The sequence below is a fragment of the Callorhinchus milii genome, unplaced genomic scaffold (genome assembly GCF_018977255.1).
Source record: "Callorhinchus milii isolate IMCB2004 unplaced genomic scaffold, IMCB_Cmil_1.0 Scaffold3, whole genome shotgun sequence".
NCBI classification, from domain to species: domain Eukaryota; kingdom Metazoa; phylum Chordata; class Chondrichthyes; order Chimaeriformes; family Callorhinchidae; genus Callorhinchus; species Callorhinchus milii.
The window spans coordinates 42,610,032-42,833,279 of NW_024704744.1; the positions used below are offsets into that span (position 1 = coordinate 42,610,032).

A 223,248-nucleotide genomic window follows, 5' to 3' on the forward strand; every position below is an offset into this window, starting at 1 on the left:
TCACACTCACACACACACTCACTCACTCACACACACACTCTCACTCACCCACTCTCTCTCACTCACCCACACACACTCACTCACTCTCACACACACGCACACACTCACTCATTCACTCACACTCTCACTCACACACACACTCAACTCACGCACACACACTCACACTCTCACTCACTCACACACACACACACTCACACGCCCACACGCACACTCATTCACACGCCCACACACACACTCTCTCACACGCCCACACACACACTCTCTCACTCACACACACTCACTCACTCTCACACACACACTCACTCACACTCTCACTCACTCACACTCTCACTCACTCACACACACACACTCACACGCCCACTCACACTCTCACTCACTCACACACACACTCACTCACACGCACACACAAACTCACTCTCAGTCACACACACTCACGCCCACACTCACTCACACACACACTCTCTCTTACTCACCCACACACACTCACTCACACGCACACACTCACTCACTCACTCTCTCACTCACACACACTCACCACACACTCACTCACACACACACTCTCACTCACCCACACACACTCACTCACACACACTCTCTCACTCACACACATGCACTCACTCACACGCACACACACATACACTCACTCACACACACTCTCGCTCACTCACACGCACACACACACTCACTCACACACTCTCACTGACTCTCACTCACTCAAACATTCACTCACTCACACTCTGTGATACACACTCTAATGAACGCACCCACACTTATTCTCACACACACTCACTACTACACACATACACACTCACTCTCTGATACACACTCACTCTGTGATACACACTCACTCACACATACTCTGATACACACTCACACACTGATGCACACTCACTCACACACACTCACACTGATACATCCTCACTCTGATACACACTCACTCTGATATACACTCACTCACACATGCTCACTCTCTGATACTCACACACTCACTCTCTGATACACATTCACTCATACACATTGATACACACTCACACACGCTCACTCTCTAATGCACACTCACTCACACATTGATACATACTCACACATGTTCACTCTGATACACACTGATACACACTCAATCATACGCTCACTCTCTGATACACACTCACTTTCTGATACACTCACACACACACACTCACTTGATTTCATAGCAGCTGTTTTTGCATGCTCAGAGGCCAGTGAGTGTGAATCAATGAAAGTGTGAGTGTGAATGGTTTTGATGTTGGAGCTCAGTCAGTGCCAAAGGCTTCAGCAGTTGCTTAGAGTATTTCTGTAAAATTTGATGGAAAGTTACAAGACTTGCCTCTCACTCATACTCACTCATTCACTCTCACTCACTCTCACACTTACTCTCATTCACACACTGGCCTCTGAGCATGCAAAAACAGCTGCTATGAAATCAAGGTTGCTTTAATTTTAAAATCTATTCCCCGGAATACTTGGACCAGTGCTTTCAGATCTTACTTTCACATAGACTTTATTTTCCCAACTCACCTTTTAATTTTAAAAAAAGTGGAAAATATCCACTTTAACAGGATTATGGTGACTTTTTTGGTGGAAATATTTTTGGTAAAATATGACCTAGGAAGTGTGGATGTAATGTGTTGGTTCTCAGTCTTTCAGTCAGGATGGTATTTGATGGAGGTGAACAGTGAAGCGTTTCACCCACAAATATACAGTCAATTCACTTTACAGTCTATTCTGTGAAGCACTTTGAGATGTCTAGAAGATGTGATTAGGCATTATATCAAATGCAAGGAGTATTATTAATGTATATTATTAAAAGGATGGGAAGATGAATGGTGCCTAAGAATGTTCACTCTGTTTGTTATCTGCATTTATGCCCAAGGAAGTCCTTGAAAATCCCAGTTGAATTAGACTGGGGGTAGGTGGGCTGATAACCCCTGGTTTTCATGTTGGAGCTCAGTCAGTGCCAAAGACGTCAGCAGCTGCTTATAGTATTTCTGTATAATATGATGGAAAGTTACCAAGACTTGCCTTTAAAACGATTGCCTGGCTAAACCTAGTAGTATTGTAACTCAGAGATTCACCCTCTGCTTTAGAAGGTGATGAGGTTACCTGTCTCTCAATAATGCACTTTTTGAAGGAAGATGTTAACTGTGAATGTTCTTCATGTAGATCTAGTAAAAAAAAGTGTGCTGGTTACTTATTCAAAGATAAATTTAAGAATGAATTCTCTAAATGCGACCCAACTTTTTTTTAAGTTGTTGATGGTGCCCATTTCCTTTGAGATTGACACAATGCATGCGGGAAGTGATTTGCAGCTTTGTGTTATAAGTTTGCAATCAATAAATAAAAGGTTTATCCTACCTGAACTGTTAAAACTATGCTGCTTTATGTCAATAATGCTGGGAGGAGAGAGAAGTGCTTTTGTTCCTGATGTTGTACTGACATGGAGAAGGAAAGCCTAACTTGCTGTTTGTTCTGCATCGTGGTGGGGAACACTCAGTTCTCCTTCCTACTCTCCTCCAGTTTCAGAGGTGGGCTTTGGTCGCATCAAATGTTAATGGTTTTGTTCGATGCATGGTGAATAAAAACAATCTGCTCACAGTTCACTGAAATGGACAAATTGAGAGCTTTGAATGGAGCATCAAGGAACAAGCCCAGTCCACATAATACCCAGCACCCACCTTCTTCAGGATAGTTATTCAGTACTTCAGCCCCATTTATACAACAACTTGCATTCATATAGCAACGCTCATGCAGGGCAGTACCCCAGAACACGTGGATTTATATTGTCCACTTAGTGCAGAATTGTTGGCAAACATGTAGGTTTAACTCATCCTTAATGATGATGCTATTTCTATTTTGATTCCCTGTGACATACCTTTGAATGGAGATATGAGGTACTATAGTTGGATTACTCAGTGTATTAAAAGAAGTATCCAATTCAGTTATATACAATAGCTGCAATGTTTTAATATGGGATTCATTTCTTTCCAAGTATAAAAAGACCTCTTCAGAAATGTGTGAACAATGATGGCATCTATATTCTTTTGTTTTAGGAAATGATACAAACTATTGGTGCTGGAGAGAAGCAATGAAAGCCCTTTGATACAAATTTACAATTTGTGAACAGCAACACTTTCTTGTTATGTGTCACAAATTGTTGTGTTTCTCTTCCAAATTGATATTTGACAATGCTGAACAAACATGGCATTCAATTGGAGAGTAAGAAAGTAACTTGTTGCACTTTGTACCCAACCCATGAACTTGGGCTTGAGAAGTATGTTCGTTCTGTGGAGATGACAAAATATCTGGCTCCTCTTTGACAGATTGCTAACAGTGAAAATTTATCAGCAGACAGTGAATGAAAGTTTAGCCACAAAGACCTTGATCATATCCTATCAAAAATGGCATTTTTAATTTCAGAAAAATCATAACCACCAAAAATGTAACAATAATGCTTACATATTTAGTATCAAATATGTATCATTGGTTATTGCATTTTGAATGGAAGCATTCCTGATGCCCAATACGAAAGTAGTATCTATAATTGTGTTGATTATCTGAAACTACAAAGACACTGGAAGTCAGGCAAAATACGCTCCTTTAACGCATGCTGTTTGTTTTTCAGATTTTCAAAAATTCTTGTCACCTCCGGACCTGCCTGAGGATCGAGTCTTGTATTCCGGGGCTGCTATAATCCCAGGTGACATCCAGTTTTTAATTCTGATTTTTTAATATATTATCATAACCGAGCTCTCCGAGACATTACCCCATTTGAAAGATGCTATAGAAATGCAAGTTGTTATTGTAGAAGTTATTGATTTAGTTGTTGTAGTAGTTATAATTGGATTTACAGGCTGGTTCTGCAGATGATAAAAAGGCCAGACACTGAGTCTTGCCTAGGATCTTTGAGGTAGTAATTACCGTACCGCAAATATTTTAGTAGGTCAAACTTTACCGTATGTCCCAATTTTTCATGTTTTCGTGTGGGCTAATTTTTGCAGATGGCCCACATTGAAAGAAATGGACATCAGTCAATATGAAGTCAATGTTTAAAAAACACTTACCTGTGAGCGTAGGAAGTGCTGGACTGTATATGTGCATATGGCAGCCTCACGAGAACTGTTCTTGCAAGGCTAGCACATCCCTGCACACAGACTGGCTGCTTCAGATAAGGTTTTTTTNAATCACATAAACAATCCAAACCCTTCTCACGAAGCTGGTGCATGCTTTGTAAATGATTACGTGATGATTTATTTTCTCAAGGTCTCTGGCAGTTTTGTGATTTTTGCAGCAATTATTACAGTCGAATCCAGGAAGCAGAAACCACAAATGAGTGTAGACTCTTCCCAATATTGACCTTAAGAATCAACTTTACTAATAGGACCATTAGGTACAAGAGTAGGCTTTGAAGAAGCAGAGAAAATAGGCTTTAACAATTTTTTAAATATGTTAGGAATAGAAATTCTCTCTACAAACCAAGGTGGAGGGAATGTGGGATGCAGAGGGTGGGGGCTGGGTGGCTGAAGGGTGTTGGGTGTCATTCGCATACATGTGGAAATCGACACCGTGTCTGCGGAGGCATACCTACAGTATCTGTAAGCATTCTGTCCACTTTGCATGGGTAGTAATATTTGCATGCAAATAGTAAAAAAAATCTGATCTTGCTTATCTTCTTTGTCTTAATTGTTTTCTTGACAGGTGGCTTTGATCATCAAGGATCTCCACTTGTTATTGTCCCCAGAGCACAGCAGAGTAAACTGGTATCAGATCTGAAGAGTGCTGACATTGTTAAACTTTTCAAATATTTTCTTCACCATCTTAGGTCAGTTCCACATTATATTTTTGATTTTATTATAAACTCTTTTATTCTTCATGATGATTTTAAAATGTAACTTATTAGAAACCCGCGCCCAATCAGACTTTCTACAGAAAACTCCTGATAACTCAACCCTAACTTAACTTGTCACTGCCACTAAAGTCATCCTATTGTCAATATCCCGGCCACATATATATGTATGTATTTATACACACGTCTAACTCACCACTCCAGATAGTAATAATATCCTTGCATTTGATATTGTACCTTATCACGTCTTTGAGACGTCTCAAAGTGCTTCACAGAATATACTGTGAAGTGAATTGACTGTATATTTTGTGGGCGAAACATCACTGAGCCCTTTTCCCTTGGAGTGATGGGCTATTAGTTTACTGTACTGGGAAAGTCCTAAATTCTCTTTGACCGTGCCTTCAGCTCCCCTCTCGACTCTCTTCCCCCTCCTCGCTCCCTCCCTTCCCTCCCCCTGACCATTTCCCCCCTCCTCGCTCCCTCCCTTCCTCCCCTCACCCTGACCATTTCCCCCCTGCTCGGGTCATGACCCAACTGTGCAGCGCCTTGGGACGTCCTCCTGACGTGAAAGGCGCTTTATAAATGGAATCTTGTTGTTGTTGTTGTTGTAATGGGTGTTGTGTTCTACTAGGTTGTATTGTACTCCCCAAATTAGTTTTAACTATTTACTCCCAAACTTATGAGTCATTTTGCAATTATAAAGTGCTAGCAATACCTAAAATAATACAATATTATGACCCTCCAGCCATATATTGAAATAACATCTTTTGCTAACTTTTTATATTGTTTAAATAGTGAATCGCAAACCAGAAACTGTTTGATATCCATTGTAGCTGATCTGAGATGTGCCACATTGGATGTTGTCTCCAGCATTATAAACAGCTTGCTACAGGTTCAGGTAAATCATTTTAAAAGGTAGCCTCTTAAAATATCTTTTTTGAAGTACTATAAATTGAAGCAGAAGATAATTAATTCAATCATTGCTGCAAATGGTTCAAAAATTCATTGACTCCTTGTTTATAATTTTGCATTTGATATACTGCCTTAAGTATCTCAAAACACTTCAAAGGCTTTTACTATGTATTTGTAGGCAAATGTGGCAGACAATTTGCATGTAGCAATGTCCCACAAACAGCCATGACCAATTTTTATCTGGAGGCCAAGTCAGCGGGAGAAACTTCCTTCTCTTTTCTAATAGTGCCATGAAATCTTTAACGTCTCATCTTCAGGCTGGAACCTCTGACTTCACTCCATGGCTGTTTGTGAAACATTGTTGGTCGCAAATTAGCTGGTGTTACTCACAAAAAACATCGTTCTTCAGTGAATCCTGTGAAGCTCTTTGAGCCGTCTCAGTGACATGAGGGTCTATTTCAAGGGTTTAGTTGGTGTTTTAGATCAGAAATTCTCCATAGATTAAAAACTGTACCCTTTCCCATTGTGGTCCAGTTAATCAGAATTGTGGAGTCCCTTAGCATAGTTGTTATCGCACTCGCCTCACAAGCAAGAGGTTTCTGGGCGGGGCGAAACCTTAAGACAAGTGATGTTTGGATGAAGAAGTCCCTTCACATAGCTTACTCCTCACGCCTCTGTTTACCTAACAGTGAGTAGGAACTCGGTTGTTAGTCAATTGGTGGATTGCTTTCCGGGGGTAATTATTCCTCCACAAAAGTGTGGTTACTCAATCCATGACTGAAGCTGTCATGACCTGGACTCTAGACTCATTAAAAATGTAACTTGATATTGTGATGGGGAAATGTAAGGTGGGATGAGATAAGGCCTTCTTCATCCAAACCAATCCTGTGATCGTCTGAACCGATCCAAACTAATGCATTTCCCAAAATGTTGATTTACCTTTTTTTGACTCTTTTATTTTCCAATCATCACCTGTAACCATTTAGATTATATGACCATTAAATGTGTCATAGTCTTTATTTTTGGGTCACAATTTATTTTTGATTCTTTGCATTCTGCCTCTACCTAAGTAAGGAGTTGAAATTAAATAGAAGAAATTCAAAATGCAAAGCTCTTTGCATATCTCCCTTGTACCAGTACATTCTGAAGTACTTTGAGACATCTCAGCAGTGTCCTAAAGCGCAAATATGAAATGGAAGGATTGTTATCTGCATCATTCTACTTTTATATTTGCATACATATTTTACCTCATATTACCTATTCTGTTAGCAGTTTCTATTTACTCTATATGAGTGAATTTTTTTATTGTCAAGACTTATTATTTATATTATTAAGATTATTATATATTTTTTACAGTGCCAGTTTGGGGGAATAGTCGACACGTTTTATGCTTTACAACCACAGAAAAAGGGAATTAAGAAATGCTTGTTAAAATCCCTAGGTTTGGGTCGTAGCAAACCATTTTCGGAGCCACCATTCAAGGTAATGTAGTTTTAAATTTTATTTCTTTTAATTTTTTTCCTTTTAAATTGACACATGCATTTGTAAAAGATACTATTTGACTTGATCCAGCTTTTTAAAAGGGTTATTATTAAATATCAGCTAGAAAAAAAAACTGGCTGTACATTTCTGTTTAATATTTTAAATTGAATGTGTGTAATATTTTGAATCTTCTGAACTTTCTTAATTTTTTAACAAAAGCAAACATTTATAAAATTTCAGTTCTATTTACCTGAAGATTTTTTAGCCTAGTTTTTCCTCCTCTGATATGCAAAGTCAGTTGTCTTATGTGACCCAGAGCAATGGTACCTTATCTGCTCCAAAGCTCATGTGAGTGCTGTGAAAGGTGAGATTAAGAAATGCACTCTCCTGGCAGCCACAGTTCTGCCCTCCATATGGAGAATTGTCTGACTTCCACTCGGCTTCTTTCCACAGCAAAGCTGATGGGATCAGAAATTCTGAGGAGTGGACTCTAATCTTTATCTGGCGTCATATGTTGGTGTTCCAATATGCCAATTGCACAGTCATGCATGTTTTAAAATATTCCGTTAACTGTTTAGGTAACAAACTCAGGAATTTCTTTCAGTATAAAATGGAAATTTTTCCTTTCTGACTGTAGTTGGCTCCTAGTGCATCTGCCAGGAAAATATTTGATTCAATTAGATTTAGCTAATCCCACTATTTCTCTCATTATTAGTATGTTCTTCTGAATGAAGTCTTTGAATTGTTCAATTATATCGATCGGAGTCAGTTGACCTCTGACCTTGGAGGCTACTTGGTGTATCAGCACGCAGCTTGGGTCCACTTCAGGAAGGTAGGATTTGGAACTCTGTAATCCACTTGGCAGGTGCTATGTTCTCCTTTTACAACAGCAACAGGTCAATATCAGAAAAATAGAAATATAAAGGGCATGGGGCAGGAGAATAGGACACAGTGGATGATTACATCTACAATGGGCTGAAGGTACTTCTATGCCCTAAGTTTCTATCATTCTGATTTTGATTCATGTGGTGGTGTTGCTCCATTTGACAAAGGATGTTAATTGCTTTCCAGAACTGATAAGGATAGTGGAGTTGGAGAGCAGGTTTGTGATTCGGGATCTTATAGTTCAGTGAGGCCAAATGGTTAATTTTGGATTCTAGGAGAGTTGACTGAGGTGTTCTTGGAGACTAAATTGGCTGAGAGGGCAGAGTTTGGGTTTCAGTCAGGAAACGTAGGAAAAACTTGGAGAAATGCATATTAGTGTCAAATTGGTTTCTGGTAGCTGGTGGATTTGACTGTTGGTCAGCACTGGAATTTGGAAGTTACCTAGCTAGTCTAGTGTTTTCTACATGAATATTAACATTACTGATGACTGTGTGAACTCGTTGATACAATGGTTTATTTTTCATTTGCAGAGCAGTATATTGTGGGTGATCAGTAGACCAGTTTGTATTGTTTGGAAAAAGAAACCATCTGTAGCAACAACAACAAACATTTGTATAGAGCAAGTGTTGTGCTTGAGAACAAGTTGTGCGCTGGTCAACTGTGTAGCAAAATCTTTATCTCTCTTGGTGAATAACAAATGAACAGTTGCATGGATTTTCCAGTGGATTGCTGAGTCCTAGTTCCAGATATTTTTATCTAGATATACAAATAGCGTTTCAGATGATTGCAAGGAAATCACTCAGATAAGATGTTAGCGACTGAGCCAGGCTGACGCCTTAACGTACGAGCAAGTCAAATTACATGTTTTTGTGCACCACTTTGGCCAGGGATAAGTTGATGGAACCAAATAACATTTTTTAAAAGCAAATTTCTGCCAAGGATCCTATTGAAATAGTGGAACCACGTTCTGTGATATTGTGGAAGAGTAATCTGACTCACAGAGAGTGTCTTAAATAATGCATGTTGTTCAGAGCACCTGAATACTTATCAGCCACAGGATGCTGCTGAAAATATGAAATAATTGGACAGAATAAAAAAAATAAGTGGCACAGTTAAGTAAGGCTGATTTGCAAAGGCAGCCTTTCCTTCCTTTTATTATAGTGGCTATGGATGGTGAGTAACCTTTTGTTATTGTGAACTGGCACTCATGTTACCTAGGAGAAGCTCACGTAAGCATGACCTAATTAGCAGTTACAAGTAATTTTCTATTCACTAGGTTAGATTCTGTTGAGGTTCACTACTGCGTGACCAAATGGAGTTTGTGCTTTCAACATTACTTAATTGAAAGGTTTACAAAAATATAATAGATTTAGGAAAAGAGACAGAATATTTGCAAAGTACCTCTGTTTTGATCTTTGTATTTCATATTAAGTATCCACAGTTGGCAACATCGCTGCTGATTAGAAATGTGACTGATGTGACCTTGTACCTTTGTAAATGGAAACCCAAAGAAATCAGAATGATTTGTTGGTTTACGAGAATACAGACCCAAATGGGAACTTTTTGTTTCATTGTGGTCTTCAGATCTGATTGAAAATACAATTGGTTAAATAGGAATATGTAGCTGAGTTGACAATTAATTGCAGTGCTGATTGAATGTTGTGGTGACGAGAGAAGCTGCCTTTTAGGTGACGTTGATCCGAGGTCTCATCTGGTGGTTCGTGTGCATGTTAAAGAAAGATCCTATTTTGAAGTGACTTGCATGCAGCACTTTGAGATTTTATCGAATTCAAGCACCAAATATAATGAAAGATATAATTTTGAAGACTTATATTTAGTATTTTTTTAAACCTCAAATTTCTAATTGTAAATCAATTATCATAAAATTAAGCCTTGCTATTATAGCAATGAAGTTATGACTCACTTTAGTTTGTAGGTGTACACTGGGCAGAATAAATAACCCACTCCATAACGTGCCATTGACAGGACATTGATGGATTCATCTGCGAGTATTGCAGAGTGATGCAAAGATTTCCTGGATTGCTAGCCCTTCTCCAGGAGCTGTCTCTTCAGTCACTACCTGCAGGTGCAGAAGAGTTTCAGTGGCTTCCCCATGAGCTCCAGGAGCTCTACACACAAGGAAGGAGGTAAGCAAACTGTGTTGTTGTAGTTGGAGCCATAAAGCCCATTAGCAAAGTGTTGTGGATTCTTTGAGGACTTTAAATGGAAACATCACAAGAATGAACAGTTTCTTCTAATTTGTAGGATTTCTTCTAGCACAAAGAACTGTGGGCTGTCCTCGTCTATTTATGTAGGTGCTTCAGTATAACATGAGTTCACTTGCTTCTGTTGTAGTGGGGTCAACAGATATTTATTTACCTGAAATATTCAAAACGTGAGAATTTGCTCGATCAGTGCTGCAGAAAGCCTCAGGGGGAATCAGGTTTCTGCCAATGCCACTTTATACACACAGGAAGTGACAGCCGCAGCAATCTCATGCCCAAGAGGTTGGCTATTTTGATTTCTGACCCACTAAAAATGGTCAATTTCTGAGTTATCAGATCGCCGCTAACATACCTCCACGAGCTGAATAAATACAGCGTGCAGCAAGTGATGGCAGTGACTAGATGTCAGCTGTTTTGGCTTCACATATCAGCCATCTTTCTGCAGGCATGCACAGTGAACCTCTTGCAGCTTTAAAATCAAACCATGACTACTCTTATTTTATACCTTTCAAGTTCAATGGATGATTTACTTTTAAGGCAATGAAAAATGCGTTCACCGCCCTTAGACGTGAAGTTAAACTTACCAGAACATTTGAGAATAAAAGGTAACTTATCTCTAGTGCCAGAAATCTTACAGAGTGTTCTGCATATTCTGCAAATCCAAATGCTACAATCTTACCAGGAACAATGTGTTCATGTTAAGGAAATCTTTCAGAACTCCCTTCAAAAAGAGTACAATGTCAAAGCATTTGCATTAAGTAGCAAAAAGCCACATTCCTTCAATGGGAGCTCTTTGATACAGAAAATCCTGCAATTTGGTTAAAGCAGGAGGATGTTTCCAGAAGGTTTCTGAGAAGGTTCTTGTAATATCTTTTATATCGGCATTCAGAATCCATTGTTGTAAACCTGTTTTTAAAATTTGTTTTGTTTGCCTGTAAAATTTACTGTGAAAAATTCTTCTTCCCTTTGTTTTTATTATTATTATTCTACTGGGGGTAGGGTTTAATGGAAAAGTATCTGATATCTTCCTCTCTAACCGTGGGAAGCTGATACAAACTTCCTTGGCTGAGATCAGCTAACTTGGCACAGACTCCATATTTAAATCTGCAGCTGGACTGTAGGGCCTTGTGTTACATTGACCACAGCCACAGCTTTTACCCACTAGGCTTGTGTTTAAAGACGCAACGCATTGTTTCATAGTAGACTTGGTTAACTTCTCTGGTCTTATTTATATTGTAGAGATCTAGGGATTGATGAACTACTGAGAAGGTGTGAGACGATTGTGGAAAAACTCAAGAACCCCAAAGCTGATCCTCACTTCTTGGCTATGGCTGGAACGGCCGTCTTTGCTCAGACATTGGATGAAATGTACGAACGGAATGAAAGGTAAATGCCTTGCTTAGATGACTCCGTCTTTGAGGTGTTTGAGAGTGGGAAATGATTGCAAAGCAATTTATGTGATTTAGTTAATGACCCTTTTGTTAAAATAAAAAGCTTTGTCTATTTTGATGTTAGGCGCTGTCTCACTCCTCTTTGGGCCCTATATACCGGAAGCTTGTGTCACTGGTTAGCTGGCTTCTGGTTCTTAGCCAACTAAATCATGGCCAACTTCCAAGTTGTCAGGTTGCCCCGAATGTCATTTTCTGAGCATTTACATGCAGTAAACACGCTGACATCACTTTGCAAAGGAAATGACATCAGTGGCACTTCCAAGAAATTATGTCATTTACGACCTGCAAGTCAACCACTTTTTTGCCTCTTGACTATAATCAGTGAGATCTTGATCTCAGCCATCTGCCCACAATTGAGGTTTCCCTGTGTTTAGATACTGAATTATATTTCTTTACGGCGTGTACCTTTCTTGTCCCCAACTCTATCGATCTGTCTTCACATTCGATTCTAGGACCTTTGCTGTTCTAATTGATTGTTTGTCGGACACTCAGTCCTGGATGAAAATTAACTTTCTCCAGTTCACTGTCGACAAGACAGAGATGCCTCTTACTTTCTATTATCCGGAAAGGACACAGACCATCAGTGCATCAACTGGCTGTTTTAATCTCACTATGAAAATCTCTGTTCTGCATACAGCTATTTCTCATTTTTTTAGCATAATTCATAGTAGAGATCTTTAGTCCTAGAATCTTTTCTGTAATTACCCACCTACTGACAAGAATGATTTTCATTTCTAATAGTGCCCATATCTTACAGTCCCTTATTTAAATCCCTGAGCAGGATAAGAGCAGCTGTGGATAAAGTGGAGTTACTGTGGCAACAGGCTCTTTCCAGAGCTCAGCTTTTGTTGAAGGACTTTCAGTGTAAGCAGAAGGCTCAACAGGTATGTTTTCATTACGGAATTGTAGGATAGATCAAGTTAAGAATGGATGATGAACCAGTGGGGGGGAGAGGATATTTTTAAGCTAGCAAAGGAATATAAATTAAAGTGACTCAGCCTGAATAGGAAGTAGAAATACACTTAAGCTTTACAGTTTTTTTTAGAGGGTTGGTCAGCCCAGTGTCCTGGCACATGGGGAAACCCACCCCCATGCTTAAGAATATCCAAACCAAACTGAGAATTCCATGCATCTCACCTACACGTGGAAATCTCAGAGATAGATTGTTGGAATGGAATACACACCCTTTCCCTGGAAGGACACATCCTGCTTACCTAATTCCGGAGAGTATTAGGAGCAGGTTGGCAAAGGTCAAGGCTTAGGGACCCCAGAATGTGTGTTTGGGAACTGCTGGAGTCTAACCAGCTAAAACCACATAGCTTCCAGATTGAAATGCTTTGAGATGTCCTCTCAGCATAAAAACATGTTGTATCAAATGCAAGGAAATATTACACTTAATTGCTGTTTGTATTATATTTAAAGAATCATATTGGTTGGTAGTTCTTCAATCAAATAAAACTTGAGACCAACAAACTGGTTCCTGTGCCTTCATCTACTGATCAAATTTAGTTGCTACTTCCCTGCTGTTGAGATGTTTGGACTTTATAGGTGCTACATCATATTCAAGGGTTATTATTGTGATTCTAATAAAAACCTTTACAAATTGACAAATATTGCAGTCTACACAGGGAATGATGATCTGTAAGAGATTGCCATGGAAGGTAAAATGTAGTGATACTGATTTTAGTTTATGAAAGTTTTTGAAACTTGGTTTTATGATTTGTTTTTCCCATTTATTTTAGATTATTGATTTAATCATCGAAGAAGGTTTAGGGAACGTTCGTGCATACAAGGTAGAAATTGCGAACAACTTCAGCCAAGCAGAAATGTTAAAACTAAAGTATGAAGATGCCATTTATAAACCAGCCATGGTGAGATTGATTTTATGACTGATATGAGAACTGAAAGAGTAAAGAGTATTGAATTTGCAGCATCTTAGGAGAAAAAAATCATATTTAGTATGACCCTTTATTTCTGTTACAATACTCTTAATGAATTACGGTAGCAGCAGTAAAACTTGTCATGAACTAGGCTCTTATATTTTATACCAGACAATGTTTGAGTGTTGATAGAATGTTCAATCCTTTCCAAGCTAACTTTTTGGCCATTCACTTCATGGCTGTTTGTGGAACATTGCTATGTCCAAATTGGCTGTTGTGTTTGCCTCAGAATACAGAGTCACAACAGATTGCAGTAAAATTCAATGAAACGCTTTGAGGCGCCCTCCTGATGCGAAAGGTGCTATACCAATTGCAAGGATTATTATTTTCTTCAGGACCCCCTCTCTCTGTCTTTCTCTCTTTCCCTACCATTTACCGTCACCATTGTAGCCTGATAATTTGTCATTTACATTTTGTCCTCAAATTCAGTCAAGTCCATTCTGACTTTGCAATGAACCAGACATGAAATATTGTTTTGCAGTCTATCTTAAAGATACTTTGAAATGTTTTTTCAATAATGTCGCCAAATTAACCAGTATGCTGGTTCTTGTTTACACACATGCTGCTTTGTATATTTGTTGAATATCTCTGACTATTTTGTCTCTCCCCGTCAGTTCTTAGCTCTTTTACTCACCTTTGTTTTTTTTTAGGAGCTGGTTGTTGAATCTGAGAAGGTGTTGCATGCACTCGGTGTATTAACTGAGCAAGGACTTGGGAGAGATGAAGATTTATGGGAGAAACTGAACAGATTAAAAGAAACATTGAACATAGCTGTAGACATGCCCTACAAAACATTGAAAGCTGTGTGTGATTTCAACTACATGTTTGAAAAAGTAAGTGATCCCAGACCTTGGAATAGAATCTTGGTGGGTATTCAAATGATTGCTCCCAAGATGATATCAGCATGAAAGATATTATATAAATGCTTCTTGTTGAAATATCTTGGTTACCAGTCAAAGTTCTGATCAATTATACAGTAACTTCAGTCAGAGATGTCAGAGCCAAAGTATGTGTAACAATTTACATCTTGCTTGTACCATTATCTACCATTTCCACAACTGTAGTGACTTGCTGCTTTTACAGCAATGGGGTGAATCCTGCAACTTAGTGGTTAGAGCACTTGCCTTGGAAGCGAGAGACCTAGGTTCAATTCCCGGCAGGGTAAAACTTTAGGCAAGTTTCCTTACTCCACATGCCTGATAATAATCCCTCAAGAAAAAAAACAATAAATTGGTCACTTCGATCCACGACTGTTTGTGGGACACTGCTGTATGCAATTGGCTGCCGTGTTTCACCCACAAGTATACAGTATATTCTGTGAAGTGCTTTGAGATGTCAAGAAGACTTGATAAGTGCTATATCAAATGCGAGGATTATTATTAGAATCTGCAGCAGTTGATGGAAAAAACATTTTCTCCCTAACACCATGGATTTCTTTATTAAGGTGATTAGAGGGAAAGGCACTCCTCGGAAACACAAAATAAACTCCGAATGCTCCTTGCAATAGAAAGTGCCCTGTTCAGAATGGTGCAACACAAAGTTGCTGCACGTTACCAGTTCATAATTGTGTTTCCACACTCATCCTAAAAATGTTTTTTTTTGCTTATTTATTTGCCACTTGGCAAAACCATTTGGTCAACAATGACTTATTGCTGCAGAGTCACCTGATATACATGTTATGGATAATCCTTCATGTGGGTAATCCTTCTATTCAGGATGGAGCGCTTTTGTATATTACTGTCTTGGTCTTTAATTGAACGTTCACCTTCAAATCACTTTTAGAAATGATTCTACAAAATTATTTCTTGCAGGTCACTAACTGGTACCATTTGGTACTGGAACAAATACTTTTCGAGGAAGCTGCTCATGAGAATAGTGTACCCAGGCTCGGGCTTCCTCGGCAGGCATTGGCTAGCCTTAAACCTGGCTGGCAGCGTCGTGTTAATCACATTTTCAGGAAGGTGCCTCTTCCAGATGTTAAGGATTTTGTTCAGCTCAGGCATTTGGCTAATGATATTCCAGATGTACTTCAGAGGAGGCAGGGGAAGCTGCTATCTCGTCAGTGAGTATGGTGTTCTATTCCTTTGCGGCATATTGCTTCAAAAGGAAGGCCTTTTTTGTTTAATTCTATTAAAACTATCGGTGAGAGAATTTACTTCATTGTCTGTAAAACAGCCTTTTGTGAATGGGAGCTGGATTCTAATTCAGAGGAGCAACATCCTTCCTTGTTTTATTTCAATTTGTGGAGTCCTGTAGCATATTGGTTAGAGCACTCGCCTTGCAAATGAAAGGACCTGGGTTCGATTCCCGGCAGTGCAAAGCCTTGGGCAAGTTTTCTTACTCTACATGTCTCTGTTTAATTACCAGTAAGTAGAAACCTGGTTGTTAGTCGATTGGCGGATCGCTTTTCTGGGGCTAATCCCTTCAAAAAAATGTTTTAAATAATAATTTGGTCACTCAATTAGCAACTGTTTGTGTGACACTGCTATGTGCAATTGGCTGCCACGTTTTGCTCACAAAATAGTCAATTCACTTCATAGTATATTCTGTGAAGTGCCTTTGAGATGTCTCAATACGTGAAGAGGCACTATATCAAATGCTATTGTTATATATTATTAAATTACCTAGAAATTAACAAACATTCCAGCTTCACAACAACTAATTGTTGTTTGGGTACTGCAAAGGCAAACAAGGTTAGAAAAGGTGAAACCATATATGGGGAAGGGACAATTGTTTTAATGTAAGCAATTCTGCTTCTGTCAGAGTTCCGAGGGCTTGATCCTTCAGTTAATTACAATATTGCAACTATTCCCCAGATTTGTCTTCTCTCATCTGGGGAAATATTATGTGAAAAGCTCACAGGAAGTCCATGAAGGCATCCTATGCTGTGATTGGCAGATTCTTGTATGATTTTAAATAGTTGAGCAATGATCAGCATTATTACTGCTTTTAAATCATTGTCTTATCTCTGGAGGAAACTAATAATGTACAATGGTTAGTTTTCTCAGATCTGGCTCTGATTTTCATCTTCAATTGTCTATAAGTACTGGAGATCCAACTAAGTGATACAGGCAGGGAGGATGACTTGACATTATTCTAATAATAATAATCCTTGCATTTGATATAGTGCCTTATCACGTATTCGAGATGTCTTAAAGCACTCCACAGAATATAATGTAAAGTGAATTGACTATGTATTTTGTGGGCGGAAAGCGGGAGCCAATTGCACACAGCAGCGTTGAACAAACAATCATGGATTGAGTGACCAAATTAGTATTTATTTATTTGAAAGGGATTATTACCCACAGAAAAGTAATCCGCCAACCAGGTTCCAACTTACTGCAAGGTAGTGGAGTCCTGTAGCTCAGTGGTTAGAGCACTCACTTTGCAAGTGAGAGACCTGAGTTCAATTCCAGGCAGGGCAAAACCTTGGGCAAGTATCCTTACTCCACACGCCTACTAATAATCTCTCCAAAACCAAAAACAATAATAAATTGGTCATTTTCAATCTACGACTGTTTGTGGGACATTGCTGTGCGCAATTGGCTGCCGCGTTCGCCCACAAATATACAGTCAATTCACTTTACAGTGTGTTCTGTGAAGCTCTTTGGGACGTCCTCCCGACGTGAAAAGCGCTATGTCAAATGCAAGGATTATTATTATTACAAGGTAAGCAGAGTAAGGAAACTTGCCCAACATTTCTCCTGGTCTCGGAATCAAACCCTTGTCCTCTCGTTTGGGAAGCGAGTACTTTAACCACCACGCTACACAACTCCACAAGTTTATTTTGTGAAGAATGACTAAAGAAGGCGATCAATCTATGTATACTTGTGTGATGGTATCCATGATGAAACATTAGTTATGATTGCAGCTGTTTCCCTTTTGCAATATTTGTTTCTCTACAGATGTTTAATTATAAGGAAGTTGTTGACTTCTCAGGGCCATGTGCTGCTGGTTGATTTGGAGCAAGCAATTCAGTGGCAGAAAGCTTACTTGAAAAGACCACACAGTACAGGGTTTCATCATCCCAATTCACCCACTGGCACCAAGATTATTGGAAGTGGTGCTGAGGACCTGGAGATGGACATTGGCACACGCAGGTTTTGGAAATCATTAACTAAAAAAGCTTCATGTGAAGCAAAGAAGCAAAATAGTACTGCACCATATACCTCCTCTGTGGAAAGGCGTAAACATGAAACTCGCCAAATTGGACACAATAGGGATAATAACCATTTTGATCAGAAGTTGAACTCCACTGTGTTTCCCTCAACTATTGTTTATCTAAACCCAGAAGAAAGCAAAACATCTAAAAAGCCTCCATCTTTGTCTTCTTTCGACTCTGGAATTGATGGAGCTAGCAGCTGCAATTTTGAAAGTGGAAGTGTGAAAGATCATTGTGAAATGTCAAATCAAGAACATTGGCCAAAAGAACTGTTGAAACCACCACTTAAAATAGAAGTGGCTGAGCTAGATAGAGAGGATAATGTTGGTGAGATGGAATCAGAATGGTCTGAATTCAATAGACTTGGTTTTTCTGATTCTTTCTCCATATCGAGTGTCCAACAGTCCTCACCAAAATGGAATCCAAAGACATTGGATTTTGAGATGAAAGTTAGGCATTCATCTGGTTTGCATAAGAATCCATGGATTGGTCTGCGCGTTGAAGACTTTGAGAAATCCTATATGGTCACAATTACCCCAAAAAAGTTTGGACTGAAGACAAATGTCAAACTTGCAGAAGTTAGCCATAATGTGACGCACCAAAATCAACAAACACATTTGGGCCAGTTTATCAATGTATCTCCAACACTGAACAGCCTTGAGGCAATAAAGACCAGATCAGTAGCAATGCAAGCCACAGTAGGTCAAGAAAACACTTTGGTCTTAGGAGAATGTAGTGTTCCGACTGTTGAGAAACCATGTTCTGAAGAGTCTGGCAGTGAGAGTAACTTGAGCCCTATCAAATACTTAGGGATTCAGCCCATCTTTAAGGAATCCTTCACCGAAGAACCACACATCTCAAACATTCTCTCGGGTATTTATGATTTTCCAGAATCTAGAAGACTATTTGAAGGAGCTAGTAATGAAAGGTACTACCATACATTTATTTTCTCTGGCTCATCTTCCATACACACTTCTACTTTAGTCTATTTAACCATGTTTTAACTAACTATATATGCATACACTTTGATTCTGAATTGCCTACATAATCATATATGAATTTTGCACGACTTGCTCCATCTCATCTAATTGGGAATATATTTTGCAATTAAACCATTGTTGAAATAATTTTCTCTGAATATTATTGATAGATTTTGAGAAATACTGTAGAAAGACAGAACCCACCCTCTCCCATGCCATCCCTGAACAGATAGATGGTATAAACCTCTCTGGATGCATTCAGTTTGGTATATTTGACAACCAAAGTTATTCCAGTAGATGAACTTGAAACCATGGCATTAAATTTTCCTTGAGAATCTGTCTGTATGAAGGTGGACTTGCACTTATAACCTTAAATTTGATTAAAAAGGGGATTGTGAAAATATGAGAACCAGTTGCATCCAATTGTTGGTTTCTATTTTCCAAATGCAATGACCTTGAGTGCTTTTTCACATGAACAGAAAAGATGATAAACGAAAAGGGGACCCAATGCTGTATGATTGGGAGATGCGGGAGCAGGAAAACCTTCAAGGTGATGTTGAAAAGCTTCTGCTAAAGACAACCAAAATTCTAGAGGTCAGCGGTAAATTAATTCTTTTTTTACTTGTATTGTGTATGTGTATATGCTTGTGAACTTCTGTGAGTAATTGAGCACAGATTCTTTGGACCTCACACAAAATTCTTTTAAGTTCTTGTCAGCTGGTGATTTCCAATGTATAAGACTGATTTTTTTTTGATCCAGTGGTGCAGTGACGGGTATTGGAGCATGCTGTGAAATGTAATCTTTAACTTGTTTTTGTGTTGAAAAGCTTTAGTAAATGGCTTAGCTGATTTTGTTATTGCACTGTCACGTTGGATGTCCTCCCGACATGAAAGGCGCTATATAAATGTAATATTTTATTGTACTTGGGCAGCCGCCACTTATTTCACTTCAGTCCTAGCTTCCTGTCTTCCTGAGTTCATCACTGCAGTAAATGACTGAGCACAGGTTGGGTTATATGAAAGTAATAAATCACTCCTAGAATAAAGGAAACGGAGAATAGTTGATCAAAGGTTTCCAATATTGGAATTTGTATGAGGCTATAGAGCCGTAGTATAATAATAACAATAACAATCCTTTAATTTGGTTTAGAACCTTTCACATGGGGAGGATGCTTCCAAGCTCTTCACAGGATTCACTGTAAAGTGTGGTAACTTATATTTTTAGAAAAACTCCCTTCTCTTTTTGACTAGTACCATGGGATCTGTAACGTCCACCTGAACAGGCAGATGGGACCTTGGTTTAATGTCTCATCTGAAGGATGACAACTATGGCAATGCAGCTCTTGGATTTATATCAAACCCTTTACATGAGATAGTAAGTTTACTAAAGTTTAACAAAAAAAAGTTAAAAAAATATTTTGTCATCGTTTGTACCCAGGAGGAGGAATGTGTGCTCAAACAGGAAGAGGAGCTGGAGTTCCTCTTGCAGACTCAGGTGGAAGAGGAGCAAGATGACAGTGACCTCGAAGAGAACAGCATAGTGGTTGATGTGAGCAGTGACCCAGGCAGTATGAAGAGTGATTCAGATGTTAAGGTCAGCTCCTGAAAAACATTCCATGCAGCATTTTTATTAGGACTCAATTTTTAACATTGTTCCTGGTGTTCCACAAATCTAATTCTACAAGATTGTTGTAAACTTCAGTTAAATATTGAAGATATTTGCCAAAAACATATAACTTTACAATCATCACAGTACAAGTTTGAAGAAAGATTTAATATTACTTTTCAATGAACCAGATAATTGAAACTTCACTGATGTTCTCCTTGGGCTGGGATTGAAACTTCATCCAACAAAACCACCGTTTTTAATCATAGCTTCAATTTTAAGAATTTCATGTAAAAATGTATTTATTCAACTTTTATCTATATGACAAGTGTGGCCAGGATTGAAACTATGCCATTTGAGCTCAAAATAATTGAAGCAAAGGTTGTTTATAATTGAAGGGGAGAGATGTCAGTCCTGGGGAACAAAATAATTTCCTACTTTGACATCCATGGTCCATATCAAGCACTCTTAAATCAGGTAGACCTGGATGCAGATAAGAGTGGTACAAAGACAATGGGTTGAAGAGCCTCCTTTGCTGAAAAATATTGTATCTTCTTTATGTCCCTGTACACCTCCCAACAATGCACCTTTATCACCTTTGGAGGAAATTCCTTTACTGTATTGTACCAGCGTGACCTTACCCAGCCTTTCTTATTAAATACTATGGTGGACATATTTAATAAGACTGCCATCAGTATTAAATATGCCCACCATAAACTGAGTTGAAATTCTGCAGACTCAAATCACTTGAGGCCACAGAAGGAGAGTGTCTTATCATACTGTAAAATCATAGCGAAAGGCAAATGTAAAATAGAAATCCTTACAGGCTACAGAAGAAGAGTATCATTTTATCAATTGTATTAATATGCAAGGATTATAATATCGTAGTGAATGGCTAATTATGAATTAGTTGCATCGCCCACCTCCAGCTTTGTCATTTCAAAATGGACAATACCTCTCTACACTTTGCGTAATGTTTAATTTTATATATTTTATTTAAAAATATGCTTACTCTTTAATTGTCTAATGGAACCTTTGATTCCAGCTCACAATGTCCTTGAAGGAGTTGTCGGACGCTGGAGTGATTGGGTTGGAAGACTTTGTGTGGTCTGAAATTGAGGAGCAGGAATCTGATTGTTGTTGCACTCATTCGCGCTTGGCCTGTGATACAGAATGCATGCAACAAGAAAGAGGATTTTGCTCTCACTGTGGCTTTAACATTGCTGGCTCAAGTCCAGGAGCACACTGGAGCCTACATAACCCCAGCTTACACCAGGAGTTGAAGGAACTGTGTCAGATTGAGGACCGAATTTTCGAAGAGAGTTTAAAGTTAAGGGAGCAGTGCTGGTCTGAGGAAGAGAACAAAACATTTCCAAACCAAACTTCAGCTGAATCTAATGGAGAAAGATTGAACCCAAGTGAAGACCGAATAAAATTCTTGAGTGCGTTGGAGAGGGAAAGGAAGGAGGTTGAGAAGATGGAGCAAAGTCTTGCCAGAGAAGAACAAATGAAAAGCAGGAATTTAAGGAAATTGCTGCATAAGTCTTCAAAGAGACAACATGGTGGCCAAAAGAGTACAACAAAAGTAGCTGCTGCAAGTCGTATGATTTCTAATTTAACAGCTAATTTGAGGACTGAATTGACAAATCAATCTGAATCAGCGGAAACTAATTTAGTGATTAAGGACTTTAAACCTCCTGTGAACAGTGTTGACCCAGACTCCAATTGTGTCCAATGCAGCAAAGATACGGCAAATAAACAAGTGCCTCTATATATAGAGGTCGCACCTAGCTCGGGGAACAAGAGAGACACCCAGCTGCAACATTTCAAAATTCATTGTGGACGAGACCAGGTTCTTGTTGAAAATAAAGCCCTTCTTGCTAATGAAGAATATAGTTTAATTAATACAAAAGGTGACAAACTATTAATTTCCCAACAGTTGCCAACTGAAGGCTGTGTTGTACCAGACACCAGAGAATTGCAAATGTGTGACCAGATAGAAAAAGTTGACTTGGAAGAAACCCAGGGAAAGAATTGCGATGAGACCAATGGTCTGGTTAGCATTACTGAAGATTATCTGGGACTGAACAGCTTTGCAGGTAAAGGTGCACTGCTGAATCCAACAGAAATGCACGAACCACAAAACAATCCATTAGATTTTGAAGCTAATAGTCTGCTAGATAAAGAAGAGAATCGTATGAAGGAAGTTCATTCCGCTGAGAGCAAAACCTTTGGAGGCAATGAAAGATTCACAGCTGAACGCAATGACACAACACACCAAATTATAAAAACTAAACAAAAGCCAAAAGGTGAAGTGCAAACCAACTTGTCCCTGAAAGTAGAAAAGTTTCCAATATCCAGGTCTACTCAGCAATCTTTCAGTGAATGTTTTGTCGTAGATGGAGAGATTGGTACTGAAGACCAGCTAAGTGTTCCAGTACCTAAGCCAAGAGGAAGGATTCGGCAAAATGTGATACAATGTCAGAAAGAGACTAACCCAGCACAGCATTTGAGAAATTCCACTGATTTAAGGAAGACTGATGATGATGATGATCATGAATTGTCAGAAATTGATTTGGAAACTTGTCCAACTTCACAGGAGGTTATATATCAAGAGACTATCAGCAGTAAAACAGCAAATGAGTTAGATCTCAGTCTGTGGCCAGAGAACAGGTATTGTGCAACAGAACTGAAGCCAGACCATACCAGTAGAACTTCTAACATATCTGACTCAACAAACCTGCAGATAAATCAAGTAACTTGCAAAAAGGGTGATCGTGTCACTGAAGTAACTTGTTTCAACGACTCTGTTCCAGAGAATATGAACTCTGTTGTTAAAAATGGTGAAATGTGTTTAGGTGAAAATGACTCCAGGTTAGTTCTAAACCCCGCTCTGACTCAGGAAGGTGAACATGATGCAACTCAGACTCTCGTACCCAATGAAGTAAAATCAAGGACTGCAGCTGGCAACTGCAGCTTAACACTAGAGATGATCTGCAGATCTGGGACAATATTGCAGCCCAGTGAATCCAGGAATGTTGTGAATCAAAAGGAATCCTTAAATATTATAGATGGTTCCCTTTCAGATCACATAAATAACGATGAGGATTTTCACAATGCAGAAGCATGTTCTTCTGAATTTAAATCTGACTATTTAAATGTAAAAGAATCTGGTACACGGAATCCATCTTTGGACACTCACATTTTCCAAGCCTCCATTATGAAGGTAACTAAATTTTTTTAATATTTATAGAATAAATATTTATGAATCATTTATTTCCTGTGATATCCCTTTAGTGGATGACCTGATTAATTTCTCTGTAATAAAATCACTGATAATCTTGCATTTTGGGCTCGATCACCTATTTTTAGAATTAGAGCTTTTTAAACACGATATAATGTGTACTGTAAGTTAACACTTTGGTTACTGAAAGCTTTCCTCGCTCCCAAGTTGTGTGTATGTGTATATGTATATATAATTAATATATATATATATTTAAAACAATTCTACAGTTCCAAGGGTGAGAGCTATAACCTAAAAGTAGGTGAGTGAACAAAGTGATCTTAATTGAAGGTATCCTATACTCTAGGTTTTTTGGAAAGAGCAAGTTCCAAATATTTTTCGTAGATTTTCATAGATTCATAGAATGTTACGGCACAGAAGGAGGCCATTCGGCCCATCGAGTCTGTGACGGCTCTTTGACAGAGCAAGTCACTTTCACTAACCCCAATCACCAGCTTTCTCCCCATAACCACTAATTCTTTTATTAATCTCTTATGCGGTACTGTGTCAAAAGCCTTTTTGAAATCCATGTAAATAATGTCCATCGCATATTAACGAGGATTTGCCAAGGACATTGTGCAGGGTCCTTTCTATAAGGAAAGAAATATCCAGGGTAAATCAACCTCTGCAAATCTATTCAGGGCAACTTAAAAAAAACATTGTCAAAGCTAAATTACTGGTGGAACAGCCAGTCATGGTCAAGGTGGGTGTCTGAGGTATGCAGAAACCCACCTTTGTAGCTTAAAGAGTATCTAAACCAGCCAGAGTTCCACATGTGTATAGAAATGTGTATTTGCATCTAGGCATGGATATGTTCCTGTATCTGGAATGGAATGTGCACTCTCTCCCTGGATGGATGTGCCCTGCTTAACTATCTCCGGAGAGGATTAGGTGCAGATTGGCAAGATCCGATCTGAGGCTTAGGGATCCCTAGAATGTGTACAAGGTATTGCTGGAGTTTAACCAGCACAACCATTGAGAGTACTGGCTGGCAAGCTCCCCCCTGCTTGTCTTGCTAGTACCATAGCAAGTACTATGCTAGGCTGCCGGCTGTGGTTTGAAGAGTTAACAAGAGCTGAATGAGAAGAATCCCTGCTCCTAGACTCTCGTCTGTGCCTCCAGAGCATCAAGTCAGGCTGGTTAATCTGTCATCAGCAACAACAACAACAACAAGATTCCATTTATAAAGCGCCTTTCACGTCAGGAGGACGTCCCAAGGCGCTGCACAGTTGGGTCATGACCCGAGCAGGGGGGAAATGGTCAGGGTGAGGGGAGGGAAGGGAGGGAGCGAGGAGGGGGAAGAGAGTCGAGAGGGGAGCTGAAGGCACGGTCAAAGAGAAAGGTTTTGAGACCGGCCATGAAGGAGGAAAGGGAGGAGGCGGCGAAGGCACTGGGGGATAGAGTTCCAGAGCCTAGGGGCTGAGAGGCTGAAGGCCCGACCACCGATGGTAGGGCAATTGGGGCGGGGGACGTGGAGCAGACCGGAGCCTGAGGAACGGAGGGTACGGGCAGGTAGGTAGGGGGATAGTAGGTTGGAGAGGTAGGAGGGAGCAAGGCCGTGAATGGCCTTGTAGGTGAGGATGAGGATCTTGAAATCGATCCTCTGGGGGATGGGGAGCCAGTGGAGGCGAGCGAGGGTGGGAGTGATGTGGTCCCGAAGTCTGGTGCGGGACAGTACACGAGCTGCAGAGTTCTGAATGACCTGCAGCTTGTGGAGGGAGGTGCCGGGAAGGCCGGCGAGGAGAGAGTTCCCATAGTCCAGCCTTGAGGTGACAAAGGCGTGGACCAGGGTTTCAGCAGCGTGAGGGGTGAGGTAGTGCCGTAGTCTGGCGATGTTCCGGAGGTGATGGAAGGCGGTGCCAGTTGTGGTGCGGATGTGAGGGAGAAAGGACAGCTCAGGGTCGAACAAAACGCCGAGGTTCCTTGTAGTACTGCAGATCTGTCTGGCTCAGGAACTGGACTACCAAAACTCCCGCAGAGGGTTGACTCTATGGTGTTATTCAGTTACTGAGCTGGCACCAGGAGAGTCACTTTTGACACTACTCCATTTTCAAGTTCCACCATTTGGGCTGAGCAGCAAGCCCCAGGAATGCTGCATTCCTACTGATTTGGAACCTGTGCATTTCTGTACAGGGCCAAACACACCAGGATTATTACTCTGCCTGATCCAGCCTGGGGTCCAAAGAAGAATTAAGTTTTAAATAAGAGACTTGTGGAAAATGAAGATTGTGAGGGTTTTATTGAAACATACTGCTTTTTTTTAACATTTCAAAATGTTTTCAAATTGTTGGAACTCCATCCTTGATTATTGTACATTCGCTGAACTGTGGAATTCATTGAACAAATTACAGGCACTGGGAAAGTTGGTTTGAATTTTATATTCTCCAATATGCACTTCTTTTGGTCATTTTGTTTCGAAGGGTGAGTCTAAAGATTAGCAACATCATAGCTGAGAACATTAACTCGTGTCTGGGTTCAATAGTGACATTCAACACTTTCAGTTTTGGTATAACAGCTATTTTTTGGAGCAAATATACATCTGTTTATGGACATTAAACATCCCATGACACTATTCAAAAATAGAAGGGAGTTTCTTCTTCTGTGACCTGACTAACAATACTAGAGTTCAATTGATCTTTCACCTCATAGTTGTGAGATCTTGCTAATAACTGCTATGTTCAATTACGGTCACAAGATTGGTTTCCATGAAGAAAGCTGTTCAGCCTATTTGATTTCATCCTTCCAGTATATCCACTCTATTATCTTCTCTTCAAACCTGTTTTTTAAATATCCTGGCCTCAACCACACTTTCTGGATACGTGTTTCAGTGGTTAATTATCTTCTGGGAAAAGAAAAATTTCCCTGTGTCTGAGAAAAAGACAGTAATTGCCTGTAAATTACGTTTCAGTTGTTTCAAGGTGTTAAGGAAATTTATCCTGGTGTCCAAGCTAATAAACGCTCAATTAAAATTGGTCATTCACTCCATGGCTGTTTATGGGATGCTGCTGTGCACAAATTGCCTGCTAAGTTCGCCCCCAAAATATATACAATCACTCCATGTTACAGTATATCAGGACGTCTCAAAGTGCTTCACAGGATATACTGTTCAGGCATGTGACTTTATTTTGTGGGTGAACTCGCCAGCCAATTTGCACACAACGTCCTACAAACAGTCGTGGAGTGATTTTATGTGGTGGTGGTGGGGGGGGGGCGGGAGTTGTTCACCATGATGCCAAGAGGAACTCTCTTCTCTTTTCAAATAGTACCATGGGATATTCAACATTAACCTAGACAGGTAGACAGGAACTTGATTCAATGTCTCATCTGAAGGACAGCACCTCTGCCAATGCAATACACTTCCAGTACTGCACTGGAGTGTTAGCTTAGATTATATGAGTTCCAAGTCCGACATGAGTGAACACCTAATCTTCTGACTCAGAGTGCTACCAACTGAGCATGTCTATTATTTTTAGGAAGGAAATGTCTGTTCATGTCTGAACAGTATTATTGTTCGGATTTGTGCAGTAACGTGGCGGATTGTCCCATGCAATAGATGTCTTGCATACACATCTCCATTGCTTAAGAAAGCATGGAATGAGAAAAAAATTGTCCCATTCCTTATGTATCAAAACCTACCCTGTTCTGATTTTCACCCCATCCATTCAGTCAGCTGGGGAAAAGTTTTGAATAAATGCTCTCTGACTGCAAAAGGTAGTAATTCAAAATCTCCAGGGCTTGATCTATTCAAATATTTCAACTGTTAACGTTACCCGTGATCCACAGCAGCCATTGCATTCCTGCGTGGTATTTGGTTATCTTAACCTGCCATGCTATTCTCCAGTCATCTTTCGAGGCAGTTAATAACAGCTCAACTGCTTTGTTGGAAATTTAATGCAAAGTACGATTGAGTCTTCAATAACCCACTATAGAGATATCCATTTAAAGCTCAGAGTATGTTGTGTCTAAAGAGTTGATGATTGTCAAAGTGTTTTGTTTTTTATGTCCTGACAGGTCTCTAATTATAACACACCAATTGTCCTAGACATAGGTTCTGGTTTGTTGAAGGGTGGCTTTGCTGATCAAGAACTACCAACTACCATATTTCCAACAGTAATTGGACGACCCAAATATGAGGTAAATATGCTAACAATAACCTCACTGTGAAACAGCCGGACTAATTACCTAAGGCTCATTTAGCGTATTATTCTAAAACAATGAGTCTTTATAGAGTGCCAAGTTTTACAAAGCATTTAACGGTAGCCATTATGTAAATTGGTTGTTATTCTGAAGTAAACTATAGTACTGTGAATGTGTTCTTCCAGTTTGCTTTGTTCTCGAGTAGCTTCTGAGCATTTAGGCACCAAACAACGAGGTTAACATTTTGGGATTTTTTTTGTAGCTTTGCCAATTTTTTGTTATCCTGGTAACTGCATAGTGTGTGTGTGTTTATGTGTGTGTGTCTATAAATATATATATATGACACCTGTCAATTATTGATTGTAACTTTGTTATGTCAAAATACTCAGATTTGACGTACTGATTACCTTTCTGGAGACTATTTTGTCCAGCCAAAAAANGGGGAAATCCATTTCGGGCAAGTGAGTTACCCTTTGAAGTGAGGGAGGAGGAAACAGGAAAGAAAACTAATTAATTACCAATTATTGGGTTATCCTCAATCTCTGAACAAAATATAAATCTAAAGATCTCTATTGATCAACAACACAGTAATTAATTAATGGGTATCTCATTATTTAACTACAAATCTGGATATAAGAGAATTATTTCATTGCAACAAGCAATATTTTTCAATGGGTCATTGGAACTCCTCGTACATCTCTCACTAGGTTATTGCAATAAGGTGATGCCCATTGCTGTGGTGTTGAATACACTCAGATTTTGGGTCTGATGCTCCACGTGGACATTGCTAATCTTGAGGATGGCATTAGGGACCTACATGGGCAGAGTAAGGGAAAGTCTTGTATTTGTCTGCCCCTTCTAGTGGTCTCCTCAAGCAAATGAACCAAAACGTAGGAGTAAATGTTGGGTGTCCTATTCATTTTTACTTGCTCAGCAAATTGTAGTGGAGCAAACTATTATCCATTTGATTTTATTTATTTTGCCTCCAGGATGTTTCGAGAGGGAGGTTTGAGAGAGATTTTTATGTAGGCAACGATGCTCAGCACATGCGTGGAGTCCTCTCCTTGTACTACCCCATGAAACACGGAGTTGTGAACAACTGGGATGAAATGGAAAAGGTATATATGGCTCAAAAAGCACTTCATTTCAGGAATGTTTAATTATCTTTTTCTCTCCCCCAACCCTCCGTTACTTATGTACCTGCCTGCATCACCTCCAGGCTCAACTCTGCAAACTCCCTGCTTGTTGGCCTTCCCAACCCCTCCCTCCACAGGCTGCAGATATTCCAGAACTCTGCAGCTCGTGTCATCTCCCACACCAAACTCCATGACCCCATCTCCCCCACTCTCACCCGACTCCATTCAAGATCCTGGTCCTCACCTACAAAGACCTCAATGGTCTTGTCCCACCCTCTCTCTGTGACCTCCTAACCCCCAACCAACCCGCCCGCTTCCTCCGCTCAGCCGGCTCCGGCCTGCTCCACATCCCCTGACCCATCCGCCCCACCATTGGCGGGAGGGTCTTCAGCCACTCTACCCCCAACCTCTGGAACTCCATCCACTAATCACTCCACCTCGCCCGCTCCTTAGCCTCCTTCAGGTTCTGGCTCAAAACTCTCCTCTTCGACCATGCCATCGGCCATCGCCCTTCCCCTCCCCTCCCTTCTCACCCCTGACCCCAACTTGGGACTGAAATGCTGTACACTGTTCACCGCCTTGGGACATTCTCCCGACGTAAAAAGCGCTATACAAATGTAATGTTGTTGTTGTTCTGGTGCTTCTGACTTCCTGCCTGTTCCAAAATAACTTGCCTTTGTATAGTTCCCTTTGTGTAGAATAATGTCTCAGAGCACTTCATAGAAATGGGGTTGGACACCAAGCCTGTGCATTTAGAGCTGCTTGTTTTAAGAATCTGTCAGAATCTTCACCTCTTCTTTCCCCTTCTCTCTAAAATATAATTTTGGTGTAGCTCCTTATTGTGTTGAAACGTCTCAAAGCGCATCACAGAGTATAAATGCATCTGAGAGTGCCAGTATATTCAAGTAAAGCACATTTTTGGAATGAATTTGATGAAAGTAATAAAGGGTTTCCGATGAATATTTATTTCAGATCTGGCATCATGCCTTCTACCATCAGTTGCGCATTGAACCAGAGGAACACCCAGTGTTGCTGACTGAGGCAGCCATGAATCCACACCAGAACCGAGAGAGAATGGTTGAAATCCTGTTTGATTCCTTTAATGTGCCTTTTTCCTATGTGGCAATGCAAGCTGTCTTAGCACTTTATTCTTCTGGGAGAACCACAGGTATATGGAATTTCAAAACTGTTGTTGCTGTGTTGAATTAACCTGAATGCTTGAGCCTTCAATGCTGTCGCATAATGGTAGAATATAACATTACACTTCTGATTTCCTCATACTGTATTTCCACTCTCTACCAAGAGAAAGTAGTTTCTCCCAATATCCTGGCCCACAATCCCAAAAACAAAATTGGTGATTCACTTTGTGGCTATTTGTGGGACTTTGCTATGTTCAAATTGGCTAACTCCTTCATCTACCAAATACATAGTCACAGACGTCTAGAAGACATGATAAAGTGCTATATCAAATACAAGGATTATTGTTGTACCTTATAGATTACCTTGTGAAGTGCTTTGAGATATCCTACTAATGTGAATGGTGCTACATCATATGTAAGGATTATTATTTTAGAATGGAGAAATTTAAAATGGTAGTAAGAGTCTCTTTCCTCATCCTTCATTACCACTTCTCTGGCAATGAGCACCATTGGCAGAGCTTCGGTTACAGAACCCTTTCTACCTAACAGCAACATGCATAGGAAAAAATAAATCCCTTACAGCAAAAAGATTGACAATCTGCATGAATGTGTGTGATCAGGGAAATTATTTGACTTGAGAATTGATTGTGGTAGAAACACTAATCAAGGAGGACAAGGAGGCAGAGGGAGCCCACATATTCAGAATGTCATTAGTGACTTTGACCAGGGCTGTTTCCGTGCTGTGGGCAGCGCGGAAGCCGGATTGGAGGGGTTCAAAAAGGGAATGGTGAGAAAGAAAGGAGCGGAGCTGGGACGCGAAGACTCGTTCCAGGACCTTGGAGAGGAATGGGAGGTTAGAGATGGGGCAGTAGCTGGAGAGGCGGGATGGGTCCAGGGATAATACTAAAGCTGGTCGAGAAATATTGCACACTGCGAAACATTGCTTCTATTAAAACTATTTTTTTATATTTCCTCACTAATGCAGAAACAAAAACGTTAATATGAACTTATTTAGAATGATGCATCAAGTCTTCACCCATTATCCATAAATAAACTGATTAGCTTCATTCTATTGAGGCAGACTTTACCCATAAGTGTGTGTTTCACTCTCATGATCATTGTGATAAGTTATGCCTTCATTAGCATGAGCCTAATCTGGTAGTGGGAGAGCCTGAGGGGCCCATCATACAGCGGTTGCTAATGTGCATTTGTTTGCAATAGGATTTTTCGTTTAAAAAAATAGGAATGGAAAGATGGTTATTTAAGTCCTTCAAGATATCTTACTTTTTCAATTGGAAGGTGTAATCTTGGACTCTGGAGATGGAGTCACCCACACTGTGCCAGTATATGAAGGATACAGCCTCCCTCATGCTATACAACGCTTAAATCTGGCTGGTCGAGACCTCACTGAATATCTTAAAAAGGTGGGTACACTTTTGTTTATTTTTGAAATGTATAAGGAACAAATGAGCAATCCTTTGCACACATTCAATTAGTATCTTGCTCTCAAAGATAGTTTCACCAAGTACCATGGCAGATGGAAACAATCCTTACTCTAAACATGGAATTGAATAAACTATTTCCAGTTCCTTTGATCTATTCTTTGCAGATGAGCTTGCATTTGATACAGTGTCTCAATTTCTTGAAGCGCATTAGTTTTTTGTGAAGTGCAGTGACTGTGTATTTGTAGGTGAATGTAGTAGCCAATGTCATGACAAGCAAATGGAAAAAATGTTCTACAAACAGCCATGACAGCCATTATTGGCCACTCTTTTTTGTGTGGGGGTGGTGAGGGAAGGGGGTGGTGGGGGTGTTGTGAGGAGAATGAATTGTTGACCAGGAATATTTGAAAGGAGAAACTGCTTTCTCTCTTTGAATAGGGTCATGGATTATTTTAATAAGTAGATGGGACCTTGATCGAATGTCTCATCAGAAGGAGCTAATTTGGAGGCTTCCTCAGCTCATGATTTCAGTTACGATTAAGAGTCTTGCCTTAAACCTTTTTCAGAATCTGATTGAAATGCAGGATTTCCAGGATGTTCTTTTAGTTTATTAGACTAAGGAAAACTATTCTTTTTTTAATATTGTTTTATTATATTTTGTATGTGGTGAGAGTAATTTTAGAATTCTGTGCTTGGGTGAACGTATGTACATTCTGTTCAGCAACCCCATGTTTTGCTCAGTTCTGAAGCTAACTCTTGTGTTACAGTTATTGAAAGAGAGGGGCTACTCATTTAACACTTCAGCTGAGCAGGAAATTGTCCGTGAAATCAAGGAGAAGCACTGTTGTGTGGCTTTGGACTTTGAAGAGGAACTGAGCAATTCTGAAAGATTTGGAAACTGGAACTTACACTATACACTACCGGATGGTCAAATCATTGCTATAGGCAATGAGCGATTCAGGTAACTATTGTGGATAGTGAGCCTAGCACAATGCAAACAGGCTATATTTTAGACCCAAGTCTCCAGCTTGAGTGCCCAGCCAGCAGCGTAAAGCACTCTGAGATATACTTGGAGGAGTCCTGTGGAGTCCTGTAGCTCAGTGGTTAGAGCACTCGCTTTGCAAGTGAGAGACATGAGTTCAATTCCAGGCAGATCGAAACCTTGGACAAGTTTCCTTACTCCACACGCCTAATAATGATCCCTCCAAAAAAAAACAATAATAAATTGGTTATTTTCAATCCATGACTGTTTGTGGGACATTGCTGTGCGCAATTGGCTGCCGCGTTCGCCCACAAATATACAGTCAATTCACTTTACATTATATTCTGTGAAGCGCTTTGGGACGTCTAGAAGACGTGAAAAGCGCTATATCAAATGCAAGGATTATTATTATTATTACTTGTGATGGGAGGCCGCTAAATAAATGTAAATTGGATGTGTCCCTCAGAGGGAGAGAGTATGCATTTGATTCCAACAATCTATGTTCATTTGCAGGTGAGATGCATGGAAATCTCAACTTGGTTTGGATACTCTTTAGTGTGTGATGGGTTTCCCCATGTATCACACCTGGCTGACCCCCCAGAAATGTAAATTATAGTGTGTGTATGTGCGCAAAATCTATGACACTTTTGACACGGAAGATGCATTGTGTTGTGTGGATGTTTGTGCTGATGAAGCATGTTAGGAGCATCATTGGAGAGCGGAAATGATTTGCCCATGTGGTTTCCTTGAATACTGATCTGCTGCCCTGAAGCATGGCAAAATGAGAGATGCTGAGTGAAGCAGAGAAATAAACTCCTGGACAGATGATGCTTGCGGGCTTCCTTGAAGTCCATTTCAAAGTGGCATTGACATCTCCCCAGACATCCATCTGCTCCTTTGTTAGTGAATATTGCATTTAGAGTGGAGCTTAAAAGGGGTCTCATGAGTAGCAAAAAGAAAATCAATTTTATTAGTGCAAAGTCTGTTCCAGTTGCTTGGTCTGAAGATGAAGCCAGTCTGAACCTGCATTCATTCCCAAGACTGCTAATAAAGTAACATCAAGGCCATAGAGGGGATGCAGAGGAAATTTACTTGGATGATACCAGGGATGAATGGTTTGGCCTATAAGCACAGATTGAAGGAATTGGGATTTGTTTCCTGTTGGAATAAAGAAGGTTGAGAGGTGACCTGATAGAGAGGTCTTAAAATTGAGGGCTTTTGATATCAACAGATAGAAATTATTTCCAATGGTTGTTGATTCAGTGACTAAGAGGACATCAATATAAGAATTAGCATATGAGCAAATGAGGAGGTTATACAATACAAATTTGCTTTTATACTCACATCTAAACTATATAATCTTGCATTTGATATAGCTCCTTATTATGCCTTCTAGACTTTTCAAAGCACGTCACAGAATGTACTGTAAAAGTGAATTTGACTTTTGTAGGCGAAACGTGGCAGCCAATTGTGCACAGCAGTGTCCCACAAACAATCGTGGGTTAAGTGACCATATTATTATTATTTTGTCTCAATGAACAGAGAATTTGAAATTTGTTTTTAAGCACAGTGTTAGGATATGGAATGCCCTGTCAGGAACCGTGTATAAGATGTAATGCAAAATAATTAGCTTTCAAAAAGGAACTAGATCAACAACACATTGTCAATAATGAGATAAATATCAAAAAAGGAGTAAATTACAGGTGTATGTAGAAAAGGCACGTAAACAGGATTGAAAGGATTGCTCTTATCACAGACGTGATGGGCCAAATGGCTGTCTTCTATGGTGTAACTTTCTATGGTTCTAACTTTGTTGGGATGAACAACTGGTTTTGTAACGAATTAATAATCTGATTCTGTCCTGCAATTTTGCATACCTTGCAAATGTGGAGAGAGGACACAACACACTGATTTGTAGATCAAAGTCAAAATTGATTCGCTTTATTGAATTGATTTCAAAAAGGTTAAAAGGAATGCATTCATACAAGATTAAACAAATAATTCTCTCAACTTCACTTGTATATAAAATAAATGGGCTCTGCTTTCCATAAAACCAAAGCCCTATGATGAGCTGAGGTTCTATTCAAAGTTTCAACATCCCATTTTTCTGGGGTTCAAAGCTAAACCAATGTCTTTGAACCTCTGATATGGAGAATTTTCAACATCTGGTTGAACATGCCAGAGGGAGAGCAGAAAGGGATGCTGGAGCCACATCAAAATGGGTATTCAAAGCCTTTGAACAGTTTAGAAAAAAATGTGTGATTTTTAAAAGACTGCAATTAAATAATATGAGGTACTTTTTCTCAGCAAAAACACAAACTGGACTCTATCACAGATCACACATTGTAATTACACACACACAAACAGGAAGGTTGTAATTGTACCCGCTTCATACCAGGGAGTTACTGCTGTATCCTGAAGATTTCAGCAAAGTATAAGAAACCAATTTTATTACGCTTGAATTAGTGTAACCACAGTGGTTAGAGCATTCACCTCGGAAGCGGGTTTGATTCCCGGCATTGCAAAATGTTGGGCAAGTTTCCTCACTCCACACGCTTGTTTACCTAGCAGTAAGCAGGAACCCAGTTGTTAGTCACTTCATTCCACGACTTTTTGTGGGACACTGCTGTGCACAATTGACTGCCACGTTTCGTCTACAAAATATACATTCAATTCACTTTACAGTATATTTTGTGAAGCGCTTTGAGACGTCTGTCAAATGTGAAAATTACTATTATTATATAAAACTGTTAGCTGATGAAAATAAAGAAAATGACAGCTACAGCCACTAGGTGGAGTGCAGACATTGGAGGAAAGTTTTAACGGGGTTCAACAAAGGTTTCTGCAAAAACCACAACTGGTGTATATTTCCTGGTGCTGCACGGATCTGTGACTAACACTCATTCGGATGAGATGTTAAACTGAGGACCCGTCTGCCTGACCAGGTGGACGTTAAAGATCTCATTGCACTATTCGAAAAGAGAAGGGAGTTTCTCCTGGTGTCCTGGCTAATAAACTCCCCCTGTTTGTGGGGATATTGGTATCCACAACTGGCTGCTGCATTTTGCCGATAAAATACACAGTGAATCCACTTTACAGTATATCCTGTGAAGCGCTTTGAGACGTCTCAACGATGTGATAACAACAACAACAAAATTACATTTGTAATACCCTCAAAGCAATACCCTACAAACATCACTACATTGAAGGACCAATTTTATCCAGGAGATTGTTGGCCAGGACGTAGATTTTCATAGAAATATAATTTTTTTAAATAGTCAAATGATTATTTGTGGAAGTAATTTGAGGTAATTAATATAGAAATATGCCAACACAATGTAAAAGCAATTCAGATTAAATTATTCGTAACAAGATGATAAATTCAGGTGGACATAAAGATCCGATGGCATTACCCAAAATGAAAAGGGAATTTCTCCTGGTATCCTAGCCAACAATCTCCATGATAAAATTGGTCATTCACTTCATGACTGTTTGAGGGACATTGTCGTGCACAATTTGCCTGCTGTGTTTGCCTACAAAACTACAGTCACTACATATTACAGTAAATTCTGTGAAATGCTTTGAGACGTCCTCCTAATATGAAAAGCACTGTTTCAAATACGGGTTATGATTTCCAGGCCTCAATGACTAAACGTATCATCTATCAGTCATTTCATCAGTCAGGGATGTTCTAAAATCCAATGCCCAGAACAATATGCTAATTGTTAATTAAATAATAATTAAACAGTCAATTCACTTTACAGTATATTCTGTGAAGCGCTTTGAGACGCCTAGAAGACGTGAAAAGCGCTGTATCAAATGCAAGGATTATTATATTATTATTGAGTCCTGCTGCAGAATGTATCTTAAAGACTCAGTTACTGTCCTGTTGTGGAAATATTACACAAAGTAGGAAATGCAGTGCTGTCCTTTAATGTTTATTGCTTAGTGAGCATGTTGTAAAAGTACAATTTTAATTCTTTCAGGGCTTCAGAGATTTTGTTTAGACCAGAAATTATTGGAAAAGATCACTATGGAATTCATGAGAGTCTTCTTCGCTCTATTATTCGCTGCGATATAGACTTGAGGAAAACCTTTGTTGGAAACATTATTCTCTCAGGTAAATATCAGAATTTTAAAATCTCATTGAATGTAATGAATAATCCTACAATAATCTTTCCAATTTGTATGTAGCACCTTTAATGTCAGGAGGACATCTCAAATCTCTTCACTGGATATACCATAAAGTTAAGTGTGTTTTTGTGAGTGAATGTGGCAGCCAATTTGCACATTGCAATGTTCCACAAATAATCATGAAGTGAAGAAACTATTTTACTTGGCCACGACACAGGGAGACCTGACTTCGCTTTTCGAATAGTGCCATGGGATCTTTAATGTGTACCTGACCAGGCAGACTAGACCTTGGTCTAATGGCTCTGAGCCAAGAGCGCTCCCAAATGAGCCAGGTTGAAACATGAGACATTTTATCTGGGCTGCACTGGCAAATTTAGGTAGGTCGACAGTAATCAAAGGCATTATTCATGTTTGACCAGCCTGTTGGTATAGAATAGAGGTGTAGGATTGTCCTCAACCTTGTGAGCAACATTCTATCTTGTAGACGGTGATCAGGGCCTTTCTTTTTGTCTTGTTTTTTCCCCCTGCTCAACTTCTTTGCTATCTGCTTTTTCCGCTCACCTGCTTCGCTGCCCATTCTATCTTGTAGGGTAGTCTTAGCACATCAAGTGCAGTGAAATATATCAGTACTTATGTAAACTTCTTGATTATCAAACCTGATCATTAGTTACAATGAATGCATCTTTAGTATTTGGTTTATATTTGTTTGCAAAAGGAAACCAGGAAAGGGATTACATCATTCAACCTTTACTACTGTTTATTGGATCATGACCAATTGTTTGATCCCATTTCCCCACCTTCCCTCTATATTCCTTACTTCCCAGGTATCTGTTGACCTCCCTTTTAAAATCCTAATCCAATCTGCATCCAAGCCTTTAATCCTTTTCTTTGGCAGTTACATAATCAAGGAGACGTTTACATTTTCAAACATGCAAACATTTTTGAACTTGGCTGCTGTGTTCGTCCACAGAATGCACATGGTCACCCCACTTTACAAAATATACTGGGAAGCGCTTTGAGATGTCTTGACAAAGTGATAAGGCGCTATATTAAATGCAAGAATTAATATATATATTACACCATGGTTAACCAACCTGCATTTTTTACTCTAGTTAGACAGAATAGATTGTGATTTTCTTTACTCAGGGTCTTTCTGGCTTGTGTGGCTGAACACCTTGCCCAGTATTAGTAGGGAATATAAGCAAAATATTTAAGAGATAGTACTCAGTTATTCCTTCTCCTTCCTCCATTTAACACGTGTTTTCTTCTAAGAGGCTCGATTGGAAAGCATAAGGAAAAATTTCACCAGTTTGTGTTTAAAATGTGTTTATTTCTTTAAGGTGGAAATACGATGCTGACTGGTTTACCTGCTCGAATACAAAAAGAAATCCGTTCCACTGTACCTCTGAACCTGTCCACACATGTGCATGTGGCAAGCCCAGAAAATCGGGACTTCACCGTGTGGAGTGGAGGAGCTGTCCTGGCAAGCTCACATGCCTTTCAGAGCGCCTGGATCAGCCGAGAGGAATACAGCGAATATGGTTCTAACATTGTTCATAGGAAGTGTTTTTAAATTATTGATGAACTTGTGGGGCAATTTTTTTATTGATGTTCAATGCAATACTTGTTCAGTATTATTTTAAAGCAATACTCCAGGATTATATATAAGGCTTGAATTATTTAATTACTACACAGGAATTCTTTTGTACTTTGAGTTGCTGGAATTCTGATCACAGCCATTATTTTTTCACCAAATCCCTTCTTGCAGTGAGGCTGGAGTCCTGAGTCTTAATAGTTCAGTACCTGGTGTAAGGGTCTTCCATCCTTCCCCAGTTAAACTTCATGGCCAAATGTAATTGCATGAGAATTGGTTACAGGGTCTGGACAATGGGAAGAAAACATTAACTAGGGTATTCTGCTTCTAATGCAACTATGCATCCCATAGTTAAATATGAGAATTAACTAATTTGGGCTCATGTGGAACCATAATCTCAGCAAGACTCCGTAACCTAAGGGAGAGAGGGAGTTCATGCAACTTAATATTATCGTCCTCGAAAGTTGCACAACACTAATTATGGAGGGAATCCCCTCTGAAAATAGGATTGTTTTTAATAAATCCAAATTGCATTTTGATTCCTCTAAGAACAGATATAAAACAAAACTATCTGACTATGTCATTCATTGCAATGTTAGAGGATGAAGAACAGTACTGTATCTAAGTCCAGAGTAGGAAATGGTAAAACCTGCTGACAACTAGTAGAGGGCTTGCAAGTGTGTTTTGAGGAAATGCATACTATTCCCAGCTGTAAGTAAAGGTAAGGTTTGAAAATTTTAGAATAAGACCATTGTAGAGCCTTAACTTCACAAGTTTCACCTAGTAATGTTCGATGCTTTAAGACTTTGTAATGCACTTGTTTACTCTCTGGCATATTTCCAGCTGCCACTTTCTATAAGATTGATGTAAAAGACTAGCCCAGTCTGTTTTGAGGGAAAAGCTGCTGTAAGTACTGCAGTGACTGCCGTGTTGGCAGCTATTCTCTTGCTCCAATCTACATTCCTACATCTGAACACGTGTTCCTCAGGAGATGATCATGATCATGAATGACTTAAAATCAAACATTGGACAAACTTCCAAGGAATCTGTTTTGAATCAGGAATCTATGTGGTACATTGGCATTAAGATGTGTGATTATTCAGATTATGACAACCGCTAACACTTATTAACACTTACTTACACTTGAAGCACAAGTGCAGGTAAGATACGTATAAATTATTAATTTTAAAGTATTTGTGAAGCTCTATTTCAGCCCTCTATTTTACTCCATGGACATTGTAATGTTGGGTTACCAGCAGACAGGTGGAATCCAAGGCAACTCATTGATTCACAATGTATATTTCAGTGAGTTCAATCTGTTTAGAGACAGGAGGTCAATGTAATCGAAGCAGATGGTTCCAGAGAGAATAAGGTTCACTATAGTTTTTTTTAATAGTTTTACTGTTTGAACTTGTGGACATCAAAATTATCTTAGTACTAACTTATAAAGTTGCTGTCCCTTTTTATTTGTATTTAATTTATTGTTTCACAGATCACAATTTTCTGTGTTCTTGTAGTATTACACATTTTTATTATTTGAGGATGAATCTATTCTTGTTTACTGAATCAATGAGGAGCATGAACTTTACTTTAAATTTAAACTTTACATATAGAATATTGATTTTAAAGTATTTGCATTCATGAAGCTCTTCTGTACTGTACTCCATACACATTGCAGCAAATGCCTGGGTTATATTACCTTTGCTTTAAATTGTGAACTTTGAAATTACTTTGATAAAGCTGCATTACTGTGCAATTGACAAATTCTAAATAAATATTTTTAAAAACCATGATTTCTGTATTGAGTATGTTTTTACTGTTCATCGGATTTTATTTAAAAACATAAAAGTTCCCATTGGACCTCAAAGTGATTTCCTTCATCATTTGTATAAAGGGGAAAAGGGTTTGGAATAGTGTCAGTGCATGCAGAGAACTTGAAATGCCATCATGTCAGGTAAGTGAGGCCTACAATGCATTTAGCAGGATTTTTGATAAAACAAATTACATTTATATAGCGCCTGTCATGTCGGAAGGAGGTCCCAAGGCCCTGGACAGTTAAGTGGTTGCAGGGTGTAAAAGCTGAAAATGCACAAAGAGCTGGAACAACATAACAGGATGAGCATGAACAGGATTAATTTTCTTTCTTGAATGTTTTAGGTTTCTACCCCCATCCCACCAACCCCCATCACCACACTGGGATGTTCTTTGAGCATCAAGTACTTCCAGCAGTCTTGCATTATAGCTGGACATAATCCCGTTCTCAGGGGTGGTGGATTGAAATTCCCATATATTTTAAACCATGGTCTTTAACTGTTGCTCAACCTCTCTGCTACCTTTGACAGTGACAAATCTATCCCTGATCACTTCTCTCCCATTCACTCCCATGAGTTCTAATCCTACTTTATCCATTGTCTCTACTTTTGTTTCCTCTAAGAGCTTCTAATGTGGAATCCTGCAGCTTAGTGGTTGGAGCACTTGCCTCGCAAGCAAGAGACCTGGGTTCGATTCCAGGCATGGCAAATGTTGGGCAAGTTTCCTCACTCCACATGCCTCTGTTTACCTAGCAGTAAGTATGAACCCGGTTGTTAATTGATTGGCGGATCACCTTTCCGGGGGTAATACCTTCAAAAAATAAAAATAATAATAAATTGGTCACTTAAATCCACCACTGTTTGTGGTACACTGCTGTGCGCAATTGATTTATTATTATTCTCCCCTTGCCATCATACAGTACATCTGGTCTACACTTGGTCCCCTCCTCATCTCCGTGCTGCCCCTGGCCACATCATTCACAAACATAGGTGAGTTTCCACATGTCCAGACAAATGGAATATTGAAATTGGTTAGGAATGTTAAATTTCTACACAACCTTGGTTAGACCACATTTGGAGTATTATGTGCAATTCTGGTCCTCATACTACAGCAAGGATATTGTAGCATTGGAGACAGTATATTTGAGGGGGGTAGGGGGTGGGATGGGGAAGATATGGAACTCTCTGCTGGAAGCTGAGGTTGAAATAAAAAGCATCAACTATGTAACAAGAAGGTTAATGCAAATGTGGGGGAGTAGAAAATAGAAGAGTGGGAGAGGGCATTAGGGGAGCTGGAGGCTCATGTGAAGTAACAACAAAATTACAGTTATAAAGTGTCTTTCACGTCGGGAGGATGTTCCAAGGTGCTGAAGTTGACTAGTTGGGCCAAATGGTCTCTTTTGTGCTGTAACATTCTATGTATTCTGATAACACCAAAATCTATCTCTACATCTATCATTGATTCAAGTACACTGATGCTCTGCCTGACTGCAGCCAGCTGAATGAACCTCAACTTGCTACTCATGGACTGAATAGAAGCCATCTTGCTTGGTTCCTGCCAACACCTCCTCCTGGCTCCAACTTTCTCAACCTTCCTGGCTTCTCTCTCAAACTCACTGAGCAAATGCGGAACCTTAGTGTTCGATTCAGTACGACATACTTTCCTACCTTACATCCAATCACTGACCAAGACCACTTTATTGCATCTTTACCACATTTCCAATCTCCATCCCTATCCCACATCTGATGCTGCTGAAGCTTTTGTCAACTCTAGACTGTTTTTCAAATGCTCTCTTTACTGGCCTACCCAGCTCTCCCATTCACAAGCTGCAACTCATCCAAAATTCCATTACCTACATCCTTACCCACATGAAACTTTGTATGCTTGTGGCTCCCATTCTCATCAAGTCACACTTGCTCGGACTTCAAGATTCTCATCCTCACCTACAAATTCCTTCATGATCTCAAACTCTTCTGCAAGCTCCCTCTGCTTGGAAAATGTGGGCCTGTTGCATGCCCCCACCCACATCCTCTGTCCCATTATGAGCAGCTGAGCCTTCAGACATTATGACCTCTCCCTCTGTTTCGCACCCTCTCTTTCTTTGTGGTTCTTTTTGGGACACTAAAGTGTGAAACTGCCTACAAATACACTCAGTACACTTCGTAGTAAGTGATTTCATCAAATACATTAATGAGTGTTCTCTTGAGCTAAAATAGCTCATTCGTGATCATCCAAGTAGACGTGGTTTGTGGAATATGTGAATGTAAGTGGCTTCACCTCAGCTGTGTAAAACCCAATTTTCATAGGTGACACATTGGTCAAGGCTGTAAAGGTATGTAGGAAATCCTTATTGATGCGGTCCATACTGTGATAGCCCAGGTCAGGCAACAGGCTTGGCAGAGCCTAACAGACCACGTGAACTGGATCATTACCACTGACAGTCTGTGATGGTTTACAATGCGGAATGCTTAAAACAGGCTGGTCCAACCATTTGGATGCTGAGGGCTGGATGCTCTATTTGAGAAATGTCCATGAGCCACATAAGCAAAATGTTGTGCTTCCCCTCCAGAAACATAACATAGCATTTCTGGGTTATGGAGAGAGTGGGTGGGCCAGATGAAATGGAGAGAATGGGGGAGGTGGGGGTGGGAGCAACAACAACAAAATTACATTTGTATAGTGTCTTTCACGTCGGGAGGACGCTCCAAGGCGTTGGACAGATGAAATGGAGAGAGTGGAAGCGCTGGATGAATCAGCCTTTGGGCCGGATGTGCCAGTTGGACCACCTTAGTTTCAAACATATTGTCAAGGCAAATATTACACTATGCATAAGGTTTTTTTAATGTATAAATATGTAACCTTTTGTCAAATACTATTTTTTGGAGAGGCTGGTACATATTTCACAATGCTTTAACAATAGATACTGTGTGAGTGTGATGGAAATGATAACGCTATGCAGGCTGTTGCAAAATATTTCCTTCCAGACAATTGGTGTTTGTGCAACCTGGATAGCAGCTGGTGCACCTGAAACTGTAAACCATTGACATTGAAGTGGCAGATTACGTCAATAAATGGGAATATCAAGTATGCTCTCTGTGAAACACAGGAGGTGTGTATGTAGTTTTCCTTCAACACTGCCTTCAAATGTATGCTGGAATAATGATTGAGGGAATTGCATGGTGTTTAAGTCGGACTATGTAATTCATGAAATTAAAAGAATGTTACACATGCCTCACCTGTGCCACAAAAAATACACGCTTGATGAGACTTCCAGGAATAAAATGTTCCAACACCTGCCAAGGACGCCCACTATTCAACAAGGAGTTTATTGAAAGCATGGGAGAGAGGGACAAAAACAGCTCATGCAGGATGGGTCTCAGAGCACGACACACAGAATAGAAATGTGAGAAAAATATTAATAACCCTTGCATTTGAAATAGTATCTTTCATGTTGGGAGGATGTCTCAAAGTGCTTTACAGTATAGTTTAGTTGGTAGTACTCTTACTTCTTAGTTAAAAGGTTGTGTGTTCAAATCCCACGTCGGGACCTGGTACCCATATACTCTAGGCTTACACTCCAATGTAATGCTGTGTTGTGCCGCATTGTTGGAAGTGCCATCTTTCGGATGAGAAGTTAAACCAAGGGCCTGTCTTCATGTTCTGCTGGATGTTAAAGATCCCATGGTATTATTCACAAAAAAGAAGGGAGTTTCTCATGGTGGCCTGACCAATAATCTTCATCTCCAAAAAATAAAACGTTGGACATTCACTTTATGGCTTTTTGTGAAACTTTGCAAATTGGCTGCTGTGTTCATCTGCAAATACAATAAAAATTACATTTGTATAAACCCTTTCACGTCGGGAGGATGTTCCAAGGCGCATGAATTAATGTTCACTCCACTTTACAGTATACTTTGTGAATCACTTCCTGACGTGGAAGGCGGTATCAAATGCAAGAATTATTCTATTATTTTACTTTCCAATGCTTAAGGAACCAAATGATAGTATATCCTGATAGTATATCCAAAAAAAGATTTTGTAACATCAGACTCGGGGAAATGAGGACTAAAATGTAAACTCTAGCAGCAGTTTAAAACATTTCACATTGTATCAACTCATAAATCAGTGGATCGATTATGAAAGCTATTTTGGTCCACTGACAGCCACATCTTAAACATGTTGTTGGGTTTCTGCAAGTGTCAGAACCCAGCTGACCAAAAAAAAATTCCAGCAGAAGTCAATGGATAGCAAATGGCAGTGGGGCCACTGGCTGATTTTTCTCTGCTGAACAATAACAACAAATTATGTTTGTATAGCGTCTTTCATGTTGGGAGGACGTCTCCATGCGTTGGAATTTCAGGGATTTGGACCCGAGCAGGGGGTTGGGATCAGGAAGAGTGAAGGGCAACTGCTGAGATCTGTTAGCTCAGACTGGGATTCAAAGCTGTAACTAGGGTGACCATATTTTGTAAACCAAATCTGGGGACACATACAAAAAAAATACAAAAAAAATGAACTCACTATAGTTTCTGATGCTGGCAGGACTGGAGAAGCTTGTTGGATTTAATGGCTGTATTTACCAACCCAAGCTGCTCCCTCTGAAAATGTTCCTGCTCCTACCCCCCACACTCCGCTACTCCCACTCTGTCCTTCTCTCCCACTGACCTCCTCGTCTTCTCTCTCTCCTGTACCCCACCATTATCTCCATCTGCCCAAGCCTGGGCATCTTCCACCAGGCCCATTGTGGCTCCCGGTGTTGGTTGTCCTAGAGCAGCCACCCCAACTGTCCCATCGCTCACTCTCTCTGCATCAACCGTGTCCAAAAGGCAAACACCCCTTCCCCCTCCCTCATCCATATCCTCTCCAATTCTCCCCACTTTTCAAACTCCACAGTCATTTATCCCCAAACCCCAAATCATCTCTATACCACTCTCTCCTCCATCCCCCTGCACCAGCAAACCTATCTGCATTTCCCTCCAAAATGTCCATTCCCTCTCCATAAAGCCCTTACTATCCATGACCTCATCCTGGATGAGCACATCGATATTCTTGGGCTTACAGAAACCTGGCTCTCCCCCGGTGACCCTGTCTCCCTCGTTGAAACCTCCCCTCCTGGCTACACTTTTCACCACACCCCCCGCCCCAACCAACGTGGTCATGACCCAACTGTGCAGCGCCTTGGGACGTCTTCCTGACGTGAAAGGCGCTTTATAAATGGAATCTTGTTGTTGTTGTTGTTGTTCAGGTGTTTAGTGCAGAGGGACAGGGATGAGAGGAGAGATCCTCGTCCTCACCTTTAAGGCCATCTATGGCCTTGCCCCCTCCTACCTCTCTTACCTGCTGACTCCCTACCAACCCGCCTGCTACCTCCGTTCAGCAGGCTCCGGCCTGCTCCATGTCTCCCGCCCTACCCACTTTACCATTGGTGGCCGGGCTTTCAGCCTCTCTGCTCCCACACTCTGGAACTTCATCCCACAGTCCCTTTGCCTCTCTTCCTCCCTTGCCTCCTTAAAGGCTGATCTCAAGACCCTTCTCTTTGACCGTGCTGTTCCTCTCATCTCTCCGCCTTCCCTCACCCCTACGCTCCCATGCTTGGGCCCCGACACCTGGGCCCAAGTTCAGCGATTTGGGACGTCCTCCCGATGTGAAAGGTGTTCTATACATGTAATTTTGTTGTTGTTGTGATAGGGTGACCCTCATCTCCCAAGCTTCCCTTGGCCTATCCCCCTATTCTTCTGGCTGTTTCTCCTCCTTTGAGCACCTCACCCTCTACCATCCCCTTCTCAGTCCCACAAAATCCAACTAGTTTACTGCCCCGCCCCCAAACCTCTGGGCTCCTTCCTCACTGATATCTCTTCTCTCCTCTCATCCCTGTCCCTCTGCACTGAACACCTGCTCATAATGGGTGATTTCAACCTCCACCTAAACTCCCCTTGCACCACCTCCTCAGATTTCACTGCCCTCCTCTCCTCCCTAAACCTCACCCTCCACATCAACTCATTGATCCACAGCTGTGGCCACTCCCTCAACCTCGTCATCACACACGGCCTTGACATTTCTGACCTGTCTATCATGGACAAGGCCATCTCGGACCACTTCCTCATCTCCCTCTCCTCCCACATCCCCCTCCCCTCTTCCAAGCCCTCCACCATCTTTTTCTGCCACTGGAAAAAGCTTTCCCCTGAGTCTCTCACAAATGCCCTCTCTTCCTCGGACCTCCCCTCCCTCTGGCCCTCCACCACAGCGATCCTGATGCAGGCATCAAGCTGCTGAATGACATCTCTCCACAACCTTTAATTCCCTGGTTCCCCTGAAATCAAGGGCTGTTTCCAAACCCACCCACTCCCCCTGGTACAACAGTCATTTCCGTTCACTCAAAACACAAACCTGGACACTTGAGCACTCATGGCAGAAATCTGGCCTCACGATTCACTGCCAGCTGTGGCTCGAGCACCTCCTCACCTACCACCTCTCCCTTTCACACGCCACAACTGACCTTTACTCCATAGTCATCCTGGAGGCCAAAAACAACCCAAGGACAATTTTTCACCGTCCATCACCTCCTCCATGCACCTCCTCAAGCTCCCTTTATCTTCACATCAAATGCCTCACAATCCTTTGCCCCCATTTCTCCCTCCTCCCTCTCAACCACAATCATCCGCATGAAGTTCACCACCTGCTGCCCTGACCCCCTCCCCACCCAGCTGCTGTCACTCAATTCCCCCTCCTCTCCCCCCCTGCTGGCCGACATGGTCAACCAGCCTCTCTCCTCAGGCTCTATTTCACTCCCCCTGAAAACCACTGTTATCATATCCTTCTCAAAAAGCCCACCCTCGATCCCTCTAATCTCTCACACTACCATCCCATCTCCAACCTACCTCTCCTTGCCAAAGTCCTGGAGCACGTTGTTGCAGGTCAACTTCGGTCTCACCTCCCCCTCCACTCCTTCCTCGAGCCCTGCAGTCTGGTTTTCGCCCTGCCCTCAGCACAGAGACAGCACTATCCACTATTATTGTCAAGGTCACAAACAACGTTCTCTCTATCTGTGACCAGGGCTCCCTCTGCCTCCAATCCCCCCTGGATCTCGCTGCAATGTTCGACACTATCAACCATGCTCCCCTCATCCACTTTAGTGGGACTGCACTCACATGGTTCGAGTCCTACTTAACTAACCGCCTCCACTTCATCACGGCAAATGGTTTCTCCTCTCACTCCTGCCCAGTCACCTATGGGGTACCCCAGGGCTCCATCCTTGTCCCTCTCCTTTTCCTCATCAATATGCTCCCTCTTGGCGATGTCATCTGCAGACATGGGGTAAACTTCCACATGTTTCCACAAATCTACTTTGCCTCCTCCAGTACCAACTCCAGGTCTACCGATGTTCTATCAGTTTGTCTGGCAGACATCAGGACCTGGATGAGTGCAAATTTCCTGCAGCTGAATATGGACAAGACGGAAGACATACTCCTTGGCTCCTGTCAACATCTTCATCTTCATTCCTGTGGATCTGACCTCCTAAAACTCCCTGGGATCCCTCTCAGATTCACTGAACCAGTGCGCAATGTAGGTGTCCGGTTTGACCCCCAGCTGTCCTTCCTTCCCCACATCCCGTCCCTGACCAGGATCGCCTTTTTCCACCTCCGCCACGTTGCCCGCCTCTGACTGTACCTTATCCCCAATGTAGCCAAAACCCTCGTCTGTCATCTGCCGCCTGGATTCCTCAAACACACTCCTCGCTGGTCTCCCCAGCTCCACTATTCAAAAGATCCAGCTCATTCAGAACTCTGCCGCCTGCATACTGACCCAGACCAAACTCTGTACCCACATCTCACCAGTTCTGGCCAGGCTTCATTGGCTCCCCATCACCCAACTTCAAGGTCCTCACACGTGTTCAAATCCCTTCACTCTCTGGCACTTCCCTACCTCTCTGAACTCCTCACTCCCCAATCTCCGACCCAGCACCTCCGCTCAACTGGCACCGGCCTCCTGCTCGTCCCTTGCACGCTCCGCTCCACCAATGAAGGTCGCATATTCAACCACTATGCTCCAAAACTCTGGAACACTCTCACTCAGTCCCCCCATCTTGGCCCCTCTCTCCTGTTTTTCAAGTCCCACCTGAAAACCTTCCTTTTCAACCGTGCTTACATTCACCTCCTGCACGCCACCCCCCCCCCCCCCCCCCCACCCAGTTCAGAGACAGGTTCTGCCACTGTTAAGCGCTCTGAGACGTTACCCTGCATTGAGCGTGCTATATAAGTGCAAGTTGTTGTTGTATTTCTCTGGCGAGTGTATCTGTTGTAGAATGTTATTGTTCTTGCTCAGTTTGTTGGTGACAGGGCAAATACTGCACAATACCTCATCCGGGGACTGTCCCCGGAAATTAGGGATGTATAGTCAGCCTAAGTACCTGACCAATGCTGAACAGGGCCTAAGTTCTTCACATCATCCTCATGTGATTTCTCTTTTACGTACACTGTGAATTTCTCTTCTGTCCTTTGATGTATCAAGGATAAACTTCTAAGAACAACAAAGCCCACTCATAAGGTTGGTAATATAACTATACACTGAATCCTGGTCACAGCCAATAAGCTTGAAAAAAACACGAACTTCAGATAGAATAATGTGGATCAGAGTTCATTTATTTAAAAAAAAGTACCAAAATGTTCTAGATTGTGAAATGGGAGTGTAATACTTGCATCATTTCTAACAGATGTGTTATGCAACAGGATCTCTTTGCCTTGTAAGTTCTTTTATAGTTCAGATCCTTCCCATGTGGATTGTTCATGACCATGACTAACAACACGTTACTTAACCCATTGAGCCTGTTCCAGCAGTTTATTAGATCTTGTCAGATCTTTTAATCTCAATGCTGTAGGATTCTGTAATGAATGTGTTAGATAATATCTCAAATTATATTTGCGATGTTTATATATTTGAAACATATGATCAATTGGAGTCCTGTAGCTCAGTGGTTAGAGCACTCGCTTTGCAAGTGAGAGACCTGAGTTCAATTCCAGGCAGAGGGCGAAACCTTGGGCAAGTTTCCTTACTCCACACGCCTAATAATAATCCCTCCAAAAAAAAAAAAAAACCAAAAACAATAATTAAATTGGTCATTTTCAATCTACGACTGTTTGTGGGACATTGCTGTGCGCAATTGGCTGCCGCGTTCGCCCACAAATATACAGTCAATTCACTTTACAGTGTGTTCTGTGAAGCGCTTTGGGACGTCCTCCCGACGTGAAAAGCGCTATATCAAATGCAAGGATTATTATTATTATTATTATTATTAATCTCATATAAGGGGAGTCGGTTGTGACTAGCTTCAAAGAAGATCCTTTCTCAAGGAGGAGAAACAGTTTATAAACAACAAACTGTTTTCATTCATTATCGATCATTTTCTCATGGAAAAATGGTCTGCAGCTGGAGAGAGCTATGTTGCATTTGTTTTTACAAAGTAACCATCTTGCAAAAGATAATAGGTGAAAGGTCACTTAACGAACTGAATAAAGGTAGAACGATTCGGAAGAGAATCAGAGGAAAGAATTGAAGGAGAGGGATCAAATTGAACATGCCGTAATAGAATTGGATGTGCCCATAATATCTGGATACTTTCGAGTGATCAAATTGAACGTACAATAATACCTGGCTATTTTTGGGTGGTTCAACTGAGAAACGTACAACAATATTTGGATACCTTTGGATGCCTTTTAAACATGCAGATTGATTCCACCTCCACAGCTTCCTAGGGCAGAACAATCCATATCTTAACTCTCTGTGTGAATAAGTAATAATAATAATAATATGCCTTGCATTTGATATAGCGCTTTTCACGTCTGCTAGACTTCTCAAAGCGCTTCACAGAATATACTGTAAAGTGAACTGACTGTATATTTGTGGGTGAAACTCGGCAGCCAATTGCAGACATCAGTGTCCCACAAACAGTCCCACACTCCTGTGCGCAATTGGCTGCCGTGTTTCGCCCGCAAAACAGTCACTACACTTTTCAGCGGGCTCCAGGCTGCTCTATGTCCCCTGCCTTGCCCGCCCCACCATTGGCAGATGAGCCTCCAACCACTCTGCCCCACTCTCTGGAACCCCATCCCGCAGTCCCTCCTCATTGCCAGCTCCCTTGCCTCCTTCAAGACCCGTCTCAAGACCCTCCTCTTCAACCGTGCCTTCTCCTACCCTCCTTCTCCCCCTGCGCTCCACCCTCCACGATCCCGACCCCCAGCTTGGCTCCGAAAAACTGATTGTCCAGCGCCTTGGGACGTCCTCCCGATGTGAAAGGCGCTATACGAATGTCATTTTGTTGTTGTTGTATATCCTTTGAAGTGTTTTGAGACGTCTGAAAGACGTGATAAGGCTCTGAATCAAATGTAAGGATTATTATATCATTATTTAATAACCCTGCGAGCCAAAGCGCTGGTCCTAGCTGGACAAGCAGTGGGAAAGCTTGTCGGACAACGCTTTCAATAGCAAACAATGCAGTTTTAGCCGTAGCCCCAACACACAGTATGGTGTGCCCAAGCCTTGACTCTTGGCAATCTGCACCCAATACTCACAGCCCAGTGATCCCTCCCTCCCTCTCCCTCTCCCTCTCTCTGTGAAGAGAGACTCACTATCCAACCAATCAAGTTCCTCCATAGCCCTCCGTCTCCAGGGCGACCAAACGGTTACATTAGACAACAATCACAGAGAGAGAGAGAGAGAGAGAAAAAGGGGCAGAAAGAGAGAAAAAGAGCAGATATGGAGTGTGAGAGAGAAAGAGAGAAGCAGGAAAGAGAGAGATGTAGTGGGTGAAAGACAGAGACAGACAGAAAGAGAAGAGAGAGAGAGAGAGATCAAGTGAGTGAGGGACACAGAGAGGCAGAAAGAAAGAGAGGGATACACTGGGTGAAAGACCAACAAAAAGGGGCAGAAAGTGAGTGAGAAAGAGATACAGTGAGTGGGAGAGACTGATCCAGTGAGAGAGGGCTGGAGAGACTGTGCTCCTATGCAGCTCTGTGGTTAATGGGACAGGATCTGGCAGTTGTAAACCAGCTTAGGGTATTGCTAAACTGACACGTTTGGGCTCTCCTCAGAACAACAACCTGCGTTTACAGTGAACTCTGTCCTGTGGCTTTATTCAGAGGGATAGGATATAAAAGTGAGGCGATGTTGAATTTATACAAAACCATCGGTTAGACCACATTTGGAGTATTGCGTCCAATTTCGGTCTCCACACTGTAAGAAGGATGCAGAAGTGATGGGAAGAGTACAGCGTAGGTCCAGGAGGATGATACCAGGGATGGCAGGTTACTGCTATCAGGATAGACTGGGTCTTTTTTCACCAAAGACATTTAAGGGGACCTTGTAGAAGTGTTTAAAATTATAAGAGTGCTCGATAAGGTTAACATAAATGGGTTTCTTCTACTGGGTAGGGAGGTCTGTAACCAGGAGACTCAAGTATAAGATAGTATCTTGGGGATGTAAAGGAGAATTGAGAAGGAACTACGTCACTCAGAGGGTGATGAGATTGTGGAACTCGCTGCATGAAGTGGTGGTTGAATCAGATAGTATAGATGCATTCAAGAAGAAGTTAGACCTTCATATGAGGGAGAGGAGTAGAAGGGCTAGGAAGGAACCAGGAGTGGGTGAAGACTTGTGTGGAGTATAAATGCTGGCACAGACGGGCTGTTTCTGTTCTGTACAGTCTTTGTTATCTTTGTAATCTGTCTCTGGGTCAGACCAGAGTGTGTTATGCTTATATTTTTAAAATTGAATTGCTTATAATATCATCTTGGCATTGACTTACTTATTTCTGCTAACGGTTCTGTTTTTTTTCAAAGCTGCAGAATGTCTCGAACTCAGGCTGAGTGTGTCATCAAAAACATCATTCGGGAAATAGCGCAAGAGTGTGCAGACAGAGCACAGACAGTGTCCGAGACCCTTGTAGCTTTTATGGTGAGTCAGTGCAGGGAGGATCGCTTGCTCGCTGGCCAGCATTCTCCCTCAGCCTTTTTAGAATCAAATGTAGGATGCACAATGTAGGATTTTAACTTAACAATGAGCTTTTATTGTTTTAGAATTTCATTTTACTTTCCACTTTTTTTTAAACATTTAAAGTTATTTTTAGGCCACTGTCTGGCAAAGATTCAGTTTCTATTTAGTGCAGTTTTTTCTGATTGGAAACTTTATAGAATCCTAGAATTGTACAGCACAAAAAGAGGCCATTTGGCCCATCGAGTCTGTGCCGGCTCTTTGAAAAGAGCAATGTAATGTCAATCCCACTCCCCAGCCCTTTCCCCATAACTCTGCAAACCCGTTCTCCTCAAATACCCATCCACCGCGTTTTTAAAAGTTGTTATTCGAATCGGTCTCCACCACCCTTTCAGGCAATGCTTTCCAGATTCGAACAATTCACTGTGTGAAAACATTTCTTCTCACCTCCCCTCTGCTCCTTTTAGAAACTATTTTGAATCTGTGACCTTGAATCACCGACATACCCAACAGTGGAAACAGTTTTTCCCTTTCAAATCCCCTCATAATTTGAAAACCTCTATTAGGTCTCCTCGTAACCTTCTCTGCTCCAATGAGAATAATCCCGGCCTCTCCAGCCTTTCCTCATAATCAAGGTCCCTCATTCCTGGTACCATCCTCGTAAATCTCCTCTGCACTCTTTCCAATGCCTTAACATCCTTCCTATAGTGTGGTGCCCACAACTGGGCACAGTATTCTAACTGAGGCCTAACTAGTGTTTTATATAGGTTAATCATAACCTCCTGACTCTTGTACTCTATGCCCCTATTTATAAAGCCTGGTATCCCATATGCCCTTTTTGCAGCTTTATCTACCTGTCCTGCCACCTTCAAGGATTCATTTACCTGCACCCCCAGGTCTCTCTGTTACTTCACCCCCCCTTATAATTGTATTACCAGCCTATATTGCCTCCCCTTATTCTTTCTTCCAAAATGCAATACCTCGCATTTCTCCACATTGAAATTCATCTGCCATGTGTCTGCCCATTTTACCATTCTGTCTATGTCTTCCTGCAGTTGGCTGCTATCCTTCTCACTGTTTACTACCCTACCTAACTTTGTGTCATCCGCAAACTTGGAAATGGTACTTGCTATACCCAAGTCCAGATCATTTATGTATATTAAGAAGAGCAGTGGTCCCAATACCGATCCCTGGGGGACGCCACTGTACACTTCCCTCCAATCAGAAAAGCAGCCATTCACCTCTGCTCTCTGCTTTCTGTCTCCCAGCCAGTTCTGGATCCATGCTGCCACTCTCCCTTTTATATCGTGGGCTTCTATTTTTCTTACAAGTCTTTTATGTGGCACTTTGTCAAATGCCTTTTGAAAGTCCATATGAACTACCTCAATTGCACTACCTTCATCTCCGTTATCTCATCGAAAAATTCTATTAGATTTGTTATACAAGATTTGCCTTTAACAAATCCGTTCTGGCTGTCCCTAATTAACCCATATTCTTCTAAGTGAAGATTTATTCTGTTACCGGATTATAGTCTCAGGAGTTTCCCCATTACTGATGTTAGGCTGACTGGCCTGTAGTTCCCAGGTTTGTCCTTCTGTCCCTTTTTGTACAGGGGAGTCACATTGGCCACTCTCCAGTTCTCTGGCACCACTCCTGTGTCCAACGAAGATTGAAAAATTGTAGCCAAAGCCTCCGCTATTTGTACCCGTGCCTCCCATAGTAATCTTGGCTGCATCCCTTCTGGACCGGGCGACTTATCTACCTTGAGCCCAGTCAACCTTTTTAGTACTTCTATTTATACTTATCCCATCCATTTTCCCTACCCTCTCCTCCGATACTGCGGCATTTGGTGCATCCACTTCTTTTGTGACGACAGATGCAAAGTACTGATTCAGTACATCAGCCATGCCCTCTGCCTCCACAAGAAGATTTCCACCTTGGTCCTTAGTTGGCCCCACCCTACCTTTGACTAACCTTTTTTTCTTGATATGCTTGTAAAATATTTTAGTATTGCCTTTAATGTTACCCACTAACCTTTAGATCTTCCCAGCTGGATTACCTCTACAGGGATTGAATCACTAGAAACAAAACTTGCTTGGGTGTTTTGTTTTGCCTGAATGAAAGATAGATATTCATGTTCAGATGAAGTTTTAAACAAAAGATAGACTTGCAATGAAGTTTTCTTTTATCTTTCTGTTATTTAATAGTTTTGCAGTTCTGCTAAATTAAACCTTCGACTTAACTATGGGGTTTCGCCATTTGGATATAATGTATATCCAAATAGGTTGTGCATTAAACACTCATTCCAAGACTACCTTTTCGAACCCCTTCAGTCAGGTTTCCGTGCTGCCCATAGCACAGAAACTGCCCTGGTCAAGGTCACCAATGATATCCTGACCATGTGTGACCAGGGCTCCCTCTGCCTCCTCGTCCTCCTCGGCCTATCGGCAGCATTCGATACGGTCGACCACGCTATCCTACTCCACCGCTTGTCCTCCCACCTCAACCTTCAAGGCACTGTCCTTGAGTGGTTTAGGTCGTACCTTTCTCACCGTCTTCACTTTGTCTCGACGAATGGCTTCTCCTCCACCCCCCGTACTGTCTCATGTGGTGTCCCTCAGGGCTCTGTCCTCGGTCCCCTCCTCTTCACCCTCTATATGCTCCCCCTGGTGACATCATCCGCAGACATGGAGTTAACTTCCACATGTATGCGGATGACACCCAACTCTACCTTTCCTCCTCTACCCTCAACTCCACGACCACCGATGTCCTGACAGCCTTCCTGTCCGACATCGAGTCCTGGACAAGAGACAACTTTCTTCAGCTCAACGTGCGAAAAACCGAGGCCCTCCTGATTGGCTCACGTCAGCGCCTCCGCACCTCAGGCGCCGACACCATCAGCATCCAAGGCTGCACTCTCCACCTCTCAAAGCCGTCAGGAACCTCGGTGTTTTGTTCGACCCTGAGCTGTCCTTTCTCCCTCACATCCGCACCACAACTGGCACCGCCTTCCATCACCTTCGGAACATCGCCAGACTACGGCACTACCTCACCCCTCACGCTGCTGAAACTCTGGTCCACGCCTTTATCACCTCAAGGCTGGACTATGGGAACTCTCTCCTCGCCGGCCTTCCCGCCACCTCCCTCCACAAGCTGCAGGTCATTCAGAACTCTGCAGCTCGTGTACTGTCCCGCACCAGGCTTCGGGACCACATCACTCCCACCCTCGCTCGCCTCCACTGGCTCCCCATCCCCCAGAGGATCGAATTCAAGATCCTCATCCTCACCTACAAGGCCATTCACGGCCTTGCTCCCTCCTACCTCTCCGACCTACTATCCCCCTACCTACCTGCCCGTACCCTCCGTTCCTCTGGCTCCGGTCTGCTCCACGTCCCCCGCCCCAACCGCCCTACCATCGGTGGTCGGGCCTTCAGCCTCTCAGCCCCCAGGCTCTGGAACTCCATCCCCCAGTGCCTTCGCCGCCTCCTCCCTTTCCTCCTTCAAGGCCGGTCTCAAAACCTTTCTCTTTGACTGAGCCTTCAGCTCCCCTCTCGACTCTCTTCCCCCTCCTCGCTCCCTCCCTCCCTCCCCTCACCCTGACCATTTCCCCCCTCCTCGCTCCCTCCCTTCCCTCCCCTCACCCTGACCATTTCCCCCCTGCTCGGGTCATGACCCAACTGTGCAGCGCCTTGGGACGTCCTCCTGACGTGAAAGGCGCTTTATAAATGGAATCTTGTTGTTGTTGTTGTACCTCCCATTCCAAGATATAACAGCCCTTATCTTCTTTGAACTTTCACCAGAGAGAATTGTTGGCAGGCTACATTGATTGTGTTATCTTAAAAGCTGTAATGACATTATGCCACCAAACGTTTTACTCCAGAAAAGAGACAATAGCTTTCAGAATAATTTTTGGAAGCAGAATTTGTGTGTTTAGTTGTACATTCATTTGCAAACGGTTAACAGCCTTTGTTACATATATGTCGAAAGAAGATACTGTGTGCTTCCTTTCAGTGCTCCAACAAGCTAACCTGCTGAAGGACATTATATAAATGCAAATTATTGCAGGATAAGCAACATTGTTTACATTGTTTAACTGAATAAACTGCTGTATCTTTAAAGGCTAGTAGGTATGAGACACTCATTAGAAAATGAGGCATAGACAAATGTTATCCTGACATTATTTTTCATATAAAAGGTTAAAGCTGTTGTTCTGGATCCAAGGAATGAGTTTAACGTGGATAGAAACCTCACAAAGAATGACGTACAGAAACTCATTACGGTAAATACTGATTTCATTGAACTGCAATAGTGTGACATTTAAGGCAGCTATTTAGACAGTTCAGTTTGTTTTTCCCATTTGAATTGAATGGCAATCAAAATTGTACACTCCCTAAGGAGGGCAAAGTGCATAGGTCTATCAACTGATTTTAATAGCAAGTTTTCGCTGGGCAAGACACCATTGTCTTTGTATTAAGTACAATCATGTTTTACAATTCCATAACATAAGGTCCTATTTTCTCTACTCTCCAACCTACTTCTTCCTACTGTGGTTTGGTTTTCAGGTGCCGCACCCTATTCCTTTTTGTCAGTACCCATTATCCTTGACGTTTAGCAGGCTATTTGATTGAAGGCCAGGATTCAAACTTGCTACAAATCAAATGCAAGGATTATTATTTTTTGCCAATATCTTCGGAGGAGCTCAAGTGCTAAATATTAACAGGGATCTTTTCTGAAGGTGGTGACTCCTTCTGCAGTTCAGCACAATTGTACAGTATTAACAGGATACTGAGTACTGAGCTATAGTATGTACTGGATATTGATAAGACTGTTGTCTCTTTAAAGGCTAACAGGTTTGAGACACTCACATTGTATAAAGTGTCACATTGTGCAGTGCTCGGTGAACTGCAATGTCAGAGATGCCATCCTTTGGATGTGATGAATGCTTAAACCAAGGTCCCAATCCGCCTGTTCGGGAGGGCATTAAAAGATCCCATGGCACTACTTGAAAAGAAAAGGGAGTTTCTACCGGTGTCCTGGCCAACAATCCCCAGATAAAATTGGTTATTCACTTAATGGCTGTTTGTGGGACATTACCCACTGCAAATTGGCTGCTGCATTCGCCTACAAAATACATAATCACTACAAGTTTCGGTACATCCTGTAAAGTGCTTTGAGACATCCTCCAGATGTGAAAGGTGCTATATGAATTGTAAGGATTATTATAAATGACTCATGATCAAAGGAAACAAGGAAAATGAATGGATCTGGCAGTAATATTATGAATTAGATGCTCTGTAAGCACCCAGTTTTCCTATTCAGAACAGCAGCATAATGAAACTGGAGGGGTGGGGGAGAAACTTTCAAACTCTCATGTTGTCTTTAGCCAGCACTTGGAAATAAGTGTACAGAGGTCATCGTTTTGTTGGGAGCCTAAGGGCGTGGGCAGTGGAAGATGTTTGTGAAAGGAGTGGTGTGGTGATGGCAGTTGGGTGCGTTTGTAAGACTACAATATTGTACTGCAGATGTAATCAATTACATCATTCCATTGAATAGATATTTCAATCTCAGTTTTTAACCATACTTCAAAATGGTTTCTAGCTTTGTGTGGACAGATTACTGGACACAAAACGCCCTTCACTTGACACAATCAAGATGCAAGTTTACTTCGACATGAATTACACAAGCCGAGGTCAGTCTTTCTTAGAGGAAACCCCATCGAATTGCACTTAATTCAATCAGTTATCTGATTGGAATTGACTTGTATGGGCAAGTATGAAGATTGTTTCTTGTAGAAATGTTTGTCTAGTATCATAAAAGTAATTAATATCCTCCAAAGTTCTAATGGGTAACAGCACTAACAGACTTACAGCACCTTAGAGATTGGAAGCTTGCTGTCACTGGATGAATAACAATTTAAATTTGAGATGCCATATTAAATGCAAGGATCATTATTATAAATTGGATTTAAAAAAAAACCCAGAACAATACTTTAAGATGCACCAAGACATTGAAACAAGTGGACATAGATTTAGAGTTGTAATGGGCAATTTCAGGACAGATACCAAGAAGTTTTCCTTGAGAATCATAGAATCATGCAGCACAGAAAGGCCATTCAGCCCATTGCGTCTGCGCCAGCTCCTAAAAGATCAATCCAACTCAATCCCACTCAATGGCCCGCTTTCTGTCCATAGTTCTGCATCCTGTCCTCCCCAAATACCCATCTACTTCTTCTTTTAAAAGTTGTTATTGAATCGGCTTCCACTACCCTTTCAGGTAATGCATTCCAGATCCGAACAACTTGCTGGGTGAAACATTTTTTCCTAACCACCCCTCTGTTTATTTTAATAACTATCTTAAATTGGTATCCTCGGGTTACTGACCCACATGCCAGTGGAAACAGTTTTTCCCGGTTCAACCTCTCAATTCCTCTCATGATCTTGAAAACTTCTATTAAATTCTCTCTTAATCTTCTCTGCTCTAGTGAGAATAATCCTAGTTTTGCTAACCTCTCCTCATAACTAAGGTCCTTCAATTCTGGTACCATCTTAGTAAACCTCCTTTTCACCCTCTCCAATGCCCTAACATTTTTCCTAAAGTACAGTGCCCAGAACTGAACCCAGTACTCCAACTGAGGCCTAACCAGCATTTTATAAATATCCAACATAACTTTTGAATTGTATGCCCCTATTTATAAAACCGTATCCCGTATGCTTTTTTAACAGCTTTATCTACCTGTCCTACCACCTTCAGAGATTTAATTCTGTGGATCCCCAGGTCTCTCTGTTCATTTTAAGATTGTACCATCTAGCTTATAATGCCTCTTCTCATTCTTCCTACCAAAATGCAACACTTTGCATTTCTCCACATTAAATCTTATCTGCCAAGTTTCTGCCCATTTTACCAATCTGTCTAAGTCCCCTTGGAGTCTGGTGCTATCCTCCTCACCATAATTACTTTTCCTAGCTTAGTATTGTCTGCACATTTGGAAATTGTGCTCCCTATATCCAGGTCCAAATCATTAATATAGATCAGAAAGATCAGTGGTTCCAATACCGACCCCTGAGGGACACCACTACACACCTCCCTCCAGTCAGAAAAGCAACCATTTACTACCGCTCTCTGCTTTCTGTCTCCTAGCCAGTTCTGGATCCATGTTGCCATCAAAAAATTCTGTTAGGTTTGTCAGACGCGATCTGCCTTTAACAATCCATGTTGACTGTCCTTTATTAAACCATATTTTTCTGTGAGAATTTATATTGTCCCGGATTATAGAATCCAGAAGTTTCCCTAGTACTGATTGGCCTGTAGTTCTTAGGTTTATCCTTCTGCACCTTTTTATAATAATAATAATAATAATCCTTGCATTTGATATAGCGCTTTTCACGTCGGGAGGACGTCCCAAAGCGCTTCACAGAATATACTGTAAAGTGAGTTGACTGTATATTTTGTGGGCGAACGCGGCAGCCAATTGCGCACAGCAATGTCCCACAAACAGTCATAGATTGAAAATGACCAATTTAATTATTTTTTTTTTTTTTTTTTTTGGAGGGATTATTATTAGGCGTGTGGAGTAAGGAAACTTGCCCAAGGTTTCGCCCTGCCTGGAATTGAACTCAGGTCTCTTGCTTGCAAAGCGAGTGCTCTAACCTCGCTTTGCTTGCTTGCAAAGCGAGTGCTCTAACCACTGAGCTACAGGACTCCACAGGGGAGTAACATTTGCAACCTTCCAGTCTTCTGGCACCACTCCAGTGTCCAAAGAGGATTGAAAGATTGTGGCCAGAGCCTCCGCTATTTCCACCCTCGCTTCCCTCAGTAACCTGGATGCATCCTGTCCGGACCAGGTGACTTATCTATGTTGAGCACCGACAGCCTTTTTAGTGCCTCCTCTCTGTTAATTTTTATCATATCCAATTTCTGTTCACATGCCTGCGATATTGTGGCATTGGTTGCATCGATTTCTTTTGTGAAGACAGTTGCAAAGTACTTACTTACAAAGACGATAATTAATGATTGGAACAGGTTTCCAGGAAGAATGGTTGCGTCCAAGAGACTGGACTCATTTAAAAATAGATCGGATGGACCGATGCACCTTCTTCATCCAGACCAATCTTGTGAAATTGTTGTAAGATCCTGGTCCATGCTGAATTAACTACAGTTCAAATGCTACAATTGGCTTCTGCACTCTTTAATTTGCAAGGGAGAAATCAGCCTGCAGGGTGAGAGCTGGAGGATTGAGGCAAGGAGTTCCAGAGATTAGGATCATAGTGCCTGAAAGCACAGCCACCTATGGTGGTGCCTAGGGAACATGCAGCAGGTCCAAGCCATCTGAGCAAAGGGGGCAAGCAGAGAAGTAGCCATCACAGTGGACTGTTCAAGAGTGTATTCTATTTAGAGAAATCGCTGACAAGAAATCTGGCCCACTAGAGTCTCAATTAAATCCAGTTACCCTGGAATGAAGAAAAGTAACTTTGAAGAGTTGTTTTATTGAGCAGAAATGAAAAAAGGTCATCACTAGGTGCGTTGTGCAACATTCCATGATTCAGTAATTCCCTGATTTCAGTATAATTTGAGGGTGGGGATATTTGACAATACTGAAGTATTTGAACCATTTACATGCTGCACCTTGTACACAACTCATACCTGTGCTCTTCAGTTTCTTTACATGTTGAACCAGTTTCTTTTGGTTGGCTAACGCTAATCTGATTATATTCTTTTAAATCCTACATAGTAGCCTAAATTGTTCAGAGAACTATTTGATCGAAATACGGAATTTAACAGCCTTTTAATTTGTATGTTTTCCATTGTGTTTGAAACACAAAATTTTAAACTATCTTATTTTGGCACTAACTCTAATAAAACTTCCCTTGTACCCAATACAACACGTGTAGAGATCACTCACTGTGCTCCCTGGCAACTCCGTTGCTTTATAATATGAATCCTCACATTTGACATGATGTGTTTGACATTGGGATTTACTGTAAAGTGAGTAACTGTATTTTGCAGAGAAAATAATATTTTGGTTTAATCAGTGATGACATTGGTGGGTAAACCAGATATAATTCGTAACTGGTTAAATTCAAGTGAGATAGATTATCCGTGCTGCGTTGAAATTAACATGGTCGTTGAAGAATCCTGGGTTGATTGCTGCATCTCTACTTATGTTAATTGATGGAAGTAGATTGAAAAAAGTCTTTACATTTGTACCTTTTCAAAATTTGCTGTATGAGTGACTTAAGCTCAGTGTTGTTTCCTGACCCTGCAGTTGAATTTCTTTGTGAACATCGCCGTGTCTTGGAATCCAGGCTGAGCCCTGTGTGCAGAGAAATCACTGATAGTCGTGCAAGGACCCGAGATGAGTTGGAATCTCTCTACCGTAAAATTGTCAGCTTTGTATTGCTTCAATCGGGCCTCGGATCCCCCACCAACATAAATGTGGTGAGAGAGGCAACTGGTACGTTTTAGTCTTCATTCATGTTTAGCATGTGTTCATAGAATCATAGAATTATCCAGCACAGAAGGAGGCCATTCTGCCCATCGTGTTTGAAAAGAGCTATCCAAATCAATCTCACTCCCCTGCGCTCTCCCCATAGCTCAGCAAACTTATGTTGTGTGTTACGTGTGGCGTAATGGGTATAATAATATATTTTTAAAAATACACAAAAATATATTTATATTTTTTAAAAATTAATATATAAATTTTAAAAAAAGTTCCACAAACAGCCATGCAGTGAGTGACCAATTTTATTTGAGAAATTGTTGGCCAGTACACTGGGAGAAACTGCTTTGTCTTTTCAAAAGTTGCCCTGGGATCTTTAAAATCTACCAGATCAGGCAGACATTATTAATTAATACATCAATAAGCACTTCTATCATATCACAAGCATTGTATTTTCCATGCATCATCAGTTAGCCAATATATGTTCTTTACAATAACAAATAAAATTCTTAAATTATCATTTTAAAATTAAATTATATGATTTGCTTCTGCCCATTATTTACAACTGGTGGGGAGTAGCTCAATAAGGAGCAAAGCTCCACCTCTCCCTTCTCGCTCTCTCTCTCTCCCCCTTTTGTCACAGTTTTGTACACATTCAACTCCCCCAACCCTGCCCAACCCCCCCCACTCATAAATTCTCACTCCTTTTTATCCTCAGTCATTCTCCCCTGTCTCTCCCTCCACACACTCACTTTGTCACAAACTTCCATGCTCGCTCACTCACTTTTCTCTCTCTCTTCCCTCATGGTGTGGGGCCTGGTGTGGACATATATACGCATTTCTTCGACTTGCAAGAGAACAGAGATCAGGCTCAAGACCCTGACACACAGTGCCTCAGTCTCTTTCACATCATACAATGTATTACAATATATAATAGTTATCTTTATTACAAGATTCACTCAATACTGCTGGGCATGAATGACTGCTGTGTTTTGCCCACAAATATAGTCAATTCACTTTACAGTGTATTCTGTGAAGTGTTTTGAGACGTCTAGAAGACGTGAAAAGCGCTATATCAAATGCAAGGATTATTATTATTATTAACACAGGAATAAGCTTGCGCCTCGAAAGTATGGTTGAAAAGAAAGGTCTTGAAATCTTGGAAATAAGAAGGGGAAAGAGATTTTATGATGAAGTTTGAAGATAGTGGATAATTTAAGGCATTGGTTCTGTTCACGTTCATTGAGTTTCATATTTCTCACTGTGACATGTCACTTGAATGTTTCTTCCTTTGTCTCAGCTGCTCTGCAGAGCGTCTTTCCACAGATTGAGCTGAGCACCTTCCTTTCCCTCACGAAAAAGGACAAGGAGAGACAGCTGAATGAACTGAACATGATTGTCACTGGCATTCGGCTGTTCAACAAAAGCTGTAAGAAAGGTGGCGAGGGCATCGATGACTGTGAGTGCTTCATGATCAGTTTCTAATTTGTAAGAATTTGAGCTGCTGAGTGAAGAACTCACAAAAACGTCAGACCCAGGATTTTAATTAAGCATTGCTACTGTCTACATTGCAGAAAACTCACTTTGCTCACACGAACAACAATAAGATTACATTTGTATAGCGCCTTTCACGTCGGGAGGATGTCCCAAGGCGCTAGACAGTGTACAGCATTTCAGACTCAAGCTGGGGTCGGGTGAGAAGGGAGGGGAGGGGAAGGGGGATGGCCGATGGCATGGTCGAAGAGGAGGTTTTGAGGCAGGACATGAAGGAGACTAAGGAGGGAGCGAGGCGGAGTGATTGGGGGATGGAAGGCAGAGCGGGTCATGGCTCGGATGTGGGGAAAAGACAGTTGAGGGTCGAACCTGACACCCAGGTTCCTGACTGTCTTGGTGAATTGTAGTGAGCAACCATGGAGGTTGATGTTGCCAGAGCCTGAGGTGCTGAGGCGCTGGCGCGAGCCAATCAGGAGGGCCTCAGACTTGTTCACATTCAACTGTAGGAAAGTTGCCCTCATCCAGGACTTGATGTCCGACAGACAGTCCTCAAGACAGCAGTGGTCCTGGAGTTGAGGGTGGAGGCAGAAAGATAGAGTTGGGTGTCATCCGCATACATATGGAAGTTGACCCCATGTCTGCGGATGAGGGGGAGCATGTAGATATTAAAGAGGAGAGGACCAAGGACAGAGCCCTGGGGGACGCCAGACATGACAGTGCGGCGGCTGGAGGGGAAACCGTTAGAGGCAACAAAGTGGAGACAGTGAGAGAGATAGAATTCTATCCAGGCAAGGGCAGGTTAAGTAAAGAGGAGAGGTGGTGTATGAGGATGGAGTGGTCGACATTGTCGAAGGCGGCAGAGAGGTTGAGGAGGACAAGGAGGCAGAGGGAGCCCTGATCACAGATATTCAGAATGTTATTAGTGACTTTGACCAGAGCTGTTTACATGCTGTGGGCAGCACAGAAGCCGGATTGGAGGGGTTCAAAGAGGAAATGGCGAGAAAGAAAGGAGCGGAGCTGGAACAAGTTCCGTCATTTCATAGTTGGGCTTCTAGATCAAGTTCCAGGTGGAACCGAGGGAGAGAGGATGATTCACTGGTGAAGACATAATAGCAATAATGATCCTTTGCATTGCAAATAGCTTTGAGATCATAGAACCATAGAATTATACAGCAAGGAAGGAGGCTACGTGGCCCATCGTGTCTGAACTGGCTCTTTGAAAAGAGCTATCCAAATCAATCCCACTCCCCCGCTCTCTCCCCATAGCCCTGCAAACTTGTCCTTCCAAAATAATTATCTACTTCTCTCTTAAAAGTTGTTATCGAATTGGCTTCCACCACCCTTTCAGGCAATGCATTCCAGATCTGAACAACTCGCTGTGTGAAAACATTTCTCCTCAATTCCCCTCTGTTTCTTCCACAACTATTTTAAATTGGTGTCCTTGGGTTACCGACCCACCCGCCAGTGGAAATAGTTTCTCCTTGTTCACCTTATCGAATCCCCTCATAATTTTGAAAACTTCTATTAAGTCTCCTCTTAACCTTCTCTGCTCCAAGGAGAATAATCCGAGCTTCTCTAACCTCTCCTGATAACTACTCTCATTCCTGGTACCATTCTGGTAAATCTCCTTTGCACTCTCTCCAATGCCTTGACATCCTTCCTACAGTGTGATGCCCAGAACTGAACACAGTACTGTAGCTGAGGTCTAACCAGTTTTTATAAAGGTTCATTATAACTTCATGACTTTTGTATTCTATGCCCCTATTTATGAAGCCTAATACCCCATATGCTTTTTTAACAGCTTTATCTACCTGTCCTGCCACCTTCAAAGATTTACTTATATGAACCCTCAGGTCTCTCTGTTCCTTCACTGCCTTTAAGATTGTATCATCAGCTTATATTGCCTCTCCACATTCTTCCTCCCAAAATGCATCACTTTGTATTTCTCCACATTAAACTTCATCTGCCACGTGTCTGCCCGTGTTACCAGTCTGTCTATGTCCTGTTGCAGTCCGCTACTATCCTCCTCACTGTTTTCTACTCTTCCTAGCTTATCATCTGCAAACTTGGAAATTGTAATCCGTATACCCAAGTCCAAGTCGTTTATATAATTGATATGTCATTTATGTGTCATGACATCCCAAACCTTTTTGCACTTTGCAAAGGAGGGGAGGTAGAGGCCAGGGGCAAATCGGGGAACGATGGGGAACTGGTAGAGAAACTGAGAACAGCAACAAGGAAAATATACGTAGGGAATTTTTTAACTTAATAGATTGTTCGATAATTTGGTCTTCTAATTGAATGCCTGATAGATTTATTGGTAAAATATTTAGAGTGCTCACATTAGTAACCAAATTTAATTTAGAATGCCAGTCATTTTTTTTTCCAGTTTTAAAAGGTGCTTTTATATTACTGAGTGCATACAAGTAAACTTAATTTTAATCTTCATTGTATATGGTAGAATTTGATTTCAATAGCTGATGCTTTACATATTGTAGTTTTAAATGTGATTCTTTGCAGGCTCCTGTATTATTATCATAGTGAGACTTATCACCTCACCTTTGCATTCCCATGGGTCGGAATAATGTACATGAAGCAAATGCACTGTACATCCCAATGTGTTTTTCCAACATCAAAGCAACATTTAAGCCACTATTTTTCTGGCAAGCGCTTGCTTTTTTAACCCCATTATATTCTGTCATTGCATCATAATATCTCCCCTCCTTCAGCACATTAATCTACAAATTGAAAAAAATTTGTATTTTTGTTCTACTTTAAACTTCTCCTGTATGTTTAAGCAATTGCTCTTGACTAAATGAGATATTTCTGTGAATACAGTGCCTGCTATTCTGAATGAGGCTGTTCCAGCTACGAGCCAAAACATAGACCTTGAGCTGCAAGCTACTCAACAGCTAATTTACCACTACACAGCCATCATTGAAAGGCTTGAGAACAGCCGGGAACATTGCTATGAGCAAGATGGGCTGCACGATAAAATGAAGGAGGCTTTGTTCAACGTGAGACAGCATGAGATCTTTCTGCGTATCATTTCGGTAAGAAGATAAGTGGCACCTATTGCAGCTGGAGGAAACTTTAGCTAACTGTTGGTACAATAAGGAAGATCCTTTGGATCACAAGATGAGTTCGGGTGAACAGTGTGATTTAATCCTCTAGAACTCTAACCTTACCAATTTCCTATTAGAGCATCAAGCTGTTTCTTAACTGAGACTGGTGTTCTTACTCTTCATGAGGAGGACATGACTGCAGTGTAACACTGTCTGAGCTCCTCTTTATACTACATGATTGGAGGTAACCCCTGCCATAATCACAATGATTTGCCACTGTGTGTGAAGTGTAAACATGGCATAATCTAATGTAAGAGCATACAAGCATTCTTATCAGGCAGCCAATAAATAAGTATTCCTTTTGGTTCTTTTCAGTAATTTCTTGGTAATACCTTGCATGTAGTAACATTGCTATACATTTCTCAAGCTACTGCCACAATTTCATCTATTTTTACTGTGCTGTTCAAATAACCAATTGATTGCTCTTCAAAGCACTGGGTCACCATTTACAACAACAAATCATAATTATATAGTGACCTTCATGGAGGGTAATATCTCAGAGTTCTTCACAGGAATAGGTTTAGACCCTGAGTAAGGATAGGGAGGTGGCCGTAGACACATGCACATGATGTATCACGTGATAGTCACATTAAACATTTGACTAAGTTCTCATGCTCTTATTTTACAGCTGAAATGCTGCAATTTAAAACTAAATCTTAAACTACTGCCTTCAGAGTTTGCCTCAAGTGGTCTGGCCACAGTGATTCAAAAGGAATTGAATGATCCATATGCTCTACTTGTTTTTATACAAAAAAATCCTGAATTAAATGTGTAGGATGTGTTAAATATTCTGCAAAATACATAGAAAATAATTTTCAAAATATGGAACAACTTTCTAGAGCTTTGGTGCCTTTTTAAAAAGACTTCACATTTCCAACAGGATCTTAACTTCAGTCATCACAAAGGCTTACTCTCATAGAGGAGACAATGGTTGAATGTAATGGGTTGCCTTGTCAATTGGATTCACTATTATAAGTGCACATCCACAAAATGTGCTCAACTTACTGGCACAGGGAGCTCACCTCTCCCTCTGTCGTCTTTCTGTAGACAAACATGTTATGCAAACACAGATGTTACGCACTTACACAATATCTAATACTAAAAGATTAATCGTTTCATTTTCTCAAAGGTTTTGTATAATTGGCAGCACTTTCCGAAGTACAACTGCTGCTGTCAATATACTTGGTTGGACTTATAAACTGTATTGTATTGGCATCCAGTACAAAATGCCCCATCCTCATGAGTGAGGTATTTTATTAGATTCCTGTTGATATGAAATGATGTCCCCACATACAAAGACCCTACAAAAGAATATTTTGTAATTGTCCAGTGTCAATATAGGAGGGTTTATTATTATTATTATTATTATTTGAATAGCAGCTTGTCTAAGATCTAGATTTTATTAGTGAGTAAACAGTAACTTCCGTGTACATTCCTGGAAGAAAAAATGACCTTAAATGTAAAAAGCCGCTTCTGAAAATGTCACCTTTTATTAAGAGTATGGGCTCTGGGGTGTACACCAAACAGCCACGGAGCATACACACTTGTACTTTGCGATCTATGACCTCATACAGCTTGCGACTCTGAGACTGAGGTTGTCATTTTAAGCCCTATGTCAGGACTTGAACTCACAGAGTCTCATCTGGGGGTGTGATGCATTGTCACTGTTCGAAAAAAGAAGGGAGTTTTTCCTGGTGTCCTGGCCAACAATCCCCCAAATAAAATTAGTCATTTATTACATGTTTGTTTGTGGTTGCTTAGCGCAATTGGGCTGCTGCGTTCGCCTACAAGTACATAGTCACTTCATTTCACAGTAGCTCCTGTGAAGCACTTTGGAGCATCCGCCTGATGTGAAAGGCACTATACCAAATGCAAGGATTATTATTATATGCGTGTGGAGTGTTCATTGTTTCTTAGCCTATCAGTCTTTGGGGAACGTCAAGGGGAGCTTTGGGGAAGGTCAAGGGGAGAAAAGGAATTGTGAAATATACATCGCACACTGCACTGTTAGGTCCCAGGTTCATCTCTTGATGTAGCTGATCTTACCTGGCCGAACATTGGAGTCACTAAAGTTCATGGACTTAAACAGCACAGAAGGAGGCCATTCGGCCCATCGTTTCTGCTGGCTCTTTGAAAAGGACTGTCCAAATCAATCCCACTCCCCTGCTGTCTTGCTATAGCCCTCAAACTTGTCCTCCCAAAATAATTATCTGCTTCTCTCTTAAAAGTTGTTAATCGAATCGGCTTCCACCACCCTTTCAGGAAGTTGGAAGTGTCCAGGAGTTGAGAAGAAAATTATAAGCTAGAGTTTCTACTTCTTATTGTGATTCATTGATACGTGCTGGAGAATTTACATATTTGGACATTGTGGGAGGGTAGGATCCAACAACAAGTACTTGCATTTATGTAGCCCCCTTCCCATGGGCTAGCATTCCAGAATCTAGTTGTTTTGCCCAATCTCTTTCTCCTGGTTGATGAGTCGCCCAGTGCTCATGTCTAAACTCACACAAGAAGAATGATCACTTCCATGTGAAACCACATAAAATGGATTTAACAATTTAATCCAATTTTTTGATTTCCATCAGGACTTTCTAAAATGCAGTCATATAAATTCAGTCTTATCATTGCTTGCGACTTAATCTTAGTAAACTTTCTTAACAGTCACACACACCCTTGCTGCCTTTAATTCCATACTGTATTTTGTCTATTCTATGTCTGCAGCTCGTTGTGAAAATTCAATGGTTCCCAAATAATTTGTTCCACACACTTGTTCTTTTTTTCCTCCAGAACGATATCGTAATTTGTGCTCAACAAGTAGAGGTGCTGGAGTCTCAGCTAAGGCAACAAATGGAGGAACTGAATTCCATAATCAGGACAAAGGCAGCCGTACCCACTGCACAGGTCTATGTAAGTGTTGCCAACCTTGTGGGATTTATTCTGACAACTTCAAATTCTGTCAACTGTTTGCCTACAAAATACAGTGACTATGCTTTACAGTACATTCCAAAGTACTTTGAGACTTTCTCCTGGAGTGAAATGCACTATATCAAATGCAAGGATTGTTATTTATTTATAATGAGGAGTATTTTATTTTGAGTAAAAGATTTGAGTTATGTTTATTTACTTAAATAATAGGAACAGTGAATCCCTTAATCTCTCTCAATCTTTACTCTAGGTCACATAGGGATTGTATCATGTGCTGATCGTTAACACATGAGATTTTTTCCATTGTAAACCTGCAACACTAGTGTTAATGAGTAACCTGTGACAGATCGGATTAAAGGTACAAGTTACTGCAGTGAGTCAATCTATCACTTTCAGAACAATATGCTTCAGGAAGCAGATTACTTACTCTGTTTGCTTGTAATTTAAAATATATGACGCATCTTTTGTCACCAATTCTTTCAAATTATATTTTCTGCTGAAATATATAATCACAAAGATGACAAACTATAGTGATAAACTTGCAAGCTTTGAGTTGTTAACGGTTTCATATAACAGCTTCTACTCTACCCCCCGCACCGTCATGTGTGGCGTCCCTCAGGGTTCTGTCCTCAGTCCCCTCCTCTTCAATCTATACATGCTCCTGCTTGGCAATGTCATCCGCAGACATGGAGTAAATTTCCACATGTAAGCGCATGACACCAACTCTATCTCGCCACCTCCGCCCTTGTCTCCAGGACTGTTGATGTCCTGGCTAATTGTCTATCTGACATCAAGTCCTGGATGAGAGCCAACATCCCCCAGCTCAACGTTGGAAAGACAGATGCCCTCCTGCTTGGCTCCCGGCAGCACCTCCTCACCTCAGCCGCTGACACTATCACCATTCATGGCTGCACTCTTCATCTCACTGAGCCAATCTGACATTTCAGTGTCCTTTTCGACCCTCAGCTATCCTTCAAACCCTACAATCGTGCTGTGACCCGTTCCGCCTTTGTACCCCCCCGCAACATTGCCCACCTCCGCCACCGCCTCTCACCACAGGCTGCCGAGCCCCTGATCCAGGCTTTCATTAAGTCCTGGCTTGACTACACCAACTGCTGGCTCACTGGATTTCCCAACTCTTCCCTCCACAAGCTGCAGATTATTCAGAACTCTTCAGCTCGTGTCCTCTCTCGTACCAGGTTCTGGGAACCTATCACCCCATTCTTGCCGGCTTCATTGACTCCCCATTCCACAGAAAATCGAGTGCAAAACCCTTGCTCTTACCCTCAAGGTCTTCCACGGTCTTGCTCCCCCTACCTCTCCGACCTCGTAACTCCATATCAGCCTGTCCACTCCTCCGCTCAGCGGACACCGACCTGCTTCAGGTCCCCTGCACTTCCCGCCACACCATTGGCGGTCAGGCATTCAGCATCTCTGCCCCCTCCTGCAATCCCTCCATCTCACCCCCTGTCTTGTCTCTTTCAAGTCCCCTCTCAAGAACTTCCTCTTCGTCTGTGCCTTCAGCCACTCTCCCAACCCTGTCCTCCTCAACTTCTGACCCCAACTCCCAGCTCAGGTCCAAAACCTCTGATTGTCCAGCGCCTTGGGACGTCTTTCCGACGTGAAGGGCGCTACACAATTGTCATTTGGTGGTGGTGTTAAATGGCTCGTTTGGTAAAATGCAGTTCCTTACTCTGGTTCAAGCTTATTGTTTTCATGTAAATGCTGACCAAACAATGGTTTAAGGGATGTTGCTTATAAAATAGTTTTTTTTGAACTTACATAATTTTTTTTTAAGCTATGCTTTTCTGAGAAGTCAAGCTCTAATGTAAAATATTTTAAAGTTACTAAAATAGACTTTGAATCTAATGTGAGCTTCCTTTACCTTACACAGCCTCATTTTATTGCATTGTCCAACCTGTGGACATGCTTCCAGGATGAGATGGTGCTGCTCAGTGTCTTCAGTAACTTAGTGACCAATTTGGATCCGTTCCTGGCAACCCATGTACAGCTGTTTCCAACGGCTGTCATTCAGCCCTTGTTGGAAGGAGTGACTGTGAAATCAGATGAGGACAGGATAAAAGAATCAGAAGGTAGGTCATAGCATTTTGTCATAGGAGAAGGAAAGTAAGTGTCTGGATTTTGTCCTCCTTCCCTAGCAAATGATGTGGAGAGAAATGACTGTTAAGAAACAGTTGCAATACCTTGATCGTATTATCTTGTCCTCTGAATGAGACGTTAAACTGGTCTAGTCTGTCTGTTGAGGTGGACGTTAAAGATTCTGTGATTCTATTTTATTAGAACTCCACGATTTTGTGTATTCTGTGAAACACTTTGAGACATCTCGAAGACGTGATAAGGCTCTATATCAAATGCAAGGATTATTATTCTACTGAATAACACAAATGTTTCTTTTTCAGGAGTAACAGTAGATCCAGAAATCTTCCAGAATCGTGTGTGGATCTTCCCAGGGAGCGTGCCAAATTTTAAACAAATCTTATTGCAGTACCGAGGATTTTGTGCCTATGCATTGGGTGGAAGGCATGGTTTGATTTTGCCAGGTACACAACGTTAACATGTTAAACATGTTAACACTAACAACACTAACATCCCTCTTTGTGCAGGCCCTGCCAATTTAGTTTATGAAGATTTCTTCCCTGGGATGCACAAAAAGTATGTTTGAGAAGGAAAGTGTTTGAACTTCTCCCAGGCCTCTGTCAACGTGTTCTGAACCCACCTCAAGGAGATCCATGAGTGGGGAAGCGCTATCCTAGCTAGCCTTTTCTCCTAGCTTGCCTTTTCTCCTCTGTCTCAGTAGAAAAGAAATGTGGAATCCATTTGTTACTTCTTTCTTGGAGAGGAGACTCGAGAATGGGTTGCAATTGCAACCCCCGCTATTCCATAATAAGAACATAAGAACTTGCTAGGCGAAAGAAGACCAAGGACTATCTAGTTCATCTTCCACCATCCTGGCAGTCGCTCGACCTGTCGTGTCCCAAACAAGATACTGTATCCCGAGATATTATTTTCTAGTAGAAATCTATCTAATTTGTTCTTGAAACAAACAGTATTTTATGCTTCCACTGTCTCCCTAGGGAGCCTGTTCCATAAATTTACTCCTCACTGAAGTAGTGTCTCTGCAGATTTGTTCTGAATTTACCCACCTTTAATCGCAGGTCAACTTCTCTGGTTCTACTGTTCAGTATAAGATAAAACAGCTTATCATGGTTTACATTATCTATTCCCTTCAGAATGTTAAAGACCATAATCATATTGCCCCTCAATTTTTTCTTTTCCAGAGTGAAAATGACTTTTGATATGATGCCAATTTCCCTTCACGCTTCATGGGAAATGTCTGACCTCCACTTTGTCAACACAGATGCTCAGGATGACAGCATTGTGTTGAGATTAATAGTTTACCTATGTGGGGAGAAGGGTTGGTGTGGGAGACCTCACACCTCCTGTTACCTGGTGCTCGTTCTGACTGGTGTTATATGAAAGCCCAGCACTGCTCCAAATATAGTTTTAGTTTTCATTACACAGATTAAGCTTCAGTGATATTTTTTGTCCTACTGATCAAGTACTGTATCTTGATAACTTTTCTCAAATATAGTACAACAAACAGCTGTTTGTGTTCACCCACGAAACACAGAGTCACTGCACGTCACAGCTTATCCTGTGAAGCGCTTTGGGACATCCTCCCAATGTGAAAGATGTTATACCAAATCTAAGGATAATTATTATTATTAATAACTTGCATTTATAGAGCACGCTCCCCATGGCATAATGTCACAAAGCACTTCACAAAGATTGTGTCTGTCATTATCACACAAGAATATCTTTGAATAACCTTATATTGATATCTTTCAGCAAACCCAAATATTGGAATTCTTAATTATCAAGGTAAATACTATGGATTCTCCTCCAAGGAGGCTGCGAGTTCGTTTGCTCGAATACCTGACTACTACATTGCTATGGTCGCACAGGAAGCTAAAGCCTGTGCAGAGCTTATTCAGCTGCTGGAGCTCCACCATCAGTTTGCCTCAATTACGACTTATTCACAGGTGGTTATTCACATGATGGATGAATTAAAACAAAAAAATACAATGTTTGCAGCATCTGTCTGATGGGGATCACAGTTTTCATTCTCCAGGCAGGGGTCAGTCTAAATAGAAAATAATCTAATTGTTGCCAACATAAGCAGTACCAAACTAATGAACAAACTCTTCAAAATGAAGCATCTATTTTTATATATAAAGAGACAGTCAAACACAGTGAATAGATGTCACTTTGCTTTTTGCAAGAAAGTGGTTCTTTTTGCTGTTATTCATTTACTGTTTCAATGGAAAAGAGATAGTAAATGAATACCGTCAATGACTACAGTAAATGAAAACAGAATCTAGCGGCTTTGGATTTTTTTCAAGGAGAACTGTCTCAATGAAAATCCCAAAGGTTCATTTCTCCTTAAAAAATTCCAAAGTCACTAGATTAAAACCCTGGCTCACCAGACTAATGGGGGAACTGCAGTAGGTCAAGCTGGAATTTTGGCTAAGTGCAATTACAATATCACACTGGCATTTACCAGCTTTTTCAGTGCTGAAAAATGCCAGTAAATACCGGTACCAGCATTGTAATTATTTGAATCCCGCGAGCAGAAGGTAGCAAATAAGATAGGTTTTGTTCGCGGAATTCAAATTGAGTGAAAGTGGATATACCTGACTACTGAGCAAGGTGAGGTGGGATCACATATTAGGAGAATGTGTACATAAGGTTCAGCTCTCCTACACCAACCAGTGTGCTTGTAAAGGTATCAGGATTGCTCTCAGATTGCAACCAGTTAAACCCTATTGAAGTCGCCTTCTTCAGAGCTGTCAAACAATCAGTTGTGGATTGCGTAGAATGATCCTTGACTAATCCAGGAAAGGAATTTCTCTAGAAGCTTATAACTATTGATTATTTACCTAGCTGTTGGGAGAGTCTCAGAAACACCATTATCCAGCATCCGAAGGACACATGAAACACAACTGTATAAGAAATATAGTCTTGTCAGAATAAAGCCTTTCTAGTATCAAAACAGTGAAATCTCTCTAGCATTAAGACATAATAACCTTATAACCAAGGTGAAAGTGAGAAAATATTTTTTGGCAAAAATTCTAGGTGAGAGTAGAGCAGGAAAGCAAAAGCAAATAAACCAATTTACATATTTTGTAATTCACTGATATCCCTGTTGCTTCTGGGTCAACAGTTTTCTGGGGTGGAGCATTCCCCACCTCCACAACTCTGTGTGAAGAAATATCTCAGTTCTAACTGCCATAGTTCTTATTTTCAAGGCTGTGCCCTTAACCAGGGGTGAATATATTCCCAGTCTAACCAGCCCCTTAGCTGAGGATATGCTCCTTGGGGAGTGGGGAATGAGGTAAGCAGGTCTCCTTGGAGCTGCACTGGCAAGCATTCCCGCTGCACTGGTGACATGTTTGGCAATAGAATGCCAGAATTGAGCAGTCCTCTGTGGCGGTCTCGGTAATCCAGTTCCTGAGCCAGGTGGGTCCGGAGTATTCAGGGCACTACTGATGACAGCACAGTGAGCTTGGCTCATCGGCAGAACCTGGAAGAGCAGACCAGTCTTCCCACTCAGCTCTTGTTTACCCTGCAAGCCAAAGTCCTAATGCGTAGGGTAGTCCTAGCTGGACAAGCACGAAGAAAGCTTGCTAGATAGTCCTCTCAATGGCAAGCTAAGCAGTTTTAACTAGTTAAACTCCAGCAGTACCTCAGCACAAAATCTGGGGTCCCCAAGACTTGGCTCTTACCAACTGAACTGAATTAGGTAGGCAGGGTGTGTCCCTCTGGGGAGAGTGTGTTTTTTATTCCAGATACGGGAATATCCACATGTAGCTGGCATGCAGGGATCTCTATCTAGTTTGGATAGTCTTAAACTTTGTGATGGGGTGTTTGCATGTGTCAGACAACAGCCTAATCCCTTCCAAAAAAAAGACATTCATCCAGTGAATTGTACATCCAGGCTGACACTGCCCTGGACACCCACTAAGTCTAGTAGTTATTTCCAAAGACTGAGTACCCAAAACTGAATACAGTACTCCAAAGGCGGTCTGACCACCATTTTGTACACCTGGAGCAACATTCTTACTTTTATATTCCAGACCTCTTATCATGAAGGCTGGGTTCTCATTTGTCTTATTGAATACTTTCTGCATTGGGTATTGGAAATGTAATTTTGCTGCATATCTTGTCAGATTGACATCCTGGCTGTATTTATGTTCATGTTATCAATTTCAGACTAAATCTACAGATAAATGGCACATAAGGTCCATCACGAGGAATGACAGTAGCACACAGACTGATACCCACATCCTAGAATCAAATATTGTTAAATCGTATGAATGGAATGAATGGGAGATCAGACGAAAAGCTATTAAACTGGTAAGATTTTAAAATTCTACTCTACCTGCCAAAAGGTGATTCTAGAGATTAATTTATATATTTGTCTTGCAAAAAATGAACTTGTATGCATCTTTTTGTGTATCTGTAGTGTCAGCCTGGCTCAAAAGGTATTTCTCCTTTTGTCCTCGCCAATAATTAATTTCACTTCATAGCTGTTTGTGGGACATTGCTGTGCTCAAATCAACTGCTGCGTGTGCCCACAAATCACATAGTTATTTTACTTGACAATATATCCTGTAAAGCACTTTGGGATGTCCTTGTGATGTGAAAGGCTCTGTACTAAATACAAGGATTATTATTCAAACAATAAATAACTAGACCTTCGAAAAATATCACTTCAGGTGGGTGCTCCATGTGAAAGCAGATTAGCCCTGACCTGCTAAATTCACAGCACTGGATCCTGGAAGGTTCAGGCTGTAATACTTTGGAAATAAAATGAGGATTGCTCCAGGTTTCAGCTCAGCAAATCGTATTGACTCATACCTTTACCAAAAGAGCCCAGGATACAGATGTGGAATGTGTAGTAATCCCCCTAACTGATCGAGCAACTTTATAAGAATGAACACGAGCTTCAGTTCTTTAATGTGCGACCTGCCAAATTTGTTTGAAACACCCAGAATCCATCACAATACGTAAGAGAATTTAAACAAACTGAGAGTTGCACATTATATATTATATATATAATAGTTATATAAGTAAATAATGTATATAAGTAAATGATAGTTATTTCACCCAATGCGATCTCCTAAATATTCTCTTTCAGTACATAGGTGGAGAGATGTTCAGATAATAATAATAAATAATAATAATTCTTGCATTTGATATAGCGCTTTTCACGTCGGGAGGACGTCCCAAAGCGCTTCACAGAACACAGAGTAAAGTGAATTGACTGTATATTTGTGGGCGAACGCGGCAGCCAATTGCGCACAGCAATGTCCCACAAACAGTCAGAGATTGAAAATGACCAATTTATTATTGTTTTTGGTTTTGGAGGGATTATTATTAGGCGTGTGGAGTAAGGAAACTTGCCCAAGGTTTCGCCCTCTGCCTGGAATTGAACTCAGGTCTCTCACTTGCAAAGCGAGTGCTCTAACCACTGAGCTACAGGACTCCACAGGACTGCTCAGACTGAGTCTATCTCTCCCTGGAGAGACTCATTCTGCTTAATTAATTCCAGAAAGTATTAGGCACAGGTTGGCAAGAGCCAAGGCTTGGGGACCCCAGGGTATGTGTTGGGGTACTACTGGAGTCTAACCAGTTAAAATAGGACAATTTACCATTGAAAGCATTTCTGGTAAGCTTTCCTGCTGCTTGTCCAGCTAGGACCACCCTACCTGTCGTGGCTTTCGTTTCCAGGGTTAACAGGAGCTGAGTGGGAAGAAGTCCTGCTGATGAGCCAGCTGGCTGTGCTGTCAACAGTGCCCTGGAGAATCCGCCTGAATCAGGAACTGGACAATCAAGTCTAGAGAGTTGGCTTGATTCTGATATTCAATTGCCAAAATGCCACCTTGGAGCAGGTTCAGCTCTCCGAGACCCCGCTTACTTCGCCACCAAGGAGGATAGTTACTACTTGATCATTTGATTGCTGGGTTTGAGCCCTTACTCAGTGGATGTCAGGTACCGGAAACTCCATGTGAGCTTCCTGGTGGGCAGCACAACTCAGTATTACATGTGTGAGAGCATTGTTTAACAAATATGGTATAACATGTTGTCAAGCAAACTGTCTCTGGAATTGGATGGTGAGAGGCATCTATAAGTAATCAATGAATAACTTTTGTTTCTGAACTTTTTTTTGTAAGGCAAACTTGCGTAAAAAGATGAGTCATTCCAACCAGACCCAACTCAGCCACATGAGAAGAGACAACTTTACCCAGGTTTACGAACAAAGGAACAAGGGAGTACAAACAAAACGAGAAAATTCCAGCAATGTACCCAAACCAAAAGTCTTCTATGCAGGCCTGCGTGGAGGAAAATCAACAGATCCTACAGTGGTGACCAAAATCAACTTAACAAGAGCTGTGGATGAAACCTAAAACTGTTCTGCAAAAAGAAATCTTAATCATTTCTGTGTCAGTTTTAAATATTATTTTTTCATCATAAATGTTTTATAACAATGCTTTAACATTGTTTTTTCTAAATGTTCAATTCATAGTTATTCTGTTTGATGCCTATTTTTGAAGTACAGAAGTTCAGGCTGTATTATGTATTAAATGAAAATTAAGTCAAATTAGTCTTGGTATTTGGAATGTCAGCCAGCTAGGAACCACTCAGAATTTTAAACATTCACTAAAACCATTTAAGAGATTTGGGAATGTAATTTCAATATTGGATGAGAATTTGGATTATGCAAAAATGTCTCATTTATATTGCAGACCACAGAACGTCTTCAGAAGTAATTATGCGTATGGAAATGTTTTATTTTCTAATCTAAATTGTCCATTGACACCTACTGGTGTATGTTTTTCCATCATGGGTCAACTTCCCTTGGCCAAGTGGGAGTTTTTCAAGTAGAAGGCACCACAGTCAAAGCTGCTCCCATCCACTCCCATGTTCACATATGAGAATCCTCCAGCCAAGGTTTCTGGATTGTGATCAGAAGCAGAAACCCTGGCTGACCCAATGGCGTAGATCAATTGCGTAGACTGGGATTCAAATTTACAATCTCCTAGTATGTGAATCATACGACTCCCAGGACCTTGCTTCCTTGTTTCCCTTGGGAGCAAACTGCGATGTTGCTTTTAACTTGGAGTGACTTTTATTTCTGATAACTGCCTTCCTCATTGGCTGAAGCAACTTTATACAGACCACTAAGTGTTTACTTGGCTGTTGTGTAGAGGTAGGTAATGGCAGAAGCTGTTAACCTGTAAGATCGCATGGCTCAGTTGGTCGCACTTTCATCACTGAGTCAGAAGGTTGTGGGATCCAGCACATGCCGAGACTTGGAATTTATGTAATCTAAACTGTCGGAGGTGCCATCCTTCAGATGATGTTAAACCTAGGTCCTGTTTGACTGTTCAGATGGATATTAAAGGTCCCATTAGCACTATTTGAAAAGAGAAGAGAGTTTCTCTGGGTGTCCTGGTCAACAATCCCCCAAATAATATTGGTCATTCACTCCATGCCTGTTTATGGGAAATTGCTGTGTGCAATTGGGCTGCGACTTATGCCTACCAGTACACAACAACAACAACACGATTGCATTTGTATAGCGCCTTTCATATCAGGAGGACGTCCCAAGGCTCTGGACAGTGTACAGCATTTCAGACCCGAGCTGGGGTCGGGGGGGGGAGAATGGAGGGGAGGAGAAAGGGGGTGACCGATGGCGGGTCGAAGAGGAGGGTTTTGAGGCGGGACTTGAAGGAGGCTAAGGAAGGGGCGAGGCAGAGTGACTGGGGGATGGAATTCCAGAGGTTGGGTCAGAGTGGCTGAAGGCTCTCCCACCAATGGTGGGGTCGGGGGACGTGGAGCAGGCCAGAGACGGCTAAGCTGAGGGAGCGGGCAGGTTGATAGGGGGTTAGGAGGTTGCAGAGGTAGGGTGAGGTGAGGCCATGGAGGGCTTTGTATGTGAGGACCAGGATCTTGAACTCGATCCTCTAAAGGATAGGGAGTCAATGGAATCGAGCAAGAGTGGGGGAGATGGGGTCACGGAGTTTGGTGCAGGAGAGGACACGGGCTGCAGAGTTCTGGATTATCTGCAGCCTGTGGAGGGAGGAGTTGGGAAGGCTGACAAGCAGGGCGTTTGCATAGTCGAGCCTGGAGGCGATGAAGGCATGAACAAGAGTTTCAGCGGCCTGAGGGATGAGGTAGTGGCGGAGTCGGGTGATGTTACGGAGGTGAGGGAAGGCAGAGCGAGTCATGGCTTGAATGTGGGGGAGAAAAGACAATTGAGGGTCGAACAAGACACCCAGGTTCCTGACTGGCTGGTGAGTTGCAGTGAGCAACCATGGAGGTTGATGTTGCCGGTGCTGAGGCGCTGGCGCGAGCCAATCAGGAGGGCCTCAGTCTTGTTCACATTCAACTGTAGGAAAGTTGTCCTCATCCAGGACTTGATGTCCGACAGACAGTCTGTCAGGACAGCAGTGGTCCTGGAGTTGAGGGTTGAGGCAGAGAGGTAGAGTTGGGTGTCATCCGCAGACATATGGAAGTTGACCCCATGTGTGCGGATGATGTCACCGAGGGGGAGCGTGTGGATAATAAAGAGGAGAGGACCAAGGACAGAGTCACTACACTTCACGTGCAGTGTTTTGGGACGTCACCCCCCACCACCCCACTGTGAAAGGCTCTATTATCAAGTGCAGGCAATGCTATTCTATCTGAGAAGGGGGTGTCCACCAGTAAATGAAGCTCAGGACAGAGGAGCTCGAGCACTGCACATAAACAGTGAAGGATGCTGGGGGGGGGGGCAGTCCCCGGCGCAGGCGCAGTGGAGGCTGGAAGTGTGTGGGTGGTGGGGGGGGGGAGGTAGCCCAGGGCGCAAGCGCAGTGGAGGCCGCTGGTGGTGGTGGTGGGCGTGGCGCAGTCGCAGTCGGTGTGCGAATGTTCCAATCGCATTGTTGCGTCTCTCGGCGGCCGTCCACTCCGCGCTGACGCTGACACTGACGTCAGCTCCAGCCCTCGCTGGGCTGCTCCCTCCCCGCATCGCCCGCCACACGGTGCGGGGCGCCCGGCGGGGAAGATGGCCCAAGGTAAGCGGAGGGCGGACAGAGCTCCGGGAGGCGGTTGGTTCGTTCGGTCCCTTCACTGAAGCATTGCCGCTTAATGTCTTCTTATAAGAGAGAGAGTGAGGGAGAGAGTGTGTGTGTGTGTGGGGGGGAGCATCATCATCAATGACGCCAACTGCCCCCCCACACACCCACACACACACCCCCCCACCCCCCCACCCCCCCCACACCCACACACACCCCCACCCACACCCACACCCCCCACACCCACCCACACACACCCCCACCCCACAACCACACACCCCCCCACACCCACCCCCCCCCCCCCACATAACCCCACCCACACACACCCCCCACACACCCGCCACACCCACACCCCCCACACCCACACCCCCCACACACCCCCACCCACACACACCCCACCCCACAACCACACACCCCCCACACCCCCCCACATAACCCCACCCACACACACCCCCCACACACCCGCCACACCCACACCCCCCCACACCCACACACCCCCCACACACACCCCCACCCCACACACCCCCACCCCACAACCACACACCCCCACACCCCCCCACATAACCCCACCCACACACCCCCCACACACCCGCCACACCCACACCCCCCCACACCCACACACTCCACCCCCACACACCCCCACACACCCGCCACACCCACACCCCCCCACCCACACACCCCCACACACACCCCCACCCCCCACACCCCCACTACCCCCCACACACACCCCCCACACCCACACACCCCCACACCCCCCACACCCACACCCCCCACACCCACACACACCCCCACACCCCCCACACCCACACCCCCCACACCCACACACCCCCACCCCCACACCCCCACACCCACAAACACCCCCACACCCACACACACCCCACACCCCCCCCCCCACACCCCCCACACCCACACACCCACACACCCCCACCCCCCACACCCCCACATACCCCCCACTCACACACACCCACCCCCCCACACCCACACACCCCCCACACCCACCCCACACACCCCCACAACCACACCCCCACACCCCCCCCATATCGTATTGTTTGTGAGATGTTGTGAATGATTGTGTGGGGGCGTTTGAGATCCACAGATCTCGCTGGGGGGCGTGAGGAGCTTTTACTTTGAGGAGAGACGAGGGGGAGAGAAGGGGGGAAAGACACTGGGATTGTGTTCTCTTGAACAGGGAAAGTTGAGAGGGGGACCTGATCGAAAATTATTCAAAATTGTGAGGGGATTTGGTAAGGTAAAAGTGCATTAATTTCCACTGGTCGGTGAGTTCATAATTGCACAGTTTAAATTTATAATTGTTCCGATAATGCGGGGAAGAGGTGAGCGAAATGTTTTCACACTGATTATTTGTGCCTTTCAAAGTCGGTTGTTGAAACAGAATGCATAGCAGACCGTAAAAGGGGGACTGGGCATATATTCGAAAAAGAAAGATGTAGTAATAATAATCCTTACATTTGGTATAGTGCCTTTCGCCTCAGGAGGCGTCTCAAAGAACTATAACCAGTGGAGATTATTTGTGGGCAAATGCCTACATTTATTAGTTGAAATGTTTTTACACAGCAGGTTATTAAGATGTGGAGCGCCTAGCAAAACTGGCAATTGAAACCATTCATAATAGGTATTAGCTTTGTATAGCCCTCAGGTGAATAAATACTTCACTATGCTGTACAGCTAGGAATCGCTTGCAGCTTTTTAAACCTTAAAGACACTCACAAATGTCAACACATAAGCGTGTGACTTATCTGACAAATTCAATACGGTTAAAATGCAGGTTATTACACATAAAAAGTAACATAGGAGGTGCATACTACATAAACGACATAATGCTTTGCAAGAAGGAGGTTCACATCCAGGCTCGATTAGGCTAACTTCCTGCTTGTAGGTCTTCTCAACTCTTCCCTCCCCAAAATGCAGATTATTTGTGTCCTCTCCTGCACCAGGCTCCGTGAACCCATCACCCCCATCCTTGCCCGGCTACACTGGCTTCCATTCCACCGGGTTAAAAATCCTCATCCTTGCTTTCAAAGCCCTTCATGGCCTTGCTCCTCCCTGCCTCTGTGACCTGCCAACGACATACCAATCTGTCTGCTCCATCCACTGAGCAGGTTCCGGCCCGCTCCATGTCCCCAGCCCGGCCCTCCCCGCCCCACCATTGGCAGTCGGGCCTTCAGCATTTCTGTATCCATCCTTTGGAACTCCATCCCACAGTCCCTTTGCCTCGCCACCTCCCTTGCTTCCTTCCAAGGCCTGTCTCAAGACCTTCCTCTTCCACCATGCCTTCGGTCACCCTCCTACCCCCACGCTCCCTCGCCTCCACCTCTCCTGATTCCCAACTCGGGTGCACATCCTTGACTATCCAACGCTTTGGGATGTCCTCCCGAAGTGAAAGGCAGTAATAATAATTACTCTTGCATTTGATATAGCGCCTCATTATGTCTTTGAGACATCTCAAAGCACAGAATACAGAATCTCACAGAATATGCTGTAAAGTGAATTGAGTGTAAAGTGTGGGCTGATCATGGCAGCCAATTTTGCACAGCAGTGCCCCATAAACAATCGTGGATTGAATGACCAAATTATTTTGAAGGGATTATTACCCTGGAAAAGTGATCCCACCAGTCGACTAACAACTGGGCTCCTCCTTAATGCTAGATAAACAGAGGTGTGTGGAGTAACCCAACCTGCCTGCCTGGGGATAATCGTTTCCTGTTGTTCAAAGAAAGGCTTTGGTTTATCATTGATTGTGTCCAATAGTGAGGGAGTGTATGCAGTTGTCACTGAACTACACCTTTCTGCCTCCATCTCCGACTCTAGGGCTATCGCTATTCTGATAGTCTGCCTGTCAGACTTCAAGTATTAGTTGAGCCTAATTTTCTATCTCAGCATCAACAAAACTGAGACTATCAGCGCTTCTTCACCTCAGGTGCTAACCATCTTAACCTCCTTGGTTGTTCCTTGGTTGTTCACTCCAACCTTTATTATTGCATGTAGCTTGTGACCTGTTCCACCACCTCCACAGTATTGTCTCACATCCCCTCCCCAACCCACCCCAGCTGAAACTTTCAATCCTCACCTTTGTCACTTCCAGACTTGACTTTTACCATGTCCGGCTCCAGAGCATCCAGAACTCCACAGTCCACATCCTTTCCTGCATTATGCTTCTCGCCATCCTCATCATTCCTGGCTCCCACTGACTCCTTTTCCCCTAGCAGATCCTCATCCTTACCTTCGCCTCGCTCCCCTTTTCGCATCAAATGCCTCAAATTGCTTTACACAATGAACTTCCTGTAAGAGGAGGTGAAAGTAATGAGATGATTGACCAATTAATTTTTTTGTCAAGTGTGATCAGAGGAAAGTTGGACAGGACACTGGAGAACTATCTATTCTAAATTGTGCAGTGGGATCTTTGAGCTCCTCCCGACCAGGCAGACAGGACCATAAACATAATAATCCTTACATTTGGTAAATACCACCTTTCACATCAGGACAGTCCAAAGCACTTCACAGGATATGCTGTAAAGTGGATTGACTGTGTGTTTTGTGAGTGAACGCAGCAGCAAATTTGTGTACACAAACAGCCATGGAGTGAGTGAATCTCATTTCTGACCTGGATTATTAATTTACATTGTGAGATTAAATTTTGGTGGCAGACTTGAGTCACAGAGTTCTAACTCAGGTGAGAGTTAGTATTTTCTGAGTTTGTGCTCATATGTGCAAGAAAGAAAGTGCCCTCAGTTTTGCTATGTCTTTTAATGTAATGTTTTGTTCACGCTTATCTTTCTTTTATATTTCAGAGAATGTCACCTTGCTGTTTAAAATATACTGCTTGACAGTGATGACATGTGTAGCTGCCACCTACACAGTGTTACTGCGATACACAAGGACGACCTTAACAGAAATGTATTTTGCGACCACTGCTGTTTGTCTCACAGAAGTGATCAAGTTAATTCTGAGTCTGGGCATCTTTGCAAAGTATGTGTTAGCTCACATTAGCTGCCATTAGCTCACATTTGCACAATAGGTATCATATTGCATTTTGTATCAAGTTATATGTTAGGTTAATACTGACTCCTAAAAGCAGGAGAGGTAGTTTATGCATTATATTACTTGTTTAAATGTTGTATTTGTGGGGCTTTTTCCCCCCAAGCTTCACTTTCCATGGAAAATTGGATTAATGCATCCTAAACATAAGGCACCTGGTGTGCAGGCCCTGTGCTGATCTGGATTTGGTGGACGTAGAGCTTTTTGTTCAAAGTAGAATAAAATGTGCTCAAAACTGTAATTCAGGGCATTGTACATCATGTGCAGAATCTGCTTTTGAATTTCAAGGCCAAATAGAATACTTGGGAAAACTGATCCTGACTTTTGGCAATCTAATTGGAATGTGTGGGAGCTGCCTGCCGAGCTATCTTCTACGTTTACTTCGTGGCTGGTGCAAGCGACTGCTGCATTTGCTATAAATTACTACAGAGCTACAATAAAGCAAGTCTGGGGTACATGAGCATCTCCCAGTGTCTGCGTCCCTTAATTTGGTATTGACCAACCAGACAAACAGCTTTGAAAGGGCTGGTGAATATGTAAGGCAAATTATGTCATTATACCATGTCCAGTAATGAACATGAGTTGTGAAAGCTTTTTGTCCCTCAAAAGTATAAAAATGGCTTAATACAATGTCTTTTAGTTCCTTCATATGTTTTTTTCCATGCTGAAAATTATTTCTTCATCTTTGTTCATAGGGAGACGGGGGATTTGGGTATGACATTGCAACACTTACGAGACCATATCCTAAGAAGTCCCAAAGAAATGCTGAAGCTCAGTGTCCCATCTGTGGTGTATGCTATTCAGAACAACATGGCCTTTGTGGCACTTAGTAACTTGGATGCAGCTGTGTATCAGGTACTGAATATTAGGATACTCTGTTCATAAAGGTTCATTGCTTTGTTCAGAAGAGTTCATAGCTGCCTAATTGCCCACAAAATATGCAGACAATACCCTTTACAGGAATGTTGTGAGCCACTTTAAGACATTAGAGGTACAATATCAAATGCAAGGATTACTATTATTATGATAAAAGTATTCTTAATGGTGGCTATCCAGTATTGAGTTTGGAGAAGTTTGCCAGAGAGTACATAAGAGAGCCTGAGGTGACCTGGGTCTTGTTCATCTCTCTGGCGTAGGGGAACAGCCTGTCCTATGCTGGAGGCTCCTTGATGTCACCTCAGAGTTTAGACCTACTTTGTGTGGAACCTTGTGGCCCAGCTGGTTGGAGGCTCGCTGCACTGCCCTCGAAATGAATTTTTTTTTTACAAAAACAATTGTGTACAATGTGCTTTTGAAATATCTAAAGATGTGTTAATTTGAAATCTCATGTACTGTCCCCTTAGGAAGCCTGATGCATCAAACCTTTAGGAAAGTTACGGTTATCCAGTGAATGAGCTTGATGGCCTATTTTTGTTATGTGTTCTCTAATATTTTCAACGACTGCTCTGAGCATATTTAATAAGTGGTGGCTGTTTATTGAAATATAATTTCCAAAGTAAGTTTTCAGAAACTATATGCAAAAAAATTGTCCTGGTTGTTCAGAGAGGCAGAATTAAAATAATGTAGAAGCAGTGTGTAAAAAAAAAAAAGAACAAATAGAGTTGTATTTTCTGTGACATTTATAGGTCAGGCTTGTGACGACTCTCATCCAGGCTATTGGGAGAATATTGTGTCATGGTTTTCTATTGTAATAAAGTGACATACTGTCAGCTCTGCTAGTATTGTTTGTAGGCATTTGTGTTTGTCAATACACCTTCAGTAATTCAGAGTATTCTCTGTGAATTCAAGATTTTAAAACTGCTTAAAATTGCATACCAAAAGTTTAGGGCAGCAACCTCAAGATTGTTTGCTAACTGAGGAAAAAGTAGCAGCATGCATTTCCCCTCTCTGATGGGCAAGAAAGTTATTGGCAGTCGCTTGATTTCTCATTGAACTGTGTAGTGTAGTGAATACCACCCTGCCAGTTGTTTTTGATGCACTTTGAGGCGTGATGTCCATGGCACCAAATGTTTCTGGTTCTTTATTTAAAAGCAGCAGAGCAAGGAATCACAGAATGTTACAGCTCAGAAATGGGATATTCAGCTCTTTACATCCGCCCTGATGTTTTTATAATAATAATCATAATCTTTACATTTGATAGAGTTTCATGTCAGGAGGACATCGCAAAGTGCTTCATGGGATATACTGTAAAGTGTTGTGACTGTATTGTGTAGGCAAACAGAGCAGCCAATTTGGGCAACGTCCCACAAAAAGCCATGAAGCGAATGCCTTTATTTGTGGGAATTGTTGACCAGGACCCAGGAGAAATTCCCCTCAGTTTTCATATTTAATTCATATTCCATGGCATATTTAATTCCGATTGCTTAGTTTACGTTGTGGCACCAATCTAAGTGAAGTTTTACTCTTTCTGCTTTGCCCGAATAAGATTCTAAGAAATCAGGCCAGCCATTTTGGGATAATTGGATTGGAGAATCAAGAGTATGTTTAGAATTGATGTTACTCTGCAGATCTTGCATTTTCTAAATCTGATTTAGCTAATGTAAGTGACACTCTAGTTTCACTGTATCTACAATGTATTTTATAGAGCTGTAAAGAGGCAAAAAACAACAATGAGGCCGGGTTTCCTCTTCCTTCAGCTTTTCCCTGGGCCACCACTCAAAAGCTAGTTAATTCAAAACTCTGCTGGCTGTACCCTCACCACCCCAGTCCTTGCTCTCTGTACCCTCACCACCCAGTCTGTGCCAGGCTCCAGTGGCTCCCTGTTGCAGAACAGGTCAATATCAAGATCCTCACACTCACTTACAAATCATTTCATGCCCTCCGAAACACGAAGGGTTTGAAGGCTGCTATATAATTGCAAGTTATTATTTCTTTACACCTTCCTGAAAGTAAACCAACTAAACTATGTTCACCAACTATAGCAACAAATGGCATTTATACAGTGCTCTTCAGGGGTGGAAAGTAGCATCTCGGAGACTGGCTTTCCTCTTGGGGGAGGGGAGGAGGAGCAGGAAAATGGAACTGAATTGGTTCTGAGGTGATGCCTGGCTGCAGAATTTCAGAATCAAGTCGATGCTCTGTGGCAGTCTTGGCCACCTGGTTTATGAGCCAAATGGGCCCACATTACTCCAAAGCAGTAGAAATTACAGTGAGGCCAACCGGGCTCATTGGCAGAACTTCAGAGGGGCCACCAATCACAGGGGAAAGGGAATTGTCCCACTTGGCTCCTGTTAACCCAGCTAGCTCTGATATCTCCAATGCTAGTTGCACAAGCAGCAGAAAACTTGCCAAACAGTGTTTGCAGTGGTAAGCTGTGCAGCTTTAGTTAGTTAAACTGCCAATGATGTCTCACCGCACATTCTGGAATTCCCCGAAGCCTTGGTGGCTCTTGTCAATCTGTAGCTAATGCTTTCCAGAATTGGGTACATAGGGTGTGTTCCTCCAAGAAGAGTCTGCATTCTATTCCAGTCACATAGACAGTCACATGTGTAGGTGGCATATATACGTGGAACTCTGTTTTGCATACTTTTAATCATGGTAATGGATTTATGAATGTGCCAGACGCTCTTCAGCAAAAAAAAGGAAGTTGTCCAGATGCTGTTCCTTTAATGCACATGAAAAATGCAAAGTTGGTTTCCTATGTACCTGTGGTGTTGACTCAGATGTGCACTGTGAATTGAGCTTGGGTTTCACTCTGGATTTCCAAGACACATTAAAGCAGAAATCATTTTTTATAATATACAAAATACACAGTATATTCTGTGAAACGTTTGAAATGACTCAACGACGTGATAAGGCGCTATATCAAATGCAAAGATTATTATATAATCCAGACTAAAATATTTCTATCTTTTTTGTTAATAGGAAAGGCGTAAAACTTTTGTTTTAATTTTTGTTGTCTCTATCCTAAGGTGACCTACCAGTTGAAGATTCCCTGCACAGCATTATGCACAGTCTGGATGTTGAACCGATCACTCAGCAAGATCCAGTGGCTGTCTGTGTTCGTGCTCTGCACTGGAGTCACGTTAGTGCAGTGGAAGCCGGTGGAAACAACGAAAGTACAAGTGAGTTGTTGGAGCTGTGAGATCTGATCTACGTTTAATTCCTCTTAAAATCAGTCCCTGACCAGATTGTTTTGATTTGCCAAAAAATAGATTGTATTCTCAGAACAGGAATTTCTTGTTCAGACGTCACTTATGATGCAGTGTGAGGCATTCTGTAAACCGTCTAAACCTTTCTAATAGGCGTTAGCAGATCCAGCTCATTGTCTGAGCCAATAGGTTTTGTTGCATTTTTTTTCAGACCTGCGACACATTTTTTTCTCCTTCCTCAGTTTCTCCTCTGAAGGTGTGGCTCAGTTTCATGTTCCATCAGCTGCCCTCTGGTTCATCAACAACAATTTCAGGCTGGGTACCATCTCGGAGCACTTAACTTGAGTCCACTTCATTCCAGTAGCCATTATCTACGTGTAGACAGTTGTGTTGCCAGTGTATGTCTTCTGATCCTGAAGATGTCACTGTTTGCCAATTTGTCTCCTCTCTGTTAGTGCTGTATTGGATAATGGGGTTGATCTTTGAAGATGGGGATGAGTGCAAGGTGATGGGAAGAGGGATGGTGGGAAATAAAGCAAACAGTTAGATTGAAGAGATGTTGTTTGGTTGTAAAGTGGATACTTTTGTTTCTTCCCGGGAGCCAACACTAAGTAAGATTCCCAGATACAAGCCTCACTGTGTCCTGCCGTTTGGTCACCATGTTGCACATTATCATTTGATATACGGAGTTCAAATTAAATTATAGCGCGCGCATGAGGGAGAGACTTTGAAGTTTGCCCTGAGGTGGGGAAGCAGAGGCACACAGTTTGTCAAGGATTGGACTAACCACGCAGGGTCCCATAGCGGCTGCACAGCCGGGTGACCAGCAACATAGCCTTGAGGGGCGCTGCGCAAAAGGTACAATGACCTGTGACCTGAGCACCATCTACCCCTCCAATGGCTGTCCTGCAGGCCCCACAAGAAACAGTGGCTTTGGGGGCAGAGCTTTGCCTAGCAATAAAATGGATGTGGTTTCTTGTCTAAATTAAGGCTGAGAGCAGTAGTTAAGGATACTGACGTCTCTAGCGTTTGATGATTTATAACTTGTAAATAAAATACCTTACGTTTTCCAACTTTCAATATTGTCTGATCAAAATTATATTTTATTATACCGAATCCTGCTACAATTGAATCTTATTTAAATGTAATTTTGATCATAATCACAGTAGAGCATCTAGGAAGGGAAGACCAGGGAAAACAAACTGAGTATTGCTGTGAATTGTATTGTACATTCTTGCGTTGTCCTTGTATAATAAGAGTAACACGATATATCATCTGTTGTTTCAGGTTGAGCAGAATCCAGTTTGGGGATTTACTGCCATAGCCATTGCAGTTCTGTGCTCTGGATTTGCTGGTAAGTAAATAGAAGCTGAACGGTAACTACGACAAGGTGGATTCGACTATGATCTTAATTTTCAGTTAACATGGTCCATATAAGCTCACCCTTGCTTGATCTCTGCTGCGTTTTTCGAAGTAACTGGTTAGGGCAACGGTATGACTTAGTGGGCCTGCACTGTTGCCTTGGACCTAGTCTACAGAGTGGGAACTTCAAATCTTAGAGGGTAAATGTTACTCAAGGTATAATCCAAATATCTTGCCCCTTGAATTGGAATATTTGGGCACTGACTCATCTGATGGGATGTGCCTTACAGTAATGATCCACTGTTTAATTACTTCAGTACTTGAAGTGACTTGTTTGTTTTCACTATAGGCGTTTATTTTGAGAAAGTTCTGAAGAGTTCAGATACTTCCCTGTGGATGAGGAACATACAGATGTACATCTCTGGCATCGTGATAACTGCAGCCGGAATTCTTTTAAATGATGGCGCTGGTGTGATGGAGAAGGGCTTTTTCTTTGGCTATACCCATTGGGTTTATTTAGTTATATGTGAGTACTCTCATCTTCATTTCTGTTTATAGTAGGCAGATAAAAGTTCTCTGACTTTTTTNGGTTAGCCGGGTGTCTATCACACACAGATGCCCACCTTCATGCTTAAGAGTTTTCAGATCAAACTACTGAGAGTTCCACTTATACCTAGTTCTCACTTGTCTGGTCAATCTCTCCCTGAAGAGACTGATCCTGCTCTAACTCTCCCCCAAAACTCTCATGCACAGTAGGATGATAAAATGAGCAATCTCTGAAAGTGAAGGATGTGAAACGCTCTGTGCAGTAATAAGAAGTAGTGCCACATTGGTTGAATAGCTGGCCCGCTCGTGCACAATGTTCCTAGCCCCACACTTGAACAAGAGCATTTAGATCAGGTACAGGAGAGTAAATAACAGCAGTGGAAGTGTCCCTCATAGAAGGAGAGAGTGAAACGTCTCCAGGTTTAGAGGGTAGAAAATGAGTGAGGAACAAAACACAACCCTTGTGATATAAGGATTGTCTTATAGGAAATATAATAATAATAATAATAATCCTTGCATTTGATATAGCGCTTTCACGTCAGGAGGACGTCCCAAAGCGCTTCACAGAACACACTGTAAAGTGAATTTGACTGTATATTTGTGGGCGAACGCGGCAGCCAATTGCGCACAGCAATGTCCCACAAACAGTCGTAGATTGAATATGACCAATGTTTTTTTTGTTTTTGGTTTTGGAGGGATTATTATTAGGCGTGTGGAGTAAGGAAACTTGCCCAAGGTTTCGCCCTGCCTGGAATTGAACTCAGGTCTCTCACTTGCAAAGCGAGTGCTCTAACCACTGAGCTACAGGACTCCACAAATGTAGTTTATATCTCATCCAAAGCATGGGTACCTTTGGCAATGCAGCGCACACCCAGCGCTGCATTGGAATGTAGTTCCATTGAAATGAATGAAAAGATCCTCTGTGGAAAGAGTGAACCTGTAGTCTTAAGTAACAAATGAGCTGATTCCTATCTTGTTGTTGATCTCTGTACTGAAGCTGTTTTGGTGAAGAACTGTTGTTTCTGGTTTTGTCTCCACAGTTTTAGCGAGTGTTGGAGGTCTGTACACGTCTGTTGTTGTGAAATACACTGATAACATCATGAAAGGATTTTCAGCTGCAGCAGCAATCGTCATTTCCACTATAGCATCTATCTTTCTGTTTGGCCTGCAGATTAGTAAGTCATATTCTCGCATAGCAATTTCCCATGAGCAGCTAGGAAGTGAACAACCAATTTTATCTAGGGGATTGTTGGTCGGGATACTGTGAGAAACGCACTTCTCTTTTTGAATTGTGCCATGGGATCTTTAATGTCCACTTGAACAGGCACACAGGACCTCAGTTTTATATCTCATCCAAAGCATGGGTACCTTTGGCAATGCAGCACACACCCAGCTCTGCATTGGAATGGCAACTTAGACCATATGAGTCGAAAGTCCTTACGTGGAGCTGGAATCCACAACCTCTAACTCCGAGGTGAGAGTTTAACCAACTGAGCCAACTGACGTCGTATTAATCGTTAGGTGCAAAAATCATTACATAGCTTCACTATTGATACACTGTTGGTGTGACAAAAGCTTCATGATTGATGAACCCTATTGATGACAGCTAGAAAGGTGCTGTTTATTGCCTTTAATTGATCCACTTGGTGAATTTTCAGACTGTTTGTTGGAAATGTCCAAGTAAGGCATTTCTATGTAGGGAGAACAATTTAAGTGAGTAAACTATCCTGGGTTTCACATCTTGGAGGTTAACTCAAAATCAGAACATCAAGAACCTTATTCTAAAGTGGTAGAATTATTTATTGATTATAGGTTGCCTTTTTTACGTCAGTAATTTGTATTGAGTATTTTCTTTCCCATTTCAGCTTCAACCTTTATAGCCGGAACAATACTCGTCATTGTTTCAATATACTGCTATGGTTTACCAAAGAAAAATACAACCACACTTCTGCCAGTTGAAGTAGAGAAGTCCAAAGAGACACTGAACGTGTGATCTGCAGGCGCTGTGTTCGTAAAAGGTCAGAACATCCATTGTCCTGATCCTCACCTTTTCACTGTCCAGCTGTTAAGGAAAATGGTACTATTGAATAACTTGTCATGTTATTGTCGAAATGGCAAATTATTGTTGCACTGTTGGTTGGTATCTGAATGATTGAGTTATTCAGTGCAGTGTGACAATCTAAACACATGCACAGGTTATAACTGAACCATTCTCTCACTATAATACAATACCTGTTTGAAGATGCCGTAAGCTCTTAAGTAGATCACATTCAGTGATGAGTCTTAAATTTTTCAATTAGCCTTTGATGGTGTTTTGCAATGTTACCTGGTAAACACGTTTGTAAATATAATATCCTTTATAAAATATTTGCTTACCATTTGTTAATATTATTGGTACCTGTTTATCAGTACGGGATGGATTACTACTTTGACCTGCTCTATTTGTGTCAAAGGCAGAGCAACTCGAGACTGATTTGATCAAAATTTGTACAGAATCAACTTTTAAATTCAATGTTTACATTTACGTGTTTTATGTTTCACACAAAGCTTAAAAGTCTTATATTTTGTTATCCAACTTTTTTAGCGTAACTATAAGAATGGACACTAATGTGGAGTGGAGTCCTGTAGCTCAGTGGTTAGAGCACTCGCCTTGCAAGCGAGAGATCTTGGTTCGATTCCCAGCAGGGCAAAACCTTGGGCAAGTTTCCTTATTCCACACGCCTAATAATAATGCCTCAAGAAAAAAACAATAATAATTTGGTCACTCAATCCATGACTGTTTGTGGAGCACTGCTGTGCACAATTGGCTGCTGTGTTTTGCCCACAAATAAACAGTCAATTCACTTTACAGTATATTCTGTGAAGCGCTTTGATACATCTCGAAGATGTGAAAAGCGCAATATCAAAGGAAGATTCACAAAGAACAAGGTCAGCAATGCTGCTATATTAGTTGTATTGTGTCAAAGGAACCCTTATTACACCTGCGGTACCCCACTGCCTGGTTTAATTGAATTTCTGTTGATTTATGCACACAATCTCACTCAGTGGCCCTGTTGAGACCAGAAGCTCTCACAGCTGATAAAGCGTCTCCCTGTCAATTGCAGAGGATCATGCACCATGCCACACCGGGGAAGTGAATAGTATTCCAGCAGTTCTCTTGTAAAAGTTTTAAAAAATGATTTACATAAAATGTGTTTAATGAGCTTGTGTGTGGTGCACATGCAGGTGTGTTTGGAACGAGGGAGGGTGAGGGGAAAACAGATCTTAATTTAAAACTACCGCAGTCCAGTGAAGCATAATGCATATTGAAGCATTCATTGAAGCTAGATATATAATGTTACTGATTCAGCAGTAATAGTTGAGCTCTCCATGCCGTGGTGAGGTGATAGCAATAACTACACATTTGGTTACCTGTAGGTTTTATTGCCTTGTTCTATAATGGTTCAACCCCCAATAAAGGAACCATGTGATACAGATAAGGTTTATAACTTGATCTTCCAGCAGGTTCATGGTTTACCTGCACAGGAAAGAGATGGTAAAGCAACTTCTGACAGGTTGAATTACATGGTATGAGGATTATTCTCTTCACTCTTGCACCTGAATGTTAGAACAAGATAATTGATTAATTTATGTGCTTCCTCTCTTCCCAACCCCTGTAACTGTGGGTGAGCTTAGAATTACAATTTTACCATGGAATAATGATTTGTTCCCCCCACTTTCTCTTAATAAATGCGATCACATTTTTTGTCCAATATTGACTTTCCCCAGATTCATTCACCTGGTTACCATCCTTGTTCCATGACTCTCTGTAATTTACTTTGTGATTTACAGGTGCATGCATCTGTTTTAAGTGATGGTGTTTGCAATTTCTTTTCATTTAGTTGAATGTTTTTGTGCCTTCAGCAGTTACCTTGGAGTCCTGTAGCTCAGTGGTTAGAGCACTCACTTTGCAAGTGAGAGACCTGAGTTCAATTCCAGGCAGAGGGCGAAACCTTGGGCAAGTTTCCTTACTCCACACACCTAATAATAATCCCTCCAAAACCAAAAACAATAATAAATTGGTCATTTTCAATCTACGACTGTTTGTGGGACATTGCTGTGCGCAATTGGCTGCCGCGTTTGCCCACAAATATACAGTCAATTCACTTTAGTGTGTTCTGTGAAACGCTTTGGGACGTCCTCCCGATGTGAAAAGCGCTATATCAAATGCAAAGATTATTATTACCTCGTGCAGACACTTGTTTTGAAGCATCAATATTTAAGTTGGTAGTTTGGACTGTATATATGGAAATTATTCTGCTGATATTTGTATGTTATTGTATACAAATACTGATTTCTGGGCCTTCAAACAAACTAATAATATTGGATATTTTCTACTTCTAGAAAGTAGTTTGGGCTGGCAGTATGAATGTATGTATGGAATATAAATGCAAAAAGAGTTGTGAAGTTCACCATTGTATATTTTATGATGAGAATTCATTAAACAACATTATGGTGGAAGTTCAGTAATATCTACTGGGGCTGGGCAATTGGGTGATATTCTATAATGTAAGTTTGTTTTGTTTACATGATCAGTGGATGTATTAATAAAAATGGATGATTGAATTTGAAACTTGTGACTGGAGTTCATATATTTTCAAGAAAGTCTACTTAGTATAATTTTGCTGAGGAGGGAGAAACAATCTACTATTGCTCTTTGATAATTATGTTTATCTTCAGGTAAAATCCTTTGGATAGATTTTAGTGGTAACACTGTTCACCTGGCTGCTGTGCTGATAAACTGTGACACTTCACCCCTGTTTCATACTCAACATGCTTTACATGACATGGGTTAGATTAGAAATGAAGTGAATTGTGTAACATGAAGATAGGGAGTGGACCACACTGTGGCTATTCCTATTCAATGCTATTAACGAGTGCCAGATAAAATGAGACAGGAAGCATACTCCCAGATTTACAGGTATTTAGAAACAGGCTGACAGGAGGCTAATGCTTTCTCCATATCCACCAGAGTACTGAAACATGGTTACAAGGTAGGAACTGGAGGCCCATCTCTTCTTTAGATAATACAATCAAACCACTACTTAAGAGCAGTATCTCTCAAGTGGAACCTTTTACAACAAGTTAAAGGAAATATGACTGCTAGTTAGTCAAAATCTAGATTACATAGATTATATGGTTGCTGATCTTGGGAGCATGAAAAAGAATGACCACAAACAAAAATAAAACCTTAGAACCAACAATATTGAACTTGGATCAACTTTAACATACATGTTTTGTTTGCTTACTAACCTTTATATAAATCCAATAATCCAATAATACCATGAGCAACATTATTCTTAAAATAATAAAATAATTATAAATCACCAAAGTCAATATTTATAGCCTATATCAAATGCTATTAATAATAACCAATCCCATTCAAAAAATCATGTTTTCTCGCCTGGCGGATATAATACAATGATTTTTCCAGTGTAAAGGTTTACACAGCAACATAAGAGCCTTAAGGCAACTCCACAATACATTTGCATTGTTCAGACCTTAGGGAGTGGTTTCTAATATAAAGCATTAAGTACAAGCATTCGACACATCAGGGAACAATGGTGCACATTTATTAACAAGGTATAATTATACAAGTAATATAGTTTGCATACTTTTATAAAAGCAGTTTTTTTTCATTCATCACATATTGTAAAAGCAATGTTTCCGTTGCTGATAATAATATAATAATCCTTGCATTTGATATAGCGCTTTTCACGTCTTCTAGACGTCTCAAAGCGCTTCACAGAATATACTGAATTGATGTTACGCTGAGTAGTCTCATTACATGGGCTAGAACAGGAAAGCAGGTTAACTGATCACATCTTCTCGACTGGAGTTATACCAAGAAGTTTCATTCCATTGGCAAGGACAGAACAGGTTGCCTTGAACAGTAGAAATCGTGCCTAGAAAAATGATGGATAAAGGTCAAGCATCTATTCTAAATAGAAACAGTAGAGGAGCAATAACATGATCTGATAAAGCATTTCACACAATTAATTAATTTGAAGTGCAGTGACAATTGTTATGTAGGCAAATATAGCAGCTTATCTATGCCAGCAACATCCAACCATGACCATGATCTAAACCTATGTGTTTGGGGAGCGTGAGTGGAAGGCAATATTGGCCAGACACTGCGAGAACTACCTGTTCCTTCCACACAGTGCCCTGGAATCTTTAATGTTCATCTGAAGAACCAGAACAAGCAGTAGCGGTGAGTTTCAAGTCTCTTCTGAATTGCACCTCCAAGCTAGCTGCACTCCCTCAGAAATACCCTGGAGTGTCGGCCTTGATTATCAATTCACAGGTAACAACCCATTTTTAAACTAAGATTTTGCAGACAACCCTTTTGAAACTGTTGATGCTGACAACTGACCAGGAAAGTGTGGACAATTAATTTTAAGTTTCTTTACATTCATCCCATGCACAGTTTAGATCTGGACCTCCATAAGTTTGGAGGCTTGTGGGCCAACACCTTGGTTAACTGTTGCTTTATTTGGCTTAATTTATTTTCACTGTGAGATAGGATTCCTTCCTCAGCCAAACACGTTGGTTCTGGTACAAATAGCCCTGGTATATACAAAGTTAATTTTAAGAATAACAATCAAGGTTTAACCACAAACTAGGTGGTTAGACTCCAGCCATACTCCAACACAAACTCTGGGGTCCCAAAGCCTTGGCTCTTGCCAACCTATGCCTAATACTTTCCGGAATTAAGTAAGTAGCATGCATCCTTCGAGGGAGAGAGTGCGCAGTCCATTCCAGAGGAGCAACATAGCCCCTTCTCCCAGGTATTCCTTGGAGCCAAGACATTAATTCTGGTACATCTCTGGCTGGAATGACAAATAATCCCAGCATTGAACCTAAAACCCCTCCGTGTGCAAAACTGTTTTCTCAAAAACAATATCTTACAATAGTTGAACAACCCTGTCATCTACTAACCTGGGCTACTTCAGGTAAACTGCCCTTTACGTGCAAAGTCCTGTGTGCTATAGAAACAAGACGACTGCAAGAAAAAGGAAGTTGGTTTCAGCACATTTAGATTTGGACAAGATAACATTCTTCTTTAAAATTAAGTGATCTTTACTTAAAGTCTATTGATCATGAGGAGAATGCATTCAATTATAACATGGTTTTCTTTGTTTTCTTTACACTGGTCGGTCACATTTATAAAGGGGTTTTGTGATACAAATGGTTACATGATGGTCGCAGAGAAATCTTTTGATGAAACGCAAAAGTAAGTTTTGTGTTTTGCGTTTGGCTGACCAAAATAAATCTTTACTGAAATTTTTTTAAAAAACACAAAGAACTTTTAAGTATCCACAGCAGAAGTTTGTGACTCACAAATTTCATAAATAATACTATATATAAATAATTACCTCAACATTAGAAGGTAGTTGACAAGATGCTTAGGTTGAAGATCCTTAGAAGCCTTGTACAATACTTCATCAAATCTTTATTAAAAATGGAAACAGATTGATTACATGAACGCCTTTTAATAACAACAATAATCCTTGCATTCTTTGCTCTAGCGCCTTTTACGTCAGGAGGACGTCCCAAAGCATTTCACAGGGTTTATTGTAAGTGTCCGTTTTGACTGTTTAGTGGGTTGAGCACAGCAACCAATTAAGTTTTATTACATTTACTGAATTCAATGAGTTTAGTGTGATGTAGTTAGTGATCAATTCATAAAACTCGCAGAGCCTTTCTGAACAGTTACAATAAGTTTGGCATCTATTTAAAGTTTCATAGTGTCTTTAGGGTAATAATGCTAAAGTGAAAATCTTTGTGCCAAACTTGATTGTTGTGCAAAATCTAAAGCTGACAAAATAAGTTATTTACTTGCAACAAAAATGAAGTGTGGCTCTTTTTCCTCTCTCCTGTCCAAACCTGGTCAATGACTTATTCATGGGGATAGAGTGTTTTGTTTAAAAACTAACTCAGAGCTACAAATCTAGCCTTGCACCAGAAAAAAAACGTGTGTTGCATATTTACTATTTACTACTCTGAGAATTGAAAATCCAGTACAATTTTGGCAATTTTTCCCATTGTTGAGGTTTTAAAGTTAATAAAAAAAACTTACAGAAATACATATATCTACACTTCACTGATGAATCATTTAGGCAAAGTATTACCCAGTATCAAATTGAGTTTTACAGGCCTAGAAGGAACCAGGTTTGATTCCTAGGCTGTGCTGAGTAAGTCATTCTCATCCAGGAGGCAGTTTGGAGTACCAATGGTGATCCCAGCACTCCTCGGCCAAATTAAGCTTTAAGGCCCTCTCCTGATCACTGGCCATTCTCCTGCTTAAAAAAAACATGGTGAGCATCAGATGAGGACATAACCTTCATACCTGAGAAGATGCTGTAGTAAAGTAATTGCCTGAGGGTCTTGTAGAGAAGCTGGGTTGAATTGAGCTTGTGGTCCATTTTCATATGTTCTCTGTATACTGAAAATACATCATTGGGATTGATACAGAAGAATGAGAGCAGACCAATAGCGAAAACACTTCATTGCTTTAGAATCACTAATTAGTTCACACTACTTTGATGCTATGGTAAACCTGTAATAGTTCTTGCAAACAATGCAAAGCAAGTCCTAAACTGACTACATTTATTTTGGTCAGCTGTGTGTCTGACACATTCCTCACCTGCAGAGCCTTGCATGTGTGTATTGCAGGAAGACTCCAGTATCTCCCTGGCTTTGGAGTACGCGATCCCAATCAAAGTCATAATCGGACAAAAGGGGACCTTTGAAGTCCTAGGATTATAGAAATGCAAAATCACCTACATAACAACAACATTACATTTGTAAAGCGCCTTTCATGTCGGGAGGACGTCCCAAGGCGCTGGACAGAAAGAGTTACGGACCCGAGTGGGGGTTGGGATGGGGGAGGATGGAGTGCAGGGGGGGTAGCAGGGAGATCAAAAGCACGGTCGAAGAGGAGGGTCTTGAGACGAGTTTTGAAAGTGGCAAGGGAGGGGGCGAGGTGGAGGGACTACAGAATGGAGTTCCAGAAGGTGGCGGCAGAGTGGCGCAAAGCCCAATAGTGGGGCGAGCAAGGCGGGGGACGTGCAGTAGACCAGAGCCCGCTGAGTGGGAGGAGCGAACAGGATGGTAGTGGGTTAGGAGGTCGGATAGGTGGGGGGGAGCAAAGACTGTGGAGGGCTTTGAAGGTGAGGACCAGGATCTTGAACTATATCCTTTGTGTGATGGGAAGCCAGTGGAGTTGGGCGAGGATGGGGGTGATATGGTCGCGGAACCTGGTGCGGGAGAGGACACGGGCTGCAGAGTTCTGGATGATCTGCAGCCTGTGGAGGGAGGAGTTGGGGAGGCCGACAAGCAATGAGTTTGCATAGTCGAGCCTCGATGTAATGAAAGCGTGTATGAGGGTTTCGTCGGCCTGTGGCGCAAGACAGTGGCGGAGCCGGGCGACGTTGCGGAGGTGGGGGAACACGTTTATATAGCATAGGTGGGGAGTGTGGAGGGCAGGGGGGGAAGCAGGGAGATCGAAAGCACGGTCGAAGAGGAGGGTCTTGAGACAGGTCTTAAAGTGGCAAGGGAGGGGGCGAGGCGGAGGGACTGTGGGATGGAGTTCCAGAGGATGAGGCCAGAATGGCAGAAGGCCTGTCCGTCAATGTTGGGGCGGAGCTGGGGGTACACATGTTTATATAGCACAGAAATCTATATTTAGAACACACATGCGTTTGCATAACATATTATGTTTGTAGAAACATCTCAGCTTGAAAAGAAAGGGAGAGTTGTATTTGAAAGAAACTATAGCAGCATACAAGAACAACAAATGACATTTATATAGCACCTTTCACATCAGGAGGACATCCAAAGATGCTGGACACTGAAGGATTTGCACTCGAGCTGGGGGTTGGAATCAAGAGCGGTGGAAGATAAGGGGGTGTGGGGGTGTAGATGGGAGGATGTCCAAAGGCACAATCAAAGAGGAAGTTCTTGAGACAGGCCTTGAAGGAGGCAAGGCAGAGGGACTTCAGGATTGTGGGTGGAGACAGAAAGGCTGAAGGTCCAAACATCAATGGTGAAGCAAGCAGGGCAGGGGACATGCAGCAGGCCAGTGCCCACCGAGTGGAGGGAGTTGGCAGGCGGGCAACGTTTTTCAAGTCACAAAGGCAAGAAAGAGCAAGGTTTTCAAAGCTAGGATGTGGCTCTTGAACTCGATCCTCTGAGGGATGGAGAGCCAGTGGATCCGGGTGAGGGTGATGGGGTCACAGAGCTTAGTGCTTAGTGGACACAAGCTGCAGAGTTCTGAATAATCTGCAGCTTGTGGAGGGAAGAGTTGGGAAGTCCAGCAAGCAGGGGTTAGCATAGTCAAGCTTGGATGGAATGGAAGCGTGGATGAGGGTCTTGGAGGCCTGAGGGGAGAGGTAGTGGTTGAGGTGAGCAATGTTGCGGAGGTGAGGGAAGGCAGAACGGGTCATGGCACAGATGTGGGGTTTAAAAAAACAGTTGAGGGTCGAACAAGACACCAAAGTTCCATACTTGCTCGGTGAAGTGTGCATCCATGAATAGTGATGCTGATACCCCTGTGTCAATAAATACAACTTCCCTCTACAGTAATATAATCTGTTACTGTCCTAGAATGAGTTAAATTTGATGGAATTCACAGTGTCTTAAGTCCTGCTGGCTCCAGCACTCAACATTTTATACAATTTTTCCAGGCTGCTCCACGCCTGAAATGTGTGGCACCAAACTGGAGGTGTTCCTTCATTCCAAGACTATCACTTATAACTGACCTCTGGACTTCCAGAGAATGCTTGTGCCAAATGATGCTCCTCACAGGCATTATGATGACCTTTGTGCATGTGTGAAACTTCATTAGCAATTTACATTTTGCAATGCCCGCGACCTAAGTAATGATAGTGATGGCTGAGAGATGTGCATGAGGTTCTGATTACTAGCCTGGATCTACAACTACTATTTAGGCAGTGAAGATTGTGAAACAAAATTCCATACGTGGGAATGTCACTGGTGCAGACACTCCTGCAACACACCTTTTCATTATGAAATCGGATCTCCTTTAATTTTACACAAAGAATTGCCTCAGGAACAATGGGATGGTGACTTTTTTGACATATGAGGAAGCTCAGTTTGTCTAAGCAAGCTATTTTAGGACCATGGTTATGGGACCTTCGCACATTCTCACTGTCTAGTCACTTTCCTGTTCTCACTTCAGTTCCATTCGCTCACTTATTTAAAGTTAGAATTAAATTGCAAGCTTCAACAACTACAATATCTGGTCTTTCTCATTTTTTACAACCTTACCATACAAATGATCACCCTATCATCCAGTGTATAACATTGTGACTAGCAAGAAAAAAATGAGTTAATACGTTAGCTAGCTCGTTAATCTCTGCTTAATCTTGAATTTAGCTACGCTTTGTGTCGACTAGCGAACATCCTTGGTTTTGTTTTATCTAAATAATGCAAATGACCTGCAACAAACATATAGGTATTTCCTTTCAATAGAAACTGACAGACTTTCAGAATTCACATTTCCCAGAAACAGGATTTATTGGGGTTAACTTTGTCAGTAGAATGTTAATTTATGTCGTCCACATGACCCAGATTTCTGTTTGTAACTCAGTCCCATCACATCCCAAGTTAGCTGTAATTAAATTTCAAATTACAGTAATTCTGTGGTAAAGAATTAGCCATTCAGTAGCAACGTGATGAAAATTTCCTCATGTCAGTTCTTACCTGGATAATAAGTGCAGCAATGCCAACTTTTTCTGCTGTATCTGCAGGGTCTTCAAGTTCCTTTGTTGCTGTATGTTAATAAAACAAAATCACACAATAATCTGCTTTCCCAGAAGAAAACATCAATGGAAATAGCATTCAGATTATTAACAGGTTTTCTTTGAGAAAGCTAATCCAAGAATGTAAATTTTCATGGTCAGTATCTGAATGCTTAACTTGATAATTGATAATTTTGACATTGAATTTTTATGGATTTTTTCTTACAAACTAAGTGGAGATGATTATATTTCCATCAGCTTCCTGTACAGCAGTATAAATGAAACAAAAAAAAACAACGCTCTCTGAACTGACCTACACATGGAAATCTCCCTGTCTCTGGAATGGGATGCGCACACTCTCCCTGAAGGAACATATCCTGCTTACCTAATTCCAGAGAGTATTAGGAGCAGGGGTCAAGGCATAGGAACCCCAAAGAGTGCATTGAGGTACTGCTGGAGTCTAACCAGCTAAAACTTGCTATTAAAGGCACTGTCTGGTAATCTTCATGCTGTTTGTCCAATTAGAACCACCCTACCCGTTAAGGCTTTGGCTTGCAGGATTAACAGGAACTGAGTGGGAAGAATTCCAGATCCCCTTGCCTCACTTGGATGGTCTCTGCTTCTATTCCGGCTGATGAACTAGCCTGGCTGGGTTGCCATCAGCAGTGCCCAAGAAAACTACAGACCCTCCTGCCTCAGGAACTGGAATACTGAGACCACCACGAGTGTTGGCTCAATTTTGACATACTGTTGCCAAGCAGGTTTAAGGAGACCTCACTTGCAGGATAATAAGGAGATCTCCCCCAGGATAATAATTCTTTTAGACACAGCACTCACTCTTTGAGGCAGACATGTTTTTCAACATTCTGGAGCGAGCTTCATTCAGAATATCTTCTAGAAAGATTACATCGCCCTTCCTGGTCTTCATCCCCTGAACTACCCCAAAGGGTATGTGCTGACAGCTGCAAACATTATAAGTAAAATATAGTAAGTGTGCAAACAGAAGATCTCTTAGCCCTGAAGTTCCACCAAGCCTTAGCCTGTAGAATATTTTTGTCTCAAAATTTATGGCAAACTTATAGAAAATACTTAAATTCAGTCGTAATTTAGAAGTTGTTTTTCTGTAAACAAGAACTTGCATTCATATAGCACCCTTCATGTGGGGTAGCGTCCCGAGCACTTAAAACTAAAGAACAGTCTCTTAGAGATCTACTATACCAGAAAAGAATGACTCATTGGTAAACAGTTCCATAACCACAGCATAGATCAGTTTTCTTTTCACCCTATACACCAATCTTGAAGCATTTGGAAATTCATTACTTGGGAGGATTTGGAAAGGGTCCTGAATTGTAAGGTTTGTACAACAAATTTTACTCTCTAGGGTCCCATTCTAAGCAGATGTTGCATAAACTCATTCATTCAATTCATTTATTGAAGCACTTCTGCCAATGTGCCACAACGTGCAATATCATGAGTGCAAAGCAGTGTACAAGAGATTGGTAATCTTAGATTCGTGTCTGTAAAGGCTGAGCTCCTAAATTCATCTACCACAATGAGGGAAGCACTAAATGAAATCCAGGTTCTTATCCATAGAAACAACAATAAATAAATAATAATTATCCTTTCATTTCATATAGAATTGCCCACAATTATAATTGTGGGTGAAACACGACAATAATAATTCTTGCATCTAACATTTTGGATAAATGTCAGTCAGTCAGTCACCCTGTACTAATCTCATGCAGCCAGTTACAGCGCAGTACAGGCAAAGATCTGAGAGCATAAAACCTGATTTATCTTTTGGGCAGGAAATAATAATTGATTTGGGAACACAAAGAGTACAAAGAGTGATGGGGCAGAACGAAAAAAATGCTTTTTAAAAAAAAGCAAATCCAACAACAGAAAGCACATGATTAACTCACTCTGTGGCTCTTGCTTTTCCTGACAGCAATTGGCGATGTTCCTCTGAAAATCCCACTGTTTCCACTTATTCTATTAATTTGTGACCAGAAACAGGTGGCACGGTATGTTCAAGCACCATTGCCCGGCACCATCAAGTGGAGTTCCCAATTACATTGGACAGTTGCAGAGTGAAATCTAATTTTCCCACACTTAGTGAAGTGGAAAAAAATTACCCTCAATATCATTCTTGTACAACTTCTGGCATCCAGTTTTGGAACAGCTTGACCCATTAGTTGGGACTGGGACGTGGTGACTGTAATTAAAGCTGAGCCCATAACAGTATTTAAAAGGGAATTGGATTGTTAACTGAAGAAAAATAATAATGTCAGCCTGGCTCTCCTCTGGCTCAGAAAGTTTTAGGTTCAAGCCCCAAGAATTGGCAAAGTAACAAAGGGATACAAAGGGTTCATACAGACTTTTGCAGTCTATCTCGCCAGTGTCAAAATTTGAAAAATACCATACAACATTCTATCTCAGATACCCTTCAATCCAAGGACAAAGAACAATAACTGTGTGTTGTCTTTTGTTTTTTCACCTACCGTTCTGCCCAGTCATAACCCATGATTTTCAATGTTTGAAAAACTTGCTGGAAATGCGTGTGCTGACCTTTATCTGTCTGAGGAACAACAAAAAACATTAATATAAAAGCTGCATTAACTCCAAGTAAACGTGCAGTACTTCCATACTTTTAAAACCTAAATCTAACACAATTCTCAAAATAATTAACTACAAAACACTAAATATTCTGCAATATAATTAACATTTTTATAGCGCCTTATAGCATGTCTCAAAGTGCTTTTCACAGCTACCTGAACCGGGTGGCCTGCCTGCCCCATCAGTTGGAACTGGGATGTGCTGACTGTAATGAAGGTTGAGACCACAACAGCACTTAAAAGGAAACTGGATAAGTACTCTGAGAAAATAACAAGGATATGGGAAAGTGGGAGAAGTAGCAGCACAGAAACAAATAGGTCAATTGACTGTGTTGTGGGCTGCAATTTTTCTTTTGATTCATTGAGTTGTGAGCTCCCAGTGTGGCAAAGGTAAAACTCATGCAGCACTGAGCCATACAACACATTTGTAGAATCATGTAGCTCAGTGGTTAGAGCAATCGCCTCGCAAGCGAGAGGACCTGGGTTCAATTCCCGGCAGAGCAAAATGTTGGGCAAGTTTCCTTACTCCACACCCCTCTGTTTACCTAGCAGTAAGTAAGAACCCAGTTGTCAGTCGATTGGCGGATCACTTTTCCGGGGGTAAGAATTCCTTCAAAATAAATAAAAATAATTCGGTCACTCAATCCACTACTGTTTCTGGGACACTGTTGTGCGCAATTGGTTCCAGTGTTTTGCCCACAAAATATAGAGTCAATTCACTTAATACTATATTCTGTGAAGCCGTGATAAGGCATTATATTAAATGCAAGGATTATTATTTTATTATTATTTAGAAAAAGCCCTTCCCTTCACGTAGAATAATGTCCTGAAGCACTTCACAGTGGCGAGTCTGGAAGCTGAGCAAGTGAGAAGGTGGAGGTGATGATAGATAAAGGTTGCAAGATGGGATTTAAAACCAAATAGAGGGGTAGAGGCAGGGAGACCCAGAGGTTAAGGGATAGTGACTGAAGGCTTGGCCACCAACATTGGTGATGACGAGTGAGGGACGCGCAACAGGCCCAATTTAGCTGAGCCAATGGGGCGAGCAAAGAAATGGGGTAAGGGAAGCTCAGCAATAGGGAGGCGGCTAGGGCGTGAAAGAATATGGTGCAATTCCCAGTCAGCGCAGAGTTAATTGAGCTCAGTTGGATGTTGAAATAGATAATGCACATTATTTTTCTGGAGGAGGAAATTTTCCAAAATATTCAAAAGAAATTTAATGTCTCAACCTTTTAGTAGCTACATTAAGGGTATAGTCAAAGGTCATGGTGTTGATCTTGTATGTAATGCTTTTTTTGTTGGAGAATTGGAACTGAAAAAAATATCTTGAAAAATAGGTCCAGTTCAGGGAAGAATGCCTTTCATAGAACATGTTACCTCAAGAGGGTTCCACTTTATTACAATTTATTCAAATGCACCCATTTAAAATAATAATTCTTACATTTGATGTAGTATTTTATTATGTCAAAATGTCTCAAAAGGTTTCTATAAAGCATAGCGATTGTGTATTTCATAGGCAAATGGCCAATTTGGGCACAACAATGTCCCACAAACAGCCATGACATAAATGTCAAATTTTGTTTGCTCTTGGGGATTGCTGACCAGGGCACTGTGCAAAATTCCCTTTTCTTTTCCCCCAAAATGGCATACAATCTTTACTGTACACCTGAACCAGTAAACAGACAACTCATCTGAAGGACGGATCTGAGTCAAAGGTTATGGGTTCCAGCCACACAATGGGATGTGAGCTTATAGTACTGGCTCCAACGCAATACTGAGGTGCATCTGTTGGATGAAATGTTAAAATAAACTCCAGTCTGCCTGCTCAAGTGGATGGTAACGATTCCATGACACAATTTCAAAACAGAAGCAAGTTTCTCCCAGTATCCTGGCCAACAATCTCCACGTTAATTAGTCATTCCTCCTTTGGCTGCTTGTGAGCCCTTGCTTTTGCTGGCTGTTGCCATGTTTGCATACAAAAAACAGTTACTAACTGTGAAGTGTTTTGAAAAGTTTTGACATGGTAAGATGACACATAAGGAAATATTTTCTTTTGTTGGTCATTTCCCAACTGTGTATTTGTGCGCAAACACGGCAGCATAATTGTGTACAGCAATATCCCACAAACAGCCATGAAACGAGTGACTAATTTTAGTTAGAGGATTTTTGGCCAGGACACCAGGAGAAACTCCCCTCTTTTTTTCGAATTGTGTCATGGGATCTTTAACATCCACCTAAACAGGCACCTAAATAGGACGGGACCTCGGTTTAACATCCCATCCAAAAGACGACACCTCCGACAATGCAAGGTACCCTCAGTGTTGCATTGGATTGTCTTCTCAGAGATTTGAACCCACCAACCTTTAACCTCAGAAACGAGAGTGTTACCACTGAGCCAAGCTGACACACATTTTAATTTTAGTATATTCCTTCAGTTACCTACCACATAAATCATTTTCTCAAAATTGTATTTTTCCATTCGATCCACTGCAGCTGCAATATCTCTGAAAATAAAATCAGGAAGTTATGGATATGAACTTATTTACGTCACTTCAACAACTGAGGCTGCTGACAATCAAGAGTTTTTCAACCCGAAAGCATATACAAATACAAAATATCACAACGTAACTCAAGGAGATTATTTACATATATACAGAATAGAAGAAAATAAAACTTCACAACTCTGATCATATCTAAAAGAAACTGTAGCATTCTGAGGACCTGTGTTGTGATTTTGATATTCTGTGAAGTTCTTTTGTGAAGATTGTAGCAATTTATATCATCGGTACAATGGTGAGTGCCAATGGTGAGTGAAGTCACCATACTTTTTTGGTGCCATTAGTAAATTGTATGCCAATCCCCCACCATTCTGTCATTATCCAATGATCAGGGAGATTCCTTAGAATGACATTAGCCAATGATCAAAACAAATATAATAGCAGAGAAGCTTGAAAAACAACTCCACACAACATCAAAAACAAAGTTGAATGGGTCGTATTGGGTTCGAATGGCAGATTTATCAAGTCAGTTTTCCACGTAATTAATTCCTTGTAATTTTCTCTCACCCATTCGGTATGTTCTCTACTTGGGTAAGTTCTAATCAGAAAGCAAAGTTTGCCTATAAAAATGATTATGGGGATGGGGTGGGTGGGGGAGAAAGAAGTGACTTTTGTTTTTATGAGCATGTTGATAGATTGTACAACATGTACTTTCTACATAATTTGATAACAGGAGGCTTTACAGAATGTACTTGCTGTACAGCTGGACAAACAATGGAGCTGCCAATTATCTTGAAAAGTGGGAGGAAATGTCTCTAGAGATTTCCGAATTTTATGTTTGATGAGTTCATAAATCATGTTCTACACTACTGGTAAAGAGCCACACACCTCATAAGCCACACCTAATCCTGCAAAATGCTCATTTATAGCTTACAGTGAACTGCTAATACTCTCAAACAAACTGGTTTACCGCCAGGCCAGTCAACTGACTCAATTGGATGGCCTCTCCTTCACTGAGTGAAGAATTATAGGAATGGCCATTCTGTGGTGTGGTGAATTAGTCCAACAAAATTAGTCCAAAATCAATTCTGCCATCCCTGCTTTTCTCATCTTTTTTCTCGGTTCCTCTCCTTTCCGGAAGAAATGTGACTTTTTTTTCCCTTTGGAACAAAATATTTCAGTACCTCACATACATTATTGTTGAGCGAGTGCAGCTAGCAGGGGCTACAGCTGCCTAGTCTTGACATCTGCCAGGCTTACAGCCTGGCTGTATGGAGCGCTCACCTCCGAGGCAGAATGTTGTGGGTTCAAGCCTCCACTGGGGCATCAAACTCAAAGTCTAGGCTGACATACTAGTGCTATGCTGGGGGTGCAATGCATTGTCAATCTTTGGATAAGACATTAAACTGAGATTCTGTCTGCCTGTCCAGATGGATGTTAAAGATCACATTTGAATAGCGAAGGGAGTATCTCCCGATGTCATAGTCAACAATCCCACAAAATTGGTGTACCACTCCATGGCTATTTGTGGAACATTGTTGCGCACAGAATTAGCTGCTGTGTTCATCTGTAAAATACAGTCACTTCCCTTTAGATTACCCCCTGTGAAGCGCTTTGAGACGATTTCCTGAAGTTGCTATACCAAATACAAGGATTAATATTTGTATTTACCTCCAACAGAAAGCACTCATAGGAAGAAAACCCAGCTGATTTTTGCTCAAAGAGAGAGAGGGAGGGCGAGTCCAATTATCATGCTCCAACACCTCTTTGGCTGAAACCTGCTAACTCGGCAATGGCCACAGATGAAATCAGTGAACCACTTTGTCAGCTACTGAGTGAATAACAGCGCTGAGCCATTGGGGAAACCACAGGGTATGCTTCATTGCTGCAGCTATGCTTCCTATTTCTGATATTTATTTTAACTGCAGCTTGTCAAAGTGCATTTATTGATCTTGTTTAAAATTGTAATTCTGCTCAAAAAATGTGGTTGACTAGAGTCAAGGATACTACTCTTGTCAAAATCACCCCCAAATACATTACTTTTAAACTCGATGTTCCTGAACACTAGACGGTTCCAATTTTTAAGTCTCAATTTTTTTTCAATTTGGATAATTTAAATTTATATGAAAAAACTAATAGACAAAGCAGCACCGCAGCAAGGGCAAGTAGTTCACCCAGCCAAAAAGAAACTGAGCTCCTTTATCTCTTTGAATTTGTATATATTAGCCCTTATATGTACAGTACCTAAAATAAAATGTTTTCAAACCAAAAGAAAATAATAATCCTTTCCTTTGATGTAGCACCTTACCACATGGGAAGGACATGTCAAAGGACTTCACAGGATTTATTGTGAAGCACAGCACACTGTGTATTTTGGGCCAAACATGGCAGGTAATTTTGTACACAGCAATGTCCCACAAACAGCCATAAATGAATGAGACCAATTTTATGTCCCTTCTCTTTTCAAATAGTATCATGGGATCTTCAGTATTAACCTGAACAAGTATTAACCTGAACAAGCAGACAGGACCTTGATTTAATGCCTCACAGGCAGGACGGCTCTTTTAGCAATGCATCGCTTCCCCAGCACTATAGTGGATTGTCAGCCTAGATAGCGAGGTCAAGTCCTGGCATGAGGCTTGAACCCACAATTTTCTGACTTAGAGGCTAAAGTGCTACCAACTGAGACACACTAATACCTCAAGTGATGATGGACATTGCTTTCAGGTTTCTCCAGAAAGTTCTGCGATAGAAACATTTCAAACACAAGGTTCAAACAATCATTTTTTTTCAACAAAGGAAAGCTCTTGCCTGGTCAAATACAGAGAAGTCCCATCGCTTCGAACCACCGTTGCATAAATGGACAGGTCACCATTCGGTGAAAGATCAACGACACCCGTTCCTTGCCTTTAAAAACAAAAAGTCAATTCAATGGGTAGAAAAAAACAATCAAGTGTGTAATTTTACATTATTCTTCACTCTCAGAATCGCATGTGGCTCACTTCTGCATGATGAACTTCCCAGGGAGGTAGATTGTGTCAGCATATTCAAGAGAATTAACTGGCGACAAGTTAATTGAAGGGAATAAAGATGGTGCATTTCTTTGCCTTGCCAGCTGCAGCTGTATTTTTCGGTCCTGTGTATTCCTGATTTACACCACATGGATTCAACATTGGAGATCAGAAACTAACACACCCAAAAGTGCAGAAACACACTCCTGTCGGGAACTAAGGTTAACATTTTGGAGCACATCCATGAGTAAACCATTGTGGGGGTGGGGGAATAGAAATGAGATAGAAAGTTAATGTATTATTGGTTTCTAAATTTTGGTCCACTTAGATGAGTCCATCCCATATCTGTGCGCTAATTCTCTACAACTCAGGATTATCCTGCAGCCTGGCTCAATTGCTGGCACTCTAGCCTCTGAATCAGAAGATTTGGGGTTCAAGCCCCTCATTGAGACTTAATGAGCACAAAGTCTTGGCTGACACTCCAATGTAACGCTGAGGGAGCACTTCATTGTCAGAGATGCCATCCGTCAGATGAGACCATGAGGTCCCACCTGCCTGTTCAGGTGGATGTTAAAAATTCCATGGCACCATTCAAAAAGAGAAGTTTCTCCCAGTGTCCCCCTAGTCAACAATCCCCGAGCTAAAATTGATCATTCCCTTCATAGCTGTTTGTGTGACATTGATGTGTGGAAATTGATTTCCAGGTTCACCTATAAATTCATAGTCACTAAAATTTACAGTATTGAGCCTATTGTCCTGCATGTTTCTTTTGGTGGGAGTGAGATTTAGTAGGAACATCAATGAAGGTGGATTTAGGAAAAATACACGGTTCAAGGTTCAAATCCCAGGAGAGTTCACTCAGGCGATTATCCTGCTAAGGTAGAGAGAATAAGTATCACATCTGAACACATTCAAGCCTAATGGAAAGCAACCTTCTCAGGCACCGCACCCTCTTTATCTCTCTGCCTGAAATTAACACAAGGATGTCTGAGTTACAAAAATGGATTTACAAAATTACAAGACTAAGTTAACAATTGGTGTACTGAAATATACGTCAGCCATCCACATCTGGTTTTGTACGCATTCAAAGAAAATAAAGGTTGTATTAAAGACACACACACACAAAATCCTGAATCATAAAGCAAGCAGTTACTACTGTTAGCTTATGGGACTATTTATTCTGGGCCACCTGCTATTTACGCTATTGATAAATGGTAGAGGCAAGTGTTTCCTGCATTATTATAACATTTCCTGAGAAAACTAAGCTATGTCAGCAGGTGATTGGGCCAGTTAAGCAGATGGGGTGAAGATGGTGGGTGGATTTAATGTGGCCAAAGGTAAAGTAATGCACGTGGAAACAGGAAGCATGAAATATGTACATATGAAAAGGCATCTGTTAGAAAGGTGAGACAGGAAAAGGATTTGGGTGATTTTCATTATTTACTGAAAATGATTTGTCAATACGTACTTGTATTTTAAATGCCCTTGCAACATATTCAAGTTGAAAACAGGTAATTTACACTTGTATAACTAATCTGTGAGACCACATTTTGAATATTTATGAAGACGATAATGACAAAGACTTGGATTTAATAGACCCCCATATAGAGAGAGTCACAGCACTGGACTGGTTTGCCACTGCTGAAAAGCAATAACTGACCTGGAGGCCAATGAAAAAACTCAATTACCAAAGGACATGATCCAGGATTCTTACCCCCAGAGAGATGTAGATAATAACCTAAACAATCTAAATAACATGGACTGACAGTATCAAACTAGAGGACACAAATACAAAATTAAAAAGCCTCAAGGGAAATAAGAGAACTGAAATTAAATTTTAACATCCATAGTTACTGATGAAATTAGGGAGCAGGACTTGTTCTCTCCCTCCCTTTTCCCACTTTTGTTAGATAATAATAATCCTTACTGCTTACTTAATAATAATATTTACTTTCTCCTCTCTCAAACAATCACATTCTTACACCTTCCATATTCGCTCACTCTCTGCCTCACTCTCATTTACTCTCAGTCTTTCTCTACCACCTGCCATTTTATCCAGGAGCTTATTGGCCAGGCCACCAGCTCTTTTCAAACTGTGTTTGAATGAATTAAATCAAGTTCCTTAATTCACAGATCTTGAAACTACTTTAGTGGAGAGCCTGACTGTAAACGGGCTGAATCTAAAAGTGGGGGTGTATCTTTATTGAAACTATACAATAGATTTATGTTAAGAGAGACTTTCCAGGTGCACTGGGAATTATATGTAGAAATTTCTTTATTCCCATCTTCCCAGCTGTGTTGAAATTCTTCCAAGTTATTTCAATCCATTGCTCAAGTCTACTTCCAGCCTGTGCACCTACATCATCACGATCTATAGCTGCCAAACTCTTCACTTTATTTGGGATTCAACATTGCTAATCACGTCATCCAGCAAATTACATCCACGGCCTCGTTTTTTCACAATACAATGACTGTGTCAAATCTTACTTTGTTTTCTTGAGCAGTCCTTTCTTTTCCAGCAGCCGTAGAAAATCATGTGATCTCTTCTGGTAGACCGATTCCCCAGAGAACTCATCGAAGTGCACGCCAAGGCGCTATTGGTGTAAAGATAACATTTAAAACCTCAATCACAAATTTACTTCCATGACACCTCTCAAACCAGAACAGAAACACCTGAATCCCAAATATTTTGCAGAATTCCAAAGCACAGGTGACTGGGTCAAATTGTACCTGATCCATAAATTGATATTGCCTTCAAGGCAAACGGGGATTTAAGACTTGGTACTTTGTGTGCTACTGTTCAATTCTATGTATAAACTGATGGTGGCTAATCTGTGGCTCGCTGGGCCATCAAAAAGCGTCCCCCCCAACATTTGCACCAGTCTAGGTAAGTCACTGCTCGATCGGTATTGTGTTTTCAGTTTCTCTTGATTGAATAATTCTTGATTTATGGCATAAAACAAAAAATATACAAACAAGAAAAATTATTTTGTTGGGCAATCATAAAGGTCGGCCACCACTGGTACAAGCCTTATCCACTGCACTTCAACGATACTGCCGTACAATCAACAAAACAACTGCAGGCATGTTAGTTGTGAAAAATTATTTAAAAGCTCAATCATGGACTTCAGCCACCTTAGGGAGAGGAGAGAAGCGTTGTATAGATCAGTGTCTCCAGTCGCATTCAAATAAAGTACACTTATCTCACACATACTGACTGAGATCAGGCAAATAAAGTAAAATTTCCTCCTGGGAACCTTATGCATGTCCCACAGACTCACAAGATCTTAGCTCTGAGGCCATCTACCTGCAGTACACACACTGTACACCCCGAGATGATTTTTTTCCGCAACAGACCGCCGTCACATTGATGTCTCATGATAAATGCTTTTATTATCCACGAACACAAAAAGAATGATAAAGCCAAAGGTGAGATTACATGTTGCAGACAGAAGTGAATAAACTCACTCTGGATAGGAAATAAGAGCATAGATGGGGGAGGGAGAAAACAGAGGAAGAAAAACGATTCGAAATCCAAGAGTTTAGAGCTACACATGGGTGGGAATAGCTTAACTTGCAATATCAAGAGCATTGCAGTCATAAAGAAAACCTTAATTAAGAAATTGATATAAACCAAAACGACCGAATACTAATGCATTACTCCTAAACCAAAAGGCATTTGATAATAAGTTTAGATCAAGGTATCATTTATGTGGGCCCTCCATGTAATGGTGTATAATCTACCCACCACTGCCCACCCAGAACCAATGCCTATCACAGAAACAAATTTGATAACAATGAAACCTCCACCCGTCTTGGGTTTGGTGGAGTCGAGACACGAGGGAAAGGAAAAGAAATAACGCTTATTCTGCAGAACTCTGTCACCAGTATAACAAAGCAGTCACAACTTTACATGCATTACCTGGTAAATGTTTGCATATTCCTCGATGCTGATGCACCTAATTCGTTCCCAAAATGCCAGTGTTGACTTGTCCCCTGCCTCCAGTTTCCTGAAGAACTCTTGTGCTGCTAACTTGATGTTTTCATCACTCTCTGCCATTTTGTTCACTTGGACATAAACCTTAAAAATACAAATAAACCAAGTGCTGTTTAGCGCTGATGAATTAGTCCAGAGCAGGTGCTTTTTTGTTGAATCGTTATTATTACGCTAACATTTATCAGGATTCTTATGTACTGTCCCCATTATTTTGTCCACAAAATATACAGTCAATTCACTTTAAAGTATATTCTGTGAAACGCTTTGGGATGTCTCAAAGACATGATAAGGTGCTATATCAAATGCAAGGATTATTATAACCAATAATTATTAATCAGATTGTATGAATTAGGGCTTTGTGTATCTCTGAATTTAGAGTCATTTCATTCATGAAAAATATAATCCACCAACAATTAATAAATGACAAAATGTATTAAAATCTTGGTTTTAAAGTTTTTACTTACATCAAAAAGATGTTCCAATGGTTTGGATTTCAGTTTCTCTTCCGAGCCAAACTGTTGAAATCCGGCTCCCAGCAACCCTAAATGGTTAATGAAAAATAAATCCCCAGAACAGTAAAGGATTTTATTGTTCAAATTATCCAATAATAAATAGATATGTGCAGTAATTAGAATGCCAGGTTCTCTCTCAAAACACTGACTGGTTGCAGCTCTCCCACCAAAGGTCATACACCTAACTTGATTTAGTTATTATTCCTCATTTCTGAGTTTCTAATTGAATCTCACTTTACAGATTAGTTTTCCTTGTTAATCTACCAACTCAAAAAAGGACCATTAGCACTAAAACCAAAGAGATAGCTCTGCTATGCTACTCCTCCTTCAGACGGCAGTACAGGTGAAGTGGAAACGATGAGAAATCAAGAGTTCAATTCAGGGGACTCTTGTTCTCTCCAGGTAATATTGTGTCATAGTTTCAATACAGATATAAACAAATCCCTGTAGTTGAAGTACTGAAATTCCTCCCGTCTTCTGAACATGTGCTAATCTATTTTCCATTGGTGTCGATTGCTGGATACACCCAAGAGTTCATTTATCATGTGGAAGCCTCGCCAATAAAATACAGCCAGGATATGGAGACTAGAGAAGCTGGGATTGTTCTCCTTAGAGCAGAGAAGATTAAGAGGAGACTTTACAGAGATGTTCAAAATTATGAGGGGTTTTGATAAGAGTAAATAAGGAGAAACGGTTTCCACTAGCGAGTGGGTCGATAACCAGAGGACATAGATTTAAGATAAAAGCAAAAGAACCAGAGGGGAGATGAGAATTTTTTTTTAAGCAGAGAGTTGTTACGATCTGGAATGCACTGCCTGAAAGGGCGGTGGAAGCATTTTCAATAATAATTTTCTAAAGGGAAGAGGATATATACATGAAAAGGAAAAATGTGCAAGGCTGTGAGGAAAGAGCAGGGGAGGGCGATTGACTGGATAGCTGTTTCAAAGAGTGGAAAGACCTCGTGCTGTGCTATACGATTCTATAATTCTATGTTATTTGGTCCATGGAAGGTTTCACAGCTGAGATTCATCCTAACTTAACTTCATTTTCCAGCAGTGGTCTTTGAGTTGTGATCTGGAAACCAATCCAATCCATGGACACTGAGGCCAACTTTAGCATAAATAAGACTGCAATGTTTCATATAAACTCACCAAATTGCATGCCCCAGTCTCCGAGGTAGTTCATCCTGATCACTTCATTTCCCAAAGCATGCTTTAGGTTAGCTATGAAGTTACCTGCCAAAATAACACAAATATATTGATTTATCTCACTATTGTATTATGCCTTTTTAATACATCAAAATTATCCCTCTAGCTAAAATTGTTCTAAACCTATGCTGACAAAATAAGTACAATGTCCCTTTTTAAATCTTCCTGCTATCTGCTAATACAGTTTTTTTAAATAGAAAAAGGGTTTGTCAGATCTATAAATGCTGCAACACTTTTTGCACCTACATCAATGCAACATTTCTTTAGGAAGGGAGGGGGCATCTACTTAAAAAATAACAAACATGCACAAGAATGTTCTAAAGCACTGCAGCACCCCACCCCTACATTGCTCGAGAGTAGTGAATTATTTTGCATGAGTAGTTCCCCTTTATCCCGTCACAACGGAGTTCACCCTGATAGGTAACTGAAAAGCAGGAGATAACAAGTTAGTAGCCGTTTAAGCACAAAGGAACCCAAAGCTATTCTTTCCTCCACAGAAGTCAGGATTTGTTACTGCGATCACTGAATTAAAAGCAACCCAGATCTCCCTTCTTAACATCCACACAGTAGAATCGGTGCTCACTATTAGACCACTAAGGAATTCCACTAGAACTTCCTGAGTCTCTGGCAGGAAGCGCAGGATGCAAGTTATGCTTTATCCATTTAATGAATTAGTTAGGGTGTCTCATTGGGACATGGAACTCTCGGACTACATGAGCCAAGAATATGGTTTCCTTAAAACATGGCGACGAAACAATAGCCGCAGACAGAAATGATCCTAAATATTGATTTATTAAAAAACACAAAAGGTGAAGGATGGGTTCCCTGAATCAATGTGATGCATCCGTTGGGATTCCCCACACCCGCAGGTTCCATGGAAAAGAGATAGAGCAAGCACGAACACTCAAGGGAATTAGAGCAAAATACTCATTTGAGCAGAAAATGTAAGTAGCTCAGAACTGCACAAACTGCACAACTTAATTTTAACAAGGCAACCCTTTTCTACTTCAAAGAGAACAAAAAGCCACAGTACTTTTAAACCATCTCTGCTATATGAAAATAAGCACCACCTCCCTCCCCACCATCCAAATTCATGGTCATCAACCAGTCTACATGGCAAACTGTCTAAATGATTGTGACCATTTTAATACACAAAATAATATCCATGTTTCTGTAGTCAGTTGGGGGATAAATGTGAACTCTTCTTTCCTCCAGGAGACCACAAAATGTTTAAACTGCAATCTTCCTTTTTTTTGGTCAATCGAGTATCTTGACACATGCAGAAATTCATTACCATAGTTAAGAGTATCCAACCAAATAGAGTTCCGTGCATCCCACTTACACATGGAAATCCATGTATATTGGAATGCAATTCGCACTCTCACCCTGGAGGAACATATCCTGCTCACCTAATTCCAGAGTGGATTGGGCGCAGGCAAGCAAGAGCCAAGGCTTTCTAATCTGTTCTACTGATGGAACATTTGATACCTGGGAGCCAGGGCATGGGCCCTGGAGTAGGTGTTAGCTCCCATTTTCATAATCAGACAACAAGGAACCGTTGTGAGGCCCAAGATATGGTCTACCTGACCCAAGAATCAGTGGTGAAATCTTCCCACTCACTCACAAGCTTGACCAGGTGTCCTCCAACTGAGGTTTCCTGCTTGGTCGTGAAGCGTCCTTATCTCACTGGATGGTCCAATGAAGCTGGGGATTGAGGAGAGAGCAGGGTCTCTTGAACCCTGTAGAAAACAGATCTCATTGACTCAAAAGGAACACTGCATGGGCTTGCAACCGTGGTGGCCTGTGGCCTATGGAAACCCATTACGATTAACCTAGAAATTTGGAGTTTCCTCAATCCTTTCCAGAAAGAGCGGCCTGTTGTCAAAAGCCAACCTGTGTTGTATGTTTTGAGGGGACGTCAAAAATATGAGCAAGGCAGGTCATCACAGTGCGACTTCTTAAATAGGACAACAAAGTGCATGGTAGCATCTCGAGCTCAGGAACGCACACCTCACTTAATAGTGGAGAACTGTGCCATATAGTGCACATCCTGGCCCTAGCTGATAGTACACAATATTTGTCAATGTCCACCCAGAGGACAGCAGTCTGTGGGTTTGAGCAACCCATATTATCAGACTCTATTTTTCCAATGTTGTATCTTTGTAGTAAGGATTTTCGCCAGCATCAACATTTGGACCTGGCAAGAAATGCTTAACGTTTTCAAGCCAGGTTGTATTAAATTAGAGATCTGACAAATTGCAGTATTTAACAAATACCTTCTGGAACACAGATAATTGACGTGCGTAGTTAGTTTCACCACTTGAGAAAACGTTTGGAGGAAAAAACGAGTAACTCTAGTCGAGGTGATGTGATGGTTTCACCTGAAGTATTACTAAGTGAACACTCCGCAAGTTGACACGAGAGGTTCGGTAAAGAAAGACTCGATCATTTGATTTCAGCCTTGAAGAACAACAACTCTGTATCAACTGTGACACAACACAACAGTCGCTACAATTTCCTGTAAATCCTCTAAAGCACATTTAAACACATCTCTAGAACCTGAGCTTTAATCCAAACCGGGTGATGAGATGATGACTCCTTTATTTGCTGGCTGTAATGATCATCCCATGTGGAATGAATTAACAGTCTCAACATTTTGTCTAATAGTACAGAGTTACACCAATATACAGAGCAGTGGTGGCAATCTCACCCAAAGGTGTGTACCAAACAACAGTGCCAGACTGATATGGCTTGGAGTGCTTTTCTGAGATTGGTACAAGATATTGTGTGTGCGCGTACGCACACAATGTGTGTGTGGGTGTGTGTCTGTGTTGTGTATTTGTGCGTGTTGTGTGTGCGCGTGCGTTGTGCATGTGTCATGACGTACGCGTGTGTTGCGTGTGTGCATACGCTGTGCGTGTGTGCGCGGTGTGTGTGCGCGCGCTGTGTGTATACGTGCGCATTGTCTGTGTGTGTGCTGTGTGATGTGTGTGTGCGTGTGCAGTGTGTGCACGTGCTGTGTGTATACGTGCGCATTGTCTGTGTGTGTGATGTGTGTGTGCTGTGTGTGTCTGTGATGTGTGTGTGCGTGTGCTGTGTGTGTGTGCACGTGCTGTGTGTATACGTGCGCGTTGTCTGTGTGTGTGATGTGTGTTTGTGCATGTGCGCACACGCTGTGTGTGCGTGCGCACCTTGTATGTGCGCGCAGGCCCTGTATTTGCGCGCATGCTGTGTGTGTGCTTACTCTCTATGCAATTGCACTGTGTGTGTGGTGTGCGCGGCGTGTGTTTGCGTGGTGTGTGTGCAGTGTGCGCATTGTGTGAGTGCGTGCACTGTGTGTGCGCGCATGTATGCAAGCGCGTTGTGTGTATGTCTGTGTGTGCGCTTTGTTTGCGTGCTGTTTGTGCATCCTGCTTTGTGCACGCGCTGTGTATGTGGTGTGTGTGTGTGCGCGTGCTGTGTGTGCACTTGCTCTGTGTGTGTGTCCACTGTGTATGTATGTGGTGTGTGTGCGCGTACTGTGTGTGTGCGAGTGATCATTGTGTGTGCGTGCGGGTGCTGTGTCTGTGTGTGTCCGCTGTGTGTGTGGTGTGGGCGGTGTGTGTGGTGTGTCTGTGTGCGTGCTATGTGAGTGTGCGCATGTATGCAAGTGCGCTGTGTATATGTGCTGTGTGTACGCGCATTGTGTGCGCGTGCTGTGTGTGCGTGCTGCTTGTATGCACGCGCTGTGTGTGTGTGCGTGCTATGTATGTGTGCACTCTATGTGTGTGTGCGCATGCGCACTGAATGTGTGTGCATGTGTGTGCGCTGTGTGTGTGCACGTGAGCTGTGTGTGCGTGCGCTGTATGTGCATGCTGTATGTTCGCGCATTGTGTGTGCGCTGTGTGTGCGCTGTGTGCACTGCATGTGTGCGCGCGCTTTCTGAAATATTGGTGGTTGATAAAATATGATTTGATTGAGAATAAAACAATAAAAAGGAATCAACTTAAATAAAATATTAAAAACAGTATATAAACTACTGCTGCTGCTCTGCAGGAATTCACTGTAGATTAAATTCAGGTAATAATTTAGTGATTGTGTCATTAGAGAGTTCTTCAGCCATCAGCATTTTAAAATAAATTTGTACAGTTTGGAACAGAATACTTCACAAAAATATTTTTACTAAAAATATAGAGCATTATAATCTTTTGACCAAATGCACAATGTTCAATGACAATGTGCAAGTGCAAATTGGCATACAGTATATGCAATCAAAGTTATTGATGTAACCGGGGCAAATGAACCACACATTTCTCAACATCACTATGAAGCACAATATTACATTAAATATTTACTTTCTAGCTCTTCAATTTTTTTAAAAAAATACTGAATTTGCACCGAGTTTCATAGCAAAAACAAACATAGCAGCTGACAAGGGTAACCCCCCCACCCCCACACACAGCAAACAAAGTGTAAGGATTATTATTATAGTGGTATTTTCAGCACACACTGATCAGTACACAAATCAGGTACAATTCATTATAGGTTATGCACAGACACTGAATGAAATATTAGCTGGGTGGAAGTGATCAAAGAGGAAGCCATCTTACCTTTGTATTCAGAAGAAAAAAAGGTTAAAGCTCTTGGTTACATACAGTTGCATAGAGTGATACAGCACAGAAATAGGCCATTCAGCCCAACCATGTCAGTGTTGATATACCACACAAGCCTCCACTCCTTCTATTCCCCTCACCTATACCCCTCTGTTCCCTTCTCCCTCATGGATGCTTCATGAGGTCCTCGCATTTTATACCATCTGAAGCCCTTGAGATATCTTCATCCATAATTTCCACCATTTAAATAAAGAGCAAAGGGTTCTTTTACAAGATATGACATCTTGCAACAATAAATTAAGTTTGCATTAAATAAACTTTTTGATGATATCGTTCTGTAATAAAAACTATAACGTAACGTAAATATTTCAATTTTCCAACATTGGAAAGTTTACGACAATACTTAAGGTCACGTCTCTTTCAATATTGTTTGCATTTAACTTGTACATCAGTTAATATCCAAATAATTTTGAGATGATTACTTCTAAAATAACTCAGTCCGCACTTACCTATTATTGTTGAACGCAAGTGACCAGCATGAAATCGTTTTGCAATATTGGGTGAACTGTAGAAAAGCAAAAAACCACATTACTCTTAAGAGGCCTATTCGTGAAAACATTTACACAGTGCATTTATATAGCGGCCTTCATGTAGGCTAATGCCTTAGGGTGCTTCACAATGACAGGATTGAGTGCTGAGCAAGGCAGGGTGAATGTGACCATAAACACAGTAAAAGACGTAGATTTTAATTTGGGGTTTAAAGACAAATAGAGAGGAGGTGGGATGGAATGATAGAGGCAAGGAGTGCCTCGTGATAGATGGGGCATAGTAATTGAAGGCTTGGCCCCAATGATGGCATGGATGGACGAACGACACACACGCAGCTGGCCTGTGTTAGCTGAGCGGAAGGGGCAAGCAGAAGGTGGGGTATAGAGAGATAGGGAGGTGCTACAAATGCCGACGGGTTCATATGTGAGGGTGAAAACCTTAAAGTTGATCTGTTCGGAGTCAGGGAGCCAATGGAACCTGACAAAGATAGGAGTGATGGGCAGGCAGAGTCTGGTGCGGGTGAAGACATGGGCAGCAGAATTTTAGACTCGTGTCGTCAATTCACTTTACCTAATAAAAGTCAGCTAATAAGCTAGAAGTCAGCCCGATTGTTTAAAAAGCATTAATCAAAGAATGTTCCCCAGCAATAGATTTAAAATGATTAACAATTCTTTCATTTGATAAAACGTTTACGATATCAAAACTCCTCAAAATGCTTCACAGAAGCAAAATGCTGTCAAATGTATTAACCGGGTATTTACAGGTTATCAGGTTTTCCAAAATAACAATCAAAACAATTCAATTCACTGTGTGGTGGTTTTATAAATGCTGTTTTTAAGGCTTTCACTGTGCCTTATTTCAGCATGTGCAGTCACTGAATGTGACAGAAGCTTCAACAATCTCACATACTATTATTATTATTCACTTGGGAGCCTTTCATGAGAACCATATCCCATCAATTTTGCCTAAAACCATCTGAGTTTTAATTTTTTTTTGAAAGTAAAACATGGTACAGTCTTGTTCACACAACTCCTTTCACCCACAATTCAAGCAGCATTTTTTTGCACTCAGGCTATTTGTAAGTCTAAACACTATCGCCAATCGACAAGGGACCATTTAGTTATGATGGAGACTTTGTCTAATGCCACTCTGCTGCCTGTGTCCGGGACTTTTATATAGTTATCACTTCATCGAGATGCCTCAACACACTTAACAAGATTTCACAGGCTGCCAATTCACACACAGCAATGTCCCATAAAGAGCTTTGAAGTGAATGAGTGATCAATTTTATTTGGGGTAAATTTAAATAAGAGACAGACAGTTTAGCTTGATGTCATACAAGGAGGGTGTGAAGAAAGGGAGTAAAAGGTGCATTCTTTTCCCTTCTCCACTGTGTGGCCTTGACCCAAAGGAAGAAACCAAAGGAACCCTGCTCTAAAATTCTGCATTTGAGTCAAATAGTGGCTTTTCAACACCAGAGAACAGAAGCCAACTAAACCAAGCCAGGTTTCTTCGTACCTTTTATCAAAAATTCTACCACAAGGACAATAGATGGAGCTGAGATTGAGGAGGACATTTTAAGGTGAGAACTGTGACTCCCTCAGAACAGGCACACTGTGCTGATTTGACAGGCAAGTGCAGGCTGGCAGCAACCACTGAATGAGATAAAATTTGCAGTTTCATAATAATCACCACAAGAAACGAGTTCTGAAATGCTGCAAATGTCAGCATTATATGTCAGCAGTCGCTCAGGCGGAACAGGAGGCAGCTTGAAAGTGGGAATTCAACAAAATAAACAGTGCAACACCAAGTGAGAACAACAACTCATTGTCAGGATTCCTCCCAGGTGCTGTGCAGCCTATTTTTGACCACACAAGCAAAAATGGGAAGGCTGCAGGTGCCCAGTCACTTACCTAAATTCCACTATAATTCGTCCACGGGGATAATCATTAAATAGTTCACTTGAGAGTCCATAGCTTGAGCCCTTCTTGGTAACTTCATTCATCACATTCTGCAGAGTGGAAGGAAACACTGTAAAAAATGCAGCGGAGGGAACAAAAACAACAGGATGGCCTAGTTGCTAAATAAATTGAGTGTCTGAATCTCATTGGAAAAATTAAGGTAGTGAAGTTTTAGAGGATGGCAGGTATTAAGGCATAAAACACAGTAATTTATATAGACTATAAGCATTCACCTACAAAATACAGTCACTGCACACGTGAAGCGCTTTGAGACATCATCTGACATGAAAAGCACTATATCAAATGCAAAGTTGATCAATTATTATTATTAAATATACTCAATTCTGTGAGTGTAACCTTGAAAATGAACACTCCAAGTGTGCTTGGAATTATTAAATATTACCAATAATAATCTTTAACTGAGAGACACCAATAGAAGATACAAAAAGAATAAAACGTCAACAATTGTTAAAAGGAAAACGATAATTTATTTCAATGTACAGTGTTTATCCTTTTAAAGGGCAATGAATTGGTGGGGGGTGGGGGGAAGAGGAGAAAGTAAAGCACTCATCAGAAAAAGCATGCCAGTTGTTGCATAATAATAATGCTTCCATTGGTATAGAACCTAATCATGTTGTCGAAAATCTCTAAGCACTTCAAAGAATATACTATAAAATGAATTGACTGTATTTTGTGGGTGAAACTCGGCAGCCAATTGCATACAGCAGTATCCCGTACAGTCGTGAATTGAGTGACCAAATTCTTACTATTTTTTACACATGGATCCATAGTTGTACATGCTGATAAATAATGCTACATGCTCACCTCAGCCAGCAATGTTCGGTTCACTTTGAAATTGATGGTTCCTTGACCCACAGCAATTTCAGTTAGTACATCATCACAAGTCAACTAAAATAATTAAAGGAAATGAAAATTACACTTAAAACTTGACTAACATTAAAACAAAATCAGATTTTGTTAAACTGCTGAAAAAATATTCAAGGATCAAGATTCAGACTACCTTGCCTTGATTGTATAATGAATTTCATGCCAAATTTAAGGTCATAAATGAATCTTGCTACTCCTAAACAATTGAACCAAACTCAAAATAAGTGGATGCACCATGATGCCATCCCACAGCTGGACTCCAACAACAATGTGGAAGCAGCGCATGGATTGGATGCAGAGAGACCACCTTGAACCTACCAACTGGTTGCACCAACATGCACCAGGCACTACAACGCCCAGCGAAGGTTAGAGCATAAAGATATGTGTAGGCAGGTATTGATGATGCAATCATAGCATAATTTCATCCATATAACATGCATCATTCAGCCAAGTATCACATTAAAATCCAGTTACTGCACGGTATGAGATCCTTAAGAAAAAGCTCCACTAACAACCTTAAAAGACTGGTTGTGCTCTAAATTTCCAAAATTTGCAAACATTCAGGCTGATTTTGTTTGAAAAACATTAAAGGCATTTGAGGAGCAAAATGTAGCAAGGGAACTGCAGTTAACCATTGGGGTTTGGTGCAAAACATGTAGAAGATACAATTTCTTGATAAAACTTCGTGAAATTTTTTTCAACATTTTTCTCCTTGTACTAACCATCTATCATTACACTTTACATTGATCAACCTTGACCAATTACATTTTGTACAGAACACTTTTATGGGCCCCACAGAACAGAACTGGAGTGCGCAAAAGAGAATTGGACAATATACTTTGATACTTAACCTTGGGACCATGAATTCTTTGTTTAAATGGATAATTAGTTATAATAATAATAATAATCCCTTGCATTTGATATATTGCTTTTCACGTCTTCTCGACATCTTAAAGCGCTTCACAGAATAGACTGTAAAGTGAATTGACCGTATATTTGTGGGTGAAACGCGGCAGCCAATTGCGCACAGCAATGTCCCACAAACAGTCGTGGATTGAAAATGACCAATTTATTATTGTTTTGTTTGGAGGGATTATTATTAGGTGTGTGGAGTAAGGAAACTTGCCCAAGGTTTCACCCTGCCGGGAATTGAACCCAGGTGTCTCGCTTGCAAAGCGAGTGCTCTAACCACTGAGCTACAGGACTCCAGTTACTTTCTTGAAGGAGCTAGTTCACAACTCAATTGTTTTAATGGCAGTGTAATGTATATATCATTGCTCTGTGAGAGACAAATTCTTCTAATACTGAATTTTATTTGAACCATGCCAATTTTTCATCTTTAAATAACCTGCTCACAGTTAGATTATCTACGCCTTTCAGCATATTAAAGTCCTGAATTTCGTTGCATTTTGACCTCTCTGTTCTCCAGGGAAAATGTACTCAATTCTACGAGCTCTGAACCCTTTCCCCAGGCATCAATGTATTTTTCAAAACAAGTCACCAAACCATTATACATGAGTAAAATTTGAGTCTTTCTATGAGATCCAGCACCTTGGGACATCCTCCAGACGTGTAAGGCGCTATACAAATGTAATCTTGTTGTTGTTGTTGATACACAGGGTTAAAACAAGTCATTTTTCTTATAATCAAATACATCCCCCACCCCGGTTGACAATAATTTCACAATAACTGAACATTTTCAGTGCACAACCAAACCAAAATATTGTTTCCCTCGTCTCGCGACACTCAGTAAGTTTCATGCCCCTGTAATCAATGTGCATTCATCATACATATGCATATTAAAATTGATATGCAATTGCTTACCTGTCCTATTTAAAAAGTTCAAATCTTAAAACTGTCCTACATATCATTTACAAATATCATAAACCAGACTTTGTCCTCATTCTTCAAATCATTTGAGTAGAGTTTGTGCTCCTACGGCAAGAGAACTATGGACTACCCAAACGTGAAACGTACAGTCTGAATAAAGAGCAATGCACTCGGAAACACAGCTATTAGAATCTGCTTTTTCTGAAACATAAAGGATTTTTGTACAAAGGAGATAAGACAATAAAACACAGTTTCTTGTTGAATACCGGAGGTGAGCTAGATTTTTAAACTAGTGCCGCCGTACTAAGTAGATTTTCTTATTGGGATAATTCTTCAGAAACAAAAGGAAAGTGGCATTAAAACACTTCAAATGTGTTTCAGTAAGAAAGCTGAAGGAACAATACCTGTTCTGCCAGTTGCTGTGCTTGACCCTGGATAGGTGAACCGGATTTCAGACAGCCATGTTCTAGCAGAGAGCTCACTGAAAGCCTAAAGTCCAGTGTCTGCCTGCAAAAGCAAACAAAATGACAGGATAAGCCATCTTGAGAATTACAAGTAAACTCCTATCAACAACATCATATGAATCACCTTTTAGTTTGTGTGTGCACTGTACACAGTACTCGTTAGTAGGTTTTTCCATTACAAAAATCATGGGGACAAATCAATCATATAATTACAGAATGTTACAACACAGAAATAGGCCATTCACACCATTAAATCTGCTCAGGAATTTGTCTATGCATGTGCACTAACCTAATCCTACTCTCCTTTAGTGCATTCCCCATTCTCTCACTTTAAAATTCCACATTTTCATCCACCTAATTCCCTTTAAAATGGACATTTATAAAATTTCTGCTTCAAAGGAACCATATGTTGAGAAAAGGCGAAATGGAGAGTTGTCATGGAGCTTAGGGGCCGCAATCTTGAATTGAGGAGATCTATGAGAGGGAGGAAGGCAGCGTAATGATAGGCAGTTCACCCACAAGCTGTGGAGACAACATGCTCAATGCACCACATGGTCTTTTCTCTTTCCAAGTTACAATTTCATATGCTCCCACTTTCAATTCGATGTACACCCTAACTCTGTGACCCTTTAGCCCCGACCCCTCCCTTTACTCAGCAAAAAAAAAGGCCTGCTTCATTCCCCGCCCAACCTCAGCCACTCTGCTCTCTGAAATTCTATCCTGGAGTACTGTGTTCATGACAACTCGGAAATAAATGGAGACTGCCCTGAAGCATTTTGCATAAAATCCTTAACCAGCAGAGAAACAAGATTGTCACTGCATCTGTCTAGACTAGATTCAAACTCAGCTGTCAGTGATGAAAGGACATTATTGTACTCATTATGTCACCCGTTATGTCATTAGATATTGTACAAGACACATCTTTTTTCTCCCCTTTCAAATAATAGCATTGTATAAAGTTCAGTGGATTGCACTAGCATCCATCTTACTGAAACACACTCTCCTCCCTCCACACAGGTTCCCCAGATCAGGGTAGAAAAACAATGCAGTCACAACACATCTGTCACCAAACCCATTTTGCCAGAAACATCCAGTTAGACTGCATGTCCAAAGGTACAGTTAATGGCCACTTGTTAAGGCTCAGCTGCTGGAGTCTTCAATAGACTGAAGGGAACCATTGCCCTGCCCTCTCATACCCAGTACAATTTCCCAAGCCTGTCTGCACTCGCAGGATAAAATTCATGAAACATCTCCCAGCTAAGCTTCTTCCGACTGAACTCTTACGCTATCTAATTTGAGAAACTGCTTTTCTTAAAAAATGCTGGGGTGATGTAGCTTATAACCTCCTGAACCACTTCATGCTTAAAATAATCAAACCATCATATTAAAGATAATGCCCCAACAGGGACAGCATGTCTCCAAAACCACGCTGATTTTTAGTGATATCATGATACTCATATGATACTAGCGATTGCATTTCTAACAAATTTAATTCATTCATATTGCTGCTTTTAATAATTATTATTATTCCTTTAACAATAGATGATTTAAACATTTTAAATATTCCATTCAAGAGCGAATCTGCTTTCCATTTACATAAACAGAGAAATGGCCTCAGAGGAGTTAGTGAACCTGATGTGTGATCGAACAGTTTAACAACTGAAAGATTGCTGAGATATCCCTGGGTTAATAAGTGAAACATTTATTCTGCCTCCACAAACTGTTGTACTCAATAGCTTCAGGTGAGATATTAAGCCAATACGACACAATTTACATTTATATAGCACTCTTCACCTTAGGAGGATGTCCCAAAGCAGTCACTGTGGGACCTGGGGCAGCCGAGGGGGGGTGGGAGCTGCAGGAGGTAGGACGAGGGGACAGATAACCAAAAGCGCAATGAAAGAGGTACATTTTGCGATGCGCCTTGAAACAGGGAGGAAGGGAGCAAGTTGGAGGGCTCCAGAATGCAGTTCCATACAGCGGAGTCAGAATGACTAAAAGCCCACCCGCTCAGATAGGTTGGGGGATATACAGCAGGTGAGAGAAGGAAGATTCACAGAGGTAGGATGGTTCGAGACTGTGAAGGGATTTAAAAGTTAGGAACATAGGAATATAGGTTCAGGTGTTAACGACAACCACGATTGTCAAGGTGCCCAGGCTAACAATCTGCCAGATAAAATTGGTTATGCACAAACTCCATGACTGTTTGTGGGAAACTGCAATAAACAAATTGAGTGCTGCCCTACAATATGCCTGTAAAATGCACAGTCACTGTACCCTACAGTAAACCCTATCAAGCACTTTGAGAAGTTTCAACAATGTATTATATCAAATGTAAATCCACCCATGTCCTGGCTGCTCCCCGTCTCTATGATCTGCTTGTACCTCCTCCTCTGTCCGCACCCTTGGCTCTGCTAGTACAGGACTGCTCATGCCGCTTCCCCCTCCACAAAACCATCATTGACCTTCAGTCTCTATGTCCCTAATCTCTGGAACTCCCTGCCTTCATCCATCTACCTCGCTACCTTCTTTAAATCCTTGCTTAAAACCTACCTCGTCAATCATGCCATCATACCCGCACCCTCCTTCTACCCTTGCTCAGTGCCCAACTCCGCCATTGTGAAGTGCTTTGAGATGTTACCCTAAGAGAAGGTCACTACATAAATGCAAGTTATAACTGAATTTGTGTTATAAAGAAGCAATTTTCATTGAGCAGCACTGTTTACAAACTACATTGAGGCAACTTTGATTACAAACTACGCAGAGTTATCACAATGTTTATGGTACTATTGTATATCGGAAGAAATAAAAGAAAATCATCACACTTGGACTAATATGCTTCAATGGTGTACCAGTATATTAATGGACTATTACGTTTTTGTTTATAATTCTGTCAAATTGCTCCCACAAGTTCCTCTGAGTTCTAAACAACTCATTGTACTGTCTGTAAAACAAGTCTGGAATAAAAATCTATACAGCATGACAAATGTTTCCAGAATTCAATACAATTTATATAGCACCTTTCATGTTGAGAAGACATTTCAATGCGCTTGGCACCCGAGCTGGGGATTGAGGAGGGGAAAGTTGATCGAAAAGCACTGTCAAATGGACATAGGACCTTCAACAATGTAATATCAATTACAATCTGTGTCTGGAAACCGCTCAAATTCAAAGAATACCAACATGTTTTTGATATTTATGGTATTAAAAATATTCATTTCGACAGAATAGCATCATAGAAATTACAGCGCTGGAGGAGGCTATTTGGCCCTTGAATCTGCATCAACTCTCAAGGTGTTCATTCAATGCCACTGCCCCGCCCTGACCCCATGCTCCTTCAAAGCTTTATCTTTTATATATATACCTATCTGCTTCCCTTTTGAAACCCCAAATGGTCTCTACCTCTACCACCTTACTTGGCAGGGAATTCCATATCCTGTGACAGACCCGCTGCCTGAGAGGGCTCAGGATTTTAATGAAAAAGTGGGGTGATTTGTGGGGGGCTCCAGCACCAAAAAGCATAAAACATCGCACAAAGCCACCCATATCGGTATCATACAATCACTCGCACCACCGTGACCACTTTCAACTCCCTGGGCTTGGGTGAGTGCAACTGTGAAGCGCTCTGGAACACTATCCTGCGTGAAGGGCTCTATATAAATGCAAGTTGTTGTTGTTGTTGACTGTGGGTGGCTGGTGGCTACCACACTCAGGAAATATCCCAATTTCCTGAATAGCCCTGGTCCATAGCCTAACAACTCATTGTGTGAAAAAAACAGTCACAACACCGATAGAAATTCAAACCATGCATTCAAGTATCGGTAGAATATTAAACAGAGAAATGGGATAGATTTACTGTTTCTTTGAGACAGGAACCGCTGACACAACTGGAATAAGCTGTTCCGTTGATACACCCAGAATTTTAGAGAGCTGGAAAAGATAAACAGAAATAGAAGAAGCGTCAGTGAAAAGAACACCCTTCAAGCAAACACCTACGGGAATCAGACGCAGAATAGCAGTGTACAATTTAAGCAGAATTTGTGTATATGCAGTATATGGAAGGAAATGACACCTGGACTTTAGAAAGTCTTATGATCTGAACTTGAAAATTAGATTACTGTCTTACAGGTAACTGTGGTTTTACACCATTTTTAATTATTATTAGCTATTTTTTGTGCTGACTATCTCTTAGTTTGACATTGCTGATTGGGAGTGTGCTCCAAGTCACCAACACAAACCACGGAGGTCACTGTTGTAGGATAGACTGCAGCAGCCATCACAACTCCAAATTTATCAAAATGTAATTTGTATCCAGTTACAAACTGCTTATTTAGAACTTTGTGGGCCAAATTAAACATCCCATAGGTTAGAAATCACTTTATAATATCCAGAAAAAAATAGAACAATCATAATACACCTTGTATTTGATATAGCGCTTTAACACGTTGTTGAATTGACTCAAAACACTTCATCCGATTTTTACTTTGCATTGACTATATCTTTGTCAGCAATATGTCAGTTATACTATTCACTCTCTCCTCTATCCACATATCAACAGATGCTTTAGTAAGAGTCACAATTAATACTTCATAACTGCTATAATTCATATTTCAAACAATTGTCTTAATACATTTGAAACCTAAAATAAAATCTGGAAACTAAGTGAGAGCCTTCAAGATTAGAATGCAGTATTCCAGTTATGGCTCAGTCAAACAATGCTCTTAGTAGCAATGTGGTTTCCTCGGGCAGTTACCGATCCAAGTAGGAAAATCTGACCTGAGTCCTGCAAGCTAGTATACTTGTATATAGCAGTCTGACTAGATGTTTATTTTGGGAAGAAAACAGCCTTCCCACTAGTTTGTGTGGTGTCTATGTACTCTCTCTTGGAAGAGAAACTTCAAACTAAAAGACTATGCCTTATTCTAAAGCAAATGTGTTTTTTTTCTCAAAAAGTTTTCATTAGAACGTGAACGTAATGCTTTGCGTTCAGGCATTTTTCAATTATTGTCAGCAGTTTATTTTAATTCAAAAATGGCATCTTATACATATGTTCAAACTTTTTTTTAATTATAGTCTTTGTCCCCATTTTAAAAACATTTCCATTTTTAGCTTGACAAAATTTTGACAATGTATTTTCCTATATTTCTGTGTGCTCTACCCGAAGTATATTTATTAATAAGGGCCACAGCTGGCTGGAAAAATGGACTGGAATGGTTCTATTAACATCCTAGCGTTCACATGTATAGCGTTATTGATTTGCTGCTTGCCTCATTTGCACGTCCTTTTCCTGTCTGTCTCAGATCCCTTTCATTTATGCAACTGTTAACCATTCCATTCAAAACAGTCAGGTGTTAATTCCCAGTATTTGCTAATGCTGAGAAACGTAGCAAAGAGTCCAAGGCCCATAAAAAGCATCCTCAACTAATGTTAGAATGAGTAGGAGTGCGGAATTACTAATTTAAATTATTCAATTAACCTTGCGGTGATATTGTATGTACAGTTGGGAAAAAATAAATGAACGAAAAGTTAATGGAATAGATACAAACTTTATCCATTCCATTAGACGAGTTGGTTCCATGATGTTATGAGGTTTTTTTGAAAATTTACAAAAAGTATCAGATTGTTGAGTATCTAGATGCATCTAGATTTGTGTGTTTATTCAAAGGTACAGTCTAATTCACAGTACACTGATGGATTGGCAAGACCTGAATTTAGCTTCACTTTATGCTCAGGATTTTATTTACAATACTTACTATAATTATTTTAGAAATGGATACTTTGCTTACAGACAACAGGGCTTTCATAAAATTATAAAGATTGCATGACATGCCCATTTGTTGGCAAACTTTCATTTTATAGATCAAAGGAAAACAATGTCATTTTAATCAACTCGGCGAGTGTCATCCAATACAATATATTCACAGTGCCATTAACATCATATTACAGTATTAATTTTATCAATCGCAGTCAATAATAAATGATTTCAGAGAATACTTCTTGAATTACTCCGACGCACAACTACAAATATTTTTATGCTTCTATTTATGGATCTGCCTCGGGGAGGAGGTAAGATGGTCTCCTTGGAAGTGAACTGGCTCCAAGGTGACATGTTTGGCAACAGAATGTCAGAATTGAGTCAATCGTCTGTGATGGTCTCGGTAGTCCAGTTCCTGAGCCAGGTGGGTCTGCACAGCCACGCTGCCTCGTTGGCAGGACTTGGAAGGGCAGACCAGTCCCTGGGGCAGGGACTCACCCCGCTCAGCTCCTGTTAACACTGTAAGCCAAACCCAAATGGATAGGGTGTTGCAGCTGATAATCAGCAGGAAGGCTTGTCAGGCAGTGCTCCCAATGGCAAACTGTGCGGATTTAGCGGGTTAGACTCCGGCAGTACCCCCAACGCACACTTTGGGGTCCCCAAGTCCCCAAGCCTTGGCTCTTGTCAATCTGCACCTAAAGCATTCCAGAATTAGGTAAACAGGACGCGTCGCTCCAGGGATAATTATAGGCGAACACATAATTATAAAAATACATTTCAAATGTATGTTTCCATGCGCTGGTGGGACGCAGGGAACCGTTTGGTTGGGATACCCTTTAGGCACTGTGTTGGGTTTTGCTCACGTGTCAGACAGACAGTGACCCAAACCGTTACAACATTCACTTTGCAGACACTAAACATCACATTGTACGTGTGGGATTTATATATAATTAGAATAATAATAACAATAATACTATAAAAAAACTCATAACCTGATTGCAACCCACAAGGGACAGACACACACACACACACACTGTGCTGACGTGAGGTCCCTTTAAGCTGAATGCTCCCTGTGACCCCCTGACTCCCTGTCAGTGCAGTCAGTGCCCCCCCACCCCCCGCAGGTCTGCAGCCCGAGCAACTGAAGGTCAAGCAGAGCTGAGCTGAGTCTGTCTGTCTGTCTGTCTGACTGACTGACATCGGTGCACAGTATTTACCTGAGTTGCTATCGACCTTCGGAAAAGACAAGCCATAACAGGGCATAACGTGGGCCCCGGTCCGCCCGCGCGGCCACAGCAGCTCCGACACCGACACCAACACCTCCCGCCCTGAGCCTCAGCTCAGCCTCAGCCTCAGCCCCGCGGAGCCCTGACTGCCCCCTCCCCCCCCCCCCGCGCTGACCCCTGACCTCCCGCCCGCCCGCCGGGAGCCTCGGCCAATCAACCAACCCATTGCCGCTCTCCTCACCGTCGATTGGCTGAGCCCCGCGGTCAGGGGGCGGGGCCGCTTCGCTGCGCGTTCCGGAACAGAACGTGAGGCGGGAGGTTCCAATGGAACGGAGAGACAATGGCCACTTCCTCTGTGTCCACTTCCTCTGTGTCCACGGTACTGCTCTGTGTGTGTGTGTCTGTGTCTGTGTGTGTGTCTGTCTGTGTATGTGTGTGTGTCTGTGTATGTGTCTGTCTGTGTCTGTGTGTCTGTCTGTGTATGTGTGTGTGTCTGTGTGTGTCTGTCTGTGTGTGTGTGTCTGTGTGTCTGTGTGTCTGCCTGTGTATGTGTGTGTGTCTGTGTGGGTGTCTGTGTGTGTCTGTGTATGTGTGTGTGTGTGTGAGTGTCTGTGTGTGTGTGTGTGTGTCTGTGTGTGTGTGTGTCTGTGTGAGTGTCTGTGTGTGTCTGTGTATGTGTGTGTGTGTGTGAGTGTCTGTGTGTGTGTGTGTGTGTCTGTGTGTGTGTGTGTCTGTGTGAGTGTCTGTGTGTGTCTGTGTATGTGTGTGTGTGTGTGAGTGTCTGTGTGTGTGGGTGTCTGTGTGTGTGTGTGTGTGTCTGTGTGTGTGTGTGTCTGTGTGAGTGTCTGTGTGTGTCTGTGTATGTGTGTGTGTGTGTGTGTGAGTGTCTGTGTGTGTGTGGGTGTCTGTCTGTGTATGTGTGTGTGTCTGTGTGAGTGTCTGTGTGTCTGTCTGTGTATGTGTGTGTGTCTGTGTGAGTGTCTGTGTGTGTGTGTCTGTGTGTGTGTGTGTCTGTCTGTGTGTGTGTGTGTCTGTCTGTGTGTGTGTGTGTGTGTGTCTGTGTGTCTGTGTGTGTGTGTGTCTGTGTGTGTGTGTCTGTGTGTGTGTCTGTATGTGTGTTTGTGTCTGTCTGTGTGTGTGTTTATCTGTATGTGTGTGTGAGTGTGTCTGTATGTATGTGTGTGTATGTGTGCATACAGTAAATCCTGTGAAGTGTTTTGAGATGTCTCATCGATTTATTAAGGCACTATATCAAATGCAAGGATTATTACATGTGACAGACACACACACATCCATGTAATAATCCTTGCATTTGATAGAGCGCCTTAATAAATCAATGAGACATCTCAAAACACTTCACAGGATTTACTGTAAAGTGGTTTGGGATTGTGTATTTTGTGGCGAATTGCAGCAGCCAGTTGCACATAGCAATGTGCCACAAACAGCAATGGATTGAGTGACAACAACAACAAATTACATTTACACAGCGCCTTTCACGGCAGGAGGATGTCCTAAGATGCTGGACAGTCAGGGATCCGCATCCGAGCTGGTGATTGGGATCAGGAGCAGTGGCGAGCAGGGAGGTTAGGAATATGAGGGTGACCGAAGGCACGGTCGAAGAGAAGGGTCTTGAGGTGGATTTTCAAGCAGGCAAGGGAGGGGGCGAGGCAGAGAGACTGTCGGATGGAGTTCCAGAGGGCGGGGGCAGAGAGGCTGAAGGCCCGCCTGCCAATAGTGGAGTGGGCAAGGTGGCGGATGTGAAGCAGGCCAGAGCCTGCTGAGCAGACAGGTTGGTAGGGGGTTAGGAGGTCACAGGTTGGGAGGAGCAAGCCATGAAAGGCTTTGAAGGTAAGGATCAGGGTCTTGAACTGTGTACACTGTGATGGGAAGCCAGTGGAGCCGGGCGAGGATGGGGGTGATATGTTCGCGGAACCTGGTGCGGGAGAGGACACGGGCTGCAGAGTTCTGGATGATCTGCAGCCTGTGGAGGGAGTAGTTGGGGGTGTTTGTGCAGTTGAGCCTAGACCAATTTTAATTCTGGGATTGTTGGCCAGGGCACTGGGAGAAACTCTTTTTGAATAGTACCATGGGATCTTTAACATCCACCTGAACAGGCAGAGTGGATCTGAGTTTAACATCTCATCCGAAGGAAGGCACCTCTGACAGTGTAGCTCATCCCAACACTTCATTGGAGTGTCAGCTTAGACTATGTGATTTTAAGTTTGAGGTTGGATTTGACTGGATTCCTGTAGTTTAGTGGTTAGAGCACGCACCTCGCAAGCGAAAGGACCTGGGTTCGATCCCTGGGCAGGGCGAAAGGTTGGGCAAGTCTCGTTACTCCTATGCTTCAGTTTACCCAGTATTAAGGAGGAACCCAGTTGTTAGTCAATTGACGGATTGCTTTTCTGGGTGTAATAATCTCTTCAAAAAAAGATAAATATAATAATAATTTGGTCATTCAATCCATGTTAAACTCAGATCCCATCTGCCTGTTCAGGTGCATGTTAAAGATCCCATGGCACGATTCAAAAAGAGAAGGGAGTTTCTCCCAGTGTCCTGGCCAACAATCCCGCAAATAAAATTGGTCTTTGTTTCACTTTACGATATGCTCTGTGAAGTGCTTTGAGATGCCTCAAAGCTGTGATAAGGCGCCATATCAAATGCAAGGATTATTATTATTGAACCACAACCTTCTGACTCAGGTGAAATTGCTACCACTGAGCCACGCTACCACATAATATGTGTGTCTGTCTATGTGTGTGTGTGTGTCTGTCTAGCTGTCTGTGTCTGTCTGTTTGTCTTGTTACATCTGTTGGTCTAGCTACGTTTGTCTATTTAGCTGCGGGCGCGCATGTACGTACATAGTTAAGTCGCGTGTGCGTGTAGCTACAACAACAGCAGCAAAATTACTTGGATGTCCTAATGCGCTGGATAGTCAGTGTTTCAGACCCGAGCTGGGGGTCTGGATTGGGGAGGGTGGAGATCAGGGGTTAAACAAGGTGATCGAAAGCACGGTTGAAGATGAGGGTCTTGAGAAGGGTCTCGAAGGAGGCAAGGGAGGGGGCAAGGTGGAGGCACTTCAGGATGGAGTTCCAGAGGGCGGGAGCAGAGTGGCTGTAGGCCCGCCCGCCATTGGGGGGTGAGCGAGGCGGGGGTCGTGAATCAGGTCAGAGCCCACTGAGCGGAGGAATGGGTAAGATGGTAGGGGGTTAGGAGGTCGTACAGATAAGGGGGAGCAAGGCCATGGAGGGCTTTGAAAGTGAGGACCAGGATCTTGAACTGTAACCTCTGTGTGATGGGAAGCCAGTGGAGTTGGGCGAGGATGGGGCTGATAGGGTCACGGAGCCTAGTGCGGGAGAGGACACGGCTGCAGAGTTCTGGAGGGGGGAGTTGGGGAGGCCGACAAGCAGGGAGTTTGCATAGTCAAGCCTCAATGTTATGAATGCGTGTATGAGGGTTTCGGTGGCCTGCGGTGTGAGACAGTGGCGGAGCCGGGCGATGTTGTGTAGGTGGGAAAGGCAAAGTGGATCATGGATGGATGGAGGGTAGAAAGAATGGGTAGGAGATGGGTTGTGAGGGGGAGTTGGGGAGTAGGTCATAGACGTGAGTGGCTGCGTGTGTGTGTGTGTAGCTGCACGTATGTGCGGGCGGCTGGGTGAGGGCGGCAAGGCGCGCGCGGGTGTAGCTATATGTAGCTGTCTGTCTGTCGGTCTAGGACAAGCACGCCTGGGGCTTTAGACAAGGCTTATTGAAGGCAGGCACTCAGAGACTTAGTAGAGAGGCTAAAGTCCTGGGTGATGTAGATTGGGAAAGAGGTGCGAGATTGGAAAATCAGGGCCTGGATTGTTTACATGAAAATTCAGTCCAGTGTATTTTATTTTAAGTAGCTTTTGATAGATCATCAATTGTGCTGGGCTAAGCTGCTTCCGGGCCTAGTCGTAGAAAATAGGACTCACCACGACGAATGTGATTCAGTAACTTCGGTCGACCTTGTATGAACTATAAGGTCTGATTTGCAGATCGTCCTAGTCAGATTGGATGTGAAATAAATAAACTATTCAGTACTTGCAATTGGTATACAGGTAGAACCTTATTAGGTCAAAGTATATCATTGCTGCTTACAACACTGAATTATTTTAAAGTGATATGCAGGCGTACATAGCTGCTAATAAAGTCCCACAAACTTCATTAAGTTGAAACAACAACAAGATTTCATTTATAGAGCGCCTTTCACGTCGGGAGGACATCCCAAGGCGCTGGACAGTTGGGTCGGGACCCGAGCAGAGGGGAAATGGTCAGGGTGAGGGGAGGGAGGGAGCGAGGAGGGGGAATTGGTCAGGGTGAGGGGAGGGAAGGGAGGGAGTGAGAAGGGGGAAGAGAGTCGAGAGGGGAGCTGAAGGCACAGTCAAAGAGAAAGGTTTTGAGATCGGCCTTGAAGGAGGAAAGGGAGGAGGCGGCGAAGGCATTGGGGGATAGAGTTCCAGAGCCTCGGGGCTGAGAGGCTGAAGGCCCGGCCACCGATGGTAGGGCGGTTGGGGCGGGGGACGTGGAGCAGACCGGAGCCGGAGGAACGGAGGGTACGGGCAGGTAGGTAGGGGGATAGTAGGTCGGAGAGGTAGGAGGGAGCGAGGCCGTGAATGGCCTTGTAGGTGAGGATGAGGATCTTGAATTCAATCCTCTGGGGGATGGGGAGCCAGTGGAGGCGAGCGAGGGTAGGAGTGATGTGGACCCGAAGCCTGGTGCGGGACAGTACACGAGCTGCAGAGTTCTGAATGACCTGCAGCTTGTGGAGGGAGGTGGCGGGAAGGCCGGCGAGGAGAGAGTTCCCATAGTCCAGCCTTGAGGTGACAAAGGCGTGGACCAGGGTTTCAGCAGCGTGAGGGGTGAGGTAGTGCCGTAGTCTGGCGATGTTTCGGAGGTGATGGAAGACGGTGCCAGTTGTGGGAGAATATGAGGGTATGAGGGAGAAAGGACAGCTCAGGGTCGAACAGAACCCCGAGGTTCCTGACGGCTTTGAGAGGTGGAGAGTGCAGCCTTGGATGCTGATGGTGTCGGCGCCTGAGGTGCGGAGGCGCTGACGCGAGCAAATCAGGAGGGCCTCAGTTTTCCGCACGTTATAATAATAATAATAATCTTTGCATTTGATATCGCGCTTTTCATGTCGGGAGGACATCCCAAAGCGCTTCACAGAACACACTGTAAAGTGAATTGACTATATATTTGTGGGCGAACGCGGCAGCCAATTGCACACAGCAATGTCCCACAAACAGTCGTAGATTGAAAATGACCAATTTATTATTGTTTTTGGTTTTGGAGGGATTATTATTAGGCGTGTGGAGTAAGGAAACTTGCCCAAGGTTTCGCCCTGCCTGGAATTGAACCCAGGTCTCTCACTTGCAAAGTGAGTGCTCTAACCATTGAGGTACAGGACTCTACGTTGAGCTGAAGAAAGTTGTCTCTCGTCCAGCACTCGATGTCAGACAGGAAGGCTGTCAGGACATCGGTGGTCGTGGAGTTGAGGGTAGAGGAGGAAAGGTAGAGTTGGGTGTCATCCGCATACATGTGGAAGTTAGCCCCTTGTCTGCGGATGATGTCACTGAGGGGGAGCATATAGAGGGTGAAGAGGAGGGGACCGAGGACAGAGCCTTGAGGGACACCGCACGAGACAGTGCGGGGGGTGGAGGAGAAGCCATTTGTGGAAACAAAATGAAGACGGTGGGAGAGGTACGACCTAAACCACTCAAGGACAGGGCCTTGAAGGTTGAGGTGGGAGGACAAGCGGTGGAGGAGGATAGCGTGGTCGACCGTATTGAATGCGGCCGATAGGACGAGGAGGACGAGGAGGCAGAGGGAGCCCTGGTCACAGATGGTCAGGATGTCATTGGTGACCTTGACCAGGGCAGTTTCTGTGCTATGGGCAGCACGGAAACCCGACTGAAGGGGTTTGAATAATGAATGGGTGGAGAGGAAAGAGTGCAGCTGGGAAGCGACAACCAAGGGCCTTGGACAGGAAGGGGAGGTTGGAGATGGGCCGGTAGCTTGATAACTGCGACGCATCAAGGGAGGGTGTTTTCAAAGTGGGAGTGATGGTGGCAGTTTTTAGGGGAATAGGAACAGAGGAGAGGGACAGGTTGATGATGTCTGTGAGAAGTGGGGCAAGGAGGGGGAGCTGAGATAAGGAGTGGAGTGGGGATGGAGTCAAGGGAGCAGGTGGTGGATTTCAGGGACAGGATGAAGTTGGTGACAGAGGGTGGGGAAACGGGTTCGAAGGTGTGGAGGGGAGGATGGGTAGGAGTCGGAGTGTGGGAGGGAAGGGGTTCGGGGGGTGGGTGGAAGTTGGAGGGGGAGTGACCGCGGAGCGGATTCCCTTGATTTTGGATTCAAGGAAATCCAGCATCTGAAAGCATAATCTGGAAGGTTGAGATCAGATGGTCTTCTCCATCCAGACTGATCTCATGAATCACAAATTTATCCATTTTGTTTTGATGAATTTCAATAAAGCAACAGGATACTGAAACACCTTCCCTTCTCTTCAAAATCGTGCCATGAGATTGCATGGACAGGCAGATGGAGGCTGGGGGTGGGCTTGCTATTCATAATCCTTGCATTTGATATAGCACCTTAACTCATCAAAACATGGCAGAAGTGTTTTAGAGTTCCTTTACAGAGTGTAGTGATTATTCATTTGTAAGTGAACTCAGCAGCGAATTTGCGTGCAGTAGTGTCCCACAAACAGCCTTACTTTCATGCAAAAGTCAAGACATCCAGGAATACGTTAAAGAATATTAGCCCAGATTCTGAGCACAATTCTTGCTTAGAATGTGACCTGAACTCAGACCCATTCGAGCCAGACTGAAAGACATACACTTGGATCCAGTCTTATTTGACCTGAAAAATCTGTTGTGTGTCTTAAGTAGGTTTACTTCTATTGTATCTAATTAGGGAAGGAAAAACGATTTGTAGCCATAATCGTAAATCCTCATAAACCAGTTAAAGTGCATTTATCAGTGCATTTTTCTGGTCAGGGAAACATCTATTGCTTCAAGTAATAAAATAAAGCTATTGATGAATGCAGTCATTACAACTAGAACTGTGTGATAAGGTTTGACTATCCTTTAACTGCTGTCTTATCTAGTTGTATGTCAAGTGGATAAATCTGACTTTTCAATGAGGGAAAGTGTGCAGGATCCAAGCTGTCTTCAGAAATATCCAGAAATAAAGATATATGTACAGTGTAAAGGTCTGCTTGCTTTGTATAATCCTCATTATTTCTTGGTAAGATATGGTGAGGAACAAAACAGTGGAAGCACTCTTGGAACTCTCTCCCTCAATTCCTCGGCCTTGCCTTCTCCTTCCACGTTTCCAGATCACGCCTCAAAACCTTCCTCTTCGACTGTGCTTACGGTCACCCTCCTCCCTCCCTCTAGCTCAGAATCAAACTCTGCCTCTGTTAAGCGCTCTGAGACACTACCCCATGGGAAGGGCACTATATAAATGCAAGTTGTTTGTGCAGCATAAAGATAATATGATGCATAAATATAAACAGAAAAATGTAGAAAATGCACAAAAGGTTAATTGGAAAGAAAAAAAAGCTTAATAATGCAAATGAACTTTCTGTATATTTTCGTGGTTATTTTAGATTTCTAAGCATTTGCAGATTTTAATTTGTCACTAACAATAATCAATAATCCTTACAATTGTTATAGTGGTTTTCACTTCAATGGGTCATCAAAGTGCTTGACAGGATATACTGTAAAGTGTAATGACTATTTTGAAGGTGAACATAGAATAAAGCTGAACACATCAAATTTAGTTAAAAGGAATACATGATTTGAAAATGCCTAAGCAAAATAATCATTCAAAAGTTGTACAGTGCAGCGCTGATTCATTATAACAGAAATAAGATGTGGATCCCATTCAGTGCACATGCCAGTGACTGGCGAGAAAGCTAATTGTAACAACTCGATCCATTACTAAAATGACCAGCTTCCAGATCTGTGCAGTGATTTGGAAGGGCAGGCCAGTCACTGGGAGCTGGGACTCTTCCCACTCCGCTCCCGCTAATCCTGCAAGCTAACCCCTAACAGGTTGGGTGGTCCTAGCTGGACAAGCTTGCTGGATAGTGATATCAATGGCAAGCTATGTGGTTTTAGAGTCCAGCAGTACCCCAATGCACACTCCAGTCCCCAAGCCTTGGCTTTGCCAACCAGCACCTAACACTCTTGAATTAGGTAAGCAGGATGTGTCCCTCCAGGGAGAGAGTGCATTCCATTCCAACAATCTATCAGGAATTTCTATGTGTCTGGGACGCATGGAATTCTCAGTTTGGTTTGGATACTCTGAAGCATAGTGATGGGTTTCCGCATGTGTCAGACACCCAGCTGACCAAACAGAAGGGAAAGGAAAATAAAGTACCAGGAGATATGGCATTCTAGAAATATTCAAATAAAAATAATTATAAAATCGATGACAAATTGTGGAAATAAAAATATAAACTGGTGGGATTTGGGATTGCGTTCAGAGTATTGAATGTTCTGTTTGTGATGTGATTTTATGTGACTGTAAACGTGCGATAATTTGTGCTGTCCTTTAGCTTTAAACAGGCCTGTATTTCCATAGGGTTGGTTTTAATGCCAGAGTATTATTTTATCAAAATGTTCGTATTGTAACAGTGGTTTGGGTGGCTTAATTCTGTTTGTTCAGGAAAGTCTATGCTGGTATGTATACTTGATAGAAATTGCACAAAAATACCACTGGCTCGGAAAAGAAACCTGAAGCTCTTCAGGTCACTTGTACACCAGATCTATTGCCAGACCCATATAGCTTCACACCGCTTGCATTGCGTACATTTCTTTTACTTGTGGAATGTTTCAGTGGAAGACATTGTGAGCCCAGGACACAGGTTGTTCCAAGTGCTCTCAATTATATCCTTTGTTATTGAAGCCTGAGATCAGTCAACTTGCTAAAAAAAAACAGGCCTCTTCTGCCAGCAATTGTAACACTGTACTCCAGTCACAAACTGTCTTCCTTTCACTCTGCAGGGCTGCTTTGTTTTCAAGCCAAAAGGATCCAAAAAGAGAGCGCCTACTTTAACAGGTTAGTGTCTTCTGGTCTAATTTATTCCAAATGTTTACAGCAATTTGAAGTTGTACAGTACCTCTAACCTCTCAAAATGCTTTATGGAGTGGAAGCCGAGTAGGGTTGGAGAGAGGGTAGGCGTGGAAGTTTGTATGCTTATCTATTATGCTGCCGTAAGCATCTTAACTTTTCATTTCAAAACTAGCCATAAAAACGTTTTTAAATGAAAGAAGAAAGAAACATACCGAAGGGTCTTAAGTAACACGTAGAGGTATTTTATTCAGGGTGGCTCAATTTTCTTGGCGCTAACCATTAAAAGAAGTCTTAATTCTTCACTTGTTTGGCAAAGTCTTGAATCTTTGCTGAAGGGTGACCTTTGGGACTAAAGAAAGCAGAGACAAAAACACCTTTGCAATCCTACAGAACTCATAAGATCCAAATATAATATTAGTCTTTGTTACATTTGGCAGGACTGATGCCAATAATCAATTTACCAATAAAAACCTGATTACCTTTCTACTTTTTTTAATGATTCCATTCTTTCGCGTCTCCCTTGCCCTCAGTTTATCGAGATGGATGAGCCTGGGCTTTTTGAGTTTAAAAAGGCCATTGCAGCTTACATAGTGGATCCTTGAAGCAGCAATGAGTTATTAAAAACTGCCATGAGTCTAAATCTACCACTAGGTGAATGTAGGGTAAACTCTGATACAGCCTGAAGCAAGCCACGTGCACTTGTGCTGCCAAAAGAAGGCACCTTGCAATTCAAAGTCAGAGGTAGCGTCACGATGAGACGTAAATGTAAACCTTCCATTTTCCCCCCAAGCCCTAATGGAGCTTGTGTTGGCTGAAAAGTTCATGTGATTAATAACTTGCTTATTCATTCTCTCAGATATCTAATACTGCCAATCTTTAGTCTCATTGAAACCATTCTCCTTTCTACGTTATACAGCTGAGTTTTTTAATAAAGGCAAAGCTGTTTCAGAGAACGTCAGGGTGCGATTTGCTACCTATGAGTCACTATGGCAACAGACAAAAGAGGAGATTGAGGTAAGTAATGCTGTAGCCTTCTGGCTGAGGTTTGAAGTGTGCATTAATAATAATAATAATAGTTGCATTCGCTATTAGAGCCTTATCACATGGGGCAGATGTCATTGTATCATTGTGGGAATCAATTAATTGATAGCAATCATCAGAAAATTGCTCTTTTCTACATGAACATCATTTCACCTCCCCCAGATTTCCACTTTCTTTACTGTAATTCTGCATCAGTACATTCCGCACAGTGTCACTGTGGATTACATGTAACCTTAGCATATCAATATTTCAGTATGGTTCAAAGCTGCTAGTTTTGCTCTCTACAAAATTCAGTGCCAATTAATCAAGTCATTTTAACAGTAGTTTGTATGTTTTTTTTGACTTTGTTCTTCTTCAGAGGAGGAAGAGATGTTTCATTTTTGAACTGAGCTGTTGGATACACATAATCTTAACTATTTTGAAGGGAGAAACCCTGAAATAGAACTTGCATTTTTAGATTCTTATCACATTGGTGAATCTCAAAATACTTCACAAGTAATGACTTATGAGTGTAATGAGTGTTTTGTGGGCAAACGCAGCAGTTATTTGTGCGCACAGAATCCCACAAACAACCATGAAGTGAATGGCCAATTTATCTGTTGGCCAAGGCACAGAGAGAAACTTCTTCCTTTTCCTTCTGAATAGTGCCATTGAATCTTTAATGTCCATCTGAACAGCCAGATGGAACCTTGGTTTGATATCACACTTGAAAATTGACACCTCCAGTACTGTGCTGGAGTGTCAGCCTGTGCTGTAAGCTCAAAGCCCGACTTGGGGCTTGATCAACAACAACAAATTTTATTTATATAGCGCCTTTCACATCGGGAGGACATCCCAAAGCGCTGGACAGTCGAGGGTTGGATCAGGAGGAATGGAGGGTAGGGGTAGGAGGGTAGGGGTAGGAGGGTATGGGTAAGAGGGTGGCCGAAGGCACAGTTGAAGAGTCTTGAGATGTGCCTTTGAATGAGCCAATTGAGGGAGCAAGGGAAGGTACTGTGTGATGGAGTTTCCATGGGTGGGGGCAGAGAGATTGAAGAACGGACTACCATTGGTGGGGCATGCCGGGCGGGGGACGTGGAACAGGCTAGAGACCTCAAGTTTCTGACTCAGGTGAGAAAGCTACCAACTGGGCCAGGCTGACATACTTATAACGGCATCTGTTAAGGGAAAATTAGGAATGGGTATTTTCTATAGAAATTCCGCTAATGTAATGCTATGAAGCTTTGGTGACCTCCCATAGGGCGGAGCATTGAGTGCAGTGCTCTATTCCCATTTATGATGACTTGGGAGTGGAATTTCTCAATAACATAGCAGGGGTAATTGTGCTCAAAAAGTCTGTTCTCCAGCTGTCTTCAGCAAGCGGATCTAAAGCAAGACATATGATAACCAGGGCCAAAGAGAGATCCCTGGAAGTTGTTTTGTTTTTGAGTTTGGCTCAAATCTTTGTTGCTCAAACCATTTCTGTTCCCGAGCAATGAACTTTCTTCCCCAGTCTAATCTCACTTTTTATCGCCTCCAAAAGCATAGCTATCCTAAAGTGCTGATTTTCACAGCACAAATAGAATCTCCTGTAATTCTTTTATTAATTACATGACTTCGGCATGATTACCCTTAGTTCCTTCTGTATACTTGTGGTGCACAATATAGCTACGTTTACATATGGTTTAAATGTGACGAATACTAGACTCTATAGCCTTTAGCAGCACTAGTTTAATTGCATTAAGTTACCTCCTTATCGTCTTCCTTCTGAACTGCCCCACCCTCACCCCACCCCCCACCACCCCCATTTGTGTAAATAAATGCATTTTTTTTAGCGACTAGGGAATCTAAAAGAAAATTTAGACTAACTACTAACTAACTAAAAACTAACTACTTCATACAGAGGGTAGTGAGAATGTGTACCTGCTACAACATCTGCCTGAAGCATTTAGAAGGGAGCTGGATGTACACAAGAGGGAGAAGGGACTAGAAGTTATGGGAGGGAGTAAGGAGTGGGTGAGACTCATGTGGAATATAAATTTTGGCATAGACTAGTTAGTATTTCCAGGCCATACCGTCTTTTTATATGTAAATCTTGCTGAAATGTAACAGCTTTTGTTAAAAAATGTACTGGAAAACGATTAAAATATGTATTTATTTACTCATTCTGAATTAACTGAAAGCTAAATAAATCTAATAGTTCCATTCCTCCGATGACTTGATAAAGTCACTGCCCGAGAATGGAGCTGTTTACAGCCTCGATTCCCAATCTGTGCTGAGGTTAAGTGATCTGTTTAGGCTGAAGTTGGAGTGCCCTACAATAATAATAATAACCCTTGCATTTTGGGCTAGGGTGGAAAATTAACCAGGGTTCCTGATTGCTATGCAACAACAACAAAATTACATTTATAGTGCCTTTCACGTCGGGAGGACGTCCCAAAGCGCTGAAAGTGTACACAAATGAATATCGAATGGATTCAGCACATTTGGACTCTTCTCATTGTCTTCTTGCCCCGTGGGCACATGACCAGAGGTGACTTTGGAACCATTACCCAAACACGAGTCATTGCCATCGAGAGCTGGGATGGGGTTGAATTGTCAGAAAATCTCACGTTTTTAAGAAGCCTTTGAAATCAATTTGCAGATTTTTTTTAAAAAAGGCAAAGTACTGCAGATGCTGGAAATCTGGTATAAGTACAGAAGCCACTGGGAACACACAGCAAGTCAGGCAGCATCTATGGAGAGACGAAAGTGACTTACCTTTCAGGTCAATGACATTTCATCAGACCTTTCCTCTCTCCCTAGATGCTGCCTGACCTGCTGCATGTTTATTGCAGATATATATACAATTTGCACAACTTGATATGAAACGTAACACTTAATATAATATCAAATTGTCTCAAAGCACTTCTCAGGTAATTAGTGTCAAGGGTAATGACTGTATTAATCCAGCCTCATCATCCTGCAGTATTGTGTTGTGATCTTTATTGCAGGCATTACAAGATAATTTGAACAAGAAGATGTTTGGCAGCTTATTATCGTTTATTAAAAATTCCCACTCCGACCTTCAATCAAAATCAAAGAGCTGGAGCTACCAGATGCGGTGCAGCGAGATCCCTACAGCAGCACTTGTTCTAGGTAATCACATCAATCAACAAACAGGAGCAACATTAAGCTCATAGCACCTGATATTGCAAAGCAAAATCCTAAATTTGACATTCCTTTCTTACATGATTTGTTTCTCTCTCTGAGCACTTGCCGATTGAAAAGGATATGAAGCGAAGTAAAGCTAAATATTGAAATGACCCCCACCCCCTACCTTCTTGTTCTCTCTTCTGTATGTCATTCCGCTTAGTGACTTACCGACAGCCTTAGCCACATGAAGCAAATCTATTCAGATGTCAGACAGCCCTGGGACTTGGACGATTGATGATCCGTTTGAGTCGTGCAGTTGCCTAGTTTGAACAACTGGGTCAACCTGGCTCAGTTAGTAGCACTCTGGTAGCCTGTGGCTCAGAAAATTGTGGTTTCAATGTTGGGACTTGAGTTTATATTCATGGCTGAAACTCCAATGCAATAAGGGAAAGTCCTGCTTTATCAAGAGTCGCTATCTTTCAGACAAGGCATTAAACCGAGTCCTGATCAGCTGTTCGCGTGGAGGTCCCATGGCACTGTTTTGAAAAGAGAAGGGAGTTTGTCCTGGCCAACACTCCTCCGTATTAATTGGTCATTTGACTCATAGCTGATTGTGGGCTTGCTGACGCAATTGCTGCTGCATTTAGCAACAAACATAGTCAATATCTTTGGCATGATAAGACCAGTAAAAAAACAAGATATTTTGTCTTTCTAAGTTGAAATTTTAAAAAAACTTATTTGGTGAAATCACTATCTGAAGTGAAACTACTGTATATAATACAGACCTGGAAAGTCCCAGGTTTGAACTATGCTCTTTGCTAAGTTGGTTGACCTCAGCTGGGTGAGGTTACTGTGGGCAACAGAGAATTTGGTCCAAATAGGATCAGTTCTTTTGCTCCCCTCCCCCCCAACTACCATATACTAATGGTTTTGTTTGTTTGTGATAGTTGTGAATTGTTCAAAAATCAACATTCTGTGCTTAGATATTAATCTCCCCAAGACCACATACGCCTCCTCTTCCATCGCTTGAATGCCTGTTTATGTTTTTACCTTACAGGTGTGAATGTGCCTGACCACGAGATGACATTTCAGAAACTGTCTGATCTTCTACAGGAATCGCTTACTCCATATGTAGTTTGTCTGCAGGGCAAAGATTTTACTGGTACGACCTGATCCAATTTATATAACAAGTATTTTAATGCTTTCTGTCTGATTTAAACACATAATCACATGCGAGTATGAACACAACTTTAGTACACGCTTGTATCTGATGTAATAGGGTCAATTTGACAGTGCGTTCAATATTTAATAAACATTGAAAATCCAGATGTCAATTAGACTCTTTCTCATCTCAGCCATTCCTTTCTCAATTATGAGAGGATCAGATGCTCAGCCAGCTGTGTAAAGCGCTTCCCGAGCTGAAAGCTGCTATATTTACGTAAACTGTCTTGTGTTGTGACGCTGAGATCCGCAAGCCAAAAGCTCATTGCAGGCTGGTCTTTGGGGATTTCTGTCCTGATGGAATGAGGACATGAGTGTCCCATGTTCCAGTGTTTTCTTATTTTCACAGCTGTAAAGCAAGTTTTGCAGACAGTTCTGGTTCACCTTATTGGCAGACGTGTGTATGATGATGAAGACGAGGAGGATGTCTTCTCTGTTGACTTCTCACAGAAAAAGATATTCTGCTCCATGGCATCCCTCTGTGGCTGGTATAGAGCTGAGACTCAGGTAACAGCTACTTTTCATTGACAGTTACTTTTCTACAGTACTTCTTGACGTATCTCTCATTTTAAAAAAAAAGTAGGAGTACCATTAAAAACTTGTGATGGTTTCTCAAAACGTTGGCTGATCAGAAACGTGCTGGAGAAGTTTTCCACTTTATTAGTCAATATCCAGCCGAGAATATTGTCAGCATTCACTATTAGTTTGATCCAATGAGGAGCCCTGTAGCTCAGTGGTTAGAGCACTCACCTCGCAAGTAAGAGACCTGAGTTTGATTTCCGGAATCAAAACACTGGGCTGGTTTCCTTACTCCACACGCCTCTGTTTACTTAGTAGTGAGTAAGAACACGGTTGTTAGTCGATTGGTGAATCGCTTTTCTGTGGGTAATTCCTTCAAAAATAATAATAAATTGGTCACTTCAATCCATGACTGTTTGTGGGACACTGCTGTGCGCAATTGGCTGCTGTGTTTCATCCACAAATATACGGTCAATTCACTTTACAGTATATTCTGTGAAGCGCTTTGAGATGTCTTGAAGATGTGATAAGGCACTGTATCAAATTCAAGAATTATTATTAACCAGTGCCGCACAATCTGAGAAGTGGCTATTTTTACCCAAATCCTTTGATTTAAGATAATTTGTCTTGTTATTGATTACAGACCCCTTTTAGAATGTTAGTTTTATGTATATTTTTTAAAAATCAAGTTGTATAGTTAGACTGATGTCCATAATCAAAGTCGCTGTTTTTTCTTCAAAAGCCTGGCTGTTTGTGGAACGTTACTATGCGAAATTGTCTCTCGTTCACCCACAAAATTCATGTTCGCTACACTTTACAGTAAATTTTTTCTTTGAGACATCCTCCCAATGCAAAAGGGTCTACATCAGATGTAAGGATTATAATTCCAACAACAACAACTTGCATTTATGGAGTGCCATTCACGTTATACAGTAATGTCTCAGAGTGCTTTATTAGGACAGGATCTGATGCCCAGCAAAGGAGAGGGGGAGGTGGCTATAGGTACGTTGGAAGAGGTTGTACTTGAAGACAAAGCGAGGGGTGAGATAGTATTAGAGAGAGGAATTCCAGAGGTAAGGGCGAAGGAATTGAAATGCTTGGTTATTATTATAATAATTATGGTCCAAACAAAGAAGTTGTGTATTAAAATCTTCATGGGAGCATCAGACAATATTCCTGGCTGTACTGAAACCATGTTATTGAGGCTAATTGAGCTGTACTTTATTCTGTCAGAAACCCACCTTCAGCAGCCCAGGTAAGAAGAGGAAATCCTCTTCTCCACAGTACGAACAGTCCCCTCCTGTCGTGATCATCTTCAAGGACCTGGAGAGCTTCCTTCCCAAAGTTCTGCAAGATTTCCTGGTCATTTGCAGGTAAAGTCAAAGTGAGAAAAGGCTCAGCTAGAGGGCACAATACTCATAGACATACACCATCAAGTTTAGATACAACCTCGATTATCAATGTCAAATCTGTGCTGTAAATTTCTGTTTTGATGGTCCACGCAAACACTCTCCAGGTAGCAATTCAAAGTAGAACCCAGGCTGTTTTCCCTCCTCTTGCCTCGCCCTGGAGCACTGAGGGCAACTGTAGATCAGGTAACTCAACACACTGGAGATTGTAACCAGCACCATTTGGTCTATGGCTTTATGTGCTGGTACTTGGAGCCACTAGGGCACTTGGGATTTCTCTTAACAATTTTGAAGTACAGTAAATTTGAAGTAAGTGAATACGGTTTTATGGGTTGGAATGGAAATGGTGGTCTTTTCAGGGTAAGATATGGTTTGGACTTCCCAAGTGGAATGTTGTTCCTGGGAGCCAATATTAAACCTGATTTTTTAAATTAATATTTCAGTAATTACATCCAGCAACTCCCTCTGATCCTGATTTTTGGAATCGCCACATCATCTGTCGCACTCCACCGAATGCTACCCCAGTCAGTGTCCTCACTGCTCTGTATTGAACTGTTTCAGTCACTTTCCTGCACTGAACATTTGGCCGCAGTTATCGATAAGGTAATTCTTGCCCAGTAATCTACGACTGAATAGATTGTCTATCATCACACTCAAGTTGGGCAGCAGTGGATCCAGTTTACTGGATAACTGATGTAATTCTGTGCAGCACAAAGCTTCTAAATGGTTTATTTTATGTTAAATTCTTGTTAAATTAAATGTTCACTATTCTTTTGAAGTAAGTTTGTATTTTTTTTAATCTTCAGATGAAGTTGTAACCTGTGTTGCTTTACTTTCTTCCCTTCTCTTCCACCATTAGTGTTTCTTTATTGGTATTATTTGTATTGCAAACGAAATTCCAATCTTACCACTATGTATGTAAACCAGTTTAAATTAAAAGGACAGCAGGAAGCATAATATTTTAGAAAAAGGAAAGTTAATTTGGATTATAGGTGAGGTTCGAGGCAACATAGCTTCATTTTGATAAATCACACACTGTATTGTGCATTTGTGTGTGTATATATATTTGTGTGTGTATATTATATTTTTAATTGTGTGGTTATATGTTTGAGGATATGTGTTTTTATTGTGTTCAATGCAACATTTTTGCTGGAATGAAATCGATGTTGCCTATATGTAGATTGACTGAGAATAACCTTTATCTTAAAAAAGTTCTATTTCTCTCGGTTTGATCTTATGTTTATGTATCCCTCACAGTTAATCCTGACGACCAAATTCCCGTTTAAACTCAGTGGAAAGGTGCTCCGGGTTTTAACCAGCATATTTTTATATCATGATTTTTCTGTGAGGAATTTTATCAAAGGATTCCAGGTAAAGAGAAACCAGGCTGGCTCCAACATTTCAGCAATAATGCTTTGGCAGTAAAAATAGAAATGTGGTTATTCAGTTCCTTCCTTTAATCTTTCCCTTCCTTTGCCTCATATGCACAGCTGTCTCTGCTGGAGCACTTCTACAGTCAGCCTCTTAGCCTGTTGTGTTGTGCACTGAATGAAGCCAATGCCCGAGTACAGGATTTGACCCATGATGATTGTGAGCTGATCCGTCAAGTGCCTTCCTTTATGAGGTGAGTGGCAGCGACTTGTTTTCTAGCAGAGTTGATGAATTCTATTATTAGCATTGTACCGGTAATCAAGTGAAAACTCCAGACTATATTTATTCAGCGCTGAGCTGTTGAATTCTGCGGATGATATCTGTGAGGTCTGAACAGGATTGGAGCAATTAGATAAACAAGCACATCATGGCGGTGCTGAATATCTGAAACCCACAGCCCAGAAGTTAGATTTTTTTTTACAAACGTAAATTGCTCCCAAGTCCTAAACGTAGCTTTTTTTTTAATGAGTGAGGTTAGGCCTGATCATCCTCATTAGGGATTAAGGGATATGGGGATAAGGCAGGGTTAGATTATTAGCTGGAGTTAGATTAGAAGATCAGCCATGTTTGAATGCCGGGACAGGCTCGAAGGGCCGAATGGCCTACTCCTGCTCCTACATGTTATATTATGTTAGCCAAATTAGACCGAAACATTCCACTTAGGGAACGAGGGTTGTCCCCGCAGTCAAGTCCCAATCCCCCCCCCCCCTCCAAGTTCTTCTTGGCCCCAAATTTCAAAGAACGATGTCCCTTTTCTCCTAGACAGAATCAGGCAACATTACTGGGAGTCATGGATTATGTGCTCTCTTTTATCCCATACTGAGAATACAGGTAGCATTGCGTAATTGTCTTGTTATAAATCGTATACCCGCTAAGGCGCATATGCACCAGAGTTCCTTTTGCTACTAAAATGCACTTAGATTTCTTTGCACTAGTCATATTTTACTTGTCAATAAAATGGCTGAATCATAACGATTTCTTGTTCCAAATAATCCTAAATCTGGCGCAAATCATCTCACTCGGATCATCGCTACCACACTTACTGGCTGCATTGATGAAGTACCACAGGCTCACTTAGTGCTGCGTTTGAAACAAGCACAAGAAACAAGATCTTGACTTATTGTCATGTCACAAAAGACAAACTTAGCTTGGGGAAAGTCTTATTAAGTTGGCCGATAAGACTTGTGCGAGTTTACCTGAAATCCAGTTTTGAAGGATTGGAGGGTACTGGGTGAGCCCCAGCTTCATTTCTTACCCTCTGTAAAAGAGAAGGAAGGGACATTTTAAATGGCAGATTGGACAAGTGGGATTTTCAGAAACACATGATTGGAAAGGGCGAGAGAAAAGAGAAGGTTAGAGTCTTAATAATAAGCCTCATAAAGACATATCATGGTGCAAAAATGTAGATCAAATATGGCATGACTGACAAAATGTTCAACAACAACAGCAAACCACAAATTGCATTTATAGAGCAGCGTGCCTTTCAAGTCTGAAGGATGTCCCACAGAATTAAATGTTGGAGATTGACACTTCAAACACTTTTGCTTGAATAGTTGTAATAATTTAGGCTTTTTCCTGACATTGTAGATACGTGGAAAGCCAGGACCCAGAGAAGCAGGTTGAACTGCTGACTAAGGACCATTATTTAAAGGTAATCTGTTAGCCTACAGTTGGTTAGTGCATTTTCTAAAACTCATTTGCCTTCCATATCTACAACAACAACAACTTGGATTTATATAGCGCCCTTCACGCCGGACAGCGTCTCAGAGAGCTTCACATTAACGGATCCCGGGGCTGAGCCAGGGGGAAGGGGGGGAAGGTGACCAAAGGCGCAGTCGAAGAGAAAGGTCTTCAGCAGGGACCTGAAAATAGGAAGAGAGGGGACGAGACGAAGGGAGGAAGAAAGGGAGTTCCAGAGCCTCGGGGCATAGTGGCTGAAGGCACAGCCGCCGAGGGTGGAGCAGAGAACTCGGGGGCAAGGAGGAGGCCAGACCCGGAGGAACGAAGGCAATGGGCACTGTTTTGAGGAGAGAGGAGGTCAGAGAGGTAGGGGGGTGCAGAGGAGTGGAGGGATTTGAAGACAAGGGTAAGGATCTTGAAGTTGATCCTCTCGGACAGACAACCAGTGCAGTCTGGATTACCCCAATCACTGGGGTAATCGGGTAATCTACAAATTTAATAATGTCTTCTACGTCTTAGAAGCTTGTCGTTGTTGAAGCTAAACCCTTCTGCAAACAAGTGTTTTGTGTGAGACCTTTTAAGCTTTTTAAATAAGGCTAGCCTGGCTTAGTGCTTCTGAATCACAAGGTGGGATTTTGCATTCATAGTCTAGGCTGACACTCAAGTGGAGTATTGGGAATGCTATATTGCTGGATGTTTGCTCTTGCAGATCAGATGTTAATCCAAGCTCCCAGTTCGTCTGCCTGTTCTAATGGGTTTAAAGAGATCATTTCTGATCATTCATATTTATTTAGCTTTCTTCTCTCCTGAAAACATCTGACTCTGTTTTCCTTTTACTGGATACAATTCTACAGGCACCAGGCTTCCTGTTCTACTACTCTCAAGTGACCATTATTCATCTGTGAGCCTTGGCAAGCTGTTTGACTGGGGATGAGGGAATGTCACAACTGGCCCTGTCCACATCCCCCCCACAACATCCACAAACACACCTTTCTAATGGAGGTCTCCAGGTCATGATCAGGAGTGGGAACCCTGGCTGATTTCTCCTCTTACCCCCTCCCCCACCCCCCTCCGTTATACAGGAGTGTTGAAGCAGGGCTCGTAGTTCTGCCTGGGGTGAGATCAGCTAACTCACCACAACATCTGCTCTGTTTCTTGGTAACTAGCTCATTGATTGATTTGGGTGGAGCTGCTTTTCACAGTTGTAAATGATCTATAAACCTGCCAGAACTGTATGTGTTTGTGACATTAAAGCTATGATGAGAACAGGTGAAGCACAAGTATGGCTATAGTGCACAAAGAATACTTGGGGATTTTCAGCTCAGTGTTTTGTCTGTGTCCAAGGTAAACTAATTTGCTTTTTTTTTGTCTTTGCTCAATGCGCTGTTTCAGGACACTGTGAGGAAGCTGCTAAACGACCTTCACGTTTATCACGAGAACTACCTCCCGGTGCTGAAGTGCCTGCACATTCTCACAACATCGCTTCCGAAATATCCCCTTGGAAAACAGGTAAGTTCCCGGGCATGCAGGGTGAGACTACAGGGTCTCCGCTGCCTGAAAACTCAACCAGTGTGTTTTGGAAAGGGTCATACGTGGGTGGGGTGGTGAGGGGAGGGGCAGAGGTGTAGGAGGAGAGAGGTAGTTGTTGGGGTTTGGAGAGCAATGAAAGTTGACTGTTTTAAGTGAGTTTTTTTTGCTCGTGATTAACCACTGAGTCCAACGGGTCGCTGGGTAGTGAAGTGATGCGATGAGCTGGACAGGACTTTGAAACCTGTTAAAATGCACCAAAACTGGAGCATTCAGTGACTGCTTTGGAGAAGCAACTGGACACCAAGTTGGAGAGTTACACAGGAGCCAGTGACTGCGGGACTCAGTGAAGGAGCACATTTTGCCTCCCCCAGTCATCGTTCAGTTTTTGTGTTGTGGCAATTGAGCTATTGACATTTGCCAAAAGCACACTGCTTCAGTGCTTTCAATGCAAGAAATCTGGGTTCGATTCCCAGCAGGGCAAAACACTGGGCAAGTTTCCTTACCCCCACGCCGCTGTTTATCTAGCAATAAGTAGGATCCCGGTTGTTAGTCGATTGGTAGATTGCTTTCTGGGGGTTATAATCCATTAAAAAAATAATAATAATTTGGTCCCTTCAATCCACGACTGTTTTGAACTGCTTTGCATAATTGGCTGCCTCATTTTGCCCATAAAATATACAGTCAATTCACGTTGCAGTGTATTCTGTGAATCACTTTGAGACGTCTCGAAGACGTGATAAGGCACTATATCAAATGCAAGGATTATTATCCTTTTGAAGGTACAACTGTACAACGTTTTAATTCTATAATAATTATCGTTGCATTTTAAGGAGCTAGCATCTTTCACATCAGGAGGACTTTCAAAGTGCTTTGTGGGATTTACTTTAAAGTGCAGTGACTAGTTTGTGATTGGTTTGTAGACCAACCTGATGCCAGTTTTGCTGCAGTGTGCATGAATATCAATATTAAAGAATCAACAATGCCACAACTAGTCAGTAGAACAAAGTCTCTATTTATCATTAGGCTGAAACTAACCCAGATGAAGGTAAGATCAGGGATAACTCAATAATAATTAGTACGAACTGGATTCAGCTAGAAATGTACATACAAGTCCCAGAATCGGGGATAGCATTCACCATGGTACGTGGAATGGTTGAAGCAGCACTCATAATAGCTCATAAAAGGGAACTGTATAAGAGCAGACCTTTCTAATTACTCCTCCCCCTCTGCTCTTTTATGGGAATAGAGCAGAGGGGTGGAAGTAACCAGAAAGGTCTTTCCGAGAGCCAGCACAGGCATAATTACAGGAAGGAGCCATCACTAACTGACCAGCTTCCTGTGAAGCAGGGCTTGGTGACGTCAAAGTGGGCAAGTGTCCAGGCTATAACGCATTGGTCATATTTTAATGGACCTCCAGCTACTGCATTATAATGAGGCTTGCCTCTGCTTAGTGGCAGGTGTGGTGAGGGAGTTGTTAGAATAATCATTACCACTCCCTTATCTAAATTAATCACTTGCTGTGACCTGGGTAAGCTGTGTAAATCATTGCCAATGATTAATATTCTGTGTGGGTCGTCTCTAAAACAATAATAATAATCCTTGCATTTGATATTGCGCCTTATCACGTCTTTGAGACGTCTCAAATCGCTTCAAAGTATATACTGTAAAGTGAATTGACTATATTTTCTGGGTGAAACAAGGCTTCAGTTTCACCTTAAACCAATCTGTGTTGCCAGTGTAAGTCTCTGCACAGTTCACAGATGCCATATGATTCTTCACAGATCAGGGACCTGCACAGCACGTGTTTGGAAAAGGAGGTGTGGGAGACCGAAGACTACAGCTCTGCCTTTCAGCTGTTCGGGTAATTATGGTGGATGGACTTTTAGCTTTGAGTGGATCAGTTTGTTGGAATGGGGCACAACAGTGGGTGTGATGCTCCCACCCACCCCCTAAATGTGCAAAGCTAAGCCCTTTATATATGATAATAAGCTTTTCCCTAAAAGGAAAGAATGAAAACAACGGGAGTGGGGGAGGGAATATCTTTCTCTGCGCACAATTTTCCCCTCATACACACATCTTCCAGCAGTCTGTTTATTCCAAGGCCCATCATTAACCATCTGCCCTCTCACCTGGGGTTGGGGCTTCAGCATCCTCATCACTTCAACTGTCAGTTCTTTGTCTCTAGTGATTACAATTCAGCAGTGGGTCATTTACTTGTAGAAGGCTATCACAATCTCCACATCTGCTCTTCCAATCAGGCTCATCCACACTTCCCAGGTAAAAGTAACGGCAGAAAAAACATTCTGAAAAGTTTTTTTTCCTTTATATGCTGTGTTTATATTGGGCATTTGCCAGTGATATTGTGCTAGATGGGGGTTGAGGCACTATCACACAAGAGCTGCTCTCTAAACGTCACCTGGTTTCAGGAGCGATGCAATTCACATTCAGTAGAAACTCAGTCATTGCAAATCGGCATCTCCTTGCCTCCCACCAAACGCACTAGCGCTCTGTTCCCCTATCAAAGCCTTCCTCATTTTTCTACTGCACAAATGCAGGATGACAATACCTTTTCTGGTTATTTTTAATATATAGAATCCACTGCTTTGTAGTTTTTCATTGGGCTGTTTATTGTAATAAAGATGTGTTGGGACATGGAACCCTGATCTTATTTGCTTATTCTGTAAACTGGAGACTGAATCATATCATACTGTTGGGTTGTACTTTAATAAGGTTAGTGAATTTGGGGCAACATTAGTGCAAATGTTGTTTTAATCTGCCCCAGAATGATGGCAAAGGATGAGCTGGTATCTCTGCTGACCAGATGTCTGGACGTGTTGAAGTCTTCTGAGCAGGACAATCTGGAAGACTCTGTTCAAAAGCTGGAAGAACTTCTTACAAGGTTTCAGAATCTGGACAGTAAGTAATGGACTGTGTGTAAGTTGATAATGGTGACATTGGGTGCAGAGAGAGTGTTGATATACAAGCTGAGATCATAGGTGAGCAGGACTTTTTAATCTTTTTTTTTTAATTTTAACATTCAGGCAACATATTCTTTTATATTTTAACTCTTTTTTTGAAGGGCAACATACAGTGTTATTAGTTTAACTGTTATTGTTGAGGTTGCACTGACCCATTTTTGGAAATGAAAATTTGAATGGATTACCTTTAAGTAATGTTATTTCCAGTTGGTTTTCACTACCTGCATCCCAATTAGAACCACCCCAGGCAACTGGATTACCAACCCCAGCCAATTGAAACTCTCTCTCCTCCTCGCCCTTGACTCCCATGAAAACCCACACCACCAGGTACCAATTCAGAGGCTTTGGTATAATAATAATGCTTGCATTTGATATAATGCCTTATCACGTCTTTGAGACTTCTCAAAGCTCTTCACAGAATATACTGTAAAGTGAATTGACTGTATGTTTTGTGGGCGAAACGTGGCAGCCAATTACGCCCAGCAGTGTCCCACCGTCAGCAAATATGGTGATGGAGAAAATTGGACTTGCTGTGATGTGTATTTTTATGTTTAGGTGTTCCGCGTGTAGAGGCAGTCAGAGAAGGTGAAGAAGAGGCGACAACAACCCAGAAATCACTGCAGAGAAAGACTAATCTTTATCAACTCCAAAAGGTTCCTTTATTTCCATTCTGTTTTATTCCTTCTTTCAAAGCAAAAATCGTAAGTTAAACTGCAATATAAATGTTCAACCATTTTTTTAAAAAAAGCAATTATAATATGACTAGCTAAATTGATTTCTTTTACTTAAGATTTCCATAAGCCTAAATATGATAATAATCCTATCCTTACTTTTGGTATGTGCCTTTGACATTGGCAGGATGTCCCAAACCACTTCACATGATATACTGTGAAATGGAATGTGTATTTGCAGGAGAATGCAGCAGCCCACGTGTGCACAGCAATGTCCCACAAACAGCCATGAAACAAATGACCAATTTTATTTGGGATTGTTGGTTGGGACATTGGGAGAAACTCCCTTTTTTCGAATATGGACACAGGATCTTTAGTGTACATTTGAACAAGCAGATGGGAACTGGTTTTAATGTCTCATCTGAAGAACAGAACCTCTGACAATGTAACACAACCTTGGATTCGAATTTCAGCTTAGACTATGTGAGTTCAGGTCCCAAAGTGGAGCTTGAACCCACAACCTTCTGACTCAGAGGCGAGAAGCCAAGCTCCAAAATAACCTCTCACACAGTGCTACTGTTAGGTTGTTCTAATCAGTAGCTACTGCACTAGGATCCAAAGTTCCATCGAGCTTTAAACTACAAGACCATTTTATCTCAAAATGTAAGGTGCAGACATGTGAAAATTTGTTGAATCTTAATTTGTTAACTGGTTTCCCGCAGTTATTAAAAAGAGCCAGCTTTCAAATTAAAGTTGGATTCAAGATTTTTTTCAAAATTTTGTGCAATCTTAAAGTTTAAGACAGTTAATTTTCCACCTGCTTGCAGGCTAAGTCAAGGAGGAATTTCACCCCTCCAATGAGCAGTGCCTGACTGCTGTGTTGCATTGATTTTCTTAGGAGTTGATGGAGAGGAAGACATCGAGGAGATCCAAGAAACTGAGCGGGTTTGAGGTCCTACGTGTAGAAGTTCTTCAATTCATAGACAAGCTTATAAGGTGAGTTGAAGTTGTAGTTCAAAAGTTGGGTAATATAATTTATAATATTAATATTTGTATTGATATAGTAAATCCTGTGAAGCGCATTGAGACACCACCAGTGCTGTATTTGAGTGTCAGCGCACTATAAAATGGCTGTATTTGGGCTATTCTTATATCCTCTTATATTGGATCACATGTATTTTTCCCTTGCCTCTTTTAATTTCTTTCATCAGTTCTCTTCCACCCTCCCAACATCACAGACCTTCCCCCTTGTTTGGGTGGGGGGGCGCTTCCTGTATTGCTCCTGGACCAGCCCAAATGAATGTCCCTCATGGAAAATCCCTATCTGCTGATTCTCTGCCCTTTGTCTGCAACTCTCCACTTGGCTTTGCTGATCCTGGGGATTCAGCAGAGTGGAGAATTAAACCTGCGTCTCCGCACAGGTGCTAGTCAGCAAAATTTCTATTTATTAGCTAAAGTAACCTGCTGGTGTTCCCCACAAATTAGCTCAATAACAATTTTATTGTCAATATGCTGTTCCAGTTGAGCAGTAGGAACTCACTTAATGTGTGTGTTTGCCAGTCTGATGCATGTACAGTTGCTAAGCAAGATGCTGTGCTCATTTCCTGTTGCTAAGAAGGGATGTAATGGGTCATATATTAGATGTTCTGCAGCTGTCTGCACCTGTGACCTCACCATGTGCCAGATAGTCCTGTAAATCCACGGTTATGAGATTCAGGAGACAATGCAGATTCCCAAAATTAGAGGAATGACTGTATAAGCTAGGGCTTTTCAGCCTTGAAAAAAAACCCGGCACAGAGTGTAGTTAACGATCAGAACAAATGATCAGAAATAGTGGCAGAATCTCTCTCCCTATATATATAGAAGAATTAGAGGGAATCTTATAGAAACCTATAAGATCATCAAAGGGCATGATAGAGTAGATAGTGGGAGATTGGTTCCCCTGGTTGGAGAAACTAAAAACAGGGGTCACAACCTTAAAATCAGAGGTCAGCCCTTTCGCACTGAGTTGAGGAAGAACTTCTTCACTCAAAGGGTGGTGAATGTATGGAACTCACTACCCCAAAGGGCTGTTGACGGTCGGTCCTTGAACATATTCGAGACTGAGATAGATAAATTTCTTATTGCAAAAGGGATTAAGGGATATGGGGGTAAGGCAGGGTCAGGTTATTAGCTGGAGTTAGCTCCTCCGTCCCCCCCGCCACCCCGCGCAGGTCATCTCCTCCGACCTTCACTGCGAGGAGATGCTGGATTTCCTTGAATCCAAGATCAAGGGAATCCGCTCCGCGGTCACTTCCCCTCCAACTTCCACCCACCACCCACCCCTTCCCTCCCACACTCCGACTCCTACCCATCCTCCCCTACACACCTTCGTACCCGTTTCCCCACCCTCTGTCACTGAACTCATCCTATCCCTAAAACCAACCACCTGCTCCCTTGACCCCATCCCCACTCCACTCCTTATCTCCCAGCTCCACTTTCTTGCCCCACATATCACTGACATCATCAACCTGTCCCTCTCCTCTGGCTCTGTCCCCATTCCATTAAAAACTGCCATCATCACGCCCACCCTGAAAAAACCCTCCCTTGATGCGTCGCAGCTATCAAGCTACCGGCCCATCTCCAACCTCCCCTTTCTCTCCAAGGTCTTGGAAAGAGTTGTCGCCTCCCAACTGCGCTCTTTCCTTTCCACCCATTCTCTTTTCGAACCCCTTCAGTCAGGTTTCCGTGCTGCTCATAGCACAGAAACTGCCCTGGTCAAGGTCACCAATGATATCCTGACCATCTGTGACCAGGGCTCCCTCTGTCTCCTCGTCCTCCTCGACCTATCGGCAGCATTCGATACGGTCGACCACGCTATCCTACTCCACCGCTTGTCCTCCCACCTCAACCTTCAAGGCACTGTCCTTGAATGGTTTAGGTTGACCCTTTCTCACCGTCTTCACTTTGTCTCGACGAATGGCTTCTCCTCCACCCCCAGTACTGTCTCATGTGGTGTCCCTCAGGGCTCTGTCCTCGGTCCCCTCCTCTTCACCCTCTATATGCTCCCCCTTGGTGACATCATCCGCAGACATGGAGTTAACTTCCACATGTATGCGGATGACACCCAACTCTACCTTTCCTCCTCTACTCTCAACTCCACGACCACCGATGTCCTGACAGCCTGCCTGTCCGACATCGAGTCCTGGACGAGAGACAACTTTCTTCAGCTCAACGTGCGAAAAACCGAGGCCCTCCTGATTGGCTCACGTCAGCGCCTCCGCACCTCAGGCGCTGACACCATCAGCATCCAAGGCTGCACTCTCCACCTCTCAAAGCCAGTCAGGAACCTCGGCGTTTTGTTCGACCCTGAGCTGTCCTTTCTCCCTCACATCCGCACCACAACTGGCACCGCCTTCCATCACCTCCGGAACATCGCCAGACTACGGCATTACCTCACCCCTCACGCTGCTGAAACCCTGGTTCACGCCTTTGTCACCTCAAGGCTGGACTATGGGAACTCTCTCCTCGCCGGCCTTCCCGCCACCTCCCTCCACAAGCTGCAGGTCATTCAGAACTCTGCAGCTCGTGTACTGTCCCGCACCAGGCTTCGGGACCACATCACTCCCACCCTCGCTCGCCTCCACTGGCTCCCCATCCCCCAGAGGATTGATTTCAAGATCCTCATCCTCACCTACAAGGCCATTCACGGCCTTGCTCCCTCCTACCTCTCCAACCTACTATCCCCCTACCTACCTGCCCGTACCCTCCGTTCCTCTGGCTCCGGTCTGCTCCACGTCCCCCGCCCCAACCGCCCTACCATCGGTGGTCGGGCCTTCAGCCTCTCAGCCCCCAGGCTCTGGAACTCCATCCCCCAGTGCCTTCGCCTTGCTTCCTCCCTTTCCTCCTTCAAGGCCGGCCTCAAAACCTTTCTCTTTGACCGTGCCTTCAGCTCCCCTCTCGACTCTCTTCCCCCTCCTCGCTCCCTCCCTTCCCTCCCCTCACCATTTCCCCCCTCCTTGCTCCCTCCCTTCCCTCCCCTCACCCTGACCATTTCCCCCCTGCTCGGGTCATGACCCAACTGTGCAGCGCCTTGGGACGTCCTCCTGACGTGAAAGGCGCTTTATAAATGGAATCTTGTTGTTGTTGTGGAGTTAGATTAGAAGATCAGCCATGATTGAATGGCGGGGCAGGCTCGAAGGGCCGAATGGCCTACTCCTGCTCCTACATGTTATGTTAATCCAGAATACTAGATTCATTTAGGTTTGTAGGTTTTGTATTCTGAAATGATGAGATCAAATGGTCTACATCTCCGTTGCAATATTGTGTGATTTTAAAACAACCTTTGGAACATTGGTTGTCAGCCTCACTCAGGTGTTAGCCCTGCTAGGTTGGTTGACTCTTGTCTCTGAGACAGAAGATTGTGGCTCAAGCCCACCAACGGGACTTTGAGTTCACACAGCTGACTGGGAGCTCAAGCTGGGGTTCGGGGTTCCTGAGGAGTGACGAAGGTGGGCGAAAGGGCAGACAAAAAACAAGGTCTTAAGGTGGGTTTTCAAAGTGAGCAGGGAGTGACCAAGGCAATGGGACTCCATGGTGGAAGGTCACCAAGAGCGGGGGCAGAATGGCTGAAAGCTCATCCAGATAGTAGGGGGGATCAGTCGTGGGGCAGTGCTCCTGCAGCCACTGTATTGAAATGTTAGACTGTGAGCTCAAAATCCCAATGTGGGGCTTGAACCCACAACATTCTGACTCAGGGACATTCTTACCAACTGAGCTAGGCTGAAACAATGTTGATTCTGGCTGTGCAAAGATGTACTTTTTTCCATTTGTTTTTAATCATTGTGTATTTCTGTTTTTTTTGCAGAGATTACCTATTGCCACCAGAGACACAGCCACTGCACGAAGTTACATATTTCAGTGCTGCAAGCACCCTTCGAAGACACTTGAATGCTGCACCCCGCAATGCCTTGCAGACAGCATTAAATAATCCATACTACTACCTGCAGGTAATGCAAAGCTCAACATTTGCAGCCTTAACAAGGTATTTTGCTGTCTTTTACATTTTTGTGTTCTCTCCTGTTATACATAAGCAGGCAAGCAATAAACCCGCTTCTAAACTTCTGCCTGATTTTCTTCGCTCGTGGAGGTTTTCGAATTCCATTTTACTTTTGCTAGAGGCACTCTGGTATCTTGCCTTAGTTTCCCACGATCCCAAATTCCCTTCTTGCACCTGTTTTCAAAACCCTTCTAGAAATCTATCTTTGCACCTCTGGTCAGATTTCCCCGCTCTCATTTGCCACTTTGCTTGGGCTCCAACCCCATCGTAAGTTTTTTGAGACATTATCCAACATGAAAGGTGCTATATAAATGCAAGAAGTTGTTGTTGACTCCATCAGTATACAGGGCAACTCCATTTTAATGCAGGGTCTCAAATAAAAAAAAGTAGACACTGCTATAATGGAGGCGGGGAGGGGGGGGGAGGTGTTAAGGGGAAATCCACAAACAAAAATGACCACTAGTGCATTGAGACAGTGTAAAGTTCCCTGTACGTTTAAGAATAAAGTATTTCTTTATTTTCCTGTGTTGGTTTATTCAGAATGAAATCTTGAAGAGTGAGACAGGCACTATTCCCAACACAGCACCTGATATCTGTATAGTGTACAAACTTCACCTGGAGTGTGGCCGGCTGATTAACCTGTACGACTGGTTACAGGTAAGCTTGGGATTTCTTTTGTTATATGATGGGGGGTTGCAGCTCGGGGAAGAAGAGGGTTTGTTCACGATTAATTCTATTTGGACCTCACCAGGTGTTGTTTTGTTACTTTCTAGTTAACATGTTCATTATATCACAAGTGATGGCTCTTCCACTAACGCTGTCATTTGATGGAGGTGGTGTCATTAGTGAAAACAGATGGCAGTGAGGGGGTGAGGAAATGACAAGGTCGTCAGAAGCTATCTGCAGTCCACATCAATATCATTTGCATTTTTTTTCTGTGTGCGGCATGTTGAACTTTGCCCCTTGAATCCCCCCCCCCCCATCTGATTCTTGCTAAGGAATACAGGGGTCGATTGTCGGGGTAAAGAAAATTTACCAAATATTGTATGATTAACACCATAAATGTTGGTTAAGATAGTCAGCTCCTATAAATCTACTTTGATTTTATTCTGTAATTCCATCCAAGTAACTAGAGCTATCAATATTACTAAAAGTAGTTTTTTTGATCCCAGGCAAGTTATGGCAAAAATCCAAGGGTAGATAAGCTATTCTGATCATAGCGATGGCAACAAGTAATTCAAAGTACAGGGGGCAGTTGACCAGGTGTGAGAATAGGATTTCTGTTCAGGTTTGTGCTAAACACAACTGTTCCACATAATTTCAGGCCACAAGGAAAGAAAAGATGTGCAGAACAATTTTGTTTCTTCAGAAAGCAAATTCACTTCAAATTTAGGTAGAATTAAGAGGAACAACCACCATGGTAGTTCTGTCAATAAAGAGAAAGTGTAGGGTTGAGTTGAAAAGATGTCAAAGGCTAGATATAAGCGAATGACAATAACATAATCTTTTAGTTGGTTTCGGGTTGTGATGATGAAATGTACAGAGCTTTACAATTAATTCCTATCAAGGGCATTAATTGTATGTATAGGCAAATCCAGAAGCTAATTTATGCACCACGAAGACCCTTGAATGATCAATTTATCAAGAACTGCTGGCAATACACAGGAATAAACTCCTTTCTCTTTTTGAAGAATGCAAATGGGAGCTTTAATGCCCACCAAGCCTTGGTTTAATGGCTCATAAAGACCATGCTGAAACTCTAGTGCAATGGTGGGGGAAGGACTGCATTGTTGGAGTTGCTGGCCTTCAAATGTCTTATCTGCCTTTTCCGATGGAGGTCAGATGGATGTTTAAAATCCCATGGCATTATTTAAAACATTGGGGGGTTCACTCGGTATCTTGGCCAATATTCCTCCCTCATCCAGATTCACCAGAAAGGCAGATCAATTGGTCATTCATCTCACTGCTGTCTGTAGGACATTGCCAATGTAGATTAACTCCATTTAAGAACATAAGAATTAGGAGCAGGAGTACGCCATTCGGCCCTTCGAGCCTGCCCTGCCATTTGATAAGATCATGGCTGATCTTGAGACCTAACTAATTATCTGCCCTATCCCCTAATCCCTCTATTTTTAAAAAATCTATCAGTCTCAGCCTTGAAGATGTTCAAAGCCTGAGCATCTACAGCCTTCTGGGGTAGTGAATTCCATAAATTCACTACCCTCTGAGTGAAGAAATGTTTCCTCGACTCTGTTCTAAAATGCTAACCCTTAATTTTAAGACTGTGACCCCTGGTTATAGATTCTCCTACCAGGGGAAACAGACCCTCAGTGTCTACTTTATCCAGCTCTTTAAGAATCTTATATGTTTCAATAAAATCTCCCCTAATTCTGCTGTACTCTATAGCGAATATAGCCCCAGTTTATTCAGCCTATCCTCATAGGTCAGTCCCCTCATCCCAGGGACTAACCGAGTGAATCTACACTGCACCCCCTCTAGGGCAAGTATGTCCTTTTTTAAATAAGGAGACCAAAACTGCACACAATACTCTAGGTGTGGTCTCACCAAGGCCCTATACAGTTGCAGCAAGACTTCCCTACTCTTGTACTCTAAACCTTTTGCAATGAATCTTGTGCTCTAAACCTTTTGCAAAGTAAATTGCTACAATTCAAAATAGCTCATTGTATGAGGCTGTTGAAACATTTATGTCATAAGCTGCTATATCAAATGCAAGTTATTAGGAGTTGTAGTATTCTTTATCATCAGAGGTACTTTAACATATAAGAGGTTTTGAAGCTGGCTGACATCAACAACAAGGTCAGTTTGGGAGGCTGGAATGTTTTTGTAAAAAAAAAGTTTGTAATGCAAAACCACTTTCTATTACATTACACATTCCCAAGACAGGTGTGTCAGTCCTTTTCCTTTTCCACGGTAGAAGCTCCAACATTCCTAAGCCTCCACTGATAATGTGAGAATATGGGGAGGGTTAAATAAGGTCTGCAATAGTTTTTGAAATAAACTAATCCCTGATATTAAGCAGATTGGAGGAACTGGACATTTTCGGTTGGAAAAAAGAAGGTAAGGGCGACCTGCTAAAGGTCTTTAAAATGTTGAGGGGTTTTGAAGTCAATAGTGAGAAATTGTTTTCACTGATCACTGTGACTAGAGGACATCAATTTAAGATAGCTAGCAAAAGGGGAGATTAAGAGATTTTTTTCTGGGAGTGATGGTTGAGTCAGAATCCATATAAGCTTTCAAAAGGGAACTACTGTAGAGAGATTTAAAAGGGAGTAAATTATAAGAGTACGAGGAAAATGCACTGAATGGGACTGAAAGGATTGCTCTTTAAAAGAGCCAACAGAGACACGATGGGCGGAATGGCCACCCTCACTGCAAATTTCTACAGTTCACGCACACACACACTTTTGAATGAAATTGGTGAGCTAGCGATAACATAAATGGGATGTGGATTTTTTTTACAAGTCTGGAATATAAAAGTAAGAAGGAACTTCTTCAGTTATCTAGAGCACTGATCAGACTTCATTTGGAGTGGAGTACAGTTCAGTTTGGGCACATGATCTTCAGAAGGAGTTACATTGAAGGTTCACTAGATTAATACCCGGTGTGAAGGGCCTTGTATGATGAGAGGATTGGTGGACTGGGATTATATTTCTTAGACAGAGAAGGTTTAAGAGGATTTAACATATTGAAAGCAATTGATGTTACATACCGGACAGCTATCTTGGTAGAGGCATTTATTTCAAAGGCTGCATAAAACTTTAAAATCAGAGCCAAAGCATCTAGAACTTGGGTCAGGAAGTGTTTCTTCACACAGAGGATTGTGAAGATGAAGAATTCTGTGCCCCCAAATTCCGTGGAGTCAGAATCAATAGGGATGTTTTAAAGAGAGAAACATGCTTGACACCCAGTATAGATATATCAAGGGGTATGGCAAAAGGACAAGGCATTGGAATTGAAAGATCTAAGATTCAGCACTCTAAACAGCCTATTTTTTCCACCTGTTCTTTCCTATGTTCCCAGCATTATAATAATCCTTGCTTTTGATACATGATAAATGCCTTGTCATGTCATCAAAATGTCCCAAATCGCTTCACTGGATTTACCCTAAAATCCAGTGACAATATTCGTAGGCAAACTTAGCAGTCAGTTTGCCCACAGCAAACCCCCCACTAACAGCCAGGAAGTCAATGACCAATTTTATTTGGGGGTTTGTTGGCCAGGACACTCAGAATCTGCAGTTGCAGAGTGGCATTCGGAAGTGTTAAAGTTAGATTTTGCTTAAGTCAAAAAAAAGCTGCAAAATTAGGTTTGTTAATAAAAGTTGCTGGATCTATTGTGATGGAGAAACCTGGCAGACTTATGCTTTGCCATAACTGAAGTGTTGATTTTAATTGTGAAACATTATTCATTATTATTGTAAATATTTGTTCTGCTGTGACTTGGAAGGGAAATTGTTTTACCTCCAGGCCTTTGCGATGGTGGTAAATGCTGCAGAAGGCAATGACCCAGACACGCAGGTCGGCAAACCAGTGGATAAAATTCTACAGTATCCTTTTTGTACACTTTCACATCCATTGTGGAAACATGAAAAAGGACTACAAAATATCTGTAAGTAATCTCTCATCTAGTCACTTGTCCAACTAAATCTCATGATTTTTTACCTTAAGACTGTTGACATTTAAAAGCATGCAAAATTTTGGAAAATTATTTTGTAAAGCCCATACAAAGCAGTAAGGTGCTGGTTAGAATCCCAAGTTAGTGCTGAGGTTAATTATAATAATCCTTGTATTTGATATAGTACTTTTCACGTCTTCTAGATGTCTCAAAGTGCTTCACAGAATATACCGTAAAGTGAATTGACTGTATATTTGTGGGTAAAACACGGCAGCTAGTTGCGCACAGCAGTGTCCCAAAAAGTCGTGGATTGAAAATGACCAAATTATTATTGTTTTTTTTGAAGGATTATTACCCCCAGAAAAGCGATCTGCCAATTGACTAACAACTAGATTCCCACTTACTGCTAGATGAACAGAGGCGTGTGGAGTAAGGAAACTTGCCCAACATTTCGGCAGGCCGGGGATCAAGCCCAATTCTAATTGTAGAATTACCACAAGTGGCCGTGGTTAGGGAAGGGAAAGTCAAAATGGGTTTGTTCCTGATCATTATCCACAGCCCATTCCTTGAAAGTGTGCATGTGAGAGTTGAGGATAGGATTAAGTCTGGTTGTGATGACCCTGTAATCAAACAACCTTCCAACACTCAGGGGAAAGACTTGCATATGGATACTGAAAGGCAGAACATATTCAGGTGGGGAGAAAATTCAACAAGGAAAATTAGTTGTGGTAGTGGAAAGAAGAGAAATATTTCCACATCTTATTAATATATTTGCCTAGTTTGATGGTGTAAAAGGCTCAGTAATCATTCAGTGTCCACCAGGCAAGATATTAAATTTAGGGAGACAATGTTAAGTAGGACTGCCCTACATCTCAGGGTTAAACACATCTTTATCTCGACTGTCAACGGTCCCTTGGAGTACTCTAGACCGGGGTTGGATTGCATGTCTCTTCTGAGCCCGTTCACCCCTAGCAGAAGGCGTATATTAGACAAGACCTTAATTTTATCAGATTAAACCTGGTTTTAAGCCCAGGTTTAAACTGACTTAAATTTAGAAAGGGAAGTATTTGACACTTAAAGTTGATGAAACATTTTCTTTTACTAAAAACTGGGAAATGTTACAATATTGTTTTTTTCCTTGATCAACTTCATCAGTGCTCGGTTTATTCGAGCAGTTTCTGAGCTAGAATTTTTAGGCTTTGTGAAACCAACCAAAAGGAAGACTGATCACGTGGCAAGACTGACGTGGGGTGGCTGCTGACCACAAGAAAGCTTGAAATACCTTCCTACTTGTTCTGTTTGCCTTACAAGACTTTTTGACCAAGGAATCAGTATGCCTAAAGCTATACACTTTCCTAGTTACATAGTGATCTGGCACAGAACCAGGCAATTTGGCTCAAACAGTCCAAACCATACAATTATACAGTATTGTGAAAGAAAGTGAACTAATATGCCTAGTTTCACCATTGATGGAAGGTGTAAGAACCACCAGGTTGATAATAAAATAGATATTGGGTAATTGAGTCTGGAAATGCAAAACATAATATGTAATCCTTTTTTTCTCCCCTAACCAACTGATAAAAACTGCCTATGTACTGTAGTTGATCAGAGGAACAACCTACTTATCCAGTGGACTACCTCTTAATATTTTGGGAAGGTTTTTATTTAACAAACCAATAAAAGTACAAGCTTGGCTCTTTACTCTAGCATACTGCGTGTGGCTGTCTATTCTTACTTTAGAACATTTCAGATGTCACTTTGTAAAAGTTAACAACCACAATTTGGCCACTGAACATCCAACACTATGGAAGGTAAAATGAGGCTTATAATTAAGCAGATGTATGTGGGTTTGTTCTAGAACAGGTTTTCAGGCAAGCCATTATAATTAGAGCAATTGCATCTTGCAAAGTAAGTATACTGTATTAGAGGTTAATCTATACTAAAATGTCTGTCTGAGCCATGATTTATACCTAGTCAGAAAGGTCTTGCATAGGGGAGTATTGGGGGCATATTTTGGGGGATCTCCTATTGTTGAAATAGGAAATATAAAAAAATGCTTTAGTTAAACCCTAAAATATGCGTTATGTATGGTATTCTGCAACAAAGTAGTAACAGAGGAAATCACTCTTCTAGAGATACATCAGAGAGAGAAGGAGTGATGAAAAAAATTCAACGCTACATTTTTAAAATCTCTTCCCCTCCCTCCCAAAATGCACCGAGTCCCATAATCTCTTGAAGGTAAGAAGGTTATATTGGGGAGGGGGAGAAGGGAGAGGTTATATGAGCACGTGTGTCAGGAGGGAGGGGTTAAAGCACTGCTCAGACTGACTAAGCACCAGGAGCCAAGAGCACAGCTCACACACCAGTGTCTATCCGCCAATAATGCAATAATCGATTGATGTTAAATATCTCGACCTTGTCGGAAAGGTCCCGCACAGGGAGTGTTCACAGGCTTTTTTGGGGATCTCTTATCTTTCATGGGCTATGACCTAAACAAGCTCATCACACATGTATGGCAGTGTTGCTCAAGGTGTAGTGTTTATGGCATGTTAAATGGTTTGAGTGGTATCACTGAAATCTACATTCCATTATGGATCTTCTGGTACAGCTTGTATTTTATAAAAGGATGTCCCCAACCATGTAGATAGTTAACCATGATCCCTTGATAGTATATTATAGTATTACTTGTTGGAAATAAGACACAATCTATCGAAGTGTGACGAAAACCTGAGTCCCGTTAAATGTGAGAGCTGGTAGGACAGAGACAATAAAAAGGACCAGAGTCCTTTACCATATCTTTTTACTTGTCCTTTCAAACATCAAGCTCTGACACTCAGGTTTGAAGATCATCTTGAAGCTTCCAAATTCCTCCAGTCTCACTCCAGCACTCTGTTCTGACTCATTTACATTCCTTAGTCTCATCTCAACAGGCCAAATAACTCGACAACAAGTGGCTCAAACTGGCACCAAAATTTTTCTTAACATAAAGTTCTTAATATAATCTTTATCCATTCTTTTTGGAAAAGCAAGCATTTAAACTGATTCCCCACCATTTTGGCAAAACCACAAGATGCCCATCACAAGGACTGCATTAATTTAAATAGAAAGCCCACCACTGCCACCTTCTGAGAAACCAAATGCCATTTCAAGATTACATGATCCCATTTATCATTCCAGCTAGAATCTAAGCTCTGCCTTTTGGCTTGTAGCATGCTTGAGTCAATTCTGTGCTGATCCAATTTTCAAGATCACATGGATACCAGTGCCCACCATCTTTAAATCCTCTCCCCAAAGCATGTTAGGTCCTCCAGTTGTACCCTTATTTGTTTTGTAAACATACTGGCTGTGGTGAAAGGGGCCAGAACTTGCCTAGGAAACTGCTTTATTAGTTTGTGCAGATCACAACTCAAATTACACATCTAATTCACCAGAGGCCATAGAGCCAGTACAGAAGAGAGCAACGAAGCTCATCCAGGAACTATTGGCTAAGTTCTGGTCTTGTAGAGGTCTCAGAGACCTCATAAGAGATATATAAACTTGCCTTGCACCTTTCACATTAGGATAAGAAAAGCCCTTTAAAAAGATTGATGCTTTAATGGGAAAATGCAAGATGTCAAAGGATGAGATCAAATGGGCTGAAGGGCTTTCTTCCTTCAAATATGTGATATTGTAATCAAGCATCACTCAAAAGAGAAATTGCTCAGATTACACAGACTATACAAAAAATACACTCAGTCATCAAGACCAGATCACCATATTATTTAAATCACTTTTTAAAAAACTCAAAAAAAGGATGTAAACTTTTTATTGTCAACTAAACTCCATTACACTACAAAGGACAGTAAAATAATGGTACATCAAATGCAGAAATAAACTTTGAAGGATTGCTAGAATAAATAAAAATGACTATTTTACTCCAAAATTTATGAAGCTTCAGTTCCCCTCTTCCTAAATTTATTTTCCTTTCTCAGAACACAGATACTCCCTGCTGATCCCTTCATTTGACAGGTAATACCACATCAATGTGCAGGCAATCACTTCTATTTTAGGGTATGGAATGTCCATCACCTAACATCCAAACTGAAGAGTTGATTTTTGCCTGCAGAACTGTTGTAGTGCACAATGAGCCTTTGCAAACCTTTGCTCTCCAGCCAACTTAAGGCATTCTAGACACCAAAAACATTGCTAAGTTGCTGCAATCTTCACAGCTACTTGTTGGAGACTGTGCACATCAGGTTTACTGAAAGTCCGCAGTTAGTTAACTGGGCCCAATTTCTGCAGGTCATTTTCAGAATTTGCCTACACCAGTAAAGCCAGGAGACAAGAATGCAGGTTACAAAAAGTCAAATTTGTGTACAATTAAACACCCCGTATTCAAAATATTAGTACAGCACAATTCCAACTAGTATTGAAATAGGTAAATATGCAAACTACTCTACTGCTGCCAATTTACACGGGAGGACAATTGAAACAGTTCAATCTGCCTCACCCCAGTGAAGTAGTTTGCATACATTAGCATAATTAACATTGATACTAGATTGAATTGCATCTTACTAGCTAGTTTTAATCCAATACTAAATCACGTAGAAAAACAAAGAAACCACCTTGTTCTACCTGAACATCTACTGGCATCCAATATTAAACCCCACTGTTGTTAATATGAATGGATTCTAAAAAATTGGACAAATAAAAATCTCCAAGTCTCAATTCAGGTAAGAACTTGGAAATATGAGAAAGTTTAAGAACACCTGTACACTATGAATAAAAGATATCAATGGTTTACTCCCCTCTTCTGTTTTTAAGGCTGCTAGAAGTCAAAGGTTGCAAAAAAGGCTCATTATCAAACCATAATCGGACTGATTTTTCTAAAATCTGGCATGTTAAGATACAATCCTGAAACTATATGTGAAGGGCAAATTCTGGAATACCAGTATTGCTCTTAAATTTGTTAAAGTAAAAAGCTTTGCAGATTTTAATACAGCAAATTTATAAACAGAGGGAGACACTGGTATATAAGTACAGGTAGCGAAGGTCCAATAGGTGATGACATCAGGGAGCAGTCCAATAAACATATGCCGCAGAAAAAAGTGGTGGTGGCCACTGACACAAGCTGAAAACACCCTGTGCTCACAGGTGGTTAATATGGCACTGCCGTAAGTCTCAGAGAAACAGCCAACTTGCAGTGATCAAAAGGAAAAGGGCACTCCGCAGAAACGTGAGACAATTCAAGACACATCTGTTGACAAAAACAAAAGAGCTTAAGAAACAGGGTTATTTAAGCATAACTTTCAATTTTGTTAAGAGTACAGTATTAAAAACATCGCTACCATTAAAAATTAACCTGGATCAGTGGGTAAATAGCTGGTGTGGGACTAAGTCATACAGGCCAGCAACAAGATCTCAACTTTGTAGTTATCAGTCGGGCTTTTGGGGAGGGAATCTAAAACCTTTATATCCCATTATAGATTTAGTAAATTAAGACATCTTAAGATTCAATATTCCAAGTAAAACGCTTTAGTTTCCAACATAATATACAAACCATCAATAACTTGAGAAAAATCATACCATTTACAATATTAAAACATCACCAATTTTTTAAAATACAACAATTTCCTCACTGAAGGCCAACTCTTGCTGGATCATTAAGCATTCCTACTCGGAAGGATAGAGCAAACATTCATACATACACCTATGTACTGTTCAGCAAGGAGACGCAAAAGTTATTGGAAATACAGACCCAGGTTTATCAGCAAACAGTGGACGTTTCTACAGTGGATGCCGCACTAATCCCAACCCCCACCCAACAAAACACCAATTCAAAAGGGCCATATAAATAAATACATGTCAAATAAATAGTATAATATAAAAAAGACAGTATCAAAAATTTTTGGAGACTTGTTACCACATACAAATAGATGCATGGCAAAAAACCATCAGTGGTGCCCAACTAGCTTTTGCCAAAAAAAGCTTATAGGCACAATATAAAATAAATACATCCTCACATTAGATATTATGCCTTTTAATTTGGGAGGACATGTCAAATAAATAGTATAATATAAAAAAGACATCAACACAATTCACAGGCTTTCCTGTAAAGTGTGGCGACTACATTTTTGTAATGACCATCCTTACATTTGGTACATAGGTGTAGGTGATAGAATGGAGGTCCATTGGTTTGGACCTACTAGTCTCGAACCTATGCAGTCAGAGCAAGGATTGGATGAGAAATACACCAAGACAGTCACAATCAATCAACTGCTTCAAAGTAACTCCTGGGAGAAGGCCTGCTTCCCTTCATGCGCATACAATAATCTAAAATGAAAATAAACTATCACAAGTCTTTTAAATAAATGTTATTTAAATTTATCGAAGGAATACATACAGCTGGCAGGTTGCTCTCCATATCGTCGCATTATCTGGTCATGTGTGAACTTCACAAAAGTGTCATATTGTTCTGGAAAGAGCAGATGGTCAGTTCAGTGATTTGTGCCATGTAATACAATCTACATAGCACCTTTCACATCAAGGACACAGCATTTTACACAGCTGGACAGTCAATAGAGCGGGTGTGGGGGACAGACAGACAGACAGGGAAGACCTGGAAGCAATGACTGAAAACAGTCAGAGGCGAGTGTTAATGTGGGCTTTAAAAGTGAGCAGTCAGGGAGACTCCCAGGTGGAGTTCCAGAGAGCAGACTAGAATGGCTCATTCCTACTCAGAAATCAAAGTAGGATTGAACGAAATGGAAAAAAGACTAAGTTACTTTGTTGAAGCCTCATAACTCACTCACACAGGATATAGTTGTTAAGCACTCCAAGGCGCTACCCCATGTGAAGAGCGCTATATAAATGCAACAACAACAACAAGATTCCATTTATAGAGCGCCTTTCACATCAGGAGGACGTCCCAAGGTGCTGTACAGTTGGGTCAGGACCCAACTGCAAGTTGTTTTTAAACCAGAAATAGTTATAACAGTGTGCATTCACCTAAAAAAACACATTGAAGGGCCAGAGAGATGGTAGAAAAAGCTGGCAGAATAGGCTTTGCCACTGCTAATTTACATTTTTAAAAAATCACTAATAACTGATTTTGTATTATACCTGCCAGCTTTGTATCCAGTATTTCTTCATACTGTTCACGAATTTTCTCTTCTCGCTCTTTAATCAGGCGTTCACAGATCATTCCAACTTGTCTCAATGTGAACAGAGGCTGGTCTTTCTTTGACTGTGGTGACAATGATCCAGATGAAGTACCTGAAAATAAAAGCAATTATTTTAAATCTTACAGACCTTTCCTTGGAATCAACCAACTGTAGTTTGGCTCAGCTTCTGCGCTTTGTCTCAATCCTTTTCATTTTGAAATAGATACTGAAACAGAATTTAATCCACTACATGCATATATAATAAAACTCAGTCTTATCTTTATCTTATCTCATCATAATTGCCCAAGTTGTACATTCACCCAAGTCAAATTCAGTTTCCTACTACTTAGATTTCTACTTGTTTATTTCTTTGAAATATTTGTATTAATCACCTCCTAACTCATAATGTCACCCCTCCCCCCTACTCCTGCATTTACCAGCGGCCTTGAACCGCAGGAAATGATGTCCAGACCACTGAGGCATGTGCACTTACCAGCTGACCATCAAATCTTGAGAAATGTAGCTTTGATCAGTCCCTGCATGATTCCAACACTTGTGGGTAATGCATTGAATCGTGGGAAATGTAGTCTTGTGCAGTAAATATTGATTAATCAGATTTTCAACAACTTAATTTGCCTGCAGGTTGGATTCATGCAAGTCATTAAATGGGATGATCAGACGTGAGTTTTACTGAACTGATTAGCTATTCATTTAACTGAAATGTGGGACTGTTGTCCTCCGTGTGGTGCAGAGATTTCCAAATGTCTCCTTTTCTGAATTCCTGTATCTACAAGGACACTCGCAATGTCAGACATTAAAAATTAAGCAAACTTTTTTAAATCCAGGCTAAGCATTCTGGCTTCTCAAGCAGCTTCAATGAGCACCATATGATGGTTTTGATGCTTGACCTTATTGGAGAATAACCAGAAACTATTTTAAGATTAGCAAATTGTACTTTCTGTAGGAATACATTTCAAAGAAAAAGTTTTCAATGTCATTGCCAACTGTATTCACCACACAGCAATTAAAGAAACATTAACTGCCCTCAGCAGAAACCATGCTGGAAGCCCCACATACCTTGCAAGGCATGGTCATTTAAAACTGAAACATGGGATTGTGCGTCACTTGAACAGCTGGCCTCCGTCTGGTGCAGAAAGCTTTCTAAATGTCTTCTTTTCTGAATGCGTTTGTACTCCTGTTTTATGTTATGCAGAATTTGTTCTGTAAAGAAAAAATTACACATCAGATCTTTTCCACTGAAGGAACAGTTTTGGAACCTGAAGTAGAAGTATTTTAAACACAACTGGTAAACAAGTCATTGTCTGGTCATGGGAAATAAACTTGTGATACTAACCACATTGCTCAAAAATAGGTTAGAATGAGAACATGTATTTGAATGAAATTAAGCCACTTTTAGAACCATAGAAATGTACAACACAGTAATGATTCATCATTCTTTTGCATCATTTCCATGTGTTCAATGGTGCAGTTTTAAATTATCCTACAGATACTTGAGAGCAAGGAATATTACAATTAATTTGTTGAAGTCATCAACAAATTGTGTATGGCACAAGATCAGTAGCCTTATGTCACCAAATTGGTTACACTTCAGTAAGGAGTACATGAGAAAATGGTGAACTGTGATCCAATTCCAACTCAGTATCTTTGTACACCTTGTAGGCATCAGCCTGGCTCAGCTAATAGTACTCTCACCTCCGAGTCAGATCATTGGGAGTTGAACTCTGACTAGGCTGATACTCCAGGGCAGTACTGGGGGAGTGCTGCATTGTAAGAGATACCAGTCTTCGAATGAGATGTTAAGCCAAGGTCACATTTGCCCATTAGGGTGCACTTCAAAAGGTCCATTGACATAATTCTAAAAAAGGGAGTTTCTCCTGGTGTCCTGGCCAACTATTCCCAGATAAAGTTGGACACTTACTTCATGACTGTCTGTAGGACATGGTGTGTACAAAATTAGCTGCCACATTTGTGTGTCACAAATACATACCACACTGTACAATACAATCCTGTGAAGCATTGAGATATTTTAACCACACAAAGTGCTATATCGAATGCAAGATTTATTATAACTTGATTCATTAACTGAAACATCAGCATTCTAATTTCCGAACAAGTTATTCTACCTGTTCCACCTATGCAGTTCCCAGCTGCCAATCATTAAAACCTTCACTATACATCTAACTATAAAATTTATATAGCGTCTTTCACATTGGGACGCCATCTCAAAACATTTGACACGGTCCTGAATTCTCACTTTTCAGATTTTGAAAAAAGGACACAGTTTACCAACATTGTACCAGAATAGCAAAATGTAAAAACAAGCAAAAGCAAACAAGAGCAGTTCAAAATACTGGACCTGACTAGAGCATGAACACCTGCATAAACAAACTAAAAGGAACAGAATGGCTAATATTGCAAATTAACAATTCCCTTCCCAAAGGCCAGCTAGCAAAGTGATGCATTTTAATAACTGTTTACAATACCAACATTGATGTACAAAGTATACAGAAGATAATTTAAAATGAAACTTGCTTTGAGGAGTCAAGGTTTAAAGATTCTAATGTTCTAGACTCAAATTGATAAGAATCCCTTTAACCATAAAAGCTATACTGTATAGCTTACATCTCTAGCTAGATTTTAAATATGCAGCTAAAGTGCACATTCCACAAAGATGAGTGCATTATTACACTCAGAAAATGTATTGCCAGTGATTTAGCCAAAATTGCATACAACATAAAAAACAGAAGAATCAGTTTTCAAAGTCTCAAAGATGTCTATCAACAGTCAATTTCTCATGATGCTGAAATATTAATTCAGATATGGTCAACAAGCCTTATATAGTACAACCACCAGCCTACACAATTCAAACACCTAGCAGCTGTCTAAAATGACTAGTTGAATTGCAATAATAGCAGTATTACTAAAATTAAACTCAGAATAATTATACAAATCCACCCACAGAGGAACACCTCCATGACACCACATATTTTTAGTTTTCAATTTATTGCTTCTAATTTAATTTTTAAGTATAATAAGTTTCAGCTGATCAAGTCTGAAAATCAGTTTCTCCAAATCCTTTAAAAATAATGAATGACCTTACCCTTCAATTGCAATGTTCACACCAATTACCCATGATTGTGTGGTGCTGTGCATAGTGCTGTTCTTCTGTTGGTGGATTTGTAACATAACATGTAGGAGCAGGAGTAGGCCATTCGGCCCTTCGAGTCTGCCCCGCCATTCAATCATGGCTGATCTTCTAATCTAACTCCAGCTAATAACCTAACCCTGCCTTACCCCCATATCCCTTAATCCCTTTTGCAATAAGAAATTTATCTATCTCAGTCTCGAATATGTTCAAGGACCGACCGTCAACAGCCCTTTGGGGTAGTGAGTTCCATACATTCACCACCCTTTGAGTGAAGAAGTTCTTCCTCAACTCAGTGCGAAAGGGCTGACCTCTGATTTTAAGGTTGTGACCCCTGTTTTTAGTTTCTCCAACCAGGGGAAACAATCTCCCACTATCTACTCTATCATGCCCTTTGATGTTCTTATAGGTTTCTATAAGATCTCCTCTAATTCTTCTATATTCTAGAGAATATAGGCCCAAATTGGTCAGCCTATCCTCGTAACTCATCCCCTTCATCCCTGGTACTAACCTAGTAAATCTACGCTGCACCCCCTCCAAGGCAAGTACGTCCTTCCTTAAATGAGGAGACCAAAACTGGACACAGTATTCCAGGTGTGGTCTCACCAGCGCCCTATACAGTTGCACAAGACTTCCCTACTCTTATACTCTAATCCTTTCATAATGAACGCTAACATACCGTTCGCCTTCCTAATTGCTGCTGCGCCTGCAGACTAACTTCCTGTGATTGGTGTACAAGGACACCCAAGTCCCTCTGGACGCTAACACGTTCCAATCTCTCCCCTTCTAAAAAATAACCCGCTCTGCTGTTTTTGCTACCTAGGTGGATGACTTTGCACTTCCCTACATTATACTTCATCTGCCACCTACCTGCCCAATCACCTAACCTATCTATGTCTCGCTGCAATTTTTTAATGTCGTCCTCTGTTTTGACACTTCCTGCTAGTTTTGTGTCATCCGCGAATTTAGATATATTAAATTTGATGTCCTCATCTAGATCATTGATGTAAATGGTAAATAGCTGAGGCCCAAGGACTGATCCTTGTGGCACTCCACTAGTCACATCCCGCCAATCTGAAAAGGACCCGTTTATTCCTACTCTTTGTTTCCTACCCGTTAACCATTCTCCAATCCACGTTAATATGCTCCCCCCAATTCCGTGGGCCCTTATCTTTTGGATCAACCTTGTATGCGGCACCTTATCGAAAAAGGGTGGTGAAGTTGCATGAATAAAAAGATAAACAAAACCGAAAGAGAAACTATTCAAATTGAAACGTTTTATTCTAAGAAACATTTAGGGCAAGAGAAACTCAAATGACTTCTATATTCATGCCAACCTGTCAAGGTTATGATATGAACAGATGTACCAATGTCTGCTGTCATAGAAAATTAATTTAGCCCTCAATTTGATAGGTTTTATTAAACTTCAGAAACATTCTGGGAGCAAATAGTTTACATATGATAAAGGACTTTACAAAAACACTCGAGGCATTCCACAAGCAACAACAAAGCCCTGTTCAATCTGCATTGTTATATTGCAATCATGTTGAAAACATCGGAATACAAGTTAACCTTACAGTGCAGAGCACTGGGGCACAGCCAAGGAGACACCATGTAATAAGAGTTAAATTTACAGTCAACTGGGAGATTTTAATTCACCAAATAAAAACACGTACAACTGTATTACATTTCTAGGCCAATTAAACAGTAAGAAAACTTTAAACGACTGATCTGGAAACAATAAAATTACATTTGTACAGCGTCTTTCACGTTGAGGGGACGTCCCAAGGCACTGGACAAACAGTTTTGGACCCGAGCTGGGATCGGGGAGGGTGGGGGGACAGGGTGATCAAAAGCATGGTCGAAGAGGAGGGTCATGAAGGAGGCATGGGAGAGGGCAAGGCGGAGGGACTGCAGGATGAGAGTTCCAGAGAGTGGGGGCAGAGTGGCACCTCAAGGTAGACAAGCTCTCACACAACATGTGTACATCAGCATCACAATTTGGATAAACTGCTCTTCTTTCTCTCACAACCCAAGATACTAATGTATTTGTAGAATTTGAACCAGGCATCAAATATATAAAAACACTACAACATGAGCTGCCCTTGGATTTGCTTCTTCCTTAGGAAACACCTAATTTTCATCAAGGGTCTTCTCTCTGGGGAATTAAGATTAGAAACCCAGCAGGTAGATAAAGATCACGTACATATGAGTGGTTTCCATGGTGTATTGTTATTCAATTCAAACAGTAGCTGATAAAGACAAAGGTATTGGGCCTAATTCAATTCCAATTCAAAATTTACACATTGCATTTGTAGGCCCATTGTTCTGACTGCCTCTGGCTGTGAAATTTCAAATTCAACTTCAGGGGCTGTAGGAATTTATTACTCAATAAAACCCAGAGCGCACAGGTGGCCGAGAGAGCCCCTGCACATTTCCCTTTGATGGAATGTGTGACCTCAGATTGACCCATAGACAAAATTGCCTACATGAAGGACTGCCACATCAAAAATGAAATTTAAGTGCTACAAAATAAGCAATCTGCAAAATCTCCACTCTACTTCATAATGAAGAAACCTCATTCTGAAAAAGCAAATAGTCTATGCTGCTGAGCTAAGTTTTTAAAAGAACTCCTGATGTTCTACATTGTTCCCAGTGAGACTATAACTCCTATTTTATTAAAGCGGGGAAGCTGAGTTCTGCAGATGCAATAGTAATCCACTTAATTATTTATCTGCAAAATTTTCAAATGGAAATGTAGGTCAAAGCAAGTAGTTTTGGACACAGATTTATAAACTTTCAAATCAAACCATTCATAATTGAATGAGTTTCTGCCAGCAACACTCCCGATTAATTGGTCATTCACCTCATGGCTGTTTGTGAGATTTTGCTGTGCACAATATGGCTGACACGTTTGCCTGCAAAAACACTCATGATACTTGACAGTAATGACTCAAGTGTCTTGAGATACCTGCATTTAATATACTATAAAAATGAAAGTGCTATTGTTTTATCTTCACGGATTGAGAGCGAGTTTATACTAATTAGATAAAGTACACTCCAGTGCTGACCGACAACAAAACTACTTTTAGTGATCAGTATAACTGCACTCTCAAAAATGAGTATGGGAAGTAATTTTTGCCATTTCCAAACTGAGATAATCTAACTAGCAAGAAATACATCAAGACTGCACAACAAAAGCAAATAGCTCACTTGTGATAAATACTGTATTGCACATCAGGACTGATACACTGAAAGAACACTATTATTCCTCACCTCAATGAGTATAACATTCATTAAAGAAAAATAAAACCACAGTTCTGGGTCTTGTTTAGATTTAATAAACAAGGCAATTATTCTGAGCTTTTAAATAGTTTCTGCAACATGTTCAGTTTTACAAAATAAACTGAGTCAATGACCACAGGCTAAGTTTTAGTTAATACTCTTCCCCCTTTCTGATGCTCTGCACATAACAGTCTTGGCCTGGACAGCAGAATTGTTCAGCTCATACATTCAGTCATTAACATTCAGCTCAACCGTCACAAATGTCAGCCCAATGACCTCTCTTCACTCCCAAAAGCCTCAGTAGGATCAGCAGATGGGATACCTTGCTGTTGTATAGCATACTCAAATATCAGACATACATGGATTAAACCATAGCACATAGCCTCTATTGCTAAATAGGATATCATAATGTAGCAGGAGCAATACTGGCCTAATGCTTTGAGGGAATATGACTTTTGAGGATCAGACACACTTGATTGTAAAACAAGAACCACAGCACCCAAGTGACAGAGTAGCCATTTTAGTTCACACAAACGTATATGCTAGCATGGTGGCAAACTAGCTCTGAAAGGAGATATTTGGATCCCAACTTCACACTAAGCCTCCATTTGAAGCTTGCAACCAGCTGCACAACATTGAGTAGTACTGTGGATTATCTGCAAACATCTGTATTATTCAGTGCCTCAAGTTTCATTTTGTTCTCTGCTAGTATGCTCCTGGTCTATCCATACCACAAACGGGTTCTCGGTCGCACTTAGCAACAGTGTAAGCACTATCAAAAATAACTTAAAACAGAATTTGCATTTATATAGCAGCCTCGAGTGCTCAACAGTGGTGGAGCTTGATGCTGGACTGGGGAGAGAGTATAAGCAGTCAAAGAGGAAGGTCTTCAGGTGCGATCTGAAGACAATGATGTAGCACAGTTCTAAAACAAATAATGCAGGGGCCAAACAGCACAAAACCTATGCTGCTGTTCACCAATCATTAAGAAATATTCAGCTGCTAGGCAGCAGACTTCTGTTCCCATTCCCCGACTATTCTGAAGTAATCACTTCCGAGAACCAACTCAATGAAGTTCAGCTGTCTTCATTCCATCATTTTATCTTGTAAAGCTTACCAATGCCAGCATGCAAATAATTAGAAGTAATCGACAAAACGTTTCCCATCCATTATATGGAAGTTAAATCCTATTGCAAAGAATAAGATTGCTCCTAATAAACCAAAACAGAATACAAATAATCCAAGAAAAAAATAGTAGTTACTGCAATTAAATGTAACAGATTGGTTATCGAGTACTATTGTGTCTATTCATTAACATGAGTGACAATAGATAAACTGGTTTGCTAAAGAATAATTATTATAATAATGATTTCACAGCACATTAAAATGTTTTGGGGAGACAGAGAGAGAGCACGAGACACAGAGGACGATGGTCAAGACAATGCTTCCAAATAGGTTTCTTGAAACCTTCGTAAACAATCTAACATTGAACTCAACCCATGGTTCCATCATTTGCCGAACAGTCACATTCTATACACCTGAATAGGTAAAATACTGAATACGTTATTGGAACAAACTTACCTGCACCACTCAGCCAGCTGCGAACCATGGCCGCCCAGTGATGAGAGGCCAAGTGCAGGAAAACATTGCCAGACACTTAGTATACTTTTGCGATGAGTGGTCTGGTCCCATGGGAAAAGTTTGCCCTCACCAGCCGTGTGGTTGGCTGTTTTGACTGTTGTGGCAAGATCTGTGTGTGTAAATCTTAGACCTTGCCTTCTGTGAGGTTCTACCTGACTGATAAGTCTGATTCAAGGTGGTAAAATGAGCAAGATGTTTTTTTTAAAAATACAGCAAAACTCACATGCATCATAAATCATATAATTGCCTAAGTAATACATTCACCTGAATCCCATTCAGTTTCATATCAAAACCAGATTAAGAACCTCCTGATTTATAACATAGCTCTACTACCCTCCATTACCTCTGCACTTACTGGCTGCATCAAATCGGGGGAAACTTAGTCTTGATCAATTAACGGATGCGCAAAAGAACTTCATTTCCTGCAATTCAATTCCAATGCTTGCCAGTAACTGCGCATGTGGCAACAGGGCAAGACGCATAAAAACACAGGAAATGTAGTTTTGATCCGTCACTGCATGCACTTACTAGCTGCATTGAACTACGCAAGCACAATGTATATTCATTAATTTGGATTTTATAGAACTTGTATAGTTTGCATACAACTCTGATTTCACCAAGTCATATTCAAAGATTATGGTCCCAACTGATACAACTTATGAGTTTTATTGTATACATATGCCTATACTGTACATAAACTTACTGTAATTAACTTAAAACAAGTTTTAGCAAATAAACTGACAGTTGCGGTGGACCAGAGCCACTTTGTGTCACACTGACTGCTACTCACTCTGCACAGGCACAATACACGTTGGTGTAAGTCCATTTGACCACAGCGCCTCCTAGTGGCCCCGGAGGACTCATGTCTATGGAGCCACCGCATATAGTCACTGAGCTTTTTCCCTTCAAGTGACGATATATCAGAAGTATACTGTATTAGAACAAGTCATATTGTAGAAAGTCTTTTCAAAAGACACTTTTTATCTCATTAATTTATTGATAAAATTGGACAGAATTTGATTTAGTAATCCTTCACAACTCTGCAATTTTTTTAAAATACAGTACATGTGAGCTAGCTAAATTGGCAGTAGAATTCTATAATTAAGGTAATGGTTAATAAATCCACGAATGTCATACTGAATGGAAACAAAAATGGCATATCCATCCAATAAATGACCCATTTCAGAGCTTTAACACAGTGAAGTGGCAGTGCTAGCAAATACCTTGACAGAAAACGGGAGAGTACACTGCTAGACTTGAATGAGTCTTTATGGAGCTTTTGCCCTGACCCATCTTGGTTCTAAATCTTCTCAATGTGTAACCTTTCCACAATGTGTGCAGCCACAGCAATCTCTTCAGGTCAGGGTTTAATGGGGGTAATGTAAGCTCCTACAAGATTTACTATTCATTACGCTGTAAACAGAGGTTGAAAGATACAATTCCCCCTCTTTAAAAAAGACAATCCAAGTTTGCCTTTAAAAGAGCTATTTAAACGAGGTAGTCGATTTCTGTAATAATGAAGAAGGTGAGTGGAGGGTTAGATTAGTGAGTTGTGCAGCACCAAAGCAACAAAGCCTAGTTTGTCCTGGATTTGAATTCTTACAGGGTTTCAGTAGAATTTATTTAAAAACATTTTAACAAGCTCACTAAAGGATCTAGCTCTTGTGCCCATTTCTGTTCTTTCTCACACAGCATCTTGAAGCAACTCTGGGAGGTTTGCTGCACTACACCAGGATGACAGTATGGACTGCCTGGTCAGCTTTGGTGACAATAGGAAGTTTATTAGTTTCACCCACAAAATATAGTTAATCCACTTGACAGTATATTCTTTGAAACATCGGCAACATAATAAGGCACTATATCAATTGCAAGGATTATTGAGATTCAAGCCTTCATTAGTCTGTGCTCAAAATGTGTGATAGATGAGCTGACAAGCCAGCACTTGCCTCCATGCTAAGCCACGGGTTAATGTGGGGTGGCCATGTTCCAGGCAACCAGTCCCTGGAGCCTTAAGGAACAGCCAGAGATTGAAGTTAACAAGGTTTCGCCTGCCTCTTTGATTGGACAAACACCTATGGGATATCAAAGTCAGTAATACAGTTATACTTGAGCTGGAAACCTCTCGAGTGTGTTCCCTAAGGACAGCAAGTCCAAGATCAGACTATCAGGTAACCCCCAACTGTGCACACGCGAAAGTGCAGGTGCCAGTTGCGTGTGTAAAAATCATCCAATCACAGTGAACTCCGCCGCCCACGACAGCCACTCCCCCAACTAAGGTATAAACTGCTCACATTAACCCTCAACGGTCATATTATGTAGATTTATGCCAGTTCTTTAAATATATTACCATACACTTACACCGTGAGCACCGAATCAAAAATGAATGTCAAATGAAATGAAACATGCAAATCCATCCCGGGATTCAGAGAAAACCCAGTCCACTGACATGGAAAAAGCACAGAGCTCGCAACTCAGTTTCCACACACTATACAGAGGTTTGTGAGAATATGGCCCAAACACTAAACATTCTGATCTGAACCGTGAATTAATACATCCAAACCCGATTGCCTTCGGACTATACAAATGACCAACTTGATGCACCATTAACCCGTTCCCGGTTTACACCTCTTGCTGAGTGAGGCATTGTATTCTTTTAAAAAAAAACGGATGAAAGGGCTGCAGAGTGCATCGCTCAGTATCCTTCAGATCAGTTGACGAGATGATCCAATTCGGCCGGTTTCATTTTTAAAAACAGCTCAGCTCGGCTCCGAGAGGGCGCAGCTCCCGTCCGTATTTCATAACACAATTTGAACGGCTGCTTTAAATCGCTCGCCAGATCACTTGAAAGCCCTTCACCAACGGAAGTGACCATGTTTCCCACCCCCTCCAAAAACTATCCACCCGAAAAGCATTACAGCCCAGTCTCAAGAGCAGCCACATTCCCTCAAACACAAAGGTAATGAGAAGACAATTTTCCCCAAACCCAAGCGGATAAAGCGATGGTCCCTCGGGGAACAGTCTGAGCCTCCCACTGGGTGGGGAGCGGGGGGGGAGGGGGAGAGACAGAGAGAAATAATGCAGCAATTGCAGACTTCACGCCCTATCGATGCACAAGAAATGACTTGAGCTTCATGCACCAGTTCGCCTCACACCCAGACAGCTGCCACTCAGTCTCTGCACCCCCTTCCTTCACCTCCTCTCTGCCGCTCCCTCTCCCCCACCCAAAACCACGCCCCTCCCCCCCCTCACCCCTCTTTCTCTCCCCCCCCCCCCCGGGGGTATATGTGAAGACATTTACTGACCTGTGGTGAGTCTCGGGCCCACCTCCCCGAAGGGTGAAGGCTCCATCTTGAGATATTTCTGCGGGGAGGCGGCGGCCTGGCTCAGGGGCGTGCACCGCCTCCTCTTGGGGGACTGGGAGGACGGGCTCATCAGAGGGTCGAAATCGATAGTCCTTTTCAGGGTGGCTCCACAGGCCATGGCGACGGTGGGCGGGTGAGTGCGGGTCGAGGGGCTCTGGTGCGGTCAGGAAAGGAGCGAGTCCCGGGGTCGAGCTCGTCTCACACAGGCGTCGCCGGCTCCGACACGGGAGGCTCTCCGTAGGGTTTCAGTCGCCGGCTCCGCGTCTCTCGGCTTCTCTCTCCCGCTGGGACCGCTCTGTCCCTGTAATACCCCCCTCGGTCGATGCCCTAACTCGCCGCGGTGGTGCCTGCGCGGAGCTCGGAGCGGTCCTCTCCCGATTAACGAGCCGATGGAGTCGGATTGCTCTTCTCCCCCTCCGCCGCCTGAACCCTCGCACCGTTATGGCGGACCCGGCCACAATAAACAACGCCAGCCTCGCTCCCGTCCCACGACACGCCCCCTCCGCCCGCACCGCGCATGCGCGGGACCGGCCGGGCCCGCGCGGCGCACTCTGGGGGCTGCAGTTCCCTCGTGCGCTTCAGCAGCGGGAGGCGGCGGGCGGGCAAACTACGCTTCCCAGGGCGCCCCGCGGCGACTTCCGATTGCTGAATTTGAACTCTTCCCACTCGCCCCCACTCATTGGTGAATTCAAGTACTAACAAGGCTCCAGCAATGGGTGAGAATCAATGAGAGCAGCTCCAACAGGCACTGGTGCAGCCCTTTAAAGACATCATCCACTCCAAGGGGCTTTAAACAGATGAGGAAATGGTTGCGATTCCCCCCCCCCACCCCCACCCCACACACCCCGCAGCTCAGCGTTATGACAAGAGGTTTCTTGGTGAAAAACCCACTCTTGTTTCTCGAAAAAAAAATGCGATTCTGTAACTTAAGAGTTTCAAGAACTTCCAGAAAAAAAATGTCATTTGCACCAGAGAGTTTTTTAACAGCTGACTGGCCATCTTTGTTTGCAGGCTGATGGGGGAGTGAGATTTTCTGAGTACAAAAGGGGAAATGGTTACCAGCCTATTTATTTAAGTGTAATGAATATATAAATATATAAAAAAGATGCAGTACGTGACATTTTTCAGCAAAAAAAGGGTAGGAGGGTAGAAGCGTGAGGGTGGCCAAGGTGTGGTCGATGAGGAGGGTGAAAGGATGGAGGCAGAGGGATCGAAGGCCTGACCACCGCACCTACATTTGCAATGTCCTCTGCGATGCCACTGCACCCTAACTGACCGCCACGGTTTCATGTGTCATGCCCTCCGCAGTATCTCCTTGACCGCTTTGTGTCCCTATCTAAGACCCTTCTAATTAACCCATCACTTTGATGCCTTTGGTCATCTCCCTCCCACCCCCTATCTCCCACCTCGCTGACATTTCTCTATGAAGTGCTTTGAGACGTTATCCTACATGAAAGATGCAATCAAAGTGCAACTTGTTGTTGAATGTCCTTGGACTGCATTGTATACTAGTGCTTTTTATATCTATGTTACAATAGAAAAGGTCTTTCAGAATATCCACTGTTATTGTGCTGTGAGAGCTTCAAATAAAAAGTAATTTGTCTTCTATGATCTGAAAATGCATTCCACTATAAAGTAGCATTGCTTGTAGGATCTGACAACTGTTTTTAAAAGGTTTCTTTACCCCAATCTCTTGGAAAACGGAAGTATTACTAGCTTACACAGCTTTATTCCAGTTAGACCAGCAATCAAATAAATAAAGTCAGAAGCGGGTCAAAGAATTATGGAACTAGGAAATTAGTCTAAAGTTGAAGAGCTGATTCAAAAGGGAGAATTCTTGAATATAAAGATTGACTTAAAAACGTGACACTTTATTGTCATACACTGTTTAATTGTAGTGTCAGCCCTTCACCTAGGATTCGCAATAACATTTAGTAAGAAAATTCAAAGCGCAGAATTTGTCCTTTGCGATGCCGCTGCACCCCAACCTTGACTTATCTTTCAGAAACTTATTTTTTTTTCAAAAAAGTTTCAACAAAGCAACTGAGCAGGGTAGATATATATAAAAAAAAGTGTGTTGTATTTAAGAACGTTCTTGGCCACTTCCTGATCAGGGCTTGATTTAAAAATAAAGATCATACCTGACTCTTGGCTATGTGTTTGCATATGTGCAAAATGAATGGTGATCAATTGGACCATCACATGTATCTAGTCAAATTGACAATGGAATAGGGTCGCTTCATCATTTCTAGTCTTGTCAGTCAAAATCTTTCATATTGAGCAGTATTGAAAATTTAATGGCTATTTACGAATATACATTTTTTGGTGAATTTTGTTTGCATCAAAATGAGGGATTTCGTGCACAAAATAGAACACCTTTCCCTTATGGACAGGTCAGGTAAATCATGGTCATTAGATGACAAACTAAATTGTTCATCTCTACCTATTAAATCTCCCTGTGCTTTGTTATGAGAACAAATTGCCAAGGTACATTTTCTGATATAAGATGGTTATTACTGTATTTAGGTTCAAATGACATCTTATATTTTTAATACTGCTCAATGTGAAAGATTTTGACTGACAACATTAGACTACTCATACTGTTTTAAATCAAATTCAATTTGAATAAACATCGAAGAGTTTGGTATAAGTATAATGAATCACAATTTACCCTGATGTAAAGTACACCACAACTGCTTAGGATGGATACTTTTTATTTTTTGCTTTTCTAAAGCACTACTTCAGTGTATATGTTTCAATTAAATGCAAGGATTATCATTAATATTATTCACCTTAAACACTGGTTTATTAGGATATGATTATGGTAACGGTGAAGGTGAGAGGGGTGAGAGAGTGTTGTCTGAAATTCTGTGCTTTGAATTTTCTTACTAAATGTTATTGCGAAACCTAGGTGAAGGGCTGACACTCCCAAAATTCAATGGGATAGGTGAGAGAAGGAGAGGATGAAACAACTAAAGAAACAGAGGTCAGGTGAATGTCCAAGTGTGAACTTTTAAAAAGCTCCACTGCAGATCAGGCAGACTGAGACAGGTTAGCTGTCCTCCAATTTTCAGACCTTGAGAAAGAATAAGCTAGAATGAAATACATCTTGATTTCATCAAAGTGAGGAATAATGATATAATGAAAAAAGACACCAATCTTCTATTTTGATGTTTATTGTAATATTTTCCCATTTATTGATCAAGTGTTGGACCACAAAGAAAAAATGCTGTTACACTATAATTACAAATAGTGTGAATGAATGATCCTCCTCCTCACCCCATGACATCACACCTCTGTACACTTGTGCTCTGACAGCAACGCTGAAATAAAATGTGCTTTTCACTCCGTGTTTCTCCCCTTTCTTTCCATTCCTCTCTCGAAGGCATTGACTCAAGCTTGGATATTGTTCCACGGGGACCAGAAAGCATCTGTGCCTTGCGCCCAAGTTTTCATTCTTCACTTTGTGAGTGCAGACAGTGTATGTTAACAGGCTAATAGTAGGGGATTGGGAACATCACAAATGAGGCTAATTCCAGTCAAAATATACAGTCAATTTGCTTTACAGTATATTCTGTGAAGCGCTTTGAGGGATCTTGAAGACATGAGAAGGTGCTATATCAAATACAAGGATTATTATTGAATGGCAGTGAAAAGTGGGATGACTTCTCACTTCCCTTAAGGCACTGGGGCCAATTACAGCTACTCCCAACATTGCCCTGAGATCAATTAACTCAGCACAGGCTAAGGATTAAATCTGGGGTCTCCAGTCTCCATGGCTCACTGGGACACCACATGGTGCATTTGCCAACTGAATAATGAAAGGCCCAATTTTTTAATGTAAGATCATATCTCAATGGACTTCCCACTTGGCTGATCTAACCTTTAGATTGAAATGGAAAATTGCACCCATTCTTAAGGGTCATTTGGCTAGTAGATGGTCATGGCAGCAAATTAAAATGTGAAACAAGCAGTCAGGTCCAGCATATCGCATTGCCTTTAAGACCGTGCAGAATTTTAGAAAATTCAAAAATGTAGTCCTAATTTAGAAGCAATTTTTCCGTACGTTTTTCAAGAACTCTGGAGAATGAGTTTTCCAACTGATGGTCTTTATTGGGGGAACTGGGGACTGAGCTATTGAGAGCAGTAACCCCATGTTTTAAGTAGTTCTTTGTCCCTTATTTCAGCATAAACCTATTGGATCGCTCACTATGAACACGGTCTCCATGGTAACCCACATCATGACATCAGGTTATATTATGATGTGTGATGGTCTCCATAGTAACTTAGCAATCTATTTCTTCTCCCTCCCCCCACTCCCCATTTCACATGGTGCCAAACTCTCACCGCATACTAAAGAAATGGCAATTTATGGTGTCTGGCTTCCTCATTGACGAACTTCCAGCACGTTCATGGTTTGTCCTTGCGGGCAATGTCACTGAATTATAAAATCATCTTAAGTGGTTTTCTGTTATTCTTCCTCTCCCCTGCTGGCGCAAACGACCCGGAGTCACCACAAAACAAGACAAATTCAAGTAAGTTCATTCACGCCGATTGCTAATATGGTAATAAAGTTTCATTTAGTGGACATTACTACCAATTATTTAACATTAAAATATATAAAAGCAAAATAAATGCGAATGAGCTATAAGAACTGGGTTTCATATACTATTACAAGGCGTAGAATGTTCTTCTTTAGAGTGTAGAAAGTTTACAATGTTCAGAATAACCAAAGCAGCAAGGTGCTCAAACATATATGATAAAAAAATTGTAATGCAAAATGAAGGCCATGTGATTTGAAACTATCCCAAAGGTGCAAGAAAATGCAGTTATATGCGTATTCCTCCTCCCTGTTCCAAAGCACTAATTTCATTTGCAAACAGATTTGGGAACTTCTAGAAAAATAAAATCATAGAATGTTTACAGCATGTCGGAAGCCATTCATTCCATTCTACCTGTGCTGGTACCAGCTCTCTGCTGGAGCCATCCTATCTCATTGAGGCATTCTGCAAGCTTCTCAATGTATGCATAGAATTACAGGTACATAGTATGATACAGCACTTAAATAGGCCATGTGGCCCGATTATTCTATAAGTAACGTATAACACATTTGCCATGCTGTTGTTGAGGCAGAAACTATAAATTCTTCTAAAAGGGTAATAGATGCTTAAAACAAGATAAATATTTAACAGTTTGTTTTGTGAGTAGGAGAGAATGATTAGATTAGATCCCTCATGTATAGAAAATCATACAGGCTTGATGGGCCAAATGGCCTGTTTCTTTTACTGCAAAACTCTATATTTTATGAGAACAAGACCAAACATGAACATTTTGTCAAATGCAAATTAATTAAAAGTATATTTATGGATTCAAACAATCCTTGTTCCTTCTCCGCCAAGATAGGAAAGCCAGATACTGTATAGCCAAATCCAGACCTTGCACAAAATACAAGTCAAGTTCTACCAACAGTAAGGTCCATTAAAGATTTTGTATCCTATAGAACTGATCATAATTGGGTGCCCCTTGATGCATCATTCTGCTCTCGGTTACAGTTCTAATAAAGTGAGGCAAAACTAACAAGCAGTAATTTTAAGAAAAAGATTCTTCTCTCCCCAAAAACGGATTGCAGTGTAAAACACAATTCTCATTATTCGGTAATAACTGGCCACAACTGGCACCGCCTTCCATCACCTCCGGAATGTCACCAGACTACGGCACTACCTCACCCCTCACGTTGCTGAAACTCTGGTCCACGCCTTCATCACCTCAAGGCTGGACTATGGGAACTCTCTCCTCGCCGGCCTTCCCGGCACCTCCCTCCACAAGCTGCAGGTCATTCAGAACTCTGCAGCTCGTGTACTGTCCCGCACCAGGACCACATCACTCCCACCCTCGCTCGCCTCCACTGGCTCCCCATCCCCCAGAGGATTGATTTCAAGATCCTCATCCTCACCTACAAGGCCATTCACGGCCTTGGTCTCTCCTACCTCTCCGACCTACTATCCCCCTACCTACCCGCCCGTACCCTCCGTTCCTCTGACTCCGGTCTACTCCACGTCCCCCGCCCCAACCGCCCTACCATCGGTGGCCGGGCCTTCAGCCTCTCAGCCCCGAGGCTCTGGAACTCTATCGCCCAGTGCCTTCGCCGCCTCCTTCCTTTCCTCCTTCAAGGCCGGTCTCAAGACCTTTCTCTTCAACCGTGCCTTCAGCTCCCCTCTCAACTCTCTACCCCCTCCTCGCTCCCTCCCTTCCCTCCCCTCACCCTGACCATTTCCCCCCTGCTCGGGTCCTGACCCAACTGTACAGCGCCTTGGGACATCCTCCCGACGTGAAAGGCGCTCAATAAATGGAATCTTGTTGTTGTTGTTGTATTCTTCGATCAGATAGTGAGTGTGATTTAGCCAGCTATTTTTGTTTTTAAAATTGTTTTTAAAGAAAGAGTGCAGTAATAATAATAATAATCCTTGCATTCGATATAGTGCTTTTCACATCTTCTCGAAGTCTCAAAGCGCTTCACAAAATAGACTGTAAAGTGAATTGACCATATATTTGTGGGCGAAACGCGGCAGCCAATTGCGCACAGCAATGTCCCACAAACAGTCGTGGATTGAAAATGACCAATTTATTATTGTTTTGTTTTGGAGGATTATTATTAGGTGTGTGGAGTAAGGAAACTTGCCCAAGGTTTCGCCCGGCCTGGAATTGAACCCAGGTGTCTCGCTTGCAAGGCGAGTGCTCTAACCACTGAACTACAGTATTCTTCTTCTCCCCCTTCTCCCAAATTCAATGAATCAAAGTTTTAAATCACTAACAAAATCAGTTTAAGAAAATCTTCCCAGCAACAATCACTGAAATGATTCGCTTTAATGTTTTCATCAGCCCAAGTTAGTCGATATGTGAATGTGGAATATACTACTGAGGGAGACAATGGGAGGTAGATGTGTCAGAAGAGGATTAAATAGCTGTTTGGTGAAGAAATAAAAAGAATGTTCCTGCATTTGAGATCTAATTTTTTCCGTCAGGAGGACGCCTTAAAGTACTTCACAGGATACACTGTGAAGTGTAGTGACTGTGTAATTTGTAGGCAAAATCAATTGAAGAGGAATGCTAGTTAGAAAAGTATAGGATTTTGTTGACTGGCTGCCTAGCCAGAGCACTCTGTGTCACATGGTGTATAGCTGTCTCATTGTAGGACAAGTTACAGTTACAATTTGGTCCCTCTCCCCCCCATCACTGTACTTCCTTCAGGGAAAAAAACCTTTTTTTCATAACAGATTGCCCTACCCACTGTCTTTGTTCTCTCCCTCAGACTCCAGGTCCTGTCCAGGGTTCATTTCTTTCCTGATTGCTATTGGGAGGATGGGATGGCTCCTGTCACTATGCCTGCTTTTGTCTGACTACGTTGTGGATGAGTTAGCTAAGGTGACTGGGAGGACTGAAATCTCCCATCTGGTGTGCATTTAAGGACCCTAATGGCCCCTATGTTTTTTATATAATTCCACAATTATCCATTATCTATTCCCACAAGGTTAGATTGTGTTTTAAATGAGGAGCAGTCATTGCAGGATACAGCGAATCCTCTCTATATGAGGCTCTATATGTCAAGTTGAATTGTACTGCAGTTTGCTAGCAGATCGAGAGGAGGATATGATTGAGGTTTTTTTTAAATGCTAAGAAGCATGGATAATGCAGATGTGAGCAGACCAGTTGTTTTGAACTTTGATCACAGAACTGGAGTATAAGAGTATTAACGAGCAAGCCTCAAATGAGACCAGAAAGTAGATCTTTTCGCCCCACAGACAGGTGAACATATATAATAGATTCCCAGCAAAAGCAATTCATAGTGTTTCTTTGAAAAGAGCTGGATAAACATCTGTTTTAGCATAGGATTGAAGATTGCACAGATAAGGAAATGCTCCATGGAACACATACACTGCTGGGACCATGGATGAGTAAATCAAGGAATGCAGAATTGTGAGTGTAGATCTTAAAATTGGATTAATATTCTGAGTTTTGCTGTTTACACCGAAGGGGTTAGGAAAAAATTCTGCAGTACCGCAATCTCTCTCTTGTCCTGTGCATTGCAGACTAATGATATAGGCCATATTTTAGCTTCCTAAATTTTACAGAGATGCTGCTGTAAAATGTAATATTTCTTACTGAAATTTGAAAAGGTGGGATATATGCTGAGTACCCACCTTCTATGGATCGGTTAAAAACGTTCCCTCCAAGCTATCCTATAAAACACGACAGAAGTCTATTAATGTTTTTTTGCTGACACAGTAGTACTGAAAATACCGGTCTGTGACAATAACAAGAAGGAAAAAAAAAGCTGTAAATACAGGATATGGCCTCTTCCTCTTCAGTGTCATGTTATGTTGCTTCACTGAAGTCATTCTAAAATTCCCTTCTTTCCTCTGTGTATGCGTTGTGTGGGTGTGTATGTGCTGTGCAGCTGTGTACACATTGGCGTGCATTATAGCATTTTCTCACACTTTAATTTGGTCACAAGACTAAGTGGATCCAAACGCCCACACAACTTGTTCTCATTCACTTACTAGTATATGGCAATTATATATCTGGATCAGCACTTCTCCCACATTACTAACATTGTGCATATAGTTTGGAAGTGTGGACAAGTGCACTGGGGCAAATGTCAACCTTGAAAATGGCATTCGTAGGAATATGAATGTTTCTGGTAGATGTGTTGCTCCTAGTTAAGTACAGATTCTCCTTAACAGTCAGAAATTTGCATGGAAAAGAATAAAAGGAATTACTTAAAACATCCCCCCCAAAAAATATATATATTTAGGCACAAATAAGTGCTGCTAATAATTGAAAACAAACACAGTTAGTGCATTGGTAAGTACAACTAATGAAAATTGTAGGTGCTGAGCTTGATACAAAAATAATCTAACATAAACGAGAACGTTGAAAATACTAAATCCGTGCAAGGGTGTATTTAAGAGGCAGAACAAGCACTCATGCTTGATCAATGCATAATACTGACTGAGCTCCCCCTGGATCCCTAATTTGTCATAAGTCAAACGTTCACATGTGTGTGCACTCACAGCTGTTGTTTGTTAAATTGTTTGTATCACAAGCGATGGGCATTGCAGCCAACTGCATTCCTCTATTATAAGGAAAAACGTCAAAATATCCACAAAAACATAATGGGAGCAATCGTAAAGTTACCAACCCCTGATAGGTAAATGTGACATTGAGCCTTTGAGCTCACAATCTTGGGCCGACACCCCATGTCAGCACTGCATGCTGCACTGCATATAGGTGCAGACCTTCAGATGGGACATTACACTGAGACTTGACAGTTCAAGAAATAATAAAGATCTCAAGGCACTATTTCAAAGAGGAACAGGATGTCTTGACCAATATTTCTAATTCACTAAAAATAGTCCTTAAAGACACTGCTGTCTTTAAAATGTCGGGATAGCACATTAGCGTCTGCTTTTACAAAAAACAATAGTCACTACATTTCAAAGTAACTCAGTGTGAACTGTTTTCGGACATTTTCCTGTGTTAAGGTCCTGTATAATGGGATGGAGGTGCCCACATGAGGGAAATGAGGCAGAAGAGAAAATAAGTTGCAGCAATATTTATTTTACGGAAATTCCAGTGGTAATTCAATGGCCCGTGTAAGTGAATGAGAATAAACCATTACTTTAAATGTTATGCAAGTTGTCATAAACCATTAAACTCACTTCAGCATTAGTATGTCATCTGAGATTCAAAGGTAAAAAAGTATAATGGTAAGTTTGACACTTGGTTTACTTGTAGTCTAAAAAATAATTTCAAATTAAAATATTTTGTTTTAGATGCCACAGCAGACTTTGATGCTGAAGAATTTGAGGAGACAGGACCCTGTTCAGTAACATGTGGTAAATATATTGAAGCATTTTTGACCATTCTCCTTCCCCCCACCCCCCTTGCTCCTCCATCCCCACTTCAAGTGCTGTGTCAAATGCTGTGTGAAGTCCTTTTACATGAAAGGTGTTATATAAATGTGAATTGTTGTACTCGATTGAATTTAATACTCACTCACTGTATAACGCCACAATTGTTATCTACATATACTGTATTTGTATGTACAATACACCTTATAGGAGTCAATGTGGCGTCAAGCCAAATGCTGCATCGCCTGAATCAAGGTCGGTTTTAACAGGCTGGTCAAAATTCAACCAATTATGTGGATTTAAATTTTCTCTGCCTGGTAAAACTAGAATTTATTTGGGGGAGGGACCTTTTAGTGGCTTGCAAATGCATTTTAAGAGTATAAAATTGATATTGAATAAATAGTTCATTTGTTTGTATTTGTGCTGGGGTGTGAGGGGTGGGGGGGGCAGTCTGTGCTGAATTAGTCTGTTACCAGCTGGGAAGATAGGCGTGGGGTGAGCGTAGAGAGACCACTGATGGACACAGATTGTGCGGCATTCTTCCAGTAACCATCAGCCAAATCACCTCGAAGGAGCTCTGATTCAGTTGAGCTGATGTTCCTGTGAATTATTGAGTTAATTTCTTAATTAGGGAATCTCATTAAGAATTACTGCAAAATTCACCCAATTACCAGTACCTTCATAAATTAAGGTTTAATATACAAGATAAAATAGCTGTTGGTTAAAACAGAATTGGTTTTGAGACTGACCATAAAAATCTAGATACAAATTTCTAGCCTATGAGATTTCACTTTTCGCTGAAGAAATGTACGCAGGCTAAACACGTTCTCAGTGGAATTCTGTAATAGTCTGGGGCTGGAATTAATTCTCATCTTGTTGAGAGCAATTAGGCACATATTTGTTTCAAAATAATTACCAGACATTTGGCGAGAAGCCATTATTTCAATCCTCATGAAGGAACACAAAAAATAAATTAGTTGTGATTGTATTTATACGGACATTGTACTGTTTGGTACAGACCTAAGATCTTTAGACATGAAGATCTGTACAGACATGAGGTCCTTACCCTGATACTTATACAGGAATGTAGTCATATACATGTCTAGGAAAAACATTATGGTCCAACTAGCCAGTGCCAAAATTAACAAAATAATCACTCAATATCTGTCAAACCCCCAAATTTGACATCATTGTCTAGGCTGATGCTCCAATGCAGTGCTGGAGTGTGCTGCATTTTTGAACATTCGAAACACTCTTGTGCTTGTGCAGTCTTAGCATATTGGTTAGAACATTTGCCTCGCAAGCAAGAGGACTTGGGTTCGATTCCCGGGCAGTGCAAAACATTAGGCAAGTTTCTGTACTCCATACGCCTCTGTTTACCTAGCAGTAAGTAGGAACCCGGTAGTTAGTCAATTGACGGATCGCTTTTCTGGGAAGGATTGATACCCTCAAATTTTTTTTTAAAAAAATAATAATTTGGTCACGCAATTCATTACTGTTTGTGAGACAGTGCTGTGTGCGATTGGCTGCTGCATTTTGCCCACAAAATATACAGTTAATTCACTTCACAGTTTATTCTGTGAAGCACTTTAAGATGTATCGAAGACGTGATAAGGCACTATATGAAATGCACAGATTATTATTATGATATTATGATATAGTCACCCAGATATAGTCACTGAATTCTTTTCCCTTGGAGTCATGATATATCAGGAGTTTACTGTATTCTTATAATTTGATTTTTTCACCAAATAGCTATCTAACAGTTGTATGCATTTGTGAACACAGCCCGCCTGCCTCCTTTGTCTCTCTGGTTAATCTATCTTACAAATTCACAACTTTCTGTGCAAAATAATTAATTCTGCATTGTCTGTTCGCATTCCTTCTTTTGAGCTCAGCTCCAAGAAGATCCTGCTTACCTCCCCCCTCCCCCACCCCACCCTTCCCATAGGATAGTTACTAGTTGTTCAAGGTATACAAATGTGGCACTCTCAGTCTGGTTTGGATACTCTTATGCTGATGGGTTTCTGCATTCAGCAGACACCCGACTAACCAAACAAAATGCTACATAGTTTATGAAATCTCTAAGCCACAGATACAACTCCTTGGTATAAAAAGGGATTTATTAAAGTGAGGCAGGCTTCTGCATGCTGTGTTAGGAAAACTATGTTTTGAGAAAGACTTCTCAATGCATGTCAATCCTTACATGAAATCTCGTTGAAATAGACCAAACAGACTTTCTGTCCTTACCCCTGGAAAACATTTGGTCTCTGCTCAAAGCCTCACTGTAATCACATAGCTCAGACTGGGAACTCATTAAATGGGCCTGATCCATCGCTTACTATTCTGTGGTATTGTGAAACACAGAGTTTACTCAGTAGCTTGGTTTGGCTGTGATTCTGTGAATCAGCAGTCAAATCCCATTGATTTGGGGATGGAGTTCTATAAAGCAGGGATACAGCAGCTGAAAGAATGTACAGTACTTTATATACTGTGTTATCTTTCCCATTGTTACGTTGTGGGTATTGTGTATCTGAATATTAATACTGTAACTTGCAAAGTTTAATAACGTACAGCAACAAATGAAGGAAAACGCTCAGTTGGTTAAGCCATTGCCTGGAGTTTAATTGAGCCAAAGAGACTATGTTCTGTCTTCAATTCCCAGGCTGCACTGAATTAAGTTGATGATCTCAGTGGGAATCACAATATACTGTCCTACAATTACCTCAGCGTTTCTGGCCTAGGGAAGGGGAAAATCAACCAAGGTTCTTGCTCCACAGAATTTTGAACTAATTATCTCGGCTGACACTCCGATGCAGTGTTGGGGGAGTCCTGCATTGTCGGAGTCTCGGAAGTACTGTCCATCAAATGAGACATTAAAGCAAGGTCCCATCTGTCTCTTCAAGGTGACATTAAAAATCCCATGACACTATTTGAAAAGAGAAGGAATCCCACAACTAAATTTGGTCATTCATATCAAAGCTGTTTGGGGGACATTGCTGTGTGCAAACTGGCTGCTCTAAAAATACACGGTCAATTTATTCACTTGAAAGAAAAACTCTATGAAGTGCTTTGAAACATTTCAATGTGATAAGAGAAATGCAAGGATTATTACTGAGTATAATTGACCTAGTTAATGCTAGCCAGGGAGCTGCACTGCCATCATAACCTGTCATACTGTATCTGAAAAAGGAGGCCAGCACATTGGCTCAGATCCTAGTAGTAATCACAATTTATCATCTTGCTGGATCTTGTGAAAAATACAACAGTAGGATTTTACACCCTTTATTTACTAATACTGATGAACTTTTTGTCTGCACTTTTTATTGGAAATCCCATTATAATTTTGCATTAATCCTGGGAAATCCTGATTTAGTTGCACTGAGGCTGTAGGACACAGGCTATGGTATGGCCCAGACATTCGTGAACCATAAACAGTGTGTATCAGCTCAGTGATTGGAAAACCGCCACTCAATATTACATTGTAGCAGCACAATCTATCTTAAAAAGTTAACCTTGGCTTGTTTGTGACCAGGTATTGGAGTGAAAGAGGTTTTGCTGACTAAAGGATGTCCAGGCAAAGAAAGCAAATGTGTTGTACGAGTTGAAGAATGCAGAGGGCCTGTTAAATGTGGCTGTGAGTACCTTTTATGAACAAAAATAATTTTGTAGGCAAAGTAGATTTATCCAAGTTGTAAAATCAGTATTGTATTTGCTATTGCTCATTCACAGATGCTATTCAAAGATGTACATTTTTATTGGAAATCCCATGTACAAAATATCCCTGAATAACCTAATTTATGTATTTCACAAAATGCCTTTGCATTAGAGAGATGGGTGAGTATAAAAAAAGAATAACATTTGGATTTGTGGCTGATACATGTACCGCAAGAAACATTGGTTTTACCATCCAAATCCATAAAATTAGCAAATATTACAAATAAGTTTGATAAGAATAAATAAGAGGTGTTTAAAATAAAATAAAGTCGATCTATTGGCTACAAGAAACTGAAGACCATTGAGGCCATCCTTCATCACATTGATCAGATCCCGATTCATGGCATTGTCACCCTCCTCCTGTCTCAGTTCTAAATCCACACTCCTTTCTCCTGTTGAATCAGAAATCTTTCCCATTCATTTTAAATTCTTTAACTAATTCAGCATTCATTGTGTTATAGGCATTCATCTACAAATATGCAGTCACTACACAGTAAATCCTGTGAAGTACGTTGAAACATTTCAACAACATGATAACACACTATATCAAATGCAAGGATTATTATTATTTTAATTGGCATATGTCCATGCCTATAAATTTGACATTTTATAACAGATTGATAATAATCACAGATTCATAATTAAAACATGCAGTCTTTTATGAGATGGTACATTTTTTGCCTCATTATTTCTCAATTTAAATACACACAGTCGCATCATGTTATAATACTGTATATCCAGTGAAGCACTTTGAGATGTCTGGACTATGTGATAAGGTACAACATTAAATGCAAGCAATATTATTAATTTGTATTTTACATGCTCAGTTGGCTAAACTACCACCTAGAATAAAAACTGAGACATACAGACCCAGAAGGATTAGTATGTGCATTTCTTATCTTTTATTCTGATTTGTTATGTCGATTCTTTAGCTTCTAATCATGACTCCTTGGCTGTACATAAAGAATCTCTCCACTCTAATTTTCCCTATAATATTAAAAGCTTCAACAAAGCTCCCTTCCCATCTTAGCCTTTTACTTCAAAAGAACACAATTGATATTCCAAGGCCTGTCATTCAAGCTGTGATTAAAGACACATCATCATTCTTGCTGCCCATGTTTAAATCCTTTGCAGTGCTTCTATGTATTTCATGGTATGGTGTCCAAAAATAATACTCCAAGTATGGTTTTACCAATTCTTTCCAGAGTGTCGTGTCTTTGAATTTATACTTTGTAAATAAGTCTACTTTTACACTTACATTAAAATGGCTATGCAACCACCATTTTACAGCATTAGAACAAACTTATTGCTTCGGTCAACTTGCACACCCAAATTGTTTCCCTGTCATTTGAGTTACTGGTAAACCCATTATTATGGAATTATGTAATCATCAATTATTTAAAAATCCATAATGCCGACACACTGGGATTCTCCATTTTGAGTTGAGTGGTGTCAGCCTGGCACAGCTGGTAGCACTCACATCTGTGAGTCAGAAGGTTGTTGTTTCAATGCCCATTCTCATAATCTAGGTTGAGTCTCCAGCAAAGTGCTGGGGGAGTGTTGCATTGTGCGAAGTGTCGTGTTTCAGATCTAAACGTTAAATCAAGGTCTCATCTATCTGCTTAGGTGGATGTTAAAGATCCCAATGGTACTATTGAAAAAGAGAAGAGAGTTTCTCCCAGCATCCTAGCCAACTCTCCCCCGGAAAAAGTTAGTCATTCACTTCATGACTGTTTTTGGGACATTGCTGTACGCAAATGAAGTGTTTTGAGATGTTTGTCAATGTGATGAGCCGCTATTCCAAATGCAAGGATTACAATGAATATTATTCCATCAGTGATGTATTTTCAATTACCAGAATGAGTGTCCAATCTTTAATTAACAAATCCCATGAAGAAATACCACAACATTGATTCCATACATATTTGCTATTCTTGGTGCCAACAAACATTTATCAACATCAAATGCTATTTATCACATTCCTTTCCCATAGCTAACTTTTTACAAAGGCCTGAAATTTCACCTAGTCTCACAGCCTGTAAGACTATCTTGTCTTAATATTTGAGATCACACAGACTTGTGGAAAATTCTTTAGTTCAACTTTAATTTGGAAGCCGTTTTTCTGCAGTTCTAAAAAAAAGCTTCAAAATCAAAGTTGAATTTAGGAATTTTCCACAATTTTGCATGATTTTAAGACAAAATGACCTCATAAATTGAGACAAGGTGGAATTCCTGAAACTACAGGAGTTCATCTGCTCCATTTGCTCAATGGAGCAACTATGTAAATTGGCAGTAAGTGCTATTCCGCTCTGTTTGTTAAGTTTAATGAATTTGTCCATGTGGGTTTATAGGTAAATAAAGACTTTTTTTACATTCATAAATAACTAAAAATTGCATTAGTATAAACAGCACATGGACACATTTGCTAGAGAACGGAACAGAGTAATGCTCTATTATGCTCTTCTGTTTACAATTCCACCTTTATTATTTGAGTTTCCAGCTTTATCTACAAGTCTCTTGAGCTATGTGCAATATAAATTATACTGTTTGTATTCTGAACTCTGTTGCATCCTCAAATAATATGGATAAATTTGGTAGGCACATTTAATAAACCCACATTGGCCTGAATTTATTGGCTTAAATGGCACTAAAAGGGCTTAAATGCTTTTTCATAATTTAATTTCCACTGTAGCTGTGAAATTGGTTGATATAATAATAATCAGGATTATCCTTCAGAGCTATTTTTATCCTTCTAATATCCACCACAGTTTCCAATGAGCTTTATGGAAATTTCTGCGATTATACATTTCATATCTTCTGCCTTTTCTTCAGTACACTCAGATGTATTGAGTACAAGATTAGTCCTGTTATGAGTTTCAGTGTCTTAATGATGGTCATTGTTGACCAAACTATTTTCTCCATTATCCTAGATGTATTGCCTGCACTTTAATTACTGGAATGGAAGTACTATCAATATCTTCTATAATTTCAAAAGAATTGGGACAATATAAGTCAAGTATTCTCTCACACAGGTTACCACCCCCAATATCTCATCTTTTGTATCCTTTTGTATAACTTTTCATTTTTGTATCTAGCCTGATGTAGACATGGCCACGTAATCTCTCTTTTTTTCCCCCTATGGCCTATCAGATTTGTCATTCCAATTCTCTCTTTTTACCCCACTAATCTTCTCTTGCCATTTCTTTCAAACATTTTCCAATTCTTCTTCCAGTTTGTTATTTGGCCTACACTCCAGCACAGAGCTGGAGGAGCACTGCATTGTCGGAGATGATGTTAATCTAAGGTCCTGTCTGCCTGTTCGTGTGCATGTTAAAAATCCCATTGACTATTTGAAAAAAGAAATGAGTTTCTCCCAGTATCTTGGCCAACAATCCCCCAAATAAAATGGATCATACACTTAATGGTCGTTTGTGAGACATTGCTGTGCACAAATTGGCTGCCTAGTTTGCCTACAAAATACACAGTCACTACACTGCCAGTACTGGACCCCAATATGTGCATAAAAATTAAATAAGCCTTTTAAAAAAGTTACATCCAGTGAATGTACCTCTTGAATGATCCCTAGCTCGATTCTATTTTAATTCTGAGTAATTAAAATTGTCTGTAATTAGAATCTTGCCTTTCCCTAGGGTACTTATTTGTTGAGATAATTCATGATCATTTTGTCCTTCTACCTCAGTGATCTAAAATAATCACCAATTAAATTCCTTCCCTTTTTGTTACATGTTGCACCTAAATTCATCGGACCTCCCAGCTACCTTTCAATAGTTGTCTGATGTTAGCTAGCAATGTTTAAAACACCTTTTCTGTCCTTTCAAAGTATCTTGAGAAATATATAGAGAACAGTTTCTCCCCATGTTCTGACCAACAATCCCCCAGATAAAATTTGTTATTCAGTTCATGGCTGTTTGTGAAACAAATTGGCTTCCATGTTTGCCTACAAAATAGAGAAAATAGAAAAGACGCATATATTACGGCAAAAACACAAAAATATGCACACATAGGAAGAAACATTTGTCTACAAAACACACGGTCACAAATTTTTACTTTAAATCCTGTGAAGCGCTTTGAGACGTCCTCATGACATCAAAGGTGCTGTATCAAATGCAAGGATAACTATATAGATGCAAGTTGTATTATTACTACTACTATTATTATTGTTTATATTCAGCTACAACAACAACAACAGTTGGGTCAGGACCCGAGCAGGGGGAAATGGTCAGGGTGAGGGGAGGGAAGGGAGGGAGCGAGGAGGGGGTAGAGAGTCGAGAGGGGAGCTGAAGGCACGGTCAAAGAGAAAGGTCTTGAGACCGGCCTTGAAGGAGGAAAGGGAGGAAGCAAGGCGAAGGCACTGGGGGATAGAGTACCAGAGCCTCGGGGCTGAGAGGCTGAAGGCCCGGCCACCGATGGTAGGACGGTTGGGGCGGGGGATGTGGAGCAGTCCGCAGCCAGAGGAACGCAGGGTACGAGCAGGTAAGTAGGGGGATAGTAGGTCAGAGAGGTAGGAGGGAGCAAGGCCATGAATGGGATGAGGATGAGGATCTTGAATTCGAGCTAGTTCCTCTACTGGGCAATGCCCAGCATATCATGGTTTAACTGAGAGAATAGCGGAATAAAAACATTTTCCTGATATGCATCCCACCAGTCTGGGTAAAAAAAATAACTATTGGTGTGAATTGCTAGAATTACAACCTTATTTCTGATTTTCCATTCTTTGGAAAATAACTTTGAAAAACTGAAACATAGAAGTATGTAGAACATTACAGCATAGAAACAGGCCATTTGACCCAATTAATCTGTGCCAGTGTTTTTTCTCCACATAAATCTCCACTCCATGCTAGTCCAAGTTGGATAGCAGAATGCACCATTGGCGGCAGTGCTTTCAGCCACTATGCCCCGGAACTTGAACTTGCTGCTTCAATCCCTCTGCCTTGCCTCCTTCCTTGCCCATCTACAAGATCGCAACTGAAGACCTTCCTTTTTGACCCTGCTGGTCACCTCCCCTCTATCTCTGACTCGGCATCAAGCAATGCCATTATTAAGCACTCCAAGACAATATCTTGCATGAAAGACACTGTTATAATACCCCTATAATTTCGTTGATGCTTTCTGCTTTAACCACAACTTCCAGCTTTGAGTTCCACATTCTTACCACTCTCTCCATAAAGAAGTTCCTCTTAAACTCATCCCGTTTAGATCTCCTACTGGCTACCTTACAATTACATCCCTCCTTTTGGATTCACCAACAAGTGAAAACAGCCTATAAGTGTCCATGGCAATGTTCAGGACCAGAAAAGAGAATTAAGAACTTTTTGTCTGGTTTCATTTTCAAAATAACATTTCTTCCTATCTTCTATATGCCACGATGCACTTTGCCATTAAAACACTATCCAATTCCATCTTGAAACTACTCACACACTGTAGTGTATAGGCAAGATTATATTGTTAGACATGGACCACCTTGATTTGAAGACAACTGGGAATTCAGTCATGTGTTTACAATCCAATGGAAGTTTGCCTGGCTGGTAAAATCACTGGCTAATGTGAAACTGATCTGTACAGACTTGGTAAACCCCAGATTTGATCCACAGTTTATTTTGACTTATCTCAACCAGGGCAATGGTAGGATTGCTACAGTTGACCTCAGTATCAAGGGTTAAAGGAGTGAGAAACAATTCAGGGTTTACTGTGCCTGACTGACTTCTGTTGGCAAGTGTGTGTTTGTGAAAATCTTGGTGATTGAGCCTGTATGTGATGCTCATCATAGAACACAATATTGCATCAACTGTTATTAGCATTTTGACAATTTGACTACCTTTGATATTTCCAAGGCTGTTTGGATAAAAAGGTCAATAATTCTCAGACATATGGTTAGACACTCAGGCATATGGTTAGATCTATCACTGATCCCACGTGGTACCAGTTGGTGGTAAACATAAAAGCATTTGATGAACTTTCTTCCTGCTGTCACCTCTTCTCCATATATTTAAGACTTCCACATCAATTTTATTTTTACTGAGAAAAGTGGGTGAAAGATAACAGAAACATGAGAGGTTGAGCAGCCTTTTACTGTACTGCAAACATCCTATGAGTAGGAGAGATGACAAGATAAATGAAGAAACAGTGATTAAGTGAGATCAAGCGTATGTTTTCCTTAAAACTTGCAGGTTGCAGGAAACCTGAGGCGCTAAAAAAGATTGAGGTTGAAAAACACTCCCTTACATTTGACTTTGGGCTCCGAATCCTGCTGCCATCCCTGGACACCTTTCTTTGTCATTCGAGTTGTTATGTATACACATATGTTGTCTGTTTTTCAGTCTATTAATGTCCTTATGTCTTCGATATAATTCATGGCTATTTAATCCTGATGTTTAAGATTGTAGTCTTAGAATCGAGTCTCTATTCCTAGTTTCGGTGTTATTTTTACGTTGTATTTAGAAAACATTTTTTTAAAAATAATTCTCCTCAGGAAAGTGGTAATATTACTTGCCTCAGCAAAAGCACCTCAGGATGTAAATTGAGTCCAATTGAAGGGAAACTCAAGTATGTCATGCTGACTTGTGACACCTCAGCTCTGAGCTGAGCTCTTGCAAGTCAGAGTACTTGTGAGTGTCAGCTTGGCTCAGTTGGAAGTGCTCTCACCTCGGAGATAGAAGGTTACAGGTTCAAGCCCCACATTGGGACTTTAAGTTCATAGTCTTGGCTGAGATCAGTATAGTGTTAGGGGAGTGCTGCTTCATCAGATGTCATCATTCAAATGAAACATTCCCGTCTGTCTGTTCAGACGACCATTAAAGGTCCTGTGACATTATTCGAGAAGAGAAAGGAGTTTATCATGGTGTTCTGACTATCTCGATAAAATTGATTATTCACTTCGTGGCTGTTTGTGGGACATTGCTGGATGCAAATTGGTTGACTGTGTTTGTCTACAAAATATACAGTCACTGCACTTCACAGTAAATCAGGTTACAGTACTTTTGATTAAATCATGCCTGGAGACACTTTGATGACCCAGCAACTTCTCTCAAAATGGCCATGAAGTGAATGGTCAATTTTTTCTGGGGGATTGTTGACCAGTACACAAGGAGAAACTCCCTTTTCTTTTCAGATAATACCATAGGATCTTTACCATCCACCTAAATGGGCTGACAGGAATTTGGCATGACATCCTCAGGACAGAACCTCTGGCAAGGCAGTGCTCTCCCAGTACAAACCAGTTGCTCAAAGTCCTGATGTGGGGCTTGAATTATGTTCCGTGATTATCCTTCTTAATTCTAATAACTTTCAATCCACTTCTTGTATATTTATCCTTTTTTAAAGGAAGTTAATTGCATTTCATTGACCACTGTCTGGAGCTTTAACTGAGACATGTTTGCTAAAGCTCTGAGAGATGAAGTAAAAAGCACACAGCAGCTTTAGTTTTGCACTCCTCTCGTTTAGTTCTTGCAAACAGTATTGGATATAATACACAAGACGACATTGGTTTAGAGTTACAAAAACAATTTCAGGATAGACACCAGGAAGTATTTTTTCATCAGAGGGTAATTAACAGGAACAGGTTACCAGTAAGGTTGGTTGAAACCAGGCTGTTGGCCTCATTTAAAAAACAGTTTGAGGCTGTGATGGGAGGGTGGATATTCTATAATATTAGAATGACTCCCATGAAAACCTACACCACTAGGTACCAATTCAGAGACTTTGGTGTAATAATAATCCTTGCATTTGATTTAGTATCTTATCACGTCTTTGAGAAGCCTCAAATCGCTTCACAGAATATACTGTATAAAGTGAATTGACTGTATATTTTGTGGGCGTATATTCTGGAAGAATGAGATCAAATGGGCCAAAGGACCTTCTTCATCTGACGTAATCTTGTGATATAATAAGTGGGGAGTGAGATGTGAAATAATCTGCAGGACGCTATTGCTTTTGTGTTGCTGGAGAGAGAGGAGAGAAAGAGGTCAATGTGGAATAGTTGAGATGTAGGGGGAGGGGTGGAATAATGTTCTAACATTTTTGTTTGATTGACTTTTGGAGTTTGAGGTATATGTAACTGAAGGTTTCCCCAGGAGATATAGTGAGGAACTAAATTGCATTTTTCTTGTCAGTGCAATCTTAGGTTTTTTATTCCACATCTCCTGGGAATGCTCCTGAGTGGGACTAAACTAACAAATAGTGATGGGACAGCACAACCCAGTGGTTGTTTTCCTATTAATCGCCTGAAGCTGTGAAGTGAAAAGCAATCAACACATATATGTATGTTGATCTTTCCTCTCCGTGTGCAATCGAATGAGAACAAATATTTCCCTGAATGTGCTTTGTTGTGTCTGGATCAGCTCTTGGCTATCGCCTTCCCACAATGTGTTAAGTGTCTGTTTCTGCTCTGTGAAAAAGGTGGAATGTGGACAATCTCTGCATTTTGTTTTCTTTGCACTATTTATATTGTGCACTGTGCATCGTTCTGAGACGCTATCCTGTGCGAAAGACACTATTTTAATGCAAGTTGTCGTTCTTCTTATATTGTGGTATTGCAATATAAATTATGTGACTTACCTCCTGAGGCACGTATCAACTATGTCCTGAGTTGTGCCTTTATCACAGAAGCAATGATCAGGACTTCAGGCAACAGTGCAGGAGACTGCAGGGATATCCCTCTTACTGTTTAACCTGCCTTTTCTATTCTGACCCCTTCTACACTGTATAGTGCCTTGTTATAACTCTACAGTTTCGTTTTTACTCTGTAATTATACCTCCCACAGCTGTAGAGATGGCCTTAAATACTATTACAGCAAGTTCAGAACAACAATACCTATCTGGAACATTCTGAGCTGCAAAATTGCTGAGAGGATTGTGGTTATGAACTCAGCCACTAGGTGTACACAAGATATTGCTGTTCACAACATTTAAATAAGACCAGGTAGTGGAGGAAACAAAGGCAGCAAATATAACCTTAAAAGGAATTTGTCCTTTTTTTTGCAGAATTTTATCATTAAAATAATATTTGTTGAATGCATTGTTTTTGGTCTGCTGGGTATCGGATACATGCGGAAACCCACCATCATGCTTAAGAGTATGCAAAGGTTCACAGGAGCTGAGTGGGAAGACTCCCTGCTCCCAATGAGTGGTCTGCTCCTCCAAGTCATGCCGATGATGGCTAGAATTCTGTGGAGCCATTTGACTAAGAAATTGGGCTAGGGCGACCCTGTTTATTTCTCGCCTCCCTAGAGGATATTCACTAATGGCCATTTGCTATCTAACAAAGGCAGGTTTCAGCCCTTGCTAGGTGACTAGCAGGGACTCCTTGCAAGCTTCATAAAATCATAGAATAATACAGCACAGAAGGAGGCCATTCAGCCCATGGTGTCTGTGCCGGCTCTTTGAAAATAGCTATCCAATTCAATCCCACTCCCCCGCTCTCTCCTATAAACAACATCAACTGCATTACCTCCATCTCTCAGCTGCCTCTGCCCCTCCTTCTACTAACCCCTCCCAATCTACCCCTCTCACCCTGGCCCCTACCCATTCCTCCCTCCACACTTTGAACCTGTCTCCCACTCATCTCTCACCACCCCTATAACCCGCATGAAACCGACCACCTACTCCTTCGACCCTATTCCTACCCCTCCCCATAACTCCTTACCTCTCTCCCCATAGCCCTGCAAACTTGTCCTCCCCAAATAATTATCTACTTCTCCCTTAAAAATTATTATCGAATCGGCTTCCACCACCCTTTCAGGCAATGCATTCCAGGTCTCAAGAACTCGCTGTATGAAAAAAAATCTCCTCACCTCCCCGCTGTTTCTTTTAACAACTATTTTAAATCGGTGTTTCTCCTTGTTCACCCTATCGAATTCCCTCATAATTTTGAAAACTTCTAGTAAGTCTCCTCTTAACCTTCTCTGCTCCAAGGAGTATAATTCTAGCTTCTCTCGCCTCTCTTCATAACTGAAGTCCCTTATATGAACCCTCAGGTCTCTCTGTTCCTTCACTGCCTTTAAGATTGTACCATCAGCTTATATTGCCTCTCCTCATTCTTCCTCCCAAAATGCATCATTTTGTACTTCTCCACATTAAACTTCATCTGCCACGTGTCTGCCCATTTTACCAGTCTGTCTATATCTTCTTGCAGTCCGCTACTATCCTCCTCACTGTTTACTACTTTTCCTAGCTTAATATCATCTGCAAACTTGGAGATTGTTCTTGCTAAACACAAGTCCAAGTCATTTATATAGATTAGAAAGAGCACTGGTCCTAATACCAACCACTGAGGGAACGCCGCTGTATACTTCCCTCCAGTCAGAAAAGTAACCGTTCACCACAACTGTCTGCTTTCTGTCTCCCAACCAGTTCTGTATCCGTGCTGTCAATGTCCCTTTAATACCGTGGGCTTCTATTTTGCTTACAAGTCTCTAATATGGCACTTTATCAAACGCCTTTTGAAAATCTATATAAACTACATCAACTGCATTACCTTCATCGCTCAGCTACCTCTGTCCCTCCTTCTACTACCCCCTCCCCATCTAACCCCCTCACCCTGGCCCCTACCCTTTCCTCCCTCCACACCTTTGAACCTGTCTCCCACTCATTTCTCACCACCACTATAACCCGCATGAAACTTACCACCTGCTCCCTCGACCCCATCCCTACCCCTCTCCTTACATCCCAGTTCCACCTCCTTGCCCCTCTACTCACAGACATCATAAACCTCTTCCTGTCCACTGGTACCATTCCCACCCCTTTAAAAACGGCTGTCATTGCTCCTAACCTTAAAAAACCCTCCCTGGACCCATCACTGCTCCCAAACTACTGCCCTATCTCCAATCTCCAACCTCTCTTTCCTCTCCAAGGTCCTGGAATGAGTTGTTGCTTCCCAGCTTCTCTCCTTCCTCTCCCGCCACTCCCTTCATGAACCCCTCCAATTGGGTTTCCCGTGCCGCCCACAGCACAGAAACAGTCATGGTCAAAGTGACAAATGACATTCTGTCTATCTGCGACCAGGGCTCCCTCTGCCTCCTCGTCCTCGTTAACCTCTCTGTTGCCTTCGACACAGTTGACCACTTTATCGTCATCCACCAACCTTCCTCTCACCTCAACCTTCACGGCTCTGTCCTTAAATGGTTCAGATCGTACCTCTGTCACCGCCACCACTTCATCTCCACAAACGGTTTCTCCTCTAGCACCCGCACCATCTTGTGCAGTGTTCCTCAGGGCCCTGTCCTTGGTCCCCTCCTCTTCAACATCTATATAATCCCTCTTGGTGACAACATCCGCAGACAGGGATCAACTTCCACATGTACACGGATGACACCCAACTCTACCGCTCTGCCTCCACTCTTGACTCCAGGACCACTGCTGTGCTGACAGAATGTCTGTCAGACATGAAGTCCTGGTTGAGTGCTAACTTTCTTCAGTTATACGTCAAAAAGACCGAAGCTCTCCTGATTGGCTCCCGTCAGCACCTCCACACCTCAGGCCCTGACAGCATCACCATCCATGGTTGCACACTCCACCTTACTAAGCCAGTCCAGAACCTTGGCGTATTGTTTGACCCTCAACTATCCTTTCTAACCCATATCCATGCCATGACCCGTTCTGCCTTCCCCCACCTCCTCAACATCGCCCGGCTCCACCACTGTCTCACACCGCAGGCCACCGAAACCCTTATACACGCGTTCATTACATCAAGGTTTGACTATGCAAACTCCTTGCTCATCGGCTTCCCCAACTCCTCCCTCCATAGGCTGCAGATCATCCAGAACTCTGCAGCCCGTGTGCTCTCCCACACCAGGCTCAGTGACCCTATCAACCCCATTCTCGCCCGACTCCACTGGCTTCCATCACACAAAGCATAAAGTTCAAGATCCTGGGCCTCACCTTTAAAGCTTTCCACAGACTTTTGCCCCCCTACCTCTGTGACCTCCTAACCCCCTACCATCCTGCTTCACATCCCCCACCTCGCCCACCCCACCATTGGCAGGCGGGCCTTCTCCCACTCTGCCCCAATCCTCTGATACTCCACCCCACAGTCCCTCTGCCTCACCACTCCCTTGCCTCCTTGAAGACCCATCACAAGACCCTACTTTTCGACCGTGCTTTCGATCACCCTGTTTCCCCCCCGCCCTCCATCCTCCCCAATCCTGACCCCCAGCTCGGGTCTGAAATACTGACTGTCCAGCGCCTTGGGATGTCCTCTTGATATGTAAGGCGACATACAAATGTAATTTTGTTGTTGTTATTCATCCACCCTCTCTGTTACTTTATCAAAAAACTCTATCCGGTTTGGTTGACACCATTTGCCTTCAACAAATTCATGTTGACTGTCCTTTAATAACCCATATTTTTCTGAAGGAAAATTTATTTTGTCCTGGATTATAGTCTCTACTATTAACATCAGGCTGATTAGCCTGTAGTTCCTGGGTTTATCCTTCTGCCCCTTTTTGTACAGGGGAGTAACCTTTGCAACCCTCCAGTCCTCTGGCACCACACCAGTGTCCTAGGTAGATTGAAAGATTGTGGCCAGAGCCTCCACCACTTCCACCCTCACTTCCCTCAATAACCTAGGATGCATCCCGTCCAGACCGGATGACTTATTTACCTTGAGCATCGTCAACCTTTTTAGTGCCTCCTCTCTGTTTATTCTTATCCTATCCAATTTGTCTACGCTCTCCTCCAATACTGTTGCTTTGGCTGCATCCCATTCGTTTGGGAAGACAGATGCGAATTACTCATTCAATATGTCAGCCATGCCCTCTGCTTCCACAAGAAGATTTCCTCTTCGATTCCTAATTGGCCCTACCCTATCTTTGACTAACCTTTTATTCGTTATGTGCTTATAAAATACCTTAGGGTTTCCTTTTGTTACCCACTAATCTTTTCTCATACAGTCTCTTTGCCCCTCTTATTTCCTTTTTCAGTTCTCCTCTGTACTTTCTGTATTCTATTTGATTATCTTCCGTATTTGACCTGACATGTATAATAAGCTTCCTTTTTCTGTTTTATTTTAATCTATAGTGACAAAGCACTCTTAAAACATTCATTCTTTTGCCATTTTGCCAAAAGTGAACATCTTTTGTTCTCCCTCTGCCCTATTTAGAGTCACTGCCTTGAGGAGAAAAGAACATGAGGGGGGTGGGAGGAAGATTTCAGGCAGAGTGACTAATTTATGCCCTCTCGAGTCTCTGATCTCAGACAAAAAACAATCAGACAGCAATAAATAATGCACTCCATTGCTGCCAATTGAGTATTCTATCATAATACTCATGCATAATACATTTAAAAAGCATAAATCTTTATTTTTTGGTTTACTCTAATTTAAAAGTATGAATTTCACTTCAACATTCCTCAATATGACATGAAAGCTGTAGTTCATGTCTCTGGAACTGACTCCCTTGGTCAATTAGCTTCATGGCTGGTTATGGGATACTGCTGTTCACAAATTGACTGCCATGTTCGCTTACAAAATACATAATCACTCCACTTTACATTGTATCTTGTGAAACACTTTGAGATGTTTTGACATTGTGATACAATAACAACAACAACAACTTGCATTTATATGGCGCCCTTCACGTGGGGGCGTGGCAGAGTATGATGCTAAGCAAGGGGAGAAGGAAGTGGGGAGGTGACCGTAAGCATGATGAAAAAGCAAGGTCTTTAGGTGGGATTTGAATGTAGGGAGGGAGGGCAAGGCGGTGGGATTGAGGGAGAGAGCTTTTGTTTTAAGAAACACAGCATTTTGTAGCTGCATGTGTTAAGGACCTTAATTTCATACTGTGTCGTGGCTCAAAGCATAGACACTATTTTACATTTTCTGCTCTTCATACTGAGTCACAGAGCTAAAATCTCATCCATGACTCACTGCTGCAACATGTTCTGTTTTGGGGAGAAGCCCAGTGAAATAAACTGTTCAGACCACGGGGAATGAAAATCGGCCTACTGTGTGAGCACTCGCATGGATTACATCTGTGTTTCTTAAAGCAAAAAAGACCTTTCCTATAATTATTTTATGCCACTAAAGCCTCTTTGCTAATGTGACATGATATTAAAAGGTAGTTTTAGTTTTGCAATGCAATTATAGAGAAGGAATTTCAACTATTGCAGGAAGACAAGTACACTAAGTCAATAATAATTAATAATAATAATCTTTGTATGTGATATAATGCCTTACCACAAACTTGCCCTTCCTGGCCAAATTTTTGGTACAGGTCATTGCAAATCAGCTTTTTTGCTCACCTCTCCCTCCATTCACTACTTGAACCCCTCCAGTCCGTTTTTTGCCACAAAACATACACTTTATAGTATATCCTGCAAAGCGCTTTGAGATGTCTAGAAGACGTGATAAGGCGTTATATAAAATGCAACAATTATTATTATTATATGGCCTGAGATTGTGGCCATGACACAAGCAGGAGGGTAGGCAACATAACTGAAATATGCAGCTATCTTATATGTGCTTACATTGCAATGGTGGACAATTGGGGGTGAATAATAAATAGCTTTTCATTTAAAGAACATTATAATATTATAGATAGTCATCATTATCAGGAAATACCTGATGTGGATCCTATTGTTTGTTCAACATGATCACAAGATTAGTCTGGATGAAGACTGCTTTGGCCCATCCAATTCTCATTTCTCCAGAATACCCACTTTACCATCTTCCCATCACTACCTCAAGCTGCTTTGCAAACGAGTCTAATGGACTGGCAACCTGTTCCAGTCTGTGTAAAGGAAAACTGGTATCTGTCCTGAAATTGACCTTTACAACTCTAATCCTGTGGCCTCTTGCTCTACTGTCTTGATACATCCTAAAATATTGATCTGAGTTTTTAACCCCATTTATTACTATTTAAAATAAGCCCAGATCCTGAGCTCCTCTGTGAAGCGGTGCATAGCAATCAGTTTGTTCAGAACAGATACACTGGCTTGATGTCAGCCTGCTTCTTACCTTTGGAGCATAATTGCTGCCTAAAGCTCATCCAATTGCAGGCTGCCTCAGCCCCTACCCCAATATTCTCCACAAATGTGTTTATTTTAGCAAAAGTTAAAGGCAGATTGTGATTGGTTTCCAACACATATATCAATATTATGATAATAATCCCTGCAATTGTTATAGTGCCTATATTGTATCTGAGAGATTATTAGCCAGGTCACGAGGAGGAACTCCCTTTTCCTTTTGAGTCGTGGCATGGGATCTTTAATGTGCACCTGAGTAGGGAGTTGGGATATTGGCTTAATATCTCATCTGAAGGGTGACATCTCCAACAGTGCAGCAATCCAGCATTGCACTTGAGTATCAAACTAGACAGTGTAGTTCAAAGCCCTGACACGGATCTTAAACCCACAACCTCCTGACTCAGAGGCTATCAACTGAGCCAGGCTTGTTATTACTTATTCTGCATAAGGGTGAGAGATACCAATTTTTCAGCTTTTTCCCCAATTGGGGTTCTCCTCCCTTCATGCAACATCTCGAGTAGACCAGGCAGACTATTACCATCAACTTTATGGGGAAGCTGGTCACTACGTATCGTACAGCAATGGGCCAGAAGGAATTATTTCTCAATGGAGCAACTCTTTCTTCCATATGAAGAAAGTCTAAAGTATACTTGGATCCTAGAACTGAGCATGTGGGTGAGTTATGTGCATGAACCCAAACTGCCCTCACACATCTGACTGCAGATGCTGATACTCTGCAGTACCCATGAATATGAATATTATTAATAATAATTAATAGATAATATTATTTAGGAAGTGATCCACAGTTATAAATTATAAGCATATATAATAATACTTACCCAGTCCCGGAAAGCTATCATCTCCAAGCAATCGATTTGAGTTCATGTTATAAAGCATGAAAGTGAGCTCAAGTTTGTCAAATAAACCCCGTGATTAAAGCCTTTCTACCATTGATATAAATTATGGGTTCCATAAAGGGAGAACAATACTTGATTGGTGAAAGCCGAGTTGAGAGGAAATTGACTGTCAGAGTATTGTGTGTGGGGGGCGGGGGTGGGTGGGGGGGGATGTGGGTATGGCATTACAAAATTATACTGTGGATGACTAATGGTGGTTGAAGATAATAAGGAAATATGTGCTTACATTGCAATGGTGGACAATTGGGGGTGAATAATAAATAGCTTTTCATTTAAAGAACATTATAATATTATAGATAGTCATCATTATCAGGAAATACCTGATGTGGATCCTATTGTTTGTTCAACATGATCACAAGATTAGTCTGGATGAAGACTGCTTTGGCCCATCCAATTCTCATTTCTCCAGAATACCCACTTTACCATCTTCCCATCACTACCTCAAGCTGCTTTGCAAACGAGTCTAATGGACTGGCAACCTGTTCCAGTCTGTGTAAAGGAAAACTGGTATCTGTCCTGAAATTGACCTTTACAACTCTAATCCTGTGGCCTCTTGCTCTACTGTCTTGATACATCCTAAAATATTGATCTGAGTTTTTAACCCCATTTTTACTATTTAAAATAAGCCCAGATCCTGAGCTCCTCTGTGAAGCGGTGCATAGCAATCAGTTTGTTCAGAACAGATACACTGGCTTGATGTCAGCCTGCTTCTTACCTTTGGAGCATAATTGCTGCCTAAAGCTCATCCAATTGCAGGCTGCCTCAGCCCCTACCCCAATATTCTCCACAAATGTGTTTATTTTAGCAAAAGTTAAAGGCAGATTGTGATTGGTTTCCAAACACATATATCAATATTATGATAATAATCCCTGCAATTGTTATAGTGCCTATATTGTATCTGAGAGATTATTAGCCAGGTCACGAGGAGGAACTCCCTTTTCCTTTTGAGTCGTGGCATGGGATCTTTAATGTGCACCTGAGTAGGGAGTTGGGATATTGGCTTAATATCTCATCTGAAGGGTGACATCTCCAACAGTGCAGCAATCCAGCATTGCACTTGAGTATCAAACTAGACAGTGTAGTTCAAAGCCCTGACACGGATCTTAAACCCACAACCTCCTGACTCAGAGGCTATCAACTGAGCCAGGCTTGTTATTACTTATTCTGCATAAGGGTGAGAGATACCAATTTTTCAGCTTTTCCCCAATTGGGGTTCTCCTCCCTTCATGCAACATCTCAAGTAGACCAGGCAGACTATTACCATCAACTTCATGGGGAAGCTGGTCACTACGTATCGTACAGCAATGGGCCAGAAGGAATTATTTCTCAATGGAGCAACTCTTTCTTCCATATGAAGAAAGTCTAAAGTATACTTGGATCCTAGAACTGAGCATGTGGGTGAGTTATGTGCATGAACCCAAACTGCCCTCACACATCTGACTGCAGATGCTGATACTCTGCAGTACCCATGAATATGAATATTATTAATAATAATTAATAGATAATATTATTTAGGAAGTGATCCACAGTTATAAATTATAAGCATATATAATAATACTTACCCAGTCCCGGAAAGCTATCATCTCCAAGCAATCGATTTGAGTTCATGTTATAAAGCATGAAAGTGAGCTCAAGTTTGTCAAATAAACCCCGTGATTAAAGCCTTTCTTACCATTGATATAAATTATGGGTTCCATAAAGGGGAGAACAATACTTGATTGGTGAAAGCCGAGTTGAGAGGAAATTGACTGTCAGAGTATTGTGTGTGGGGGGCGGGGGTGGGTGGGGGGGATGTGGGTATGGCATTACAAAATTATACTGTGGATGACTAATGGTGGTTGAAGATAATAAGGAAATCATTTTGTCATGAGGCACAATTATGGAGCCATGTGGCAATAATGAATGTTCAGTATGTTAGAGATCTGATTGAAGTAAAAGGCACTGTGAGTACTTTAAACAGCTCAAAGTTGTGACCGCAACATAAAACATGCTGGAATATTCATTAATTTCAGTTTAGTAGTTTTAGGATTGGCAGGTTAAGGCTCAGAGTATCACTCAATCAAATTACTCCTTCTGTTCAATCTATCTCCCAACTGAAATTGGAACTTGTTTTAGCTTGGTTCCGCAAGTTCACAATTAGTGCAATTTTGGTCTAATTTAGTAATAGTCAAGAGTTATGTCAAGTTATATTATGTCAAGGGGTGTTGATTCTGACAGCTGTTTGGAGGTTTAAAATATAGTTTTCAAAAATATTGTATCACTTTTGAATTCCATGTTGAAAGGGACGTGGAGTCAGAGGAGATGAGTACTTATACTTCTTACAAAGTATCTGCTTTATCAACTGAGCTGAATGCATTTTACCAGTGCCGTCTGCCTTTGGGGAAATATTGGGGGTTGGAGAAGAGGAGAGAAGGCAATGAGAGAGACTACATTGAATTTTCAGTTTTCCTGAATTGGTCATGTTCTCCTGAATTAGATTTCCTCAGGTACTGGAAGCATCAGCATCCATGGGATGCACACTCCATCTCACCAAGCCGGTCAGGAACCTAGGCGTCTTGTTCGGCCCTCAACTTTTCTCCTCCACATCCTTGCCATGACCTGCTCTGTCTTCCCCCACCTCTGCAACATTGCCCGACTCCACTATTGCCTCACCCCTCAGGCTGCCGGAACCTCATATATGCCTTCTTTATAACTCGGCTCGACAATGCCAAAGCCTTGCTTGTCAGCCTTACTAACTCTTTCCTCCATAGGCCACAGATCATCCAGATCTCTGCAGCTCACATCATCACCCACACCAGGCTCCATTACCCCATCACACCCACCCTCCCTCGCCCGGATCCACTGGCTCCCCATCCTTCAGAGGATCGAGTTCAAAATTCTCGTCCAAATCTTTCAAGGCCCTCCATGGCCTTGCCTCCTCCTACTTCTCCTGCCTGCTAACCCCTTAACTGTCCGCTCCCTCCACTCAGCAGGCTCTGGCCTGCTCCATGTCCCACACCGGCCTGTCCCACCGTCGGTGGTCAGGCGCTCTGCCCCCACCCTCTGGAACTCCATCCCACAATCCTTTCACCCACGAATATGAATATTATTAATAATAATTAATAAATACATAATATTATTTAGGAAGTGATCCTTGCCTCCTTCAAGACCCTCCTCTTCAACCCATGCTTTGGCCACCCTCGTACTCTCTCTGCCCTCCACCCTCCTGATGCCAACCCTCCACCCTCCAAATTACAAATTTTGTTTGTATGACCCTTTATGGTTCCTAAAAAAGTGGAAATTGGGTTTCAGCTGTGCATACAAACCACAAGGTGTCAGTCAGGTTCGACTCTTACCAGGAGTCCAATGTTTCAGCCACTCAGAACTAAAGCAGTTAGAAATGAATTCAGAAAACCTTCCCTCACAAAGATAGTTGTGAAGTTTTTTAAAAGAGAGAGAAATAAATGAAGGTATAAAGGAGTCTGGTGAAAGGACGGGTCATTGGGATGCAAACATCTGCCAAGATCTAATAAATATGTGGATCAAGCTCTTGGCTGAATGGCTCCCTCCGTTTCCTATGTTCCTAATGAATTTCCATTGGTCAATGTTTCACAAAACATTTGATGTTTAATAAAGAGTGAATTTAAACAGTAGTTTTGATTATGTTGCATTTGGCCATAGTAAATACACGAGGGATAAATTACGATATTGTGAAGTGTTAATTAACACATATGTTGCTAAGTAACACATGTGTTGTAAACTGTGACCTTATTATGATAATAATTTGTCTGGTCTCCTGGTGTTCTGGACGTAGATTTCTCCCTACTCTCAGTGATTGAGAGCTGACCTTGCTGCACAATGGACTTCAAGATCTTGATAGTAGATTGACAGTGAACAGTTATCAGCTTTACTCTATTTTTTTGTTCAGTAACAACTAGAAACCTTCTAACTTTTGTCCAGTACCATATTTTTGAATGAGCTCAATGCAATATACTGCATTCCACTTTTTTTGAAAATGTTACTCTGTTGTTTCCCCCACTCTTTTAGAAACCTAGAAAAACCCAGTACACCTTTTCAGCCATCAAGCCTACACTTCCTTTAAATCTATCGTAATTCTTTATTTCTATTACTCTGCTTTTTCTTTTATCTTTTCTTACCAAGGGTCTACTGTACCTAACTCACCAACAACAACTTGCATTCATATAGGATCCTTAATGCAGTGTAGCTATATATGTATCTCGCCCCCTCCCTTCTTCCCTCCCTCCCAGAGTCTCTCCCTCCCGGAATGTAAATAGCTTTGGCCTACTGCTTGTCCCTTGTCCCCTCTGTTCCACCATCTGCGGCCATGCTTTCAGCCACTACTACCTGAAAGTCAGAAACATTCTCACTCATTCCCTCCTTGTCCTCTTGTTCCCTGTGTGGAGTCCTGTAGTGGTTCCGAGCGCTACTTTGAAAGCATGAGACCCGTATTCGATTTCCAGGTGGGGAAAAACCTTGGGGCAAGTTTCCTTATTCCACGCATGCACACACAACACATTAAACAGTAAGTTAGTCAATTGGCAGGTCGCAGATCTCTGTGCTGACTTTGGCTTGCGAATAGAGGATCCGGCTACACCTTAAATCTTCCTTGATTCACTGATTACCTTTTCCTAGATGAGTTTCTCAGAGGTAGTTCAGACATAGGATTACTTGCTTAACCCTCCCCCATCTTTACCCACCCCAGCCAATATTTCAAATTGGAGAGCATTTTGTGTCCTCAAAGGCTTGGATGGGAATATCATGATCTATCATTCTTGACAGAATTATTGACTTGGTCTTTCTTGGCGCTGAGATATCACACCATTTTTCCGCCCACTGTTCAATTCTGCTTACATCTGCCAGCAGTGATTCATTCGCGGCTTGTCTTTCAGTGAGGGAGTTAACCATATGTATCAGCAAAGAAAGTGCCATCAATTTTAAGTGACACACAACCAAGGCGCTGATGAAGATTTGGACATGGCTTATTGGTAGTTTTGAGTTTAATAAAGAGGACTGCCAATCAATTGGCCACACTCGGTCATCCATGGAAATGACGCGGTTTGTGGAATCAGTGTCTTCAGGAAAGGAATGGAAGAATTGAGCAAATAAATGTTGCTATATATTTGGATTCAGGATGAGACACACTTTTGGTCTGTGCGGTAGGATAATTTCATGCAGAAGTGTCACCAAGAGGGAGGGAATATCTAAAGTGCAAGTCAACTTGCGTCATTCTCTCCATTAGCAGCTTGTTATGGAGTGTTAATGTGCGTCAGCCAAGCTCAGTTGGTAGCAATCTCGTCTCTGAGTCAGAAGTTTGCGGGTTCAAGCCCCATCTCAGGACTTTGAACTCATATAGGTTGGACTGATGCAGTGCTGGAGGTGTGCTGCATTATTGGAGGTGCCATTCTTCGGACGAGAGATTAAACTGAGATCATCTGCCTGTTCATGTGGAAGTTAAAAATCCTATTTGAAAAGTGATGGAAGTTTTTTCTGGTGTCTTGGCCAAAAATACTCCAAATAAAATTAGTCATTCATTTGGGATATTGCTGTGTGCAAATTGGCTGCCATGTTTCCTCTACAAAATTCCAGTCACAATTCTTTTCATTATAATATAATTTATTTACTTTATTTTTCATTATATCCTGTGAAGGTGCTCTATAAATGAAATTGTGTTGTTGTTGTTGTTGTTGAAGTGCTTTGAGATATCCTCTTGATGTGATTGTTATTGGCAGAGGTCTATGAGCTGGTTATCTGGATACTGGAACATAAAAAAGGGAAACTATAATGCTGTATGTAAGTTGCAGAAATGAGGCAATGCTGGTATGAAATTATGCCAACACAGAATTCCACCTTATGTGCTGTGTTTCCCCCAAAATACCATGTGATAGGGATATGACATAATTTCTTAACATTGTATTATTTGTTGCAGGTTAATATTTTCCAAGTGACAAAAGCAGAAAGTTAACGTGGGTTTTAAACTTTGTAATATAGTCGCTGCCCTAATTTCTCGACAGTGTGGGCAGGTTTATATTGATAGTTCCAATTTCTCAAGGAAAACAAGTTTGTTATTGCCTACATCAACTGAAGACATTTGTGGGAATTTATGTTTGCCTCAAAGTAATCAATTCTATGTGTGAAATAATAGAAACAAACTTTTTCCTTCTTACAATCCAATTTACTCTGCTTCATCGTATAGCAATCTCTAAGTATGACTCATTGAAACTGAAATAAACTACAAGAAATAAGCTGGGTGTAGGTCAGAAGAAAAAAAGAAGTGGAGGTGTTGAAGGCCTCATGGAAATAGAAACGGATAGAGAGAAAAGAGGCATGTTCTTACTTTTTGGCAAAAACGTAAGAAATTGAAATCTTAACAAGATACTGTTATTAATGGTGTATGAGATATGTTATAAAATCAATATTTGTTAAACTGTTTTAATTGCAAACCTCATTGGAATTTATTGCAAGCTTAAAAAATACGCAGTACATAGGATCCCTGGGTGGTTATACTGTCATTAGCCTCAGGCTTTACAGTTTGTTTGTTTGGAGACGTAGGGGGTAGGAGGAGTGTGAACTTGTGAACACACCAGCCAGTTGGCAGGTGCGTTGGTATTGGATGTGTGAACCTTGACAAGCTTCCTCACCGCTCATGAATAATGACTACAACAACAACAACTTGCATTTATTTAGCGCCCTCCTCACTGGGCGGTATCTCAGAACGCTTAACAAATGGTGGAGCCCAAGGCCAAGCCAGGAAGGTTCAGGCGCGACCTGAAGATGGGTGAGGAGGGGGTGAGGTGAAGGGGTTGAGGGAGGGAGTTCCAAAGTTTGTGGGCGTAGCGGCTGAAGGCACAGCTGCCAATGATGGAGCGAAGAATTTGGGGGACGCAGAGAAGGCCGGACTCAGTAAGCAGAGGCAGCGGGTACTGCTGTGGGGAGAGGATGTTACAGAGATAGGAGGGTGTCAAGAAAGGAGGGATTTCAACACTAGAGTGAGGATCTTGAAGCTGATCCGCTCTGTGACAGGGAGCCAGTGGAGTTTGGTAAGGACTGGAGTAATCGGGGTATGAAGTTTGGTGCAGGTGAGAATGCGAGTGGCAGAGTTTTGAAAGAGCTGAATTTTGTGAATAGTGGAGGAGGGGAGACCGGCAAGCAGGGCATTAGAGTAGTCCAGCCCAGAGGTGATAAAGACATGGAAAAGGGTTTCGGCAGCTTTTGGGGTTGAGGTATTGTCGGAGACGGGCAATGTGGTGAAGGTGGAAGAAAGTGGTGCTGGTCAGGGACTGGATGTGGGAGAGGAAGGATAATTGTGGAGTCCTGTAGCTCAGTGGTTAGAGTACTCACTTTGCAAGCAAAAGACCTGAGTTCGATTCCCAGCAGGGTGAAACCTTGGGTAAGTTTCCTTACTTCACACGCCTGATACTAATCCCTCAAGAAAATAAAACAATAATAAATTGGTCACTTCAAACCACGACTGTTTGTGGGACACTACTGTGCACAATTGGCTGCCGCATTTTGCCCTCAA

At 41.6% G+C, this 223,248-nt stretch overlaps 7 protein-coding genes across 16 annotated transcripts in view; 5 read left to right on the forward strand and 2 right to left on the reverse strand.

Moving 5' to 3' along the window:
* The window catches only part of si:ch211-241j12.4 (guanine nucleotide exchange factor DBS), a 17,292-nt gene extending 1,975 nt beyond the window's left edge, over positions 1 to 15,317 (forward strand). Inside the window, exons 2-12 of the mRNA XM_042332870.1 lie at positions 3,638 to 3,712; positions 4,711 to 4,834; positions 5,654 to 5,756; positions 7,127 to 7,252; positions 7,968 to 8,084; positions 10,124 to 10,284; positions 11,602 to 11,748; positions 12,595 to 12,697; positions 13,556 to 13,684; positions 14,404 to 14,586; positions 15,261 to 15,317. Of these exons, the coding sequence (XP_042188804.1) occupies positions 3,638 to 3,712; positions 4,711 to 4,834; positions 5,654 to 5,756; positions 7,127 to 7,252; positions 7,968 to 8,084; positions 10,124 to 10,284; positions 11,602 to 11,748; positions 12,595 to 12,697; positions 13,556 to 13,684; positions 14,404 to 14,586; positions 15,261 to 15,317 (1,325 nt within the window). The remainder of the gene's footprint in view (positions 1 to 3,637; positions 3,713 to 4,710; positions 4,835 to 5,653; positions 5,757 to 7,126; positions 7,253 to 7,967; positions 8,085 to 10,123; positions 10,285 to 11,601; positions 11,749 to 12,594; positions 12,698 to 13,555; positions 13,685 to 14,403; positions 14,587 to 15,260) is intronic.
* Positions 15,318 to 18,384: 3,067 nt separating this feature from the next.
* Positions 18,385 to 40,141, forward strand: si:ch211-241j12.3 (actin family protein). Of its 2 annotated transcripts, XM_007905065.2 has the most exons (11): positions 18,385 to 18,843; positions 19,375 to 19,489; positions 20,334 to 20,489; positions 21,547 to 23,727; positions 27,796 to 27,918; positions 28,911 to 29,039; positions 30,030 to 30,225; positions 31,496 to 31,620; positions 32,406 to 32,599; positions 36,607 to 36,740; positions 38,095 to 40,141. In XM_007905065.2, exons 1-11 carry the CDS (start codon positions 18,437 to 18,439, stop codon positions 38,325 to 38,327), a joined length of 3,993 nt encoding a protein of 1,330 aa, XP_007903256.2. In that variant the 5' UTR covers positions 18,385 to 18,436; the 3' UTR covers positions 38,328 to 40,141. The 2 variants fall into 2 exon arrangements, with proteins under 2 accessions (XP_007903256.2, XP_007903257.2); XM_007905066.2 differs by lacking the exons at positions 32,406 to 32,599; positions 38,095 to 40,141 and having other exon boundaries at positions 36,607 to 36,641.
* Positions 40,142 to 50,998: 10,857 nt separating this feature from the next.
* cfap206 (cilia and flagella associated protein 206) lies at positions 50,999 to 77,808 on the forward strand. 5 transcript variants are annotated; one of them, XM_042333758.1, is made up of 13 exons: positions 50,999 to 51,342; positions 51,992 to 52,106; positions 56,338 to 56,421; positions 57,741 to 57,831; positions 61,405 to 61,593; positions 62,879 to 63,037; positions 65,911 to 66,125; positions 68,985 to 69,104; positions 71,017 to 71,215; positions 71,543 to 71,683; positions 72,993 to 73,186; positions 75,417 to 75,560; positions 77,381 to 77,808. In XM_042333758.1, exons 2-13 carry the CDS (start codon positions 51,999 to 52,001, stop codon positions 77,612 to 77,614), a joined length of 1,878 nt encoding a protein of 625 aa, XP_042189692.1. In that variant the 5' UTR covers positions 50,999 to 51,342; positions 51,992 to 51,998; the 3' UTR covers positions 77,615 to 77,808. The 5 variants fall into 5 exon arrangements, with proteins under 5 accessions (XP_042189692.1, XP_042189691.1, XP_042189693.1 ...); XM_042333757.1 differs by having other exon boundaries at positions 50,999 to 51,309; XM_042333759.1 differs by having other exon boundaries at positions 50,999 to 51,309; positions 51,998 to 52,106.
* A 2,412-nt stretch (positions 77,809 to 80,220) lies between these two features.
* On the forward strand, positions 80,221 to 92,976 carry slc35a1 (solute carrier family 35 member A1). Its single transcript, XM_007905067.1, has 8 exons — positions 80,221 to 80,266; positions 84,076 to 84,253; positions 85,018 to 85,177; positions 88,234 to 88,386; positions 89,701 to 89,767; positions 90,125 to 90,301; positions 91,362 to 91,496; positions 92,187 to 92,976. The coding sequence occupies exons 1-8, from the start codon at positions 80,257 to 80,259 to the stop codon at positions 92,312 to 92,314; spliced, it is 1,008 nt and encodes a 335-aa protein (XP_007903258.1). The 5' UTR covers positions 80,221 to 80,256; the 3' UTR covers positions 92,315 to 92,976.
* Positions 92,977 to 94,832: 1,856 nt separating this feature from the next.
* rars2 (arginyl-tRNA synthetase 2, mitochondrial) lies at positions 94,833 to 133,382 on the reverse strand. Of its 3 annotated transcripts, XM_042332887.1 has the most exons (20): positions 133,226 to 133,382; positions 130,110 to 130,183; positions 126,194 to 126,296; positions 123,897 to 123,980; positions 123,024 to 123,121; positions 121,071 to 121,126; positions 115,913 to 115,996; positions 114,714 to 114,790; positions 114,175 to 114,333; positions 112,740 to 112,846; positions 110,053 to 110,148; positions 107,187 to 107,247; positions 104,630 to 104,706; positions 102,966 to 103,090; positions 102,091 to 102,158; positions 99,011 to 99,120; positions 98,714 to 98,809; positions 97,740 to 97,814; positions 97,303 to 97,366; positions 94,833 to 96,266 (listed from the first exon to the last, which is right to left on the reverse strand). In XM_042332887.1, the coding sequence occupies exons 1-20, from the start codon at positions 133,259 to 133,261 to the stop codon at positions 96,180 to 96,182; spliced, it is 1,737 nt and encodes a 578-aa protein (XP_042188821.1). In that variant the 5' UTR covers positions 133,262 to 133,382; the 3' UTR covers positions 94,833 to 96,179. The 3 variants fall into 3 exon arrangements, with proteins under 3 accessions (XP_042188821.1, XP_042188823.1, XP_042188822.1); XM_042332889.1 differs by lacking the exons at positions 121,071 to 121,126; positions 123,024 to 123,121; positions 123,897 to 123,980; ... (1 more) ...; positions 130,110 to 130,183; positions 133,226 to 133,382 and adding an exon at positions 117,594 to 117,610; XM_042332888.1 differs by lacking the exons at positions 121,071 to 121,126; positions 123,024 to 123,121; positions 123,897 to 123,980; ... (1 more) ...; positions 130,110 to 130,183; positions 133,226 to 133,382 and adding an exon at positions 117,590 to 117,608.
* Positions 133,383 to 133,506: 124 nt separating this feature from the next.
* On the forward strand, positions 133,507 to 169,321 carry orc3 (origin recognition complex, subunit 3). Of its 3 annotated transcripts, none has more exons than XM_007905074.2 (20): positions 133,507 to 133,613; positions 142,276 to 142,330; positions 143,262 to 143,359; positions 146,359 to 146,503; positions 147,558 to 147,662; positions 148,071 to 148,228; positions 149,474 to 149,613; positions 150,093 to 150,252; positions 150,907 to 151,020; positions 151,140 to 151,273; positions 152,668 to 152,731; positions 154,153 to 154,269; positions 156,072 to 156,151; positions 157,073 to 157,206; positions 157,824 to 157,921; positions 158,838 to 158,935; positions 162,786 to 162,927; positions 163,518 to 163,634; positions 167,465 to 167,544; positions 168,768 to 169,321. In XM_007905074.2, the coding sequence occupies exons 1-20, from the start codon at positions 133,575 to 133,577 to the stop codon at positions 168,871 to 168,873; spliced, it is 2,184 nt and encodes a 727-aa protein (XP_007903265.1). In that variant the 5' UTR covers positions 133,507 to 133,574; the 3' UTR covers positions 168,874 to 169,321. The 3 variants fall into 3 exon arrangements, with proteins under 3 accessions (XP_007903265.1, XP_042189459.1, XP_007903266.1); XM_042333525.1 differs by having other exon boundaries at positions 133,507 to 133,597; positions 142,275 to 142,330; XM_007905075.2 differs by lacking the exon at positions 150,907 to 151,020.
* A 2,080-nt stretch (positions 169,322 to 171,401) lies between these two features.
* akirin2 (akirin 2) lies at positions 171,402 to 186,715 on the reverse strand. Its single transcript, XM_007905076.2, has 5 exons — positions 186,149 to 186,715; positions 175,832 to 175,975; positions 174,714 to 174,866; positions 173,995 to 174,066; positions 171,402 to 172,848 (listed from the first exon to the last, which is right to left on the reverse strand). The coding sequence occupies exons 1-5, from the start codon at positions 186,324 to 186,326 to the stop codon at positions 172,838 to 172,840; spliced, it is 558 nt and encodes a 185-aa protein (XP_007903267.1). The 5' UTR covers positions 186,327 to 186,715; the 3' UTR covers positions 171,402 to 172,837.
* Between the last annotated feature and the right edge of the window lie 36,533 nt (positions 186,716 to 223,248).

What these genes read in the sequence shown, in the direction of transcription:
- akirin2 (XM_007905076.2), bottom strand. Translation starts at nt 186,326, where the DNA reads ATGGCCTGTGGAGCCACCCTGAAAAGGACTATCGATTTCGACCCTCTG. An exon ending in AAATGACCATGCCTTGCAAG is followed by an intron (nt 174,867 to 175,831) that starts GTATGTGGGGCT and finishes TTTTATTTTCAG; the next exon opens with GTACTTCATCTGGATCATTG. An exon ending in ACTGGATACAAAGCTGGCAG is followed by an intron (nt 174,067 to 174,713) that starts GTATAATACAAA and finishes TGCTCTTTCCAG; the next exon opens with AACAATATGACACTTTTGTG.
- rars2 (XM_042332887.1), bottom strand. Translation starts at nt 133,261, where the DNA reads ATGGCTTGTCTTTTCCGAAGGTCGATAGCAACTCAG. An exon ending in AATATGCAAACATTTACCAG is followed by an intron (nt 112,847 to 114,174) that starts GTAATGCATGTA and finishes TTACACCAATAG; the next exon opens with CGCCTTGGCGTGCACTTCGA. An exon ending in GTTTACCTGAAGTAGCCCAG is followed by an intron (nt 96,267 to 97,302) that starts GTTAGTAGATGA and finishes TCATTTTTCTAG; the next exon opens with GCACGATTTCTACTGTTCAA.
- si:ch211-241j12.3 (XM_007905065.2), top strand. Translation starts at nt 18,437, where the DNA reads ATGGTCACAATTACCCCAAAAAAGTTTGGACTGAAGACAAATGTCAAA. An exon ending in TTGGACGACCCAAATATGAG is followed by an intron (nt 27,919 to 28,910) that starts GTAAATATGCTA and finishes TTTTGCCTCCAG; the next exon opens with GATGTTTCGAGAGGGAGGTT. An exon ending in TGGAAACATTATTCTCTCAG is followed by an intron (nt 36,741 to 38,094) that starts GTAAATATCAGA and finishes TATTTCTTTAAG; the next exon opens with GTGGAAATACGATGCTGACT.
- slc35a1 (XM_007905067.1), top strand. An exon ending in TTGGGTTTATTTAGTTATAT is followed by an intron (nt 90,302 to 91,361) that starts GTGAGTACTCTC and finishes TTGTCTCCACAG; the next exon opens with TTTTAGCGAGTGTTGGAGGT. An exon ending in TCTGTTTGGCCTGCAGATTA is followed by an intron (nt 91,497 to 92,186) that starts GTAAGTCATATT and finishes TTCCCATTTCAG; the next exon opens with CTTCAACCTTTATAGCCGGA.
- cfap206 (XM_042333758.1), top strand. Translation starts at nt 51,999, where the DNA reads ATGTCTCGAACTCAGGCTGAGTGTGTCATCAAAAACATCATTCGGGAA. An exon ending in TGGCGAGGGCATCGATGACT is followed by an intron (nt 63,038 to 65,910) that starts GTGAGTGCTTCA and finishes CTGTGAATACAG; the next exon opens with TGCCTGCTATTCTGAATGAG. An exon ending in CAATTACGACTTATTCACAG is followed by an intron (nt 73,187 to 75,416) that starts GTGGTTATTCAC and finishes TATCAATTTCAG; the next exon opens with ACTAAATCTACAGATAAATG.
- orc3 (XM_007905074.2), top strand. Translation starts at nt 133,575, where the DNA reads ATGGCCACTTCCTCTGTGTCCACTTCCTCTGTGTCCACG. An exon ending in GATTTCCTGGTCATTTGCAG is followed by an intron (nt 149,614 to 150,092) that starts GTAAAGTCAAAG and finishes TTAATATTTCAG; the next exon opens with TAATTACATCCAGCAACTCC. An exon ending in CCAGTGGATAAAATTCTACA is followed by an intron (nt 167,545 to 168,767) that starts GTATCCTTTTTG and finishes CAACTTCATCAG; the next exon opens with TGCTCGGTTTATTCGAGCAG.